General features: G+C 41.4%; 7 protein-coding genes across 13 annotated transcripts; 2 read left to right on the top strand and 5 right to left on the bottom strand.

Moving 5' to 3' along the window:
- Positions 1–701: 701 nt before the first annotated feature.
- myod1 (myogenic differentiation 1) lies at positions 702–4,191 on the bottom strand. The gene is made up of 3 exons (XM_067493867.1): positions 3,417–4,191; positions 2,726–2,804; positions 702–2,236 (listed from the first exon to the last, which is right to left on the bottom strand). Exons 1-3 carry the CDS (start codon positions 4,002–4,004, stop codon positions 2,022–2,024), a joined length of 882 nt encoding a protein of 293 aa, XP_067349968.1. The 5' UTR covers positions 4,005–4,191; the 3' UTR covers positions 702–2,021.
- Positions 4,192–78,356: 74,165 nt separating this feature from the next.
- LOC137108556 (voltage-dependent calcium channel subunit alpha-2/delta-4-like) lies at positions 78,357–137,349 on the top strand. Of its 2 annotated transcripts, XM_067493292.1 has the most exons (40): positions 78,357–78,931; positions 83,652–83,733; positions 88,534–88,650; positions 89,290–89,349; positions 90,711–90,873; positions 91,053–91,184; positions 91,646–91,706; positions 93,776–93,926; positions 94,082–94,156; positions 95,262–95,351; positions 95,638–95,751; positions 96,042–96,120; positions 96,200–96,333; positions 97,354–97,371; positions 98,016–98,093; positions 99,150–99,230; positions 99,357–99,431; positions 99,647–99,733; positions 99,840–99,911; positions 101,569–101,630; positions 102,824–102,891; positions 103,344–103,389; positions 103,792–103,889; positions 104,049–104,139; positions 104,535–104,627; positions 105,034–105,155; positions 105,272–105,340; positions 122,172–122,233; positions 124,229–124,243; positions 124,396–124,440; positions 124,539–124,601; positions 131,622–131,692; positions 131,953–132,028; positions 132,221–132,273; positions 132,852–132,907; positions 133,229–133,249; positions 133,520–133,637; positions 134,371–134,486; positions 135,964–136,046; positions 136,301–137,349. In XM_067493292.1, the coding sequence occupies exons 1-40, from the start codon at positions 78,831–78,833 to the stop codon at positions 136,400–136,402; spliced, it is 3,300 nt and encodes a 1,099-aa protein (XP_067349393.1). In that variant the 5' UTR covers positions 78,357–78,830; the 3' UTR covers positions 136,403–137,349. The 2 variants fall into 2 exon arrangements, 1 of the variants encoding a protein (XP_067349393.1); XR_010912213.1 differs by lacking the exons at positions 133,229–133,249; positions 134,371–134,486; positions 135,964–136,046; positions 136,301–137,349 and having other exon boundaries at positions 132,221–132,907; positions 133,520–133,596.
- LOC137108558 (leucine-rich repeat and transmembrane domain-containing protein 2-like) lies at positions 106,593–116,073 on the bottom strand. 5 transcript variants are annotated; one of them, XM_067493297.1, is made up of 5 exons: positions 112,273–116,073; positions 109,896–112,158; positions 109,193–109,332; positions 108,281–108,946; positions 106,593–107,949 (listed from the first exon to the last, which is right to left on the bottom strand). In XM_067493297.1, the coding sequence occupies exons 3-5, from the start codon at positions 109,236–109,238 to the stop codon at positions 107,471–107,473; spliced, it is 1,191 nt and encodes a 396-aa protein (XP_067349398.1). In that variant the 5' UTR covers positions 109,239–109,332; positions 109,896–112,158; positions 112,273–116,073; the 3' UTR covers positions 106,593–107,470. The 5 variants fall into 5 exon arrangements, with proteins under 5 accessions (XP_067349398.1, XP_067349400.1, XP_067349401.1 ...); XM_067493299.1 differs by lacking the exon at positions 109,896–112,158 and having other exon boundaries at positions 115,637–116,073; XM_067493300.1 differs by lacking the exon at positions 109,896–112,158 and having other exon boundaries at positions 113,906–116,073.
- afg3l1 (AFG3-like AAA ATPase 1) lies at positions 136,837–148,017 on the bottom strand. Its single transcript, XM_067493293.1, has 16 exons — positions 147,731–148,017; positions 146,195–146,279; positions 145,519–145,598; positions 144,961–145,110; positions 144,700–144,771; positions 144,419–144,543; positions 143,925–144,195; positions 142,518–142,655; positions 142,228–142,381; positions 142,053–142,160; positions 141,285–141,410; positions 140,658–140,768; positions 140,424–140,539; positions 139,588–139,788; positions 139,277–139,471; positions 136,837–138,670 (listed from the first exon to the last, which is right to left on the bottom strand). The coding sequence occupies exons 1-16, from the start codon at positions 147,860–147,862 to the stop codon at positions 138,431–138,433; spliced, it is 2,304 nt and encodes a 767-aa protein (XP_067349394.1). The 5' UTR covers positions 147,863–148,017; the 3' UTR covers positions 136,837–138,430.
- Positions 148,018–149,567: 1,550 nt separating this feature from the next.
- Positions 149,568–152,505, bottom strand: LOC137108417 (5-hydroxyisourate hydrolase-like). Its single transcript, XM_067492946.1, has 4 exons — positions 152,392–152,505; positions 151,308–151,487; positions 150,235–150,370; positions 149,568–149,906 (listed from the first exon to the last, which is right to left on the bottom strand). The coding sequence occupies exons 2-4, from the start codon at positions 151,436–151,438 to the stop codon at positions 149,817–149,819; spliced, it is 357 nt and encodes a 118-aa protein (XP_067349047.1). The 5' UTR covers positions 151,439–151,487; positions 152,392–152,505; the 3' UTR covers positions 149,568–149,816.
- A 110-nt stretch (positions 152,506–152,615) lies between these two features.
- Positions 152,616–195,133, bottom strand: LOC137108416 (RNA-binding Raly-like protein). Its single transcript, XM_067492944.1, has 8 exons — positions 195,055–195,133; positions 194,773–194,958; positions 186,560–186,632; positions 173,931–173,981; positions 163,742–163,917; positions 160,300–160,413; positions 158,277–158,428; positions 152,616–157,264 (listed from the first exon to the last, which is right to left on the bottom strand). Exons 2-8 carry the CDS (start codon positions 194,807–194,809, stop codon positions 157,238–157,240), a joined length of 630 nt encoding a protein of 209 aa, XP_067349045.1. The 5' UTR covers positions 194,810–194,958; positions 195,055–195,133; the 3' UTR covers positions 152,616–157,237.
- LOC137108415 (fibulin-7-like) lies at positions 194,951–208,622 on the top strand. Of its 2 annotated transcripts, XM_067492942.1 has the most exons (8): positions 194,951–195,020; positions 198,236–198,569; positions 200,535–200,706; positions 201,033–201,203; positions 201,290–201,553; positions 201,637–201,774; positions 201,874–202,009; positions 206,297–208,622. In XM_067492942.1, the coding sequence occupies exons 2-8, from the start codon at positions 198,480–198,482 to the stop codon at positions 206,655–206,657; spliced, it is 1,332 nt and encodes a 443-aa protein (XP_067349043.1). In that variant the 5' UTR covers positions 194,951–195,020; positions 198,236–198,479; the 3' UTR covers positions 206,658–208,622. The 2 variants fall into 2 exon arrangements, with proteins under 2 accessions (XP_067349043.1, XP_067349044.1); XM_067492943.1 differs by lacking the exon at positions 194,951–195,020 and having other exon boundaries at positions 198,118–198,569.
- The last annotated feature ends 542 nt before the right edge of the window (positions 208,623–209,164 follow it).

Consider the following 209,164-nt stretch of genomic DNA (forward strand, 5'->3'; position numbering starts at 1 on the left):
CACCTGCAGTTCTTCTGAGTGATCACAAGGTGGCGCTGCTGCTCTTCAAGTTTCAAACCAGAAGCCTCACCAGTCAGTTCGGCTTGTTGATAATTGATGATCACCAGCGTTTGGCTTGTACCTGCAGGAGTCGCCACAAGATTTGGCATTTGTTTTTATGCCGGATGCCCTTCCTGCCGCCCAACCTGCCGCCCAACCATTTTCATCCAGGTTCGGGACACCTGGTGGGGTGGGATTTGAAACCGCAGCTTTTTGACCCCCCCCCAGCTTGTTCATAAGTCCACTTTTAAATTATTCAGTGTCTCAGGTTATTATTATATATTTGTGATGTGGAAATAAATAAATAAAAAGTAAACCTAGAGGAAATCAATGCAACGCATTTTTTGACAACTATTTAAAATTAAGAAATTCAACAATTATGTATATTTATATATTGTATATTGTAAAGATCCACTGAAAGGCTACGTATTTAAAGCAGTCATTTCAAACAATTTGAAAACAGAATTAGTATTTATTTTTACGATTAAATAAGTTGGTGGAAGTTAATCGGCCCATGTAAATAAAACAAGTTATTGAACGTTGTTTTCATCTGAAATGCACTTTTTAAACAATGCGTTTGACTTTTAGAAAGTAATTTTTTTTTTACCATCAACATTTAGTTTCTTAGGTCAAAAATAAAGAAATGGCAAAGCAGAAAAATGTTTTTGTATAAATAAGCAGGTTCATTTATTTGTCATTAGTCTGTCACTCAGTTTTCAGATGTATAAATATAAAGTTTAACATTTTTTCACAACAAACAAATAAGCACATACCGACAGAAACATTAAATACATAATTAATACTTTCAGTTGGAACAAATCAGCTCTTATTTACATAATATGTACAGAAACAGAAAAATGGTCCTCCGCTGCAGTGAATGAAATTTCAAATTGACAAGAAGGAGGTCTGAACCTGATGAGGGGGGGAAATACTACAATACTCCTGTAATACTTCCGTATACCCAATGTTTTACAGTGAAATGTAGTAGTGTCGCGTGGTATTTTTCTAAAATCTCTCACAGGATTACTGTAGTTATTTTTTCCTGAGGGAACTGAACAGCTGGGGCTTTTAGGACTTCAGATGGAGGAATGTAAATGGATGGTTTTTGGCCTCCGTCCTTCATCAGATAGACTATACACACAAGAGAACTGAAATTTATCTGACATGTGACTCAACAGAGCCTTAAAATAGTTTTCATAAGTTAAATAAAAATACAGCAAGAGCTGAACTGATTTCTATTTATCAGTAAACCTGTTATTTGAAATGTTTGCAAAAACTACATTTCCCAGCATTCAAGTGGTTTGAGCTAAAGTTATTAACAGCAGCAAAGGAACATGTGGCTAAATTTGATAAAACTATGGAAGATCATTCCTGTCCGGAAAAATGGAAATCTGATTTCCTTTTTGATAGCAAATAATCAAATTAGCAATTAATCGTTTTGACTTTCTATAAATGATAAATTACAATCAAACTGTTTTTGGTATTATTGTCACTGTTTTGGCGGCTTTTAATTTTCATTGTCTTTGGTTCCACCTTTCTTCAACTTTCAATCATCTGTAAATCACCACGAACTGCATTAATCCAGACAAAAGGTGCTATTTAAATACAGCTTTAATTGATTGATTTGAATTTTCATAAGCGCTTGGAATAACTATAAGATTTGATATAAAAATAATTTATTTGTTTTTGGCTGGAAAGCTCCAAAAGTAACGCTAAGCTTGAGCAAATGTTTTTCAAAATCAATAATTGGCTTTTTTGCTTTTTCGGCAGGAATGAGCTTCCATAGTTTCAGCTAAATAAAACAAAGGTGAGAAAAAGTTGAGGGAAAAACCCAACTCAAAAATACTTTTTTTTTTTTAAATAAAAAAACTTAAACCGCTGAAGCAAACAGGTTGTGAAGATTCAGTTCAGCCCAAATGTGTATGTGTGTGTGTGAGAGAGAGACAGGATTACAACGTCCCCAGTAAAAACTGTATGAGTGTTTATAGGACTTGGTAGATCAGATTAGGGTCCTGGCTGGCCGTCGGGGAGGGGATCTGGACTGGCCCTGGGGCCTCACAGTCTGGATTTGATGGCGGGGATCCGGGGCCGTCGGCCGCGGGCAGCAGGCTGCTGTTCTCGGTGGAGATTCGCTCCACGATGCTCGATAGACAGTCCAGACTGGAGACCACCGAGCTCCGCTCAGCTTTCAGACCACCTGAGGTGAAACAACACACCGACTTCATGAATACGTTGTTTTTACAAAAGTTGTTGTTGTTTTTTTTTTAATCTTTCATTTTAGGGACAAATTGTGGCAAAACAGTCGAGCTGAACAACAAAAACAGCAAAACACCGCACGAGGATCTTTTTATTTTATTTATTTTTTTTATTTATTAACACTCGTTAAATTCATGAGATTCATAGAACTTTTAGAACAAATATGAAAAGTTTTGTTTCTACCATTATTACCACACGTCTACTTTACCACAAGCAGAAAAAATGTGAAAGTACGAACGCGATTTTTAATCTTTTTGAGTTCGTCTCTACATTTAATAAATCGGCTTGAATGCGTGATATTTGTTGCCAATAATTTTTTTTGTGGCCTGTTTTTTTTTCTCACCTGGTTTACTGTCGGCCGTGAAATAATAAATGCTTTATTATTTAAATTGGTGCTCTGTTATCTGGTAAAGTCCACGTCTTTTCTCACCTTTTGGTGTCTCGGAGAAATACGAACTGTCATAACTTCCTCTCCTGGTTGACTGACAGCTCGGTCCGTTAAAATCCGTCTGCAGAGAGAAAAATACATTGAGGTAGAAATTATTTTTCTACACTTGGTGAGAGAAAAGCAATAAAAACTGACATAAGAAAAGAGAAGGTATCATTCTAAACTCGGCGGAAAAATTATTGTCCTGAAATATTTTAATAACCTGTAAGTTTTGTTACGCCCATAAGAAAAACCACAGTAACATGTCATGTATTTACAAAACGAACATATATTCAAAGGGAAATTATTAAGAAATGAGAAGCATTCAAATTATCCGTTTTTAAATATTAGCTTTTTAATTTAAAAACTATCAACGATAGAAACTATTTAACAAAAAGCCTTTGTCTTCAGGAGACATTTACCGCTTTTTTATTGAGAAAAACCTTTGACTAATCTTCGCCTGCGCAACGTTTTGCGCTCAAACCAAAACCTCTCCGACAGAAGACGAAACACTCGGAGTGTTGGAGAGTAAAACTGTTTCTAAAAGCCACTTTAAGTGATGAAAATCCAGTTTCACAAGTTGCTGAAATCGAAATTTACAGCTAAGTTGCACGAGTAACGTACATCTCCTGTGTGCAGTGCCTGCGTAATGGTGAGGAATTGGACAGTCGGACGGACTCGGTGCTGAACTCACCATGCCGTCGGAGCAGTTGGAGCGGGGGCTGGAGGCGTCCGAGTCCCCGCTGTAGTGCTCCAGCACCGGGTAGAAGCCGTCGTCCTGCCCGCCGCGCAGCAGCGCCTGCAGGGACTCGATGTAGCTGATGGCGTTACGCAGGATCTCCACTTTGGGCAGCCGCTGGTTGGGGTTGGCCGTCGTGCAGCGCTTCAGCGTCTCGAACGCGTCGTTGACCTTGCTGAGCCGCCGGCGCTCCCTCAGCGTGGCCGCCTTCCGCCGGTCCGCGTTGGTGGTCTTCCGCTTGCAGGCCTTGCAGGCCCAGAGCAGGCAGCGACCCGCCTGGTGGTGCCCGCTGGGCGCGCGGACGTGCTCGTCGTCCTCCACCTCTGTGTGGTGGTGGACGTGCAAAAGGGAGGACGGGGAGGAGGACGAGGAGGAAGGGGAGGATGAGGAGGAAGACGAGGAGTCGTCCGGCTTCAACAGGCCCACATGGACCAGCCGTGGGTCCAGGTCCTCGAAGAAGTGCATGTCGCTGGTGTTGAAGCAGGGGTCGTCGTAGAAGTCATCAGCGGTTGGGATGGGGAAAGAGATATCCGACAACTCCATGGTTCAGTCCCCAAAACACCAAAGAAGAAGAACAATCCAGTGAAGGAGACAGAAAAGTCTTCAGCCAAGAAACAACAAAGTGGAGTTTGTAGGAAAGAAGAGGAAGAAGAAGGGAACAGATGAGAGCAGACAGAATGGGATGTGGAGCAGTGTCAGAGTTTTCTGGGGAATGTAGAGTCCTGTCACAAACTGTTCTGTCCTCTCAGCTGTTGACCTGGATCATCTTATACCTGGGACACCAGCAGCGGGAGGGGTCCGGACCACGTTGTCCACTGGGGTCTGACCAATCAGCTGGCAGCAGGAGGGGTTTACAACTTCACAGTGATTAGTGTACAATTACCCCAGAGGAGTAACAGCAGGATAAAATACTGCAGGACACAGTGGGGGACAAACACGTGTTATACGAGTTAGTTTTTTCATGCATTTTATTATGGTGACCAGGAAATATTAGGAATATTTATACTTCTAACGCGTTGAAGGGCCTTTGTGTAATGGTTTTATTAATGCGCAGCACTATATTAATACAGATTTCTCCTTATTATTATTAATTATACAAAATCATGAATGGACGGGTTTGGAAAAGACAATACATTTAAAAAAAGACATTTATAAACCATCTCTTAATCCGACTTCTTCTGAATTAATTGAAAATTAAAATTAAAATTGAAAAAAAACGTTCTGAGGCTGAATGGAAATAAAACAGGACTCGTAACAAGTGCAGCTCCAATAAAAACGAATTAATGTAACGAAATTTCATATTAATTTACCGGAGAAAAATGTGGGGGAAACTTTCAAAATTAAAGCAGCAAAATATCCAACAATCTAATTCTTACTTATCATTATGAAGCAATTTAAGTGCATTTTTTTAAAAAAAAGATTAAAAATGAAAAGAATCTTTTTCCTCATTAACGTGGACATTACTCATCTCAGATTTAAAAGTGAAAACTACAGAAGACCAGAATAAAAGTAGCTTGTTAGTGAAGACAAAGTCATCATCACACTCGTGTTTCGTGTCTCTGCAGAGTCAAACACTGCGTGAAATGTCAGTGGCTTTATTTCTGGACGAACTGCGTCCGTGTCCGTCTGTGCTCAGAAGTGATTCTCTGGCCTCCTCTGTGGATGCAGCGCCGCCGAGCAGCTGCTGCAGGACGACGGGGCCGCAGCTGGAGGGCGCTGCGCAGCAGAGCTTGACTCCGTCTGTCCCCGCAGTCTGCGACAGGGGTCCAACAGCCTGTTTGTCTGAACCAGGTCTCGTAGGCTCGAAACTGACCTGCCATCAACCTTTGTCGGTCCAAAGGGACAGATGGACGCCGTCTGTGGACGCTGGAAATGTTTGAGAGGACCTGAAGGATTATCACTGTCGCTCCGATATCGATGGACAGGTCTTTGACAGAACAGTCCAAGACTTAAAGATGAGCACATTGTGGTTTTTGTCTCTCTGTAGTTTTTCTGAGCCTGTTTGTTGTCTTATTGTGTCTGTAGTCAGTTTGAGCCTGTATATTATTTTATGTGTTGACCTTTTGAGTCTCTGTTGTCACTTTGTCAGGTTGTCTTTAAAGTCCATTTTGTTTGTCTCTTTGTAGTTGTTTTGTGTTTCCAAAGTCTTTGTGTCTCTTTTTTGACTACTTACTGTCTTCATCCTATTGTTTTTCTTATTATTGTCCTTTTGTCCTTTGTTTTGGAAATAGATTTTTATTGTGAATTCTATTTTTACTCCAATCTAGAAGGTGCTTCCTAAAGTAGCGTTACATTTTTGTTCTGTCATTTGTTTTCATACGTCATCTTTTGCATTGTGAACGGGGGCCTGGTGGGTCAGTGGTCCGGGATGCAGAAGGCCATGTGTTCGAATCCGGTGTGGCCCCACCCAGCCACCAAGGGCATAAAAATGGGATCAACGTGAAGAGACGAGCCGAAAGCCGCTGATCTTTTGTGTCGCCTGTCCCTCTGTTGTCTTTTTGTCTTTGTAGTTTGTAGTTGCTTTGCACCTCCGTTTTTCTGTCTCTGTCATATTGTCTGTTTGAGTCTCTGGAGTCATCTCGGCTCACTTGTTTCGTATCTGTAGGCATTTTAGGTCCAATATCTTTGTAGCCATTTTGTGTAATTTTGGTTCTTTTCTCTCTTGTCTTTAAAATCACTTTTCATGTCTTCGTGACCTTTGGTGTCGCTTCATACAGATTCTCTGTGTGGGTCTGGATACGTTGTGTAATACATGAATTCAGTGGACTTTCATTATTGTTTCAGGAATGTTTTAAATACCATCTGTAATCTAAAATCATGCCCCATATGTTAATGAACACATAGTTCTGGATAAAAACAACTAAATGACCCAGAGTAAAAAGAATTTAGTATTATATTTAATAATGTCTTTAAATGGGAAAATACTGGTTAAAGCAAAGCTGTTTTTCCAGTTTGTGTTTTAGAGAAACATCAGCATGAAGAAACAGAAACCGCACAGCTTCTTCTTCACACACAGTGCTGTCAAATCAACAAAGGTCACAAAAGTAAGTATTTAAGAACTGAAAGTTCACAGATGACACGGGGCAGAAAGCATATAATTGTATAAAGTAGCTGTTTAAAGCCATTCAGTTTGGTTTGGACATTAATGTTACAGCTCTTTGTGTTTAGCCCTGACCCCTGACCTCTCATCCCATGACAACTGGGACATAGGCTCCAGTCCGCACAAACCTGAACGGGATAAGAGGTTTCAGATAATGGACGGACGGACTCATTCTGATCATTTGATGATTCAGTTTAAGTCACTTTCATCTACTTTTCCAATGTTTTTTGAATCACCATCAAAACTCCTGTGACTCCTAGTGGTGCAGTGAGCACGTCATTGGTCTGTAGGTCAAATACTGAGGTACAACTTTTGTATTGTGAGTGTGGAAACAGCAAACTGTGAACTTTGGTTTGTCGCAATGGACCCTGCTGAGAGGCTTGTCGCTTGATCCTGGTGAGTAATTCTCATTTCTAAGTTCAGTGTCCAGATCTCTCAACGTGATTATTGACTGCTGTGTTGTATTTGTGCTGCGGGAAAACACGCAGATTGGCAGACTTATAATAATTTGACCCACATGAAACCGTTTCCCATGATAAGCTCCTGTCATTTTACATCTTCGCCCTGTTCAAAGTGGTGGAACGAGTCTGATTTGTTTGACTTTAAACGTTTAAATCCAGTTGATATGAACTAACGTGTACACAGCATCCGAGCGGTGGATAACAAGCTGTCCCAAGTTGCTTCTGACTGGGCCTCGGTCTCAGACCTGAAGCGATTTTGCACGACTCATAAACCTGTGGCAGTGGTCAGAGGCCACGCTGCGACGCGCCAACGCCGCCACCGCCAATGCAGTCGACCATCTGGAAATGCCATCAGCGCCACCGCCCCTCTGCCGCAGCATTAATCTGGCCAATTTTCCGGAACTCATGGGGGGAAATGTACACCCTGACCGGCTTACGGCCAGAGCCGGGGGCAGGTCTCCAGGGGTTTAACCTCCCTCCTCCTCTGGCTTCGTGGTATCTTAACCCAATCCCTCACCCTGTCGCTATCACTAACGCCTGGTGCCAAATGAAGAGCTTCGCTTCACAGCGAGCTCTCTGCTATCTGGGGAGAAAAAGACACAGAGGGAGATAGAGACACCTGCTCTGACGAAATGACAGACAGCACAGGAGGGGACATAAATCCTTGTGATGGGACGTTTTGGGGGGAACGTGAGTTTGCTGCTGGAGTAAAACGAGAACGCTGTTACAGAACGAAGTTGCTCTGTCTCTCAGATAGTCTTCACATCATAAATTTGCCTTCAAAATGGATCCACAAATCAACTCTTCATCCCAGACCATCGAAAAGCCTCCCATCCCCCAATCCCGCTGAAGGGGTGCTCCTGTGTTTGTGGTGAAAATGAGCAAATCTGAACCTTTTACACACCAAAAAGAAGCAAATCTTTAATCATATGCTACAAATGACACGTCTAAAGAGAATAAATGTGGCTCCAGCTAAACCAACAAAAACTCATCCATTCTGTCATTCAACACATAACATCTTTGCCCTTTAGAAATGCTGAATCATTTAGAAAGTCTAAGTGTGCTGTTATCACGCTCTCGGGTTTTATTGTCCTCACAGTTTTCATGAAATTAGAGCAAATTCCAATATTCATTTCTTAATATTTGTCTGTCTCTTATCACCGTCGCTGAATGTACACGGTGCAGCACAGTTTATTGGAGCTCACTGTTCACCCTCCTACAGTTGTAACAGAGCTGGAGAAACTCACTTCTAGCACTAACACAACACGTCCTGCTACTGCTTTTACTCAAAATGCGACATATTTGTTGTTGCTAAATACAATTTGTCATCAACTACAGGCCTACGATGCACCACGTCGATCCATTATGACAGTGGAAGAGCTGTAAATGAACTAATGGACGAGTGAGGTCGGTCACAGGCAGGGGTTAGATGAACATGCAGATAACCAGCTCCTTCATGTCACAGTGTGTGGAAAACTGAAATCAAATCATCAACCACGTCGTGATAGGAACCAGTTAAATGTCGATTTATTAAAACGTGTGTTTGGCTGCTGTCTCACTGCTGTAAACTGTTCACGCACCTTTAGGCACCAAAATGTTGTGCAAATGATTTTGAGTGGCTATGTAGTGATCGTGAACCATCCTATGATCATAACCGTGTTCCTCTGTGATGTGGGCGTAGATGGCTTGAGCGTCTCAGTATTTGATGAAGAAAACAACATATTCAAACGTACAGATTAAAACAGAATCTCTGTATCTGTTCCTCCCCTGCAGTTTTTACCTGGATGTATTTGCAGCAGTAGCTTCCCCGTCTCGCAGCCAGCAAACCCAGCGTGGCCTCGGCCTCAACCTCCTTTTGCTGCTTCACGGCCTCCTGGTGGAAGGTGGAACCCACACAGGGAGGAGAGAGGTCATCGCGCTCAAAAACACTGGTCTGCATGAGAAAGAGCAAAGAGCGTCCACGCGCGTGATACTGTTCAAACTGTACAGAGCTTAAGTCTCGACATGAGGTCACTAAATCACAGCAGCTTTCATAGTCCCGAGATGCAAAAGAGCTCAATCAAGGACATTAGAAGGCATCTCCACCGAACTGTAAATGTCAAAGTCTGAGCAAAAAGTTGACTTAAACTGTCCTGGAGAAAGAAAAATGTGACGGTGAGCAAACGACAAACAGGCAGGACACACTGATGAGCAGTCAGGCTGCATGATGGGGAACGTGTGGCCGGGAACAACTATACAAGATTTTTTGTAATTAGAGGAACAGCTGCTACATGTACGTCAGGTTTACAGGTCAAAGGTCACTCAAGGCAATAACGATAATATCTGCAATCAACGTTCATCTCAGGACGAAAAGCTGCTGCCACCTTTAAAATGCTCTGAGAAATTCAGCTTTCGGTCCTCACTTTCCCACAATGCACTGTGCAGGACAAAGACAAACAAACAAAACCTGTCACAAGGCCAAATACGGTTTAAGCAGCTTATTCAGATTTGTTTAAATACACAGAATAATGAGGCTGCACTCTGTACAACTGGTTATCGTATTGTTCGTCCTCCCATGAGCACCTGTGCAATTTAATTCAATCCAACACAGCAGCTCGGCATGAATTGTCTTCTAAAGTTTTTCAGTTAAAACTGTCAGAAAGGTGTTAATTCTATTTTGTGTGTATTATTAGTGGACTCGTGTGGTGTTTTCTCTGGAATTAAAAGACAAATTTAAGGTGGATGAGGTGGCCGATGTATGAATCTTTTCTCCACGTCTCCTACCAGAGCCTGGTGCCGGTACGTTCCGTCCCACAGCAGGCTGCTTGACCCTGCACAGCCCCTCCTCCTTTTTAACCTCTCACCCGCGGGTTCGGCCATGGCAGCGGAGCACGGATACAGGTGATAATCACGACTAAGGCGGTGACATGAGGGGAAGAACGGAGCCAGCGTGTTTCCCGGTCAGCTTCTCTACTTCACCAGGTGCATCTGAAAAAAGGACCACGGCTACGTGGGAGCAGGCATGAAAAGACGGGGTGCGGGGATGGAGGCAGGTCAGATCCATCCACAGATGCTGAAATGTTTCGTTTCAACATGTTTTAAGACCAGAATGCTGCTGGTTTTTACCTACAGAATAACAGCTGCTTGCCCTCTCATCATCATCATCATCATCATCATCATCACCATCATCATCAGTAGAGCTCAGCCTTTCAGACCCTAATGAGACAAACATGAACAGGTTGATTTACAGTGAAAACTTCTTCTGTTTTGTTCAGTTAGTGTAAAAACTAAATTATTGTCTCTCTTAACTTAACTAGGCTCCAAAGTGCAGAACAGAGTTCACCTGTGGCAAAGTGAACAGACTGACCACAGTTTAGAAAAGGACCTCACACTGGATGTCAGTACAAAAACCAGGACAAGGAGTCTTGAAGACTGTGGACCTCTGCAGTACGGCAGCTAATTGCATTCACCCAAGAAAAACAAAACTGAGACCTTATTTCGTAGTTTAGCGTTTGGAAGGTTGCGTCCACCAAATGATTTATTGACATAGAGATTTGGAATTATTAACCACTGTCTGCCATGCAAGGTGCTCACCTGACCCACCGGGAGCAACTTGGGGTTCAGTGTCTTGCCTAAGGACATTTCGATACGTAGCCAGGAGAGACTGGGAATCATACCAGTGACCCTGTGGTCCGTGGACGACTGCCTCACCAACTGAGCTAGAAAGTGATGTACAATTTAGTTGTGGAAACTCTGTGAGTGTGCTACACTTAATGAGCATTTGCAATGAAAACTTACAATTACAATTGGATCAGTGAACTGAATTCAACTGGACAAGTTACAGCTCGAATTCATTTGAAACTGCAGCTTTTCATCCGGTGGCTTCTAATCCGATGTTGCTTCTGAGTCCACCAATGACGTCCTGGACATGACACCTGAAATGCAGCTACATCCGTGTTTCCAGAATTTCCCCACATGCAGGAATCAATGAAGTAACAATGTAACGATAATATTGATTTGGAAGTCTTCTCTTTATATTTTCAGAAAGTCTTTTCTCTCTGACACTGACCTGACAACCATCGTTATTGGGGTCCTGTGGGGACCCCCTGCTGTCACAGTGAGTGATGAGAGGGGCTGGCCTCTCCCCAGGGGTCAGCTGGTCTACAAGGGAAGAAAGCCAGCTCTCAGCCCTGACCCCCTCCCACCTCGTGTCTGAAGGCCACGAGGTGGGAGGGGGTCACACAGTGTCCACCTGAGACACACACGCTGAAGGAGGTCGTTCAGCTTCCACCCGGTGATGCACACGTCCGCTGTTCAGGCCTTGATCCTGGCAGAGGATCTGCAGGGTCTCATACTTTCACCTATTAATTTAGAAGAACCACTGATGCGTCACAGAGGTGGAATTTTGCAGTTATTCACTGCCGGGAGTCGAAGTGAGGCCCAGCAACCAAGGGCCACCTCTCTGTTATGCACTCAAACAAATCTGCAGGTGCATCCATGCAGCATTTGATCAAATCACTCAATCTGATTTGTTTTCACCGTGTTTACTTATTAAATGATTTTTTTCTTGCTCATTAAGTTACAATAACATGTTGTAAACCAGTGATGTTTACTTGATCTGATCAGATGCGTCCGCGTCCTGTATATGGTGACATTGTGCTCGTGCAGCCTCATCTTGTTTCTTACACCAAAAGCTGGAAATGTCAGAAGCAGTGAAATGCATCTTATGCTACTGCATCAAAGCCTCATTCCCTCTGGTCTCAGCCTGCGGCGACTGACAGCAAAAATCAGATGCATCTCATGTTCTGACTGAGTTTCGGACACTGTACTTTATTTTTTAATGACTCGGTCTGGTCAGGAATTTCTAACCTTCGGCTCACAGCTCAGCTTCCGATGACTAGCTCCACTGGAGGTCTGCCATTGTGTCTGTGTGTGCGGGATGTTGCAGCTGTCAACAGACGCTTCACTCTGACACTGTGTAGTTGTGTGTGAACAGTCTGACAGAGACACTTTGGCAGTAGACACAGTCATAATAACACAATTCGACCAAGTGAATCGTCTGTGCTGCGTTTTACAGGCTGCATCTCATCACACAGCACCTGCAGACAGTGGACAAACACCTACGTTTTGATCATGTTAGTACATTTGTGTAGAGGTGTCCAAATGACGAATGAGTGAGTGAGTGAGTGAGTGAGTGAGTGAGTGAGTGAGTGTTGTTCTAGAGATGAGAAAACGACTATTGCGAGGCTCAAACTGTTGTCAGTGTAAACCTCAACAAAAACCCATTTGGATTTTTCCACTGAGTTTTCTGATTATTGCAGAAAATAAGCTCTATGACAAACAGCTTGTTAGAAATTTCAGGGTTTTGGACTTTTTCATACAAACATACTCAGTTTGCTGCTCACTATTTAGTGAATAGTGAGTCATTTCTAAAATGTATTATTATTATTATTATTATTATTATTATTACATATTCATTACAGTATATATCAAACCCATAATAAAACAGAAATGTGGTAAAAGAAAACTTAAACCAAGGTGAAGTGACTGAATTCTAAATCCATTCAGGTCATTTTTCAACATTTTTTTAAACTAATTTCAGCTTATTTGTCAATTTGGATTGAAAGTTTAGTTCAGTTGATTTTGATATCAGTAATAATATTGAATGCATTTCCCTCCTCCATGAACCCCCTTCATGAAATTATCTGATGTGTACATACTGCAGTAAGTACTTATGCAGTATTAGTATTTTAGTATTTGTATGAAATAGAAAAAAGTTATAATATTGTAACATAATATTTTCAAACTGTGGAATTAGGTCATTTTTTGTGTTATGTTCTTTTAAAGAGAAGCAAACACATAAAAAGAGAGCAGTTAATTCTGCGTGTCAGACTGGGCACACACACACACACACACACACACACAGTAGTTAATAAAGCTAAAACGTTCAGACTGACAGCAGAGGTGTCGGCCTTCACACCTGCTGCAGCCTGTAAACCACTAACACAACAACGACTACATTGTCCCACAGCGGAGGCCGAATCCCTCACACGCTGATCTGCATTCGCTCAGAGCAGCAGCACATTTTATTGCTCTGCAGAATTTCGGCTGAACAAATGTCTCAGCACGAGCTGCTGTGTTTCTCCTGTGAAACACCCTTGTCAGTTTGATAAAACCTGTTTTTATCACTGATTAGTTATTTTGAGGACGCAGCTGTGTCTCATAAGTTGTTGGTATTTCCAGATTAGTTGTTACTGGTGTCCCATCCATTCAGTTCCACTCACCAATTTGATAGACGCTTTGATCCAAAGCAACTTACGGGAACAACTTGGGCAACTTGTCTTGCCCAGGGACACTTTGACTTGTGGCCAAGAGGACCAGGAGACAAACCACTGAATGTCTTCCTGCTTCTCCTGCTTTTCAAATCTCTTCTCGCTTTGTGTTTGGTCTCCACCAACTCCTGGGAGACACATCTGTCTTTTTAGCTGCTGAATGCATCATTGTGTTGACAGATTGTCCCTAACCGTGTCTGTCTGCTGCTCCTCATCCAAATTTGGAAACTTTTGCACGACTACAGATGTGGCAGGGAACTGGATCAGCAATCATTATGGGGCGTCCATGAACACAAAGGTGCGTTTTTGTAAAGGCATGTATCAAGGCTGCCTGAGGATGTGTAACTTGATTAAAACTGGTTTTGGACAACAAGTGGCAGGGAAGAAGTAGAATCGTGACCCGTTGAGCTTCTGATACAACTCAAACCGATTGTTACTTTGTTGGTATCATGAGGTTTGAAGCGAGCTGTGAAAACACCGCAGACTATTGATTGGTTACCACCACAGTCGTCCTGACAAAGTACGTCCTTGCTGCCTTTAGCCTCTTCTGAAAAATAAAAGTCTGCTTGCTTTGACCAACAGCCAGAATTCTTTTGTTCGTATCCTTTGTCCTCTGCGACAGTGGCGTCACCGTGGATTCGTGTGGGGTCAGCGTGACGACCAGGGGAAACTTGCAGGGGAAAACAAAGCAGCAAGTACCGAAGGCGAGCAGTGCAGCTGAACTGAGTTGAAGTAGAACCATGCAGTAGAAGAAGATCATGACGTGCTGCAGTTTTTGTCCTGTCGTTGTTCAAATATTGGACCTCTCAGCTTCTTTCCATGGACACGGAGGAGAAAAGGAAGCTGGCGCAGGGTCCCAGTGGACTCGCCGCCTCTCCTTTTGAACTCCTGTCTCTCATCACATGACTCGGATTATAAATACATATCGTCGCTCGGGGCTCATGTCAGGCCTCATGTCTTCATGCTTTAGACAGAACAGCTGGTCCACTAAACAGAACAAAAACAGATTGTCTGACTCCTGCAGGGACACAAAGGCTCATCCACATGTCTCATCGCTCAGAGTCTGATGTTTTCTGTTTTATGAACGTTGTCTGTATGGTTTTATTTTACATTCATTCAGAGCAGTTTCACGCTTACAGCTAAACGTGATCTCATTCACATGTGGAGGCCGTCAACATGCATCAGGTGTTTTACCTCAGACACATTTCTTATTTGTGATCACACTTCCAAAAATGAAACAAACAAACACTAACTAAACATTAACAACAGGCAACAAAAGCTGTTTTTTCCCTGAAACAACACAACTTGTGGTCAAACTTTTACTCTCAGTCAGTTCAATCAGTCACTATACAGTAAACAACTTCTTTTCCTTTGGGCTGTTTCCTTTCAGGTGTCTCCACAGTGAATCATGTGCCTCCATCTAACTCTGTCCTCTGCATCATCTTCTCTTACACCAACTAACTTCATGTCCTCTCTCACTACATCCCTAAATCTCCTCTTTGCTCTTCCTCTAGACCTCCTGCCTGGCAGCTCCAAGCTCAGCATCCTTCTACTGATATATTCACAATTTCTTCTTTGAATATGTCCAAACCACCTCAGTCTGTCCTCTCTGACTTTATGTCCGAAACATCTAACATGATCTGTCCCTCTGATGTCCTCATTCCTGATCCTGTCCATCCTCGTCACTCCCAAAGAGAACCTCAACATCTTAAGCTCTGCTACCTCCAGCTCTGCCTCCTGTCTTTTCTTCAGTGCCACTGTCTCTAAGCCGAACAACATCTCTGGTCTCACCACCGTCTTGAACATCTTTCCTTTCATTCTCGCTGATAATCTTTTATCACACAACACACCTGACACTTTTCTCCACCTGTTCCAACCTGCCTGCACTCACCTCTTCACCTCTTTTTCACACTCCGTTGCTCTGAACCGTTGACCCTAAGTACTTAAAGTCCTGCACCTTCTTCACCTCTGTTCCCTGTAACCTCACTGTTCCACCTGGGTCCCTCTCATTCACACACATGTATTCTGTCTTCGTTCCTCTGTTTTCCAGAGTAGACCTCCAACTCTCTAGATTTTCCTCCACCTGCTCCCTGCTCTCAATACAAATAACAATGTCATCTGCAAACATCATAGTCCAGGGAGATTCTTGTCTAACCTCATCTGTCAGTCTGTCCATCACCAGAGCAAACAAGAAGGGGCTCAGAGCTGATCCTTGATGCAGACCCACCTCCACCTTGAACTCCTCTGTCACACCTACAGCACCTCACCACGGTCTTACAGCTCTCATACATGTCCTGCACCACTTTAACATACTTCTCTGCCGCTGCAGACGTCCTCATACAATACCACAGCTCCTCTCTCTGCACCCTGTCACACGCTTTCTCTAAATCTACGAAGACACAATGCAACTCCCTCTGACCTTCTCTGTACTTCTCCATCAGCATCCTCAAAGCAAATACTGCATCTGTTGGACTCTTTCTAGGCATGAAACCATATTGCTGCTCACAAATGTTCATCTCTGCCCTTAGCTGAGCTTCCACTACTCTTTCCCACAACTTCATTGTTTGGCTCATCAGCTTTATTCCTCTGTAGTTGCCACAGCTCTGCTCATCTCCCTTGTTCTTAAAAATGGGCACCAGTACACTTCTCCTCCATTTATCTGGTGAAATCTGCACCAATCACCACTCTCTCACAACTGGTGATGCTCTGCATCACTTCATCTAACTTACTCCAGAATTTCTCCTTCTCTTCTAACTCACATCCTACCTGTGGTTCATAACCACCAACAATATTGAACATCACACCTTCAATTTCCAGCTTCAGACTCATCAACCTGTCTGATAGTCTTTTCACCTCTAGAACATTCCTCACAAACTCCTCTTTCAGGATAACTCCTGAGCTAACCTTCCCTGTCATAGTGCCAACATTCAAAGTCCCTACTGTCAGTCCTACATTCTTAGCTTTCCTCTTCTCTCTGTGCCTACGAACACACCTTCCTCTTCTCCTTCTTCGACCAACAGTAGCCCAGTTACCCTGTGGGTCAACAGCACCGGTGACGGTCGCTATAAGTCATTTTTTTTTGTGAAAGTCATGATTCGCATTTTTAATTTGTCCTATGTTTTACATTGGACGCCCTTCCTGACACAACCCTCATTTATTTTTTACATTTATCCAGACTTGGGACTGGAACAAAAAGACACTGGCTTGTGGTTGGATTACTACACAGTAAACAACAAAATGCAAAATAAATGTATCAATATCCAAATGTCTCATGGTGATTTCAGTGGAGAAATCAAACCTGCTGATCTCTGCGTATTGAAATGCTGAAAAACAGATTTTCCTAAGAAAGTTTTTTTAATTCGTTCCTGTTTGCAGCTCTTTCTGCATCCAACTGTCTTTGACCTGCAGGACCTACAGTGAACATCTAGACTGGACCAGTTCAGACACTTAGTATGACACAGGGTTTGTACTGTTTTCTTTCTTCAGTGAAAAAAAGAACATTGAAATTTCACCTAAAATCAGAAATTATTTATTTACTGTAAAGCAACAGTTTTCAGTCCTTTTCCATTTTTCCACAGAAAATCCGAACACTGTAAAAACTAAAGTATAAATACAGAAAAATAAAAGGAAACCAAATTAAATTTCTCACTGAAGACATGAAATAGTCCTCAGGCTCCCTTCAACATCACACTGGCCGTTTTCCCTCGAACCCCAACCCTAGAAATATGTTACACAACTTGGAAATGAAAGGCTGCAGTCGAAGCCACACCAGGCACCAGGGCCTGTGAGCTCTGAAACCATAGATTTTAGTTCTGAGAAAACTAAAAATTAGGAAAGACACTGGGTGACACTGAAGGTGGAGACATGTGCTTTGACTCAGAAAAAGTCCAGGTCATTCCCAAACTGGTTAGTGCAGCAGATATCACCTGGTGATATTCCCCTCCTTGTGTTTGCTGCAATAAAGGCTGCACAATTGTCTAAACCCAGGTTGATGACATGGATTCAGTTGATAGCAGCCATGAGCCATGTACATGGTGCAGGGACGTAGTGTCTCTAACCCTCTAACCTGTCAGAGAATTTGAAATTAAAACAGTTTGTGCTCGATTCATGAATTACGCAGCTTTTTATTTTCGGACAGAACTTGTCAGCGTAGCAGTGAGAGAAGAGCGTAGCAGAGCAGTTTGCTGGACACAGCCGAGCGGATCGAATTTCATGCTAAAGTTAGCTTAAGCTACGTACTGAATACACAGATAATTGTCTGTTCAATTGGGTTTATAAACTTTTCGGGACAACAAGATCCATTTCGGACGCCTTTAATCCTGTTGGATTAAAATGTGTCTGAATGTCTCTTTTTTAGAGGTCTGACTAATCAGCGGGCAGGGCTGGCTGGGCCCGATGCTGGCCCAGCATTGGCCCGACCTGCAGCGGGTCACAGCTGTCAAACCGATCAGCAGGACTTCTCTTTAGGCCAAGCCAGCAGCTGTCTCATAAGTGTCCTCTGGATCATCATCAGCGGCAACGTCCTCAGTTCTCAACTCCCCTCATTACTGCTCTTAATGGAGGGAAGACAGAGACAAGGTAAATACAATTTCAGATCAGAGCGCGGGACCCCCGAGTCTGCAGGGCCGACCCGTTTTACTGCCTCGTTACAGGGACCAGAACCACGAGCGTTTAGCGGCTTTTGATTTGGACGCCCAAACCCAGATCGTCTAGAGCTGAAATCGGAGGAAAGTGAATTCGAGGTTGTGACATAGGCCGAGTGAGACCCCCCCCCCACCCCCCAAGATGGCTTGTGTGCCAGACGTTGTGATTACCCAGAGATCCTCTGGAATGCCCCTCTTCCTCATTACAGGGACAAATATAGCCTGGTGTGGTCCAGTGGAGGGTAAATGAATTCCACAGTGTTGTGTGGCAGAAATTAAACAATGATGAATGATGTGGGGGGGGGGGGGGGGGGGGGGGGGGCTATTTTCAGAGATGGCAGAAACACATTCTACGTGAGGCGTTTGGAGTCTCTGGGAAATGAGAAGCTCCAGAAGAATCTAGCTGCAGCTTGTTTATTTGGTTTCATTTTGTCCTCACAGGGCCTGACCATCAAAACCCTCAGCATGAAACCACTAAGAGCACAGATCACTGCTAATCACGGTCATTAGCATCACCATCATCATCATCATCATCATCGTGCAACACCTGAAACTAATGTCTTATGTTCGTGTCAACACAAACACAAAGTGGCCTCCAACTGCTTTTTCATGGTTATTCAAGACTTTTTTTTAAGGCCAAATTGAAGGTTTTCAAAACTAAAATTCTGCAACTTTTCTGTTAATTCTTTTTTTTTCTTTGATCCCCACAGTCCTACAATTTCTGCCTTTCGGTTACGGTGGCTTGAAGGGGACAAAAGTCATGTACATTCACTTCTATCACAACTATTTAACGAGCTGCCTGAGGAAAACACACATCCCAGGAAACACACTCTGGTGGTTCACCAGCAGTCACAGAGCAGATCACAAAGTAATGAGACTCTGTGTGTGTGTGTGTGTGTGTGTGTGTGCGCGCACCTCTGTGTTTTTATTAGTTATTCTTAGCATTGGTCTATATTACAGTTTTCTCCTCGGCTCAGACACTTTGAAGTCACATTTTGAAACCAGTGAACACACAGACGGAAACAGAAGCTCACTGCCCAGAATGACACATATTCACACAAACTGTTCTCACACTAACAAAACATTAACAACAGGCAACAAAAGCTTATTGTCTGCTCAGAAAACACAACTTTAAATTTTTACTCTCTTTCAATCAGTCACCACAAAATAAAATACAAAATAAATGCATCAATATCCAAATGTATCATAGTGATTTCAGTGGAGAAATCAAACCTGCTGATCTCTGCGTATTGAAATCCTGTAAAACAGATTTTCCTCACAAAGTTTTCTTGATTCATTCCTGTTTGCAGCTCTTTCTGCATCCAACTGTCTTTGACCTGCAGGACCTACAGTGAACATCTAGACTGGAGCAGTTCAGACACTTAGTTACTTACACACTGTACTGTTTTCTTTTTTCGGTGAAAACAAAAGTTACATTTCACTTTAATACAGAAATTCTTTATTTTCCTGTGCTGCATTAGATTTCAATCTTTTTCCACATTGTTCAAACACAGAAAAGCTGAACACTGTGAAAACTAAAGTGAAAATACAGAAAAATCAAAAGAAACCAAATAAAACCTCTGTCCTGTCCATTAGTCTTTAGGTTCTCATCAACATCACACTGATTGTTTTTGCTCGTCTCTGATTCAGACTAACAGCAGCACAGAGGATGATAAACACTGATCCCTGATTGGACACGTTTGTGCAGGAGGCTGCACACATTTACATTAGCTATTCGTCATTTCTATGGGAAAACGCTTGACCTGTGTTAACTGTTTTAAATAGCTGTAGAAATTGTGTGAAACTAATGGAAAAGTGTTAAAACATTTGCAAGAGAAGAGTTGTGCCGTGCTAAGAAGGTGATAATGAGTTTCATGGGGAAAAACTGTATTCTAGTCGAGTCTGGTTTTGTGATTGTGGACTTTCTTGAGAGCAGAACCTAAATTGTTGGTAAATACAGTGAAATGTCTTTAGTCAACCTCAAGGAAGATGTAGATTTTCTAAACCACAATAATGATCCTGAGACTTTCTTTTCACTGCAACGGACCTGAAAATACCATCACATCATGTTTTCACTTTTTTTTAGAAATGTTGTTGTTGAGTACTGCTGCAATTTTCCCAGTTTTTGTCAGCTGGTTTTCTTTTTGGTTTAGTTTTTTTGTCTTTTTCACAGATGAACTTTTCCCAGGAAGCAGTGATGTTATATGTAGCATCATTTGTGTTCGAGCAGCTGAATCCACAAACGAATCTGAGATGTTGTGAGCGGCCGATCAGAAGCTGCAATTTGCTACACGTTGCTAAACATAACTTGGCATCTTGTGGGTCCGCGAGGTTAGTGGTTCGATTCCCGGCCCCTTTACGCGCTAAAGCGTCTTTAGGTAAGACATTGAACCTTTGGTTGACCCTGATGTGTGTCCCTGACTTGAATAAAACTTGTGCTGATTCACTAAAACTGTAAAATATGTTAAAGTGATAATTACTTACTTAAACATCATTGTGAGGACATTTGATCTGGTCCTCACAGCTTCAAAGGACTGTTTGAAGACCGGTTTTAGGAGAATACAGTATGTCAATGAGTGTGTGTGGTCATGACGGGGCCAGCCTCTCTGTGTGGTCCACCGCCCTTTAACCTGCAGACCTGAGGAGCCTCCACAGTCTGAGTCAACACACTCACAGCCTCACACTTTGAACACAGGGACAACGTTCACCTCTCAGCTCCGTGTCACCACAGAAAGTCAAGTTTCTCGGAGAGTCGTGGCAGTTTTTGGCCTGTTATTCACAGTTTTCAGTTATTAGTCATCGATTGTGTCAAATAGTGTCCGTCTGGTTTTGGTGGATTTTGTGGTTCTGTAATGAAAACACTTTAATTTACTTTTTTACTTTTCCTGACAGATGAGGATCAATCAGAAACCAATAAACTTTAATCTGTTTGTCTGCGTCGGAACACTGGTCTTTGACCAGTGGAAAGCACCTGATCCAGTTGTGAACCTAAAGAATCTCCAGTGATCGGCACAGTAAAGACAAACCTTACAGGCATCATTGCAGGTGCACATGATTTGCTGCAGTGATTGCACTGAAATGACCATAATGAAGAATCTGCCAGCGGAGCTGTGCTCCAGTTTGTTCTTCAGCCAGTTTCAGAGGTGCCCAGTGTCCATCCTGGCTGGTCCCTGCAGACTGAGCGTGGCCCCTCCTGCTCGGCCCTGCAGGAGCTCATCAGACTTCTGCTAAGATCACAGCAGCTCTGTGTTTGCCTACAGCTTCCACTCTTTGATTCCCTGCGTCCCCCTCGGGCTTCCAGCCGAGCTCCCAGAGGGAACACGCACAGAGAGGCAGCTGAAGAACAAGCAGACGTAGCCTCAGACCCGGGGCTGGACCAGCCTCTGGATGTCAGCCACCGTAACGATGGCTCAGAGGTGTCCTGTCCTCTCCGTCCTGGTGGTCCACACACTTTGTTACATTCTTGTTCCGTACAAATGGTGACCCGTCCAGTGGAGGCCTCTGCAGCACCATTTGACAGGCTGAGCGTTGACAGTTGGAGGAAACATTCCTGAAGGTTCGTCCTGAATGGTGGTGTTTTCCTACAGTGCACAATTGTTGGCCCTTGTTTTATGATGCTCATTTCTAAATGACGGTGTAAAGAAAGTGTAAAGTGAATACGTTCATTTCAAGTAGACCAGTAACCAGAATAATAAAGCCAGTAAAACCCTGCAATATCCAAGTTATAATGTCAAGGAATAAAAAAGCATCTCCAGTGCAGGACATCTCACATGAGATATGTGATATTTCATAAAAATATACTTCATAAGTAACGAGACAATATGAATTACAGATGTGAATTTGTTTTTTTATAAATATAGTAGTATGACCCCAGAATTAACATCACTGCAGATAAGTCAAATTCCTCATTTCAGTGTTTATTATTTCATTTTGCTTCAGCACCCTGACTCCCCCCACAAACCAATCAGAGAAGAATTCAGTGGATTTTCATATCCAATAATACTTACAGGGCTGTGCTGAGTGGCCTGACTGCCACGTTTTAGCTTTATGTTGTGACTGTAATATCTGCTGCAGTAAGAACCAATCACACCCTCCAAACCTCCCAGGCTGTTTTCCTGTTTGACACGTTGAAGTGTCGCATGTGCCGTTTCCGTCCACTGCAGGGTGTTGAAAAAGTGCCCACCGTGATGCCTTGTTTTCAAAATGTGAAATTGTAGTTTTTCAGGCATTTGAAGAACTGACTGACGCTGCCATGTCGCACTGACGCTGTGACTGATGCTGACATGTCTCAGCAGGACGCATCCGGTTTCTGAACATTGTGGACAGAATCATCATCCCAGAGACAAACTGTGCACGTGACAAAAATAGTGTCAGTGAAAAGAATTTGAGTTTGATATAAATGTGTATAAATGACATTAAGTTTGCATGTTGTGTTTCTTTGCTGCATCAACCAAGAACACATTTATGTCTTAGGCACCATTATGAACATGTCGCACATAATTCTGCCTGATGTTGTGTATTTGGTGTCTTGGAAACGTTGATGGGGTGACGCAGTGCTTCCTCCCACAGTGCAAAGCCTCACGGGTTACGTCAGTAGGAGCGTGAATGTTTTTCTGTGGGACAACTGGGATTGAATGGGTGGATTGAAACAATAGGATCAGACCTTGGTCATGGAAACATGATCTGAGTCTGCTTCCTGTCTGCTTCCTGCCTTCTTCTTCTTCTTCCTCTTCTTCTTCTTCTGCTTCTTCTTCTTCTTCTTCTTCTTCTGCTTCTTCTTCTGTTTCCTGCCTCAGCATGGAGCAGCATGAGGAACATGGCTGTGACAGAAGCAGATGAAGTTCAGGCTGCAGTGAAGAGCGAGGGAGCCCCCAGGAACGAACACGGGTCAGGTTTCAACGTGAGCACCAGGATGGATTCTACATGCTGAGGTCAGAGACGCAGCACACAGTCAGCGTCGATAGAACCACATTACAATTACAATGAATTTTAAGAAGTCTACTAACAATGTTGTTTTCAACAAGCTTTGTTTCTTTTCACTTCCAGGAAAGAGTGAAATGGGTGAAAAAGAAGCGAATGTAAAACACGGAAAAGTGTTATAAACCATCCACTTTATCATCCACTTTATCTGGCTACAGAATTTTCAGACTTTTTGTGATTTTAGATTTAGACTCTAACAGCACTTGGTTGGAGAAAGATCGTTGTGCCGCCAAAAAGAGAAACACTTAACATTCGCTTAACACACAGTGTGTTTATTACCCTTCAAATAAATGCAGCGCTGCATTTGTTCAAAAAATATGTTGCATCCTCCTACAATAAAACGTTTGCTTTTGCGGTTTAGTTGCACAGGAACATAATATTAATTAAACCCTCCAAGGTTTCAGAGACTATTTAACAGATCGTTGAAGTCTCAAATGTCGGATTTTACAGCAACTGCGACGCATGATGTGATGTTTACAGGCGTGTTTTTCTTTTTTGCTATGAAAATGTGTCATAAAGTGTTGTTTGCCAAAAACGTTTGTATAATCTATTAAATATCAAATCAAATTGTCTCTTATTGCAGACCAACTTCTCCTGCAGCTCCCTCATATCCACAAATTATATACAAACTCCTGAAAGTCAGATGACTTGCATTCTGCATGTTTATATAAAGCTATTTAAGAAACGTCACCATGTAGTGTTGACAAGCTCTCATCAGCAGCTTTGGTAGTGTGAGGCATTCAAGGACAGCACAGAGTGTAGGTCCAATTTGCAGAAAAGGTGCAATGATTGGAAAATTTTTCACTGTCATAAGAGGTGATATTTAAAGTTTGGCATTTCTTAAATAGAACACTGGTATTAAAGGATGACCTCACTGATATTGAACTTTCTTTTTAGGTTGTAAATAAATGCCTATAACCTATAACAATGAAAAACTCCTATGGGTACTTTAATAGTACATGGTACACGGTTATCTGTGAAAAACAGGAGTTTCAATCTGAGTGTAACTTATTTTTACTGGTTTTCCAAATGTGTCTCCACCCTTAAAACTACTGCTGCCCCCCATTTAATGCCATTTATTGATGATGACAAAGAAGCGATGGCTAAAAATTAAGGTGTATAATTAAAGTAGCTTAGTTAACTGTAAGGTCACCATGTAAAAATAAATAATATACTCATCACAAAGTAATTTGTTCTTTACTTGCAGTGTGAAAATGACGCCTGGTACGCAGTAGTGCCCCTCTGTGGACGACAGCATCCGACTTCCTGCCCTTTACAGTTGGTTTAAGAAAGTAAACATGGAGCTCTGAGTGGTGAGATGATTATATGACACAGTTGTGCAAAGGTAACACACAGTAAAAACAGCTCTCAGACCAGGATATGTCATTTTTCTGGTTTTAAACATGGAAAACCATGTAAAAAACAACAGCGACAGAGGATATTTGCTGCTGGCCGACCGATGATCAAACACACTCTGTTCCCCTGTTGTTGTTTTTTTTTAAGCTGCCATTAGCCCTTTGGCACGCGGTTCGCTCGGCATTATGGAGTTTGTCCCTATCAGCACCTGCCCGCCTGCCAGAATGTGCCCTCAGCCCCGCGGCGGACAAACAAAGTTCTTTAAGTAGCCGAGGGTTGGAGCAGGGTGGACACATGAAAGTTGGAGAGCACTGGTGTCTCTCAGAGAGCCGAAACATGAGCTCGTGTTTTTCCAAAACAAAATTATAGAAGAGAAAAAGGAGGATGGAAGAGATCTGATGTGATGTGTGTGTGTGTGTGTGTGTGTGGGTGGGTGTCAGAGGAAGTGAAGCCAGTTGGCTGTCAGCTCCATTTGGCTCCTGTCACACTCTCTCCATTTCTCATAGAGAGCCATAAGGAAGGCCTCAGCATGACCAGTTCCCAGAATGCCCCTCTGCAGTTCCCAACGGCAACCATTCACCTCCTCATCTCCTCTCTCACTCAGACCCACCCCCACACCCTCACCCACACACACACACGGACTTCCCTCTCCCCAGAGTCCTCATTTAAACCCATTTAAACCCTCCCTTATGACTCAGATCAAGTGTCCTGCAGCTCAGCCTGCAGAGCAAGGCACCCTGACTGCTGAGGTTGATGGTTTGATTCCCACTGGGCCTGCAAGTATGTGAGTTTGTGCAAGTGCGAGGTGCTTCACACAGGATATCAGGCCATACGTAGCTGTGTTTTCACTGGTCAAAACAATTTTAAGTGGAGGCTACTGTTACAGGCGATTTTGTGAAGAAATCATCTTTGTTTTTTGGCTGTAGAGTTTATGCTGCTTTTTAAAACAACTTCCAAAAGATTAACTTTAATTTTTAGACATACTCAAAGTGATTTTGTCTCCTTCTGGCTTTTGGGACTAGAGGGGCTGGGCCTCCAACAGGGGGTGCTGCAGAATGTCCAAACAAAATTCAAATTGACAAGAAGCACAAACAGACGAGCAAAAGTGCGTGAAAAATGAGCAATAAGCGACAAAGAAAATCACCAAAGACAAACACAGAATGAGTTGTAAACATATGACAGCTTCATTTTGAGTTGATTTGTCTGAGTTTTTTTTTCAGTCTTGGGCTCCTATGGGTGACCTTCCTCCCTGCAAATCAGCCAAAAGCATCAGCTCATCACCAAAAGCATCATCATCCTCTTTATTGACCCCATGAGTTTCATATGTCAACATTTCACTGTAATTAATAACTTAAAGGACTCTGATTATGTGTTGGAGGCAGCAACAGTGAAGCTTTTAGAACTACAGAATGCAACATTTGGAGATCAAACTACAGCAGGCAGCATGAGATTCTGAAAACCGAATAAGAAAAGAAAAGGTGTGAAATGTCGTAGTTGACCAGATGAAGGTCGAGCTTCTTTTAAAGGGTTTGGAAATAAACACCTCTGCCCTGCTGCAGGAGCTGTTCAATGACTGAGCTTGAATGAATGAGCTTTTTAGTGAGCATCAGCTTGTTGTTTAGTGACTAACAAACACTGTTTCTAACCTTCTTTTTTAATTACATCATGTTCTTTCTGAGGTCAAATGAGCTTTGTTACTGACATCTTTATCAAAACAAGCTCAGATTTCAGTTCCCTGATACACCGAACTGTTTTTACCATTAAAATGTTTGAGTTTGGACCTCATAAACCTCCACCTGCTGCAGTCAGTGCCCAGCGTCCTATGCTGCAGCCAGCTGAATACCTCAAATGTTCTGTAATGGTGTTTTGGGCTCTTAATCAAACATCAGCCCAAGAAAACCGCAGTGTGGGCTTTTTTTTTCCCTGGGTCAGTGGATTTAGATAAACCGCAGGATATAATCCCTCTTTCCACTCACAAGCGAAGCTGTGAACCCGTCGAGTTTCGTTCTCTAAGTAGTGGAGGCGCCGTCCTGCCCTCTGCAGCCCGGCACTCAGCCAGGGCAGGGTGGGGGGTCCCCTGCTAAAACCAACCAGGAAGAGCAGGAATCAGAGCTGCCGGGGTCTGGAGAGAGAGAGAGAGAGAGAGAGAGAGAGAGAGAGAGGGAGCAGTGTGGGGTCCGAATGATGAAAGAGAAGAAGAGGCTGCGAGATCTGGCCTCACTGCTCCAGTAACAGAATGATGCTGGGAGATTTTCCTGCTGGACAGTGTTTAAAGGAGCCCAATTCACCCACATGTCAAAAAGAACGTAGAAACAAAGGAAATGCTTCCATTTCTTAATATTCCTCTTGTTCCTCTTATTTATATAAATCTGGTTTTAAGTTTAACATGCTGCAAAAATTTCCTCCCACACAGACACACGAGCATTAGTGAGGACGTGAGGACAACGAATGGGCCTGGGGGGTCGAGATTCAGTTTCTGTTTACCCAAACATCTGTATAGACAGCGCCAGCGTCATCAGCACCTGTGTTTGCTCACTTCCTTCTGTACTTTGTGTATGTCTGCAGGATTTAAACTGCTGGCCACAAGGAGGCAGATCGTGTCCCAGTCAGCTATGTCCTCAACATCCATGGCAGCGTGGCAATATTCCAAAAAGGTTCATTTCGAGATCACGACAGAAAAATCAACAGCTTTAATGACAGTTATGTATTTGTGAACATTTGTCATTGTGATTTGAAACTGCTGTCTCGAACTTTTGAAACTGTCACATTGGCAACATGTGGGATGACATCTCACAAATGCGTAGCTTTAATTACTGTTAATGTGCACAACCCAGGCTCCAAATGAACACAGCCTACGAGAGGACACCAAGAGGACGGGGCCCTATTTGTCCACAGCCTACGAAGTTACTGTTTATATTAAAAGAACAAAATTACAACAAAAAGATGCACAACCGCCACAAAAACATGTAAAACTACTTAAATATACTAGTAAATATATTTGATTTGATGTATTTTATCTGAAATAAAAAAGCACATTTGCATAAGTTTAAATAGTAAATCTGTCAGTAAAATTCACTCTAACATCCTTAAACCACAGCTTCATCCACGTTAACAGGTGGAGCTTAGCTGCAGCACAGACTTTTAGAGAAACGGTGGATGTTACGACCACAAGCTGATATATGATTTAATATCGGTCCTGCTGAAGCTCACGTTCACTGCACCTCAGGGGAGGGAGGGCTTGACCTGGGTGGGCATGGAGAACCAAAACTGCAGGTTCAGGTGTGTTTGGGATCCAAGTGACAGTGACTCTGGTTTCTCCACACTGTTCTTGAGTCTCGCTCCCCATTAAAGAACTGAGAGAAATCTAACAAAGTGTGGATGGATTAAGGTTTAGAATAGAGGTTAGGTGACACAAACGGGACTAAAAGTGGGAGTGAGATTTTGTCAACACACAGCGTTCTACAGTAAGTATGTCATTAAGTAACTAAGTACTCAACTCAAGCAATATACAATGTTGAAGTTCAAAACTGAGTTTTGATCTCTGTGAGTTGTGTTTTGATGAGCGTGTTCATGTTTTTGTCTCTTTTTGTCCTTTTTGTGTACCTGTGTCGTGTTATTTCCATTTCTTCGTGATGAATTTACCTGACCTCTGCTTTTCAATCATCCTTTCACAGAGTTGATTGGAGTCTTCCTTTGTCTTCATGGTGCAGATTTTGGCCAGAATGCTGATTGGCCACTACGTGGACCTTCCAGACGCTGGTGTATTTATATTACAATCCTGCAGACACACTCCCTGCACTCAGCTGATCTCCATTTAACTGTGTGACTTTTGCACCAGCGATGACTGAGATGTGTTAATTTAAGGAGCATCAATCAACAGTTTTCAATTGTTTCTTTTTTTTATGTACTTTGCAGAGATCTGTTTTCATTTTGACATGAAAGTTTTCTGTCACAAATGTTTCATTATCCGACATTGTCCAGTGCCACTTTTGCTGGTAACCTTGGGAGGACACACACTTGCTGAATTTTAATTTTAGCCTCATTTAATGTAAGTAAACTTCCTTGAAATATTCATTTACTTGTCTCGCTCCCACAGCACCCAAACATTTCCCTTGTACTTCACCGTTGTTTTGGGTTCCCATGAGGCTGTGGGGAGATGGGTCTACCATATTGAGTCTGATGTAGAAAACAAGACTTCCAGGTCACGGCGTCCCGTTCTGTAACATGGCAGGATCGTTTGTTCCCCGTGGGAGTTTCCTCTTTGGACACTTCCCTCAAGTCCTCACTCAGGCTGGCTGCTGTCCCCTCTAGGTCCTCCACTCTGAACGCCCTCAGGCTGCAGGGGGAGGGGTGCATGTTAGAAGCAGTGTCAGAGGTAGAGGTGGATGGAGTTTCCAGATGCTACACCAGTGTTTGGAGCGCTGACACTGCAGCTCCACTCTGTTTATGTGCACTTAAGTCCACGATTTACGGTTTATTGTGGAGGTTTGACATCAGGTTGTCACCGTCAATTATTATCCTGCACAGTCACCTGTTCTTTTTTGTGCTTTGCTGATTGTAGCTTCTGCAACATGTCTTTTCTTCCAAGCACCTCGGTGTAGAATTAAGCTGGAAAGAAAAGGCTATTTTTTTTTTTTAAATGTATTGTTTAATTTTTCAGATTCGTTTTCTATTCAGTAAACAAACGAACGATTTAGCCCATAAAAAGTCAGAGGATGAAAAAATGCCACAAAGGTGACACATTTCCACAGCCCAACATCATCATGTTGCTTTTCTTTGAAGGCTTTAAGGTAATTAAACTGAAAAAAGCAGCAAAACACAGGGTCAGAGACTATTTAAAGAAAATGTAGTGATGTGGATATAGATGAGCTGTAGAATAGATGCTAATCATCATCCTCTGAACAGTTGCTGTCGTCACAGAGCTCATTCTGTTGCTGTTAAACTAACGTGAATGGAGGCACATTTATTCATATTATAACTTTTTGACAACACAGCAACTCAAAGTGATTTACATAAGATATTAAAGGCAGAGCCTCAACCTTGAAATGTATTTTCAAGAGGTTTTAGGAGGTAATAACAATGAAGTTCCACTATACCGCTTGTGTTTCAATCCATGTGTATGTGTTTTCATACAGCATGTAAATGCATCCCTGAACTAACATATAATAGTATTTTTCTTCAATTCGACATTAAATTGTTCACTTTATTAAATAGTGAAAATGTTCATCATTTACTCTCAGTCAGCGTTTTGGTCTTTTCTTTGAAAGGTCTAAAAATATTAAACACATTCAGCTTTTGGGAATAGAAAATGCACATGAAAAGCTTAAACCATAGACCCCGTGGAACACAATTATTCAATTATCAAAACATATTTATGTTTAGTAGTTTTAGTGCTACTCCCTTTTAAATGTTGTTTGTGTCATTGTATAAATACAGATTATATGCTTCATCAGACTGAAACTGTTATTACTACATACAGTACAGTACAATGACTGCAAAACTACGCAGTCTACCTACAGAACTACTGCGCTGTGTTTGTGGAGCTCTGTGACCTTTGACCTGCTGACTGGGGGTCACTGTCTCAGTACGACAGGTGTCTGTGCATCTGTTAAAGACATTACAGCTCTGTTCCACTCAAAGCTCAGGAAGCAGTTATTGTTTCCATGCTGGATACTGTAAAATCCAACATTCATTCTTTTAACAAATTGAACTTAAGGGATGATAAGGTAAAGATTAAGGTAGAGAAAGATAAGGAACCGTAAGGATGATGGGGAGATGCAATCTGTACTACAGCATCTCAACAAAATAACAGCTAAATGTCTGATGATACGTTCAAGCCTTCATTCGTTTGTTAAATCAGGTTTTTTCACCATTTCGCCATCTTTTCATCTGTTTGAGTCAATTTTTTAAAAAAATACGTCAAACAACATCAGCGTGTAGAAGGTTCAGGTGATGGAGAGAAAACGTGCAACATGAGGACAAAGGAAGACTCCAGTCAACTCTGTGAAAGGAGGATTGAAAAGCAGAAGTCAGGTAAATTCATCACGAAGAAATGGAAACAACTTTTGTCATCTTGGTCACAAACGCAGCAAGATTTCAAAAATAAAATAAAGTCAAATAAGCAAAGGATTAAACAACAAAAAGGAGCAAAAAGACCCAACTGACAGAGATCAAAACTGAAAACAAAAGAGGTTAAAAACGACTTAAAGGGAGCAAAACTATTTGCCAAAACGAAAGACAAGAAATGGCCCAAAGCGTGTGACGGCTCAGTTGTAGCGGTGACAAAGGGAATTGCGCTTTTCACAGTGGGGACAGTCGAGTCTACCTGAGGGCAACAGGTGAAGGTGGCGTCCGTTAATTCAAAAACACAGGTTACTGTTACAGCAAAGCGTGATGATTTCCAAGCTGGACTTGGAGTCGGTCGGTCTTTATGCTTTAATTAAGCCAAATATAGCAAGTTCCCACAAATAACAGCTAATAGCCGGTTTAACGTTTAGCTAGCTAGCTAGCTATCAGCAAGAACACGATGACCGCAACGACCACGTTAGCATGTTGGTGCTGAGCAGAAAGGAGGGAGAACCTCTTCAAATACCGTGAGTCAAATACAACTGTCTGCTTCTGTCTCTGTACTGTGTACTGGAAGCCATTTCCATGGTTGTACGTGTTTTTGGGACTGTTCCTGTAGGAAGCTTGTACCGCTCACACTGTCCACACACCTCTGGCCCCGGTACTGACACTTTTTTTTAATACTTCATATTTCATCTTCATTTCTTAAGCAGGTTCACTGTAGTAATCCCAGGGTAACACTGCTCCTTATTTAACGTGACCTTATTGAGTACAAATACTTCGAATATCAAATATTAGAAGCCTACTGGGGTTATTGTTCAATAGCTACTGAAGGTACTGAATCACAGTTAGTTTACAATTCGATTTATTCACATGATGTGAACATTTAAACTGAGGAACCCGATGCACGATAAGCTGATGGTTTTGCTTGAACAAAGACGTCACATTGTCATCGGTTAAGTCGTTGAATTAACGTTACTAACAGGGGATGTGAGCGGATTGACACAGTGGACTGAGGGGGAAACAGTCTGGTGGCTCTTAGACAGATAAACACAACCGGTGGCCAAAACTGAAATTGTGCAAACCAACTTGATCAGAGATCTGTTTCTGAGATCCAGCTTATCTGTCAAGGTTTCTTAAAATCCTGCTGTATACCTTAGTGCACCTAGTACACTATGATGGTTGTCCAACGTCGCTATGACGCAGTTGTTGAGGTCCACAAAACTGCCATTATGTTATTATTATAAGCCCAAAAGAAACACCAGTTTATCCTGTTTAAAGCTTCGATGATTCAGATGATGCTTTTTTTTAGACGATGACATTTGTTATATGAATATGACCTTGTACTCACTGGTGATTTGCTCCTTGCATCAGAGGAAAAGAGACTCACGTGTCCTTGCTTTCAGGTCTGTCCAGTTACGTGTATAAGTCTCATTCCATGCTCACATAGGAAGCTGGGGAGGATCCATTAATGATCCCCCTGTTGAGTTGCTCCTCTGCGTGGAAATGGCATTTTCTCAGGGAGGAAGATAAATGACTCGTGGTGAGAAATGTCTCATTAAGCGTTAGAATTCATACAAAGCTGGTATTTTGTCTCAGCTCTCAGGCTGTGTGTGCCCGGGGGGGGGGGGGGAGGGAGAGTAGACCTTAAATTACAGGTTACTTCCTGTGGTGCTCTTTGTGACTAACAACTGTACTTCCTCCCAGTCATCACCAGCCCTTTCTCTGCTGCCTCTACCAAGGTGTATTTGTGGCAGTGTTTTGTTTTGCTATTCGCTATTGATGGTGTCCACCTGGAATTTGGGTGGGGCAATATTCATCTTGGATTATTCTGGCTGTGCTTTTAACATGTGGCTATTTTAAAACAACATGACTTACAATTCTTAGATTATCATATTAAGAGGTTTCTCTTTGGTGATTTGTGTGAAACTGCATCAGTGAGTTGATGAATTAACCATTTAACAGAAAATTAACTGGCAACTGATAACTAGTTTCTATCAGCTTTCAAATGGAAATGCCGAACATTCTCTGCTTCTCAAACTGGAATATTTGTGTTTTTAATACAATAATGATCAGTGACAGTTTTGGACTTTTGGTTGGACCAAACCTAACTGAAAGCTTAACTGTAATGGTTGTCCCAGAGGACATTCATGGCCTAGATGACAGAATCCTAACAGACAGTTAACTGTTGTCACATTTTAAACATTTCTTAGACTTATCTTGTCAGATTAGTTGATGATAAGCGTAAATTTGTGGCAGCGAGAGATATATGTACATCTTTTGTTGAGTAATATAGTTTTTATTTTGAATATTATGTAATTTAACAAATTTAAAAAGGAGGATTTTTGCACATTTAGCCTGACAATCTGTGGTACAGTTGCATTTGTGTGTAGTCAGAGCTAAACCTGTATTTTTTTTTTTTTATTGTTAAATGAGACAAACTACAATACAGTCATAATTAACCCAGTTATTTGGGTTGATGATTTAGTCAACAGTCAACTACATTTAAAACATTATGATTGACCAGCAGGTCAAAGGTCAGGGCATTCTTACCATTAAACCGATATCCCAACTATGGCTGCTATCTGCATTCTTTAAAGAAACCACCAATTAACTACAGTGTAAATTCCTGCAGAAAACTGCTCCTTGGCCCAAGAACATCTGTCTTCACCTAGGACGCTATTTTAGGCAGTAATCTGGTCCCAGGGCTTAGTGGGCCTCTTCAGCTCAGATGCACTTAAGTTTTCGTGCTTTATTTTGGGAGTGCACGGGTATCACAACTCGTCACTGTAGAACTGTGTTTTTCTGTATTTAGTGACATTCATGCGAAAGTCTTTTGTATGGTCTGACTGTTTGACCTAAAACTAGGGTTGCAATGGTATGAAATTTTCACCGTACGATAACTTCATATTATTACACAATTATGTGGATTTAGTCAAAACTGATAATTAGAAAATGTACAGTATGAAACATCAAATTTCATACTTTGGTATATGTTGGTATTCTACCTACTCAAACTACAAAAACCTGTGGGGGGTTTAGTTCAGAGCTTGGTAGTTGATGTAGATAAATTGGTAGTTAACTTCTTATTGAGCTTGTTGTGCATTGCACTTACTGTAAACACCCTAATACATGGATAAATAATTTGTTCAAAACTTAATTGAATTCCAGGTTTCAGTACTGGAGAAGTAAACTTTTTTGGTAAAATTGATGTTTGCACATTTTAATCTCACTTATAGCTGGTGTGAGATGAAAATGTTTGTGTATCTGTATCACATGCAGTGTTTTGAACCTGAACGCTAACAAACATTAAGCTAAAAGGAACAGTCCATTAAATCAGAGACTTTCCTCTGTAGACCCCACTGCCGCAGAAATATTCCCCAAGATGGCCGACCTGTCAACAGATGGCTGGCTTTGGGTGCTTTGAGTGCTTTGGGCTGTAAGAGGAGAAAACCTCGGCCCCCACCCATGCAAAAAGCTCATTTAAGGCTTCGGGCTGTGCTACATATGGCTGGTCCATTTTTAAGAATATCTCTTTTAACACTTGGCAGAGAAGTGCAGGACAATGAGTGCTGCTGTGTGAGTTTGGAGCCGAGTTATAAATGGCTCCCAGGGGCATGCTTCCACTTGAGAAGGTCCAAACTCCAGGGTGGTGCTGTGGGGCACCCAGGGGATGCTACGATGTGAGCCATAGGATTCAGGCTGGTAAAGAGCTGAAACCCAAGCATCATTGAATATTTCATCAGCCTCACAGAGAGTTGCTGCTGTTTTGGAAATGTGATAGTTTAGTGTCAAACAGTGGACTAGAGAAGTGCAGGAGGACAGTTTAATGCCAAACTGGACCAGCAGCAGATAATCACAATGAGATGTTTAGAGCTTCAGACCAGCTCAGGACAATGGCTCCCAAAGTACTTTTGAAAGGGGTTTAGGTCTGGATTTTACCAAAGAATACAGACTGCAGCACAGAGCCACAGAGTTTTATTTAAGTTGAAATGGAAAACAATAGGACATTACAGTAATTACAGGGTAAAATCAATGATTTGTTAAGGGCCGTTAAGGGCTAAACACCACAGCTCGACAGTACAGGTGAGACCCTGAGCGAGTCGGCGGCTTTGTTTATTCTAAAGTTGAATAACTGCTTTATTTTGAAGTCCTTTTGATGACTTGAATATTTTTGGAGAGATCGGCCTAATTTGAATAAATTGTATGCTGGAATTTGGTTATGTACCACTGTTAAAATATAATGTAAAAGAAGTTATTAAATCTATAAATATCATTGCACATGTGACAACATAAAGCTGCTTAATTATCAATTGATCCAATTTTATTAGTTTTCAGATTTTGCTTTGCAGGTAATAAAATAATGAGAAATACTACTCCTCCAAAAATCCCATTGAAATTACTTTGAATACTCAACCTGCTCATTTGTGTGTATTGACCATTTAAGTGTTTAGAGCGCAGAGATTTTCCCCCGACAGTTGTAGATTGTGACAGGTTTGGATGGCCTCACTTGAAGACTCGTTCGCTGACAGAAACACTGAATCCGTCTTCAGTGTCTGTGACCCTGTGATTGGACATAAACCCGTCAGTTGAAAGGATGTGACCTTTCTGACCGTGTTCGCTGTTTGGGTTTAGGGAGCGGACACTTCACAGCCTGCTGGGAAAACTAACTCCTGATCTGATTGACAAGTCGTATTGCATGTAGACTGGGCCTAATTCAGATTAATCGCTCATCGTTAATCATCGCTAATCAAACATAAAAACAGCATGTTGGTTGGGAACCAGAGACCTTATAGCTGTGAGGCAGCAGCTCTAACCACTCTGCCACTGTCCTACTCTTGCTTCAGTTTATTTATTTATGCTATTTACATCAGGTTTATTTCATTTATATAGCATGTTTTAAAAAGTTACAAATGCTTTACAGTTAAAACAAAGAATAAAACTATTAACATTAAGAACACATGAGTTATTAAAACAATTACACCAGATAGATCTGTTAAAAAGGGAGTTGATTTTTTTTATGAATTTGGTTTGTTAATCCTGTTTAACAAACCTTGTTTAACAAGTCTGGTTTTTCAAAACATGAAATTGTTCTCTGAGTAACATGTTAAGCATATTTATTTAAATGCAGCTCAATTGTTTTATAGCTTAAACGTACGGGTGTGCAATATATTTATTTACACTGCTCCAAAAATGAAAGGAACACTTTAAGTATCGAATCAAGGCAATTACACTTTGGGGATATTTATCTGGTCCGTTAAGTAGCAGGGGGGGTGTTAATCAGTTTCAGCTGCTTTGGTGATAATGAAATTAACAACAGGTGCAACAATGAGACAATCCCCAAAACAGGAATGGTTTTACAGGTGGAGGCCACTGACATTTTTTTATTTGGCTATTGTCAGTGTCACTACTGGTAGCATGAGGTGATACCTGAACCCAGGATGGCACATGGTTGGTATGTTTCCCAGCACAGTCTCAAGAGCATGGAGGGGATTTCAAGAGACAGGCAATTACTCTAGGAAAGCTCGACAGGAAAGTAGAAGGTTGTTTACTCCTTTGTGCAGGGAGGAACAGGATGAACACTGCCAGAGTCCTATAAAATGACCTCCAGTATGTTTCTGACCAAACAATCACAAACAGATGTGGGGGGGCCTGAGGGCCCGACATCCTCTAGTGGGCCCTGTGCTCACTGCCTGGCACCGTGCAGCTCGAATGGCATTTGCCAATGTGCCTTTCACAGATGAGGGCAGGTTGAAACATTATGCTGCATGAAACATTGTTCAACATGACCGGTTTGGTGGTGGATCAGTGATGGTCTGGTGAGGCACATCCATGGAGGGACACACTGACCTCTACAGTCTAGACAATGGCCCCCTGAGCGCCATTGGGTAGCTAGATGAAATCCTTGAAGCCATTGTCAGATCCTATGCTAGTGCAGTGGGTCCTGGGTTCTTCCTGGTGCACAATTATTCCCGGCCTCATGTGGCAAGAGTACGTGGGCAGTTCCTGGAGGATGAAGAAATTGATACCATTGACCGGCCCCCATGCTTGCTGGACTTAAATCCAATAGAGCCCCACTGGGACATTATTTTTTGATCCGTCTGACGCCGCCAGGTTGCACCTCAGTGATGCCCTGGTCCAGATCTGGGAGGAGATGCTCCAGGACGGATGGTGGTTCACCTATTAGGAGCATGCCCTGACATTTTGGCAGGCACGCGTACAAGCACATGGGGGCCACACAGGCTACTGAGTATCATTTTGAGCTGCTGCAATGAAATTTCAGCAAAACGGACTAATCTGCTGCATAATTTTCATTTATTAAATATTGAATAATTTTTTACTTTGATTCAGGTTTTTTTTTAATTCAGCCGTCCATAGGTTAATACTTTTCTTTACTTTATATTATACAATGTTGCATCTTTTCCTTCCTAACACATTACCTAGTCCATATCAGTATGGATATCCAGCATGATCCTTTTCCCTCACTGAGATCTTAATTTTTTTGGAGCAGTGCATCATATGATAATATCTTTTTGTTATTTGTTTTAAATCCCTAATATGTAGCATTTTACATTTGAGAAAGTTCAGAACCAGCTTCAACTTCCGCATCTTTTACTTTTTGGCAAAAGCCAAGAGAGAAATGGATTCAAATCTGACCTTGCATTCTTGCTGTTGGACCAGTAAGTACTAACTTCCTAACTGGCGTAGTATGTTTTGTATTGTTGTTCGCTTGAAGTATTCATATTCATATCATCTCTTCATGTTGACAGAGGTTACGCAACTCTAGCAAATGTTCTAAAACCACCCACTGGGACAGAGGAACTTGTAGAAAGTGGCTTAGGCCCATCACCAGTTGCTACCCAGGTTTCACTTTTTTGTGTCAAGATAATTTAAAGTAATTACACAACCTTCTAATAATGCCACAGAGTTTCTTATAGATACGTGCAATTAGATCATGGCGTCACTGTTGAACTGTTAATCTGTGATGTGACAGTGGATTAGACTATGCAAAGTCATCTCTTATAGAATGCTGTAATATTACTTTACAGTGCCATTTCAGTGGAGATGATTCTTTTGCATCTAATGCTTTTTTTCAACCAGTAACAGCTTGAGCTTGTAAACCAAAGCCTAAGTGCACATTGACTGCTGTCTATGAGAAAGGGTCATACGGTGACTAATTCTTTCAACAGTCGTCCAAAAGGAGACGGCACACAAACATTACCAGTCCTACAATTTACATTCGTTGGAGTTAATGACTAGATGTGGGTTATTTACCCTTAAAAGGCATCAAGAGTATTCACATCTACCTTTTTGTGAACTAACAAGTGCACAAAAGATGAAGAATATATAAACTGTCCACAACAAGCCTAAAGCAGCTAAAATACCTCACTTTTTATTCCTCTTCTGATGACCGTCAAGGAGGCAGTCTCAGTTTATCAAGGAAGAACCAATTACATTTTCAGGGTCAAAGGTCAAGCTCACTGTGTCCTCACCTCGCTCTCACTTAAAATCATGGTTAAGTACAAATTCAAGTAATGTTTTGGGTATAAACCAAAATGTGTCTGTGATAGAGGGTAAAATCCTGCCATCTTTTGCTCATTCTTTAATGGGATAGTTTCAATGCTCCATGTGAGGTGTTGACTAAAGAGCGTAACTTTGCTGTCAGAATATAGGCATTGTTGTTGTACTTATTAAAAACTCAGGGAAAAGCTATGACAAAGTTGATTTACTTTTTAATCAGATCAAAACTTGGCCAGTGTCAAACCTTTCCAGCCTGTGTTGGTGTTTAGAGGAACTTTCCAGTTCAGTGAAAACCTCCATTCGGACAGGACATCTGATTAATACAAAAAAGAGAGAAGAGACATACACACTGTCACATCTGTCTGCTTCCACAGTGTCCTGAGTGTCTCAGTCAGTCGGACTTTTTAAAGCATAAATCGTGAGTCAGTTTGATACCTGAGTGGACCCTCCCTCTGTTTACCCTGAGGTGGGGCCAGCAGCCGGACTGAAAGCGATACCTCGACTGATGTTTACTCAACTGCTGTGTCCTAACCTCTGGTACCTATGGTGGCTCCTAACATGATCCACCTTAATACTGACAAATGACTTTTCTGACCAGGAACTCCTCAGGGGGGTCATGAGTAATCGATCTGTAAAGAACAGACTAAAGATTATGGAGATTTTTGTTGTTAAGTTGAAGTTCAGGAGTCCGTTGTTACAAATGAAGAAGCTTGTCTGATCAGGATGAATGTATTTCAATTTCCCAATGTCTGAAACTACAAACAGCAGTGTGGTGCTGGATTGGTTAGGGCTTGCATGTTCTCTCCATGCTTGTGTTGGTTTCCTCCCACAGCCCAAAGACATGCGTGTTAGGTTAATTGGTAAGTCTAAATTGCCCAGAGGTGTGAATGTGAGTGTGAATGGTTGTCTGTCTGTGTATAGCGTCCTTCTTACGTGCTCTATGTGAGAATGCAAGTGTCCAAGTGAGAAATTATCTCACAACATTATCTGGACCTGATCCTGTGAGCCCCCTAGTAACAAAGTCTGTATTATGTGCGTGAGCCCGTGCATGGAGCACGCTGCTCTGTCCTGAGTTGTCAAGGAGGTTTTATAAAGAGTGATTGGACAATGTTTCTTTCACTCAACTGCCATGGCAACCAGCGAGCTAATTTCTCCGGACATTGTCCGAAGTTTGTAAGTGAAAATATGTGTTTGTTGGAACCTAACTGGCGACCTGTGCATTTATAAATAAAGAGTTCTTCTACTTGCAGCCTTGTGTGTCATTCACCATGAGGACTGACTACCTGCATCATTATTCCCAAAGTATAGACCCTCATGAAATTTACTTTAGTACATTTTTTTTTAAATGACGCGGTATTGTTAAATTTGTAGTATTGACATACCGTGCAAACCTACTGTCAAAAGTTCAAATATTTTTGTTGAAGAAAAACTGTCCCATTACTGAATTTGCCTTCTGTCAATAAATGTCAGTCCAAAAATGCAGTTTCTTTCAGTGCAGAAGCAACAGAACAGTCTGTCAGAACTGGTATTCAGATCAGAGTCGGGTGGCTCAGTGTTTTGTCTTCACTGGGAGATTTTGTAGGTCAGACTCCTTCTCAAACTCCTTAAATATTGGCTGCTCCTGATATCTGGACGTTGGCTTTGACCCTGGCCTGATCTCTCCCCTCTGACTAGTTGGTGTCAGGTTTCTCTGTCCAGCGACTGGATGCAGAAACGGCAGAGGAAACTAATTTGGCCAAAATGACCCATTTAATGAGGGATTTCACGTAATATTAACTGCTTAAAGCTTTTTCTATGTAATGCATTTGGGTTCATGTGTCTATTTTAAATAATGTGATGTGATAACACTGCTTGCTCACATGAATACACAAAAATTACTGTCAAGTGGGGGAACAGACATCACAGCACCACTGCTGAAGTGTTCAATGTTACAATGGGTCAGTAGGTCAAAGATCACTCATGATGTGGAGATAAGTGAATGATGAAAGAGGAACAAGACAGCAGGGAAGGACGAGGAGATGAAATAATACAAAAAATATAACTTTGAGAATGAATCTTTCTAAAAGCATTTTCATTTAAGATTGCAGTGTTAAATTATTACATTCAACAGAAAACGTGCTACATTTTCAATTAACAAATTACCACATCAAATAATGACATACATCAGGAAATATTTACAGTTAACAGGTAACTCCCTCTTCAAAAGACATCAATGTTAGGCTAATTGGTGTCTCTACATTGCCTGTAGGTGTAAATGTGAGTGTGAATGTTTGTCTCTCTCTGTGGATTGAAAGTATTTTTCCACATTTTGTCACGTTACAACCACAAACATAAATGTATTTTATTGTGATTTTATGTGATAGACCAACACAAAGTGGAACATAATTGAAGTGAAAGGTAAATGATAAGTGGTTTTCAAAAGTTTTTGCAAATAAATATCTGAAAGGTGTGTACAATGCTACTCCTGCCCTATGACAGCTGGGATAGGTAGCTTTAGATTTAAGTAGTTCTTTATGCAATAAAGCATCAGAAAATGGTGAATAAATGGTCAAAGCCCAAGTTGATCTCATCAAATAAGAGTTTGAAGATATTCAATGAAATGCAGCAAATTGTCACATTTGAGAAGGTCAAAGTATGAAACATTTTGCATATTCACTTGGAAAAGTATTAATTAATAAATATGAAATTAGTCATTTATTTATTGTTTCTTTTTTATTTACCAACTACTTGTTTCACCGGTATCACAGTACCACAACTAAACTACAGGTCAGATAATAAAGACAATGTGCTGGCACATTGGCCCAGTGGGGAGTCGTTCCGAGAGGTTCTGCTCTGAACTCATCAGCGTTTGATAACATTTTTCTCAGGTTTGGATTAAGTAATGACAGATATTGAAAGCTATTCAGATGTCTGGCAACAGAATCAATGTAGATGTACAATCTGATAATTCAAAAATGAGATCAGCATTTAATGTCTGAAAATGGTTTAAGACTGTACCCGTGATCTCTACGCACATGCACACACCTGTCTCTGTGTGAAGCTATGTCTTGAAAACACATCAGTCCTTTTTCAGACCACATCAGCACTTCTTTCCTGCAGGAGGTGATGAGTTCACTGTGGATATCATGTTCAGAGGTGCTGGGTCACTTCCTGAGGAGCAAATGTCACGCCCTGTCACTACATCATCTGGCCAATCACTTTACAGTTTTCTTCTTCATTTACTCACCTGGTTAAAGGACCATTGGCACTTCAACACCACCTGTTTCGTTTTTCTCATTGGCCATTTTCTGTTTTACACAAACCAATGTTTTTCATATTTTACATTTAAGTTATTTGAACTTAATTTAAGTTATGGATTTAGCGCTACTGACACCTGAATTGAGCTGCTGTTCGATATAGTAATCGCCAAATAAATAGGAAAATAGTGCTGATGTTATTGGTCTCAGATCATTGTCCCAGACAGAATAAAAATGGCTGGTCAAACATACCCGGGTGGCTGTGAATGTACGTGGGCAGGGTGCACCAAGTATATTTTAGGTGTGGGAAACACTGCCCTCAGTAGTTGTGCACGTAGATATTTTGCATGCAAGTCAAACGATCCGGGACAAGTTGCCAATAATCAAAAGCCATGGTTTCTTGGAGCTTTTGGAATAAAAGGAAGAAAAACCTCAGACCTTACTAAGCATCACAAAACAGCTTTGTAGAAATAATTTAAAGTGAGTTAGTTTTACATCAACAATGTGTTTTCCTGCAAAGACTAGAAAGAATGGTCGGTAAATTTACTTGGGTGACCTCCCCAAGTATATTCTGATGGCTATAGGGGTATGTATAAGAATTGTTTATTATATTTTATTGGTATTGGTACTGACCGAAATTTCTGGTCAAAATTTCAATTTCAAATACAGCTTCTAAAGTGGGTTGTGACTAGAGCTGGCTACTGAAACCCGGCAATAAACAAGCACGGGGGCTGAATTAATAAAGTCTGAAGGATCAGTAGGCTTTGAGGATATTGGTTCTGCTTTTGGTACGGGAGAAGTTAAGAAAATATACATCCAATTTATTATCGCTATAGAACAGTTAGGTGGCATTTTCTCTCACCCACTGTCATTATAAAGCATTTTGACCTTCTAGTCCAGAGGGGAGCTCTCTCTGAGCCTTTGTGTGAGAGGTGGGGGTAGTTCTCTGTGTCACCCACTGCAGCACCAGCATGCAGCGCAGAGACACACACACACACACACACACACACACACACACACACACACACACACACACACACACACACACACACACACACACACACACACACACACACACACACACACGATGGTAGAGAGAAGTAAAGATTGAGAGATGTGGCTACTCTTTACTAGAGTCGAAGCTCATAACGCCTGTCATCATAAGTGCAAGAAGTCTTTAGCATGTAAGAGCGTAAACAGGACCAGTCTGTTGAGATCTGGCAAAAGTCTATAACATGCAGTTGGAGAAATTCAAACTCTTTTACCTCCTTGCTCATTGTTGATTTCCCATGGCTCAAACATGTTATGCTAGTAGCTTGGAGCCCACACACTAAATTATACAGATATCGCTAAATGATTAAAGTGCCTGATAGGTAAGGGCAATAAGTTTTTCTTAAAAATGAAGCGTAAAAGAGATGTACTCACATTTATTTATTATCTGTTCAAATTTAAATTCTCATCTAATGCTGGATTGTTTACTCAAGAACGATAATTTGTATAATGTACGCATGAGGAAAAGAAGCAGTGTGAATTCCTTTTATTAATTCCTTTTTTCCTGATCAATAACATGACAAAAGGACTAATAGAAATACAACATTGATGTGTAAGAGTAGTAATACTGTTAAAATCTTAAAGATACTCATACCTATCTGAGATAAGTCTTCTCAGCTTTTATTTAAACACTAAATTTCTTTTGAAAGACAATTTCTCTCTTTTAAAATCCGATTCCTTAAACATACCTCTAATTTCAAAATCCTTTTAAAATGTAAACGTTTAATGAACATCCCCAATTTCAACATTTCAATTTCGACAAATATATAAGTAATATAAGTATATTGGTATAAGTATTTTGGATGTTTGAGTTATGTTAAGTTGAGTTATGATTAGCCTCATCACAGATGGGGCTGAAGTTTACCAGGACTAACAGTGATTTGTTGTTTAAGGGTGGAAGCAGGGCTATGTGGGCACTACAGGTGTGTGTGTGTGTGTGTGTGTGTGTGTGTGTGTGTGCGAGAGAGAGAGAGAGAGAGAGAGAGAGAGAGAACTCACTGCTGAACCAAAGGGACGGGGAGAAAGTGCTGCTGTTACTGGTGCTTATGTACCATGGTAAATTAGTACTGAATCGTACTGAAGGTACTGATTTTAAATATTCAGAATATGTATTTTTTGGAAACTGTATTTGTACATCCACATTTAGATGAAAGGCTAAGTTAAGTTGAGGCCTGTGAGCTGGATGTAAGCTAACACTGTTTTAGAGAAACCTGTGTCTGGTCCCAGCCGGCTCTTTACACGTCCAGCTGCTAACTGCAGGATCAGACCCAGAATTATGTTTCCTTGTTGTTGAATCTATATGGAGCCTTTTCTTCTGCCACAGTGGGACTGAAGGAATGGTGTTTACTGCATAGAGCCAACTGGGCTGTGCAACTGACACACACACACACACACACACACACACAACAGCAAGCTTCATATGGTTCATACAATACAATAATTCCTCATGTTTCATTATTTTTTCAGTATTTATTTCCAACATCCAAAATCTGACTTTACCTCGCTACTTGGCATTACCATACATACATGGACACACACACGTATGTGGGCCAACACCCCCGTCCCCTCTTCACCCACTCCCTCATTGGCCAATAGTGTCGTCACAGAGACAACAGCTGTCTCCAGGATGAAGAAGCTACTCTGAGGGTGCCAGCCAGTCTGCAGGCCTGCAACTGGAGAGTCCCGTGGGTCCCTCATGGCCTTCAAAATACACACACACACACACACACACACACACACACACACACACACACACACACACACACACACACACACACACACACACACACACACACACACACACACAAAACAGGATTAGCGCCCTCTAGAGACAGCAGGGTTTTTTCCTCTGTACGGATCACTGGTTATGCTCAGTGAAGGTTGCAGGCCGGAGCAATTCTCTAACCACATGATCAAATTAAAATAATCATGAGTATTTATACTTGTGGACATGCCTCAACAATGGTGAAATCCATATTTAGCATTTTGCTCAGAGATCTGTGTGTGCTCAGATATGTCCAGACACACAAGTATATGATACTAAACAAGCACATTTATTTGTTGCTTTGTTTGCTATGTGATTTAGGCACATTTTATATTGTATTGGAGTTAAGTGACTAAGCGCAATGGTCTTTGTTTCAGTGTAATGTAAGTTGTAATGTATATCATGTTCGTGTTTAACAAACAGCCATGCAGCTTTTCTCTGTCTCTCTACATACATGCAAAGTTAATATGAAGGCATTACCCACTCATTGTGTCATATCTGAAGTCATGCTGGAAGAAAAGGATCTCTGCATTTTATTCAAGTGATGGAAGCTAATTTCAAATAAGTGCAAATAGACCACTGAATATAATCTGTTTGCATTTTCTAGATGTTACAGAGATTTTGATTTAGCTCTAGTTGCACTGTATAGTCATAATAATGCAAATGCCTAAAAGCACAAAAGTCCTTACAGAAGTTGATTTAGAATAGGTAAATATAACTTAAGTTTGATGAAGGAAACTGTTTTATTGTAGACACAATATAAAAGTGATGACTCACTGAAGGACGTGTGTGTGTGTGTTGCATGTGTTGTTTTGGGTCGACTGCAACTGTCAGGACAACGTCGTGGCTAATCTGCACCTGCCACTTACACAGCAAATGTACATGAGCACACACAAACAAGACACACAGCCGGTCTACAAGAGACAGACGAACCCGAGTGTCTGACTGCAGGGCATGCTGGGAAACAGGCCAGCTTCTGTATCAATACTGTAGTATTACATGAGTGTTCTAAGAGAAGAAAGCCCAGTATTTATGTTAAATAAGCTTCATATCCACTGGTTTCCATTGTGACGTTTTGATATTAATAGAGTGGAGTCAGACATTTCTGGGGATAAACCCACAAATTTAATTCAGGCGAAATAATTTCAAGTAATGGAGATGTCAACGTTTGCCTCCTTATATTTCTGTTAATGCTCCGTTATCTTACTGTTTTTAATGTTACACTGTAACCTTATTAATAGTATGTCAGTTTCTTACTGCCCAAACAGGGCTAATTAGAATTTCTTCTGTTCACACAGTGGTCCACATCCCTGCCCTGCTCAGCACGTGGACATTGCAATGCACCACATACATAAGAAGGTACGTGGTAAAGTTTTTGTTCTACAACTTAAATACTATTACTTTTTACTGTCAGGTCAGACTCAGCAGGTACATAGCAACTTGATCAGGACATTAATAGTTTTGATATTTATCAAATGTAATTCAAATGTATTGTTATCATCACCCAAAGCATATCGACCAAATGCATGAATATTCCATTGGTTTTACTTCCTCAAAATATTTAACAATACTAAACTTTTGTGTATGCATGTATGTGTATTCTCATGACAGGTTTGACAGTTTTTATCTACTGAGTACATACATACATTTTCATAAACAGGAGACTTTAATATGGATGGGTGTCACTATTTCAGCAAACAAAATCACAACATGCAAAACTTGTAGTGCCTCTGAAGAGCCTGTATATTAGTGGAGCCAAATCCAAAAAATTGTGTTTTTGGATAAAGTTTCAAACACTGTGAAGATGGGAAAAGTCAAATGCACACTAGTAAAACATTATTGAGCCTCTATTTTTCCCATCTCATTCACAACACTCACTCTCACTGTAACCACAAACCCGTGGCTGGATGTTGATTGACAGGAAGGGCAGGTGTGACCAGTCTGTGACAGCTTCCCACCTGTTGATCCAATCCCTCCTCTATACCCACGAACCCAAACCTCTACCGCACCCCCACGACCCCTGACCCCGTGACCAACTTCCTATCCCAGTGGGCACAGTAACGACCTCCCCCTTTCCCCCGTGTCACCCCTGGCAACCATGACCCAGGCCACAACTCCAGCTTCATAAATAAAACACGTTGTACCTGACCACCCTGGCCCACCAGTGCTGTTTACAGCCTGCTCTGTCACCCAGGAACTTTGACCTCTGCACTAACCTTACCCTCATTCTGACACCACTGGGAAGCCACAGATATTGTCAGACTACAGTAAGGCCTTTAATTATATCCTGTAAGGACAATTATTTATTTACAGAATATTTTATTCTTTACTGTAGTGATGCTGTACATATCATTTATATAGTGCTACAGTTGCTTACAGAGGTAAAGATTACTTTTATTGTTTTTATCAATATTAGGGTGAATCAATTAGTCATGATGTCAACTGGCTGGTTTTGTTCATTGTCAGTTTACCCATCCATCCCTTTCCTGCTGTTCATCTGTAATCAAGGTAGTCTAGATCTCCCTCTCCCTAGTTTTCCAGCCAGAGATATTGCCTGGCCATATTAGATATGTAATCTCTTCATCATGTTCATATTCTACCCTGAGGATCCCAGAAAACCTACTGCAAAAGGTGCCCAGGAGGTTTCTTGATAAGATACCACTTCAACCTGTTCCTTTTGACGGAGTTGGAAAGAAGGAGCAGCGGCTCTTCTGAGCTCCCTCAAGATGTCCAGACTTTCCACCCTATCACTAAGGCTGAGCCTCGCCACTCGAACAATTCCAAAAAGTTTATTCAAGCAAGATAGTTGGATCTTTAAAGTTGATACAAAGTGTGTAATAGTAATATGTATTAAACAAACTTAATGTTGTTTATAATAGATCTTCTGACCGAAGCTACGTTGGAACATTTAATAGTGTAACTGCTCACACTGTAAGAAACCCAACAGATCATTCCGGAGCCTGATGGTTACTCACTCGGGCCGCAGTGATGTACATCAAACTGCACGTCAAAAAGCTCTTGAATTGGCCAAAATTTGGCAAAATTATAAAATATAGCCAAATTTGTTCAGTTTCTGCCAGACTTCATAGTTCTAATAGTATTTCATAATAAAATAAAATCACTGTTTCATCATGAGCCTTCAGTCCAGCTTCAGAGCCTTTTGACATAATTCCTGTTTATTGATCTCGACCGCTGGGACAGACCAACAGAAAGTTGTTGTCTACTATTGGAGACAACCGCATTTATAACCTCAGGACCAGCTCACAAAGTATTGCCTCAGTGTGCGGCTTTATGTTAGATGTGGTGGGCTTATTACCATCTCGTCAGTAAACTGGAAAGAATGTCTCTGTCGGAAAGCTCGCCCTCTTAACCGTGCACAATTGGTGAAGTAATCCTTGTTTTTTTTTTTACAAGCGCTGACTCTACTCTCAAAGCATGAGCGTGTTTCACACTGATGAGTTGTAACTGTAGAGAAAAGACAAACTGCTGCAACCAAATTATTCTCCTGAGTCCCATAGCTGGGAGACTTTCACTGTGAGTCATGGGCTGAGAGTGATTGATATGCTCACATATACCGCACACACACACACACACACACACACACTATATATGTATACAGGCATCATAGGAGACATCTCTCTCTCTTTCACTTTCTCTCTATGTATCTATCTATTTAAATAGATATAGATATAGACACATATAGATCGATAGATATTAGAAGTCTGTATAAAAGTACTTGAAAACATCTTGTTTTAAAGCTTTTATTATTTATCGTCAGTCAGGGAGAAAGCTTATTTTTACAATTAGTCATTTAGCAGACACTTTTATCCAAAGCAACTTACAAGTACGTAGCACACACTATGGACAGTTGTGGGGTTCATGTAGCCAGGAAGACTGGGCTTTGACCCACTGTGTTTTGTGGACGACTGCTTGACTAACTGAGCTACAGCTGCCCCTTATTATTTAAAGAGCTGAAAATAGAAAGATAGGCTCATCATAACGTCGCTGGGAAATTTGGGCCTTTAAATGTCCTATGTTGTTCAACTAATAGTCCAAAAGTCACATATATTCAGTAAAAACCAATTATCTGCAACCAGGGAATGAGTGTTAATTAAAAATAACTATATTACAGGTTTGTAATAAAAGTAACACCACTGGAGAACAACTGTGCTTTTTAACAATCTATTCTTGCCTGGTTAATGGACACTGGTAAAGAATATCATACTCGTGTTAAAATCATCGTTACTGCACTTTAAGTAGCTCTACTTTAACTGATAGTGTTAAGAGTCATTCAGTCCTTTCTAAGATAAGCTACTGGAAATGTGGGATGAAGTTTCATCACAGAACCAAGAAAGCACTCAAGAGTGCATAGTGTTCTTCACCTCAGCTCTCATGTTTTTTTTTGGGGGTTGTGACGGTCTTGGCTTGGCCTGCAGGCGTTCGCCCCGCGAGGGATTATCCAACCACACCCGGAAAAGACGTGTGAAATTGTGACTGGCACGAAAATAAAATGACAAAGTTTGTGAGGCTGTGCATGGAGGAGCGTGTAAGCTGTTGGCACACACGCCGCTGTGTAAGCCGATATGTATGCATATGTATGTAGATGCCCCGTTAGTGGATGGACCAACTGTGAGACTGGTATGAGTCAGTGGGTTTTCAGTCACAGAGAGCTGCGATCGTGGCCGATAGCAGGTGCTCTGAATGTGAAACATAATCAGCTCAACACGCTGTAGCTCTATGGTTTAATTGATTAGAGCAAGTTTTATGACAGTAAGTCCTCAGGCATGCAGCCTCAGCCAGCAATCAGACAGTAGCTTTCAATAGCAAGACGTCACTCGCAAAATTTCCTGGCCCAGCTTTGAGCTCATTCTGAAATGTAAGTGATGACTGGAAGGTTGCAGAGTAAAGTGTGGGCCATGATAAGACCTCATCAGATTCCTGACCTGTTCGGTATGCTCTGCGGTGAGCCTGCCCTGCACACCTTCCCTTTTTCAAGCCAACACATTCATGCCAGTGCCCAAATGTGTGAATAAAAGATACAGGTGAACACGAATGTACCCAAAAAGTGGGATTATGAATACCAATGATATCATGAGGATCACAAGTGCAGAACAAACTTGTGCCCCTATGTACGAAACAAGCTGAAGTGGCAATTTGAACCGGGCATGCACTTAAAATCTCAGACATACAAATGTCTCTGAGTAACTAAATATCATCCACTTCTAAATTATCGAGGGAGGACATTTAATATTATTTTTATATCATTTGCTGCTTATTGTCTCAATTATGCGGTAGTTAGTATTAGTAGATCAGCTCATTGAATAATCAGCTTAGCCTCCTGAATGGATTGTGTCATGATTGTTAGGTTAATAAACACCCCCACATGGAAGAAGTGTTAACTTAAAATATGTACAATATGGCAAGATTCACCCAAATTTCTGCACCATAAAGTGCTGGAAAACCGTGTTTATAGTCAGTAATTGAGAGTTGTTTAATGCTCTTATTGGAGCCCAGTGAACTGCAACCACCTCCCTAGAAAAGAAACCGAGATGATGAACTCCAATAATCCGTCTGCAGGACAGGACGTTTTGTTGGTTTGAAGCCTCACTTGGTATTGTTCATGTACCAAAAGGATTAAATGCTTTTGTCATCGTCCAGGTTATTCAGTGTGTCAGAGCAGAAATGATGACGTCTATGTTCCTCCAGAGTGACATTAGGAAATGAGAAGCCTTCATAGCCTTGATTTCAACATGGTGAGTTACAACATGGCAGGATTACCAGGCACAGTTCAGGCACTTCAGGGTGTCATCAGCCTACTATGTGTCATCCTTCATACATAGATCTAATGTCATGTTAGTGCTATGTTTTATATACTCAAATGCAGGAAGCAGTCTTGGACTTTTATACTCTGCTACCAAAGGTCAGAGGTCAAACTGGTCCAAAATGTAAATACTGCAACAAAATAAATTGGAAAATCACCAAATTCTGGAATGAAAGAGACTAAAGAGGCTAAAGAGACAAATGAAGTTGTTGTTAGGTTTAATTATTTTTGCTCTTTTTGAAAACACTGGTAGTGACAGAATATGTAAACAACTGTTTAGCAAGTTGTGAATTGTCACCCCCCCACAGTTCGGCACAGAATTGAAAGGGCGACTCTAAAGCTACATATCCAACATTGAGCAAGCGGTTGTATGAGGCTTGAAATCCATCCGCTCTCCACAGCTCTGCACAGTCCTTCAGTTGTGAGTCCTGATAAAATTAAAATAAATGCTAAAGGTTAATTAAAGGACTTGAGCATTGGTGATTATATTGTGTGTTGCTTTATTTGATATCATAGGCATAGGTTCCTTTATTTTTCTTCTTCAAGTGTTCTTTAAGTTTGTCGTCACCACCTTAGTCATTTGTGGTGTTTAAGCCTGTTGTCATCTCTACAGCTTCGCTCTGCAGGTGTTTTCTACTTCACACATCATCCCTGACTTTTGACCCAGCATCTTCCCCAGCTTATCCTTTCCTAATGAAGCTGTACTTGTCACAGTGGACGACGCTAAACAAGAACCAGAAGGTTTAGCAAGATATCTCTTTCCTGCCGCTCTTTCCTTCGTCTTTCCGTGCAACATCTTTTTCCTCTCAAAGCCAATTAGAGGAGCTGAGGAGGTCAGACTGTGTTGGGACTTTACTGGACGTGTCAACAGGTCTGTTTTGATCAGGGGATGAGAGCATCATGGTTGCTGAGCTTAAAGGATTGGTGAAGAATGTAAATTCAGCCCCGCTCTGGTGAGGGGTCAGCAAAGACAAAAGGGGAGGGGTCAGCCAGGGTAAAGTTACTGAGAGGGAGAAGTACCAAAGTCAAGGGTGAAGTCTGAGCATGCAGTGAACGCAGCAAACATATTAAGCAAAGGTGGAGCGACAAAACAGTACTTCAGCCTCTGTTTCAGTAGATCTGCTGTTGAGTATTTTTACATTAAATGGTGCAAGGAGTTTACAAACTATAAAGGATTATCATAAAACACATAAAATCTATTCTGCCTTAATTAAGCTAATGAGTTAATGCATGACTTAGTAAATCAATCAAAATTAATTAGCAACTTTTGATAATCCACTGGTGCAATTGTTAAAAGTTTGTTGGTGAAGCTGAAGATTTGTGACTTTTATTTTTCTGGCTTGTAAAAGTTTTCATCAAAAGAGTGGTGGTGGGTCATCCCAAGTTAAGTTACAATGGTTATTAAAGCTAAAGAGGACGTGGCTGTGGCTTTAACTAGAGCTAAAATTCAATTGGAAACTTCTTTGACACTTGCATTAGCACCCTGAACTTCTCTGGACTTTACCAGGCTGCATGAGAGAAGGCAAACGTCTGAATCATCCCGACTTTGTCGTGCGAGTCCCCAGTACAAAATCCTAGTAATGGGAGTTAGCCTGTGTGTGGATAGAACGTGCTGCCCCATCCTGAATTGTTGGGAGGATTTAAAGTGAGCAGATAGGCACGTTTATTTATTTATTTATTTTTTATTTTATTTTATTATTGTTAATTTTTTTGACTGCCATGGCTTTGATGTGCTGTCGATGTGGTGTTTTGCACACCACACACCATTTTCCTTTCATTTAGGGCCCCTTCGTGCTCTGGCCAGGCACCATGTGTCACTGAAATCAAGTTGAGTTTCTGCCCATGTGAGAAAACCTCTGACTCGTGTGCTACATGTGTCCAGTTTTGCACTGGCCAGAGTTCCTATGTAAATAATGGCTGTAGATTCCTTCATTATACCCGCTCAGTCAAACTGAGATAGGTCTGCATCATTTATCATTTGATTATCATCATTATGATGTGCACATGCGCAATGTTCACATCACATGTGCTTCTCAGGAGGTGCAATGTGAAGTGAAGCAAATTAATGATGTTAAATGTAATTATTTCAGAAACAAAAAGGACGACAATGACCAGGAACAGTGACTTTGTTGATAGTAATTTCATGAATTAACAAATGTGCTTTATTCTCCTCTAAAATAACTTCATAAGAGCAGTCGCATCACTCCCCTCACATTCTGTTTGGTGCAATGAAATCAGTCGCATAACCAGTGCTGTGCGTGGATGTGTGGGTTCTTTGCTTAGCTTCTCGTAGTCAGACTTATTATACCTTCAACAAAGTACAGTGTGCAGCATATTCTTTTCCCTTCTGTCCTCTCATAGTTAGTCACCTCTGGATTCGCCACAAGGCAGCCAGAGTCAGATAACCAGCTATCCAGAGTCATGACAGTCCCAAACACAAAGTTAGGTCCACATCATTGTAACTGTTATAACTGTGATGACTCCAGACACCTATTATAAAGACTGATTCACATAGGAAGTGTCATGCACTGCTCACATCTCTCTTTTAGCCTGAATTCTTATTAAGAGATGACATCTACAGTATTTGGAAGTTTAACTTTAAAGTAAAATATCAGTTTTTACATGCTGTAATTACACTTCAGGCTACTTCAGGTTTTTGGACATTATATATAAAAAATATATAGTTGTGGCTTTCTTCAGCAGACTTGTGTTACTCTTTACACTTAAGGTAATAATTTCTTATGATTTACAAGTGTTTGGCCATGTGGTGTATTAATAGGCCTGTCAATACAACCAAATCAAAGAATGTTATCAACACTAGAAAGTTTGCCAGATTTTATTATATAAAGTACAATACAGTAATTTTATGTAGATTTTGGTTTACAGAGAACCTGTAGATTCAGACATATAGAAAGCCGTGATATTTGAATTGTAAATTTGAACATAGCTACCGTGTCAGTCGTTGGCCACAGCTTTTACAGAACCTTTCTTGTGAATCAGAATTTGTTGAATTTGCTTTTTGATAACAGCTTGTCCTTTTCATAAAGCTGCTGTCTTTGCTCAGAGATCTTGTCAGCAGTTTCAGCTTATCCTGCTGGACATCTGCAGTTGATCAAACATGCTCATTCCTCTGCGTTCATTCTGTGTCTCTGCTGTCCTCTCAGCATTAGATAGTGAGAAAATGTGCCCTAGTCTACAGCTGGCGTTAAGGACTTGACTTTGAAACGTGAGATGGCTGCAGGCTTGTTTATGCACCGTTTGCAAGCGCTTGGCAGAGTAACATGGAGGACGTTAATTATGGGACGGGTTTGGCTGGTGTCCCCAGAGAGTACGGCTTCTGATTTTGTCCACCCTGAGTCCTGTTCTTGACATTCTTGATGAACCTTTAAAGTGGCTCAGCCTCTGCTGCTCCGGGCGCATGGCTTCTGAACTGATCAGTAAAAATGTGCATTTGTAGCAGATAAGATTATTAAAATTCCTTCAATTGATATGCTGATAGGACAAAGCCGTTGCTATTGCAGAAGTTAATGTCATCAAGGACATTTCTAATAATAAGGTTCAGGAACTTTGACCCAAACAGTAAGGGAAGACAGTGGAAACAAAAGTTTAGTGACATACAACAGAGGTCCCCAGCTGGACTCGATCCCAGGATGCTGCAGTTATGCACCATTTTTACCAGACTCTAAAACATTTACTAGTTTACATTTACTTGTAAGCTGTGTGTGTGGGGAGAGAGAGAGAGAGAGAGAGAGAGAGGGTATAATTTTTGCATCATGGAATTGTTAATAATTCACACTACCACGGTTGTAGGTATTTCAAGGACAGTGAATAGGCCAGTAAGTGAGAAATAAAATGTTCCTAGTTTATGTTACAATGGTTAAAGAGAAAGGAGATGTGACTTCACCTGAAGACACCTGTACTTGCTTTGTTTTGCCTGCTCAACTCTGACTAATCAGTGTCAACCCTGCGATCTGAGTTGCTAGATGGTTTCAATTGCTTTCCTGAAGAACTTGAAGAAGTAGTTCTTTGTCAGCCTCATAGCATGTTGTTAGCATCCAGCTGGGGGACGTTCACCAGTGGAGCGTCAACAGACCTCACACTGCTGCACGTCATCCCTGATCTGACTGGTATAGTACCATCAAACATAATTCATGCAACCTACTTTATAAGCCATTCCTATTGGTCTAAGGGGAATGGAGGGAAATATTCTTTCACAGTTTTATTTACATATTATTGACCAAAGGTCCTGACAGATCAATCCATAACAAAAATATATAGTTGAATCCGCCCTTGGTTGGTTACTGCTGCAGTAAAGTATTTGTAAGAATAGATGTTGTCATCCGTGTTAGTGGATCTGTTTGATTAGTGCGGACTGATGTTTCATGTGGGTGTTCCAGCAGTGCCAAGGTACCACAAAGCTACCGCCCCCCCCACCGCCATCCTCTTCTCATTATCCCGTGCAGATGTTCAGCACCAGACTCTTGCTGTATCAGGTGGCCTCAAATCTAATTGATATCAAAACTCTGGCAGGGGAAGCCTAAGCCCCTCTGCGCTCTCAGGTTACAGCCTGTTATAAACCTGGCCCAACTTCTGACAGCCACTTTTGGAGTGAAACATGCACTGTCCTCACTTCAAAGGAGGTAGGCGTAGAGAAAAATTGTCCCCCTGCCACCTAAGAAGAACCTAGCTAGAGCCATTTGTGACTGAATCAGATTATTCCCACCCAGGACCTTTATCTGCCTGAGTTGAGGGCATTCGTTTTGGCACGTCGAAACAAAAGCAATAATAAGCTCATCGGCAAACAGTGAGTTTAATATGGGAAAGTGATCTGTGGCCTGGTATTACATTGCGGCTGAGAAGGGGAATTGGAAGCTTAAGGAAAGGATGTGATGGTAATGACTTTAAGGCAACATAATCCTCCCCATCTGGGTCCAGCGATTGTTTGATATTTATGGTTGATGATCAGTACTAATAGGTTTGTTATTTTCTTATGGGGTGAATATGAATGGAAGGGAGCATGGGAAGAGGGTTGTGATTTGTTTGGTTTTCATTTTGTTTTGAGATCAGTTTCAGACAGAGACGTGTCTGCTCTGTCTCTGGACAGACAGAGAGGGAGGGTCTTCTTAGACTGAAGTGCGACAACTTCTCTTTGTCTGTCCAGAGTCAGATTGAAGTGGACGATGGGATTAATTCTTACACACAGGAAAGCTGATTAGAAGCAGATGGAGTTGGTTGCTTCCATTTATCCCATTTGTCTTTTAGACTGGATGTGATTACTGTTTGTCACAATGCAGCAGCAGCGACTGCTACCTTATGTCATTTATTCAAACCTGAACCAAAGATCTCACACATCATTACCTTGGCAGAAATGCAATAATTTGTAAATCATTTGAAACCTATTTTAATTGCAAATTGTACAGGGACTGATTTTGTTCCTGGAACAATGTTTGCTCCCTTTAAAATGTATTGCCAACAAGACCTTTCTAAAATGGGGGGTCTTGGGGGGGTCTTTCTATCACCTCTTTATTAGTTTTTTTTCACTTAGTCATTTTTGCCAAAAGCATCTGACCCCTACATCATTACAGTTAATAGCTTTTTGAACTCTGTATTGATAAAACGTCAGATGGTCCCTCTCCTCTTTAGCATGGTGGACACAGTGTCCAAGATTTCCTAAAATAATTCAATATTTTGACTCCTCAGATCACATGACAGTTTTCCAGTTCATTTTAAATGAGCTCTGGCTCAGTCAAGGTGAAATTTTCAATATTTTGTTTACATCTTGTTGTTTTTTTTTTTTTCTTTCTTTATTTTTTGCATTGTAGTGCTGTACCTTGTATATGTGGATACAGTTACAAACTATGTTCACTGACAGTGATTTTCAGCGGTGGCCCTGAGCTCGTGCAGTGATTTCCATAACAGAATCTGCCTGCATTGAAAACAGTCTTAGCATTAAGCTAATCCTTTTTGTTGCTGTACCCTGTTTTGTCCACCTGTGTCTGTTGGTGCTGTAGTGCTGATCTCCTTTCCCACAGCTTTCTGACTCTGATTCTGTCTTAGTTATGTATAGATTGTGGGGCAGACTGTCACTTTCTATGATTAAAATGACAGACAGATCACGTCAGTTGTTGCTAATTAACATTAATTAAGTGAATCACTTTAAAATTTGTTTAAATTAGAGTTTACATGTGTCTGTTTGGTTTTTGTGCCGTGTGCAGCTTATGTCTTTTGGATGTTATTTATCTATTTATTGATGATGACTGATAATAATTGTCCTAGCTGTTTTTTCTTAGACATCAGTGTTCTTATGCACTTAGTGGAGTTTTAAAAATGGCCCCTACTCAAACTGCATTACAACATAGTGATATTAATGGGGACTGCGAGATGGATTATCTCCCAAGCTGATTTTTAGAGACATGATCTGACCCGAGTAGCTGCACTGGAAAATGGGAAATCAATCTTAAATATTTGCGTCCAAAAATTGTAGACTGTGAATTCAGGAGTATTCTAGGATGTTCCCACTGGGTTAAATTTTATCTTTGTGGTTTCCCTTGGCTGCTGGTTTGTTGCTGACCCCTGGCCTACTTGTTTGATGGATGACTTTATGACACTATTTTAGTCCAGAGCGTCACTGAGGGCCAGGCCAGCCTGGGCCCGGCTATGTGACCTTTCTCTGGGTATGTCTTGTCAGGAAAAGATGCGCCAGGGCGAGAGTTTAATGAATCCAAAAGATCATGTTAAGCATGCAGAGCTCAGTGGCAGGAGGGGAAGGGGTTTTGTGGGAGTGTGGGGCTCCAGAACGTTCCACTGGATCTGAGCTGCGTCATCAAAAACCTGCTGTTGGAAAAACACAGGTCAGAAGTCAATTTACAGCCACTGTGATCTCATGTTGGTTTTCCAACATGGCTGCAGAGCGATGTAAGGTCTATTCCAATTGAATACTCCTGAAACAGTATCTGCTCCTGATACTGTAAGATACATCCAGGAGTTCACAGTACAACATGACATGTGTTTTAATAACTCTCATGTTGATCTGCTGGGGAGGCGCTTTTAGGGAAGTAGTGTCAGCAAAATGCCCGAAATGTAAAATGAGAGAGCAGTTGACTTCAGAGCCAACTTACAGCAACACAGATTATCTTTCTCAGATCCGATTGGTTCAGCAGGATGCTGGCATGTTTGTGTCGGAGTATTTTGATCCACAGATGCCAAAAATAGCTTGTTTAATTACATTTAACAAGGACTGTGTTCAATTTGTCAAAATAAGAATTTGTTTTGGAAAATGAGTGGGCCGCTTTCTAATGGGCTTTTTCATTAATGAACCCATTTTGTAACATTTTTGACTGAAAAAGTCAAATATCCCTTGACCAGCACAAAAGTTTTTTCTAATAAAAAGTCTAAAGGACAGTATAGTGCTGCATTTTGTCTGCTCTTTTTCTTTTCTGCGTGTTACTGCTACTTTTTAACCATGGTCATGATTGGATGCTTTCCCAGTTTTTGGCAGCCTACGGATTGCACTGAAGCTAGGATTATGGAATATAAAAACTGGTTTATTGAACCTATATTGAATTTTATTTTTCCAACAAATAGTAGCGGTTTAACTGCAGCTACCTTATAGGCCTTTGGTCCTTTGCCTGTTTTTAAAGATAGATTAAAATACGTGTCTAATAAGGTTAAAGCGTTATTATCTTGAGCGGTCTAGTCGGGATTGGGTCTAGCAGACATGTTGTTGATATTGGTGAGGTGTAGTTGAAGTTAAATCAGCGAGATCTATGGGTAAAAAGCAGCCTGAGAGGGACTTCGGCTTGTAAATCTATCTGTAATCTTTCTATATCGAGGAGCATCTGGTGAATTCTTTCCCTAATAGCTACAATTTTGTTTGGAAAGAAAGTCACAAAGTCATTGCTGGTAAGATTTACAGGACTACTTCCGGCTCAACGGAACTATGGCTCTTAGTCAGCCTGGCTACAGTGCTGAACAGAAACCGAAGGTTGTTCTTTTTTCCTCTATTAATGAATAATATGCTGTGCTGGCATCAAGTCATTTACTAACAGAGATTTGGATGAGCGTTAGATGAATCTTTAATAATCCACATTTAATTGCTCTAGGGTTGTGTTCGCTGCTTCTCCGCATGATATCAGTTTGAAAGTTGCTTGATTGTGTATAATGTGCTCTAGTGGTCGTTTTTCTGAACATTATTTGAGCTTTAACGCTTAGCGGCTGTCAAGTTGCCATTTTGAGTTTGTTTAACATCGTTTTTTGATCAGTTTTACCTGCTGTTGCTGGACTCTTGCCTCTGTAGCTGGTTGCTAGCCACCCATGTTCACTCTGCCAGTGTTCGCCTGCGGCTAGCATTAGCCGCTACAAGCTAACAGCCGCTACAAGCTAACATCTGCCTCCATCGTCACTGCCTGCATGCTCTGCTGTAGGATTTCCTGGGTGTTGGCTCTGGTCTGGGGGCTGTTGGTGGTGGGCCTGCTGTTGCGGTCTCCCTTGGGATGCGCTACGATTACCTAGTTGTCTGCACATGGACTACGGTTACCTCTTTACACAGGGATCATATTAAATCCACCTGGTGTCATGCTCCAGTATTTACCATCGCAGCTGCTAGAGCTCAACAACCACGGCCTCCCATCGGACATTGGAGTCATTGAACAACTGGGACTCCTCCGTCGATCCCGCTACGTCCAAAGAGGATCCGGCCAGGGGTTCGTTTACAACCTATCAAATAAATTCTGTTCGATCCATAATCACATTTTGGAGAATGAGACTGATATCATCTGTCTGACTGAGACCTGGCATAAACCTGAGGCCTAGTCAGTTTTGAATGAGTCCTGCCCCCCTGGATATCCCTACCTTGAAAAAGCCTGCACCACTGGTCGCGGTGGGGGTCTAGTCATAATCCACTCTGAACATCTAAAACTGTCACCCCTCTTCCTAAACTGTCCTTTTGAATGTTTGGCAATTAAATGTAAACATCGACTCTCTATTATAATACTTCTTATTTACCGGCCACCAAAGCAACACCCGGGTTTCATCGCAGAAACTTTCTGCACATCATCACCCAGCGTGTTGATACTTGGAGACCTGAACATCCATGTGGACACACCCTCTAATCATTCTGTTGCTGAGTTCTTAGAACTGCTGGACTGCTTAAACCTGAAGCAGAAAGTTGAGGTCCCCACCCATAGTAAGGGCCACATCCTCGACTTAGTCATTACTGACTCTATCCCCATCTCTAACCTCCAAGTATAGGACCTGGATGTCCCTGACCACAAAAGCGTTTCAATGGACATCTCTTCATATACATTATTTTCCAACCCACAACGTTGGATTCGGCCTCCAGAATATCCTGGAGGCCCTGTTAGATCACAAGTGGTCAGTTTCTCCAAATCTGCACCGTGGTTTACAAGGGAGCTCCAACAGATGAAAACAGCTGGGTGGGCCCTTGAGTGTCTCTTTGTTTCAACCAACTTAACTGTCCATAAAATAGCCTGCCAGAAACATCCAAAAAACTACTCCAAAGCACTTGCAACTGCCAGATCCCAATATTACTCAAATATAATCAATAACAGCCCCAGCAACTCAAAACAACTCTTTTCCATATTAAATCATTTGCTCAAATCTCAAACCCACACTGGCAGCAACCACACAGAGGAGCAGTGCAATAGTTTCATTGCACATTTCACCATTACGGTGGACACTATCTGATCCTCACGGTTTGTTTCCAACCCCCAACCCCCAGACCTGCCCACTTCAGAGCCAGAAGGCTGTCCTGTCAAAGTTTTCGGCCACTACAGTGAAAGAAGTTGAGGTTATCATGCAGAGGATGAAACCCTCAACGTGCACCTTGGACCCTCTCCCCACTCCCTTAGTAAAAGTTGTCTCAGACGTAAGCCCCCTCCTCACCAGCATCATTAATTACTTCCTCCAGAGCAGCACAGTCCCAAAATCTTTGAAACAAAATCTTACACCACATTTAAAAAAAAAAAACAACTCTCCCTGGATCTTGAAGTTATGGCTAACTATCGTCCAATCTCCAATCTTCCATTCCTGTCAAAAGTCCTGGAAAAACTGTCTTAGCCCAGCTTCAGGATCACCTCAAAAGACACAATCTGTCTCAAAATTTCAATCTGGCTTCCGCCCCTCCCACGGCATAAAGACAGCCCTGGTCAGGGTCACCAATGAGCTCCCAATGGCTGCTGACCAGGGCTTCCCATAACTTTTCATTCTTCTGGATCTCACTGCCACTTTTGATACAGTTGACCACAAAATTCTCCTTCATCGTCTGCAGCATGTCGTTAGATTTTCTGGCACTGCTTTGTGGAGGTTTAGTTCGTATCTCACAAATAGAGGCTTAGGGGATGCCAAATCTCAGTCACACTCGGTCATCTGTGGGATGCCACAGGGGTCGGTTCTAGGACCAACCCTTTTCAACATCTATATGATCCCACTAGGCAACGTCCTTGCCAAGCATGGAGTCTCCTCCCACTGCTATGCTCATGATGCTCAGCTCTACGTGAGATTGAGCCTGACCTCACCGACACTTCCATCAACTCTCACCTGCTGCCTGGAGGACATTGAGGTGTGGATGGCAGAGAACTTCCTTCAGCTGAACAGCACCAAAGCCCTTCTAATTGGTACCACCCACCAGCTTCATTCCTCACCCATTAATTGTATTTCCTTCTCTGGACACACCATTACCATCTCCAACTCTGTTAACAACCTGGATGTACAGGTGAGGGTTTTACACCTCTGTAAAATTTCAATTTTTCATCTCAGAAACATAGCTGAATTCCACTCCTCCCTCTCCCTCTGTGACACTGAAAGGCTGGTCCATGCCTTTGTCTCCTCCAGGCTGGACTACTGCAATGCACTTCTCATTGGGATCTCTGGCAGCCTTCCAAAGCTCCAGTACATTCAAAACAGCGCCACCAGGATCCTTATGAGGGTGCGGAAACATGAGCACATCACTCCTGTTCTCTGGACACTTCAGTGGCTCCTCATCCACCTTCGCATTGAATTCAAACTCTGTCTACCTACCCACCAGTGCCTCCATAGAAACGCCCCACAACATCTTCAAGTTCTCCTCACATCACAAACAATAACAAGACACCTTCGCTTCACCAACACTTATCGCCTCTACCCCTCCAGAACCTAACTCCACACAATGGGGGACCGAGCTTCCTCAGCAGCTGCTCCACGGCTCTGGAACGCTCTGCCTGAGAACATGAGGGCACCACAGACTGTGGACTGTTTCCAAAAACGCTTAAAGACTTTTCTGTTGAGGAAAGTACTTTAAAGTGATCATCACCTTTTTTAAATGTTTTATGTTTTGTATGTTTCTATGCTTTACATGATTTTTATCTTTTATTCTTTTTCTTACAAACGTAAAGTGCTTTATAAATAAAATGTATTATTATTATTATTATTATTAGTAGTAGTAGTAGTCTTAACTTTTATTAGGTTATTATGGTTAGTTAGCAGACACAGTCTATAGGTATGTGGGAGTTGTGGGGGGATGACGGCTATAAGGACACTGCAAAGAGGCGTGTAGAACTGGATCTCTGCATCCTAGGCTCAACTCTGGATTGTCACCATCTGAAGTAGGATGGATGCCATGTCTCCTGCTAAGCTCAGGTTTTTCCCAAAAAGGTTTCCAATGGTCTATGTATCCCACATTGTTTGCAGGACACCACCAAGTAGATCGGCTGTGGGCACCTAACCCAAACCAAAATAATGTCACAGTGATGTCATTAGGTTTTTTTAGACCTGCTGTGTCCCTGCAGAGACACAGAAGACATAGCTTTTTTTTTATCCGGAACTGTATGAATCATCGGAAGGAAGTTCACCAAGAGGTTCGACTTGCTGTTTTTTTTAGATGTTAACAAAAATGTGTGTGTGCTTTAGTCTTTACGCTTATGTATCATCAGAGTTTGAGCTCACAGAGCCTCAAGTGTCTCCCCCGAGTGAACACTGCAGTGTGATTCCTGAATCATCTGGCATGATGGTAAATGTGTCCACTAATACTCAGTAAAGACCATGGACATGCTGGGAATGTATGACACACACACACACACACACACACACACACACACACACACACACACACACACACACACACACACACACACACACACAGACACAGAGCAGGTTTTGCTTTAGGTTTATCAGTTGATTGCATAAGAAGATGACTTTAAAATTGAATTTAAAGGATTCTTTTCATTCTTTATACACTAACACTAAATATGTTTTTTTTTTTAAACTATTAATCTACTACAGATGTTTTATAAGTGTTAGTGTCACCAAGGAGACATTCCACCTCCAATCCTTGAGATTGTTTTAGTTTGATGTTTTTCAAGTTATCCTTTTACCAAACAAAAACTAACAGTCAGCCAAAACATTAATACTAGCGACCTTAATAGTGTCTTGACAGAAAAAGGTCAGCATGGCCACTCTGAGCAGCGAACGTATACAGAAATCCAATATTCAAGTAAAATTATTGTAAACGTATTGGCCCAATAAAATGACCACTTCAAATCTTTTACTCAAGTAAAAGTACTAAGCAGATTATCTACATTTTATTTTAAGAGCCAAAGTAAAATTACCCCATTAAGAAATCCATGTGTTTTAAACACTACTGATTATTTTAATTATCGCAACAAATGTACAGAAATGAATAAAGAAGTAAGAGGTCACCGTTGGTAAAGGTAGAGCTGATTTTAACAAGGTTATGTGATTACAGGTGGTTAACCCATAAAGATAAATCAGCATTTATTAAATCATAATTTTTATATTAACTTTATATTGATTTATTAAAAACTACCAAGTAGTATTAATGCTGTGGTTGTTTGGTGTAAGTAATAACAAAAATAGTCTGTATAATGTATAATTAATTCTTATGACTTAACATTGCAACTATCAATTATTACACTAACAATTAAACAGTAATAGTTGAAATTGTCTGATTGGGGGAGGTTTGCTTAAAAAGTTGAACTGTGAATCTCTGCTCTGCTGCCATGGCTGTTTTGTTAATCTGATTTCATGAGTGTTGACAGCTATAATTTTGTAGCATATTACTACTTAAAAATATTTAAAGAGTGACATGTTGTAGCTTTAAGTATAAAATTTACACACACACATACACATAGATTAAACATAGAGTACGTATATGCTTGTGACAGAATATCGAGGAGGGCAAGAGGACAGGTGGAGCCTATCAGTGGTTTGTAACGAAGTGTGTGTGTGTGTGTGTGTGTGTGTGAGGTTCAGCAGTGGTCCATCTTGTTTTTTCATTTGCTGTGCTTCGTGACATTTGTTCCTGCAGCTGAACATGTGCAGGACAATTCCTCGATTCTTCCAGCAGTGTACAGCTGTGGCGTGAATTACACTAAAGCTGCTGCTTTGGGGGGATTAGGCTGCTACTCTGCGTGTGTGTGTGTGTGTGTGTCTGTCTCTTGGGACATGTTAACCCTGTGCAGTCAGAGGTTGTCCAGGTCTTGAACCAATGTCTGAGCTTTTAGTGTTTGTGGCAGCAAACTCCAAACTTCACTTTCATCTTTCGACCAAACTGACTGAATTGCAAAGACCTGTTCAGGTTGCTGCTGTAGGGAACACTGTCCTAAAACGTCAAATCTGTCCTAAAAGTTACATTTATGGAGGTAAAAGTCTGTTTTTATAACTACATGTTTCACAAACTACCAATCCAACCTGGTAAAGACAGTTCTGGCAGTTAATGAGAATTATTTTAATTAACTTATCAGTGTTTCTTGAGAAGAATAGAATATGTTAATATGTTTAGTTCTATAAGAGTTTACATGTTGAAAGTTTCTCTGCAAACACAAAACATGCTGTAAGCCAAAATGACCTAAACACTTGCCCTGATGTAGATCTAATGCAAAAGGGATTTTTTAAAATATATTCAATATTTGTAGTTTCATGATATTGCAATATAAAAAAATGTATCTACGACATTGTTAAAAGATATTACATGGTTACTTGCTGGTTCAGCCAGGGAGCCTGAACAGGGTTGTCATTACACAATACACAGAATATGGAATTAGCACTGCATGTCACTTAGCTGAGGGTGATGGGGATGTGTTGATCAAAGATTTATTCACCAGGTGTAGGATGAGGGTGCTACATTAATAAAGGGGGCCACAGAATTATTACAATTCATTCTGTGAGGGACATGAGGGGGTCTGGTGGCTCAGTGGTAGAGCACTGGGTTGGGACACCCATCCACCAAGTACAACCTTGATGCTGATCCAAAGCACAGATAAAATGGGAAGGTTGAAAACAGGAAGAACCTGTTCCACTGTGGTGACCCCTAAGGGGACACATTATCAATGTGTGTACCAAAATACACTCACCGCTAACTTTATTGTGTAGACCTTGCTAGTACTGGGTTGGACCCTCCTTTGCCTTCTAAACTGTCCTAATTCTTTGTGGCAGAGATTTAACAGGGTCCTGGAAGCCTCCATTTTGAGGCTATTTGAGGACAGTGAACACATTGAGTGGTCATAAAGGCATTGACATGCAGCAATCTCTAGGTAGGCTGTGGCATTTAAACAATGCACAGTTGGTACTAAGATCCCCAAAGTATGGCAAGAAATGATGCTTTCATGTTGTTTATACTAAATTCTGACCCCTACCATTTGAATGTCGCAGCAGAAATTGACTCATCATATCAAACTTTTTCCAGTCTTATATTGCCTAATTTCAGTGGGAATTGTAGCCTCATTTTCTTGTTGTCAGCTGATACAAGTGGCACCCAGCATGGCTGCTGAAGCACATCTGCTTGAAGGTTCAGTTTGTTGTGTGCACGGAGTTGTTCCTCTGCATACCTCATTTGTGCTGTTTGGGTATTTGAATTACAGTTGACCATTCTCCTCTAACTTCTTGTGTCAACAAGCCAAAGAACTTCACCCAAAGAACTGCTGCTCACTGGATATCTAGATTTTTGCCAGACCATTCTCTGCAAACCCTATAGATGGTTGTGCATCAATATTCAAGTAAATCAGCAGTTTCTGAAATACTCAGACTAGCCCCAAATACTCAGACTGATAAATATAAATGACAGTTACTCATGGATGTACACTCATTACCACTTAATGACAGAGTAAAAGCACAAGTTTAGAAAGGTTTGTAAATGTATTAAAAATGTAAATAATGAAATATTACATGTACATAAGTACTAAGTACTACATAAGTAGTAGTAAGTATTCAGACCTTTTACTGAGGGTCTTTACTTTGTTGAAGCACTTTTGGCATCTACACCGGTGAACCTTTTGCCCAGTCTGAAGTCTTGAGGACTTTCATTGAGGATATACTTTACCCCATTTAGCGTTCCCTCAACCCTGACCAGTCCCAAAGTCGCTGCTGCTGAAAGAAAACCCCTACAGCATGATGCTGCCACCACCATGCTTCACTGTAGGGATGGCAGGTGATAACTGGTGGACTGTGGCTGGCTTCCTACAGACATAACATTTAGAATTAATGCTAAACAGTTCAATCCTGGTTAAATCAGACAAGAGAAAATTGGTCCTCACAGTGTGAGAGTCCTTCAGGTGATTTTGCAAATTCCAAGCAGGCTTTCATGTGTTTGGCCTAAGTTGAGGCTTCCATCTAGCCATAAACCATTAACCTGTATTTTTAAGTTGTTTAAAGATTTACAGGCAAAAATTACTTTTGGCTGCAGCAAACCTCCTTGGGAATCACTTTTGGTTACCACAGTAGCTTTGACCATAACTTTCACTAGTTCTCAGAAAACGGGACCAATAAAACAACTGCATTGTGAATCTGACCACATTATTACAACACAGTGTTGTGGCAAAATACTGGCATTTATATACCTTATCATTTTAGAAGACTTTCTGTTTCTGAATAACAGTTTTGACTTAGACTGTAAAGACTAAACTCAAAAACATCAGAGCAGCGTGAAGAAAATGCTTTACAACAGCGGTCACTAATAATACACTGACAATGCTACTTCAATATATATATATAAACAGTAATGCATAACCTAATTATAATGCAACTTTAACTGTGGACCTTGTACTATCTGGACCTTTAGAATGTTTAGCCTTCATTTGTTAGCTTCCTCATTAGTATGAGTTTAACCTTATGACAAACTGCAGATAACATCACATATGCACTAAGAGCTGGTAGAGAAACTTGGCTGCCTGCTGGTCGAGCTGGTTGGGGGTTAATCTGAAGTTCCTTGGATGAGCACTTTGAAGTATGGCCTTTCAGCAGCAGCAGCGGGCGGCCGCAGAGCTCAGAATTCGCTTTGCTCAGACCTTCACCGTGAATCATTTTTACCACAGAGAATATATTGATTTCCACAGGAAGACACTAAAACCCTTGAAAATCATGCTGGGTAACAGGACACTGCATGGCAGAAAGGGGATTTCTGCCGCTCTGAGAGCCTCTTGTGTGTTAATCGTCGGCTCAATCTGCAGAATCTGAGCATCGTGCCAAGCTGAAATCCTTTTATTGAAAGTTTGAAGGGGTTGAGCGGGAGCCCGAATCTGTGCCAGCAGTTTAATGCGCCATTTGGTTTGAAGCTGAATTTGTTCTGCTGGAAATGACCAATTGTGGTAGTTCGAAACATGCACTTTAAGTTTTGTCGTAACGTCTAACAAAATTTGTGACTTGAAAGAGGATGTAATTTAAGGTTCTAAAAGAGTTGTGAAAATTTGTACTGAGCTGGTGTCAATGACTGCAGATTGGAAACACAGCTCCATGGCAAGGGATGCCCACAGAACCGCACGGTGTTTCCAAGCTCGCCTAAAATAATTGATTTAGTCCAGTATGGTGGAACTTTCATGTGAAAATTAAATAGAATAGAATAGAAGAAATATGCAAGTGTGACGCAGACCTGTTGTGGAATAAAAATCTGTGCCAAGTAGTAGGCTTTGTTAAGAAACCAGGATCTGTTTTAACATTCAGGAGCATGGATGAAGTCTAGAAACCTCAGCACTGAAACCAAATCATCACGTCTGAGCTCTGACATGACCTGCTGACCTCTGATTCAGTTTGGAGGAATCTGTGTTGTTGCTGAGGAGAAGGGAAAATATGTGGTCAGAAACACTTTTTTTCTACCCAAACATAAGTCATTTGACCAAGTTTGTTTGTAGCTAAGGTATTTTATTATCAGTGTACAATAACACACACACACACACACACACAGTATGAAGTATTCTGCTCTCTCCACCTTCCTCTTAAATCTCCACATGGCTTGTAATTCATTTAAAAGTAGGAACCACAGAAGAAAACGGTTGTGCTGTCTTTAGTGAAGATGTAAAAACCCTTTTTAACTCAAATGAAACCCAACACACCCCTTTTGTTTCCCTAACAGGTGAATGAAACAGCATCTGTGGGTCGATTAGCAGTGAAAGCTCTTTTCTGGCAGATCTGTTTATCGAGCCCTCTCTTCAGAAGTGAAAAACCATCTGCGTGTTTGTGAGGTGTTGTTTTCTCTGAAGCCATGTCAGAGGTAAAGGCCTCTTTAACGACATGCTTTTATGCGTTAGGCAAGTGGCAGCGCCACGGGCCGCCACGAGGATGAGTTCACAAGTGCCCACACAGGGAGGCGGTGGTTGAGCGGCCCTGGTTTGATGGAGAGCTCTCATCTTTACTGCAAGTCTGTTTGGGGCCTTTACAACCAGTGAAAACGCAGAGAGGAGAGGCAGATATAAGGCTATAATGATATAAGGAGACAGAGGGAAGAGGTGCTGGCGTCTTCTGGATGATGTTTAAGGTTTAACAGATGAACAACTGCTGCAGTTATAGATTTTCAAACTCGTCGGGTTGTCAAAGTTGGAATGACCTTTGCTCCTCATTCGGGAGAAGTCGCGCCAAGTTCTCGTGTATAAACAACAAAATATGTTGTCTGTCCTCCTTAAATAGCTGAATGAGTGTTTCCTGATCTGTCACCTTTTGTGTTTGTGGTATAGGCAACCAGTGATGAAAAGATTCGACATGCTGCCTCAGGCTTGCAAACCTGACAAAGTACTTCTCTAGCTCCTAGTCAATCAAAAGTTTACATCCTTTCTTTACAGGCACGTCAGCACTTCCAGAATGGTGCAAAAGGAAGTTTCATAGGATTCATAAGCATCAAAAACTGTGATTATGCTTTGAAGCCAACATAGACTTGTGCTCAGGTGGGCAAATTATCAGCTGACAAAGATCCCGGGATGTAATTGGTCATATCAATTAGGTTGTCTTCCTAAGTATTTCACCAAAATAAAAAGTAAATCACCTCTGAGATTTAAAGAAATTAGCCATGAACGATTTCAAGGTAGAATTTAGGCAACATTTGGCTTAGACCCTAGTGATTCTGCAGTTCTCATCCAGGTCACTGATTATCACCTGTAGTAATCTTGCGGACATTGTAATGCTGTTGCAAAACTTGCTCAAAAATTATTCTTCATTTGGAGACTCGAATCATTGTTTACAAAGGGCTAAATACACTTTGCTCCTATTCAGGGCAAAGTTTGAGGTTTTGTTGACTTTTGATGTAAAATCAATGCCTATACAGTCTCTTGTTTTTGTAAGAATCATTTGTAAATTACTTTTGGATGAAGTCACATTTTTCTACTTGAGGATTCACAAAGAACTTTGCATGTTTGGAATCTGTCTGAGGAAAAAAAATACCGTTTGCATGTTTTGACCTTTTCCTTAAAATTCACTAGTTGAATCAGAACCATCATGTTACCAGAGTGAGGTGGTTTAATGCAGCCGAGGCAGCAGTGAAGTGACAGCTCCAGGTGGCGACGCAGGGCTTCAGAGGGGACAAGAGGCAGAACAGCAACTGTTGGCCCAAAGCCGGCAGATAAATAATAAAGCAACTGTGAGCTGAGCACTGGTCATCAGGAGAACACAGAACAAGCAGTGATGCAGGGGGAGAAGGAAGGCGGCAGTTTAAACCTCGGTACTTATGTTTTGGCACAGCTCGATCAAGCCGGGATTTTTAATCAAACAGATGTTGCCATGAATATTTCAGCTTATGAGCATCACAGTGTGGACGTGATGTAACATGGAGCGATTTGTAACGTGTGGAAATGGCCAGTGACCACAGCACTGGTGCACTACCCCAGAAATCCTGCGTGTAGGGAGCTGAATTTCTCAAGATTTTGTTTTCCTACAATCACTATAAACCGTAGTAAGAGTTTATCTACTATTTGAAGTAGGGAGGACGGTTTAATATTCTGCTGATATAAAGGACAAACAAATATTACAATATGTTCTGGTTCTTGAGGTAGAAATCCTAGTTTTTTTCCATTTTCTCTAAGAAACATACTACAGTAAGTGAAAACCTGTTCTCCTTTTATTAAATAATACTCGGCCCTCAAAAAGTATTTCTAATATACTTTTAGTCTTCTCACCCATTTTCTGTTCATTTGTTTTAAATGATTCACTGGGCGACTGTATATTCTGTAAATTTCTCCTTAATATAAATTTGACTCAACATGACTGCCCAACTATTTTTAACTCAACTTAAACCTAAAGCTGTGTGCGTGTGCACGTGTCTGTGCGTGTGTGAGAGAGAGAGAGAGAGAGAGAACAGAGTATATCCAGTCAGGAACTAGTCTTGGCAGGATAGATTCTACTGTGTCATAATAATGAATGCACATCTAATTTCTGTTAATATTGATGATAATGCCACATTTGTCCCACTTGAATTTGCATATAATATTATGTTGATGGGGTAAGAAAAAAATCTTTCTTTTTAATCTTTTTGCCGTTTCAAACCCCATGATGTTGAAAAACCTGGTGTTATCCTGGTGTTAGTGTTGTTGCTATTTTCTCACTACTGTCTAAAAAAGCCTGCAAATTCATCCAAACATAGGTATTTAGTATGACCCAAAAAGAAATGGTTTCTACAAATCTTTGCATATCATATGCATTTGAGTGTTAAAATAAATATTTATTGTGTTACTTCATTATCATTGGAAAGGTTTCATGCCCCTTTATGAAAGGTTCTGTAATACTTGTATATCGTCCCTTTGCCTTTATAACCTCCTGTAGCCTCCAGGTTTCCCTCTGTGCAGTGTTTATATCCTTTCAGGTGTAATTTCAGCCCATTCTTCATGGCATAATTGTTCCAAGTCACCAAATCAAGAAAAAAATGTTTTTTTCTTGTTACGCCTTGTGTGCTGCCTTGTGTCTAGAAGTTGGCAATGGCATCCTGTGCACTTTTAGACAGTTGCCTCTAAAGATTTTGTGAGATACTCTGAAGTTTGCTTTGGATTTTAACGGTGCTCTTTTGATGATTTTTCTTAGTCTTCCAATTCTTGGAAGAGTCTTGATGTGTCCAGGTTTCTTCCATGTCTGGATTAGGGTCTCACAGTCGGTACTGTTATCTTTAAAGACTTTAATTTGTATATCCTTCTCCAGGTTTATAAAGGTTTAAAATGTTGTGGTCTTCTGAAAGCTGTTTACTGATGCAACTGTCTTTGTTGATCTCAGCAAACTGCTTCCCCCTGGTAAATCGAACGACTTGCAAATTCAAAGTGCCAATAGTGCCACTCATCAAGCATTTGTGTTGACAGGCTGTTTCAAAGATCAGACACCTGATTTTACAAAGTAAACAAAACAATACTAGGTTTTATCGAGGGGGATACAAACCTTTGCATTGAAATAATTTTTACACGCGACCATTTTGCCACTTCTGATGATGAAGGAACATTTGCACTAGCTGAATGTGCATTTATATTATGTTAATGAAAAAAATCTTCAAACATATTCCAACATAAGTATATGCCAACATATTCACATTTCTTCTATCGTTATTTTAAGTTTTGTTCAGTAATCCCATTTTGGCAAACAACAAAAAAACACCAATTAGATAAAAATACACATCACTGTACAATATGTGTAATGTGCACACACCACAGTGCACAGAGGTACAAACATCTACTTATAATAAGCCTCAGCCTTTATTTCCTCCCACAGTATCTTGATTATAAGAGTGTGGGTTGATGTACTATATCTTAAAGTATGTCCCTACGTAAATCTGTATAAAGATATTAAAGTAATAACAAATATGTGGTTAACTATATTAGGTGACAGATATGACTCTTCATGGTTATTATAATAAAACTATGAAATATGTTTTCATATAAGAAAAGTGACGTACAGCTACATTATAGTAGAAATACACTAAAGGTCCTATTTATAGTTCAAATACTCAAGTTGAATTTGTGTATGAAGAGACTTATCAGGTAGATAAATGTCAAACCGTAATGAAAACACAACAGAAACAGATGTAAAAATATCTGCCGTTATGAAACTGACTTGTTCTTGGTTCAGTTTCATTGAATTCTTCTGCTAATTCAACTGGACATAGGCCGAAGGTTAACGTGTCCGCACTTGTACAAAGTATTCTCTGTAACCTGGCTGATTAATGAGTCCCCTACTTTGGGGGGAGATTGACAGCTGCTGGGTTTGATGCTCTGACTCGCCAACAGATCACGTGTTGGTGATATAAATGGCTTGACGCTCAAACTGTGACACGTTCCCTTGTAACAGGGCATCAGAGGGTGAAGCAGCTGGGTGACATGCAGTCCAGGGAGGGCGGGAGGTAGGAGACTGTGGGGAGGTTGGGTGGTGTTGTGGTGGTCGTTGGTACCCCTCCCCTCATCTTGCCCCCCTCCAGATGCTCCATGATGACAGAGGCCCCCTCGATCGGCCACAGCAGGACACTTGGCACTGACGTGAGCTGTCGTTTTTCCCCGAGCCTGGAGCGTGCCAGGCGACAGCTGCATGGATCAGGGTCTATATGCATGACAACCCCCCCCCTCCAAGTAAAAACCATCCCCTTTACCCCCCAAACCCCTACATAACCCTCCATCCACGCCAGGCCACGCGGTGCAACATCCTCCTCAATACGACCATTGTTGTCCTCTAGAGCGGCTAAGCTCTCCATATCAGAGGGATGAACCCCCTCCTCTCTCTCACTCACTCACACACACACAGAACAGTGGTCATGAGTGTGGTGTTGTGTTAACATGAGGCTGAAGATGATGGACTGGACATTGATAGCGCCACAGCTGTTTGCTGTGCAGAAATCTGCAAGAGAAAGTCTGCCGTTCAAAATGCCAAAAATACTGCCAAGAATAAAATTCTTCTCTTTTAAACTACAGATAATTGTATGTGTCGTTCTGGTGTCTGCTAACATCTCAGATGATCACACGAAGCATTTGTAAGTTATACATTTGTGTTATGTATTTCTTTACTAAAGATCTGATCCATCGCAGTGGGCAGGATGTTGCCGTCCTTTTTCATCAGTTAATTCAATCAACAGATATTAGTGGTGTTGATGGCAGCAGAAGAGTAAAAGTAACTTTTAATGCGTCTGAACTGAACTCACAGGGGTAGTTGTTGAAAGGCATCTACTCCGAAAGGTTTGCTAGGCAACTGCTAAGGGGCAAAGACACACATCAAGCCAACATCAAAAAACCAGAGGGGTCGAAGGGCAACTGTCCTTTGTAGATCTAAAAAGTGGCAACTTACCACATGCTCTACAACCAACAGTGAGCAAGCGTGGACGTTCTCCCAGCGTCTACTTAGCAAATGTTGACCTTTGACTTGGTGTGTTATGGTTCTAACGTGCTAGAGCTGTGTAAAGTGCACCCTCAAAAACGTTAAATGCATTTAGCTGTTCATTAAATATTTTCTGCCTTTATTAGATTAACACCAGTTAAGAGCTGACAGGGAATGTGGGAGAAGGAATGAAGTATGACTTGCTGCTGAACTCGAACGAAGGACAATGTGGTTTTGTGGCATGGGTCAAACAATTGAGCTATCAGGGAACTCTGGGGGAAATAAAACCTGAGGAACACAGACACCAGGAGCAACTTGAGGTTCATTGTCTTGCTCAAGGACACCTATAGGTATCACCCACAAACTCCACAGGTCACCTTTAATTCCAGTAACTCTGATCAGGCTGTTGCTATAACATATTTTCATTGTTAGTTTTTATTCTTCTTATTGTTTCAAATAATTGTTGGTTCTATAAAATGCCAGAAAATATCCAAACAACTTACTAAAACCCGAGGTGACATCCTCCATTTTTTTGTTTTGTCTAACGCAACCCAGAATGTTAATTTGTCAACTTATTATTGCAAACAGTGAGTCAACATAAAGCAGTTTTTTATATACTCCAGAGTAGGATAGAACCACCCTAGGAGGCCAAAGATCAGCAGGCCTAGCTCCCCAGCCCCACCTGCCACCCAGCTTGCATTTCACCTGTTTGTAGGGAACCTTGATCTATGCTGGAAAACTCTGGATTGCTCCCTTTGGGTTGGTGTGTGTTTGTTTGTGTGTGTGTGTGAAGGAGATTATGTAACTGGCATGTTGCTGTGGGCACCACCTGACCTCTGACCCTTGGGTAGGAGTCAAGAAGAGCTTGAAGAGGCAACCAGTGTGTCATGCTGCGTGTCACACAGCTCCAGTGTCGCAGTTATGTACAACTGCTGCTGGGGGGTGGGGTGGGGTGGGAGAGGAGGTTTGTTCAGCCATGATCTGAGAGTGAACTCTGATCAAATGTCAGAGAAACTTTTGTTTGGTTTTACTTTGCTTTAGAAGTATTTTCTATGAGGTAGTTGTCGAATTCATTCAGAGCCATCTTGGCCTTTCGTTTTCTTGATTAGTTTGATTTAATAAACATGCAGGTTCCACGTCTTGCACAGATCTGTAGTGACATCACAGATGTTTCCTTTCGCTCCTCTCACAGATACAACTGAAATGTGAGCCATGCACATGCAAAAATAACAAAAAGGTCATTTATGTGCAGCCACATTACAAAAATAGATGAAAAGTTTTTCAAGCACAATCCTCGCTCTGCAAACCCACTCCCAATATTCAAACAAATTACTGAAAACAGAACTCTTCCACACCTTTCTATGCCCTTAAATCTATTCTATCCAAAAAAAAAACCTTCCTTTTTTGCTCTTTCTCGCACACATCTCATGAAATGTAAACACTTTTCTGATAAGACTTCGCTTTCATGGTTTTTTCTTGACTTTGGAAAAAAGTCCGCTAAATGAATAAATGGAAATGTAAGAGGATAATGGAGGTTTCGTGTGGACAAACACAAAAAAATTGGAGTATTTATTTTCTCATGCAGCACCTTTGCTTAGTAAATTCCATGTAAGGGTCAAGTAGAAGAAAGTGAATATTAATAAGATGGATTTATTGCACAAAAATAAGTTTTCCTGTATGTCTCAGTAGGGGCCCTCTGGGATGTTCCTCTTCTAATAAATTTATATTGCGGCCTGTTGGCTCAGTGTTAGAGCATTGGCTGGCAAAAGGCTGCGGGTTTGAATCCCACCCACCAAGGGCCAACTTGGTGCCAGTCCTGAGCCCAGATAAAATAGGAGGGTTGCAGGAAGGCAGGAAGGGCATCCGGCTTAAAAACTCATGCCAAATCAATGTGCAAACCCCGAAGGGACAAGCCCAAAGCCGTATTTTGATTCCTTGCATACTGTAGACTTCTATAACTAGGTTTGTGCACTGGCTCCTAAATGTGTCGCAGCTTTCTTGTACCAGATAATCAAACAGTGCCAAATTCATTTAATTTCAGAGAATTTATCATATGTCATTTGAAACTAAACATGTTCAGGGTAAAAATAATCATTGGTTGCAGCGTTAGTTCAGTTCATGTTTTGCTGTGCATGAAACCAGAGCTAAGCTGAAACAGAGTAACTTCACCAAGGTTGTGTGTGTTGTAAGGTGCCATGCAGGATCTGGTAACAGTGAGGTCTCGATGTCAGAACGGAGAGTAAATCACACAGTTAATGCTTCTGAAAAGTAGCAGTGAAGAATGTGTCCGTGTGAGGATCCAGTCAGTGGTTGAAGGGCAAGTGAACTTTGTGACCGTGATCATAAAAAAGATAAAACTTGATCTGTCACTTCACTACAGCTTAATAACTTTTTTTTTCCCTAATTGCTATTTTATACTACGGTGTGATCTAAAACTCTACGAAATGAATTGAACTCTTGACATATGTATATATTGTATTGCAGCTAGTAAGCAACAAGAAATTTCCAAGAAAGATCTTAAATCATGTAGTAAAACTGTTTTCCATCACAAGAAAGCACTGAACAGTTTCTTAATCACATGTGTGGCTGTCACAGATTTGTAATGAAAGACGTCAAAGAGTTTGAATTCATGTAAATGAGGGTGGACACAATAATGTAAATATCCACTGCAATCAAATTCACGAATAGTTTTTTTAACGTGACGGTTGAGCTTTGAATATAAAGCCGGGGCTCAGATCAGTTAACAGCCAAAGAGGAGGTGATGGTGTTCAGGTGTTGGTTTAGGTGAATTTAGTTTGTAGACTTTGGGGTTGAGCTGTTTTCTGATAGTTAGGACACTTAGTCGATCCTCACCGCTCGATGTTTGAGGGTAGACTTCAAGGATCTGATCCAGATCTGTTGGTTCTTCTGAAGTCATGTTGCTCTTGTTGTCCTGGCCACATATCCACAACCTCAAACTTGTTACTGAGCAGGTTTATTATTAGATTTAGTCGGTGTAAACAAGATAACATTTTGGATTTGAAGATGTTTGATCCTGCAGCTCCAAATATCCATCATCCATACATGTTTGAGTTAACATAGGTAGTAACCATAGCGGTAACGTCCAGCAAGAAGGGACTAAAAGACCATTATCTCTAATCCTAACTCTCTAGAACTGTGAACCCATAATGCTCTTCTGTGTAAAGGGGAGAAGTCACAGCTTCATTGTGCAACTAAGTCTGTGAAACTGAGATTATGATGTTCAGGTAGAGACATTTGTTCATTTACTACACTAATATTTTACCAACATGCGTTACTTAAAATAAGGACTACTTTGTTTTTCCACTTGCTCTGCAGGCGACTTGAAATGACAGTTTCAGCTGATATTTGTGGTTCCAAACTCTGAGCTTTGCATAAAATTGTTGGACCTCAGCAGGACAGGACAGCGAATTGGTAAAGTGAACTACTGTTCTGTAGCTGAACTGTGCTCTCACATGGTTCTCTGTCAGTTTTGATTTGCAATAAATAGCTTTGCAGTAAATAGTTTTTGAATTGAAATTTAAGCTTTTTAACTTCACTGACATTGGTCATTGGGTCTGAATTAACCCGTATTTTATTCCACATCTGGACCATAGTTGGCCCATTGAGTGTGGAGCAGTAGGAGCTAGTATAGTAGTAGAAATGTGTGTAAAAGTGTAGATTATAGACGAATGTTGTGTCTTTCTACACTAGATGGAGCCACTGACTCATTATTCTTCATGTCCACTGTGTCTGTTTGCTTCTTTAACACACATGTTAAAGTTTTCAGTATTTTCAGCCTGACTGTGATGTTCTTATTAACCATGATGTACATATAGTTTAAACAAAAATGATAGCAAACATAGTTGAAATAATGTTGTTGTATTGCATCAGATTGGAGTTTGTTGCTTTTATTGAGTTTATTACTTAACATTAATAAATAAATAATCTCTTTTGAAGTTTTGTATACTGCAGGTACATTTAATTAATGTAATTCATGACTATAAGGATGCAGCTTCGGTCTCAGTGAGTTCCTGAACATGAAGGCCTATGAAGGATGAGGCGCAGGTGTCATGTGCTTTAATAAGACGAAAGTTAGATTCTTACACTACTAATAACTGGATTCTGTAACTTTTGAAGACTAATATTTTAATAAGTCACTTGTCCACATACAATACTGTGTTTACTGTGTTTTAAAATAAGTTAAGTTTGTTTATTGGTTATTGTTCATGGGAAAAAAGCCCAAAGTCAATCCACTCTGCTACGCCCAGATATCAAATATGATAAATAAGAAGCCTCAAAAGTCCCATAATCAAGCTGAAATCATTTAAATTCCCTGATTGGTTCGAAGGGTGAGCTTGAGTTTGACAGCAGCCTCCACATTAAGATAAGTTGGAGCATATTTCTACCACAAAGTATTTAGCTTAAATAAAATCCATCCATTATCATTCACACTCAAATTCACGCCTGTGGGCAATTTAGAGTCACTAAATAACCTGCTCTAATAAAATAATTACATTAAAAACTAAATTAGCACTTAAACATCAGCATTAGAGACACGATGAGGTCAGACAGAGGTCAGTGACTAAACACTGGTTTATAGACAGCAGGGTCACAGCAACAATGCTGAAAGAACAACTTCAGAACGACTTTAGAGTTTTATGGATGAGTTACCTGCCAGGAAGATGGGCGGCACTGTTCTTCTGCCTGTGCCGTTTCTTTGCTGTCTCTCTCCCCCCCCCCCCAGGATTCCACCAGATTGGCTAATTTGTATTAATGGGAGCCAGTCACCATTCAGACAAGGTTGAGAGAATACATAAGAGGGGCTCTTATTTCTTTTATTTTTTTATTTTTTGCTGTTTTGTGACGAGGACAGGCCTGTGTACAGGGTCACCACTTTTTTAAAGCCAGTTGGAAAAGATTCCTTTGGTTGTCTAGTGCATTGCCTCCCCCTCCCCCTTGTCCCCCTCCCTTTGTGACACCATGTTACTATGACGTTGTTTCTTATTCTGCTTTGATTGTATTTGTTAGGAGCTGCAGTTTTTCAGATGCGGATGTTTAACTTTCTAAAAATCACAAAGGCTTCAACTTAAAATAGCGTATGTTGGAATTGGCGGAGAATTCTTGAGGAAATCAGAATTTTTTTACAGGAAAATGATAGAAATGCTTAATGGGGGATCGCATTAAGTAGGTGATGCTAACGGAACAGAGTCCAGTCTGGATGCAATGTAATGACTTTAGCTCTATAAAGACAAGACCAGAAGCAAAGGCCCAGGCAAGTTTTGGCCAACATATATAGAGACAGTTGGATAGCAGATATATTATTAAATGAACGACTTGGGAGTAATTTTCAACAAATGTACCATTTTTGCATGGTTTGTTAGTTTGACTTTGGCCTGTGTGTTTACTAAAGAGCCTAAACTAAACTGAGGTTGGAGGAGGGATTTGTTTGGACATGAACATTAACAACTTCGTTTTGTATTTTACTAACTCACCAGATTCCAAATGGAACTAACTCACTAATTCATCCCCTGCTGTAGGTGAACCTGAGAAACTTCCCACTCAGGGCATCATCAGGTGTCTCCCTGCCGATGCCCCTGAGCCAGGCACTGACCTCTGAGCTGCTAGTGCTTCATTTAAATCACACACACTTTAGATCCCATCGCAAAGGTAACTGAAGCGTGATAAGTACAAACACAGGAGTGTGTGTGTGTTAGTTACTGCAGTGTGTCAGTATGTGACTGGTCTGTGCGCTTGCGTGTGTGTTGGGGGAATCATGTCACTTTTGGCCGACTTCCCTCTCGCTCCCTCTCTTTCAGCAGCCAAACTGAACCTCATGGTTTTTTCTCTTGAGGCGGCTCTGATTGGTCGCAGGAGAGCCTGTCTCCAGAAACTGCTCTAATCCTCTTAGATAAAACAGCTCTCGTCCAATCCCCTGCTCCTGTCTCTCTCTTTCTCCCTCTCCCCTCCCTCCCTCCCTCCATGGGGAAGAGAGGAGTTTTTAATCCAAGTGGATTACGTTGCAAATTGGGTGACAGTAGACAGCAGAGGCAAGCGGCTGCAGATTCCCTGCCATCTTTCTGAATGCATTCAAGAGGAAGATTGGTCCTGATTTCATGAGAAGCAGCCTTGAAAAGCCTTGAATACCCTGGAAGATCAGGTTGTCTTTTTTTCATTTTAACTTCAAAATTTGCTTCTTCCTCTTGCACAAGAAAACTTTAGGATCAGTTCGTCCTATGGTGCTAGTCTTTACAGATCTTGTGGAAGTTGCCTTGAGGAGTGTGGAAAGCTAAAGCCGAATGCAGTGAGAAGATGCAGGCATCAAGACAGGTTATTTCACACACGATGGAGAGCATCCAGGCTCAAGAGCTCACAGCTGTGACAATCATCTTCTGGCTTTAGCCAACATGAGGAAACCGTTTCCTACAAACTCTTTATGATCCTCTGTGACTCTTAGAGCTGGTTTGCAAGACTGCCTCCAAACAATAAGAGTCTGAGCTCCAGAGTTGGAAGCAGGATGCAGGGCAGGACGCTGGAATTCATGAAGCTTTTGAGGATTCTCGCAGTTTTCTCCCTGTTCGTTACAGTTCAGGCTCAAATGAAGATCCCACCAGAGACGTAAGTGTCACTTTGGATCTGACCCTCTCTATGGTGACCTCATCTCTGCTCCTTCATACACAGCTCTCTCCTTTCTCATCTTTAAATATGTGTAATATTTAAATAGTATTGTTTATGGCTGCAACATTCCATCAATGCACATCAATATTAGTCACACTTAACACATACGTGCTTTGTAAATCACTTATTCTGACCAAAAGCAAAAAATAATATTTAGTATTTGTTAGTTTCCCAATTGTTTTTTAACAATTTATCAGAATTCTGTTGAATGTCTGGGAGCTAAATTGTGGTGTCTCTGTGGAAGACGTAGTAATAAATCATGTTCCATCATGTATGTTGCTGTGTCTAATTCGATTTCAGACATTACCTTCAAACTGTTTTAACTTCAGCACATTGTCTGCTAAAATGATAAGAGCTGGCGTCTATTGCAATTTAGAATGAGTGAATCATTAAAGGCCTCGTTCTGCGCTTGTTCACCAATGAACCACCAAACAAACATCAGCTCATATCTAATGAGGTAAGCAGTGGTACCACATTAAACTTGTCTGCACGTTGCTTGGGTCTGGTTAGATGCTGCTGGGCCAAACCACAGAGAGACCTTTTTTCTGAGTATGTATTGGAAAAGATAGCTGCAGTCTTTGATAGCATACTTGTTTTCACAGTTTGTGTTAATCCTGTAAGAGTAAAATAATAAAAAAATAAAATATTCTAAAAGTATATCAACAAGAGGGAAGATCAGGTCATAATCACCCCTGTTCAAACCGATCTCTTTTTTGTGAACTTTTATTTTAGCCCAATATAAACAGAAACCATGGCGACACTGAACATGCTGTTGATGTTAAGTTGAACTCCATAGATTTCTCAAAACTTTCTACCATCTGATCAATGCAAGGTGTCAATATCTGAGGACTTGCAGATGTCATAACATTTCACACAAACATGTAGTTCATGTTATTTTCCCTGCTAGAGCTCCATCTTCAATCTGCTATCGATTGAACAAAGTATCTCTGATTCTTCCTTTGACGTGACGTTAAAAATGGACAATGGACAGGATTTAAGTTGGCTCCACATTTAAATCATAACTTTAAATGACTTTAATTATGGCTTACATCATGCTGTGTACCTTATTTTCTGTGCAGCGGTTGGGCCTTAAATTAGCATAATGCAGAAACAACAGTAGGTTTTTTTAGTAGTTGTTTTTGTTGGGTGTCTGTCAGTAGCTCATATTATTTAGATTCCAGCGCAGTGGTTTGTCTTGGAAGCAGAAGATTCTGCTGCTGTTGATGTGCAAGGCATTAGTGTGTACTGGGAGGCTTCCAGTGGCAGTGTTTTAATCTATGAATGTTAGGCTTATCAAAATAAATCCTGAATGGACATGCTCCAGAAAAATGAGGCTTTGGAAACAAACTCCCAGAGTGCACTGTGTTTTGTGAAGGTCCTGTGGGAATAAATATGTCGACATGCCTCAGTTTTCCCTGGGGACTTACGTTTCTGTCCCTTCGGCTTCTCCCCTGAGTTCAGGGCCACATTTGGCACAGTTTTTACGCCGGATGCTCGTCCTGACGCAACCCTCCCCACTTTCTAGCACTTACTAAAATCTTCGTTCCTTCATCTCTGTCCCCATCTCAGACCGAGCAGATGGATTGTTTCACGTGCTTGGGTTACTGCACAACCCGATTCCTGCACCTTTACTTATTGTTGTTCAATTCCAAATTCAACCCAAATTGGTTCTAATGGCAAAGTCTTCACCTTCAAACAGCCCTTTTAGGATGTCAGAACCACACAAAGCATCTTCACTTTCCAGCTCTTAAGAAAAGATGAACCTGTCGAGCACATTGTCTTAATAGTTGAGACAGGACACCACTTGAGTGCTACCAACATTGAAATCGCTTCTTTTTAATGAGATCTGAGTCCGAGTTTGGATCTTAACCAACATGTGTCCAATCCGTGACATTCACTTAATTTTAGGACAGGACCCCACGGTATTCGTCGTACTTGGCAAATAAATCTGATTCTGATTTATGTCTTAACACAATTTTATCGAGGTGGTCTTCAGAGAAGTACTTGTTGATGCCTTCGTTGTCCTGATGTGCAGTGTGAGCTTTGGGATCTGGTGTGTACCACTCTAAACTACATTCATTCAATTCGGTTTGTCACAAGTTGAGACACGTCTAGAGTAATTAAAGGAAACAGGATGCAACTGAGCACAATTTAGAACCACAGCAAAGTTTTGAATACTTTTATAAAGCGAGAAATTCAAATTAAAATCCTAACATATTTTCATTATGTCCTTAAGGGTTATAGAAAACGGAATATTTTCTAAAGCCATTATATCCATAACACAGAGCCTGTGTTTGCATACATCCGCACTGAACTCAGAGGATTAATGTCCAGAACAGATGGACCTCTGATCTTCAACACATGCAGAGTAAACACTACACACACACACATATATATGTGTGACATATCTTTCTCTTGTTTTGAGGACACTGTTTTTATCAAGCCTATCAATCCTGATCAAAACTCTCACCAAAGCCTAATTATAAAACCAAGTCTTATTCTTTTTAATTTGTCATTCACAGCTTCTCATCTTACAGCTGAAATACCAATCATATCACGCTTTCTGGCAGGTCGAAAAATCTCTAGATTTTGGTTTTGTGGACCGTGTCAATGCAACATACCCTTTGTAAATAGTTAGTAAACCATTTTGTGTGGCAGGAAATTTTGGTAGGCAGGGTAAACAGTGAGAGGGAGGGGGACCATGTAAGTTACACTTAAAATGACATAAATATGAGACCAGTTCTCACTGTACCGTTCTGAAAATAGGAAAAAGTAAAACCTCCTATGTTGCCTGGCTACTACGTTAGGTTAGAGCCCCCACGCCAGAGGTGGTGTGAAGCTGTTATCACATATGGACTCGGTGTGCGAGTGGGCGAATGAGAAGCACCATCGTAAAGCGCTGCGGATAAAAACGCTACATAAGCGGCCATTTACTATGTCACTTTTGTCAGCGAGTTTTCTTTTTGCGACATGAGAATATAATTAATATATTTTATACTATTTTTATAGTGAGCATTTTCAAAGCACCACATCCCACCACAGGTCTACATCATTTAAATGCCTTATTGAAATAACATTACCTGCAAACTTTTCTATCTAATTTCATTTGGCAGTTATTATATCATAAGTGCTTAAATAAAGAGAGGATTGGTATCCTGCTAAATAAATATTAAAATGAACCAGCAGGTGGCCAGACCGTGTGTAGGAGTATACCACTTATTTTCATGTTGTCCCCTACGTGTGTTTGTGTTCAGAGACACAGGATATTATCTGGATTTTAATTAAAGGTTAAAAGTAATATTGGACTAGAAGAATTGTTGTTGGCTGTGTGTAAATTGTAAATTATAAAGTGTGATGGGTGCTGTATAAATTCATCCACACCTTATGCAAGCTAAGTTCTGCCGTTGCGCGATGCACCTGCCCACACATTCAGCTGTTAAGATTTTTTTCCCCCACAAATTTTGCAACGTTGACATTAGAATATTAAGTGCTTCAAATAAACACAACTTTATTTTGTTGGTTTTATGTCCCCTAAAAGTGCCCTGAGCTGTGCCTGTAACTGTGCCTGCAGCTCAGTGTGTTGTATGGTGTTGTAATGTTGTGAGTTTGTGCTGATCAGATACCTGCAGCTCGCCGCTGTGACCCAGATGAAGAACAGATTATCTAAATCTCTTTTATCAATGTCATATTTAACAGCCCTTTTCAGCTGTATGTCATTGCTGCAGCAGACTGTTGCCACAGCAACACGCAGCCAAAATGACAAAGATGAATGCAGCAGACACGGATCTCACACACACACACACACACACACACACACACACACACACACACACACACAGAGTGTACTGTGTATACAAGAGCTTTACATAACCCTTTATATACTGTTTATCATGTGATGAGATCATTAGTACATGGACAGCAGTGGTTACTGACGCTTTTTAAAGGCATCAGATAATGTTAAAAAGGTTCCTCTTAACCTTAAAACGTGTGGTCCATCAGGTTAAAACGAAGTCTGTTAAAATCTTTAGAATTTTTCACCTCTGGCTTGTTTCCACAGTTTCTGTGTGTTATTTTGTTCTTTCCTCTCCCTCGTTGCTGTGGTTTGTGTGTTTTATAACCTGCTCATTTGGTTGTGTGGCTGTGTGGAGGCGGTGTGTTCTTCAGCTGTGGTGTAATTCTATACAGTTTATGCAGCCAGACGACGTCTTGTTGCGTTTGTGATTTTTATGATAAATGCCAAATAAAAATCACATTTATTTAACTATTCCTATAGTCAATCTAGTGGTGTATTCACTTCCTTTATTTTAGTAAAGAAACACTGCTAAAATACTCCAGTACAAGTCAATAAAGTACAATAAAGCAAAAAACTATTAAAAGCAAAGTTAAAATGCTGAATGTTTAAAATTGTCTGAGTGTTAAAGTGTTGTAAGAAGACGTTATGAGAGAAATATTGCTAAACTACTGCTGAGTAAGCAGTATTTTAGAGTTGCTTGTTGTTAGAGGGGAAGATGTTGTTTTGGTCACTAACACTTCTTTATCCACAGTTGTGTTTCCCATCACTACATTATCATCACAATGATAATAGATTCTTGTAACATGCAACATCCTGTTGATGTTGATGTTGAGGCTGCATGCTGACTGTTGTCTGTGTGTGTTTCAGGGTGCAGCAGTGGGCGTCCGTGTTCTCTGTTCAGCTTCGAGAACTCACAACAAAATACTCCGGCTCTCTGCTGCTGCAAAAGGTAAAAAAACGTTTGTATCCACTTACGTTAAAATGGCATTGAAGGCGAAGCAAACTTAATCCTGAACCTAACATCATAACAATGCATTATCCATCCACTGTCATCAGTTAACAAGTTTGTTGTCTACGGAAACAAGACATACAATTTAAATAAAAATTGGCTTTTAGTGTACTAGCTGACATTAAAAACAAAAAGGGGGGATGCAAACATTTGCAACCTACTGTATATGTACCTGCCAATGTAACAAGTAGGTCGAAAAAATAAGCTTGCAACTAACCCAAAATCCCCCCCCAGTTGTCGGTGTGTGCTGCTACATTTTTAACACTGGTTCTTGAGTTCAAGATTAAATTTCCATGCTCACCCTCAATCTTCCAGTCGCGTCTTTACATCCTGACGTTTTCAAAAAGGGATGTAGACGTCACAGCTGGGATAAAAGTGAGTCCTTCACTTTATCCTTAAATGTATGGACCTTCCAGGAACCTATGTTAGGATACTTCTTTCATATCAGCTCCACATTTAATAGCATCATCAGGACCATTTCTGAGGGTGATGAGTAGGCACCTGCGTAATGCAGCACAAACAGCACAGATGTTTGTGGATTGCAGAAAGAACCTGGCACCACACGCCTCCATCACCCTGCGTGGCTTCCTTGCACTTTCTGGGAACCACAGTCATCCAGGGCCTCCAGAACCTCATGTGACAAAAAGTGTGCAGAACAGGATGTGCTTTCTGAAAGACGTTGAACCTGCCAGTGTCAGTAATGGTGAACTTCTACACTGCCGTCATTCAGTGCTGACCTGCTCCATCTCTGTTTGCTATACTGCCTCCACTGCCAAGTTACAGGAAGAGACTTCAGTGTAATGTGTTGCTGCCATCAAATTCAAAATGAGCTAATATTTTCCATCAAATGCCGGTTTCTCGGTTTCAACATCGGATATGTTGTTTGTTATATTTTGAATACAATATGGGTTGATGAGATTTGCAAATCATTGCATTCTGTTTTTATTTGTCTTACACATCTTCCCAGCTTTTTGGGAGCTTTCAGTCTGGCTGCTCAGTGCAGATATGTGGTTGGTAAACCCATCCTTACACGTTCTACCACACAAAAAATCAAAACGGTCAAAATTTCCAACCTTTTGTCACTGTTGCAGTTTCTCTCTGGCTTCATTGACCCTTAACAGTGAGCTGCCAAGGACATACTTGCACAACTATGTGTACCCTGCACAGAGCTAGCTGAACATTACACACCCTAAAGATCATCTTACATATTACATATTTTGTTAAAGAATACAGGAAGATTCATGTTCATTGTGACATTTTATATTGTCATCGGTTTGGCTGATGTTTATGCACCTTAGTGCTAAAGAGAAGCCTGACTCTCAATGTGAAGTATTTTTTGTGTGTGTTCACCAGGGAACACACTAACACTCACACAGGGATCATGGTAATGCCCAGATTGAGGGCCAAGCCCTCTTTGCTGGCATCAGGATTTGTGGCCTGTTCTGATTTTAGACATTCATCCATTTATCTTTCACATTCAGATTTACCAGACGCGACCTTCTGCTAGTCAGGTTGCAAAAATACTAAATATTCAAGGTGTTGTTAATGTCAGCTATGGAAATAATAGCTGGAATATGTTTTAAATGTAAAACAAAAGAAAAGTTGGTTTATTCTAGATGCCATTAGATTTCAAAAAAGTTCAGGAGATGGTCAACATCCATTTGTTCTTGTACCTAATTTTTGTTCTTGTACCTAATTTTTTTGTAACATAAATTTGCCTTTGTGGACTTTGTTGGCCATCTTGGGACTATTATTTTGGTTACTCCTTGTGTGTCCACCACTGTTTTAAAGCTGTCCTTTTCCTGGGGCAACAAAGCAGACTCAGGTCCAGTTACTGCTACCTCCGTGTTTCACACATGGCATGAGTTATTCTGCTGGTGCACATAAGGCCTCTCATTCAAGTCATAAAATTCTACTTTGGACTCATCCATTCTTAGACCTCTGGCTCATGGCTTTGTTAAAGCTGAAGACAGGCAGCCATGTTGTTTTTGGAGAGTAGCAGCTTTCTGCTGTTTTTCAGTGTTCTGATGGTATCATGAGCATTGATATTCTGTACTGCTAGAGAGGCCTTTTGATTCCGAGATGTTACCTTTGGGTTCCTTGTGACCTCCCGTTCTACTCCACAGCTTGCTCCTTGTGTGATCGGTGTTGCACCTGGAAAGTTTAACAGTGCTGTTGAACGTTCTCCATTTGTACATGATCTGCTTGACTGTCGAGTGGTGGAGTCCAAACCCTTTAGAAATTCTTCGGGAACCCTTTCCAGCCGGGTGACCGTCGACAACTCTTCTTCTGAGTTCCTCAGAAACCTTTGTTTGAGCCATAATGCACTTCTACAAACCTCTGTTTTCACGATCAGACTTTTAAAAGCAAAGAGTCAGGTTTCTCTGACCTCCCAAACCCACCTACTTAGAATTTCCCCTTCCAAAAAAGCAATTGTTCTAGAGGTTCACAAACCTCTGCCACAAACAATTATGTAACATTGGATAATTGTTCTTGGTAAATGAGTGAATGTGTATTTACGTTTTGTTTGTTTAACTGGGTTCCTTTTATGTTGTTTAAGACATGTATGGAATTTAGAAAATGCTTTTGGCTGTATGTAGGCATCAATAGACTCTAGCTCCCACTTCAGATTCAGGAAACAGACACCCTTTCTACTTTTAAGTCTAGGCTGTGTGTTTTCTAGTGTGCAGCTACTGGTCCTACCAACCTGCCCGATGTTTGGTTGTTGCTTTTGTTGCACTTTTTCTTTTCTCTCTCCACTTTCCACTCACCCCAACCGGTCAAGGCAGATGGCCGCCCACCCTGAGCCTGGTTCTGCTGGAGGTTTCTTCTGTTAAAGGGAGTTTTTCCTCTCCACTGTTGACTATGGCTTGTTCAACGGGGAATTGTTGGGTTCTCGACTAGTCTTGACTTTATTCTGTAAAGTGCCTTGAGATGCCTTTGTTGTGAATTGGCTCTATATAAATAAAGTTGAATTGAATTTAATTGAAGGATCACTTCAACACTGTTCACATTTGAATTTGTATTTGTGTCAAGAAAAAGTGGAAAAAGAGAAAGTGGAGGCATTTTTTACATTTCCATCAATGCTCCTTTCCCAGGCCTCCAGATGAACTTATTATTATCTTTTACTTGTATATTGGTGCAAAATACTAGTAAGGAACATTGGTCACAGCAAATAAATCATACTAGAAAAATTACAAGCGTGTAAAGTTCCACACGCTGTGTTTTCTGTAGGAGTAGTTGCTAATCGGGAGCAGAAGACGTCCACTGAAGTCACACTAAATATTTGCATCCGCCTCAGTAAGTGGGTTGCTACTAATTGGAATCAGTGAATGACTTAATGGAGTGATTCAGAGTGTAAGTAACCAGACTGAGCCGTCCCACCTCGCTCTCATCTGGCTGATCCGCCTCGGGCTTCTTAAACCAGAGAAAGTGACCTGATTACCTCACAGAGCCTCGGTGTGCCACGTCACAGCAGCTCATTTATCCTGAGAGATGCTTTCACAATTGTAATTATCTGATTTAAGGCAGAGCAGTCTGCCAGCAGCATGACATCACTTTAACTTTTAATCATTTCGTGGAAACATTATTAACTTTATTTGTGCTACGAGAGATTTATTCCCACACATCTTTGCAAATCATATTCTAAGACCCTCTTAAAGACTTGATTTACCTCTTTAAGACTTGCATCCAAACTATGGCTGCAGACCCCAAACTGTAGCCTGATGTGCACCTCCCCAGAAATGTAACCTCACAGCATGGCAACACAGATCACAGCAACGGCAATTGGTCCACTCTGACATTCTACCTCACTCAGTTCAGTGGACTATCTGTATCTGTAATGTCGGCTCTCTGTCCTCCCTTGCTGTAATTTCAGTAAAAGTAACTGCTGTTGAGCATCTATTAGCTCCGTTTCAGTCCCTGCTGTTTGTAGGGCGTCAAAAAGACTCCCTGCCAGCGCAGTGTGACGAAGACACACTCACACACAACTATAAATGTTCAGCCTGTGTGTAGATTCAACACAGGATCATGAATCAGGTTTTAGGGGGCAGATGATTGACAGAAGAAGCTTCCAACATCTGGTGGTTTAACGACAAAGGACCAGATGTTTGGTTTTATTTCTAACACACACAACCTTTACATGTCAGACTCCATTTTTTTAAACCATATGATGCTGTCAGTTCTGGGGGCCTGGTGGATCAATGGGCAGAGCATCGGGTTGGGATGCAGAAGGCCGTGGGATCGAATCCCACCCCAACAGGTGGCCCCTCGCCCAGCCATCAAGGGATTAAAAAAAAAAAAAAACGTGGGGGGTTGCGGCAGGAAGGGCATCCGGTGTAAAAACCTGCGGAACACGTTCTGCTGTGGTGACCCCTGAAGGGACAAGCTGAAAGCCATCGATCTTTTCACAATTTCACCTTTGCTTCATTAGCACACTAAACATTTTCCCAGTAGTGTTGTGTTGTTTCAAACTGCGCTTTGGCAAATCTCTGGTGTGGAATGTTTTTAGAAAGTAGTATTTGACAATGTCCTCCTATGCTACTCTGCATTCTGCCTTTGGAGTCATCTTGGATGGATTCCCAGTTTTGAGTTACAGTAGCCAGAAAACTTAATCTGATGATCCTTTAAAACAATATTGAAAAATATGGAAAAATTATTGCAACTTAACTTTATGATGTTTGTATACTACAGGTATCTTTGAAGCCAACTGTTTAACATCTGCTTTTGTTTCCTTCGCAGAAACTCAAGGATGTGGAGTCCATCATTAAGATTGTGGAGCTGGACGGGGACAGCTTGGTCAAAGATTATTCTGATGATATTGAGTCGATGCTGGGAAGCAAAATGAAGTCGGTGAAGGTGAGGATGAGGATGAGGAAGCTTACTTTAGTGTCACTGTCATAAATTGCTTTTACAGAACATGGTAGGGACTTGAGGCTTATTGTTCACTGACAGATCAAACAAACAGAAGATAATATTGCATGTTAATCCCTCAGCTGTAGTCGTACAGTTTAGTAGGCAGCTTTTTCCCTATGCTAACCTCAGCTAATTGTCCTCCAGCACCTGCTTTGTAATTTAAACAACTTAACACGCAAACATGAGCTTAATGATGATCAATTCGCTTTAGCTCAATAAGAAAATGAGTTAAGTTTGTTTTCTAAAAAAAGTTGAACCGTCCCTTTGATTAGGTTTATTGCTGAATATCAAACCATTTAGGGTCCTAACCATAGTATTGTAGTGTGAAATACAACATAGTTTTGACTCTTCAGTTCAAATGAAACATCACAACAGACAAATCATTTCTGATGTAAAGTTCACATCCCCATTTATCTAATGGTAACGTCTGTCAGGTTGCTTGTCTGTCTGTCCTGTACAGCCTTCTTTGAATCTATTCATTGATTTCTAATGTCATTTATGACTGGACTCTGGGAAGGCCGAGGTAAAAAATATGCTATGTTGGTCTAGCTTTTATTTTTTCTTTTCTGCTTCCTGTGTCAGAGATTAGCAGAGTCTGCAGAAGACGCTGACCTCTACCATGATTTCAATGCCACACTACAGGTTCGTGTTCTTCTTTTGTCCTGATAACTGGCAAATAGCAATTTCTGATTAACCATTTGTGCTAACTTAACTAAATGTACATTAAATATTATTTTGATGGGAAGAAAGTTCACACTGTTTGCTATTTCAATATACTGGGATGCAATTTTTTTCACCAATTGTATTAGTAGCATATAAAACTCAGCCTTTAATAAAGTGACAAATAAAAGCTGCGTGAGTTAAAAACGTCATTGTCAGTTTGTCAAGTCTAACCTCTAACTTGTCAGCATCTGACATATTTGGGATCAGCTGTACTGCAAGTTTAAGGCAAATCTTAGCGTGTTAACTGTGTCTGAATCAGAGGTAAAAGCAGGCCGGTCTGGACTGGACACTGCAGCAGTCTGAACCTTTAAATCTTTCCCTGACACCTGAAATTAGATCTGAAATTAGATCACTCATCCTGTGAGGAAACCGAGTCAGTGCCGCAGCAAAGAAATTGCATAGATCAACAAAGAATACATTGTGCTAACAGTTTTAGGTCCAGATGTTAGACCAGATACAAGATTTCTTTTAACAGCTAAATATTTAATGTTGTATTCAATTAGTTTCTTTTTCTACAGTAAAACCAAGAGAAATTAAAAACGGTGCAGTGTGGAGCTGTACAGTTATTTCCAAGCTAATCGAACTGCAAAGCAACGGAGGCACAATCTGAACAACCAATTAAAACACTGTGTACATTTACTAAGAGCTCATAACTGTTTACTTACATTCTGATCTTCTATTTGTCATGTTCCTCATGACCTATCTGTCATCTCATACCACCTTCCGGTCTATGACAGTGTAACTCTGGGTGCATTTGTTTTAATTCCCACGTAGCACGATGAGGTGGATAAATAGTGGCTCCATGTTAAACATGATATAGCAACTTTGGCTATTATAGAAAGGTGAGTCAAAGTGCAGGCAGACTTTTTGTTTTTAGATTAGTCCTGGAAAATGACAGTTAAACTGCAAAAACATACATGTCCTGCAATGTGACGATTGTTCACGTGCACGCAATGATGATGATGCTGAAACTATATACAGTATTTTTCCAGCTCTAGTCTGTTTATCCAACTCATTCATGTAATATTTAAATCTTAATTAATGCTTTACGATTCCTGTTATGCTTCATAAATTTCCCAATTTTTAGTGATTTTGAGAAGGAAAAACTCTTTCCTGTTATGTTTCGTGTGGTGTAAGGTGTTGAGTGGATACATGATTTTCCTCGTCTGGATCCACATTTATTAGTAAAACTCTAATAAATGCCTGTATTAATAGTTTCTGTAATACTGTATGTCTTATTCTAAAAGGAACTTTTTCATGTCGCCCTTTTCTTCTTTCAGTTTGATTACTACAACTCGATGCTGATCAACACGTTGGACGAGGACGGAAACTACGTAGCGCTCGGCGGAGAGTTCCCACTGGAGGAGAATGAACATTTCAACAACATGCCGGTGAACACGCAGCAGAGCAACATCCAGATTCCCACCAACGTCTACAACAAAGGTCAGAACTTGCTGTTTGGCTGTTAAATCCAGACAACTGTCACTAGATTCATTTGGTATTAAGGAAAACTCATTTGTGATTGATATTGGCAAAAATAATAACTTCAGAAACGTAGGTCCCACTGGATCTAAAGGTACGTACATTAAGCTGTATCTGTGTTTTCTGTCATCTTTCTACAGATCCCAACATTCTCAACGCCATCTACAACTCAGAGGCATTAAATGACGTCTTCATCAGCAACTTTCAGAAGGATCCCACCCTCACCTGGCAGTACTTTGGCAGCTCCACTGGTTTCTTCAGGATCTACCCTGGTGAGTTCAAGTCCAGAAGAGTAAGCAGTTAATATCGTGTTTTTATTTTATATTTCTTCACTCAAGTACTGTACATAAATACAGTTTTTGTGAACATATACTTAGTCTATTACCACTTTCGAAAACACTTGGATACGTTATCAGTATTTTTATAAATAAACCTACATTTTCTTCCAATATCTGCTTTTGTGTAAGTAAAAAAATATGGGCTGTTTTTTTTATCATTGCATGAAAATCTGCTGCTACTATAGAAACTCATTATTTTCATGTGATTCCAAGGTAATTGTGATGTGATGTGAGGACGTTGTACAATATTTTAGTCCAAATTGCATCTTTATATTAATGCAGATTTCTTATTCATATAGTCTCTGAAATGTGAAAAGTTCACAGTGCATGTTGGAGAAGATGTAGTCAGTATCAGAACAACGAGCTGTGAACTGACTCCTTGTGTTCTCTGTCAGGTATTAAATGGACCCCAGACTCCAATGGTGTGGCAGCTTTTGACTGCAGGAACAGAAACTGGTGAGTTTGGTCCAGACATAAATCTCCATACTTGTTCAACAATCCTGATCTGCCACTTTTGTGGTAAAGGTTTTGCTGGTTTCAGGTATAAAACTACCAGGTTTAGGCTGTAGAGAAGATGTAGTGATTGCTAACAGTGATTAATGTTAATGAATAATTGTTTAATGGTTTTCATAACTTTTTGTACTGGCAGGTAGATCAAACCTTTCTCTTTTAACTGTATCAACAAATGACAGGACTACGTTACATGACTATATGACTAGAACAAAAATGCATTTTAATAAATAATTTAAGGCACCAAGTCAGTTAGAAGAGATTATCGCTATTTTAAAAACAGTGAATCATTATTAAACACAACAAGTGAATATGTATGAGCTGAGATTTTGGATGATCTTGAATATGGTTTGAGAATAAACGGCCTACAGTTATATCAAGCCGAACGATGAGTCTCCAGAGCTGCCAGAAATCCTGAATACACACCCCATCTCCGGTTGGTCTTCACCATACTGATAAAAAGAGAGAGAGAGTTTTTCATCTAAATCATCTAATGACATTAAAGTAGCTAACACGCACATATATATATAATATATAGTTAGTTTGTTCTGCAAGGTAATATGAGACTAAGATTACTGATAACTTCTAAACTCTTAGTGGTCAGAATCACTTGCAAGAGTTTGAAGTATTGAGTGCACAGACTACGTATTAGGGTATGTAGCCTTTATAATGTTAAGAAAATATGTCAAAGTATTACAGAACTTAGTCAAACGAATGGCAAATTAATATAGTGAACATTAGTCCCCAGTGGTGACACTGTGACTCCATTTACCACATTTATTACATGAATAATATCTTATAATATCTTTGTACTTTTTTTTATCGTATTGTGAGCAGGCTTAGGTAAAATCCAATGAAATCACCTATTTAAACACAATATTCAGGTTTTGTGATGCTGTTCTCTAGACTGGACTTACAGGTTAGCTTACTCTCTTTGTTTGATGAAGCCCAGTGCATTAGGTTTGTTTACTGATGTGGATAAAAAGATTCGTATCTGGTCTGCTGTAAACACTGAGACAGATGGTTTGCTAATTTTAGCCTGTTTAATAAAGGCGTCTATTCACCAGCAGCATGGAAACAGAAACATAAAGTCCAGCAACAACATGAAGTCGAAGTTTGCCTGTTTGCCGACGCTACAAAACTAGAGTACACGTTAACATTCAGCCTGCTCCTCAGAGTTCCCGACTCTTTAAACCAGCTTCGGTTTGGGCATAAAGTTTTTCCTCTTTAAAAGTACAGTATTTTCCATATGTTCACTTAGGCAAATCTTTTTGCTGCCAAAGACTTGATTCATGATCAGTTGAAGTTTCTGAAATCTCAAGTCATCAACTTTGACAGAAAAAACCCAACGTGAATCTAATTTGATTAATCGTGTTTGTTTAATGCGTTAATAGCAATGGCATTTTTATAGGGTATTTCTGTATTTACCGTATAAATACAGAGGAAAAACCGCTGGAAATGAGGCTGATCAAATCCCAGCGTATCGCTGAGTTCCAGTCAGTCCATGCAGTCATAGCCCGGGCTGTGTTGTGGCTGAGCAATGACCAGCCCAAGCCCTGATCCTCAGGAAAAGACGATAATCTGCTTCTTAGCTGGGTCACTTCAGACCACATGGCACCATATGCGACTGCTCATGCATTTCTAAATACCAGAGTGCTGCATATGTCCCTGAACGCCTCGTCACTCTGCATCAATACAGCGGAGGTGCTTTTGCTTTTGACAGTGATGTGAAAACAGCTTATTTGTCTAAGTATATTTTGTTGAGACATATGTTTAGGTCTAATTTATAAACTGAACTTGCTTTGAAAATGGTTCAAAACTAAGAATTGATCTTACATAAATAAGATAACAGCTGTAAAATGGATAGAACAGAATCACAGTTTTTAAAGTTCTGTGTATAAATTGTGTGTAAATTGGCCTTTAAGATGGATGTACTGTCATGTGATGTAAATAAATACTGTTCCCCACCATGACTGAGTAATTTGTGAGTTTCTTCTGTTGTCCTGCGTGTGCAGGTACATTCAGGCGGCCACGTCTCCAAAGGACATCATCATCATGGTGGACATCAGTGGTAGCATGAAGGGGCTGAAGATGACCATTGCCAAACACACCATCAACACCATCCTGGACACCCTGGGAGAGAACGACTTTGTCAACGTCATCGCTGTGAGACACACTGACATACTAGCCTAGAAAAGACACCTGTCCTAATGAGATCACACTAATATAATCTAACTGTTGCTGATCCAGGGATTTGAACCAGTAACTGCTGTTTGCTCATGAGCCTTCCTCTCCCTTTGTGTGTCTCTTTCTGTCTGCAGTACACCGACTACGTTCGTTACGTGGAGCCGTGCTTCAGAGGGACACTGGTCCAGGCCGACTTGGACAACCGAGAGGTAAGACCATTATCTACTTCAAAGAGACTTAACAAGCTGAGAAGGTGTCTTAGCAGCCAACACACACACACACACCCCATGAATCCCCTCAGGGTCATCATCAGATCAAACTCTTGGCCTACTGCTTGGAGCAGCATTAGAAAATCAACCCGCAGCTGCCTGTTGTGTGTTCACACATGACTGTCTTCATGTCTTTACTTCTCAAGTGGTTCATGACTGGGTTTTGAGTTATGGTTAGAATTAGGTTTAAGTATGGAAGATAAGGTTTGTATGATAATGTAAAGTAGTATACATTATTTCTTCTTCTAAATATTCTTATGCTGTGTTCACAGTTAAGATGCAGTTAGATAAGATAAGGAGATGTATTACTAGCTAATATAGAGTGTAAGATGCTGTAAAGTTAGAAGTAGTCTCTCTGAGTACATTTGAATTGGACTATGCGTTGCAATGTCGAATTAACATAAACATACAGTAAAATAAACAAGTAAGCATCACAGGTGATGAGAGAGATGATCACATGTTATGGTCACATCCTGTATACTGTGAGAAAAGATGGTGTTAGGAGTGAGTGAGTAGGTTCTGTGTTTGCTTGATTAATGTGTGTTAATATACATAAAGGGAGGGAACGGTTTTAACACCTGGGATTGTTGTGGCAGATTCAATCAACTGGATGATTTTGGATTTAAACTGGACTCAAATCAGTAATCTCATGGTGAGTCAGCGCAATGAGCCCACAGCTGTGCAGAGCTTCCTGTACACTCGAATCTTGGTAGTGAACAAGTCAACAAATAAATCATGGCAAGAGTCTTGGTCCCACAGTTTCGGACTTGTTGGGTTGAGGTTCAGAATGTTATTATCACGGGTAAGTTTAGGAATTAGCTAACAGATGTATGTTACATGTATGTGCAATGCATCAGTGACACTGGGGAAAACAGCCTGTTCGTTATGTCAGTATGTTGTAAAACCAGAAAATTGTTATTTTAACTATTAAATTAAAATCTATTAGTTCAGCACAAGCTGTCACACCTTCTGCAAATATATCTGGAATAATGAAGTAACCTCCAGTCTCATCACAGTACGGGCTGCTTTCTCTTGCCCCCCTCAGCATTTTAAGGTACTGGTGGAAGACCTGCACGTTAAAGGAGAGGCCAAGATCAAGGAAGCTATGAAGGAATCCTTCAGAATCCTCAATGAGGTTTGTATGTTGTGGTACATGTTAAACAAAAGCAAAAATGTCTAAAAATATACCTTTATTTATGTGAAAGCAACAGTTGGACATTTATTTGCATCCAGTGGAAAGATAAGGTTTCGCTTAGTGCAGTTTCTTTTGACATGAAAACATTCAGATGCTCAGATTTTATGCTACTGCAATTCTGTGCTTGGAATCCATAACCTCCTATTTTACATGCCTAAAGAAGTGAGGAAGTGATTTCATTTACAGCAGCTCTTTGCTGTGTGTGTGTGTGTGTGTGTGTGTCCAGGCACGGGCGAACGGTCAGGGCAGCATGTGTAACCAGGCCATTATGCTGATCACAGATGGAGCCATGGAAGACTTTGAGTCCGTCTTTGAGGAATTCAACTGGCCTGAGCGCAGGGTGAGGATGAAGATGACACGGTCACATTTTTTTGTCCAAAATCAGTTCCCTGTCGAATAACCACAGAAAGCCACAGTGTTATGGGTATTTGTGAGGCTGAGGGCTGAGGACTGCAGCATGTACTGAAACTCAAGACAGCTCTGACATTTACAATTAATTAATATGAAAGAAGAAAGATATTTACAGTAATAAGTAACTACATTGAAGCCGCAAGTAAATAATAAACTCTGGAAATATGCAAAATCGCCTGCCTGGTAAACCGGTGTAAACTGGTTTGTTTCCCTCTTTAGGTACGAGTCTTCACCTACCTGATTGGCAGAGAGATGACCTTCGCTCAGAACACAAAGTGGATTGCCTGCAACAACAAAGGTCAGCTGTGTGTGTGTGTGTGTGTGCGTGTGTGTGTGTGCGTGCATGCATTAATTTATGTGTGTGTCTGTTTTTCCAGGTTACTACACACACATCTCCACACTAGCCGATGTTCAGGAAAATGTCATGGAGTATCTGCACGTGCTCAGCCGACCGATGGTTATCAACCATGACCACGACATTATCTGGACTGAAGCCTACATGGACACTGTGGTGAGTCAAACCAACCAGTCAGAGAGCTTAAAGGAGCAGTTCAACATACAGTTGTATACAAAGTTCAAGTTGGGGTTTATTGTTCTTTGCCCTCTCATGTCAATCTGCTCCCCTTTTTCCACCACATAATCCACTTTGTTCTGTTTGTGCATCATTTATAAACACAGAATTTAGTTTGTGCTCGCTGCATTTTTGAGAAGCAATATATTGGTGTCTTATTATTTTGTGCATGTTTTGTGCATATTTGTGCAACCAAGACAAACCTTTTTGCTTCATGAAGTCTCACAATATGAGTATTACACGTGAGAAAAATGACTTAATCAACCACCGATCAACCATCTTTTTTCTTGCATAAATATACATAGAAGTTATACGAATAATTGACATCACTTTGTGATCGTTTGGGAGTTACGGGGTTGTGATATACTGTAACAGGCCTATGCTTTAAGTGTTAGTGGAATTAGTTTTATTTAGTGAGGTGCAATTGTTGCCCAAGGTTCAGCAAAATTCCCCATGAACATTGGTGGTTCAGTAAACCATAATATCTGTTTAATTTACATCTGTTGCGTGCGTAATTACACCAGGAACAGAAAACACTGCTCAGCTGAGTTATGAGAAGCCTGAGTTCTGTAACTCGTGTTATGCTTCGGCTGCCTTTACCAAAGAGGTTTGCTGATGATGCCACCGTTTGCTGCTTGTCCTGAGTAAACTGTCCATCAGCTGCACGGTCTCTGCTGGGCTGCTAATGACAACAATGAGTGTGTATTTTTCTGTGGGTGTGTGACAGGGTCATCTACGTGCAGTGGTTGTGTCTAATCATTGGTCGATTATGGGCACTTCAATTTGCAGACTGCATAGTAGGGAACCACTGCATTACTGTCCAGCTGTCATTGTATTCTCATCATTATCATCTTCCTCCTCACTGTCACTTCACCTTCATCCGTGGGTTTGCTCCCTCCATGTGTCTCATGTGTCAATCACCAATGATTCTTCGGCCGTTCCGCTTCATTGCTCCGACAGCTTCCCAACACCAAAGAGGTAAAGACGAAGAAAATGTGGTGTCAGTTCCTCAAACAGAGTTTCTCCATGAGTTCAGGTGCACAATAGAATGGATCTCAGTCTGTGTCCATGAGCATAGTTAGTTTGAATGTGGGCAGAACAAAGGGTTGAGATACGTTTTAATCTAAGGAGTGTTTGGAAGTCATCTACAGTATTGTACAGTGTTCCTTCTTACATTATTCAATTTTTTTAGACATTATTCAATCAGATCCACAGAATTTCATTTCCTATGTTTTACAGGCAGAGACAACTCTACCATTTGACATTGGTTCACACTAACTTAAAACCCAGAATATATCCTTATTATTTAAGAAAATCCTTGTCTGTCCTGACCCACAGAACCTCTTGTCTAAATTATGGTAATTGTGGCTCTTTTAGTTTTAAAATTCACAGAGAGCTGTTGCAGACCTAAAGCTCTAACTGCAGTTCCACCTCAGACCTGCATTAGATTAATACATTATAGTCTTTATATAAATAGCATATATTTGTATGTAGATAACAGATAATACTAAAACCTCAAAGCAATGCACTGTTTAATAATAATTTTCACTGATCTATCATTTAGGTTGGATGTGTTTGCTTGTAAACCACTGTGTATGAACATGTATCTCCCTGTCTCTCAGCTGTTCGCCACCAAAGCTCAGAGTCTGCTGTTGATGACGTCTGTGGCCATGCCAGTTTTCAGTAAGAAGAAGGAGACGGTCAGTGTCGGCTTTATTGCATATTATGTAATAATTAGGTGCTGTACAGAATCTGAAAACTATTTCATAGTAACTGTACACAGCGCAGAGACTGTGGCCAGTTTTTAGCTCTGCAACTAGTTTAGTACTAGTAGTTGTTCTTTAGTGTGAACTGTGTTGCAAAATGTATAGAAATGCAAGGTCCTGAAAAAATAAATCCCAGTGATACTCTCATCTTTGATCAGAACAACAATCAAAAAGTGCCAAACATGAGTATAAAGACCAATTAATATGTTTTTGCTGTACACTGAAGATATTTGGGCTTATGATCAAATTAAATCTCACAAGACACCTGATACATATTGGGCTATGTTGTATGTTTAATGTATCAAGGTGTAAATGCCGTCAAAGAAAAGCTGAATTTCAAAATTACAAATTACCAAATGTTCTGATAGGACAACGAGAGTGCACTGTGAATCGTAAAGACTGTATTGTGATGTTAAATATTTCACACTTTTGAAAAATGGCTCTCAAAATGGAAAAAATGAAAATCTCCCTTTGCATTTTTACAGTTGGTATATTTAATACTAAGTACTAACGTAACTGTTTGTATGATAACAAGCTTTGTAAGGTTTTTTGATTAATGATAATGATCATTTCTCTTTAAAACCAGAATTATATAAAAATATTCAACAAATGTTATCACCATTGTTATATAATGGGCAGCTTTCAGCAGTTTTTTCATTAGGACGATTTATTAAACATTTAATAGCCACTGGTCCTTAGTTGTTTGACCTAATACTATTTTAACAAAATATCTCTCACTTGTTATTACGCTTTCTTCAGAGGAAGTAGATACGTATAACCTAGTATTTGTTGCAGTACCTTACATACCATTTCCCAGCTATGACAGTGCTTTTAGTAACCACTGAGTTGTGCTTATAAGAGATACTGAACATCATTGTTAGACGGCCTCTTTAGGTTGAACATTTAGTGCTGAGCACATCAACTCTGTGTGTCTTAACTGTGTATGATCATGCAGTATGATAATGCTGAGTCTTAAGCCTGTCTCTCCAGCTGTCCCATGGGATCCTGCTAGGTGTGGTCGGCTCTGACATCCCACTGATGGAGGTGATGAAGCTGGCACCCAGATACATGGTGAGCTCAGGCCTTCTGGAGCGTAGCATCTTTGTTCTTGGAAATGTTTCAATCCGCAGTGTTTTTGTTTTATCAAGACCAAGGCACAAAAAAAATCAGATTTAACAATCCAAAGTTCCTTCTCAGCTGGGAGCTCACGGCTACGCCTTCCTCATCACCAACAACGGGTACATCCTCGCTCACCCTGACCTTCGACCTTTGGTGAGTTCTGCCTTTGGACTGCATGTGGAATATCACTGTACAGCCCAAATTTAGCTCCTGCTGCAGCAGTACTGATTTACTAGATCTATATTTAAAGTAGCAGAGGTCCTGAGGGGATATGTTAAGAGGGAAAGATATTAAGTATTTATTAGGACACTTGTACAGTATTTCAGTACAAACACAGACTTAGTAACAGTGTCTTCTCTGTCCTACAGTATAAAGAAGGAAAAAAACTGAAGATGAAGCCAAACTACAACAGTGTAGATTTGTCTGAGGTGGAGTGGGAAGATACAGAGGAGCTGGTAAACACACACACACATACACACTATTTCCATCCTTGTTGTTTTTTCAGTTATCAGAGGCACAGAGTCTTGAGAGTGAAGGTCCAACGTTTTCTTTAACTTTCAGCTGAGGACAGCCATGGTGAGAGGAGAGACAGGCAGCCGGAGTTTGAGCATCAGAGCATCGGTGGATAAAGGGGTGAGGAATTCATGACTTCACACAGTGCGAATTTGAGATTTCTTCATGAAGAACTCAAACTTATTTTCATCTAAATGAAACTTTTTAATTTAGACGAAACCAAGGGATGACTCTGTCTTTATTTAAACCTAAAATAATTAAATGTTGGGTGCAGGAAGAGCAAATATAGCCCAGATAGACATAAATAACAATAATAATCTAAATAACATAAACCAGATTTGCAGTGTGTATAGTAACAAACAGGGACAGTACAGTAACCCATGACCTCAGAAGATAACTAGATCCTTTCACTTATTGCAAACTGAACAACTGAAAACATCAATTCTTATCCACTCCAAGCCCCAAACCCCTACTCCTCCCAATTCCCCAAAAATATGAAAACTGCAAATTTGTCCACCTCAACTCCCAAATTTTAATATGACCAGATGCCACTTCTTGCCTCTCTATTGAGTTATCTCTCTCTACTAACTGAAATCATTTATTGAACCTATTGTACAAATGATAGTACTTCTCAGAAAATGTTAGGACCACTCGTATTCTCTACCCTCTGTCCATTTGAAGGTAAGTTGCATCTCAACAGAAAAGCTTAACCCATTTCAAAGATTTTAACAAACTGGGCATTTTTCCTTTGGCAACTGCCTGGCAATGATGGTTCCAAGACGTGGATCCTTTTATAGTCTGTTATGGAGAATGAACTGAGACACTGTGGCATCCAAGCTCAAAAAATACAATGATACAAATGATTAAAAAACCTCAAATTTTTATAATACAAACAAAGAACAGTGGTCCACGGGGTCTATAAATGGCTGCATCCTTAGAAAGACCACATCCTTTGGAGGATGCAGCCTCTGAATTGAGGCACAGTTTTTGTGTATCTGGCCCATTGAACTACCAGCTGTATCCTGCTTAATCTGACACACACACTTTTCAAAAGCTGCTTGATTGATATGAAGTTTTTTAGAATGCGTATTACTGTGAAATGAATGGCAGAAAACGGGAAAGAATGTGACCCTGAAACTGATGTGACAGGATCCTCTACAGTGAAGACACTGTCACTCTCCCCACATAAAACAGTATTTGTCTTTGAAATCAATCCTCAACCTCCCCAATTTCTGAATTTTGTTTAAACATTACAAATCATAAATGTTTCATTTATCAGTCTTCAGGTAAAGACAAAAGTATTCAGACCTGCTTGCTCTGTTACTTCAGTATTATTGGGTGCATTCTGTTGTCGTTAAATGTCTTGGAAAGGTTTCACATTTCATGGCTTCACCTGAGGCACAGTCATCGCATGTACAAGCAGTCGAGTATCACTGTGTCAGTGCATTGTGCCAACTTTGCATTGATTTAGCACTTACCTGTAATTTACCTCCAGCTCACTAGGTGGCAGTAATGCACTACCAATACTGTTAAAACCACGATGAGACCGTGCTCCTGTGGGCTTTCATTAAGTCTCTGGCAGCAGTTGGGTGTCATATGTAAAGTTTGTGTTAGCAGCAGCTGGGCCGGCTGCCTTTTCAGGTCAGCTCAGAGTTCTGAAGCCGAAAGTGGATCTAAACACACACGTTTACCTGTCTGCAGTCTGAACGGGTGGTTCACTCTGAGAACTGAGCTCATTGTTTAGATGCTCTAAGAACATTGTTTTCTCCTCCCATAGAAACGACCTCTGTACCTTGTCAATGAGTACTTCTACACAAACATAGATGACACACCTTTCAGGTAAATCGCTTTTTTCCTTCAGGTAAAGACTATTCTGTTATGTTTAGTGACACTAAAGACTTCTTTATGCCGTCTGTGCCTTCTCATGCAAGTGAACTGAGGAGTTTTTTTGTTGGAGGGTTCCTTTAGTCACCTGCCAGAAGACAACGGAGACAGAAAATAACCACTTTGTGTCACTGGTGCATCATTAAACACTTATACGCTGTAGTTTGCATTTGCAATCTGCTGCTATAATAGACAAGAAATTGTAAGATCTTTCCATTTAAGCGCAGCAGGATTTAAGGTTCCAGTTATCAAACGTGTCAGCAGAGGTAATAAAAAAAAAAACACCTCTTCTCTGTCAAAGTCAAGAGAACATGATGAAGCCTTAATTTATCTTAAAATCTTAAATTGATGTCTAATTTACTTAAAAGTGGTGAAATACATCAAATATAAATTGAGAAATGTTTTTTTCAGATTCAGAATATGTTTATTTGGAGCCCAGATTTGTATTTATTTATTGTATTTGGATAGCTGCCTTTACCACTTCATGATAAAAGCACAGGAGATTTGTCACATTCTGAGAAATGTTCACCACATTTGAAGAAATTATTCATACGTGTTTTGTTCTAATTATTTTTTTAGACACATACAATAAGCAGACACTTGCTCCTCAGTTCCTTTAGTTCTTACAATGTTTCTGACACTTATTATATGATTATATTATTTATATATTTAATGAAGCTACAGCTCTTTTATTTGGGCCATTTTAGGTGTGTTACTCTAAATAGCGTTAAAGCCTAAAAAGGTTAACAATAGCTTACGTAAAGGTAATTGTTAACAGGTGAGCCATATTAAAATGGTTTTTAATAAATTGACACTGGCAAAAGTATTAAAAAAATCTGACTTTACTTTTAATCCAACAGAATTATTTAAATGATATAACCAAAGTGTACAGTGCCACATCCATTGTCCTGTAGGTAATATTCAGTGACTCCGAAAGCCAGCAGACGTTCTGCCTCAGGCTCCTTGTGCATTAGAACAACTCTTAGTTATCACTGACTTGTCTGGGTTCATTAAATCCTTAACTGCACACCTGCAGCAAAGTTCAGAGTTTCGGCCTCTGACACCTAATTTTCTGTGGGATTTAGCCACTAGAGGGCAGCGTGTTACAAAGAACAGTTAAGATTCCCCTCCATCCTGTGTCCCTGCAGCTTTGGCATGGTGCTGACGAAGGGCCAAGGAAAGCTGATGTTTGTAGGAAATGTGTCTGTGGAGGAAGGTAGGATTTCCCATAACCGCCTCCCTGAAAATCCACCTGCATGTTAATTATATACGTGTATCATTTTAATGTCCTTTTTTCTTTGTTGGTCACATGTAAAAAGCATGTGCCCAATGTGTGTATAGCCACATTTAAAATATACTAGAAACATGTGCACGGGAAAGAGGCAGTTCCACAAAACAAGATAAAACATTCACATTTACTGCAATTATCAACAGTGTAACTGAGAAGTTAGTGTTTGTACATTTAGCAGAAACTCCCACCATCATCTGTATCGTGTAGACTCACAAACGTTTCTAATGATCCTAAAGCTGAATCCACATCCATTCTCAGGCATCAGCAGCCACTACATTACACTACACTACATGATTTTAGCTTGGTGTTCCAAAAACTAATTTGATTTTTCTGCAATAATTTCTACTGACTTTTTGTCTTTTTACCGTTCTCTGCAGGGCTGCATGATCTCACCTCCCCAGACCTCAGCATCGCCTCAGAGTGGTTCGTCTGAAACCATAAAACCTCACTTAGAATCATGAACTGAATGAATATTTAATATAGCACATTTGATCAAGCTGCAGCAGTTTAAACCTTAATTTCTATGAAACAAAGACACTTTAATGAGTCAAACAGATTGACATTATTGCTTAGTAAATTAGAAAGTGTGGTGAAAGCAGGAAGAGGACATTGAATTTATATTTACTTTTAGCTGTAATGTGAGTCAATGTAATGGAAAGAGTAAAGATTAGAACTCATTATTTGGATATTAAAATCTTGTGTTAACAGAAAAGTTGTCTCTTAAAATTCTGAAATTATTCTTATTCTTTCTTATAATATTATACAATCGAAATAATGTCCCCTTTGAAGCTGTTGGCTCTGGTTTAATAAACCTCTTCTCATCAGGACGTACTGTGAGACAGATATCGACCCCGCTCACCGAAAATTCACCCAGCTTCAGGCCGCCATCCGCTACCTGCTGGGGAAGGAGCCTGACCTCGAGTGTGGGTTTCTGAAAATAACACCACATAACATGTTTGTTTTATGGCGTTTCAATACATTTGTATTAGCCCTTTTTGAAAAACAGTATTACACAGCATTTCGCAGTAGGACAACATGAGAATCTATTTGGGAAAAATGAGAAGTGTTTGTCTGATGTGCAGGTGATGAGCTTTTGCTGCAGCAGACGCTGTTTGATGCCGTGGTAACGGCTCCGCTGGAGGCCTACTGGAACGCACTGATGCTCAATGACAGGTGAGACGTTTTTATTCAGTGTTCACTCAAAATTGTCTTCGATGGTTTAAGAATTTACAGTTTTCACTGAAAACTAATTACTGTTGAAGACTTTAAAAAAATCATTATCACAACCCAAATTATTTCACCATGTAACCGTGTAAACGTCAGAGGTGTTAAAACCAGGATAAAATCCAAAACTACCTGTGCCAATTGAAACCAGAAACAGGAATTTGCATTCTGTAATTTTAAATGTGTCCGTGTGCAAAGATCAGTTATTTGCTTATGTTGATGTGCAGCAGATATTCGACAAAACTTTGTGCAGGACTTCGATTTTTAAAATGTGTTGTTTGCTTTGTTCAAACACTGCAGGACTTTACTATTTAATACCGACCTGCGTGTTTCTGTCTCTGCAGAGTGGAACCAGGCGTCGAGACGGCGTTCCTCGGTACTCGTGCCGGCCTGATGAGGATCATGAGATACGCAGGAGTGGAGACCAGAGTGGCAAAGTAAGACCAGACACAGTTTTTCTCTGAGGAGTCTCTGAGTCATCGAGCAGTAAAATGAAACTTGACGAAACACAAACAGTGGAAGACAGAAACCAGATTTTTGGGCAAACGCAAACAGCCTGTCTGAGTTTGGTGTAATTTATAATTTTTATCATTGAATTATTAGTGTTTATGCGGGCGGGGGGGGGGGGGGGGGCACTGTGCTACAATCCGGGGCTTCGCCGTCCCAGTTTTCTAGAATAAGTGTTTGTAGGCGGAGCATCTTTGTACATTTTTACATTCAGTTGTTTTTTTTTTTATTATTGTGCAGCCCTAGTTATCAACGTTTTACATGGCTGGAGGTTTACAGATACATATTTGAAGCTCACTGAACTTTCATAGTTTCATGGGAATTTTCACTTTACAGGAATTTCCTTACCCCGTCTGATAAACTCAATCTGTTCACCATCGATCACTTCCCTCTGTGGTACCGACTGGCTGTTGAAAACACTCCCGGAAACTTCTACTACTATCCTATCAACGACAAAGGTGCCTTTTTTTCCTTTCTTTTTAGCTTGTTTTTTAGGAACAACAAGACATTTTAGTTTTTAAATTTGGTTTGAATCCACATTACTTAAGTCTTGAACTGAATCGTCTGTCAGCAGGGGTGAAGTACGCCATAGCCACGACAGCAGTGACGGTGTCATCTGAGGGAAAGACGGCCGTGGCTGGAGGTGAGTTTCACTGCTGTAGTGCTCATTCAGAATCCCCAGTTGAGGTAATAACCCCAACTGTGTGTCAGGCATTTCGGTATCAGCTCTGATAATATGACACCTCTGTTAAAATTGTGTTTCCTTGCTTTAAAAGTCTTGAATTTAAGGTTTAAATGTGCGGTAGAAGTAGAAGTACCACTGCAAATTCTTTACTGAAGTTGAATCAATAACTACATGCTGTATATGTCCGAAAGTAGCAGTACTGCAAGTAATTTCTTCGGGCATTAATCTGACTAAGTTGCTGATAAAAAAACTGAAGTATTTAAACGGTATTGAACTTGATGCTGAAGTCTAGTTCAGATTTGTTTCTACATGTGCCTCATAAATAAGCTTTCTGCAGAAATCTGAAATCTTCAGCTCTCCTTAAGTTTAATGCATGAACAGATTTATTCCATTTTGTTAATGATACTACTTCAGAATAGATGAACTTCCCGTTTCTTTATCAAGAAACTGCATTTGTAAAGTCACTAAAGCTGTCAGATAAATGCAGTGTAGTAAAAGTGACTTAAACTGCGAATTCTTCAGTGAACTACAGTTACCTCAACATTGTACTTAAGCGCAGTTGTTGACTAAAAGTACGTAGTTACTTGAATCAAACCCAAATTGTAGCATCTCTTAGACAATGGCCAGCTGCACGCTGAGTCCTACATAATCTAAAACTGATGAAAGGGATGAATTAAAAACATAAAGCTGGAGTTGTTTTGTGACTGAGAATGTGTGAACAGCACAAACATTGTTTATTAAGTAATTAGCAATCTGGGGTGGCACTGGCTCAGCCTACTGACCATAGGGACGACACGACGATGATGCTGAAACTGTGAACGGGAACAGAAAAGAAGTTGAAATCCACAGTTTCCACAAGTCCAAGATTCTCAGTAATTAGAGGATTTTGGATGTGATTCAAATACCCTGACACACAGCAGATGCCACTATTATCAAGTAACACTGATCTTGTTTGCTAATGAAATTCTCTCACTGATGGATTTTAGCAGGATTTCTTGACTAGTAACAATGTGGAGAAAAATGTCGTGTTTATTTTGTGAGTGTGGTTAATGTCGAGTCTGGCTCTATTTTTATTTTATTTATTTTTCTAACAGTTTGAATTTGACTTAGAAGCTGTCATGATGTGAACTGTTCGATCTCACTTCTTTACTCTGGTGGTATTTAAGAAGAAAAGCAAGACAGTGTTTAGATAAATATAGAGTTTATTAACTTCAGCTTGATTAACAGTCCTTGAGTTAAATTTGAGACAGAGTTTCATGTGCTTATCACATAAAATATGGAGAAAGTTAGGTGAAACACATGGAGGTTACAGTATGTGCATTCTGACATCCTCACATATTTTTCGTCAGCATCTTTCCTATGACTGTAATAGTGTGTTTTCTGTTCAGCTTGAGAGTTTCTTGTGCTGGATTAGAAGCTGTTGCAGCTCAAAGCTTGCCCTCTGAGTGGCAGTACAACTTTAATATCTGTTTGATGAAGCTTAAAGCAGCATTTCCCTGACAGCAGCAGGGATCTGATAAGGTTTAAAGTGTCTGTTACTTGGAAGGAATTCAACAGGGCATCCACCCAACGGAGGTGCATACAATGTGGAGAATACAACATAACTGATATAGAAGAAAGAAACAAAAACGGGAGGGATTCTGTCACGTTTCACAGATTTACTGACATTTGTACGCTTGGATCTTGTGCTTTTTGGGCTCAGATACAAAGACAGCTTGAACAAAACTATTCCTAATGAAGAAACACAAACACAGATGACAGAAATTCAAGGTGCAGAAGTGCCAAACTGCGGTTTCAGAGGAGTTTAAAAGCTGGCTGAGAGATGTAGCGTGGGGAATAACAGAGTCACAGAGCTTCCATATATTAAAAGAAGGGCTGCAGAGTTCCACTTCCACAGAATCCAGCCTGGTCCATTAGATGTACAATCAGTCCCCAGCCAGAGATTTTCAGCACAGTTGCAGAGCTGCAGGGTTTCCCTCTCCAGGCGTCGTCTGTGACGCTCTCACAGCTCTCATCAGGGATGAGAACTGTGGAGCTGCAGCAGCCCCTGCATCCTGGGAGGATCTAAAATCAGCCAAAAGCAGTGTGTCAGAAGCTGCTGATTCGATACCCGTGCACAATGCCGCAGGCCTCTCTGGGCGATGTCTCCCCCGGTGAGTTCGGGGACGTTTGCCCATCCTCTGCGTCCGTCTCTGCTCCTGACTCAGCCATCAAAGGCTGGCCACGCCTTTTCATGTGCCTCTGGTACCGCGCCATCAGGGAGGCGTAGACACAACCGTACGTTGCTGCAACCACCATCATGATGCACACCGTGCCACAAACCACGCCTGCAACGATTTGTGTGCCATGTGCCCGCCGCACGCTTGCGGGCCGATAGCGATGTCGAACACAATCCTCGTTGCTGTTTATTCGACCAGGCGGGCACGGAGGCCGGGTGGCATAACCTGGCACACTGTCCTTTGTCGGACTCTGCAGACAGTAGCTGAACATCTCTATTGGCACGCTGCGGATGTCTCTTCCCTTCAAATCCCCTGGGAGACTGCACTGCATCGCATCTACCTGCCCATCTATAAAACAGAAGGAGATGGGAAACAACAAAGGGATTGGGGAAGAACGGGGAGAGATAAGAAAGTATAGCAAAGGAGGGTGAAAGAAACGGGATGAGACAGGGAAGGATTGAGAGAGATGAAAGTCATTATATTCTTAGATGTCTTTGCTCAGCATACATCCATCCTGCAGAATGGAGATTAATTGCTTCGATTAGACGGCTTTTGAAGTACAGACTCAAAATACAAAGTGATTTGCTCCGGTACAGTCTTACACCAGTAAGCCGACTGCTAAAACTATCAACTTCAGAGTATTTCAGATTTGGAAGGGCCTGTTAACAGCCCTGCTCACCCCTGTAAATCAACCACTCCATCCAGTGCTTGAATTTCCTCAGCTTGCAGTCGCACTCCCACGGATTTCCTGACAGCTGAAGATGCTGTAGCTCCACCAGGGGCTCAAACATGCCTCTGTCCAGGGCCACAAGTCGGTTGCTGGCCAATGACAGCCAGGCAAGTCTCTGAAGCCCATTTAGCAGACCTTTAGGCAGCCACAGGAGGCCGTTGGAGGACAGGTCGAGCCCTCGAAGTCGCCAAAGCCCCATGAAAACATCCTTGCTCAAGCCACTGCTCCCTTTACTTCCATTCCAGCTCTGTATGGTTTCTGCAGGCTCAAGGTTTTCCCCAAGGAAGTTGGCAGAAAGGTTGAGCCAGCGCAGGCCACTCAGGCCTGAGAAGGCCCCAGGCTGCAGTGTGGTAAGGTGGTTCTGAGAAATGTCCAAGTGCTCGAGGCTGCTAAGGTCAGACAGCTCCATCTTGCCCAGTGATGAGATGTTGTTGTGGGTTATGCGAAGAATCAGAGAGTCTTTGTCCATCGTAGTCAGGATGGGTGTCAGAGAGAGAAGGCCGACAGTGGAGCAGTCAGTGGTGTTACCGTAGCAGGTGCAGACACCAGGACAGCTGTGGACGGAGCCCAGCAGTCCCAGTAGAACCAACACCAGCCTGGACAGGGCTGCACAGACTGGAAGGCGCATGTGACAAAGATAGAAAAAGAGCAGTTAATGTGCATAATTTAAACTGCCAAAAGTCAATTTATGGAATATTTCTGAAAGTAGATTACAGAATGAAAATTTCTTGGACTACGGGTGAAAAGAGCAGAGCTATCGATCTATTACTGTCCCAATAAGGAAGATTTACATTCCAGCTGAGGATAAAAGCGTCAAGTCTATTCCTGCATGTGAAGGATGAAATGTTTATCCAGACTCACCCAGACTCTCCAAGTGACTTTGTCCATACTGGTCCGAATTCTTCATGTCTGTCACATCAACTCCACCAAAGCTTCAGGCTGTCATGCAGCTGTCCTCACCCTCCGCCAAGTCACATCAATGTCCAGCTGTGGAGAATGTCCTGATAGACACACAGAATTTAGAGTAAAAAGAGATGTTTTTTTTTTTTTTTTGAGGAAAGCTGGACTGGTGTTGCCTGTTCTCGCTTTATTTTAACCACAATGGAAATCGGCTTAAAAACACAAGAGTCTTTTGAAAAATGTACCAGTAATATTGGTTTATGTTTGCAAATGAATCCAAACATTGCTTGGTAAATGGTAAATGGCCACTTTGCAATGTTGATTCCCATTCACCCATTCACACACACACACGATGGTGGTGGCTGCCATGCAAGGTGTTGACCCACCGGTAGCAACTTGGGGTTCAGACACTGCAGAGCGCTCTGCTTTAAAATGAGATCTTTCAACTTTACACGCCTTCACATTAATTTAATCAAAGCTTTCCTCCTTCACTCTCTTCGTGCTTTACACTTGACTGGTCTGCAAATGAAAGTGACGATCCTCTTTTTGTATCTCAAACCTCTCAGCTGCTGACAGAAAAAGTGTAACTTCATATGCAAGATTAAGTGGAGCTTATCCCATATACAGATAGGAAAACTTTAACAGCTCAGTCTATAAGCATTACCTGTCCAGGTTGTACAGCATTCCTCTTGTCCTCAATCCTTTTCATTATTTCTTGTTCGGAGAGAGAACGCATTCAGGATGAAGTGAAATAATCCTCTGTTTTCATCCAGCAACACCGACACCGGAGGAAAACTCAATGCCAACTTCTATCTTCTCATCGCCCACACACAATTCCTGTACGCTACAGATGCAGCTCAGCGTGGTTTACCCACATACAATCAAGAAAACTTAGGATTTGTTCATTTTTAATTGGGTCATTTTCCTTTATGAGCTATCATTGGCAGTTTTGGTCACTTAGACATGCAGAGGGAAGTGTGCATGAGAGATAAAGCTGAAAAGAAAAGGAAAACTGCTGTCACTCCATCATCTTCTATAAAGAGCTAGAAAAACGCTGCCTCAAGGTCTTTCTTTTGTTGCAGGTCTGTCTTTTTTTAAATTGGCACAAAGATGCCAGTCATTCTGCTGTGGACTGCAGAAAGAAGGAACGTGCCTTCAGGCCACAACTGACATTACAAAACAGGAGAAATTACAGTGCAGGTAGAGCAGGGAGGTAATGGGAGGATATGTGGGGAGAGTGAAATGTGACGCCATCAAGAGAACAAAATAAATTGAATGTCAGAGCATTGGTTGCTCACTGACATTCACAAGCATTGTGTCCACATGCTGTAATGCAACAAGACATAGTAAATGAACCCCGTTAGAAATATCTGTATTTGGGTTTAAATTTGTGTCAAAATATGATCAGCAATATTGTAAACAGCCTGTTTATCTAATAACACAGTAATCTGACACGGTACTGTTCTAATTGTGTATATTTTTCAAACGTTTACAGTGTGAGTTATAACTAGTATTTAAAATGACCCGAATCAGCCAACAAATCCAAAGTCAAATCAACGAAACAAGACTTTGATTCATGTTTCGAGACAAAAGCCTCGGAACAAAGGAGATCTCGGAAGAATTGTTGATTCGCATAAAGCTGGAAGCCTTGTCCTTAAAGAGGCTGGATACACCTCAGTCTGAGACGATTTGATTCTGTGGCTGTTCTTCCTTTGAAGTGGGCGTCAGCTATAAGATGACTCCACATCTACAACCCAGGAGCTCAAGGAAGTAAAAAGAAGGAATCAACATGTAGCACTACATATGGTCTAAAAGGGACACTAAAGATCACTACCTGAACATCTGAACATCTGAACATTTGGCAGACAGTGGAGGCAGCATCATGATTTTGGTGCTTTGCTGCCTGCGGACCTGAGCTCATCAGTGTCTGTGTCCCAGATGTAGCTCAGAAGAAGTTGCATGATGCAGTAGATCATGACTCTACACACTGAAGCAAATGTACTATAGAATGACTTCAAACAAAGAAAACATTCACTGTTAGAACCCAGAGCTCAGCACAATGGAGAAGATGTGGAATGAGAGAGAACCATTCACATATTTACTGTGTTGCTCCTCATCTTTGACTTTTGAATGATTACAAAACATTTTACAATAAGCTTAATAAACCTAATCTGCTTCTATATGTAATGTAGGCATCGAAAATATTTAGACCACATTTAGCCCAAGTTTATTTAAGATGTCAAAAACATTGGTGTCAACACTATAAAAGTATTTTATGCCTTAACCAGACAGCTATAAAGGTCAATGACCTTTATCACCTGGAGAACTTGTCTACAGATTTCATGTCTAGCATAGGTGGAGCATCACAAAATGAAAATAACGAACTCTACAGTAACAGATCCGACAACAGCTGCCTGTAAGAGGATGACCGAGCCTTTATCAGGTCTGGAAACATCCCATGAGGAAGATGAGCTCTGACCTCTAAATCCATCTGAGGTTTGGAGATTGAACCAAGTTACATGTTGCACAAAGAGGAGGAAGGATTTGCAGAAACTCTGCAGAAGAAGCCATGTATTAAAACGCATCCATTGCAACGTCTTCGTCCTTATAATTTTACTTCACAGCAGTGTGCACACTCATAACGTGCCACCCGAGGCACTGCGCATGCTTATGTACGCTGCAACCCTTATGTTCATAGCTGCAAGTGAAGGACCAAAACAAGAGCAAACGTTAGTGTTGGCATGTCATCTTCTGTTCATCAAGTGCTGAAGTCGCTCCTGGCTGCTTATCTGCTATTCACCGTCTCTCCCCTCAATTACCTGTTTACCCTTTGAGCCTGCCCTCCACTCTGCCACACTCTTCGATGCTCTCTTTGGACTTTTAGAAACCCCTGACTGCTGGGGATAGGATGAAGAGGTCAGATCCACCTAAAGTAAAAAAATTAACTGTTAACTTAAACAACCTGTCTAAAAAAAGTAGTGAAAATATTTTAAATAAACTGTAGTCGTAAGTTATGGTAGTAAATTTAGTAGGTTTCTTACATGAGTTGTTTAGCCTTAGTGTTACCAGGCTGGTGAGGTTCTGTGTCAAGGTTCTGGTTCTTTAGATTTGTCAGCCCAAAAAGTGTTAAGGAAGACAGGTTTCTAACAAATCCATTGAGGAAATGTAAGAAGAAAATTATTTTCTTCAGATTTCACCAGATAAATGGAGGAGAAGTGTGCTGGTGCCCATTTTTAAGAACAAGGGAGATGAGCAGAGCTGTGGCAACTACAGAGGAATAAAGCTGATGAGCCAAACAATGAAGTTGTGGGAAAGAGTAGTGCAAGCTCGGCTAAGGGCAGAGGTGAACATCTGTGAGCAGCAATATGGTTACATGCCTAGAAAGAGAACAACAGATGCAGTATTTGCTTTGAGGATGCTGATGGAGAAGTACAGAGAAGGTCAGAGGGAGTTGCATCGTGTCTTTGTAGATTTAGAGAAAGCGTATGACAGGGTGCAGAGAGAGGAGCTGTGGTATTGTATGAGAAGTATGTTAGAGTGGTGCAGGACATGTATGAGAGCTGTAAGACAGTGGTGAGGTGCTGTAGGTGTGACAGAGGAGTTCAAGGTGGAGGTGGGTCTGCATCAAGGATCAGCTCTGAGCCCCTTCTTGTTTGCTCTGGTGATGGACAGACTGACAGATGAGGTTAGACAGGAATCAGGTGGAGCAGGTGGAGATAAATCTAGAGAGGTGGAGGTCTGCTCTGGAAAACAGGAATGAAGCTTAGATGCAGTAAGACAGAATACATGTGTGTCAATGAGAAGGAACCAGGTTGGAACGGGTGGAGAAAAGTATCAGGTGTGTTGTGTGATAAGAGTATCAACAAGAATGAAGGGAAAGATGTTCAAGACGGTGGTGAGACCAGAGATGTTGTTCGGCTTAGAGACAGTGGCACTGAAGAAAAGACAGGAGGCAGAGCTGGAGGTAGCAGAGCTTAAGATGTTGAGGTTCTCTTTGGGAGTGACGAGGATGGACAGGATCAGGAATGAAGACATCAGAGGGACAGATCATGTTAGATGTTTTGGAGATAAAGTCAGAGAGGACAGACTGAGGTGGTTTGGACATATTCAAAGAAGAAATTGTGAATATATCAGTAGAAGGATGCTGAGCTTGGAGCTGCCAGGCAGGAGGTCTAGAGGAAGAGCAAAGAGGAGATTTAGGGATGTAGTGAGGGAGGACATGAAGTTAGTTGGTGTGTTGGAGGCAGATGATTTCACAATTATATAAAGTAAAGAGGAAACTGCTCAGTTCGTTCTTTCTAATGAGGCTTGTGGTAAAGAAAAAAACAGGAACAGTTTATTAAATGCACCATCAGACGTCACTCACACAGCAGCCGCAGTTTACAGACTAAATCTGTGATTTCAATCCCTGAGTGAGACAGATGCCTGTTCAAGAGTCCAGATGGTGACGGAACTACTGGTCCCGAAGACCCCACCCCCCTCAACTATGAGTGCAAAGCAGCTTCCTCTCTGTTTTCTGTCCCATGTTTGTCACACATCTGTTGCATTGTTGAAGCTTTCCTTTAAACCACACTCAGTACCAACACGCAACAGTGTACGTGCGTCATATATTGGCTGATAACCTCGTAACCAGTGAGCCACTCAGGATGAGAAAGGGATAATAGCATGACTCACTTTGTGTTGCCACCATTGGAGGTCCAACAGAGACTCTGTACAGCTGTTGGTGTTTCTGTTTGCCTCAGTAGAATCTAACATGTGGTACATTTCCGTCCTTTAGTAACTCAGCTACTGTTGATGTAGTCGGTGCATTTTCTTCTTTCCTCTGTGTTCATCCTTTGGCTCATTCATGGCTTTTCACCTACAATTTATTTATTTCTTTGTCTCAAACGTTCCAGGTTTTCAGTCACAGTTACTTAATATTATTATTTTAATTTTTTTAATCCCACGTACTGTTCATGGGAGAAGGTAACAGCAAAGACAAATATCAGTGCTTTGCTGTTTTACACTGCACTTCCTCTAAAATGCTGCTTCAGATTCAAATTGTGAAGCTTTTGATTATAATTTTTTGTCAAATGCAAGTCATTACTTACACATCGGTGCATAATTGTCTCAGCCTGTCACCTTAGCTCCACCTCTCTTTGATCAAATTAGGAATTTTTTCACTCCAGTAACTGACAAGTATGGAGGCAGACAGTAAATTCAACTTTGAGACTTCAGAACACCCCCTCAAAAACTGCCATGTTTTTTACCACGATGATGATCCAGGGATCTAAAAGTGGTGGAGTGTTACTTTGATTTAAAACTCTGCTCTTTCCATTCTGTCACTACGCCCTGCCGACGTGTCGTTCCTGCTTCGTCTGCAGTGCTTCGCCTCTGTTTCCTGGGCTGTAACGTGGCGTTCTGCTAGCTGCTTAATGGCCTCTGACAGGCAGTCTCTGCCCCCCTCCTCCCCCAAAATAGCTTTTCTCCAAACAGCCTGAGAACAAGGCAGTCGAGCGTTCGCTCCAAAAGGCCGAGAGCAAAAACACACCGCAGCGTCCACACCGAGGCAGGACGAGCAAGTAAACACTGAGAAGTGACTGCTCACCAAAACACGTACATACTCACTCCCACAGGCTTTTAGTTTGTCTCTGTTAAATGCAATGACATGCACTTGTTTACTTCATGACTAAAAAGTACGTGGACTCCTGATCATTCTTATGTAATAGTCGATCTTCTGATCTGTCCATCCATCGGCCTAAGGTCTGTCGCTCAGGGGGCGTTACCAGTTCATCCTGAAGGTGCTGGATGAGGTCAAGGCTCATCCTTCAGCACTAACCTGGGAAAACATTTAGCTGGCTGTGTCAAACATAGACTGTTCACACACTAATGTCTAAAATATCGTGTGAGGTACAATTAGCTTCCACTAGTCACACAACTGGGCAACAGCTTTCATAACTAGGCTGGAAAGTTGAAAACTTCTGGTTGGAAAAAGTAAGTTTGAAGAAATAGCCTTAAGCTCTTAGAACAATGGAAAATTGGGGAAAAACAAAACCGGTTTCAGGGTCTTGCCAAGCACATCAAAGGCATGAACAAGAGAATCAGGGGATCCAACTGCTGACCCTGTGATTAGTGGACAACCCACTCCCCTCCTGTACCACGGCCACCCTAATAATTAGGATCAATCACTGGTGAACGTTATGAAGAGTATCTGGTCTAATATGTTGGAGCATTTCTGTTTTCCTTGGTTTGAACTAAGGGGCTCAAACAAGGAAAAAAGCAAACCCCAAAATCTATTGACTGAGGTGTCCACTCACTTCTGGCTTCATAGTCTACATGCACAGACAAAAGAACACACTCTTCCTCACTTTCAAAGGCACATGCACGTTACTGCACACGCAGCCTCTACAAACACATGCCGCTCACCATCTGCTCTGCTGCTTCAGCCTCCAAACAGAAAGAGAGCAGAGAAATTGTTCCTCTTCTCCTTCATCTGCAGCGTTCAGACAAAGAGCCAGAAATCCACATTCAGCTTTAAAACCCACAGTTCTCTCTTAGAACCAGAATCTGAACCTCAGACTGAACCAGCCTTCAAGGACAGAAACTGATCTTTGAACCAGACGCCAAAAGGCGCACTGGAGTTTTATTCCAGGCTCAAACGCTGCTCATCACCATCGTCCTCCTCTGCATCCACATCGCTGCTCTCTCAGCTTCCTATGATCGTTTTCAAGCTCTGTCCAACACACACACACACACACACACACACACATACCCAGCCTGCCGACTGAGGGTGAGCGCGCCTCCGTGTGTGTGAAAGAGAGAGAGCTAGAGAAACCACATGCTGCCACTAATGGTGCGGGAACACTTGTCCTCTCTGTGCTGTACTGGCTGTTTAATGTGCATTAAAGCAGTTTAACAGAAATAGTAACAGCAGTGATTGTTGCAGCTGCAGCCTGAGAGAGATTAACTTTGTATGAGAGAGAGAGAGAGAGAGATGGTAACATGTACATAGCTTGTCTTTATGCCAGTTAATCCAGTGTGTGAAAGAGAGATTAAGGAATTCAGTTTGTGAAAAGATGATATCACTTAACACAAGCTGATACAAACTACCCTCATCACATGTGCTGTCCCCTTGTGGGATAATTCTACAATTACAGCATCCAAAGATTCTCACTAGTTCAGGGTCACTGTGACCTCAAGTACGTCTGGATGCATACAGAAATTTTTTATTATTATTAATTTGGTCCCCAACATAACTGTAGGACACCCTCTTGACTTCCTGCCTGGATGGCCATCAGGACACGGGACCCTCTGACAGTCCACCACAAGCCCGTTGGTTTTGCTGATGCTGAGTCTTTTCTGAGTCTCTTTTTTTATGTCAATACAATAAAAACGTCCACACAGTCTGTGCCACATAAACATCAGTCTGAACATGTAAACTGCAGCTTGACCAGTTTGCAGAGGCTTACGACCAAAAGGATGGTGTGACCTACCCAAAGTGGTCCAAGGACGGAAGATGCTGCAAAACCATCTGGGGCAACTGATCACAGTGAAGCATCACTGTTGGACGTGGGGAGTGAAGGCCTTTGTAGTCTGATCCAGTAGAAGAGCTACTGTGGCTGAAATTGTTGAAGTAGTTCATGCTGGTTCCAGAAGAAAGGCGTCACAGCACACGTTCATGGTGACCATGCTGACCCGTGTCCCCTGTGCCTACAATGGGCGTGCGAGCATCAGAACTAGACCACAGAGCTGTGCAAGAAAGTGGCTTGGTCTGCTGGATGACATTTTCTTTGACATCATGCTGATGACCTGGTGCGTGTGCATCACTCGCCTCGGGAGAAGATGGCACCAGGATGCACTATAGGGAGAGGATAAGCCTGCAGAGGCAATGTGATGGAAACTGCATTCCCTGATGACAGTGGCCTCTTTCAGAGTACTGCACCCTGCCAGATGGAAATAAATGGTTCAAGAATGTGTATAGAGGTGTATACATATTTAACCTGCACTGACACAAAATGCGTGTTGGCGTTAATACTAATAGGTTACGGACAACAGTGGAGCTCTTCAGCACAGAGAAATAATACAAAGCTTTGGCTACACTGTTTGTATGAGACGGCGAGTGTTAGTTCTGGTCTTTTTATGAGATTTGTTGACAATAAGACAAATATAGAAAGTCTCCAGCCTTATCCTTTAATCCTTTGTCTGAGGACACTAGATGAAAGTAGACACCAGATCCTACGTGCAGAGGGACGGGCATATTTAGCAGCTGAAGACAAACAGGACATCCTTAGTAATCCCAAACTTGATTTAATCCTCTGTAACCATCATGATTATTGGTTTATTTTACTTTAATATTGTTGTGACTTACCCTCAGTGCTGTACTGATGAAAAAACTGCAGCATATTCATTTTCTAAATGTTTCTTTAAACTATGTGATTTACTGATTCAAGCTTTTCCTCTGCTGTTATGGATTATTTAGATTTAAACTACTGTGGATTTGCAGGACACTGAATTTGCACTGTTGTGCGGTAATACAGCTTCTCTTATTCTGCAAGATTAAAAGAATAGAGGAAGCTACGTTACAAACACTTAAAAGACCTAATACAGTTTCCACAAGAGGAGGTTTTATGCTTAACATGTAGCCCGTGTCACTTCTGGCTGCATCAGTACGGATCAAACTGCAGCTACAACCTGGAATCTGGCTCAGACTTTTGAACTGTATTCAAACACGTTACTGCCCTGGAGTGTTCTCTATAGAACACCTCTAAAGCTTTGTCCAGTCCAGGATTCATGAGGCCACTGGTCTGTGGGAACATTCAGAGCGTCCGAAATGCTTTTATACAGTTTTTCTAAACTCCTCACCAAGATTTAGGTGTGTTTCTGATTGTATATCAGTGTGATTATTTCTGAGAGTTGTTCAGACTTCATCTGTTTAGTTTTTTTTCTCCTTACATGGAGTGTGAAGTGTGGGACCTCGAGTACACAGTTGTTCTAAGTGATGTCCATTCAATTCATTTTGCCGCAGGACTCCGCAGGACTCAAAGTGTAGGGTCAACTGCTAGACACACCTGAAGGAAAGTCAAAGAAACAAGAACTTGACGGTTCTTATTTGCTGTTTAGTTCTAGCAAATTTCTTATGTTAAAATTGTGATTAAAGTTTGTGAATTTTCCTCTTGGAAATCAAAAATATTACCCTCCATTTTTTTCTTTGTCAGTACGAGTTACTGTGTTTAGATTGTGTTTCAAATGAAAGTCACTGAAACATGATACTTTCTGCAGCAGCTGTGCATTCACAGGGTAATAGGACTCGTACATTAGGGACCCTTTGGACGCATTACACAGACTTGGGACCTATGGCAGTAAAAGTGGACCCCCACCACCCCAACAAAAAAATCCAGTAAGGTGTCTCCATAGGAATGTTAGATAGAAAAACAGACAGTTAGAGAAAAGGGCTTAAAATGTTGTTTATATGTTTGATTTCTAAAAAGCCCAGTAAGTATAAACCATTATTTCTGGTAGTTAATTGGATCATAAAATTTTAATGCTTTTTCAGATGTTAATGTTCTCAACCCTCGACACAATGTTACATCACAGTAGCAAAATAAAACGCACACTAAGACTAATAATGCAGCTGCTGATCCTCGGCTTTCGGCATCGTTAGCTTTTTATGCACAAACAAGACACCTGTCCCGCGAGCGAGCGAGCGCAGCACGACTGTGAGGCTGAATGAAGGCGCGGGGCGTGTTTTGTCCAGTATGGGGACTCGTCCTTGCAGACTGTTGCAGAAACAGTGCAGCTGCAGTGCTGAAGGGCGGCGATAAGGACACTGCTGACAGGAAAGGCGAAAAAAAAAAAAAAACGAAATGAAACGAAACGGCAGAGCAAAGCCGCAGAGCACTGAGTCTGCAGAGAGGCTATTTTAAAGGAATGAAAAGGAGTGATGCCTTAAGAGGTTTAAAGCCCCCAAAGGTCACAACTCTCACCGAACACAAATGCAGCATCACATTTTTCTTTCCTCTATGACAACACTCGGTTCAAAATGTGGCGTCTGTGCAAACTGAAATCTGTGTCTACTCTTGGCATCAGTGGCAACACATATCACCCAGGGCTGAACTATTAACCACAGAATGACTTGATGAAGAAATGAATGTGTTTTCTTCTGTTTTTAATTATAAGAAATTACTTTACAATTCATCTATTTCCAGAGCCACAGTAAATCTACTCCATTGCACTTTAAACCTCTTTTTTATTAAACATACTTTAACTTCTGACTTAACCCGAAGTGTTATGGTCCCAACCAAAGATGATCGTCCACAACATCCTGAATATTTAAACTGCTCAGTTTCCCAGTAGTTCATAGCAGCGTCTCGTCCTGTCTATAGCTTCCAAACCTCTTTTAATGACTCTGTGTACCGCTGTTAAATTATTAGCACCTGTACCTTAGTGATGGTACTATTTGTATATTTTGTAAATTGTATAACTTAAAATTTTTCTCTTTGTATATGAACTGGCATTTGTTTCACCTTAGGCATGAGTCAGCATTTTAATTTGAAGACAGATTCTTTGATTTGTTCACTCTAAATGCTATTACTTCACTTTTGGACACCGTTTCGTTCCCCTGTGTTGTAATATATTATTTTACTTAATTGCACTTTTGTAGTCAGCGGGTTTTGGGGCCGAGGAGGGAACGACTCTTTTGAATTGAACTGAACACTTTATTAACTTTTATGTTGTACTCTTAGCCCCTGGACAGGGCGTGACGTACAGTGGGGTTTCACTGGCTCCCAAAGTGAGAATTATACCCCCACAAAAGACCAATAAGACCCCTTACCCATTTGACTCCATTCTGCGGTAATACATTATTTCATTTAACTGCCACTGGGTAGGTAGGGTGTTGTTTACAACCAAGACCCTCACCTAGCTTTACATGCACCAGAGAAGTAAGCTGAATATCGTTCATGTGCAATATGGTTTTTTTTCCCCAACACTATTAGCAGTGTTATGTAGTTTACAGCATTTTTAGTGAAGTGTGTTCACTCAGCTTTTTCAAACAATACTTAATGCATGTTGATTGTCTTCCCCAGGAGGAAAAACGAAGGCAGAGTGACAAACAAATAAAACTGGTTCCTTCAAAGCTACAGTATAGTGGAGTAAAGGGAGACATTTCTCATTGCTGGAAATAGGAAAAGTTGAAGGAGCTTAAATCAACCCAAACAAGAACGAATGTGCATCACACTGCACAGCCTGATCACTTTTCTGCTCTGATCCCTCAGCTTATTATTTCACTTTCATATTTCAGGCTTTATCCAAATTTTAAATGAAAGGGGATTATACGAACGAGATCAATGTAACACTGCTATGGTAACATCATTGGCTTGGTCTTGTCTCTATTCCTACATAAACTAAACAGCAGTGCTTTGTTGCACAGCAGCAACGCAGGAGAATCTGCAGTCAGGGAACTGCTCAATAACGAGCAATGACGAGGAAAAAAAGCTTTTACAGCTGCTCTGCTTTTTCAGTAATACCCGCGCACCGACAACAGCCTCCGCACGTCTCCTCCTATCACTCGTGTGTGCGTGTGCGTGTGTGTACGTGCGCTGCCCAGCTGTCTCTGTGACGAAGAGCTTTCATTACTGACATGACAAAGCGGCAGATATTATGTTGCTCTGAGGTGGAACGACCCTCCCTGTTCCTCTAATGTTGCTGTTGCAGGGCCACTAGCTCCAGCTGCATGTTTGTATCTCAGTAGCTCGTACTGACTTTGTTAGTTAATGCACCTACAATGTTGTGATCAAGTCAGTTAAGTTGGTTCCGCCCATCTCCTTTCTTAGAAAAGCTGTTGCAGGCATTTTAGGCCCGAACAATCGAAAACGTGTTAGCACGAAAATGAATCTATCATGCTCAAATAATATTGTAGCCAAGTCTTCGTCTTAGAAATGTCACTAAGGTACCAATGAGGAATGCGTGTGTGGGTTATGGGAGGTAAAAGGCCCTCGGCATCACCTGCACAGTGTCCAGACTGAGACAACAAATGTTGTTTATGGTCATTTTCCATCCGTTTGTAGTTATTCTGCTTCTTTTTATTCTATTGTCGTATTTGCTCTCTTTGCATTAATATTGTTCCACCTCATAATTTATCTTTTTCGAACAAATTCTGATATCATTGTGGATGTGTTGCATCACTTTGTGCTCACCTTGTGTTTATTTTTGGTCTTTGGTCTCTTTTGCATTGTTTTGCATTTCGATTCGGTTATTTTGTGTCTTTTGAAACGATTCTCTGTCTCCTTGATTCAGATTTCATAAAATGCTATGGAACCATATCCCTGACAGTGCAGTTAGTAATAACTTTATAGGTTGTAAATAATAAAGGGAAACAGGAAAACGGCAGAATCAACTTAGATTTGATCGTGGCTGCAGTCGGGGCACAAGTAAGCTCATCAGAAAGTTAGTTCCATCTGTGTGCAGCGTGCAGCTAAATGCAGCTTCACCCTGTTTGGTTCTGACTCAAGGTTCTACCAGCTGGCTGCTTCCTGGGAATCTAAGGGCCCTGCTGGGCATATTTGTTTCCCATTTTGGCCCAATATCACAGAGTGATGCACAATCCTGCATGTAAAAATCAATTTGATAGGTAAGTGGTAGCAAGTGTAAAAGCCTGATGCTCAGAGTAATAAAGATGCTGCAATGCACTGCTGAGGGATGTGTCATTACCCAGCCAGCAGGCAGAACACACACAAACACACCATCAGGCTCATCAGTGTTTACATCGCTTCATTAGTGTCAGGACGGGACAGAGGTGGACCCAGGGTCAAATTGATTTCCTGTCCTCCTCCTTTTGCTCCACAAACCCAGTGTTCAGCGCTGCCTCTGCAGAGTCCATCCTGTCCTGCATCTGTCTTAATGCACCGTGTGTGTGTGTGTGTGTGTGTGTGTGTGTGTGTGTGTGTGTGTGTTCTATTTTTAGCTATCGGGGTGCAGATGTCCTTGGATTTTCTGGAAAAGAGGTTCTGGGCCATCGCCAAGCAGGTGACCGGAGGACTCACTGTAACACACATTCATTGACTTGTAATGGCACTAACCAGTTAAAGGTCTGTGGACATCAGAACTCGCCGTGTGGATCCTTGAGGGCTAACACAAGAGTTGAGGTCCTTTCCTTTCATGTAACATTTGTAAAGCTGATTTTTACGAAGTTTACACCAGCAATGTTTACCTCCACTCTTACCTCCCCACATTCTTTTTCTATTTTTGTTGCCATGTCACTGTAATTCTTGGCACGTTAGATCAGTCGAACCAAGAAAAAGAATCAGCAGGGTTGTCGCATGTGATTATTAAACTGGATTTAACAAATTGTAAAGTGTAACCACAAATATTGACCTGCACTCAATCACTTTGATAATTTTGCTGTAGACGGAAATGTGGGGAAAGTTAATTTGTGTATCTGTAAAATAACATTAGCGATCCACCAGGTGATAAATACTGAATACTGAACCTTCTTTTATGCACAATTATCTGCAGACTATTCCGTCTTGCTTTGTCTGATAAGCACGATAAGTTGCAGAAAGGAAACTACATTTACATGGACAAAGAAATGATTTTTGCTGTGACGTCCAGTAATAATCCTCAGGATTTAGAGGTCATGTTTTCAATTTTCCTTTTTATCCATTAGGGAACTGAAGCCATTAATTGTCGGTCCTCAGAATTTTTATTAAACTTAAAGTGGAAAGTGCACAGAATGAAGTCCTGTTAAGATGTGTAAATGTTTCTTAATGTTTCCCCTTTTCGTGCTTTCATATTTAAAGCCGCAATCAGCCATTTAATTCAATATTAACGTGCTGGGTGAATATCATCCAGGCAGAGATGTAAAAACAAATCTTACCTTTCTGTCTGTAGTTATTCTTCGCTTCATTGTGGAGCTCAACCTTAATGGGCTCATTATGCCGAGGGACTGAAAACTAGTGGTGAGGACAGCAGTCGTAGTGGGCAGTTAAAATTGACCTTTACTTTGGACTCTTGCTTGCTTTTCATGTGCTTTGGTTAACACTGTGATGGTTTACCATAGGTCAGCACCAATTTGCATATCATAGTTAACAGAAATCTAACTGGCCTAACAGCTCAGCACAGATTTTTGAGCTTTTGATAGCAGCACTTAGTGAACATTGAATCCATGACCTCATAATAATGAGATTGTTTTTATTGTGGTAGAAATACCAGCGCATGATTAAAGCGAAACGTTTCCCTCCATTTTTCTCCTCCCAACTATTTAGATTTCTAATGTGTATGTGGAGCCACTTTTGGATTCAGACATTTAATGTTGTTACACAATTTGTCCCAAATATAACATGAAGCAAACACACACACACACACACACACTGCATTGGTCTTTGACCTTGTGAATCCCTCCAGTAGCAGCAGAATGTGTACAGATGCCGGGTAGATATTGATGGTGTAGATAAAAATATTAATGAGAGCTGACAGGCTGGATTAATGTATTCACAAAGCTGCTTCACTGCTGACATTAACTGATCTGACTTCACAGACTCACATTTACATCCTGTCACCACTGATTTACAGAGTTTTTTTTTTTAGGATTATACAATGATCCTTCCATTCAAGTCAATGATGTGACAAGGCTGTATTTCTCAGGCACAAATACAATTTTATTGTGGAAATATGAATCTCATCTTATTTACATGAATACTTTGGTCTTTCTAGGTGTGTGTCTGGGTTTGCCCTGAAACAGAAACAAATGTTGTGATGTATTTGTTAAAAGGAAATTGAATCAGTTTGTGTCATAAAGTGTCATTAATGCAGATTTATCTACTTTGAAAATGCACCATTTCAGAATAGCTTTTTTATATTTTGGGTGAAAATTGAAACCTAGATAATTTTTTAAAGCCTTCAAAGGAAAGTATGCACCTTTTTTATTGTTAAAAAAAACTCAAACTTGTTTTAGTTTGTAATTTTATCATTTTCATTCAATCGTGTTTGCTGTTTTTTTTTCATCCCCAACTTTCTCGGCAGCCCAGCGACACAGATGTAAGTATATTGATTTAAATCTTGGATAATGTAACTGTAATAACTGTAGACGCTGCTACAGCTGTTATTACTCAGTGTATTCACATTGTTAGTGATGATGTGATGCTTCCTCCTGATCACATTCAAGCTCACTTCTTCTTTTACCTTCTCAGTGTTCAAACATTGATGGTGTGTGTCCACTCAGCTGTGAGAGTTCTGTAAGTACCCACTTTCCTCTGTCTGCTCCTCACCAAACATCAGACCTTTATGAAGATAAACCTGACCACACATGTTGCTCCTGCTGCTTCCTTTTCAGGATCTGAACTGTTTCCTGGTTGACAATAATGGTTTTACATTGCTGTCCAAAGAGAGAAACGACGTAAGTGTGTCCATGGTCTCTTAAAAACACCGTGTCTGATTCATTTAACTCTTTTCATTGTCATTTACTTGACTGTCATAGTAGAGTTGAGGCTGTGTTTTTTCAGTACATTTCTCTGAACGTTAGCAAAAGTCTATAACTAAAGGCACAAGAATTTTTGCATGCACACATGAGAAACAGCATTAAATACAATACAATATGAAATTAATGTCAGATGTGACATTTTATCATTTTATCTTGTGGATCACAGCAGATGAACTGATGCCACGCGTCTTTTTTTCTTTGTGTCAGTGACTAAAAGAAGCTGAGACTGTAATATATAATAAATATAGTAAAGCAAAAGAGGAATGAATGTGTTGCTACTTGAACTAGGTGGAGCTGTAAAACAGGAAAGGTCTGGCTGTTTTGACATGTTCTTGAGAGAAAGGCCGTATGTGAAGTCAGTCCCTGGCACTGTGTGAGTGGCCGAGCCACAGCAGAAATGTATCACTCTCACATCAACACAGACGTTTTATCAGACAGGAATCAGCATGAGCTTTCTCGTGGCTCTGGTGTGACTTGATGAGTTTAAGTCATGGGTTAATTAAATAGAAATACTTTGACTTCCTTAGACAATCAGGATGAGTTAATCCTGTCAGAGCCGTGGCTGCGCTGCAGGTCATTGTCACGAGGTGGTTTCTTAGCTTCACAGCAGCTCTTTGCGTCACTGAATGTGTTCATAAACAACATCTGGATGGCTTTACCAGATTTAAGGACAGTTTTGCTCTTAATCTGTGCGTGTCGTGCATTAGCAGTGAAACGTAGCAGCTGCTGCACCTGTCCTCATCTGACCATGGAACCAGAGGCACGATAGATTTGAGCCGTCCGGGTCATGTGTGCAGCTTCTGACACGCTCTTTGATTAATTAGTTGAAGCTAGTTGTGGTACTTGTGTTAAGGTTGTGTCTGCTGTGGTTTGTTTTGCTATGTTCCATTAACTGCAGTCAGTAAAACTTAATGTCCTGCTCTTACATATAAGGAAACACTTGTTTTATTACGCATCATGTGCATATAACAAGAGTAAACATAGAACAACAGAACTGTACTGCACATCAATTTTCCAAGTTAATCCTTTAGTCTATAAAACATAAAATAATCAGAAATAATCGCTGCAATTTACACAAAGTAATATCATCATTTGTCTTGTTTTGTCCACCTAACATTTCAAACACAGATATTCAATTCATTAGTTAAAAAAGTCCAAACCGACTTAATATCTGATAATAAGTTTTATTTGTGTGATAATCTTTCCTTAGAAAGTCACATTGTAACTAAATGATGTGAGTTCAAGCATTGGACTTTCTAACTTAATAATGTTGGAATAAGTCACCAGGATCAGCTGTTCCCCTCCTGCCTTAACAAAACAGAAACCTTTATTTAAGACCTTTTAAAAATGTGTGTGTGTGTGTGTGTGTGTGGACAGGCAGATTGAGAGTGGTGCTGTCCATCTGACAGCTGCTCGTCAGCTCTGGATTAACACGGCCTGTTAAGAGCCATATTACTGAGGATTGATCCTAAACCCACCTTGCTAAAGTAAATGCACACACCCACTCAGTTCATGACCGACATCTATGGAGCTGTGACGCTATTTTCTTTTCTCTCTCCGCAGCTTCAGTGTGCAGCTTGGTTTGTTACGTACCTGTGATGTGTGTGTTACAGAGCGCTCTCAGTGGCACTGATGCTGCCAGCTGTGCGGCAGTGGGTTATGCTTCAGTGACCCTCTGCCATGAAGTGTGTCCTCACAGTGTCTTAACGATGAGTAGTCTGCGTGTTAGAGAATCGCTGGAAAAGGGGGACTTGTATAAGAATGTGAAATCAGACGAGGCTGTGAATAAAAGCTGAAGTGATTCTCTGTCCTGACCAGTCTGATCCAGTTCATTTGTTTCCAGCTGGATGTTAATGAGACTCAGTGACTCACTGATATTGAACTTGCTTGTTTTGGTTCTAGTTTGAGTGGTAGATGTAAATGAATCCCATTAAACCTCCCTCAGACCTTCCTACATTAATATATGTCTTGACTTCTAGCTGAGAAAAATGCCTCCAGGTGACATCACATGGAGGAACCATCAGTCCAGATTATTTCATCTCCTTGGTCAAACTATGGTTTTTAATACTGCTCAACGTGCTTTTCCAGAGCTCCCACAGATAACATCATCTGAACTGCTAATGATGAGAAAAAAATCGTCCGGGTGATGTCATCTGGAGTTTTACAAGCCATAAAAAGCAAGTTGAAAATTGGGGAAGTTGCTCTCTAAGTTTTGGTAATGCACAAGGTGTATTTCCAGGTGTCATGCATGCAACTGGACTTCATGAAGTTCTATTGTCATCTGAGAGTCTACGTGTAATTAAATAACCTGGTTACTATGTAAAACAGGGAAGGTGTTTAAATGCACTACATCATCACTGTAGGGGGTCTCAGACTTACACACATCATAGGCCAGTTTGAAAAAACGACCGCCAACAAACAGAGGGAGGAACATGCTGTTACACATTTATTTGCCTGACTTAAACTTAGTCCAACTGACTTGCTGTGTGAGAGAAATCAACTATGTGGCATCATTGAGTCATTGACACTTTGTCGTTCCATCCAACATTCATGTGCTTTGTTAAAATCACAAGATCCAGTGTGAACAGGGCCCTGAATCGGATGAAAGAACTATATTAAAAGTGTTTGATAAATGGTGACCAGGCCTCTGTTGAGACTTGGTCCTTCACATTGACGTTAAAAAACTTTTACCCCACTTTCAAACCATCAGTGTTCTCTACATTCCTGTTTTTAAAGAAGTGCCTCTAGTCTTTCAGAAGCACATGGACGGCTAAGCCTTGTCCTGAGGTGTGTTTTGTCCTTGTGAAGACCATCTTCTACCTCAGTCTATTCCTGGTTAAGTGTTACGAGATGTCATACAGCGTGAATGGGCCTTTTCCAACTCGTTTCGGTTTTATGTTTAGCCAGAGGCATCGAAAATTACTTAGTTTACTTCCAGTGATCACTTGAAACGTCAGGTCCATCCAGCACAATAATGTTAAACACTAATTTGCTGTGGTATAATTGGGTTCATAAACTTATTCCTTACAGCAAGCTGTACAAGAAAATCACAAAAGGTTACTAAGATGCTTTTTATTATCGGTTGTGAAACGACTCGAGTGGCTAAATCAAGTTTTAAAGCAAAGATATTTTGGGTGGTGGTGGAAACTGATGAGGAGCTGCAGGTTGGTGAAAAACTCTTTAAAGACGGGAGGGACTTTATGTCTGTTTGTCCGTCTTTCCCATTATCATTTAATTGACAAAAATCATTGCTCTGTTTAGTTTCTTGAATTTCAGCCTCGTCTTCGTCGTGATAAATTGCTTGTCAACACACTTTTTTCATCGTGGTTTTTGTTGATGGTACTGCAAAGTGAGAATGGTCCGAAATAAAAACTCGGGAAGAGCAACAGAGGATTGACTCATACGATGAAATAGAGTAATCAGTCAGCAACAGACGGGAAATAAACTTAGAATGATCAGATGATCAGAAACTACTGCATAACCTTGTATCCAAGTCCTGTGTAAAACCCGGCAGCCAGAGGGGAGCACTTCATCATCTGAACGTCTGCATTTCCTTTCTTTTCCTTTGGGAATGAATATTAAATATATGCAGTCAGGTCACTTACTCGAGTCACTGTACAGAGAAAAGCGGCAAAACAGGAATCATTTACTGTAGAAGCTCGTGTTTTATTATTTGCATGTCGTCTGCTTTCTCCATGGCCTTGCTATGCAGATATTATGATGAAGTACTTGTTTGATGGTTTTGCTGAGCTCTGGACTTTATGCCGACTTGGTGGAAACACCCAGAATCCTCCCCGGTGCTGAAGCCGCCGTGGTGTGAATGCAGCTTGTAGGTTTCGCTGGGCACTGTAAATATTTAATCAGCACAGAAATTAAGTCAGTGCTGACTAAAAGAAATGGGTCAGCGAGAGGAAGTGTAATGAAACAGGGTGACCAAGCAAAACACGGGCTTTGTTTCTGTTGGCTGCGTGCAGAGGAAATGTCTGTTTGATCAATGATCCTGTCTGAGAACCTGCTGCAGGAACCTACCAATCATCCTCAGGGCTGGAAGCAGGTTGGACTCATAAACATGGCCTATAATGTTCAATAAAGTCCTGAAATTAACATGAGTAACAGTCTGTCGCCGCTGTAGCAGCACCACAGGGCTGCAGCACAGAAAATGTTATTCTAATTCTACCATTAGTGGGGAAGGATACATTAAAGTTCGCTTGAGTAAAAGACATTTCCTCCGTACAGATGTCCCACTCATGTTGTCTGAGCTCTCAGACGGGGCTAAACGCTCAGTCTAAGCCGGACTTAATTAGCTCCAGCTGTACTTAGCCTGCGCTGCGCTAGCATCTGCACGAGGCTGTTGTTTGTACTGACACTTGGCAAGTAGGGGTGGGACATACTGGTCCACATTTGAACCTTCGGGATCCCACGCTGGACATCTGTCAGCCTTAACACTGTAGTTTGAGAAAATGCTAGCATTTAGCATGTGGCTGTTACAGGCCCTAAATGTTAGCAGGATCAGCTGCTCAGACTTGATTCATCACCTTAGCTGTGCTAATCAACCAGGTTAGCATATGCTAACCTGGTTACAGTACAGTGGTATTTACTTTGCACTTGGCTAAAAAAGGATTTTAAAATATCTATTTTTCAGTTGTGAACAATCAGTTCTTCTCTCCAATCTTAAACTCCAGATTTGAATATTTGCATTTGCACCTTTTCTCTGTAAATGTGGTTCATCTGAGCTAAATGTTGGGCTTAGCGGTGGTTGCTCATTGTGAGCAGCTCAGTTAGCTGTCACACAGCTGGACTCGCTTCAGATGATCAGTCTGAAGCCGAGCACGTGCTTAAAGAGCACGAAGCCGATTATGATTGTGATTAGTTTGTGATGACTGGTCCTAGTTAGCGCGTACAGTCAGCAGAGCTCTGAGCTTCACGCTCAGCAGCTTCACTCCCAGTAGTCAAATAAAAGCTCTGCTCTTTCTTTCCTCAGTCTCCTATTTTGGACAGTTAGCATCTTGCTTCATCATTTTATCCCTGATTTAGATTTTCTGATGCTTTAATCCCACAGCAAGACTGTTAACATTTTGCATAGTAGCGTTTAATAGGCAGATGTGAGGCTGAATCTGACAGGAATTCTTGGCAACTGTTACTGTTATTATTGGACAAATTATAGAGTCGAATTAAACTTTAAAACACATTAATTCGTGATTAAGACGTTTCCGTCTAAAGTGTTGGACAGAAGGACTAACAAACATTTCCGTCCTTTTTAATCCGTAGAGCTGATCCAGTCAGTGCTGACCAGCTGTTCTAATCACAGGCTGCTGTAGTAGCTGGACGTCCTGAGGAGGTCAGGAAGCTGAACCTGTGTTTTGTCTGCAGAGCTGCTGGCAGGACTTTGACTCCGGCTCATTTATTGCTCTTAGATTTTGTCGATTGCAGCACGTTTACCCTCTGCCACCGCTGCTGCTGTCAGGCAAACAGAGGGTCAAGTTTCAGTGTAAGCAGCTTCCGAGTCCTCGGAGGCTGCTGGGAAACACCCGTGCAGATGGAGATGAGAGCAGCTTGTAAACGCGAACAGAGCTGCTGAGACAAGAAACTGAATAATTCAGCGACTCTGCTGCTGAGGGCCAGCGAGGGCCGACACACTCAACGAAATTACTGCAGATCGCTGTGAAACACCATTTGCTTTATTCCTGCGTAACCTACTGCTACTTTTACTCTGCCACCAGTACTTGTGGTTGTTACTTATTCTTACATCAAGTCTTTTCTTTCAGAAAAAGGCTGAAGGACACTTCCAAGAGACACATTTCCTTTACAGTACGAGTAAATTGCAGTGAGGATAATTTGGGGTATTTAGTCTTTGTTGGAAGCATTTGAATATTTGTAAGAGCTACTTAAATGGTGGTAGGATTAATTGAGTGAAACATGGCCAACAATGGATCAAAACATTACTGATAAGAAAAGTAATAAAGTTAAGAGCTAAAAGTTTGCCTTGCTTAAAGGAATTATTCAACATTTGGGAAGCTTTAAATCCTGTTTGATGCCTGTTGTCTAGGGAGTCGGAGTCAGGATGTGGTTCGCTGAGCATAATCATTTAGCATAATCAAGTCTGGAATACAGAACATGTAAAAACCAAAAAACGGTCATGATGACTAAAGACAAGAGGTGCAACATGGGAAAATCCAAAAATAAACCTCATTCAGTTCTGTACTTTAATGGTGATCAGTGAGAAGAGTCTTGGAAAAAGTGTTATGTGATTTGCATTTCCAGCAGAACAAACGTCACTTCAAGATTTGCTAAATTAGCAGGACGATGTATTAAAAAGCAGATGGTTGGTCACTATGAGCCGATTTCAAACTTTTACCGGAGGAGCCAGACAGTACCAGAACTCAATTTTAATATTTTCTGTTATCTATTTCTTTATTTATTCATTCATTGTGGTTTTCCGTCAGGCAAAAGTTTAGGTTAGTACCTATTACCTAGTACTTTTCAGTATTTCTTTGAGAAGGTTTAGCAACTTTTGGGGAAGGGAAAGATTCCTGCAGGGGAAAAGATCCCATCACTGAGAAAATGCTCTTTCAGCTTCTTTGGCCTGTGGAAAATGTTGACTGCTCCCAGAATCTCTTACCTCTGTTAATCACTAGGGATGTTTGCAATATTATTTCAGTGTTTATGTGGCTGAACTGAAACCAGAACATTCATGGGCGACTGTGGCGCAGGAGGTAGTCGCCCACCAATCTTGCAGTTGTGGGTTTGAACCCCGGCTCCTCCGGTCACATGTCAAAGTTTCCTTGAGCGAGACACTGAACCCCAACTTAGTTGCTCCCCATCGGTGTGTGAGTGTGTGTGAATAAGGGAATGAGAAGCAGTGTAAAGCGCTTTGAGTGACAATAGGTGGAAAAGCGCTGTATAAGTGCAGATTCACTTTCATGTCCTCTTTTGTAGGTCGGTCGTTTCTTTGGCGAGGTGGACGGATCTGTCATGGCGTCACTCATCAAAATGGGAATGTTTAAAAAGTAAGACAGAGGCACAATCTTAAATTATCTTCGATACAGATAACAAGCAAGTAAAACTACATTAATAAAGACTTCGTTAAAAAGATTAATCTGAAGTCCACAAATGGACTGTAATAATCTGGAAACCTGCAAACGCCTGATGTAAACTTTAAAAAATGTTGTGGTTGATGATTATATTTAAATTCTTGTGCAGCTCAGATCTGTTCTCTGCTCAAGCTACTTGAGCACGAGTTTAACGTAAGTGTGTGTTTTGTTTGCAGAGTGTCGCTGTTCGACTACCAGGCGATGTGTAAGAACAGCCATCATCACGCCAGCAGCGCCAGACCTCTGCTCAGTGTGAGTCTCACAGTAACTACTGCTACTCACTGGTATTTGTGAAGCATCAGTTAAAACAGTCTGACTGACTTGAGGTTAAAACATTATATTTATCAAGTTCAGAGAGAGAGAACTTTTTATTTTTTTTTTTCATTTCTTTAGGCCCCAAAATGTTAAAAACTGTTGTTTTGTTTTCTGGTTTTCCTTCTGCAGCCATTTTACAGCATCATGGCATTAACAAGATGGTTCTTCTCCAACGCACTGATGTAAGTGTCAGTTTTTAGTGCTTTCTCAGCGCAGAGTGACAGGAACGGTGCTAAAAAGGCTGATTTTAAAAAACACACCAGTCACCAAAGGATCTTAAAGCTTGTGATGGTGGTTTTATGGACTTAAACATCGTAGACGGATGAAGGTAGGATACAAAGGAGAAGCTTCGCTTCTAAAGGCTGTGGAGGGGAACTGACTTTGTCCATGTTAAATGTTGCAGTGCTTCATTTTTCACCTGTAGACATGACTTTTGTGTAAACTGCCATTATTTAATGAGTTTTTAATCTTACAGAAATTGCACAGTTCCCAAATTCCTGAATTGTGAACCAAAGTAATAAATCAAAAACACTTCAAACAGCAAAACTCCAAGTACTCTTTTTGCAGAACGGTGAACATGATGCTGAAATGTTTGATCTGCGGTGGCATCTTACGTTTAGCCTGGAAATTACATGATAGTAGCAGTAAAAACATATGAAAATTAAATATTTATATATGTCATCCAAGTCCAGTAACTTGGACTTGGATAACAGTCAACAGTCATCGATTCTTTAACAAGATGTTTTTTGTCACCCATCAGGTTCTTGCTGGACTTTAACCTCTGTGGTCTTTGGCACTCGGATTATTTTGTGGACGGTAAGATATTGTGATGATCTCAGACTGTCTGTCCACTGCAGAATAATGTGAAGGTCAAACCTCAGTAAGAGCCCTCAGTCCTGCTGGAATCATGTTTCATCAGTTTGAAATGACACCGAACATGTTGGATAAACAAATAGAAAGAAATCAATGTCAAGTACGAGAGAAACTGTTCCTGTCTGAGCAGCGGTGGACAGATTGTGTGTGCGTGTTTGTTTTATTCATCACCACTTCTTTTTGTTTTCTGCCCTAAAATGGCGACTTCATCTCCATCATCATTATCATCACCACATTGATGTGTCTTCATCTTCATCCATTCAGCCAAGGCTGGTTATCACACAAGTGAGTCCAACGTGTGTGTGTGTGTGTGTGGGAACAGCAAAGTTTGAATTCTCTACCACTGAAGTGAGGACAGTTTGGCTCCTTATGTTCTCGGACCCCTTAAAGGGCTTTTTGAGGGTTTGTTTGTTTTAGGGTTCAGTGCTACGAAACGGATCCTCACTTTGAGTGTGTGGGTGTGTGTGAACGCTGTGAGGACTCTTGAATGATCATCTTTTATTCACTGGATAATAAGTTAGTTTTAGCTTCAGTCCTTGTGTGTGTTTGTCTCAGCTCATAAGCAGAGGAAGGTGGAGGCGTATCTTCCCTGTGACACGGCGTATCCCGGCTTCATGTACGACTCGTCTGTCAGAGAAGCAAACAGCCTCATCAAGTGTGGACGCTGCCAGAAGTATGTCTCCCACCCACCCCAAGCATTACATACACTCCTCAGAGGTTCCTAATAAAATGTCTTGAAATTAATTAACAAATCTTTTTTTTTTTTTTTTTTTTTTTTTTTTGGAGAAAATCTGCAGTGACGCCTAGAAACAAAACGCATACAAATTCAAAACTTCAAAAACCGCAAACAAAAAGGAAACGTGCTGCCAATCAGAAATGCAGCAAATGGACTTAACCGGACGTTTTAGGCAGAATCAAAGCTGCTATGGAAATGTCATCCTAGAACTGCTATTCAGTTTGTCACATGAATTTATTTAGAATATGTGGGTGATTGATCCAAAAATTGGCTAAACAGATTTGCAGCGTGTTTTCTTTTTGTTTGCAGTCTTATACTTGTACGTGCTTTGGCCCAAGGGGCCACTTTAAAAATCAGCTTTACATATAAAAACAAATGATTATTCAAGATAATAGGCGGATTAATTCATAAAGAAAATGCTCAGAAATTGGAGTTTTGAATAAAATAATTGAAAGTAGTTGCATTTATAAAGGATTTTATCACTTCTCACATTTTTACTGTGAATAGATTTGGCGTGTTAATCTGAATGAAACTGAAATGTAATAACAGAGATAATCTGCTTTCAAAGGACAAACCGAGCTGTAAACAGTTTTTAATTATTCAGTGATGATTCTTCAGATGGAGTTGTGTAAACAGATGGAGGCTGGACTGAGTGTTGTTTGTGTTGCAGGATGTTTGTGGTGCAGCAGATTCCGGACAGTAATCTGGTTCTGGTTGTGACTCAGGCCGACTGTGACTGTTCTCGCCAGTATGGATCAATTCTACTGGAGCCCAAAGAAATTAAATATATCCTTTACTTTCTGGGAAAAAATAAAACCGCACACATGCCCCCTACTGCATCCCAAATGTTACTGCAGCAACTTCAGAAGCCATATTGTGACCTGTTTGGTGCTGATTGTGTATGTAGCATATGTGTAAGGCGGGGATAGTTGCAGGGCACTAGCCCCTAAGGAGCATGGGTTCCCCACCCTTGATTTATAGGTCTTTACCTCATGATGCATTTAAAATGCAATGCAACTATGACAGTGAAGGTTAGAGAGGTGATTGATATGATGCAGAGAAGGAAGGTGGACATACTGTGTGTCCAGGAGACCAGGTGGAAAGGTAGCAAGGGCTTTAGAAGCTTAGGAGCAGGGTTCAAGTTGGTCTACCATGGGTCAGATAGGAAGACAAATGGAGTAGGAGTTATCCTGAAAGAGGAGTTTGTGAGGAATGTTCTAGAGGTGAGAAGAGTATCAGACAGGTTGATGAGTCTGAAGCTGGAAATTGAAGGTGTGATGTTCAATATTGTTGGTGGTTATGAACCACAGGTAGGATGTGAGTTAGAAGAGAAGGAGAAATTCTGGAGTGAGTTAGATGAAGTGATTTTCTGCCATGTATGAGACAGAATACATGTATGTGAATGAGAGGGACCCAGGTGGAACAGTGAGGTTACAGGGAGCAGAGGTGAAGAAGGTGCAGGACTTTAAGTACTTAGGGTCAAAGGTTAAGAGCAACGGAGAGTGTGGAGAAGAGGTGAAGAGACGAGTGCAAGCAGGTTGGAACGGGTGGAGAAAAGTGTCAGATGTGTTGTGTGATAAGAGTATCAACAAGAATGAAAGGAAAGATTTTCAAGACGGTGGTGAGACCAGAGATGTTGTTCGGCTTAGAGACAGTGGCACTGAAGAAAAGACAGGAGGCAGAGCTGGAGGTAGCAGAGCTTAAGATGTTGAGGTTCTCTTTGGGAGTGACGAGGATGGACAGGATCAGGAATGAGGACATCAGAGGGACAGATCATGTTAGATGTTTTGGAGATAAAGTCAGAGAGGACAGATTGAGGTGGTTTGGACATGTTCAGAGGAGAAACTGTGAATATATCGGTAGAAGGATGCTGAGGTTGGAGGCACATGATTCACTGTGGAGACTCCTGAAAGGAAACAGCTGAAAACAAGACGATGACCTCAGATCTGTGCTGACTCTGTTCCTGTTCTTACAGCGGTTTTGTATTTTTTCGATAGGTTTTATCTAAAGTTCACATACAACTGCAAAATCAGCAGAAAACAGTGTTGGAAAGGTCGACTCTGTAATGTTTCATTGATATCGGTCTGGAGGGGAAAAGACTCAACATATTGAAACACATTTTTTCAGCTCGTTATTCCATCTGTTTTCCTGGTTTATTATGGAGAAGACACAAGTATTGTTGGTATGGAATATAAAAATGTTTCATCTATGTCAGGCTGTAGTCTCAACAGTGAGTGGTCTTCTTTCCTTAACAGCAGTGAACATAACGCCACAGTGAAGTGCAACAGGATGAAATCCCAGAAGGTGCGGCGGCGTCCACAGTCCTGCCACTCCTACCACCCAAAGGTCAGTACTGGATCATGTGTTTGCTGTCCCCACACATTCACACAGCACCAGGGAAAGATGATCACATGACAGAGCGAATGGTTGACGTTGTTTAGACGCAGCGTCACGAGTTAAGGTTAGAGCAGATTTGTTCATCACTATAAAATATCATTTTCCCAGAGATGTAATAACATGGCCGCATGTTTAGCAGCAAGCGTACGAGCTGTTGTCTAGAGACGGACTCTGAATAACATCGTTGTGTCAAACTTCAACAGGAGAACGCAAAGGACTGCGGCGGTGCGGTGGCCATCTCCCTGTCGTCGACTCTTTTCTCTGCTTCTGTGCTCGTGTCATTGATCCTCAACCGCTGGACGTAGACCGGGACCAGCCGTCCGAGGCAGTGAAGGTAGAACAAAGGATGTTTTTTCATTTCCACGAGGGACGTCCCATTTTCTACCCTATTGTTTGGACGAGCTTCAGGCCATCGTGCACTACTCATAAAGGGCTGTTTTGTTGTTGTATTTTATCAAATGTAGACTACGCTCTTCTTTTGGAGTAAGTAAAGCCAAACGAGGAGCAGAACAATCCGGTGGTTTGTGAGCTGCAGAAGGAAAATGGTCTCTGCTGAACAGACTGAGAACAGGAAGCTGGTTCCCTTTTGAGCAGCTCGTGTTGGAGACATGTTGCCATCACACTTAAATACAAGAATGTAGCATCTTTGTAGCGTTTTGATACAGACATATTGTATAAAGGTAGATTTTTATATTTAAATGGGGCAGGTAGAAATTTGAAAAGTCCAGTCACCAGAAGATACAATATGTGAAGGATTTTAATCAAACAAACTGAAGCCAAATGCTTTGCAATGTTTGTCATTACACAGCAGCACATTTGTTGCAGCTAAAGTAGTTTTTATTTAACTAAAGCTTTTCAGTAGTTCAGAGCTGGTAAAAACACTTTAAGCTCAGATGTTTTTTTATGTGAGAAAGTTCCCCTTTCGGTTTTTCGTATATGCAGCCCACCCTCCGACAGCATCGGACCTGTTATCATTAACAGACTTATGTTAGAAGTGTGTCTTTGGAAAAACATCTTAGAGTTAAAATGTAAGCATTTTATTGAAGATTCAAAACCTGTGGACTCGCAAAAAAATCAATATAGGACTATAAGTGCATAGATAAAGCTATTTCAACAATAATTAGAAGAACTGAAGTAGTGCTTTGTACATTGAAAGAAAATCCTCCTATTCAAGTACAGGAGTCCATGCTGTCACCTTTTCTTATTCTGATGGAGTCTGGGTTTAGCACTTCGTGATGGGATAACTGTCCTGGATCTGAATTAAAAACTTCAATAAATACAAATTTTTCACTTCTACAGGTTTGTACATTAATGTTTTCTTCAGCAGATCAGATTCACATGAAGAAAATGTACCAACATCATCTTTGGATAAAAGCCTAACCCGCTTTCACACAGGTGCCAAGTGTTACAATAGACACATCCACAGCATCTTCACTGACCTTAAATGGTTAATTAAATGAATGAGGTCAACAGTAAATTTCTGTAAAGGATTTTCCTTTAAATCAGCAGGTTGGTGATGCAGCAGCTTCCTGTTGAGTCCTTTTTGGTCTGAATATACACTAGTCAGGCAAAACATTAGAATCACTTTAAACAGAAAGTAGGATTCACGGCAGAGCTGCTGTATTGGATTGTATTACGGTGTTTTACAGCACAGAGACTTAGTATAACATACAAACTATGGAGCGTGAGTCTGCACAAGCACAGAAGTAGCAGAAACACGTCAATGTTGAAAGTTCAAGCAGGAAATCATTTTAATCTGGCTACAGAAAGGTTCTGACATCAGAGCATTTCAGCTTCTCCTGATCAGGAAGGAAGATGTCCGAGAAAACCTTGGTTTTTCCAAATAAATAACAATCATTTACACCTTGTTCAGGAATAATCAAAATATCTGCTGTTGGTCTCTTTTCTGATCAGTTATAAGGCAAAGTGGAGAAAGTTCCTTCCTAAGCGGTGACAGCAGCTTCAGTAAGGCTTTGAATAAATTAAATTCTACCTGTAACAGTGTGCAGAGCCTGGTGGTTCTCAGCAGGACGCTTTCTGAGAACATTTCTACGCATGGGCTCTTGAATTAATCTACTAAACTCACTTTCTTCCCTCGTTCTTTTCAAATTGGGATCTATTGGTCCAAACGGCATTTTTAAGGGATGGGATGAAGCTCCTGCTGGTTTCACACAATCAAGTCAAAGTGAAGGTTTGAAAGACGAACCTGCGGGAACCACAGTAAACTGAGGACATTACTCACTTGTGGACCTAAATGATACAATAAACCCTTCAACACGTCCCAGGCTCTGTCAAACTGAGCGAGTACTGAGCAGTTTTTTTTGCAGTGTTTCTTATCTGCGTTTTCCAGTGGCCAGCTGTTTCTCCTGAGTGGGGCCACTCTCCTCTGCAACCTCTTCTCGCTTCTGGTTCCAGTCTTTGAGTCCCTCCGGGAGCATCGTGTCCTCCTCAAAGCTCCCCGTCCCCTCCACAAAGTCTTCGTACGTCGACTTCTCCTCAAACGGCCTCGGGCCCAGAAGCTCCAGCATGTCTGCTTTGTTCAGGACCTCTTTCATCAGGAGACGACTCCCCACCTGAGGAGAAAAACAACACTGAAGTTTTGCAGGTTTCTTTAGCACGTGTGTACAAATGTAGAGCTACATGTTTTTGACATATGCAAGTCTTCAATATGAGACAATTATCCATGAATGGTAGAGGATAAAACAACAAAATAGTAAGCACTGTTGCATAAACCAAATTAAAGACTAAGTACCACACAGACCACAATACTAGTAGCTGTTCCATCTACACACTTCTCAAAGAACAGAACAGCTGCGATAATAAAGCCTAAAAGTATTAATGTGACTAAAAGATTAAAATAAATAATTTTCAAAGCTCAGTGTTTAGTCTTATTTCCCAGAACTGCAAAACACTGTTACAACACATAAGGAAACTATTGCTCTTTTTCATAAGAAGTGATTTCACAGCCTTTGTTTCCTGCAGATGTTCTGTAAAATGAATCTTTGTAGTAGTGTTACTTGAAAGAAGCTGCTACAAAACTGCAGAACATTTTAGAACAGATTAGAACCTGTGTCACTGCCTTATTTACAGGGATTTATGCTTAAACCCACAACACACTTTATTCCACAAACTCCCAAAACGCTTAGTCCTAGATCTGTAAAGCTGGATTACAGACTCACCATCTCCACCAGCTCCTTCTTGTCCTTAATGAGCTCCAGGGTGCGGTTGTACGCTCTCTCCACCAGCTCTCTGACCTCCTGATCTATCAGCTCGGCCGTGGCCTCGCTGTACGGCTTCTCCAGAACCATCTCCCCCTGCCGGGGCAGGTCGAACGACACCTGCCCCACCTTCTCGCTCATCCCAAACTGCACCACCTGATAGGCAGGAGGGAGAATGCAAGGGCTCAGACAATCACGTCACTAGAACTGTGCTGAATTTAACATCAACGAGCACCAGGACCCTTCAGACCCTGCAGACGTGGGTTGTTTACCTGAGCGTAGGCTGACTGAGTGACCTTCTTCAGGTCGTCCTGAGCTCCGGTGGTAATCCGCCCGAAGAAGACCTGCTCAGCCACCCGGCCCCCCAGCATCATACACATCCTGTCGAACAGCTGCTCTTTGCTGTACAGGTACTGTTCTCTCGGCAGGTACTGAGAATAACCCAGACCTTTTCCCCGTGGGATGATTGACACCTGGATACAAACACAATGAGTGTGAGGGACAGAAAACTGAACATCACAACATTTACAGCGAATTGCTCAGTTTAAAGTCAAAGAGATGAGAACATGCAACGTCACCCAGAAACACGCTAAGACACATAACTTATAATTCAGAGCCACAGTGGCCTATAAGGAGCACTGGTGTGAAAGCACGAGCACGAGTGAAAATTCATGGCGTGGCTATTTTATTAAAGAAAAACTTTAAGGACACTAAAGACAAATGTGCTCTGCTGGAGTCCGTGAGCTCACAACCTGGAGCTACAACTTAAAAATGAGACTCAATTCTTCTTGTGAAGTGATGTGACTGTCACTGTCGAAACAAAGGGCTTAAATATAACTTTAGCAAATATTTTGTCTTCTTGGAACAACTGGTGACGGGTCTTATGGACACGTGTAAGCAGGAAGCACTGTTTCTTGAACAACTCTAAATCCTCCTAAAATAACAATTGTCTATCTCTGTCTGTTTTGTAACGTTCTCCAAAATAAAGTCAGCTATGGTGGGAAAAAAAAAATACTCTGTTCTGTTTGTACATATAGAGAAGAGAGTCTGAGTAACTACACAAACACGGACTTTCAGAGGGTCAGTGAGATGCTGCAGCTGCGTGTACCTTCAGCAAAGGGTCGGCGTGCTGCAGGAACCAGCCCACAACGGCATGACCAGCCTCATGATAGGCTACTGTCTTTTTCTCAGTAGGCTGCAGAACCTGAGTCTTCTTCTCCAGACCTGTGGGGGGAAACATACAACCAAACTTTATAGAAATATTCAGGTGTGAAACAAAGAAAATAACACATTTCCACACGTTTAACATAATGGAGACTGGAGCTTGTGACGTCACACTGACCTCCGATGACGCGGTCGATGGCCTGTTCAAAGTGCTTGCCGTGGACTGAGGGCTCCAGGTATCGGGCGGCGATCAGAGCTGCCTCGTTGCACAAGTTAGCAATGTCGGCTCCTGATGGAGCAAAAAAAATGCAGCCATCAGTTCACATTCAGAAATTTTTGCTAAATCTTTAACAGGGAAGCTTAATTTAGATGAAGGAAAACAGGAAAACATTTTCCCCCCTTGGTGCAGTATTTCTATAAGTACTGCTACTGACTGACTGATGCCAAAGGAAAATGATGGAACTGCCAGAGAATGTTACACTATATTAAACACAGAATACAATGAGGGAGAAAGGGAACATTGCACTTAGAGGCTAAAGTGACGACCCGACACAGAGGAGAGTCATTGTACAGGCTCCTGCTCTGCTGCTGTGGAGAAGATGTGAGCTAATCCAATGTTCAGCAATTTGTTAGTGTCACTGGCCCTTTAATATTTTAGGTTTCAGGTTGGTGAAACTGTCCAAAAGCTTCTGTGCTGATTAAGTCTTTTACGTCACATCGGTTCAAATATACTGATCAGCTACACTGCGACATTTTAACGGTTTAAACAAAACTAGACACTGTGAAAGACGAAGCAGTTAAATACCAGTGAACCCTGGTGTTGCAGCCGCCATCTTCCTGGCCAGAGCATTTTTGTCCAGACTGGGGTCCACTTTGATTGGTCGCAGGTGGACTTTAAAGATGGACGCCCTGCCTTTAATGTCTGGAGGACCTGAGGGGATAGAGCAGAAAGAACAGGCATAAGTCTTCTGCGTCCTACAATTTAAAAGTATCCTGTGGCTGTAGTGGTATTACGGGATGGTCACCATGGAAACCCCATTGTGTCTAAAGTAGTTATGGAATTAGTTATTCGATGTGGAAGAGAATTAAACCTTCAGCATTTGACTGTGGAGATCAGTAAGAAAATTGTTTTTTTCTTAGATCTTTGTTCTGTGCTGTTGGTCAGACAAAAAAAAAAAAAGATGAAAATGATCTGGTAACAAAGACGCACATCACTTTTTTTCAAGAAGCCTTGAAGCAAAAACAAATCTGCAGTTTAAGCGACGTTTAAAATATGGATGGATGGATGGAGCAGCAGAGAAACATCAGTTTTTAAGATTTGTTCAGAAATGAAATGACTCAGTGATTGTTGTCAGTGCATCAAATGACAAACAGCAAAATCAATTGTTAATCTGTTCAGTTGCTGGCCACTGTCAATCATAATCAAAGGCTGGTCAGATTTCTGGTATGATAAACTTATCTTGTCTCATAACTAAAAGAAAGAAAAATCCTTGACCCCAACAATTTTACAAAGGGAGAAATTAAGTATCAGTTTCACCACAGGAGCCAATCAGCTCTCTGCGTTGACCCGTACCTATGTAGATCTGTCTGTCGAAGCGCCCCGGTCTCATCAAAGCAGGATCCAGGATGTCGGGTCTGTTGGTTCCAGCCAGGACCACCACATTCGAGGCCGTGTTAAAACCTGCAAGCACAGGTGATTAACACTTAAAAACTCTCGGGTTGAAGCTGCAGACATTTCTCCGGCCTACCATCCATCTCCACCAGCAGCTGGTTCAGCGTGTTCTCATGCTCGCTCTGACCACCAAAGTTCCCTCCTCCTCTCTTCCTCCCCACAGCGTCGATCTCATCGATGAAGAGGATGCAGGGGGCGTTCTTCCTCGCCATGGCGAACATGTCCCTCACCTTTAGCAGAGACACCAAAACACGACCAACTTTCATTATTTTTAGTTCATTTCAAATGGTTTTTATTTCATTTTAAATCTCTCTTCAAATCTGGATGTATAAAGAGAAGATTTCTTGGCTCGTGGCCTTCACTCACCCGAGCCGGACCGACACCAACGAACATCTCCAGGAACTCTGAGCCGTTGACGGTGATGAAGGGGACGTTGGCTTCTCCAGCTGTGGCTTTGGCCAGCAAAGTCTTCCCTGTCCCAGGAGGACCAGACAGCACAGCACCCTGACATCACAAACACCCAATGTAAGTCATTTAACTCATCCAGACAGTTGCTGTACAAACCTGTTAGTGAGCTCAGGAACGACATTAGTCACCAACTGTAATGTGATCGTTTGCCTGATTAGTGTTGACGTGTTGTATTTCTCTCAAAAAATTGCAAATGTTTTGTTTGCAGTGGAACAACAGAAAAAACTGAAGGAAAGTCTGAATCAATTCCACACACAACCCAAAAAATGCTCTGGACAAAATGATCGGCACCTTAACTTAATATTTGGTAGCTCCCCCTACGGAAAGAAAATCACTTGCCTCCTGGAACCATGGATGAGTTTCTTCCACCTCTGTACTGGAATGTTGGACCAGTCTTCTTTTGCAAACTGCTGCAGGTCATTCGGGTTTGAACGATGTCTTCTCCCAACTGTTGTTTTGAGATCTCTCCACAGGTCTTCTGTGGGATTCAGATGTGGACTCTGGCCCTTTCAGAACCCTCCTGTGCTTTGTTTGGAACCATCTCAGAGCTTTTTCAAGTGTGGTTCAGGTCATTGTCCTGCTGAAGGACCCAGGACCTCTGGTGGAGACGCAGCTTTCTGACACTGGCCACTGCGTTGGAGCCCAAAATTCTTTGGTAATCATCAGATTTCATGTAAACCTCTTGATGATATTGTGCACAGTGGACACATTAAGATGTCTGGAGACTTGTAGACGCCTCTTTACTCTTCTTTCTTTCTTCATGCTCATTGTGACACACAACACAAAGGTTGAGTCAACTTTTCTCAATTTTAACTTGTTGCAAGTGTGATTACTACAAATTACAGGAGCATCACATGCTTGAAAAGCAATTGCTTCTTATACTTTTGACAAGTTGCCATTTATTTTGTCCAGTTTTTGAGTTCTGTGTGATTTTTTTTTCAACTTTGACTTTTCTTCCCAGTTTTTTTGTGTTACTTCAGTGCAAACTAAAATAAGCACGTGAATTTGCAATTGGAACAATTTTCTGAGAGAGCAACAAAGGAACCGATACCTTCACATACACACGTGTGTGTCTCTCTCTCAGTTTACAAATTATTATCATAAATTACAGATTTTACCACTGGTACAGTTTGAGGGGGCTCACATTAGTGCTACATACTGACACCACAATGCTTCTAGATGAAAATACAAGGACATAAAGACATTTTAAAAAAGATGTTCTGAATGATTTGATATTGTCCCAAAAGCAGCTTTAAAGTGATTATTTATTAAAGTCTCTGTTCACGTGTGGCTGTGTTTTTTAACCTTGGGGATCTTGGCTCCGAGCTCCTTGTACTGCTGTGGGTTCTTCAGGAAGTTGACAAACTCCAGGATCTCCAGTTTAGCCTCCTCGCAGCCGGCCACATCCTTGAACTTCACATTTATGTTGTCCTTCATCATTTTGGCTGTCGACTCACCCATGCTAAACGGCATCCCCCTCCCACCACCGGGACCTCCTCCCATTGGTCCTCGTCGCAGGGTGAAGAGCAGGAAGCCAATCAACAGCAAGGTGGGAACCATGCTCATCAGAAAAGAGCTGGGAGGACAGAGACAAAAGGTTATCGTAGCGTTAAAAAAAATTAATTAATAAATAATCTTCATGCCCTGGTGCTGCTGACTGTTCTATATCAGATTTTAATTCAACTTTATTTATAAAGCACCAATTAACAACAAAACATCTCAAAATGCTTTACATATTGTAGAAATACTTAGAGATTTTTCTGGTCTGGAAAAAGTTTGTGTTTTTCTGTTAAACCCACCCGTCACTCTCTGTGCTGTAGACGACAGTGACTCGGTTCGACAGCTCCAGGCCAAGCTCCAGGTGTGCCGCCTCCAGGTTCCTTTCAAACGTGTCGACGCTGCCGATGTTGAACCAAACATAGCTCTGCGGGTCACAGAAAGACCGTTTACGGCACATTACGTTAAGCTGACATTTTGGGGCTTTAAAGTTACACACATTAGGTTTGGCAAAATGAAGCAAGCATTGATGGAAATGTGCAGATGAGGGAAAGGTTAGATGTAAAGGTTTGGTTTCTCTCACTGCATCAGCATCGGCTCCTGGCACCAGGATCACCCTGACAAACTGTTTGTTTATCACCTCCAGCCGGTCCACCTGGACGGGAAGTAAATAATAATATACTTTAACATTTTGTAACTCAGCAGCCTGATCCAGTACATGTGGCATCTGAAAATGTGTTTATAAATGCTTAGAACTGATCTAAAGTTGTCCCAGACTCTCCTAGACAGAAACGTTTGAATACATGTCCCTGCACGGATCACCGTTCCCAGTGTGGCTGCTCACCAAGCCTCTGCCCAGGTAACGGTGGACGAATTCCTTCCAGCTGATTTCTTTGCCACTGTCTCTGAAGTAGAAGTAGAGCAGAAGTGAGCTGACTCCGGTCACAGTGACCGCAATGTAACGGAAATCCTTCTCATCCCAGGGGAAGTCGCCCTGACGACAAGCACAGACAGATGGACGTTAAAATTACTAAACAGTCATTAAACATTTAGGTAGAGATGATGATACAGAGTTAAACTGGTCCAACATCTGCCAACAGCTGGAAATAAAAAGAGGAATGATGCTTTCTTTTTAGACACTGAAAAGATAAGTTCGGTTCATCTACAATATATTCAGAACGTCTTCATCATGCATATTAGGAGGGGGCAATATATTTATATAATTTAATTGTAAAGGTAGATATATTTTGACAGTATGTAACCTATTTTTCATTTTAGCTGAACTACACAAACAGACCCAACAAAGCCTCAATTTGTCCTCCACACAACTCTTCGAACATCTTGATTTATATATTAAAATATAAATATTAACTATGTGTGTGTGCATGGATGTGTCACGTACCTTCTGCATTCGACTCCACCAGTCTTTTCCCCCTCCTCCCCTCTTCCCTCCATCTGACTTTCCTCCTGCTCCTTTTCCATCTGAAATTCACATATTGGTTTTATTACACACAGAATCATTTGTACTTCTAATTGGAGCTGTTATTATTAGTCTATTTCAATTTGTTGTTCAGGGACATCTGCCTCTTGATCTTCAGGGCAACTATACATTTTAAAAATCTAACCTGAACGGTAACGGAATAATCTTTGAAGAACAAACAATGTACATGTTTAAATCTGGATATATTTCAAATGTCATGTGAGAAATCAAATAAATGAATGTTAATATTATATTTTGAAGTGTTCCATTATTATTTATTACATGAAACAAAACCTCTCTCAATTATCAAGCAAAACATTAATACATTCTGCTTCTTTTTAATAATACTTTGAATCTTTCATTTGGACAACATAAAGTTGTAAACACTATCAGACAAAGCTTCCTCCTATGGGAAAGCAGGAAGAAGTCTATGGAAAACTGAATATTAAATAAACTGCAACAAAATAAGAACAAATCCTCCTTCAGTGTGCAGATAAACTCTCCTTTTTGTTTCATTTTGGCTTTTGGTCTGACTCCGATCCAGCTCAAGATGGATTTGCACACACTTTTTTTACTTTTGACACAGTTCAGCTCTCACCTTTAGGTTCAGAGGAGTACAGTCGTCTCTGCGCTGTCTGGAACCTACGACAGAACACGAAGTTAGCTGGAGTCCGAGTAACATTCTGGAAAAGAGAACAGAACCATTGTTAGTTCTCTGAACACATCAACCTAAGAACCTCTTGTGATTTTAGTCTGCATGACGAGCTTTAAGACCAGGGCCTCCCACACACACACTCTGAAGCTCATTTAATCCAAAAATTGAGAAGGAAAGCTGGTCTACACTCTGCCAGCAGTAAAAATGTTACGATCTGGAATCACTCCACTTCCAATGTGAAACCACAGTAGTAGTAAAATAAATGAATTATTAAATATTTCGCAGTTTTTTTATGTTGGCAAACTCAACATTTCTCTTTTGACTGTTGGTCACACAAAACAAGCATTTTGAATATGTTAATATTCCGACGTTATACACTTAACCAATAAGAAGTAAAGAAAAAATACCGAAAATAACTTTGCAGCCCCACAGTAACACAATCCTCAACAAATTAGCTCGGCACAACCTACCGACACAGGGTGAAGCCCTCACTGCCAATGTAGCTATGTAGGTTAAACCCAGGTGATATGAAGTATGTTTAAAGGTTTTGGGGCAGGTGTCCTCTTTGTAAACACTTACATCAGCTACAGGTCGGTTTTAAATTGTACGTGTATAGAGGCGGATTCCTCCAATTACCCACTCCAGAGATCACTGTCTGATAAAACACTGCACGTTTCTAGAATCCCACGTTCCTCAACTGAGCTGATAAGAAAACAATTCCACACCAAACGTTGAGGTGATAACCAAGAAAACTCGTTTCACTGACTTGTACCTCCACAGCTACACACTCAACTTTCCACCACTACCCTGATGCTCTCCGCTCCGTTAGCTCTAAAACCTGATCAAACCAAACCATCATTTCCTTGACAACAGGTTTAGCAATCTTCAAAGGCGAAACACCCTAAAGGCAGTTGTGTGAAGCCATTGATGACTTCTTCGGTACACGCACTTCTTAATTTAGCCCTAAAAACCAAGTACAACAAACACGGAGAAAACTCCGTTGGCTCATACAACAAGTCTTGCTGTAGTTTCGTTTAAGATTACGCACTTAAAAGTGCAGTTAGTGGTTGAAGATCCTGATGAAAACCCGCTGTACAGGTGGGATCCTGTCTGACTGATTACATGACACGTTAGCTAACGGGCAGCGTCTGTGTTGTCCGCACAGAACTTTTTTTTATTGAATACCTGAGACAAAATTGATTGCATTTATGCCGAATTGAAAATGAGCTCGTCATAAAGCAGAGCATGTGCTAAATGTAGCTCTACGTGTCATGATGTGCTACTGTTACGCAAACGCCCGCTGAACTGACTGACTTTGTAATGAAATGTTGCCGCAATGTTCGGCTAAGCTAAGTATCTGTAGTTATAAACAAGCATGTGTAACGGTGCGTTGTATTCCACACGACCCTTAGAGGACTCGGGAATTAATTCGCCTGTTTTTCATATACAACACCCCAGGAAACCTCCACCTTCACTTACCGGGGCAGCGGAGCTCCAGTCCCCGACTGGGGACCTGAGTCTTGGTATCACCGCGGAAAGACGAGCCCGGGCTCCACCACAACGGCACAGTGGAAAAGAGGCCGCCGAGAGAAGCCTCAGCAACTGAGACATGCTCCCCGTGCCACCTGTCCAGCCTTTAAGTCAAACACACCACGCTTTTTGTTATTTCGTTAAAGTTCCAATGTTGAACTTCATCGTGTAGCGGCTACAAGCAATGGCGTAAAATGTCAACTGGAGGATGACGTAAAGGCCCGAGAGAGTCTCCACAAACTCCTGCTGAAAGCTTTCTAAGAATAAATTCGTTTGTAGATTCTTTAGTTACTCAGGGGTTCAAACAAGTTACGTTTAGTAAAGGGTAACATATGTTCCTAAACTGATATATGTAAGAGAACTTGATTTATTCTAAGTCTTGTTTAAATTTAGGCATAAGAAAGGTCAACTGTGGGTCCTCACAGAAGCCCTTCTTTCTGATTGGCTGACACAGACAAGCAGTGTTTCCAACCCTTGCATCAACGTTACCACTGCTGCTGAAACTCAGCGTGACTGTGCGTTTTCTGCACGTGGATGTTTGTTATGTGTCTGTGGTGACGCTCTTTTTTACAGAGGTGTGAGAAATACTCAATGCAGTAAAAGGGCAAGTACTTGTTTAAAAAGGTACTCTACTACTAGAAGTTGTCTAACCCCACGTGTCCTAAAGTCCAAACAAAAAAGTCCAACTTGGCTGAGACCTGCACACAATGAAATCTGCCCGAAAAGTCACAGAAATAGCGTTGATTTCTTCCTGCTTAAAGCTAAATAACATACAAAACAATTTTCAATTAATAAACAGGTAAGTTGTGAGTTTGTGCTGAAAGGTGCAGGATGTTGCCTACTCAGAGTAAAGAACATAAGGTATGATATTAGGCATAATTTAACAAATTCATGAAATCAGTACATAATTCAGGCATATTATACATAATCTGCGTCTACTACTTTAAATGCTTCACTCGGGCTAAAGTACTAATTACATTAGATCTGTTCAACAAAATTTCAATGGTAAGAAAATATGACACAAACATATTATCGTTCAAAGATCTCTGTTCAGTAGAGATTTGGTGTGAAACAAAAGCAGCAGCACGTAAAGGTGGAGCTGATGATAATAAGTACTTAAAGCTGGTGGATGCAGAATAATGCGTCAGCATTTGTGAGAATCTACATCTACAAATAGTAACTAAAACTGTGAAACTAATGTAAAGTACAAGTCTGTGCTGGGGTAAATTAAAGTACTTGAGTAAATGTATTTAGTTATTTACCACCTTTGGTTCATTATATTTGAATTAAAATATAAATGATATTAAATTGAAGTAAAATGCGTGTGTTACTGTACAAAATATTTACAGTACACATTTATTTAGTTACTTTGAGTCGAATTTATACTTTACTCTTTTGTTAAAGTTACATTATTTTTTCTGTTTAACTGTGAGCTGGGTCGCCCAGGGCCCTATAAGGAGTTTAACGCTAAAATACATGAATCAGCCTGTGAGAGGATATAAATGTAAATGCACACTTTTAAATTGTGTTTCTCTAAATTCTGCAATGGAAATCTTATTTTATCAATTAGTCAATCCCTTGGTCTGTTGGAGAACAGTGAAAAACGCCTGTCAGTCTTCAGAATGCTCCTTTGTTCTGAACAGGAACCAGGACAAAAGAAAAACTTCTTTCTGGAATTGCTTTGGACTCATCTGGTGGTAGATTCTAGACATCGTTAATAAATCAAATGTTTGCTTGCAATGAGACGTTTTTGTAGTTACGTGAAATAAAACTCAATGCAGAAATGTCAGGGTTAAATGTATATTTAATGTGCGAAACTTTGAAACAACTTCACCTGGTTTTAAGTAGACCAAGGTGGGTCTAAGATGATGATGACCAGGATGCACAGGTCAAACCAACTATACATTTATAAACATAAAAAGCAGTGAAATCCTGAGCCAAAGACATTTACATGAAAACAGTCGTAATTGGTCCTGAATGAGTCACAAATCTATTCCAAGAACGTGGGAACCTCTCTGTCTTCACCTCGGAGCTCTCAGCTTCCTCTGTAGGTGCTGTAGGAAAACCGGCTCATCAGCAGAGGGAGGTGAAGCTTCTGGTCCTGGTCACTGATGGTGAATACAACCTGAATGAATGAATGAATGAATAAATAAAAGGTGCATATGTTTTCTGGATGTGGTTGCAACCCCAGCTGCCAAATTCTGAACCCTCGGGAGCTTTAATGCTTGTGTCCAGCAAACCGGAAAACTAAACACTGCAATGTGCAACAAGAATCAGTGTCTCAGCATTAGTCAGTGACAGAAATGCAGCCTAGAGTGAGTACGGGAGGAGTCTAAAGGGCCCAAGAGGTCAGGGGCCCCCAGGCAATCTGGAAATATTCTAAAGAGGTCCAGCGTTTCCAAAAGGGGGCGAAGGGCATTTTGTCATTATCCATCTGTGAATCAGCCGCTCACCTCTACATAGGGGTAGAAGCAGCTCTGACCCAGACTCTCCCAGTATGAACCGGTCTCAAATCGCAGCTTGTACATGCCGGGGCTGAAACTTTCTCTGCTTATGAGTCGTGGACATCGACCGTCTTCATCTGTTGTCCTAAAAAAAAAAATACAATACAAAAAAAATACAAAACAATTCAACAAACTGCTCAGTTGTGAAATTTCATGTTTAAAAATTTTAAACATTTTAAAACATTGGCTTAAATATCGACTCCTCTGTAGTCAATAAGGGAGTGTTTTAAAGATTTTACTGTCATAATCTTTTGACCTTTATTCTTAGGACATGTGGCGTCATTTGAACGTTGCTCCGGTTATATTCTACTAACATAATAAATCATTCAAACTATTTTAAAAATGCCTGACACCTAACAGATAATATTTAACATACTTTAATCTTTATCGTTATCAGAAGAAGCAGAACAACAAACTTTACTGCTACGTGTGCAAGTACTCAATGAAAAAGTACTCAACTACAAGTAGAATTAACAGTTTCATTTTTATAATCAAGTTGGACTAAGAAGTGTAGTTTAGTGGTTAAGATACACACAGTGCCACATGACTGCAGTGTCCACAGTTCAGTGGACAGTGGACACATCGAATCCTTCCCGCTCTCTGAACCTGATTTCCTGCCACTGATTAAAGGCACAAAAGCCCAACAAAGACCAAAAGTACTTGTACTACACCATCAAAGAGTTTTAAAACACCTTTGAATTTACAAGTACTCACGTGTGCCTCAGAAATAAAATGCAGAAATCAACTATGCCAACATTGTATGTTGTGTTAAGAACAAAAAGAGCCCAAACCTCATTCACAGATCAGGCAGAGCAGCCAGTTGGTTGCCTGAAAGGCGAAACCCAGGGAAAACGCGAAGGACCAGCTCACGTGTTTGTGTGCAGAATAAAACTGTCTATAAACCCAACCTGAAATTCTTTCCTTGAATATTTTTAAGGAAAGAAAATGCTGAAGCATCGGGGGTGGAGGAAAAGTTCTAAACCTGTTTTGAACAGCTCACATGTCACAGGTTCAAACCCTACCCGACACTCAGCAGATTCCAGATCAGGTTGGAGTCGAGTCGATGCAGGCTGAGGGCCATCCTGGCTGCAGGGACACCGTCTCCTGTGTTCAGCACATGGGTGCTCAGAGGACTGGACTCTGTTGCTGCCATGATCTGCTGGAGTTGAGTTGACAGGTCACGTTTCTGTGTCCCTCGGAGTCTGTGACGGCAAAAACAACACACTGTGGATAAACTCTGGGACGTGTTGTCACTATCACAGCATCTTCAAGTTATTGGAATTTAAAGGCTCGTTACTGCATCATAATGACCTTTGGTGTTTTAACTGAAGTCTGCACTTTAGTTTCATCAATGTGAACTCAACTCATTCCACCACTCGCTTATTTCCCCCCCCACATTTTAATTCTTCTAGTTAATTGTTCTGGTTTAAACCTCTTCAGTTTGAGCTCTTTGTACTCAATTGTGATTATGCCAAGCTGAGATTTTATTTGTGGTATAGAATTATATAAGTGTATTTGCTGATAATATTTTTGTGATCTTAAGTAACATTTGGATTTATACTACTTCTCTACTAGAAAAATCTGAAAATCTACTTCTTTCATCACTGCTTATTTGTCAAAACCTTATTAATATTATTATTGTTTATTTGCGTCATTTGTTGTTTCTGAGTTTATTAAAGCAAAGAATGACTCCATCACATTAAGTACAGTCAACAAAACACCATTAAAACCATTTGCTGTTAACATACATACTTTATGTAAATTAGCTGAAATACTTTTATTTAAATATATTTAACTCATGTTGCACGAAGCTTCTTATAGACTTGTTGAAAATCATCACAGCTGATCAAAACCGTTCAGCTACATGTTGACCTTTAACCCTTTACATCCCAAAACCTTAAGACCCCGACAGAGCAGTTGCTTCACATCCTACCCTGGTCTCCTAACAGTTTCTAGTCCCAATAAAAAAATAAATAAATATGGACATGCTCAGCTGCTCCCTGTCTGGGATAATATCAATCATGCATGAACGATCAAAAGCTAAAACCTAAATGACAGAAAACCCGTTTACAGCACAGCTGAGGTTTAGTGTAAGAGAACACTCACCTGTGTGTTTGTGTGCAGGCTCCTCTCGGCTGCTGCTCCCAAAACTTATCCAACCAGTTGTATCATTACAGCACACACCCACTTCCCCAGAGAAACCTACCCAGCATGCACTGCAAACAGGCCTGGTGTCAAAGGTCATCCTGACTCTAATCAATCATTATAACCAGGGAGGTACTGCAGCTTTTCTTCAGCAAACAGCATGTGAACTAGTGTTTGGTTGTGGTTGTTCACACATGATAAGATTATACTGATTTAATTAAAAGCCCAGTGTAAAATAAATAAAAGTCCCTTAACTTTTTATTGTTGTATAATTGATACTGTTTCAATGTGACTGTGTTTTCGTATGACTCATTAAAGATGCCCGTGTAGAAATTCACCTATGAAAATGCACATTTGTATGTAAAATTATATTTATTTGCATTTATAAGGTTAATATTGTCTGTTAGCTGGAAGGCAAAGAAATCTGGAGTTGCCGAAAATTGATGCAAAATAAATGCAAAGATATGTAAAATAATGCCAGAGTCAAGTGATCATGAAACAAATGGACATAAAATGACCATAAAAACAGGTAAAAGGAAGAAAAAGAGGGAAAAAAACGTCTAAAAAGCCCCAAAAATAGTGAGAACCTGTTGAAAAACGGAGCAATAATAGACAGAAAAGGAGCCAAAAACAGATCACGTGGTGAACTCATCAGTGTCTCTTTCAGTTCAGTCAGTGTCACAAACTGTTCTCTGCTCTTGCTCTTTTCTTACTCAGATTCTAGACTAACTGGTTTCAACCTGTTTAGTCTGAGTTATGTAGCCCTAAGACTAAGAGATCAGTACGTCGGTAAATAATTAAAAGTCGAGCTTTGAGCAAATCCCACCAAACCCTGAACTTTGACCTCTGACCTCCCTTTGGACAGGAAGAGGAAGAACCACTGGCCTGTTACTTTTCGTGCTGGGTTAAACCATAGTACCACAAGTATCTTAACTACTGCGTGTGAACATGAACAAAGACAAAGGACTGAATTGAATACACGAGGCTCTGAGCACAGTCTTGTTTTATGAAAAAGACTTTACTGCACTCACATTGAAATCGGACACTGAGAACACAAACAAAAACACCAACAGCAGAAAATACAGGGAAGCCAAAATGAATCCTGTCCTATTTCCAAAATGACTCTGTTCCTGCATTTATAGACTTTAATAAAATTCTGGCAGATCTTAAATAATCAAGTATAAAGAGTAACTACAGCACTGTACACACAATGTCTTCACTTGACAAATGTTTTAAACTGATGCTCTGAACATATTTACAGTCACAGCTGGATGAAGATGAAGGGGGACAAGTCTTTGTGTTTGACTTAGTAACAGTTTTGTTCTCAATAATCAGTCACCTAAAGTCTGAGGACATTAATCGTGTCAAACAGTAGCATAATTGGACTTTTGCAGTAAAAAAACTGGCTAAAAATTACACACACAATGTGTATTTGCACTGGCTTCATTAACACATGTTGTTTGTGAACCAGAGCTAAAAGCTAAATCTTTTTAGAACAACAGCTTTCAGCTTGTCCCTTTTATTTAGCATCAGTTTTAACGTCTGATGCTCTTCCTGCCGCAACCCTCCCATTTTATCTGGGCTCGGGACCGGCAGCAACGTGGGCCTTGGTGGCTGGGCGGAGCCACGCCTGGTGGGGTGGGACTCAATCCTGTGACCTTCTGCATCCCAACCCAATGCTCCACCTATGGAGCCATAAAAGCTAAATCTTTATAACTTCACTAAAACCTAATGAAGCTAACGAAGCGGTTTTATCTGCCAGTAGAATTTTCAAAAGTTGTAAGTTGAGTAACTGTTTAGTTTTCTAGTGACTTATCATGAGTCTCTTTCACACAAGCACTGGAATCCTGACATTCTCCTGACTTTGTCCAGAGGAGGTGTATGTGACAACGCCAGTGTGAGATGCTGCTGACATTATCTGGACTTTATCCTTCAAGCCCCCTGTTACAATGTCCCTAGTATGTGGAGAAATGCACCTATGTGCTAAGTCCGAGGCTGAATTCTCCTGACATTGTCCAGAGTTGTGTTTCTCCACATAATACGGACTCGAAGGTTCAGAGTTCATATGTGAAACAGGCTCTGGTCACAGAAAGCTTTGAACTTTCAGCCTCGGCCGTAGTTATCAAACGACAGTGAGTGAGATGATGATAAACTTGCTAATCATGCAGAAATCTTTCCTTTGATTGCTGGTGAATATTTCTGCACCACTGCCAGTGATGTTCAGTGAGTCCGTGTCACTGCAGGCTTCCTGCTCTCCACATTAACATGAGGGCAATAGCATCCATCTATTTAAAAACATGGATACATCGTTGCACACTGCGACTTAACTGTTCTACTTGAAACAAACTGTTTTGCTGCACTAAAGCATCAACTAACTCCACCCAACTTTTTTCACTCACTAACATTAAAACACTTAATGGTCACAGTTTTATCAGCCAAACCTACGCGTTCACTAGCACGAACCAAATGGTTGGAGATGTTGAACTGTTCCAGTAGCACACGTGTAGAAAACTGAGCTGCGAGGTAACTGAGCTAATGATCTGTTAACTAGTGCAGTCCAACCATTTAACTGACTGGCTGGTGTAAGCTCACTGTACCTGATCACATCTCTCATCCCACCAAACAGCTGAGAAACTTCACCTTGTTTCAGGGTTGAACTTTCATATCAGTCAGTTTTGTTTCAGACTTAATGCTTCAGTTGTCTGAAACGTGTCAGACACTGTTTGTACTTCTGTATATGACCAATTTCCTGAGCGAATGCAACAGTGATTCACCCAGAAAGTCATAAAACTGTGCACGGAGCCTTTAAAACGGATCCTGTGCACAGCTGCTTACACACAATGACAACAGCCCTGATGAAAACAAACCGTATAATAAGGAGCTGCCAGCTGCTGCCACACTGACTTTATTAACAGAGATCAGAGTCCAACACAGGAGATTTACATGATAAATGGGGGAAATCTTTTCCAGGTACTGAACTGAACCAGTTACTACAAATATACATGGCATCATGGACTGTTATCCATGTTGGATTGTTTGTGTGACATAGTTTGTCTAAAACGATGCAAAACCACCAGACTTTTCCAACTCCAGTGTGGAGGAGTCAGTCCAGTGCAGCTTCTCTGCAGCATCTTCCATCCCAGCTTTTTAATGAGTCAAGTCTCTGTTTGCAGAAATCAGAAAGAAAAGTCTGACACGAGGCGTTTTTAGATTTTCAGGAGAACAAACGGGAGACTCTGAAATATGAAAGTTCACCAGGCAGGTCAAAGAGCATCAAGACAAACCTTTAGATTTGTGATTCAATGCATGTTTCCAACAAAATCCTCCTTTAATATTAAACATTAATGTGGTGATGATGATGATTGGATTTTTGTTTTACTAAATAAAAACATAATTTTAAGAATTCTATCTTGGTTTATGGTTAAAAACCTAATCATTTCTCTATTCAACCACTTATGTCAAACCAAAATGTTTTTTTTTTATTGTTCTTTGCTGATTAGGACGTAATTAAAGAGAAAAACCCAACTTCCTGCAAACTAACTGTTCAGGAAGTAATAAAATGATTTCAGGATGTTCTGCAGTGAACTAAAACTACCTGGGCTGTAGGAAACAAACATATGAAACACATGTTTACAGGTAAATTCCATGATGATTATGGACGACCAAAAGGGTCAATAAAAAATAAAATAAATAAAACTAAAAAAGGAAACGCACATATAAACTAAATCATGGCTAAACGTCCCATTAATTTGATTCCAATGGAAATAAAAATAATGAACGAATGTAATATTTGTTTACTACAATGACATGAAAGTCACAATAACTATCACATCCTTAATAACAAATAATGGAGTTTTAAAAGCGAAATATACTGAATAAGGAGACTAACAGTACAGGTTGGAATAAGGCTTTTAAAATGCCAACGTCAGTTGCATTTTTCAGCTTCATGTCCTTTTGCTTTTAGCTCCTCTATTTGTTTTTCTGACAAACTGGGTCCAAACTAAATTAGCAATTAGCAAATTGGGATATAATATGAACGTTTTTATTTTATTATTTGCTGTAGATTACTATTTATTATTATTTGTTTTCATAATTAGTGTCTTAAGTGAAATACACTACTTATTAAAGTCTATGTAATATATTAATGAAACTTCTTATAATTAAAAATATAAATTTATGATGTACTCCATTTATTTATGGATTAAAAATGTGGAACGGTTTCTGTGTAAATATCAATGAATGAAACCTTGTATTACTATTTCTATGACCCGTTTGGTCCTCGTTACTCAATATTGCAAACACTACATTCAGAAAATGTTGAACTTTCAGAAACTACGACACTAATAATATTATTTTATTACGGCAACCACTGTAGTATGAACAATCAGATGAAATCATTTGAACGGAAAAAAATATAGAATTAACATTTTCATATACATGTACTTCCAAAACTATAGGAGAGTAGCAGCTGTGAGCATGTTAAAAGCATGTTACCGTCTGTGGTGTTGAAACCAGAATTTTAGCTGGAAACGTATTCAGTATGTGAAAACCAACCGTATGTCCAGGCTCTTTGCAGCTTGGTGTGGAATAACAGGAGACTCCCTAAGGACTGGACAGGAAACACGAGGACCTACAATGTGTCCACAGCCGTGTCAAACCCACCGGCTCAAAGATTGGTTTGGTCTTCTGATGGCAATTCTTTAATATATGAACGTAGACTATAACACAGTCCTTTAATGTGCGACAACTTCCAAACCCTCAGACAGGTTCTTCAAAGTGTCTCAGAGTTTGCACCTGGACTGCAGCATCACAGGTCGTCCTGATGCTGCTTTATCTGGAAACACAGAGGAAGATGCTCTTAAGTAAACACTGGGTTAATTAAAACACACTGCAGTTAGCCTTCATTAACACATCTGTCCTCCTCCTCCTCATTATCGCCGCAGCCTCATATGTGCTGGATGCACACACACACACACTTCCTGTCAGAGGAACAATGCAGCAGATTACGTGCCGGTCTGTTCACTGCCTCCGCTCAGATTAATGAGGCAGCTTTGCTCTGTCAGGCAGGTAGGAAGCCTGCAGGCTAATTCTATATCATTATGTTTCCCTGTAAAGAAACAGACGCACTGAAAGCAGCGTTTGGCTGATTCGGCTGATGAATGAAAAGACCTGCAGGGCGACAGCAAACACTTTGTCCACAACAGATTATGTAAATTGTCTCTTGGACACTGTTTGTCCTGTTTTCAGAAAGTTAAATTGTCTCTGAGGGATTTTTACATGAGTGAAGTTGAAGCTGCTCTAATTTAGTTCAACTTCAAATAGAGTAAATTATATTTTTTCACACATGTCTGAAGCACCTCTCATTTTATGTATGTGGAGCTGCACAGCAATACTTTCAATAATAAATCGTAATTTTAAAGTCTTGTTTTCTTGTAAAAATCAGCTGCAACATGATTTTAAACTAAATACCTATAAAATAAATGTAACAATAAACAGAGACAATGATCAGCAGATTCACTAATTACAAAAGAAAAATAATCCTGATAATGACACATGCAGACAAACAGTGCAGTTCTGTCATTCTGTTGGTGATAATACTGAATCCACTAGGGGGCAATATTGCATTACCTTCAATAGAAAAGCTATCATGCAGAGGGGGCAATTCTGAGGGGTCTCAGAAGTTTAAAGAGGGGTAGTTAGGTATCCTGTTGCATGGTTTTGTGGTTTTGGGCGTAAATATTGTGGGAGTGGTATATATTTATCATGTGGGGGTAGCTGTAAGGGTATAGGGACAAAATCTATGGCTATACATTTACCCGACATGGAAAATAGTGGAGTGTTTTTACCCTGTGGGGGCAGCTGTGGGGGTAGTAGTGCTGGTAGTGCAGTGTCTCGTCCTCACTGGCCTCCCCTGGTTCAGGACTTTCTCTCTCCAGGCTGCTGACTGAAACTCGGTGAGGGGAGTCTGACTCGCTGGGCTCCCTGCTCGGAGGACACTCTGACACACACACACACACACACACACAATTTAGTGAATAACTGATGAACAGCATAGATCCATAACAGAGATATTTGTTAGTTTAATGGTTTCTGTCTGCTAATATTTTAAAGAATATTTCTCCAAATGTATTTAGTATTTTCATCCACAGTGTCTGAATGCAGAAAGGTATATGGGGCAACTGTGGTGCAGGAGTTAGAGCGGTCGTCCACCAATCCCACAGTTGCTGGTTCGATCCCCGGCTCCCCCGGAACCATGTGAAAGTGTCCTTGAGCGAGACACTGAACCCCTGTGTTTCTCTCAGTGAGTGTTGGCCAGTCCCGCATCGGTGTGTGAGTGTGAGTGTGAGTGTGAATGGGTGAATGAGAAGCAGTAAAGTGCTTTGAGTGCCAATAGGTAGAAAAGTGCTGTATAAGTGCAGAACATTGTCATTTATAAGAGAGCACACTATCACAGCACGACAGTAAGAGCACTGACACTGGTTACGCTGGATACAAACTTTCTTTAAAACAATGATGAAGGAGCCTGCATTAGATGTAGCTGCACCTAATAAACTGACAACTGGGTGCAGCTGGTTTTCCTGATGGGCTGCAACAACCACAACAACAAAAAAAAAATCGAAATCATCTAAAGAAGCGAGGAAGATCAACATGTCGCTTTGGATAATTTCCTCATCTTTTTCTTATCCTTGTGGGGGGAAATAAAACCAACACACACTCCCGCGGTTGGTTCTTGACGAGATAACTCCTGAAGCGCTGAAGGGGAGCTTATGAAAGGTTATGAGGCCGGTGTTTATCGCTGTTTACCTCGCTGTCACAATCCACGCTCCACTGGCGGCAGTTTTGTCATTGAACCATTACTCACAGATGCAGTGCGATAGCAGATCACATCTGATGGGAAACACTGCGACGCTCTGTGCATCAGCAAACAGCACAGTCCCCCACAGATCGTTTGCGAGTTCAGTCGTCGTCTGGGTGGATTTAACCAGGCTGATCTTCTTCTTTTAGCAAACCTGGCATCTCTGTCAGTGTGGACCCCCTCTGATGTGATGGGACATGATTGACAGGTGGTTATTGAGCCCGTGGGAGGCCTGACCCAGTTTTGCTGTTCATGAAGTTAATAAACTTTACCTGTGTAGGTCTGTATGGAGGTTCAACAGAAACTCACAATCATCATACAGATGCTAAAACCAACACTGAATCTTATCTACTCACATTTTTTTTAACACACTCTTGTTTAATGGACAATATCATCACAGTTTCGGCACCGTTTTCATCATCTGTAAAGCACCAAAGCTGCTATAAAAATAACATTTTGATGGTTTGATTGATTTAGTGTCCGTCAGCCTGCAGCCTGGATTGGCTTGTTCATCTGTGCGGCAAACCTCCATTTTTGTCCAAAAACGATTAAAAACTCATCAGCCGGACACACGGACACATTGCTCCACTGGGTGACATATGTCTAAATTCAAAAACCAGTCACCTGCACGTGTGACGTTTAAGGAGCAACGAAGGGAGACTTTGATCACCGTGGACAATATTTAGAATGATGCAACATGTCACCGACTGGAGCAGCATGTCTGGCTCATGTGTTTGTAATTGTTTTGGGACAAGCTAATCCAGGCTGCAGGCTTGAAACTAAGATAATGTCTGGAGAGACATAGGAATCAAAGATGTGCATTGTTACTGTGTTGCAGTGCTGGAAAACTGTAACAGACAAAAAGATTTTTGTCTTTAACACTGAGCGCTGTTCAAGTCATTAGTGCACATTTAAACTGATAAACACTAAAATAATGTTGTTCGTTCGGTCGACTTGAATTCAGCATGTTACGCACTTATTTTCTCAATACCAGTAGTTCACACAGTCTCTACCTGAGCAGTGCGTCCTCTGTCTGTCCATCCTGTTCACACAGTCCAACAGTCCGTCGAGCTGAACCTTGATAACTGTCAACTCCCTCTTTATGGCCAGAAGCTCGGCCATCTTCACTGCGGAGAGACAGAGACATGAAGTGTAGGTTTAAATAACATCGGCTGGAAGTTAGCTCTCGTACCTGTGTTCCATCAACAGAACCACGTTTTAAATGTAAAGGTTCTGGTTCTGGGGTTGCACTTCATGCTGGACACCATTCAGTTTTGCCATAACAATCTGACTGCAGCAGCTCAAAATGAAGCAAAACAAAATCCTTGTGTCTTCTTCTGTGGTTTGTACAACCAAGTCTGAAATAAAACTTTTCTCTCTTTACGATGGTGCATTAATGGCTTTAAAGATCGTCCATAAGGGCTTTGGTCCCACTGTGGAAAGTCTTTTACTGCAGTTTAGTTCCTCAGGAAAAAGAAGGACCAGGAACCCTGTATTGGAAATGCACCAAAAGTATGTGGACACACCAAAGTACTTTGATTCTATGTTCTGTATTTCCCAGTTTGAACTCCTAAATTCCAATCAGAACTAGTTTTAATCCTGCTTTTCCAACTTTGTGGCAGCTCTTGTGTTTGTCCCTTAATTAATCAGTTCGATGTGATACAACCTGTTGGTCGACGTGACCTGACCTCATCCTCATTTGAAATCTTTTGGATGAGTGTTCAAGCCTCACCTCTATTCCTAAACCTCAGTGTTGGACTTTACTTAGTCTGTGTCTGAAGCTTGGCTCTATAATGAACCTGGTGGGGGGAAGGCAATAATCAGATTGCCAGATTTTAGGTGGCCTGGTGGCTCAATGGGTTGGGACACTCCATGCTAGCTCCCCAGGTTCCCCCTGTGGGGCATGGAGAGAAAGTTATTGAATGCAACATCTTCATATGCTAAATCTTGACAGAAAAAGCTTCTAGTCTATAAAGGTTCTAATAATAGGAGCAAATCCCTGCAGCCAGGTTAACATCTGATAGAAAGACGTCCGGGAAATGATGGCATGGTTCACAGCCACATGATGGTTCATGGTACTTCAATAATGCAATAAACGCAGTGTTGCAGCAGCCAATAGATCAGAAAAAAAGAATTAGGTTTATACAAGTAACCATAATATATAACACACTGCAAATTAGTGCAGGTGCAGTGGATTCTACAAACAGTAACGAGTATGAATCACTGTGCAGGGGGACGATTTCCTGCAGCGTCCTTTGTCATAGTGAAGCCGAAGAAGCCTCTGATTCAAGCTGCTCCACTGATTGACCAGCAGATTGTGAAGGATGTGGGATTGTTCTCCATGATGTTTAACAGATGTTTAACCCCGTCAGTCTGTCGATGGCTGCTCCTGGAAAAGCAGTGGAGGCTGCACGTGGGTGCAAATGTCAACCGATGACCCGCACAGTCATCATCGCTGTACTCTGCACTCCCGCCTCCCACCACCTCCCTGTGCCCTGTAATGTACCGCTGCAAACAGCTCGCCAAACAACCCTGAAAACTACTTCACTCCTGAAAGCTTTTCGACCTCGGAAGCTTGCAAAGGCAATCTAATTTCCTTGTGATGGGGCGCAGTAAAAACTATTAAGGCTTGTAATAAACTAGTATAAACAATTCTTATTTGCCATGCACTATTAACTCAGTCTAATTGCGAGCGCTGATAGGCTCGGCTGGGTTATAGCGAGGAGGGGAGCCCTGCGGTACAGAAGCTTTTAATGAAGAGACCATCTGGCGCCTCCCTCCACCGGGGGCCCTACGAGCGAGACGAGCCGTCACGCAGGCAGGAGATAACACGAGCAGGGTTTTAGAAACATCCACTTTGTGCTCCGGGTTTCCACGGCAGCGCGTGTCGGCTGCAGATTTAAAGATTTGAAAAAGCCAAATATGAACCTTAAATGTGCACAAATGTGAGCACTCGGGTCAAGGTTGTTATGTGGGTTTTAATTTGAAAGCCTTTAATTAGAGAGGGCTGACAGGTTTAACACCCCTGTGTACTGACCCCTGTCGTCGGCACAGTGTTGGTGTCTCCACTCTCTGCTTTTAAAGCTTTTTAACATTCAGACCCACACAACTGTTTCCACCACAGGACATACTCCCAGTTCTCGTCCTTTACACTCTGCTGAATTGCAGTCACAAGCTCAGTCTGAATGATTTCTGATGTTGCTCATTTGGTCCAACAATCACGTGGATCTCAGCTATAGCTGGAGTCTTCAGGCTCATAAATACTTTTGACTGCTCTTAAGGTTTTTGCATTGGGGTGATGAATAGCTCACAAACATATGAGTCTGCACGTTTCAAGATACGATACATGCAAAAAAAATGCAAGAGAGAGGGTTTAGAAGAAGAAAAAAAAAACACTTTCAAAAAGTTCCACAGTGATCAAGAAAAGTCAAAGTCATATTACATGACTCCGCACTAATGGAACAGAAAGACATGATGGAAATGTGTTAAAAGCAAAGTGAAGGTAGATTCAAAATAAAGAATAATTTCAGGCCGACTGGGAGCAACAGAGTTTGTTCCATCTGTCTTTTTTTACTTTCAGTTAACAATAATAAACTTGGCGGTCGAGGTTTCTACATTCTAATTAATTGTTGGGTGTAACTCGAATATTCAGTGTCGTTTTTAGCTCTAACGTGATCTACACCAGCTCCTCCCATCTTTAACCGTACATGTTCATAATCTGCACACTACAGTCTTTTAGTTTAAACATGCATACAAGTAAAATTGCACTAATTGAAAACCTATTTGAATGCATTGCAGACTGTGTGCAGGATGACACACTGACTGGACACTGACTGGACGCTGACTGGACACTGACTGGACATCGTTTGGCTTGTAACAGTAATAGTGCTGTTTGCAGTTTGCAGAAAGTGGCTTGAGAAACACAACATTTGCTTTAGGTCCAGTCAGAGCTTAGACCTCTAGCCAATAAGAGAAAACCCCTAAGAATGCACCTGAGCCAAAGCAGTTCAGAAACAGGGGCACAGGGTCAGCTTCTGTCCCCAAAGGTACAATAATGTCCACCCCCTTTGGACATCAAGGTAACCATGTTATGCTGCGGTGCATATATGATCCTAATCAGTAAGGCTCATATATGCATCATTTATTTGGTTAAGGTTCATTTCAGGAGACACAGAGAATGAATGTGTATGTGCAACATGTGGGAGGTTCAGCCAGTTATTAAAATGCTTCCACCATAACTTTGTTTAATGGATGTCAGTTAAGACGTGCAACATCATGGCTGTGTTTTATCAGCTTAGGAATATTGTGTTTGTTCATTCTCCATGACCAATTCATGCAGAACACCAGGAAGGTGCCTTTACTTTTCGTGTTTATTGTTGTAGGAATGTGTCAGACTGAAAGAGGAGATTAAAGCTGGGTGGTGGGGGTCAGGGTATCCACACTGCAGTGTCTTACATTTGGAGGACGTTGTTGTGTGTGTGTTTTTGCTCTTGCTGGATGCTCTGCTGTGCTTCATCCTCTGAGCTGCCGTGGAAGATGAGGAGGAGGATGACGACGATGAAGGGCGGGGACGTTTGGCAGGAGTGGGATTCACCGGGACAGAGCAGGGGACGCGCTGGTAGTCAAACACCCTACAAAACACACACACACACACACACACACACACACACACACCATGATGCAACACTGCTCGAGGCATAAACATGCTGCTTGTTAGCATCTTGTTGGCTTAATTTTTGTAATGAAGCTTTGTCATAAGCAGATTAAATGTTTGCAGTTGTTACAAAAAGAAAAACAGTTTAGTTTGTGGAATAATTCACGTAATTATTTTTAGTTTTTGAAAATGCATGTAGGGGAATAAACCAAACATAATGTACATTCAGTCGCTATAAGTCTTGTTTCATCAATACAAAAATGGTCAAAGAGTGGATAAAAAAGTTATAGCAAAAATAATAAAACATTTAATTAGTGCAAATGTTTGCATCACTTTATTTAAAAATAGAAATGTGAAACTTTAATGAATTATTAATGTTATAAATTGTGATTAAGCAACATTCTACTAGTGGAATGTGAAGTTGCTATTGTGTTGATGAACAAACAGTTTGTATTTTACTCTAAAATAAGGGGATGCAAACATCAGTCACTACTTCCTTCAGAAGGAGAGGACCACCAAAATGTCCTCAGTCCATCAATCTGCTAATATGTCAAATAAGTCTTTTAATTAAGGCTCCAGACGCAGGACACCTGCAGCTGGTTTAACAATGCGAATTCTGCGTCGCTTGGGACACAGAATTCTCATTTAAAAAATGAACAAAGGGGTTAATTATGAAATGTGTAAAATAACGCGATTGTAATGTGTTAAGAAAAAATATTAGAAATGTAGTGATATAAAAAGCACATAGGTGGTGGAGTAAAAGTCAAAGTAGCCATAATTAAATGTGTGTAAGTAAAGTACAGATATATAAAAGTAGTTACTTTCGACCACTTTAGTGAGATTACATTTTTAGCACAGTACACTAACATGAGTGTTACCTTTGCTGTCACACACACACGGTGTGTGAGGACACTAAGCTGCCCGTGGTGGATCAGCACAATCGTGGTATTAATGAAGGAGAACCACCGCTTTGATTCCTTTAACATCTACATAGTTTGTACATTTGTTTTTGCAGACCACAGCACAGAATGTGGCTCTGGCTTCCACAGACTCAGAGGAGAACCACAGCCGGGTGTTGCAGACGTCGAAAGACCTGAGCATCTGCGGATAATACAGCCAGCTCTGCTCCGGGGTGTGAGAGCACACCTCATCGTGCTACGTGGGAAATAAAACACCCAGAGTCACGGTCAGGAGGGTGAATCGAGAGCACAGATACGTCCTTATTGATAAAAGAGTGACGTGACAAATAGAAGATCAGCATGTAGAAAAAAGTTTTGAGCCATTAGTGACTTTACACAGTGTTTGACCTGCTCACTTTGTCCATCTGTTGCTTTATAGTTGAATAGCCTGGAAATAGGTACAATGTGCTGTTTAACTAGCGTCCGATTATTAACTGTCTGCATTTTAGATTTAAAAATGAACAAACGTAAAGAGAGACAGAAGAGGAGAACCATGAAACTTATTTACAGCACTAACACACAAAATCACTTACTGCTGCAAAATGCATCCAAACCTCGTTCATAACGTGCACAAGGTTTTATTAAACAAGCTCATCAGTGAATCAAACTGGATGTTCCTTCATCACCATGAACACACACTGCAGTTCATTTGGACTAAAAACCCTGTGCAGCAACTGAAGGGCTTTCTGTTCACTTTGTCCGCTAACCTGCAAACTTGGTTAGTGGCTGAAAAACAAGTAACAAAATGATCTCTGAGGAAATTAATGGAGAACGAAAGCGCTGCCGTTATAGCTGCAGCTGAAGGTCAATTGAAAGTGAATTTATCTGAAACCTGCAGCAGCTGTTCTACCTGCTGGAGGTGAAAGTTTCTCAGCAACAGAGAGACTTATCATATAAAAACCTGCCAACTCATTTCTTTCCCTAAAATAATCTCACATTCGCTTCCTTTTTCTAACAGGCGTTGGTGTCGTGCTGCTGCTCGCTGATGTTTTCTCCCACGGCTGTTGCGTATGGCTGCGAGTGGGAGCTGACGGACAGCTCCAATTTGATGCAAAGAGCGATAGAGCAGGCGACGAGGGAGGACGACGAGCAGCCTTTCCTCTCCCCGTCTATCACAGCAGCCATCTACAGCTGGAAGAGGACTGACTGCAGGGGAACATGGATACATTTCATCTCTTTCTCTGTCAAACACACACACACACACAATGATGCTGAGGGGGCTTTCAGGCTGCTCTGTGGGCCAGGGAATCCTCCAGCTACCCACTGGGTTTATGAAACGAGCAGGTACGCAGGTAGCTATGGTTGTAAGTCTCCATGAATCAGTCAAGCTGCAGCTTTAACGCATTTTGCTCATACTCTAATCAGTTCATCCATGAGTCGATGTTGACATTTGCACAAAACGTAATGAAGTCCCCTCCAGGCATTTGTGAGGTATAGCATTGGACGTATGTGTCTAATCTGAAAAATCTCCCTCGATGCCTTGGTACGGACAGATGGACGGACAACCCGTAAGCACAAACACAAAAATATAATATAAAAAGGAATATCTGACACGTTTGCACTTCTTGTTGGTTCATGTGTCCAACCCCATTTTCAAATCGTGGATGTTTAATTACTAATTAATCTCAGCTGTCTGCATCATACCCATGACACACTGTTGTGTTAATGCACTCAGCCTGTTTGCACAGACGCAAAGTGTGAATTTTATGCTCACACAGGAGCGATGGGAAGTAGAGGGACATGTAAAAAACATGTAATTAATGAAGAAATCATAACGTGCCACAGATAATGGGCTCTGCATCGACACGGAGCCTCACAGCTTGTAGATGAGCCACAACATGTGAAAGAGTTTTCTAGTAACATTAAAACACGCTCGCTGCAGTTTATGGGTATTTTAGCAGCAGCCATGTGGGAAACCAGGCCACAGAAGACATGAAGCCAAAAGCTGCCAGCTGCCGAAAATCCAGATTGGTGAGCGCTCAGGGCTGTGTGACCCCCCTCACACCGTATGTTAAACTACATAGACAGAACATTTGTCTAAAACTAGACAGGGGCAACTGATTTGAGCTGCCTCTGCTCACCCAGGCTTTAAGGGAGGATGAATGTGCCTGTCATGGTGTAACACTTCTCTCTCAGCGTGATCAGATTGTGTGGGGTTACACTGACTAAAAATATCAATACAAAATATTGTGGTTGTTTCACCAACTCCTACGCTTAATATTAATGAGCTGAAATAGTATTTGCAGTGTCAGGAGAAGCTCAATTTAAACATAAAACCCAAAATACACATTAGAATATCTCATTCATGGATGGAAAACCCATCCAACCACTGGGGAACAGCACCCAGAAAGCCCAGGAGGACAATGGGTCCGTGGCCAAGATGCTATGTGAGAGGAGTTAACATCACAGGGGTCAGTTAAAAGACATCCAACAGACACAAAATGATAAATATTTTTAAAAAAAAAACACAAACTCGTCAAAACTAAACACAAAATGATGCTAGAAACAACAAAATATCTAAAAAAAAAGAGATTAAAAATATGATAAAATCTACAGAAAACACAAAATGTTGCTAAAGCATCAGGGTGGGGTTAGAAGGGGCTACAGCGCCACCAAGAATCATCAGAAGTGTGACACGCAAAATCACGCTTCTACCCACCCAACAACACCCTCAATTACCATGGCAACAAATAAGAAACTTACGGGGTACTCGGCCCACCCGTGGTCAGTGCGGCTGAAGAGGCTTTGCTCTTATTTCTCAGTAAGGTCTGTAACGTCACAGGATGGACATGAGGACGAGGGCAGGAATTGGTTAAAGATAATGGTGCATATTCTGTCCTTGTGCTCCTATGACTAAGTACTGTCAGCTCCACCTACAGCAATATTTTCTCCTAATGATAAATTGATGATATAAATTAGTTATAGAACTATAGAAAAGGACCAAATATGCTTCCTAATAAAGTTCTTCTTTGTAGTGTAATATTAGAAGATGTCACATGGACCAACGGTTCTTGTTGTGACAGATGGGACCTCAAAAACTGGACCAGCTCTGATCTGAACATGGACTAAGCTTCAATAAATGCTGCTGTTGGCTGATTGTTTTACTTATATCAGTGCCTCCATGGAAACGCCCCACAGCATCTTAAAGATCTCCTCACATCACAAACTACAACAAGACGCCTTCGTTCCACCGACACTTATCGCCTCTACCGCTCCAGAACCAAACTCCACACAATGGAGGACCCAGCTTTCTCAGCAGCTGCTTAAAGTGATCGTCACCTTTTTTAGGTGTTTCATATTTTTTGTGTTTCCATGCTTTACATGATTTTATCTCTTATTTTTTAGCTTTTAATCTGCTTATGTAGCACTTTGAGGTTTGTCGACAAACGTAAAGTGCTTTATAAAGAAAATAAATTATTATTACATATACGATTGACAGTTTTTCTATTGCATGCTCTGGCTACTTAATTGAGAAGCCTTGCAGTATGGTGTCGGCCTTCATACGATGCTTTAAACACAAATCCCGTTCACCAGTAAAGGCTTTTTTTCCCCCCCTTAGCCCCACCAAGAAAAACGTCCTGACGCTGCCTATGTCCCAAAGAGACACAAAACGCTTTTTCTTTCAAGAGTAGGGTTTTATCTTTTAAGTCCCAGACTTACTGCCTGCTGATTTCCTTTAAGTGATGTTATTTTCATCACTTCAGTGTTTAAGCATTTACATCTTCCTGTGAAGACCTTTGTGAGTTATTTGCTGTTACAATCAGCACACACTCAGACCTGCTGCTGTGCAGACTGAACACATCCGAGCGTGAATCAGCGTGTGCAGGTCGAGGAGGAAGGGGGCTACTGTACCTCGCTAAGCTGATAATCCGCAGCCCAGCAGCAGATAAACGCCTATAAATATTGACTGCGTTGACACGGCTGGGCTCCACATCCCGCCTCTCTGCACACACACAGGCTGTAATAACGCTCACAAACCGAAGCTGTGTAATTTTCCAGGAAAATAGGATGAATAAAACACTCCTGATCATTCCTGTTAGCTTTTCAGAGAAGGCAGAGAGAATGAAACACTGGCTCCAAGGGTCAAGTTTCCTGCTGCTTCTGCACAAAACAAATAGGTAAAAGAAAAGACAAGAAATTCCCGACGTGTTTGTGTTATTCTGATCTTGTTGGACGATTAAAGGTGAAACATGAACTTCTGGGGTGGTTGTCATCATGAAATTCAATTTCAGATGGCCATTAAATAGGATATTTCAGTTTAGCCTGTTTGGTCCACGTGGCAGCACTGTGGCTCTTGTTGCACAGAGCTTAGCAACAGGCAAAAACTTCAAGTTTTTAAGGGGCCACGAGTTCCCAAGACTTGTGGTGGGAGAATAATAACGATCCTGAAACAGGCCCGGCAGAGAAAGTTCTCCCTGCAGCAGCTGACGATGTTCAGGTAGCACGGGAGCTGCGAATCCCGTTGTCCTGTGCTGTTTGCACACAGCAAACAGGCTAAGAACAGATAGCAGCGCTCAATAAGAACTGCAGAAAACAATCATCGGTGCACGTGTTTGCCTGAACTGTGAGAACTGAACAACTGACCGCACACAGCTGCTATCGTACTGTCGTAATACTCAACCAAATTCAACGTGGCGATTTGTTTGACAGCAGAGCGGAAACAACGATCCACTATCTGCAGTCATAACACAGACATGACATCTATGGTAAATGTTACCCCAACACGTGCTGTGGTCGTTTTCCAGCTGAGGTTCTGTTGTCTGAAGTGTTTTTCACGTTTTATGTATTTTCAAATCTTTGAGCATTAAATCAGTGCAACTCAAGATGGAAACCGAGTGAAACTGAGTGTCGTCTCTCATGCTGTCGTCCACTTTCACTGCACTCGTCTGTTGTCATCTCTCATCTCATGTCTCTTACTCTACAGTTTTCTCTTCCTCCTCCTCCACCTGTCCTTGGCCGCCTGCTGTGTTCTCGGCCATTGGCGGGGGGCGGTGGTCAGGCCGCTGTCAGTCCACTGCTGTTCAGACGTTTTCCTTTTGCATTTTACTTAGTAAGTTGTGTTTTTTTAACCTTTATCGGGGGAAAGTCGAATGAGCAGGTGACGTTGCTGTTTTTCCAGAATCACCTTGTTTCACATTCACTTTGGGCACATTAGGACTTTCCCTCCAGACAGCAGCTTCCCACGTCTCACCTCAAAACGTCCTTTATGCAATTTGTTCAGCGCTTGAAATTCCACTGAGTGAATTCACAATACAATAAGCAGAGGACTTATATAAATGTTCTGTTCATTTGAAACGTGTTTAGATTTTCAGGGCTGCCACAGTCTTATTAGAGATATACTTTGTACCTCCTTTATAATGAAATATTAGTTTTTTTGTCTAGTTTTGTCATGTTAGGTCATATTGATTTTATCTGGTACTGCATCTTTTGAAGCAACAGCATGAAACATTTACTATTAGACTATATATTTATTTTTACTTTAAAATAACAGTGTCACAATAGTTTGGATGGGACACTTACTAAGAACGAGGCAAATGGAATCTCTGCCACTGCTGTGTGTGTGCTATGATCACCTGTTATTGCGTTTAGCATTAGAGACCTGTCCTGAGCTTTATAAGACCAAGTGACACACGTACAATAGCTCAGACTCTTCAGCTATTCATCAGAAACTAGCTCAGGATTCGTAGTGTGGCTCAAGTTGGCAGAGGTGGCAAAGAGACCCAGCAAAAGGGAGCAAACAAAGTCCAATTTGGACTCGCGTGGTTGGTGGGAAACAACAACAATCCCACATCCTTGCTGTTGTTATTTGTGGAATATTTTACCACTGACTTGATCCAGGTTGATCTAAATGTCTGTGCCACAGAGTGTTGTAGATGTTCCCGATGCAAAAACTCATTGGTGCAAAGGTGAATCACACTCAGACAAAAGCAGAAGAACCAAATCTTGCATTTTACATCTTTAACTTAGCTGATTGAAATGTTAACGCTTACTTTAGACAGAAGCTCTGCATCCTGTTTGTCTGATCACTTCATCCATTTGGTTTGAAAACTAAACTGCTCTTCAAGGCTTTTACTTTTACCTTGTTCTCCTTTTTGGCCTTTTATAAAAATCTTTTAACTTTTATCTTTTTATTTTCTATTTACCACTATTTTTATTAGCACCATTTTACCTTGTTCCTTAATTTTTTTGTACTTGTGCAATGACAATAAAGGGAATCTAATCTAATGTAATGTAATTTATATGTTTGTAAATTGGTTTCACCAGTGATCAATAAGAGTGATTTGTGCACAAATTGGTTTGGTTGTTTTCCATGTATAGATTCATCTATGTCGTCTGTAAACTGGGATTTGCTAAACTTGGTGCCGCAAACCAAACAAGTATAAAAGAAACATGTGCACATGTTCACGTAAATGCATCGTGGAGAAAACTCACATTTGGCACAAACATTCAACAAGACTTGTCAATGAACTAATCTAGAATATGGAGGTCAAAGGTCAATGTGATTGTGAGCTGACATCTGTTTATTTTTTATCAGGGATGAAGAAATCCATCCATTATCTGTAACCACTTATCCTGTTCAGGCTCGCGTGGGGGCTGGAGCCTATCCCAGCGGTCAGTGGATAAGAGGGGGTCCACCCTGGACAGGTCTCCAGTCTGACCCAGGGCCAACACAAAGAGAGTTACACAAGAACCAATTACCCTGTTTGGACTGTGGGAGGAAACCCACACAACACGGGGAGAACATGCAAACTCCACACACAAAGGCCATGGCCGGTCGAGGGATTCGCTCCAGGGACCTTGTAGCCGTGTACCCACTCCACCACCCCTGCTGCGGGTCTAGTTGTACTTCTGTTCGTTTCTCAGCCGGACTCATCTGTGAAGAGGCCTGAGTGTGTCTGCGGCCACAGGACACGCTCTGGTTCAAGCTCAGGTGAGTTCTGATGGAGCAGGAATTACAGGTTGAGAGACAGGAGGTGATTTATAACATTTTCACAGTGGCACATTTCCCCGACAAACACCAGCCGAGTGGGGTTTTTTTTGTCTTCTTTTGTACTGTTGTTTAGAATCTGCTGAGTCCTTGTGCCACCTTCAGGGGTTGACAGGCTCCTGTGTTTGCTGTTTTGTGAACAGAGCGAGCTACAATTAAGTAGGACAACTACAAAAGGAAGTAATAATGTCCTCTGGTGTAGCAGAACCAGCTCAGCTTGGTTTGTCAGTTTCTACTGTATTACCAGTATGTACATGTACACGTCTTCGTTTTACGAAGGGGTCCTGGATTTGCACTGCTGCTCTCGCACCACCTCGCTGAAAAAGTACAGCTGCTGCTGTGAAAATGTGAAGGTGTAGTCGCAGTAAGTATCGAAATCAGCAAAAGCTCCGGAGTTGTACTGTACGTTTAGTTTATTAAATGAGGAACTGGAAACACTGCAGCAAGTCTGCTACTGAGACACAAGGACATGTCAAGGTTCATGCTGTCCATGCTGTCCCCACGTCTTTACCACACACACACACAAACTGGCCTTGTTTGGAAACTCTTCTCTCCTCAACCTGCTTTTCCAAAACTCCAGATGACATCGTCTGAACACCTTATGATGAAAAACTCCTCCAGATGACGTCATTAGGAGGATGTTTTCAGCCAGAAGCAGAGAGATATTTTAATATAGTGAAGTCAGAGGGAAGTTTAAAAGCATGAATCTACATTTACACTCTAAACTAAAGACATAGAAAGGAAGTTGAAAATTAGTGAAGTGGCTCTTTACTTCAAACCTTAAAAGTCACTTCTCCTACCTCCTCCAACCCCTTTCTGTACAAAGGGGTTCAGGTTAATAGTGCAAGTTAAAAAGTGACAGAACAATTACATTTACTTCCACATGTAAAATGTGCACTGCTCAGTTTGAGGGCAAACGTGGATCCTGCTATGTGATGAACACGGGTTTCTAAAAGCAGCGTCAGCAAAGACGTGCTGCAAATTGTCCAAACTCCCATTTCACATCGGAGTCACACAATGCTCTCTGCCCTCCCAACAAACTATTTTTACATTTGTGGAGCTCTGGACCTTTTCTAAAGGTCATTTTCCTAACTTCTGCATTTAGTGAGGATTTCTAGCTGACTTTACACTGTGGTTTGTCTTTAGCTCTGTGTTCATTTGTGTGATTTACAGAAATGGCACATTTTGTCTTCATGTGCACATTGTCATCTCATGTTTTTCTTCTTTCTGAATGTCTTTTGTTTTATCTAATTGTGTCTTTGACTTCTTTCCAGCTTTGCTTTCTTAATCTTTCATGTTTTCTTTCTTTCTGTATGATCTGTCAACTCTTCTTCTCATTTACTGACTTTGATTTCTCTTATCTTGCCCTTTGCCTCCCTGTCTCTTTATCTCTCTCCCGTTTAATTCATCTTGTTCCAGTCTCTTCTGTTTCAGTAAATCCCAGTGTGGTTTTAATCTCCTCAGCTCTCTCTCGCTCTGTTTGAGGTGCAGTGTGTCTGCTGTGTTTTCATCTGCGTGCAGAACACTCTAAACTGAGAATAGATGGAGGGGAAGCAAACAGCTGCGCTCATCCTCCAAAAATGGCTCTTCAACTGGCTGAAAGCTGAGCACAACAAGGTCAAACTAGGACCCACTCACAGTTTCGCCGTTTCCTGGAGCTGCGAGCAGCTCTCTGAGAGAGGCGGGTTGTTTCCTAAATTCAGAGTCTGGCAAAGGAAATCGGCTCGGTGCCGCGTGCCAGAAACAAATGGAGAGCTGAGGTCGCTGGTGTTCTCAGAGGGTGACCAATTTCCTCCTCTCAGCTGAAAATGTGCAGTCTGACTCACTCAGAAAATACATTTAGAAGCAGTTCAAACACTGAGAAGTTGAGATGACATCTGAGCTGCAGCCTGAGCAAAATATCTTTTTTAGATTTCAGCTGTTTTTTATAAATCTAAAGATAAATCAGAAGACACGTTGAACTTATGAGAACGCTCCCATGCAACAAGTCTTTTAGAAGACGAGGTTTGTTGTTTGTTCACAGCCTTCAGAACAGAGCAGTACCTGCTACAGTGGTCATCAGGGTGTCGTACATACTCCATCTCACGGACAGATCTGAGGACAAAGAAAAGAAGTGAAGCTTAGAGTCAGAACTGACAAGTCAACGCGCTGATATTTAAAGGTTAAGTACTTGCAAAAAAAGTGGTCACAAAATGACAAGAACAACAATGTTGTGTGGGGTGAAGGTTGCAGAGGTGGTAAAAGTACATTAACTGAACATGAGAAAATAAGAGATAGTTCCATAAATGCAATAAACGAACACCACACATTAATTATTTGAATCAAAATCCAGGCTAAAAGGTGGATTTTAGAGGTTTGCTTTTAAAAACTTTGCATTCTGAGATCCTAAGATTGTTCCAGTGGCTCAGAGCAACTGGCTCAGCAGAGGTTTTTGTCCCGCACTATGATGCCGAGTCTGGATCTGGGTCACTACAGAGACTTGGTGTGGAACAGAACCAGCAGCAGGTGAAAGTGGAGCTAATTTTAACCACCTCATCTGTGTTTATTAGTTCATTAGATTCTGTCTGAACAATGTGACTCCAAGTTAGAAAAGTGAAGTGAAATAATGTAATAAGTCAGAGCTGAGAGACGGAGACTTCACTAACCCCGGGACAGAGGAGCACAGAGGGACAGGGATGGACAGATTACAGAGGGAAATAGAAATGTGATGACTTTCATAGAGAAACGATTTAGTGCTGAATTCATTTTCTTGCGCCTTCGCGTAAGCTGCCACCATTCATCTTCGTCAGCCCCGTCAGGTATTAATCAGCGTTTAACGATGGCATCGATCAGACGCCGACTCAGAGCTTTGGCTCAGCCGTGCTCCTCCTATCGAGCTGTGTAGGAGCAAACGTTTAAACATCACTATTGATCTGTAGGACGGTGCGTGTTCCTGTGAGCCGGGATCACGCAGAACAACTCTTTAATGGCTCACAGTGCTGGTTTATGACTGTGATAGTCTTTAAACGTGACAGCAGCAGCAGCAGCACAGTACCTGAGTGGATTTTATATACAGCCGCCTGAGCTGAGGTCCACTGGGCTGCATTTAGGACAATTCACACTCTCACTGTCTCACGTCCTCATCACCACTGAAAGCTGCTGCAGCACTTTCATTACATGAAGATGTTGAACTTCCCCACACAGTTACAGAGCATTCAGAAGGTTTCAGACCCGCTTCCCTTTTTTCAATTTTGTCATGTGGCAGGAATGTAATAAAAAATGAAATTAAAATTTTTTTTTCTTCAGAACCACCAGCTGGACCTGATCCTGATTAAATGGATGAAATCCTTCCAGACAAGCAGCAGTTTTAAACACAGAAGAATGTTATTCAGCAGGTGTAGCGCTGTCTTTCCTCATTTTAATGGTATTTTTGGTTCTTTCAGGGACATTTCATCACCTGTGACACGGAGGTTAAGCTGCTGTCTGTCTGTCAGCAGGATTGTTCAAACACCTGGCTGCAGCTTTCACTGAGGAACAAGACAGATCAGCCTAAGGTCACGAGGAGCTAATTAGATTTTGGGGAAGGGGGGGGGGGGGTGATGTTTCCAAGGTCAAGAGCTTTAATTAAATTAAAAGCGACAGAAATGATGCATGTGGGACTAACAATGGTGGTGAAGGTCTGCATTCTCCTGAGGTCTTCAGAAGAAGTTCAAATGATTATTTCTTTGACAAGAAAAACACAATTTTAACACTCATTTAAAAAGGCAAAGATTTAGTTGATGTACAGTTTTGATTCATAATAATAGAATAGATAAAAACACAGGTTGTAGGTTTGATTCCCGATTAGTGTGGGGTCAATATCCAGTGCAGGCCCTTAGACAAGGCCCATAACGCTACCTGCCTTGTTGCTAATGAGAGAGTAGTGACTTAGTGGTTAATTTTGCAAAAGTGTGTTTGGTTTGTTTGTCCGTACACATTAAGCGCTGAGTCTTTTAACCGATTGTTTCTGTTAGATGATCAGGACACGGTCCTGGATGGGGGCAGGTTACATACGTCGTTGCTGATATGTAGTATATGCAGTTTTTATCACAGGTACCCGGGACTGCATTTACTCAGTTGGGACTGTTTTACTGGTATGTTCAGCATCAACAAATTTGCGACCTGACATTGAGGTCATCACCGTATCCTCCGTATGTTAACAGAAAACAACCCAGTTGCAGTCACGTTCCCCAGACACAGGTTTTTCTGTTTGCAGGTTAGTTGTATAGAAACTCTTAGTAAGATGAACATATGACAGGGCACAGGTCGCTGTATAGGCTGAATGGAACCAAACCTCTGAACCTGTGTCTCAGCATTGACAAAAACTAGCTCCAATCTGTCCTGTAATTCACCCTAAAAGCACAAGCTGTCTTGGTGGAGTTCAGTGGAAGATGGACCTGCTTGAAGTTATTAATAACGTGATTTGTGAAAGTGTCCAGAAATGTTCTACACGTACACCTGATATTACAGAACTTTCTAAGAAGCCCAAAAAAGGGCAAATTCTTGCATCAATAACCACAACTCCTCCTCTGCTCTTTTGTCCCATGGTAAACCTCAGGGCTCGGTGCTTGGTCCTCTCCTGTACATGCTTTACCTCCGTCTTAAAGAAACGTTTCCCTCAACCCTGCATAACCAACCCCGTCTCCAATGTAGTCACCACTTATCCACACCATGCTGTGTTTAACATACTGTGAGTGAATATCGTGAAAGGCACCAAAACAAATACAGCATTTGCACTTTGTATTTTCTGGGCTGATCCTCTATTCTGAGAGCTCTTTGAAAACTCTGTAACTGCTGTATCTAGTAGAATATGTTTGCTGTAAAGTTGCAGTATTATTGTGCTTCTAATCCCTTTGAAGAATCCCTCACAGGTGGCAATAAGGCTTAATTTGCTTTGTGCTGAACTGCTTCAGACCTTAATGGCGTTATTAGACAACTCAGTGGCTGTTCTCCTGATGGGAATAATTACACAGTCCGCAGCAACAAACATCAATAACCCCAAACACATTTACAGAGAGTGGTTGAAGTGGAAGGAAGAAATCAATGATGTGTTCAAATATCCTTTTTGTTCCGCAGTGAGCGATACAAGAGTTTTCTCAGTGGTGGGAATTTTGGGGGAAGAAGCAGCGAAACAGGATGCGAGAGATGCATTTTTACGGCTGTTACTTAGCGCTGGCCTCCTCCAAACCAAACACCATCACACACACACACACAACAAACAGAAAAGTGTGAGTGTTCATACAAATTCATACATTCCCGGGTGAGTGTCTGGCGGCAGGTGAGACCACGCTCGGCGTTGGGTCGTCCTCGCAGCAGTTCTCTGCCTCCTCCTTAAACATAAGCACACTTTGCCGCCAGATCCATTTACTCTGATTTACAGCTCACCCTCAGCTGCCGGCTGCAGCGTCATTTATCAGCAGCACCGTACTGTAGGGTGGCGTGGTGAGAGGGAGCTTAATGAGCCGTTCAGCTGTGCTCCTGTGTTGCACAGCTCAGGCCGAAAGGCAAGACAGACGCTCCTGTGGTTCGACAGTGACCTTGTGCTGCTGAGAGCTCTGAGGTCAGTGTGAACTCAGTCGGTGTGGAGGGTAAGCTGCCTCCGAGTTACAGTAATTAAGCAGGGTTTATGTTAACAGTTGGAGTAACAACAGATGGAGTGATGGATGGTTTGAGAGAGAACTGAAAGAAGCCTTTTATACCAGAGAGGAAACATCCTTCGCCCTCTCATCCATCCCCAGCAAGATTAAGACAAGATTAAGGGAGGGGTCCACACCTCATGATCCATTAACAATGTCTCCATTCATTCAGATGCATGTTCTTGTCTGCAGCCTTTTGTTACGCACATGCACAGTTGGAGAAAGTAGATTGGAAACCTGGCTACACACAGTATACATGGAAGAATAGTGGGCGTTCTCCGACAGAAATCCACCTGGGGAAACCAGGTTACCTTAATCCCTTACCCCGATTTTAGAAACTACCTTTCCCTTGAAAAGAACTTGAAAGATCAGAAATCAGCCGACTGTAACCTGGTTACCTAAGTCTCTTTTTCACATATGCACTGGAATCCTGACATTCTCCTGACTTTGTCTAGAGGTTGAGCATGTGAGAACACAAGAGTGAGACGCTCCCAACATTATCCAGACTTTATCCTGCAAAGTCCATATTTTGTGAGTGAGGTTGTGTGCGCTGTTCTGTCCGAATTGTCAGGAGAATCTAACTTGGCGCGTTGATGGCAAATTATTTGTTTTTGGATTTGATTGAAAAAAATCCATTACAAGAGGAGAAAATATTGAAAACTTTCTGCATTAAGTACCTTTTCAAAAAACCTAAAACAAAAAAGAACTAATTTGATTAATATTTTCTGCATGGCTGCAACAACAGTGTGCTTCTGCTGCTCTGCACCTTTACCCACATCATCATTTTAATTATATTTAAATGGCACGTTTTGTCTGCATGTAAACACATTCGGTCATTGTGGAGTTGATGAGGTGAAACAACTGCCGCCATCGCAGCTACATCACAGACGACATTTAAATTCAAACCAAGAGGACATTTCCGTTCAGTTTATCTTGTGTGTGTGTGTGTGCGTGTTCGTTCTTTATCGAGCTGTTATTTTTCTCCTCAAAGAAAACGCTGATTCGTGTCTTTAAATGCTCCTCTCAGCAGGGCAATCGATGGACAAGACGACATAATTACAGTGTTTCTGCACAGTGCTCTCTCTCTCTCTCTCCCATTCACACATAACCTCTCTCTATCCCCACTCTCGCCCTCTGTCTCTCCTTTCATTTTTGTGCCCCTGCCTCCTTTGCTCAGCTGATGTGAAGTTAATCAGGAGGTGGTAAAAACACAGTTTATATAGTCGGAGGGTCCAACTCTAACAAGCCTGCTGGGGGCCTGGACGCCTCCCCCTCACCTAATCTAACACGGATTCACACGGACTGTGGGAAACAACCTGCAGGCTGAGTGGGTTTCAGTTTGTCTCTGACACTTCAGCAAAACAAAGAAAAGAAGACAAATGTAAAATCTTGTCAAATCTATCACAACAATAGGAGCTGGAGCTGTACTGGCAGTTAAAGTATTAGAAGTCAATCATGTTGACACCAATTTTAGTACTACACTGATGTAATTATGGAAAGCAACAGAAAGAAAACCAGGTTGTTGAAGAAAACCAGGGAGATGCTACTGTAACTTCACGGTTTGCTTTCCGTAGTCTTCTTCACCACATACTTAATTTTCTGGGTTCCTCATCTTCCTGATCCAAAATTGATGTGAGAGTGAAGTTAGTAGTGTATCTGGAGAAATCTCAGCAATCATATCATCTGATTAAACATCAGAGTCTGGGGAAGATTTAAGCCCAAGAGATGCTAGTGTGTGTGAGTTCTCTCTCTCACACACACACACACACACACACACACGCGCGCGCGCGCTTCCTACACTTCAGGCCAGAAGCTGGAATTTCTTCTGTGTCTCTTAAGCTCAGAGTCAGACATAAAAAGATGTCTGCAGAGGGAGGATGGATTTAAAATGCAGCATGGAGCGTCTGCAGACTGAGGGTCTCCCCCTGAGAGACTGGGCAGCGGAGGCTGGAGGATGGAGCAGAGAATTGAAGGGTAAATGACAATTTGATGCACTCAGTTGTCAGTTTATTAGGTACACCGAGCTAAAACGTTCACTTGCTGCAACTATTCTTCCTTTTCGCATTGACCAGGAAGAAGGCAACTCCCCAAAGCCTTTACTGCTCAAATGATGGAGACAAAAAATGTATGTATTCAAATGTGTATCTAAAGCTGATATGAGCTTATTATATCAAGTGTATTTCTTCCCAAATGAAAGTTTTTTTGTGTGTGAAATAAGCTTTGTGTTTCCCTGCTGAGCTGCAGTGGAAGAAAGGTAACTAAAAAGAGAATTTTGTAGCAAACATGCTCCAACTTTGGAGGATATTCACAAAGGCTACGTTCAGACTGAGGACAGGAATGTTAGGATCATTAAAGATCATTTTTTTGTGTGGAGGTTGTGTCGTGTTGTGTATACAGAAGTAAACATGGATGCAGCTATATATATTTTGAAGTTATTTAGTGGAAACCAAAAACTTGCAAATAATAATGGAAAACAAAAAGGATGCAAAAAAAGAGAACCAGCCTGTCCAACCTGTTTGGATTTGCAAAGTCCTCCATCTGCTCCAATCTCTTGATTTTATCATCCTCATGCCTACTACAGTAAACTAACCTAAGGAAATGATGTTCACAAAAACTGGGTTTACAACAATGCGCCGGAGCAATTGATGGGAGTCATGAAGAAAATCCTAACTACTTCAAGTGGAAAGGAAAGCAGTCTGTGACCCTGCAGGGAGTTGAGCCCACCAACACAGAATTGTGACGTCCATAGCATAATCATAACCCCAAAGTCAGAAACAATGTGACCTGGCTGAAACATCAGACACAAATCTGATTTAGGACCACATATGAAAGTGACCCATGTCTGAATTGGAAAAAAAAAAGAAATCACATTTCATGTCATTTATGCCGTCGTTAAAAATAAAAAATAAAAAAATCTGATATGAAAAATCAGATTTGGGCCATTTTGCCTGCAGTCTTAGAGTCTCTAGTTTGGAAAGTGGAAGCCTGATATTTTCTTCAGGTAATACACAGAGGGAGGAATGTGGACTCCAGCCCATTTTATGAGGCAGATTTTAGACTCATCCCTGAAAGATCTGTACAGTTCAGTCCCTCCAGGACTTCAAACATATGTGGAGGGCAAAATTACACGTACAAAACTTCTTAAATATTAAAGCCAAGACTGGTTCCAGTGTGACAAAACCCCAAAGCATTCCATTACTGTACACTGACAGGGCCTATTTACTTTAACTCACCTTGATTCAACTTTTCTCCAGGTGTATTTTGCAGTACACAAAATTGAATAATCTCATTTGTGTTCCACCACAACGTAGTACAAGCCTCACTGACTACATCTCCGGTCTGTCAGTAATAGATTTTCCCCCCACACCATCAGGAAGATCAGGCCTTCCCTCTCCGAATATACAGCCCAACTCATTGTGCAGGCGCTGGTCATATCTCATATTTATTATGGTAATGCCCTATTAATGGGGCTACCAACATGCACAGTCAAACCCCTCTGCACTGGCTTCCTGTAGCTCCCCGCATCAGGTTCAAACCTACAGAATGGTCAAATCAACAGCTCCTGCCTGCATGAAAACCCTCAACCAGATCTACGTAGCCTCCCGTCCACAGAGCTTTGCCAACAAATAGCATCTGGTGGTCCCATCACAAAATCTCTTTAGCTCAGTGGTCCCACGATGGTGGAGCAAGCTGCCAAATTCTGTACACTCAGCAGCTTTAATTCAATTTTAAAACATTCTTGCACCTCATGAAACGAAAACACTTCTTCTAACAGCACTTTGCTTTAATATTTTCGAAGGAAATACACCAACAAGCTGTAGCAGCTGTAAAACAAACTATTCACCTTCTCAAGGAAACCTTGCCCAGCAACAGGAACTTTGATAAAACTTGGAACAACTTGTCCCTTTGTGGTGGACGCTCACTTCTGTCACTGATAAATGCTGGAAGCTCACTAAGCTCCTGTACGTTTTTATCTCAGGCGAGTTCTCAGCTGCTCAGAGCGGGTTTGGTATCATTAGTTTTGATTAGGAGATGTAGGAGGAGGCTGAACCCATCTGGAACACAACCTGCTGTGTTCAGACAGGAAACTAGTGCACAAAACACACAAACACACACACGCTGATGAGGAAAAGTGTCATGAGATGATAAAACCGATGGACTGAATGGATATTTGTCGAATAAGGAATGAGCTCACATCCTCTTTGCTATAGAGCCTGTTTGTCTTCTGTCTGCAGCACACTGCACAACATGAATATTTATATGTTAATTATGAAAAGATGCACAAAAACTTACTGCGATAACCTTAAAATATGGAGCTTGTTTATGTCACAGCGATTACATTTCTGTTCTGAACTATTGTTTTTGACAAAGACACAGAAGATACAAAAGAAAGAAAATACGAAGATGGAGACTTGATCAGACTTTCAAAGGGTAATTGTGACCTGTCATTCATTCATTGGATGCTTCAATAAAAACTTCAAGACAACAAAAATTAAATCTAGCAGAGAAAAGGCAAATGGTGAATTTTCTAAACTTCTCAGAGACAAAATGTAAAGGGATGCTACCAAACGATCCCAGTGTTCAAACCTCTGTGACATCTGATCAGTGCAGGTGGTGGCTGACAGCTTTCACTCAGATGCAAAAATTTGATTTCTAAACAAATGAACTGCACCCGCAGGCAGGTTCTTCTATTAACATAATCGATGCTACACTGTGCTCCCCTGCTCTTCCATCATCTGCTACACTCTACACAACAGTGGTCAATATCAAATTACAAATGAGAAGCAGCAAAAAAATGTGTTTATTCAGCAAAAAGTGCTGAGATTGTCAGATTGGTTAGAAGGGCGAGGCTCACTCGAAAACTTTTCCTTATGAATAGTCCATTTTTTCTGCCACCTTGTCCCATCAGCTCAGTAACAAGGGGAATGAGGAGATGTACCCAATACAAGCTCCCTCTACTTCTAGGCCGAAGGAGAAACACTAACCAACAGGTGCTATACGTGAATTATAGACATATGCATTTATTAGCAACTGAAGCAGAGGCACAAATCATTGTGTGTCATTCATATTTGTAGAGAACAGAAATGAATAGTGATATGTATTGAGGTACTAGCAGCATGGGAGCAGTTACAGTGATGATACTGTACATACAAAAGTGGTGCAAATGTCAGTGTTCTGTGTTGGGGGACGGAGGGGTGGGAGGGGGTGCTGAGAACTATTCACAAGCCTAATGACATGTGGAGAAAAGGCACTAATCAGTCTAGGTGTTCTGGATTTCACACTTCTCTATCTCCTGCCTGAGGGCAGAAATGTGAAGAGGCTGTGCTGTGGAGTCTCTGATGAGGATGTGTGCACTCCTGATGGTCCTGGTGTGGTGGATCTCCTCCAGTGACTAGAAGGCTGCTCCTGAGATCTTCTGTGCAGTTTTAACCCCATGCTGGAGAGTCTTCCTGGGCTGTGCAGAGCAGGTCCCATACCAGACTATGATGGAGCTGGTGACCACACTCCCAACTACACTCCTGTAGAAGTTGCTGAGAATCCAGCTCGGCATCCTAAATTTTCTCAGTCTTCTTAGGAAGTGCGGCGGCTGTTGTGCTGCCTTCTTAATGATGTACTGTGTGTTGTGAGACCAGGTAAGAGCATCGCTGTTGTCCACTCCAAGGAATTTAAAGGTTCCTGTTCTCTCCACCTGCACCTCACCGATGTAGGGTCGTGCATTTCAGTCCTTCTCCTCGGATCAATAATCATTTCCTTGGTCTTGTCCGGATACAAGGAGGGAGATTATTGTCAAGGCACCAGGTCACCAGGTCTGTCACCGCTCTTCTGTATGCTGCTTCTGCCCCACCAGCGATTAAGCCAATGACGGTTGCGTCGTCAGCAAATTTAACGATGCTGGTGTTGTTCTGTGATGCCACACAGACATACGTGAAGAGTGTGTACAGCAGTGGGCTCAGTACACAGCACTGGGGGGTCCCTGTGCAGCATGCAGCTGCCTACTCTGACTGACTGGCACCTGTCTGTTAGAAAGCTTAGTACTCAGTCATACAGGGTTAGTGTCAGTCCAAGGGTGAGGAGCTTCTCTGTTAATTTCTAAGCGATGCTGAGCTGTATTCGATGAACAGCACTCTGACATATGTGTCTTCCCCTCTCGATGTGTGAGGACTGTCTGAACGGCAGTGCTGATTGCATCATCAGTGCAGCAGTTCTGACGGTGTGCAAAGTGTGAGGTTGTGGATGTCTGCGAGCACATCCGCCACCTGTGATGAGCAGACCCCGAGGGCCCGACCGGGAATGTTGTCTGGACCAGGTGTTTTCCTTGGGTTTATTTTCTTTAGGGCCTTACACACCTGAGCTGATGAGACAACCATCAGCACAGGTTGTGTTGATGGTCCCTCACATTGCAGTAGGCTCGTGTGCTGTCTGTACCTGGTGGTGGATGAAGTACTCAAAAACTGTACTTAAGTAAAAGTACACAAACATAAAGTTACCAAAAAATATCCACTGACATTTGTGTCACTGACAAGTGTTTTATGTTTTACTTAAAGTATTAAAAGTAAAAGTACTTTTTTCTCCCCGTCTCTGTGGACCAGTGCTGCTTTATTGTTGTTTTCTTTTTTGGGGGTAAACATTAATTAATTAATGCCAATAGACATAAATGATAGGTTGCAGCTGTTTTTTTTTCAGTTTTATTTCTAAACTAAATGTTGTAACATCACATGGTGACAGGAACAGTAACAGCTCTGTGATTTTAAGAATAAGACACTGATACACCCACTGAGAAAAGGTCCAGAGAGCTGGGGATAAGTTCAGAATGCACAGAGAAGAGGAGCCACAGAAATCTGTTAAAACCAGGACAAAATATATATTGTAACCATATTTTGCACCTGATTTAATCCACGTAAACACAGTGGATGGTCGTAGACCTACTGAGCACCAGTGCTGTACCTTATTCTACCATATGCACTGTACATTTAAAGTAAACATTAACGCTAAGATAACAAAACTAAGCCAACTGTGCCGGGAGGAAGTCGCAAGGCCGTTCGCCAAGTTGGGCTCCATCTCAGCCACCATTGTTCGGAGAGCGCCGAAGTTCACCACAGTGGTGAAGAAACTAACCGAAACTAGTGTTTTGGTTGTTTAACTACAGATACACCAGCACAGAAACGGTCACTCGGTGTCAGGCTCTGTGTGTCACGTGTTCATTTTAGCCTTTTTTTTTTGGCTTTGCCGTTTTAATTGTTAAGCATTTTGGGGAGTCTTGGCCTTCAGTCTTTGCTGTTTTTCAAAGTGCTTTATAAATGAAGTCTCCGTCCAAAACACTGCAGGTGGGGTATGAAGCAGAGGATGGAACATAATTATAAAGCAGACGTGACATCACAAATCTGCGCCGGGTGGAATTAGAGTCGGACATCGTGGGAGGCATTGACATCACCTCTCCAGGTTTCAGAAGCTACACGTCTACAAAAACAAATGACAAAAAGTCCCATACTGCACCTTTAATTGAGATAAAAAGTTTACAGATGATTCAATTCTGCCTATTAAAATCATACGACTTAATTTTTACTGAATTGTAGCTTTTCTGTGCAGATGAAGCTGATTCACAGAGGATTTTTTCTAAAATCCACCACCATCCTGAGTTCATGTTGAACTCTGACCCCTCAGCTCACTTTCTCAGCATGTTGGTTTCCCAAGAATTAAAGCGTGTTTAAGCTGTCTGTGTCTCAGAGCTGCATTAAGTGAATTTTATGAAAGTCTGAACTGTTCCCACTGGTTGTCCACAGATTGTCTCAGTCCCTTTGGGGTTATCTGTGCAGCTGCCTGGCTGTAAATCCCAGCTCTGACCGGTGCAGAGTCGTGCTTGTCCGAGGTTTTAATCCGTCTGGTGGCGTGCGGCAGTGGTGGGATTTGGACCACGATTTGGCTCTAGTTTCCATGTAAACACAAAATGAGGTTAAAGCCGGGAACAGCTGGACCGTCACTCACCGTCAGCCTCACACAAACCACTAACACGACTCGGAACAACACGACTTTTACTATTGTTTGTCTCTGTGCATTAAATAAGTTGCTGATGTGTATTGAGAACAGAAGCTCCGTGGTGCACAGAGGTTGACATGTTCGCGGCAGCACAAAGAACTCAACAGTTTCACATGAATGTGACCATTCAGCTTGTTTTTACCATAAACAAAGTTTGGAGTCAAAAACATTTGTTTAACTAGCAAATCTAATTTAGCTGAATCCTCTGGAACCGCTGTGTGTGTGTGTGTGTGTGTGTGTCTTTCTGGCAGTAAGTTCATTAGAAAGTGGCCATTAGTGACTCAGAAAATTGCCCCGTTACAGTAAAGAGAACTTCTTCTTTGAACTGCTCCCTGCAGGCGTCGCCACAGCTAATCTTCCATCAGACTGTGTCCTCTGCATCATTCTCTGTCACACCAACCTATTACATGACTTTCCTCTGCTTCTCTTGTCCAGCACCTCCATCCTCAGCATTCTTCTCCTGATATACCCCGTGTCCCCCCCACTGCACGTGCCCAAACCATCAAAGTCTCTCTTCTCTCACTTTGTCTCCAAACTGTGCTACCTGCACTGTCCCTCTTTCATTGTCATTCCTTCTGATTCTTATCACTCCTGATGAAAATTGCAGGATCTTCAACTCCAGCTCCACCTCCTGTCTTTTTGTCAGTGTGTCCAACGTTGCTGGTCCCACTATCATCTTGTAATTCTTCCCTTTCACTCTTGCAGAGTCCCTTCTCTCACAGAACACTCCACTCCATCCACTCTACCTTTACCTACATCCACAGAAAATAAATTCTGCACGGAGCATTGAAATATGAACACTGCACCACAAATCTGCAGCCTCAGATGTTCTCTGCATCTCACAGGTAATTAGTATTAGTGATGAAGATCAATTAAAATGTTGGAGAAGCCATGCGGCCCTTCGTGATGGCATCAACTCGACATCAGTCTAAACTCTTTCCGCTACCAGAACCACAGACAAATAGTGTAAAGATGCAGACTCACCTGTCGAGGACGCCGCTTCCTCTCTTGCCTGTCGGGGTGCGACTGTCTCTCAGCTCGCCGTTCATCCCGGAGTCTGAAAAACAAACGGTCGCCTCAGGTTAGACCCTGACAGAGGGCATCTCAGCAGCAGAGCCGAGGCAGACAGCAACGGGGGTGGACAGGTAGCACAGTCTGACACCGCTGCAGGCACACAACACACACATGGCTGCAAACAACTTCCCTACACCTCTGTGGTTAACACAACTCACAGGACTAAACGGATCAGGCCAAAACATACCCTACATGAACCCACAAACAGAGGCCCAGCAGGCTCAAACCAAGTCCCCAACAAGCATCCTGAGAGCCTGATTGGCCTCCATCTGTCTGACTGAAATTAACTTCCTCTCACATCTGCTTCACTTTTTAAAAAAGCTGAGATTGACTCCACAGTCCCTGTGTGGTTAGATTCAGACAGGAAAACCACTTAAAGTGAGGCTGTGGACAGACAAATCGTAATGGATGTTGGTCTACAAGATCCCACACTTTATCTATATCCATGACCCAAATTTGTCACCATCCAAGTCCACGCAGGTCTCTGTCCACAGTGCAAGTTAATGTGACACGTGGCAGAAAAGAAAACTAGTCGCTACATAGAAGGTTTTTAACGTCTACCGTATGTCTACGTTCTTGACTTTGTTGTTGCTAGAGTTGAAAATGTTTCGGCTTTATCCTATAAGTCTGATCCACCTGCTTCAGGTGATCCATGCTGCATTCATGCCCTACACACTGTACCATGTAAACCTACTGTAAGTAACACGTGGGGATGTACAATCAACTTTTTAAATGAATTGATCAGCAACAGAGGAAAACAATTAACTGGCAGAGGACTGTTAAGGCTCCACTGGGTTTCTCTTTCACTCTAGTATGTTCAATTTTATACCAATGTGATGTCAGTTTGTCCTGGTGGCCAAGATGAAGATATTTTAACATTTGTGTGTGTGTGTGTGTGTGTGTGTGTGTGTGTCCTCCTCATCCTTACTAACTAAAAATAAAAATCTAGTTGCAATTATACTCCCATCCATTATCTGTATCCACTGATCCTGTTCAGGATAGTGAGGGTGTGGAGAGGCAGGGTCCACCCTGTACAGGTCTCTAGTCTGTCCCAGGGCCAACACAGACAGACATACACAGAGACAACCATTCACACCTACAGGCAATTTAGAGTCACCAATTAACCTAACATGCATGTTTTTGGACTTGACCAACACAAGCACAGGGAGAACATGCAAACTCCACACAGAAAGGCTGCAGACAGGAGGTGGATTCCAACAGAGGTCCTTCCAGCTGTGAGGCTGCAGCACTAATCGCTCCACCACCGCGGTGCTGTCAAGATATTTCAGTTTGGAGTAAAATTGTTGCGTGACCTTCTTTGCTTTTTGTTAAGTGTTTTCTTGGGATCACAAAGAACTAGTTTTGACTGAGACGAGTTTATTTCTCTCAGGTGACATCTGAGTGTCTTCAACAGGCTTGTTGACTTTCCACTCGGTTCAGTTACACTGAACTCTTCATCCTCCGACAGGGTTTTGTAATTGAGCAGTTAGAAGCAGCTTGTTTCTTCAGGACCTCCACCAGAGCTCGGAGCGCGCGTATCAAACAGCATTTGGCGATGCAGCAGCTGGCCCTTCTCCTCCCATCATCCCCATTTCCCCACCTGCAGTGCTGACAGGCAGCGGCGGCCTTGTTTACGGCTGCCGTGCAGTCTGCAGCTTGTATGACATTAGTCTTTTAGTGCGAGGTTTATGTGCACTGTCACTCACCATCTGTTAACTGCTGGGGTGCCTTTAATCGCCCCCACCCAAGAGATCGATATGGCTCCCAGTTCACCACAATGCCCACAGCATCCAGACTGGGTGATTATGAATCATCCACAGCGATTACAGCCATTTGTTCACTTATTGCTGTGCATTGTTTGGACGACATATCAGATTAACAGAGAGGTGGGAAAAGACGGAGGAGAAAGAGAAGGAGGGAGTGATGACAGCACAATTTCACACCCTCATGGTTATTGGTTTTCAGGGACAGGCTGTTCAAAGCTTGGCAGAGAGTCCAGAGCTGGGCCGACTGCGGCTGTTTGGACGAGTGGACGATTCTATTCAGCGTTAACGATGATAAGTTACCCGAGCTGTGTGCTTCCATCTGTGATTTTAAACTGAACTGATCACAAGCATGATGGGTGTAGAGGACACAGCCTCCATGATTTCTAATTAAAAAAAAAAACTTAAATCTCTTCAATATGGTTGTTTCTTTGCATAGTGGATTTTTAAGTCTCATTTGTAGATGCAGAGATACAACCATCGTCACATACAACATAGTGTAATAGTGTCCATGAGCTCATATGTTGCATTAGGCCTGAACATTTCAATTATTTTCAGTGTGCTGCACAATTCATTATTTTCATTTATATACATGTGGCTAACGCTACACATTTCTATGGAGATGCCGTGTGGTCGCTTATATAGCGCTTTACAATGTTGATTCCAATTCACACACACCCACACACCCACACACCGATGGCGGCGGCTGCCATGCAAGGTGCTCACCTGACCAAATATGAGCAACTTGGGGTTTCAACTCTTGGCCCAAAAACACTTTGACAAGAAGCCAGGATGGGGGATCGAACCACTGACCCTGTGGTCTGTGGACAACTGCACACAAAGCCACGTGAAATAGTGAGTAAACGTGACATATGTTTGCGTTTATTTCGTTTTCACCTGCTGCCGCTGCCATTACTCCGGCTTGTTGACTGGCAAAGCCAACACACCTGCACACACAGCTGACATTACAAACAGAGAAGCGCTGGTGCTGCTGTTTAAGTGACAGAACTACTCATCTGTATTTTTAGTAATAATTCCAGATAATAAGTTAATTTGTTGAGCGAAATTTTCCTCACTTGTAAAAGACTCCATCATACAGCAACGTGTCAGTTACTGCATGTAATCCAGTAGGAAATCAGAGAAAAAAAAACGACCGAGCTCCATAACATGTTCTGTAGATTGTAGCTTTCACATGAATGTACATTTTGGGGAATATTATGGGTCATCATGTCATGAAAAGCTATCATTTTTTAACGGACACATCTATTGTTTCTGTCCTTGTGTTTTAATCATTTTTCCATCTTCTACTCGTCAGTCCTCACTTTTACAAACTTAATTTTTGTTCATGGTCCAAAAACTGTATCCTATAGATCAATTTCTCTCTCTCTCTCTACATATATCTCTATAGATAGATAGCAATATAGATATATCTAGAAGGATCTATCTAGATTGGCCTAGACACACACACACACACCTAGTCACATCACTTCTTCATGTCACATGACCTCATTCTTTAAATCCTGACTCCTGAAACCAGCTGTTGTGTATTATAAACCAAAGCACCGACAGATTCACACCCACGTCTGCTGAACTGCGTCTCAGAGGAATTGTCAGACAGGAGCTTCACATTCACAGTGGAAAAATGCTTCCGTTATAGTTTCCTGGGGCGTTTCATGCGGCAACATCTCCATCACATCCTGGCTTCATTATTTCCCATCTGTCTCACACTTCTCAGATGTTCATACTGTAGGATAACTTTAAAAAGAAGCTCCAGTCCTCATGAGAGGATATTTTAGAATATTCTCCGGCAGGGATCCCAGTGATCTACCTGTACAGGTCCTACCTGTACCCTACCTGCAGCTACTCATGGGCTTGTTGAATGTTGGAGAAAGGGACAGGATCGGGAGTTCAAGTGTTTAGTTCAAAGCTAAAGGTCTGAAAGGTTTGCCGAGGACTCTGGAGAACATCTATTACTGACTAGAACAAGTGGGTGGCATCATGGCATAAATGCTTCACTGATTGATCAGAGGAGGAGTTTGATAATAGTTTGATAATTAATCATAGTGGGTCTTTGTCTTAGGCAAATAAAGCCTCAGACGAACATCATATCACTTTTTTTATCGTGCCGTTAACTATTTAACAAAAACAAAGCCATCACTTGTAGATAATACTAAGGCTGGAATACAACTATATGTCATCTGTATGCTACATCCACACTTGGATTTTGTAACCCAAGGGTATGTTATTCTATGGCAAGAGGGGGATGGATAGGGGGGTAGTGAGGGACATACAGTATCCTCTAGAGAGTTTGGGGATAGGTGGAGATAATGGTGTTGTGAAATGGGGGTAATACATTTTTAAAATCCATGTAAGAGGCTGGAGATGGATGGGGTGAAGGGAGTTCAAGGTCATGGTGATTTCCATGCTCATAATGCTCTTTGGGGAGGGGACACTCCCCAGAGTGTGGTGGAAGAAAATAACTAGGGCCCTAGAATTGATGTGCATGACAAAAAGGGGTCAGTACTAGGCCTGACATCAAGATCTACTAGTTTTGGTGTGGGAAATGTTAACTGGGAGTTATGTGACTGTTACTACATTAAACTGCAGGCTGAAGGCGTTTGAATAGACCGACTGGGAGAGGTTTGGGAAAAATCTGAGACAGGCTGAACAAAGCTCTGTGGGAGGAGGGGGGGGATGCAAAGAGCAGAGGGTAGCATGAAAAGGAAAGTGGGGCTGGAATAGGGCGTTCAGACTGCTCAGGAGATCACCACTTAATTACTTTTAAGAGAGCTCAGGCAGGCAAACAATGCAACGCAATCCGAAGAACTCCCCCAATAGAAAAGATGATGGGAAACAGGGGAGTGAGTGAGTCTACTTTGAGGTGGAAGCAGAATTTGCATTTACATTAGGTCATTTGGCACCGACACTTGTTTCCAAAGCGACTTACATGTGAGGAAATAGGCAAGTGTGAGATGCAAGTGCAAGAAAAAGCTTGGATTTTTAGCATCGTGTTTTTTTTTTTTTAATGCTGCTCCTGTGGAAGGGCTACCATGCTTTTCCACCCCATGGCTCCTTTCAGTGGCTGCAGGATGTGTTCACCATCTTCTTAACTCATCATCGTTCGGGTTGAGCCTGTGACTTTGTCCCTGTGAATCTCACATCAACCTGCAGCTCAGACTGTGGGCCTGCACGCTGCCAGTATCAGAGGAAAAGAAAAGGAACCAAATCTCCATCACGGATACAAGGCGCCTCTTGTTGTGACTTGTGTGAGCGTCCGTCCTCACTCTTCTCACTGAACTTGGCATTTAAACTCAATAAACCTAAGATGGAGCATTTGGCCAACATCTGTATCCTTCTTTACACCCTGATGATCACATCGGCCACATTCGGGCAAGTAGCAGAAACCATAACTCAGATGTTATTCCTCATATTACACTGTGAGGACGAATGTGAGCACTGACATTTCGGGGATTTTATGGACGAACAAACAGAACCTTGAACTTGACTCACATAAAACCTAACAAACATCATTCGAATGAGGAGGCTGCTCAGCTCCTGCTCATCTCTGGCCCCTTGCTCCCAGCATACACAGTAAAACAGAGCAGAGCATCTAAAATGCAGCAGATTTGGGCTCAAATCAGCCAAAAACAACTGATCTAAAATCACTTGTGATTGATCTTCCCTGGCTCCTTCCTACTGTACCTGAAGGCCTTCATTCAGCCTCCATGCTCACTAAATTCCCAATATGAGTCTCTCTCTTTGTTAAAACTGTTTCAGAGAGGCATTGATTCAGCTTGGATCGTTTGAGTTTGTCCTGCATCATATTATACTGACGTGAGCTTCCAGTAACATCACCTTCATGAAGGAGGATTTACTGCAGGTCTGCTTAATAAAATGCCAACTGAGGAGATGGTTTAATTGTCGCTGTGCTTTGGTTTATATAAGACAAAGAGTTATTTTTTGTGCAGTTCTCTCATAACAGGATAATTATCACCTTATAACAGGAAAACAACTTTGTTTGATAAAGAAAACAAGATCATTTTTTTAAGAAATGTTCTCGTTATCTGAAGATTTGACAGTTTAGTAAAATCCCAATGACTTTCCCAGCGTCCGTAGATGACATCAAAACCCTTATAGTTCAAAGTCCGTGTCATTAAATGTGGTTTTGCTGTGGCTCAACACTGAAAACAGGCTGTGTGATGTTCTGCATGACTGAATGTTTTACCTTTGTGGAAAATTAGAGGATAACTTGGATAAACAACCCTCCCCTGACCCCCCACATCACCGTGGTGCTGAATGAGCAGCAGGTTTCAGGTGTTATGAACTCCAGGAACAGGTAAATCCGATAAACAGCTCTCATTTGTTGGACATTTAGCGTTCGATCCATGTGCTGCACCAAAATGATGTCCTGCCACTTTTGTTCCCCCCAAAAGAGGAGAGATTCCCAGAGGTGTCATAACTGTGAGAGCTGAGAACATAGCGGGTGCTATTAGCCTCCATTAATCCAACGCTTCATCAGTCTTCTACTCTGTCGTGTTGGTAAAACGTGAACTGGATGGACTAGTTCCAGGAAATCACGATGATGTCAGAATAAGAACACGGGGGGGGGGGGATTATTCACTGTTAAACCAAAGCAAAATCTGATTTTATTACACAAACTTTAAAGAATAAGGTGTTATAAATGTGACCTACAGAAACCAGGGCAGTTGTTTCCATTTTGCTAAATTATCTCGGCATTTCGAGAAAAGGAACTTTGTTATCTTGAGATGGCAAGAAAACTTCTATTATGAGATAGTGGCAAAAAAAAAAAGAAAAAAGAAAGTGACTGTTCTCTGCTTTTGTATTTTAAAGACTCACATCGCACAGACTCAGAATATGTGTTACAATATGACATCACAGTACACAAACTATGGTTCTGTAGCTTGGCTGAAAGCTTCTTCACTTCTGGCTTTGCAAAGAGCCAAACTGAGCATTGAGATGTTGCATATCTCAGACATTAGCTCTGAATAATTCCCTGCCTATTGTTTGCATTATCCAATAGTTTGGAGCTGCTTTTCATTAATCATCCAATCACAAATCCAACCTCTCTATGGCCATTTATTTAGGTGTTTGCCAGATGTGCAACAATTACTGTATTTGTACACAAATTTGGACCTTTGTACATTTTACCATCAATAATTCTAAACATCCCAACATGTCAAACTTTTCCATCAGAGTCAAATAGAGCAAAACTGCTTTGGAACCAGCTCAGTCGGTTTCTGTGTGTGGACTGTGTCAGTAATGTGTTACAGAAAACTGATGTTAGTGGAGATTTGATTGGATCATTACAGAGTCTGAGAGTCGGCCACTGCCTCTTTTATGTCACTGCAGTCAGAGCATCGACCGATTCCTCTCGACGTTTGTTCAGTTTGGTAAAAGAAAAACGATGTTGTGCATCCTGAAGCCTTGTGGGGAACAGACTGAAGTCTACAGGACAGACAGACGGACGTGATGTTAAAGGTTGTGCTGCCTTTTCGAATTTAACTATACAATAGTTTCAATCAAAATACGATAATTGACGAGGTTTTGTGCTTTTATATTGTCTGCAGGCTCTTTGCTCCATTTGCCTGATGTATAGATCGTGTGATGCACCTGCAGCTTTGTCTTTGAGTGACAGCAGCTCAGACTGGACCTCATTCCTCACTTTGGATGAACTGTCCAACATCAGCTGAGTAAATATGAATGTTTTTGGCCAAAATGTTGAGACACTGTTTTCATGACTGTGTGGATTCTGGTCGCTGATGTTCAACAGATCAACACATGCACACGTATGGAACATGTTGAACGTGTTAGTTAATATTATTGAACAGAAACATGCAGCAAAATGCAGCTTCCATTCTCTGGACTATAAGGACTTTTCCATAAGAACAAATCAATTCTTATAGCACACACAGCTAATAACTCATCCCTGATTATACCACAGCACTGCATCAGTGAACTGCTGGACTGTCACACAAACACTCGTCAGTGTTACCCGTCAGTTTTAAGGTCTTCTTTAACTTGTCTGTTCTACTTCATTGGGTTTATTATTCAAAAAACACCGTTGTTCTTTCTCCGAGTCCATCATACTGTACTTTAACTTATCTTAGGTCAATGAAAACCCTGGGATGTGAACTTCTACACTGTACAACATCTCTGTTGCCGCCTCTGTATCACAGTCCATCACTGACCACAGCTGAGCGATGCTCTCAAATGAAGCTGAGGCTGCTTTAATCTTCTACACACAGAGAAATTAATAACAAAAAACCACCTGAGCAAGCAACACACATCTGCACTGCCTATGCTCCTCAAGTGTTTTCAGTGTGTGTGTGTGGTACTTACGTCTGTCTAGGTGGCAGTCACTCCTGAAATGAGTCATAACTAGAGCAGGAGAAGAAGAAGAACGAGAGGAACTGAAGCCTCTGAGCAGCTGAGTCCTGGCTCACTGACAGAGGGACAGAGGGGGCTGCTGAGGGAGGCAGTGGGCCGTACCATCTAATGCTGCACTGGAGGGGGTTCATTTGTGTGCTGGAAATACGAGGGAGGAAAGGGAGAGTGTGCTTGTGACTGAGACCCGGGATGTGAAGCAGGTGAATAAAAGAGAAGCTGAAATACTCGTCTAACCTGGTGAAGTGTACTATGTTTCTTCCTTTATTCTGCACTCTCTCATCTAAAGTCAGGCAGGTGATGCTCAGTTTTGGTCATTAGACTGCTTTAAGTTGCACAGGTGGTCATAATGTTAAGCCCGATCACAGTGTGTCAACACAAAGAGGAGCCTCTTCGAACTACAAACTCCATCGTTGGAGTATTGTAACAAGACGTTGTTATAACAACGATTTCAGTTGAATAAACTTGGCATTTGGTGCTTTGTTTCGGTCATTTCGGCTTATCGTGAGAGTTCAAGGTCGCCACATGATGCCCTTCCTGACGCAACCCTCCCCAATTTCTACCGGGCTCGGGACCGGCGCTGCACAGATGGCGATGGGAAAGGGCTGTTAGGGGTTCAGTGTCTTAACCAGAGACACTTCCACATGTGATCTGGTAGAGCGGTGCGTGAACCTCCGACACACATTTTTTAAGTAAATCTAACTTATCCAGGTTTACTGTGCGGTTGTAGCCACTTTCTGTCCCAGAGGAGGTTGGTTCAGGTTTTTCACTTTATTGGTGGAGAATTTAGTTGGAGGTTCACCTCCACAATGGAGCCGCTTTGATGGCTTGGTAAGATTTGAACTGTGGTCAGAGGGAGGAGAGGCACCTGCCGGCCCCACCAACCAGCTGTCACCACCTCTGTTTTAATTACACACCCCTTAAAAGTGATTTGATTTTAATGAAAGCTGTCTCATCTAATTAAGATATGATGATGAGGAGGAGAGCTGGGGCCTCTCCTGGGCTCTCTTATTTATCTTGGAGTTAACTAGTGTCAGCAGCCGGCATCCCAGCATGCATTTCAATGAGGGTTGCTCCATCAGTTGCAGGGTCACCTTAACATGCATAGGGCTGCAGTCATTTAACCCATTTAAAGTGGAGAATACAGTGAGACCGCTGTTTGCTTTGGGCTTTGTTGTTTTCTCTCAAATATTCACTTGATTCAAAGTTAAAAGCGAGTTCAGATTTTTTGTTTATATGTGCGTTTCATGTTATTCCGGAGATTCCAGCTGTATGTTTAGCACACAAATACAAAAAAAAAAAAAAAAGACAGAACACAAAGAGGAATAGGTGCCTCCCTGGAAGTTTGCTGATTGTTTTTACTGAAATAAAGGTTTGGTTAAGTTTTCTGTATTTGCAGTGCTGAAACTTATCGGCTGTTTCAGTTTCAGTTGTGTATTTTCCGGGTTTTTCATACTACCATCCCCATTCTTTGTGTGTTCACGCGTTTTCTGAAGTCGCAGCCTGTTGAGCTCTCAGGACCACCGTTCTGGGTTTTTAGTTAAAGCTATTGTGCTTCCTGCAATATATTCCCATGGGTTCCTAATATTCTGCCCCTTGTCATGTTTGTTAATATGTGCCATTAGCCATCGTGTAGCTCAGTAAAACACCACAGCGTCAAGTTTCTACACGTAGCAGAGCAGTGTCATTAAACTGCATCAGAATGTACCGGTGTACCTAATTAAATGACCACTGCGTCAGCTCCCACTTACTGTTAGCATAAAGTTTACACGGTGAACATAACACGCCGTTTAAATAGAAAGTAGGCATGAAGTAAAAGTACTTTAACTGGCCAGTAAACAAGGAGAAGGTTAAAGTGTTTTCACTGAAGACAATACTCCACCGTGTACTTTCTGACGTCCTCCACTTTAGAAAATGATGCATCTGTCCTGTGCGTTTGGGACATGGAGGCTTCAAAAAGTTTAAGTACTGTGTACTTAGTGTACTTAGTTACTCTACTGTAAGTACTGTTATAAGTTACATTACATAACAGTAATGTTATGTTAAGTAATTACTGCTTATTGTTTGTCAGTAAGCATTTATCTGCATTCATTAATGTTACTTATGTACTTTTACATACATTTCTGAAGGACTTTTACTCAGTAATACACAGATACTCTGTATCACACAGGAGGAAGGAAAATGACTGAAGCGCCACCTGGTGGAGGTCAGACATACTGCACACAGTACACTGTATTACTGCTACTTCATGCTGGTACAGTAGTTAAACTGATGAAATCCAGTTTTAAGGGTGAAGTTAAACAACTAAAAAGAAATACTACACATATTTGTACCTGCAGTGTTTCACATCGAGGTCACACTACACAGACTCACTGGTTCAATCAATAATAACCATTAACTCATTTTGTAGACATTAAACTGTTGTTGTGAAACATCTAATGAGATTAGTGGGGTTAGTGGATCAGTACCAGAGCATCACAGAGAAGCTGAGTCCAGGTTCATCCGGCTGTGAAGGACTCAGTGAGGCTTCACCATCTTCAGAATCACGTCAAATCCAAGAAGCAGTCCTGAATGGTCAAGGCATTAAAACCAGACATGATCCAGTGGAGACACCTGGGAACACAGTTTATTCACAAATGTTAAAACTCTAACAACCAGATTCAAACCAGATCCACAAACTACTCAGAACCTCCTCTTCTGAGCCTGAGCTCTTCCATTGCATTTTCATTATTATTGTATAGTTTAAGGACTTTTTAATAACTTTCAAGGTTTGTAGAATTGACAAATGAGAAGAAAAGATTTTTGGATATTGAGATCATGCGCACACACTTTAACTCTTGTTTCATTTTTGTCCTCGAACCTTTTAGCATCTTTTTAAAAACACTACATCTTTACCATTAGAGGAGTTTCACACTCGTCTGACTTCATGTTCAAGGGGTCTTCACTGACTTTCAAGGGTTGTCTGAGTCCTTCCACAGCCTCCAATCCACAAACGTTTGAGGATAATAAGGGTCATGTAAAGGAGGTTCTGAAGATTATAGCATGCGTGTTCATACTCATACATTATCCTGCCTCATATGTGACTGAGTTTATTTGGGTTAAAGTTTAGACTTGATGCAGCTGCAGGGTGCTTTTAGGGTCTTTTCTAGCTCCTTCTTGCAGGCCGGGGCCATCAGCCTCAGATATGGCTGCCCTGTCATTTAGGAGCCACATGATATTATCCTGCACGGCAACATGTTTAAGGTTTTGTTTTTGAAGAGTTGAGAGTTTATAGCTGCTGTAATTGGAGCAGGACTCACATTCCTGAGCCCCAGAGTCGAATGTGAAATAGTTAACAAACAGTCCAAAGTGCTTTGCTGTTCACAGGATGATTAAAAGACGCCAGAGCTCCAGCTGACTTCTCCTTTTAATTTGTCAGTCTATTTCAGGGGGATGCTGAAAGTGTGTTCCAGATGTAGGAGCTGCTCCTCCTCCTGCATGTCCCGCCTCCAAAATGACTGACAGAGAGGGAGGACGGGGGGGAGGGGGAGGAGGAAGGTTGTGAGTGAGTGGAGGAGAAATCTGGCAAGTGCCCTCGAAAAGCAGCAGCAGGCGACGAGATGTTTCAGTTTTAGCGGCAGACGCCGAGCTGATCACCAGGCTGCTGAGAATTCGCCGAGAGGATGAGGATGGAGGTTCTGTTCAGGCTGAAGACTGTCAGCGTCGCCGTGTCAATGCTGTGTCTTCATCTGATGTCCTTTTCCTCTGCTCAGGTGAGTACAGGTGATACGCTGGAAATCACGTCCTTTTGTCAATCCAGTGTTTTTCTGCAGAGTCCGGAAACTTCCTTTTCTTTAAGTTTGATATTAGGTACAGAAAATACTTGTCCACACACACTGCAGCAGATAAACACAACAGTCCTGAAACTGATAGGAAGTTCAAAATCTGTACTACAGCAGCCTAAAAAAGGTGCCAAGAGGATTCAATTCTGTACAGAAGTTCATGCACAGGCTCAAAAGTGTACTTTACTTTCTTATTGCAGTACTGCTACTGAGTACCTGATTAAAAAATTATTATAAACACAATTGACACTGTTGAGAAGATGGAAGTACAAGCTCAGTCCAGATTTGTTCCAATTGTGCCTCCTAAATTAAGTTTCTGCAGAAAACTAAAATGTTCAGGTCTTAAGTTTAGTTCATTTACAGATTCAAGGACAGAACCAGATCAAAAAGCTGATTTCTGACTAGTCACTGGGAAAAATAATTTAAACATAAAATCCAAACTAATTTATTTCTTCTCCTCACCTGAAAAGGTCAGAGGAAACTTATGATGCTTTGACTCTGTAGTAGCAAGAAAGTTGTAGTTTTACTACAATGACTTCTTTGCTTATCTTTTGTTTTAGGTTGAAATTTGGACATTTTCACTTCTTTAAATTAAACATTAGGACAAATCTAATGTAAACTGATCAGGCATCACAAGAAAATGTTGCTTCATTTCATTTATTGAAACAAATTGTTTAGAAAATGATTCTTATAAAAACATTTAAGATGAGGTGAGATAATTATTATTTGGTATTGTGGGCGACTGTGGCGCAGGAAGGTAGAGCGGTTGTCCAACAATCTCACAGTTGTTGGTTCAATCCCCGGCTCCTCCGGTCACATGTCGAAGTGTCCTTGAGCAAGACACTGAACCCCAACTTAGCTGCTCCCGGTGAGTGTTGGCCAGCTGCATAGCATGAATGTGTGTGTGATTGTGAGTGTGAATGGGTGAATAAGAAGCAGTGTAAAGTGCTTTGAGTGCCAATAGGTAGAAAAGGGCTATATAAGTGCAGACCATTTATATAACGAATAATTATGAAAAATGTAAACAGATTTTTTATTTAGAGCCATTTCTTTAGAATTCGAGTTTGCTTTAGGTGACATCGTTTGGGATTTTATATCTTTGAAGTACAATTTCATCATATGGTCATGAGACAGAGAGTCAGAGACCATATCTTCCTCTTTGGCCAGGAAATCAAAAAGTCTGCTCCAGTTAAAAAGGGGGTTCAAATACTACATTTCAGAATTTTCTTTAGTACTCTTAGCTTCTGAGACGCTGCACGATCCTTTTTGGAAATAAGGTTAAAATTAATATGACACATTTTGGTTTTGTTTGCACGAAAATGTAAAGTAACAGAAGGATTTTAATCTGAAAGCGTCAGGAAGTCAGAGTGCGACGCTTTTATAGCTAAAGGTTTTGATGATTACAGTTCCATCAGTTTGACTTTGATCTTCATTCCCAGCATGAAGTGATTGAACGTGACCTGTATCAGTTTTTTTTGTTTTGTTTTTTTTACACATATAATTCTAAGTAATTTGTGAGACAAACGAGTGTTCGTGAGGAAAAATGTTGCTCATGATGAACGTCACATTCACGACGCCTCCAAACAACCAACACGCATCTACCACAGGTTCATTGTGTGGCAGCAGTGTTGCGTTCTGCCACGAGAGTGTCGACTCTAAAGCACAGACAGCATTTGGGTCCCAGGTGCTGAGGTTCAGATCCTCATTTTGTACAGTTTACTCTGTGGTTATGTTTAGGATTCACTAACAAAGAATTCAAATTTCATTAGACAACTTTCCTTTAAGGGTGTTCAAACACACATTACCCCGTCGTCATAATAAGTTATATTCAGATATTTTCACTACATTGGAATAAAGCTGGTATATGATAAAATCATGCTGTTTGCCGCTGCACAGGTTCATCTACAGGACTGTCCGTCCACTCACGATCTGCTGAACTCGCTGCGACAGGTGGAGAAGATGCTGGCGGTGCAAGAGGAGTCGTACCAGCAGGGTCTGCGCTCCCTCAGGAAGAAGATTAGCGCTCTGCACAACAGCACCATGGCCATCTTCAAGGCTGGCAAGAACGGTGAGGAGCCACACTTTCACAGCAGGTGCTGTATTACCCACAACTCAGGTGATCTCAGTGACCTGTGAAGAGGAAACGGTCAGTCAGGCAGGTATGAAAGGATGAAAACATGATGTAATCCAGTGGGCCATCAACAGGTGTAACATTCCAGAAGTAAACCCGATAAGCCAAAACAGCTCATGAGCAGGAAACTCCCTCAACATCCAATTTTACAGCCTTTGTGCAACAGTGTTAACAGAGACATTGTGTGACCCCTAAAACTTTGGATGGACTCCTGAATTACATAATACACTCAGCTTCAGCTCATGCCTCTGTTTGCTCCCCAGCATCTTGCCCCAAACCTGAGACCCCCGTTCACGGCCGCAGACTGGGCAGGGTGTTTGGCGTCGGACACGAGATCCACTTCATGTGCAAGCCCGGCTATGAGCTGATCGGTCCACGCACACGACTGTGTCTGGAGTCTCTGAAATGGAGCGGCCAGCAGCCAATGTGCAAACGTAAGTGGAGAACACAGCTGACGCTGGTTTACTATGTAGCTGCACTTTTGTTTGCTCAGGTTTTGCTTCTTCGTTTGTCGTCTCAGATTTCAACAGCACGGACAACTCCCTGGCCGCATTCTCTCCCGATGAGCCTTCCTCTTCCTCGTTCTCATTCCCTGGCTCAGCTGCTCTGTCAGCATCCTCCTCCTCCTCCTCCTCAGTGTCTACCCTTTTACCTTCATCTCCCACAACTTCCTCTCCCTCCTCCTCTATCCGACCATCTCACTGCACCCACTTCCTGGGCTCAACCCGCTGCACCTGCGACGTGGGTTTCACCATATCAGGCCGCGACAACAACATATGTACAGGTAATGTACATTTTACTACATATATTCTACCAGCAGTATGACAACAACAACAACAACAACTACTAAACCTTTGTGTGTTTCAGATATTGATGAGTGTCGTCTGTTTCCTCTCGGACAACCCGGCCGTCTCTGCATCCATCAGTGTATAAACACAGCCGGCAGCTTCCACTGCCATTGTCCAGCCGGGTATGACCTCACTAGAGATGGCCGCAGCTGCACAGGTCAGAGGTCAAAAGCTTATCCTGCCAGTAAAAGGCGGAATGTTTAGAGAGGTGTGGACTTGTGGACTCTGGTTGTGTTTTTTTTTTTTTATGTTTTAGACATCGACGAGTGTGAAAACCGCATGAACAACTGCACAGGGGAACAGATGTGTGTAAACACCAATGGAGGCTTCCAGTGTGTGACTGTGGAGTGTCCTGAAATGAAAAACGCCACGTACCTCAAGACGTCGCCAACGTAAGTCACATTCTCAACCTAAAGAAATGTGATAATGGGCTACTTTAACTGATATATTCATACCTGAGGGAGGAGCAAGTTGTGCACCTCAAATGCAACTAACATGCAGTATAAATGCTGCAATAGCTTCACGCAGGCAGCGGCAGCAGTGGCTTCAGTTTACACAAAACCAAAGCCAAAAACGCAGTAGTGTACATCATTTTAAAGGCTGTGTGTCAATGCATCCAATTCGCTGGAAGCCATCATCCTTTTATCGAACTTCTCCTGAGTGTGACACGTTGCAGAAATCTACACCTTAGGGTTTTGGAGCAGCTTGACACTAAAAACGTTTCACACTGTAGGTTTAAACAACCATAACTGAGAGAGAACAGAAACACAAGAATGAAAAACCAAGTCCTCAGTCACTACTTTTCCAACTTTCTGTGGAAGTTTTTTCATGATTAATGCCTCTAAAATTTCATAATTCAGAGCGTGTTGGCCACATTTTGGCAGCAAAGCTAAGTTGAGACTCCAGTTCTTTCAGTAAATCAGGGCCTATGAGGCCCAAAATTGCAGGTCATATGATGCCAACTGGCCCTGAAGGACTAGTTCTTTAGACAAAGTACAAAAACATGTAAAACTATGAAAACATGGAGAGTGGAGTAAACCATTTATTTTTACTTTGTACCAGTGGGCAAAGCTTGATCTGGAGAGACCACGGCTAAGAACAAGGCCAGGAAGTAGGACGGTGTAGTTTGTGGAGCAGTCATTCACATTCACCACAAGGTCAATGGTTTGATTCCTGGATCCTGAACCACACCGTTTTGCAGACACCACGAGCTGCACAGAAATACTTTAAGCTCTGTGGGGACGTGTCTTTGTGTGCAACGTCTCCACAAATAGTGGAATTCGAGTTCCTTCACAGGCTGCTAATCAGGCAGCAGCCCCATGATACAAAACAACTGAAGTGCAAGCAAAGCAAGAAGACAACGAATGCAAACTGGGCAGATGAGAGAGAGAAAACCACAAACCTCTCACCTCAGATAAAATGTAAATGACAGGGACAGACAATGGAGAGATTTGAAGACAATGAGTTTCGCCCACTTCCTTTCTCCACCCCTCATTTAGCAACAACTGGGTTTGAGGTTTGGTGGCATGATGTCCTGCTGGGTTTTCAAGCTCCTGTCAGCTGATCGGCCAAGAGGTGGGAGCCGTCTTTATGGCAGCCCACGGAGACCGAGTCTGCAGACCTTTGATTTATTCCTGCAGCTGAATCAGAACTGCGTGGTTGAGTAATGCAGGGAGGACAGTGTTGTGGTGGACAGAGAATCCAGGGGGAGGGTTCACTTTCACGACATTCAGGGTTCGATTTAGGCCATAAGGCACTTGGCCCCAACTTCAGGTCAAATATTAAACACATCCCTCCAACATTTGCTGCCAACTAATTAGTCAATTAGTAATTAGAAGAGATGAATTTCTCTTTTATTTAAAACAGTTAATACGTTTTTGAAGTGGTTCTTCCTGAATCTGTACATGAATGAACAGGAACAAGACCTGAACATTGTTCATAAGGCAGATGTGGAACTTGAACATTCATGGCATCAAAAATCCTTGTTTTCACTGGACTTACACTTGTGTAAAAACTATTTTTGCACATTTCACACTGAAATGATTGATCAATCTAATTTTATTGTTACACAAAGAAACTGAGTAAATACAAAATGCAATTTTTAATTGATGATTTATTAAAAAGTAAAGAGCCGTGCAAACCTGCCCTTTGTGAAAAAGGAATTAATCCTCTCACTTGCTAAATCATGAATGAACTGTGACCAAGCACAGTTTTTAGAAAGCTGAGTGCCAGATCAGATGAATCAAGAAATCCCTTAAATAGAACCTGTCTGACAAAGTGAGTCACAATAAAATATGTCAAAAAGCAACAGCTCATGCTCCGATCTGAAGAAATTCGAAAACAGATGAGAAACAAAGTAATTAAAACGCATCAGTCTGGAAAGGCTGTAGGACTGCAGTGAAACACAGTGAGAGCCATTATCCACACACGGAGAAAACGTGGAACAGTGGGGAACCAACAGGACGACTCATAAAAGAACCCAGAACAATGTCTAAAGAAGTGCAGGCCTCAGTTTACGCCAGTGTTCACGATTCAAAAATAAGAAAAAGGCTGAAAGCCACTGCTGACCAAAGAACACAAAGGCATCACATTTGCCAAAAAACATCTTAGTCATCAAGACTTTTGGACACATGTTCCGTGGACTGATATGTGCATTTCATGAGAGGACCAGTCAAATGACGGTGTGGGGCTTTGCCAGCAAGTCCACTTTTAAATGGTTTAAAAGCCTGTAATGGAACAACCGGTTCTTAGTTTTAGGGGTAATTACCTTGTCACATAGAAAGAAACGTGACAAATCATTTAAAAACTGCATTTGGTATTTACTTAGGTTATCTCTGTTTAACATCGGAATAATTTAAGTTTGACAAATATAAAAAAAATAAATCAGGAGGGAAATGCTTTTTCAGGGCACTGTAGTATTTTACCAGTAAAGAATTTGAAGTGGTAAATTCTTTATAGACACGTACTTGCATTTTTACTGGAGTATGGATTGTGTACTTCTGGCACCTCAGTTGAAATAGTGGTTTAGTTTTTCATAGTCAACCCTGTTTAAGTACTGTGTCATTTAAAAGAGTGGCTTTGATCAAACCCTCTCTGGATTCCATATTGTTCAAAAACCACAAACATTCACAGATGGAAACCAGCATTTGTTAAAGCAAACAAGTTGGGGAGGACAGAGAAATAAACTCCAGCCACTAAGACCACGACCACGTGCTCATGCAACTCGACTGCACTTACAAGACCCCTGGGTAAACCACTGTGGCCCTGTAGCAACCAGGTCAAGAAATTCCCATTTGTCATCAAAAACCATGTTAACGCTAACAATGTAAGGATTTTTTTAAACATGTAAATACTAAATGCTTCATGGAACCTGTATGAACATCCAGGATTATGCAGTTGTACATATGATTGAGAAGTTAATGAAAAGGCAAATTAGAGCACTAAAACAAAAGCAGTGAAAACAGTGAGACTATTGCAGAACAGATAGAAACAAAAGAGAAGGATTAAGAAAAATGTATAGATAATGCAAGTATGTAAAAAACCCGATGAAATGACATTAATGTCAAAAAACACGTAAAAAAACCATGAGAAGCTCAAAACAAGGCACAAAGGCAACGAGGCAAAACAACGAAACTATAAGACAATTTGACTAAAGGACAATTATAATTAATGAAACACAATCAAAAACAATATGACTAATTAAATTTAGATTAATATATAGACAAACAATGACAAGTTAAATATTGTCAATCAAATGCAAGAAACATTTTAGATTTTTCTATCAAGTCAAACAGCATAACTTACACCAGGTGGTCAGACTGCTCAACTCGTTAACCTACGACAGACCCACTTAAAATATATTAAAACAATATCTATCTCTCATTGGCTGCTGCTCCTCTTACCACCACCCCTACCCGAGTCCTACTGTCCACCCGAGTCCTAGTGTCTGACTCCAAGTGTCCACCCGAGTCCTACTGTCCACCCGAGTCCTAGTGTCTGACTCCTAGTGTCCACCCGAGTCCTACTGTCCACCCGAGTCCTACTGTCCACCCGACTCCAAGTGTCCACCCGAGTCCTAGTGTCTGACTCCAAGTGTCCACCCGAGTCCTAGTGTCTGACTCCTACTGTCCACCCGAGTCCTACTGTCCACCCGAGTCCTAGTGTCTGACTCCTAGTGTCCACCCGAGTCCTACTGTCCACCCGAGTCCTAGTGTCTGACTCCTAGTGTCCACCCGAGTCCTACTGTCCACCCGAGTCCTAGTGTCTGACTCCTAGTGTCCACCTGCCACAATATGGAAGATACAAGTTCACACCTCACCACACAATAACTTACAGTAATACACCGTAGTGATTTATAGTACACTTGTCCAAATGTCTATGCATTTAAATTTCATAAGTTAGCATTCATAGCTTGTCAGTTGGACATAGCTTTCATCAGTTTGACAGAATAAGTATTGTCTGAGTTAGCTGGTAATTTGCAGCTAACGTAGCTCAGTAAACTCATGTTACATGTCAAAGTGAACAAAAGAACCAATGTGTGTTACGTTATTCAACTGTCCCTTCAACACAATTACGGCTACTTCAGTTCCGGGAAACAGCCAACTGTTCTGGAAACGGATGCGTCCATTCTGTTGAAGCAATAATGAATAATAATCAAATATTACCTTCCTCATCTCCAGGCGCTGTGAGAGGAACCCGTGCATGCTGGGAGACAAGGCCTGCGCTCAGGCACCAAACTCCATCTCCTTCCACTTCCTGTCCGTGGTCTCCAACATGTCTGCCCCCCGCGTCCTCTTCCGAGTGTCGGCGGCTCGCGTGCTGGGCGACACCCTGCGCTTTGGCCTCGCGGGCGGCCGCGGACGGGGCCACTTCAGCGTGCAGCGCTCGAGCCGACAAACCGGCACCCTGCTCCTGGTGACACCCATCAAAGGTCCCGCCACACTGGAGGCCGAGGTGGAGATGAGCGAGCTGGAGCGCAGCGCCCTGCTGGGCCGCTACCTCACCAAGGTCACTCTGTTCGTGTCTCCGTATGAGTTTTAGGAGGGAGGATCGGTGACAGAGAGAAGGGGGGGGGGTTTCAATGGGGGTTTGAACACTTAAACTAATTTAGCCTGCGAAAGTCCATTTAAAGTCCAACTGGGAGAGTCCAACAAAAATCCCAACTTAAATTCAAAGCCATCAATGCTGTTTTGAAGTTAGTAACTTACAATGAGGACAGTTCCAAAAGTCCATGTACTTCCTTTACCTACTAGATCCTCACTATAAGTGAAACAGGAAACCAGTTTTCTCCCTAAACACTTTCTGTCCCCTCGACTTTATTAAATTACCAAATGACGGCTCGTCCTCTAGCAACTCAACTTTTAAAGTGTTTAAAATTCTTTGGAGAAGCAGTTCAGACTCAGATACAGCAGTGAAGGATGGTAACAATGCCACACGGGAAAATCTGTGTAAATCTGAGTAAACTTCCTGAAGTTTTACTTTGATCAAAACAAAAAAACACTGTTTAAATTTACATATAAAATATAAAAAAAAAGAAAAAAAAGACTTTTTTTCAATACTCCAGTAGCATTTCACTGTTGTAGCTGCTTGAGGCGAAGCTGGTTTTGATCCCCAACAAAAGGCTTGGACCCCTCAAAGAGAATCATCCGGGAGGGTTGTCACTTGAATAACGGGAGAGTATGGAAACCAAATAAAAACTGGTGCAGGTGGTGTTTTAGAGGGAGTGAGTGGCTGAGGGTGGACAGTGGCTGTCCAACAGTAGGCTTGAAGGACGGAACAGCTGGAAGGGATTGAACGTGGAGAAGCAAAGGTGTCACTGGTCAGATGTGATGACGGGGTTGTGAAGGAAGGGATTTGACAATGCGGGAAAGATAAATCGGTAGAAGAGAAAACAGAATAAAGGTGTATCGGGAGTTTGTGACCATCATTGAACTAAAGAGGATGAGACCATCCTCCCAACTGAATCCAGACACTGCAGGGTTTCTGAATGGGCAGGTCAGCTGATACGGGAAACCATCCGAAGGTGCAATTCACTGGACGGCTCAGGAAGGCAGGTTCATTCAGAAAGCACTTGACAAACAGAAAGTCAGAATAAAGCAGTGAGTGATAAAGTACGGAGATATTTGAATGAAGAAAAAGCAGCAAAATGACTTTGTACAAAGTAAAATTACTTTGTAACAAGGCACAAAGTACTTTTGTTCCCAACAAATCTGCAGTGCCGCCTCCAAAGTGCTGCACAAACACGGAACCTAAAAGTCACTTGTTCTCATTCTGGGCTGATTCGTTTCCCTGACAACAGCACCGAACACGTGGCATAAAACAATTCTCTCAGTTGGACTTTAACAATTATCAATAGCGGAAAAAAAAACGAAATAGATTCTGACTTTTGAAAACTCTCAGCAATAGAAGGCAGAGCATGTTTAAAGTGAGGAGGGTTATGTCATGAATGCAATGCAGGAACATGGACCTCACTGCTTGGAGTTAAGACAGGAGGGTGGGACGGCCTTGTCTTACTGTGTCTTTTGAACCTTTTGTATATGTATATAATGTCACCAAGTAGAACATAAGACGTGTGAGTTCAGTTCAGAAGAAAAAAAACTGGTTCCAGGATGAAATCATCTGAGCCCATGATGATGTCATGTAGAGGAGGTTTTCCAGCTAGTAGCATAAACATATTTTGAAATATGGGGAAGGCAGACGAGTTGAGACACGTAAGACATGCATTTCCCCAAACTAGGGCCATAAGATGCTACATCTGTTTGAGTGATGCTGTGAGAGCAGCTGAAGTGATGTGGATGAAAGTTTGGTTATGTGGATGTTGAGTCAACTTCTTAGAAACATATCGCTACTCGTCCAGTTGATATTATTACATAATAAATGTAGTATCTGTTGTCGTTTTCCAATGAATCAAATATACAATTCATGTCTTTTGTCAGTCTGCAGCTGTAGAACTTGAATGATTCAAACTTTTAACAAATAAAGTTGTTTCATCTGAAAAACAGGAAATCTCTGCACACTTGACTCATTGACTTCAGACGGCTGCACAGAGATTCAGAGTATTTGAGATCGCGTTTGTTTTCAACATCGTGTCACGTGCAGGTTTAAGGTCGGTTCTCTGTTGACTGTAAATGATCCTGGAAGCTATTTGTGGTTGGTTTTCAATCAGAGTCATAGACTGAAGCTGTGAGGCTCAAGAATTTAACACGGACCTGACAGACGGCCTGAAGCCTCCACGCTGCAGACAGAACACACACACACACTCACATGTCTCGAGACACATTCTCACGCACACCTACAAGACAAGGAACACACACATAAGATCCATTTCCAGAAAAGCTGGAACACTGTCAACATGATAATTCAAAGATGTTGGGACAGGGGCAACTCAAAACTGGAAAAGTTGTGTAATGCTTAAAGCATGAACTTCAAAACGTGCTTCTTTTTATTCTAGTGTGGGAAGCTCCAATGCAGAAATATCATTAAACTTCCAATTGACGTCCCTTCATTAAAATATCTCTACTTCCAGCTGAAAACGCCTCCAGATGACG

Source organism: Channa argus, chromosome 23 (assembly GCF_033026475.1).
Source record: "Channa argus isolate prfri chromosome 23, Channa argus male v1.0, whole genome shotgun sequence".
Taxonomy (NCBI): domain Eukaryota; kingdom Metazoa; phylum Chordata; class Actinopteri; order Anabantiformes; family Channidae; genus Channa; species Channa argus.

What these genes read in the sequence shown, in the direction of transcription:
- myod1 (XM_067493867.1), bottom strand. Translation starts at nt 4,004, where the DNA reads ATGGAGTTGTCGGATATCTCTTTCCCCATCCCAACCGCTGATGACTTC. An exon ending in CCAACTGCTCCGACGGCATG is followed by an intron (nt 2,805 to 3,416) that starts GTGAGTTCAGCA and finishes TTCTCTCTGCAG; the next exon opens with ACGGATTTTAACGGACCGAG. An exon ending in TTTCTCCGAGACACCAAAAG is followed by an intron (nt 2,237 to 2,725) that starts GTGAGAAAAGAC and finishes GTTTCACCTCAG; the next exon opens with GTGGTCTGAAAGCTGAGCGG.
- LOC137108556 (XM_067493292.1), top strand. Translation starts at nt 78,831, where the DNA reads ATGCAGGGCAGGACGCTGGAATTCATGAAGCTTTTGAGGATTCTCGCA. An exon ending in AGCTGGCACCCAGATACATG is followed by an intron (nt 99,231 to 99,356) that starts GTGAGCTCAGGC and finishes GTTCCTTCTCAG; the next exon opens with CTGGGAGCTCACGGCTACGC. An exon ending in AAATGTGTCTGTGGAGGAAG is followed by an intron (nt 102,892 to 103,343) that starts GTAGGATTTCCC and finishes CGTTCTCTGCAG; the next exon opens with GGCTGCATGATCTCACCTCC.
- LOC137108558 (XM_067493299.1), bottom strand. Translation starts at nt 109,238, where the DNA reads ATGAAGAATTCGGACCAGTATGGACAAAGTCACTTGGAGAGTCTGG. An exon ending in AAGTCACTTGGAGAGTCTGG is followed by an intron (nt 108,947 to 109,192) that starts GTGAGTCTGGAT and finishes TGCGCCTTCCAG; the next exon opens with TCTGTGCAGCCCTGTCCAGG. An exon ending in GGAGTGGTTGATTTACAGGG is followed by an intron (nt 107,950 to 108,280) that starts GTGAGCAGGGCT and finishes TCTGTTTTATAG; the next exon opens with ATGGGCAGGTAGATGCGATG.
- afg3l1 (XM_067493293.1), bottom strand. Translation starts at nt 147,862, where the DNA reads ATGTCTCAGTTGCTGAGGCTTCTCTCGGCGGCCTCTTTTCCACTGTGC. An exon ending in GCTGCTGGTGGAGATGGATG is followed by an intron (nt 142,161 to 142,227) that starts GTAGGCCGGAGA and finishes CTGTGCTTGCAG; the next exon opens with GTTTTAACACGGCCTCGAAT. An exon ending in AGAAGGAGCTGGTGGAGATG is followed by an intron (nt 138,671 to 139,276) that starts GTGAGTCTGTAA and finishes TTTTCTCCTCAG; the next exon opens with GTGGGGAGTCGTCTCCTGAT.
- LOC137108417 (XM_067492946.1), bottom strand. Translation starts at nt 151,438, where the DNA reads ATGGCAGCAACAGAGTCCAGTCCTCTGAGCACCCATGTGCTGAACACA. An exon ending in TGGAATCTGCTGAGTGTCGG is followed by an intron (nt 150,371 to 151,307) that starts GTAGGGTTTGAA and finishes TTTTTTTTTTAG; the next exon opens with GACAACAGATGAAGACGGTC. An exon ending in GCTTCTACCCCTATGTAGAG is followed by an intron (nt 149,907 to 150,234) that starts GTGAGCGGCTGA and finishes TCATTCATTCAG; the next exon opens with GTTGTATTCACCATCAGTGA.
- LOC137108416 (XM_067492944.1), bottom strand. Translation starts at nt 194,809, where the DNA reads ATGACTCATTTCAGGAGTGACTGCCACCTAGACAGAC. An exon ending in TGACTGCCACCTAGACAGAC is followed by an intron (nt 186,633 to 194,772) that starts GTAAGTACCACA and finishes TTTGTTTTTCAG; the next exon opens with ACTCCGGGATGAACGGCGAG. An exon ending in CCCACAGCTGCCCCCACAGG is followed by an intron (nt 157,265 to 158,276) that starts GTAAAAACACTC and finishes CTGTGTTTCCAG; the next exon opens with ATAAAGCAGCATCAGGACGA.
- LOC137108415 (XM_067492942.1), top strand. Translation starts at nt 198,480, where the DNA reads ATGAGGATGGAGGTTCTGTTCAGGCTGAAGACTGTCAGCGTCGCCGTG. An exon ending in CTTCAAGGCTGGCAAGAACG is followed by an intron (nt 200,707 to 201,032) that starts GTGAGGAGCCAC and finishes TTTGCTCCCCAG; the next exon opens with CATCTTGCCCCAAACCTGAG. An exon ending in CGACAACAACATATGTACAG is followed by an intron (nt 201,554 to 201,636) that starts GTAATGTACATT and finishes TGTGTGTTTCAG; the next exon opens with ATATTGATGAGTGTCGTCTG.